At 52.3% G+C, this 213,248-nt stretch overlaps 13 protein-coding genes and 2 long non-coding RNA genes across 33 annotated transcripts; 9 read left to right on the forward strand and 6 right to left on the reverse strand.

Annotated features, from left to right (window-relative positions):
• The first annotated feature begins 6,884 nt into the window (after positions 1 to 6,884).
• On the forward strand, positions 6,885 to 11,379 carry GHDC (GH3 domain containing). Of its 2 annotated transcripts, none has more exons than XM_025280127.3 (10): positions 6,885 to 7,013; positions 7,237 to 7,325; positions 7,506 to 7,780; positions 8,080 to 8,201; positions 8,476 to 8,977; positions 9,379 to 9,571; positions 9,700 to 9,771; positions 9,848 to 9,981; positions 10,257 to 10,357; positions 10,601 to 11,379. In XM_025280127.3, the coding sequence occupies exons 3-10, from the start codon at positions 7,519 to 7,521 to the stop codon at positions 10,817 to 10,819; spliced, it is 1,605 nt and encodes a 534-aa protein (XP_025135912.3). In that variant the 5' UTR covers positions 6,885 to 7,013; positions 7,237 to 7,325; positions 7,506 to 7,518; the 3' UTR covers positions 10,820 to 11,379. The 2 variants fall into 2 exon arrangements, with proteins under 2 accessions (XP_025135912.3, XP_006055815.3); XM_006055753.4 differs by having other exon boundaries at positions 10,272 to 10,357.
• Positions 11,380 to 14,086: 2,707 nt separating this feature from the next.
• Positions 14,087 to 16,400, forward strand: HCRT (hypocretin neuropeptide precursor). The gene is made up of 2 exons (XM_006055754.4): positions 14,087 to 15,066; positions 15,911 to 16,400. The coding sequence occupies exons 1-2, from the start codon at positions 15,046 to 15,048 to the stop codon at positions 16,283 to 16,285; spliced, it is 396 nt and encodes a 131-aa protein (XP_006055816.1). The 5' UTR covers positions 14,087 to 15,045; the 3' UTR covers positions 16,286 to 16,400.
• A 2,288-nt stretch (positions 16,401 to 18,688) lies between these two features.
• On the reverse strand, positions 18,689 to 21,443 carry LOC112583670. The gene is made up of 2 exons (XR_003107785.3): positions 21,313 to 21,443; positions 18,689 to 19,292 (listed from the first exon to the last, which is right to left on the reverse strand). It is a non-coding gene; the product is annotated as an uncharacterized LOC112583670 (long non-coding RNA).
• Positions 18,779 to 34,823, forward strand: KCNH4 (potassium voltage-gated channel subfamily H member 4). Its single transcript, XM_006055755.3, has 16 exons — positions 18,779 to 18,897; positions 20,777 to 21,010; positions 21,329 to 21,475; positions 21,609 to 21,733; positions 22,571 to 22,814; positions 23,120 to 23,277; positions 26,519 to 26,726; positions 27,162 to 27,356; positions 27,794 to 27,993; positions 29,810 to 30,059; positions 30,630 to 30,862; positions 31,517 to 31,555; positions 31,753 to 32,105; positions 32,363 to 32,469; positions 33,097 to 33,170; positions 34,428 to 34,823. The coding sequence occupies exons 1-16, from the start codon at positions 18,822 to 18,824 to the stop codon at positions 34,821 to 34,823; spliced, it is 3,039 nt and encodes a 1,012-aa protein (XP_006055817.1). The 5' UTR covers positions 18,779 to 18,821.
• A 3,047-nt stretch (positions 34,824 to 37,870) lies between these two features.
• On the forward strand, positions 37,871 to 59,762 carry RAB5C (RAB5C, member RAS oncogene family). Of its 2 annotated transcripts, none has more exons than XM_006055757.3 (6): positions 37,871 to 38,020; positions 54,679 to 54,932; positions 56,398 to 56,549; positions 56,755 to 56,877; positions 58,222 to 58,315; positions 58,844 to 59,762. In XM_006055757.3, exons 2-6 carry the CDS (start codon positions 54,767 to 54,769, stop codon positions 58,957 to 58,959), a joined length of 651 nt encoding a protein of 216 aa, XP_006055819.1. In that variant the 5' UTR covers positions 37,871 to 38,020; positions 54,679 to 54,766; the 3' UTR covers positions 58,960 to 59,762. The 2 variants fall into 2 exon arrangements, with proteins under 2 accessions (XP_006055819.1, XP_006055820.1); XM_006055758.3 differs by lacking the exon at positions 37,871 to 38,020 and adding an exon at positions 39,098 to 39,197.
• On the reverse strand, positions 45,105 to 52,660 carry LOC123332594. The gene is made up of 3 exons (XR_006549452.1): positions 52,524 to 52,660; positions 45,840 to 45,960; positions 45,105 to 45,208 (listed from the first exon to the last, which is right to left on the reverse strand). It is a non-coding gene; the product is annotated as an uncharacterized LOC123332594 (long non-coding RNA).
• A 772-nt stretch (positions 59,763 to 60,534) lies between the features above and the next one.
• On the reverse strand, positions 60,535 to 61,055 carry HSPB9 (heat shock protein family B (small) member 9). Its single transcript, XM_025280131.3, has one exon. It carries the CDS (start codon positions 61,036 to 61,038, stop codon positions 60,565 to 60,567), a length of 474 nt encoding a protein of 157 aa, XP_025135916.3. The 5' UTR covers positions 61,039 to 61,055; the 3' UTR covers positions 60,535 to 60,564.
• A 1,228-nt stretch (positions 61,056 to 62,283) lies between these two features.
• Positions 62,284 to 71,188, forward strand: KAT2A (lysine acetyltransferase 2A). 2 transcript variants are annotated; one of them, XM_006055759.3, is made up of 18 exons: positions 62,284 to 62,700; positions 62,841 to 62,964; positions 63,300 to 63,445; positions 63,546 to 63,635; positions 63,931 to 64,112; positions 64,204 to 64,395; positions 66,334 to 66,440; positions 66,638 to 66,748; positions 66,846 to 66,985; positions 67,069 to 67,277; positions 67,465 to 67,591; positions 68,913 to 69,023; positions 69,323 to 69,466; positions 69,703 to 69,817; positions 69,902 to 69,938; positions 70,025 to 70,088; positions 70,223 to 70,307; positions 70,413 to 71,188. In XM_006055759.3, the coding sequence occupies exons 1-18, from the start codon at positions 62,362 to 62,364 to the stop codon at positions 70,604 to 70,606; spliced, it is 2,517 nt and encodes an 838-aa protein (XP_006055821.1). In that variant the 5' UTR covers positions 62,284 to 62,361; the 3' UTR covers positions 70,607 to 71,188. The 2 variants fall into 2 exon arrangements, with proteins under 2 accessions (XP_006055821.1, XP_006055822.1); XM_006055760.3 differs by having other exon boundaries at positions 66,849 to 66,985.
• Positions 71,189 to 71,533: 345 nt separating this feature from the next.
• On the forward strand, positions 71,534 to 82,030 carry DHX58 (DExH-box helicase 58). Of its 6 annotated transcripts, none has more exons than XM_044938953.2 (13): positions 71,534 to 71,690; positions 71,887 to 72,055; positions 72,270 to 72,471; positions 72,850 to 73,040; positions 74,101 to 74,217; positions 74,812 to 74,938; positions 75,089 to 75,280; positions 76,718 to 76,980; positions 77,833 to 77,982; positions 78,077 to 78,238; positions 79,619 to 79,752; positions 81,067 to 81,163; positions 81,440 to 82,030. In XM_044938953.2, the coding sequence occupies exons 2-13, from the start codon at positions 71,888 to 71,890 to the stop codon at positions 81,620 to 81,622; spliced, it is 1,986 nt and encodes a 661-aa protein (XP_044794888.2). In that variant the 5' UTR covers positions 71,534 to 71,690; position 71,887; the 3' UTR covers positions 81,623 to 82,030. The 6 variants fall into 6 exon arrangements, 5 of the variants coding, with proteins under 5 accessions (XP_044794888.2, XP_044794889.2, XP_006055824.3 ...); XM_044938954.2 differs by having other exon boundaries at positions 79,663 to 79,752; positions 81,440 to 81,645; XR_003107784.3 differs by having other exon boundaries at positions 79,619 to 79,853; positions 81,440 to 81,482.
• Positions 82,031 to 83,764: 1,734 nt separating this feature from the next.
• ZNF385C (zinc finger protein 385C) lies at positions 83,765 to 142,620 on the forward strand. Of its 8 annotated transcripts, none has more exons than XM_044938963.2 (9): positions 83,765 to 83,806; positions 109,151 to 109,402; positions 130,902 to 131,050; positions 132,886 to 132,996; positions 134,569 to 134,734; positions 139,007 to 139,300; positions 140,055 to 140,251; positions 140,576 to 140,686; positions 141,177 to 142,620. In XM_044938963.2, exons 2-9 carry the CDS (start codon positions 109,153 to 109,155, stop codon positions 141,411 to 141,413), a joined length of 1,515 nt encoding a protein of 504 aa, XP_044794898.1. In that variant the 5' UTR covers positions 83,765 to 83,806; positions 109,151 to 109,152; the 3' UTR covers positions 141,414 to 142,620. The 8 variants fall into 8 exon arrangements, with proteins under 8 accessions (XP_044794898.1, XP_044794896.1, XP_044794897.1 ...); XM_044938961.2 differs by lacking the exon at positions 83,765 to 83,806 and adding an exon at positions 101,389 to 101,544 and having other exon boundaries at positions 140,576 to 140,671; XM_044938962.2 differs by lacking the exon at positions 83,765 to 83,806 and adding an exon at positions 101,389 to 101,544 and having other exon boundaries at positions 139,010 to 139,300; positions 140,576 to 140,671.
• Positions 109,270 to 130,885, forward strand: C3H17orf113 (chromosome 3 C17orf113 homolog). Of its 3 annotated transcripts, none has more exons than XM_045164789.1 (3): positions 109,270 to 109,402; positions 125,849 to 126,585; positions 127,796 to 130,885. In XM_045164789.1, the coding sequence occupies exons 2-3, from the start codon at positions 126,043 to 126,045 to the stop codon at positions 129,278 to 129,280; spliced, it is 2,028 nt and encodes a 675-aa protein (XP_045020724.1). In that variant the 5' UTR covers positions 109,270 to 109,402; positions 125,849 to 126,042; the 3' UTR covers positions 129,281 to 130,885. The 3 variants fall into 3 exon arrangements, with proteins under 3 accessions (XP_045020724.1, XP_045020723.1, XP_044794891.2); XM_045164788.1 differs by lacking the exon at positions 109,270 to 109,402 and adding an exon at positions 119,843 to 120,466; XM_044938956.2 differs by lacking the exon at positions 109,270 to 109,402 and having other exon boundaries at positions 124,795 to 126,585.
• NKIRAS2 (NFKB inhibitor interacting Ras like 2) lies at positions 142,560 to 147,751 on the reverse strand. Its single transcript, XM_006055763.4, has 4 exons — positions 147,596 to 147,751; positions 146,548 to 146,655; positions 145,571 to 145,812; positions 142,560 to 144,913 (listed from the first exon to the last, which is right to left on the reverse strand). Exons 2-4 carry the CDS (start codon positions 146,639 to 146,641, stop codon positions 144,674 to 144,676), a joined length of 576 nt encoding a protein of 191 aa, XP_006055825.1. The 5' UTR covers positions 146,642 to 146,655; positions 147,596 to 147,751; the 3' UTR covers positions 142,560 to 144,673.
• Positions 147,752 to 149,940: 2,189 nt separating this feature from the next.
• Positions 149,941 to 180,760, forward strand: DNAJC7 (DnaJ heat shock protein family (Hsp40) member C7). Of its 2 annotated transcripts, XM_006055765.4 has the most exons (14): positions 150,081 to 150,376; positions 165,085 to 165,173; positions 166,144 to 166,268; positions 166,621 to 166,734; positions 167,394 to 167,468; positions 171,523 to 171,641; positions 172,281 to 172,434; positions 172,950 to 173,114; positions 173,952 to 174,043; positions 177,060 to 177,133; positions 177,505 to 177,651; positions 177,885 to 178,037; positions 179,913 to 179,975; positions 180,422 to 180,760. In XM_006055765.4, exons 1-14 carry the CDS (start codon positions 150,300 to 150,302, stop codon positions 180,457 to 180,459), a joined length of 1,485 nt encoding a protein of 494 aa, XP_006055827.2. In that variant the 5' UTR covers positions 150,081 to 150,299; the 3' UTR covers positions 180,460 to 180,760. The 2 variants fall into 2 exon arrangements, 1 of the variants encoding a protein (XP_006055827.2); XR_006549454.2 differs by lacking the exons at positions 179,913 to 179,975; positions 180,422 to 180,760 and adding an exon at positions 174,170 to 174,270 and having other exon boundaries at positions 149,941 to 150,376; positions 177,885 to 177,927.
• A 1,218-nt stretch (positions 180,761 to 181,978) lies between these two features.
• Positions 181,979 to 189,058, reverse strand: LOC102392413 (2',3'-cyclic nucleotide 3' phosphodiesterase). Its single transcript, XM_006055768.4, has 4 exons — positions 188,908 to 189,058; positions 187,044 to 187,713; positions 184,895 to 185,034; positions 181,979 to 183,456 (listed from the first exon to the last, which is right to left on the reverse strand). Exons 1-4 carry the CDS (start codon positions 188,908 to 188,910, stop codon positions 183,007 to 183,009), a joined length of 1,263 nt encoding a protein of 420 aa, XP_006055830.1. The 5' UTR covers positions 188,911 to 189,058; the 3' UTR covers positions 181,979 to 183,006.
• Positions 189,059 to 189,430: 372 nt separating this feature from the next.
• Positions 189,431 to 212,839, reverse strand: ODAD4 (outer dynein arm docking complex subunit 4). The gene is made up of 12 exons (XM_006055769.4): positions 212,618 to 212,839; positions 210,559 to 210,690; positions 210,162 to 210,312; positions 209,453 to 209,514; positions 208,993 to 209,158; positions 207,433 to 207,657; positions 207,043 to 207,250; positions 202,442 to 202,528; positions 200,639 to 200,835; positions 196,289 to 196,389; positions 194,624 to 194,708; positions 189,431 to 191,588 (listed from the first exon to the last, which is right to left on the reverse strand). Exons 1-12 carry the CDS (start codon positions 212,729 to 212,731, stop codon positions 191,065 to 191,067), a joined length of 2,052 nt encoding a protein of 683 aa, XP_006055831.3. The 5' UTR covers positions 212,732 to 212,839; the 3' UTR covers positions 189,431 to 191,064.
• Between the last annotated feature and the right edge of the window lie 409 nt (positions 212,840 to 213,248).

Consider the following 213,248-nt stretch of genomic DNA (forward strand, 5'->3'; position numbering starts at 1 on the left):
GTGCCCCGCAAGAGAGGCTGCAGCAGTGAGCAGCCTGCGCACCGCAACAAAGAGCAGCCCCCGATCGCCACAACCATCGAAAGCCAACGTGCAGCAACAGAGACCCACCACAGACAGAACATACATAAGTCTTCAAAAAAAAAGTATCACCGATAAGGTTTAAAAAAAAAAAAAGAATGATGGAAGAGGTAGGGAAAATCTGAAAGGCTACAGCTAACAAAGCCCAGGGAAGGGTGACAGTGTCGAACATAGTAACTGGGAATACTGTCTGGGTTTGGTACTAAAGGGGCTGTAGATGACCTTGGTAAGAACAGTCTGTAAAGATAGGGACCCAAGCTGAGTTGCCGAGCACTGAAGAGTGACAGGAGTCCACTCCTGGTGTGACAGCACGAACAGCCCTACACACCCACCCCCACAGTGAAACTGGTGACAGTTGTTTTCTTAAACCCACCCGTTCGAAGTCTCCTATGGGTATACAGCAAATGAAGAAATGTTTACTCGAGAAAACTCAAAATGCAGTAAGAAGAGTGAGCATGGTGTTTGAACCAAGACCCAAAAGGACAGAAACTCCAGACCAGTGCAGCCAAGAACACAGAGCTCCCTCTCCCCATAGCTCCCAGTCAGGGGGTTATCATCTGGGAAAGCCAGGATGCTGGCATTTCTCATCCTGCCCCCAGCGCCCTGTAGCTGATGCTGAGTTCTGGGTGATGCTGCTGAAAGATCAGGTACTCCCTTCTGCTTGGCCCCTTCTGGTAGGATGGACGCTTTACCTCGGGCCAGTGCTACTGAGAGTCCTGGAGCCCTGATCACATTTGCTCAGGTCCATAACGTAGTGATTCCACCATGGGAGAGGCAAGCCGGGGAAGGACTGAGGCTACTGATCACCCCCCACCCCTCAGCTTTTTTTTTTTCCCCTTTTTGGGCTGCACTTTGCAGTGTGTGGGATCTTAGTTCCACAACCACAGAGCAAACCTGCACCCACTGCGTTGGAAGCTCGTAGAGTCTTGAACCGCTGGACCACCAGGGAAGTTTGAGCACTCAGCTTTTGAAGTGGGCCCATCACTCAGAAGCATGCCAGCATCACACCCACAATGCCAGAGCTAAGACTCAAGAGATTTTGCTCCAGAGAGGAAAGGCAGGTTTAAAACAGGGAACTGACGCCATTTGCAAGCTCAAGCTTAACTGTGCTCTCAAAACCTGGAGGTTGTGGTGAAAGGCTATTGGCAGGAGATCCATAGCTTCATTGGAGACAGAAGCTAAACTGAACTGGCTAGTTTGCTAGAAATGGGGAAAGATAAAGCAGGAAGGAACTTTCTCTCTTGGGGTCAGAACAAATCTCAAATACTGACCTTTGAAACTATCCCTTCAAAGAAGCCTGCATTTGATTGGATCCATTGGTGGAGTCATTTATTCCCCAGCGCACTGTTGGCAGATCAGCCAACAACCAGTGTCGTTTTAACAGCTGGGTGCGGTCAGGGAAAGAGACACAGAGAGATCCTTGCAAGTCACTGTCATGCTAGAGTGACTATGGGCTTAACTCAGGTCTGCACCCACCTAAGGAGCAACATCAGAGGCTCCACACTGTGTAGCGGGGAGGGCAGTGGGGAGCAGACAGACTCACTAAAATAACCCAGCCACTCACTAAACAAGGAAACTTGTTTACCTGGACCAGAAACAAGGAATTGCTAAACTGGTTTCCAAGGTGGCCGCACTATTTTACATGAGGGTTCTAATTCCTCTACATCCTTGCCAACACTTACCTTCTGACCTTTTGATTATAGCCATTGTAGTGGAGTGTGACACGACTTGAGTCAATTCTAGTTTGCATTTCCCTGATGACTAATGGTGTTGAGCAGCTTCATCAGAAGCCCTGGAAAATTCACAAATATCTGGAAACCAGACCAAAACTCCTACAAAACCAATTGAAAAAGAAGAAAGTTGAAGTAGTCACACTTAGCAATTTCAAAACTTACTACAAAGAAGAATAATCAGTGAAGTGTAGTGCTGGCAGGAGGATAGACCTATAGATAAGGGAAGAGAATTCAGAGTCTAGAAAGAAATCCATGTGTCTGTGGTCAACAAATTTTTGACAAGGGTGCCAAGACCATTCAGTGGGGAAAGAATAGTCTTTTCAACAAAGTGCTGGGACAACTGGATAACCACATGTGAAAGAATGAATTTGGAACCTTACCTTACATCATATATAAAAATCAATTCAAAGTGGATCAAAGATCTAAATGTAAGAGCTAAAACTGTAAAACTCAAAGAAGAAAACAGAGCTTCATGACATGGGATTTGGCAATGATTTTTTTGGCCATGATACTAAAAGTATAGGCAGCAGAAGGTAAATTGGACTTCATCAAAATTAAAAACTTTTGGGAATTCCCTGGCTGTCCAGTGGTTAGGACTCAGCTTTCATTGAACCAAGCCCAGGTTCAATCCCTGGTCAGGGAACTAAGGTCCACAGTGTTGCAACTAAGCATTTTGGCACTATGACACAGCCAAAAAAATTGTTTTAATTGTACATCAAAAGACACTATTGGGACTTCCCTGGTGGTCCAGTGGCTAAGAGTCCATGCTTCCAATGCAGGAGGCCTGGGTTCAATCCCCGCTCTGGAAACTAGATCCCACAGGCCGAAAATAAAAGTTTGCATGCTACAACTAAAGATCCACATGCTACAACTAAGACCTGGTCAGCCAAAAAAATAAGTACTTTAAAAAAAGAAAAAAGAAGAAGAAAGACACTGTGAACAGAGTGAAAAGGCAACGAACAGAATGGAAGAAAATATTTGCAAACCATATGTCTGATAGGGGATTAATAGCCAAAATATATAAAGAACCCTTCAACAACAAAAACTTTTAAATGGGAACATGACATGAATAGATGTTTTTCCAAAGAAGATACACAGGTAGACAACAAGCACACAAAAAGATGCTCAGTTGTTAGGGAAATGCAACTCAAACCCACAAAGAGATACCCATTGGTTGGCTATTACAAAAACCAAAAACTCAGAAAACATCAATTGTTGAGGGGATGTAGAAAAACTGGAACCCTTATACATTGCAGGTTGGCTCGTAAAATAGTGCAGCTGCTGTGAAAATAGGATGGTGGTCCCTCAAAAAGGTACGTGTGTGAATTACCATATGATTTAGCACTTCACCTTCTGGGAATATTCTCAAAAGAATTAAAAGGGGGGACTCAGATCTTTGTACACCTGTGTTTATAGTAGCATTATTCATAATAGTCAAACAGTGAATGTCCATCAATGAATAAGTGGATAAACAAAATATGGTGTGTGTGTGTGTATATATATATATATATATATATATATATATTTGTGTGTGTGTGTGTGTATTTCCTTCCTTAAATTCTGACACACGCTACCACATGGACAAAAACAGACATTATGCTAAGTGAAATAAGACAGACACAAAAAGACGAATATTGTATAATTCCCCTTATATTAGGCACCTAGAGTAGTCATATTCATAAAGACAGCAAACAGGGTGATGGTTTTCAAAGGCTATGGGAAGGAGCAGTGGGGAGTTACTGTTTGATGAGTGCAGAGTTTTAGTTTAAGAAGATGAAAAGTTTTGGAGAGAGATGATGGTGATGGTTCCACAACAACAATGGAAACGTACTTAATGACACTGAAGTGGATAACTAAATACAGTTAACATGGTAACTCTTATTTATATTTTACTACAATTAAAAAATATGGATCAAAGAAAAGCCAAGGAAATATAAGGCTAAATCTTCATGACCTCAAATTTGACACTATATTCTTAGATATGACTCCAAAAGCATAAGCAACAAAAGAAAAAAATAGGTTGTTAAACTTCATCAGAGCCAAATATTTTGGACTTTCCCAGTGGTCCAGTGGTTAAGAATCCACCTGCTAGTGCAGGGGACCGGGTTCAAGCCCTGGTCTGGGAAGACTCCCCAGGCCACAGGGCAAGTAAGCCCATGCACCACAACTCCTGAAGCCCGCGGGCACTCCAGCCTGTGCTCCACAAAGAGAAGACACCATGATGAGAAGCCCATACACCGCAGCTAGAGCGTAGCCTGTGCGCAGCAATGAAGACCCAGCAGGTAAATAAATAAATAAAGCTAAAAAATGTGTGCTTCCAGGACACTATCAAGAAAATAAAAAGAGGTGTGGGATCTGGGGTGGCAGGGAGGCTCAAGAGGGATATACGTATATTTATAGCTGATTCATGTTGTACAGCAGAAACTAACACAACATTGTAAAGCAATTATACTCCAGTTAAAAAACAAGTTTTTAAAAATGAAATTTTTAAAAAATTTAAAAAGATTTTTTTACTCCAAGTCAAAAAAAAGAAAATGGAAAAATACCCCATAAGATAGGAGAAAAATCATATTTACAAATCATATATATCTGATATATGGACTTGTGTATAAAATATATAAAGAACTCTTACAACTTAATAATAAAAAGACAAGTGGTCCAGTTAAAAATGGGTAAAGAATCTGATAAGACATTTCCCCAAGAAAGTACACAGATGGCCAATAAACACATAAAAAGGTAGGACATTGTTAGTCATTAGGAAAATGCAAAATCTCACTCAAATGGATGAATGAGGAGGGCAGGACAGCTATAATCAAAAGGTCAGGTAGTAACAAGTGTTGACAAGGATGTAGAGAACCTGGAACCCTCATATACTGGTGGTGGGAATGTAAAATGGTGAAGCCACCTTGGAAACCAGTTTAGCAGTTCCAGTTACTATACAACCCAGCCATTCCACTCACTGGAACACAGTGAACCCCTTGCATTCCATTTTTATGCAAGAAAAATGAAGATATATATCCACAGAAAAGCTTGTACACTAGCATTCATAATAGCAATATACACAATAGTCAAAGAGCAGAAATAACCCAGGTTTATCCACTGATGAATGGATAATCAAATGAGTTTCATCCATATGCTGAAACATCATTTGGTGATGAAAAGAATGAACTACATGGAAGAACCTTGCAAACATGTTAAATGAAAGAAGCCAGACTCAAACGATCACATAGTATATGATTCCACTTACATGAAATATCCAGAATAGTTGAATCTATATACAGAGAAAGTAGATTTGTGGTTGCTTAGGGCTGGGGGGTGGAAGGTGGGAAGGGATTGGGGATTAATAGTTAAAGAACCTAGGGTTACTTCCATGGTGATGAAAATGTTATAAAATTGACTGTTGGCATTCATACCTATGAATACACTAGAAACCACTGAATTGCACGCTTTAAGAGTTAAGCCATGATGGGAATTCCCTGGTGGCCCAGTGGTTAGGACTCAGTTCTTAAACTGCTAAAGGACCCTAGTTCAATCCCTGATCAGGGAACTAAGATCCCAAAAGCAGTATGGCCAAAAAGAAATAAGTATATAAAAGTTTAAAAAGCTCAGTTTTGAGAAGAGAGACTGCAATATGGTGAGGCAGTTGAGGGTGAAGGGAGAGTGTCTGAGAGCCTGGGTGAAGAACACAGCGGGAGAGAGGGCTTCATGTGGGATAGAAGAACACCTTCCTGAGCACAGCTTCTCAAGTCTTTCAGAATAAGCAGGGATAGCCGAGCTCTGGAGAGCACCCTACTCCAAGCTGCAAAACTACCTCTTGCCATAAAGATGGGAGAAGTTTGTGTTGCCTGGGATAAAGCCAATAAAGTAACACAGGTGGGGACCCCAATTACCAGGTAAAGTTATTTATCTTGAGAACATGTGTTAACAGGTTATATCTGTTGGGCTCTAGCTTTAAAAGGGAGTGATACTGATGAATCTATTGGCAGGACACAGACATAGAGAACGGTCAGGCAGATGCACAGAGAAGGAGTGAGTAGGATGACCTGGGAAAGTAGCACTAACATTTATATACAATGTGTGCATGCGTGCTAAGTCACGTCAGTCATGTCCGACTCTTTGTGAGCCCATGGACTGTAGCCCCGCCAGGCTCCTTCTGTTCATGGGATTCTCCAGGAAAGCATACTGGAGTGGGTTGCCATGACCTCCTCCAGGAGTTCTTCCTGACCCAGGGATCGAACCTGTGTCTCTTATGTCTTCTGCATTGTCAGGCAGGTTCTTTACCACTAGCGCCACCTGCGAAGCCCAACATATATACACTACCATGTGTAAAACAGATAGCTAGTGGAAAGCTGCTGTATAGCACAGGGAGCTCACCTCGGTGCTCAGTGATGAGTCGGTGAGGGGTGAGATGGGGGAAGGGAGGGAGGCTCAACAGGGAGGGGGTATATGTATCCATATAGCTGATTCACTTTGTTGTACAGTAGAAACTAACATAACATTGTAAAGTAATTATACTTCAATTAAATATTTTTAAAGTTAAAAATAAAAAGGTAATAAAATGAAAAAAGAAAGTAAGCCCATACAAAATCAGGATGACAAGTTAATAAATTATAACTACAAAAAAATATGGGGGAGAATGAGATTCTTTTCTGTCTTCGCGGTCCCAGTAGTTTGCCTGTGATGTGTCGCAGGCTGCTTTAATGTTTGTTCAATAACAAAAGGATTTTATTTCTCTACTACCTTTGTGGAGGGCAATTCTAGATTGGAAAAATGTTGCTTTTTGACAGTGCTCGTTTGCACCTGCTCCAGGATGGGATGTGCCCACTCCCCGCTCATGCTGATCTGAGACACTCTTTTCTGCACTCAGATTTCTCTCCCTTCACCGGCACGAGTCTGAGGACCACTCTGCATGCTAAGTCACTTCAGTCGTGTCCGACTCTTTGCAACCCTATGGACCACTCTACTCTGGCTGTAACTTCCCTCCTCCTGCAGGCTTGGGCCACCTCCCAGCACCGCGGCCCTTAGGCAACCTGTCCCTTTAAGAGCTCCCCTGACCCCGCCTCCAGCTCCACCCTCAGGCCCAGCGGCAGGACTTCCCTTAAAGCCTGGGCTCCATCTTTCTGGCTAGCTGTGTACTGAGGCTGTTCCGGAGCCTTGAGGGGCCCCTGGGTACCAGGCAGAGGCACAAGTGGGCTGTGACAGGTGCCTGTGGGACGTGGAACCACTGTTAGGGGGCTCAGGGCTTGTGGGGGGGTGGGGGGTGGCGGGGAAGGGACACGATGCTGGGACAGGGTGGATCCTGGACCGAGCAGAGCCTCTTGGGAGTAGACCAGACCTGTTATCAGTTAAGTAACTGCTCTGAGCCAGGTGCTCTGCCATGGCCTCCATGCTCCTTCTCAGGGGTATCATTATTTCCATTTTACAGATGGGGCAAGGGTACAGGGCTCAAAGCAGCTGACTGAGTGCCCCAGGGCCAGACAGCTAACCAGGGGCAGAGCCAGGATCCGAAGTCAGGTCAGTGTGACCCCAAAGCCTTGCCGTTGTCTCCTCCACATCACGCGCCTGACAGGAGTCCAGGCTTCTTCCCCAACTTCCCTTTAAACTTGATTTTCCTGTGCTGGGCAGAGTGAGGGGAGGAAATGGGTTTCCCCTCCTCCATGCAGTACCAGTACTTGGAGGCCTTCCTCCTTCCAGGAGCTGCTTGGAGATGCTGCTGCTGCTGCTGACCCTGTTGCTGCTGCTGCCACTGGCCGTGCTCCTGTGGCGGCCACGGTCCCGGGATGCCAGGCGGTCCTGGCTTGTCCGCCTCCAGCACTGTGTGACGTGGGGGGCTCTGCGCTGGGCAGCCGCCTGGCAGCAGAAGAGACTAGCGCAGAGCACGTTGCACGCGGGCCAGAGCCAGCAGCAGGCCCTGAGGCGTTGTCTGCGCGGAGCCCAGGGTCCCCGCTGTCCCCTCAGAGGGAGCACAGGTGTGTTTCCCAGGGTCTGGGGAAGTGGCCCAAAGAGAAGGAAACCCCACAGGAGAGTCAGATTCCAGAACCCAAAGACCACGCTTTCCCCTTCTACTGCCAGCACAGAGAGAGGTCTGACCCAGAGAACCTACTGAGGCCCGATTGTTCAAAATGAATTTTGCCATCCTGGACCCTGATAGCCTCTCTCCCCTCAGGCCTGTTCTGGATTCCTTCCCCGAGGGTCTCACCAGTCTGGTTTGAACCCTTGGGAAACTCGGTGGCTTCATGGGGATTTTATGATGTCTTTGGGGCTACAGATATAAGCACCTTCCGGAATCATCTCCCTCTGACCAAGGCCAGCCAGGCCCAGGAGGAAGAAAGTGGCGGGCAGCCCTTGTCCCCCACCTCAAACTGGTACCATGGCGAGGCCTCTCTGCAGGTAAATGGGGAAGGCTGGAACCTAACCCCATCCCTAAGGTCCCTAAGTGGAGCCAAAGCCTCCCATCAGGATGGGAAAAAAGCAAACAGCAACAACAGCAACAAAAACCTCAAAACAAAACTGGGGGACTTCCATGATGGTCCAGTGGTTAAGACCCCGCTTTCAGTGCAGAGGGTGCAGGTTCGATCCCTGGTGACCAAAAAATAAAAGTATATCTTGGGGCTCAGGGTCTGGCTCAGGCCCAGGGCCAACACTGTCTCTTTTCTCCCTCCAGGCCACCTTGCTGGGTCTGGCAGCCCTAAACAAGGCCTACCCGGAAGTGCTGGCTCCAGGAGGCACGGCTCGTGTAACTGCTTCCTCCCCTTGGCCCTACCCCCTCCCCTGGCCTTGGCATGCCCTGGGCCAAGTGAGCCCCACTGGAGCCAAGGACCCAAGGGTCCTTCTCCTGGAGGCACTGAGGTCCCCAGGGCTGCGGGCTCTGGAAGCTGGGACGGCAGCAGAGCTCCTAGATGTCTTCTTGGACCTGGAGGCCCATGGGGAAGAGCTGGCTGAGGCCATCGCTGCTGGGAACCCAGGAGCACCTCTCCCCAGACGGGCAGCCAAGCTGCGGGAAGCCCTGGAGCAGGGAACCCGAGGACTGGCCCTTCGGCTCTGGCCAAAACTGCAGGTGGTGGTGACTCTGGACGCAGGAGGCCAGGCTGAGGCTGTGGCCGCCCTGGGGGCCTTGTGGTGCCAAGGGCTCACCTTCTTCTCACCCGCTTACGCTGCTTCTGGAGGTCAGCAAGACTCAAGGGTGGTGAGGGGCACACAGCTAGCTGCCAAGTTGTCGTTGTTGAGTTGCTAAATTGTGTTCAACTTTTTGTGACCCCATGAACTGCAGCAAGCCCCATAGTCATCTCATTGATTCCTCCCCAACACCAGCTCCATTTTACAGATGAAAAAACTGAGGCTCAGAGAGGTTAAGTGACTTACACAGATTTATACCACACCAGCATTTTCTTCAGGTCCATCACCTCCAGAACCACTGCCTCTTCCCAGTTAGGGCCTTAGAAGCAGAGGACTGAGCCTGGGGGAGCCGGGAAGGATGGAGTGGAGGGGCAGCAGGGGGATCAGATGCGCAGAGGGTTGGGGCCTGGGCGATTGTCTAGCAAATGAAGAGGCTGCTTGCTCCCCACAGGGGTGTTGGGCCTGAGTCTGTGGCCAGAGCAGCCCCATGGCCTGTACCTTCTGCCCCCTGGAGCCCCCTTTATTGAGCTGCTCCCACTCAAGGAAGGAACTTGGGAAGAGGCTACCCCCACTGTCCTGCTGGCTGAGGCCCAGAAGGGCAAGGAGTACGAGCTGGTGTTGACCAACCACGCCAGCCTCACCAGGTGAGCATCTGCCTGCCCACCTCTCCCCAATCGCTGCCTCAGGGAGCCTGAACCCGATTAACAGGCCATGCGCATGCTGTTGAAGTTAATGGGCCCTTGGGCCTGACCTCATCCCCACTCCCCATCAGGTGCCGGCTCGGTGATGTGGTACAGGTAGCGGGTGACTACAATCAGTGTCCGGTCGTCAAATTCATCTGCAGGTAAGTCACCCCCCAGGTCACTGAGGGACCATGCTCGTGCCCTGGGTTCCTCTGCCTCCTGCTTCCTTCTCCCCAGGCTGGGCCAGACCCTGAGCGTTCGAGGCGAAGACACTGGTGAGCACGTGTTCTCTGAGGCCCTGGGCCGGGCCGTGGGGCAGTGGCCGGGGGCCAAGCTGTTGGACCATGGCTGGGTGGAGAGCAGGATTCTGGGTAAGCTTTTCTACTGGCTGACTATCCCTCACCCATACCCACCCCGCTGGGAGACCTCTAGGAAGGAGGAAAGACCCAGCCTTTTGTGCTGCTCCTAACAAAAGTCCCTCCGCATATCTAACCCCCATCTGCCTGCTGCAGTCTCTACCCATTTCTTGTCCGTTGACCCCACTCCTTGCCAAGAAACTCCTTCTCTCCCCTATGAACCTTGGAGTAGGGGCAGTGGGCTTGAGCTTTCGAAGATGCCCCATTCACAAAACGTGTGTCTGTAATAGGCAGTTTGTCCACAGATTCCTCTGAGGGCTCCGCTCCCCACTATGAGGTATTTGTGGCACTGAAGGGGCTGAGGAACTTGTCAGAGGAAAATCGAGACAAGGTAAACCGGAGACAGAGACAAACTGAATGTCCCCTTCACTCTGCACACTGCCCCGTGTGTCACGGGGAGGTGGGGGAGGGGAGGAGAACCTCCCTGGAGCTCTGGGAAGGGAGGGTTGAATCCCACAGACACACATGTACACATGAAACTTCTAGCCACGCACAACCTGGGCACAGCTGTGCGCGCCTCCCCTACACACCGCCGAGCCCCACACCAGCCTCACTTGAGCCGTTCTGTTCCCAGCTTGACCACTGCCTTCAGGAAACCTCCGCTCGCTACAAGGACCTGCGGTTCCGGGGCAGCATGGGCCCCGCCCAAGTCCACCTGGTGGGGCAGGGGGCCTTCAGGGAACTGCGGGCAGCCCTCGCTGCCTGCCCCTCGGCCCCTTTCCCTCCGGAGATGCCCCGGGTTCTCAGGCACAGGTCCCTGGCCCAGTGCCTGCAGAGGAGGGTGGTGTCCTGAGCTGAGGCCTGCCCCGGCCCCGTTCACCCCCATGGGCTGCCTCGCTCTTTCCTCTGGAGCCTCTCTGGATGTGGAGCCCTTGGCCAGGGTCTTCATGTGTCAGCTGACAGCTGCCCATGAGAGCTGCTGCCCTTAGGGAGGCCCGACCTGGTCAGGCCGAGGAGTTGACTTCAAGGACAGAGCAGACACCAGCAGCACCCTGCCTGGAGTCCCCAGCCCACCCTAGAGGACACGGGAGTTCCAATCCATGCTGGCAATGCCTGTGTTTCTTAGCCTGTGCACCAGGCAGGCTGGAAGCGTTGAAAGTTCAGGCTCCCAGGAGTGACCCCTGGTTGGCATGGAGCAGGGGCTGGTGACCGCAGACTTCAGCTTTGTCATCCTTCAGTAGAACAACTCTGAAGTGTATTCTGTAGCATCTGCCTCCGAGGGTCCCCACCAGTTGCCCGCAGTGGTAACACTCTCATTAACACGGTTCTTACTGGTTTTCTTCCTGTCTCTCCTGTCCCTCCTCCCACGTGCTTTCTAGGGTCACCTGCCAAATAAACTTCTTACACCCAGAATCTTGGCTTGGGGTCTGCTTTTGGGGAAACCAGGGACCCCATTCGCTCTGCTCCTGCTGCAGCCTGGATTGCCCTCTCCGCTTCAGTTCTGGACACCAGGGCTTTCCCTGTAACTTCTGCTCGAAACTGGGGTGGGCCCTGAGTGTGTGCCCTTGGAGACCTGGGGGAACCCTACCACAGCCTAGGTCAACCTAGGAGACACTGAACCACCCCGCCCCAACCTCTCCCCATCCCAAGCCTTCCCTAAGTGCAGAGGGGCTGCTCCCCTTGCCCAGGCTTAGCACAAGTCTCCCTTCCTGGCCCAAAACCCACAAATCACTTCCATGGGCAAGACCTATACTGCAAATATAAAGAATCACAGCAGGAAGCAGCCCCAGAGACCATCTGGGTTGACTGTCCATCTTACCAAAGGGGAAACGGGCTGGCCTTCAGTTTCAGCAGGGTCGTGAGTCTTGTCCAGACCTCGCAGTGCCTCCTAAATAACGTGGCACCTAATCCCAATCAGCTGCCAAGCCTCAGATTCTTTGTTCATTTGTTTGTTTTAATATTTATTTATTTATTTGTCTGGGCCGGGTCTTAGTTGCAGCATGTGGGGTCTAGTTCCCTGAGCAGGGACTGAACCTGGGGCCCCCTGCATTGGGAGCACAGTTTAGTCACTGGACCACCAGGGAAGTTCAAGCCTCAGATTCTGACTCTGAATTACTACTTCTGAATCAGTTCAGTTCAGTTTGGTCGCTCAGTTGTGTCCAACTCTTTGCAACCCCATGGACTGCAGCGTACCAGGCTTCCATATCCATCACCAACTCCTGGAACTTGCTCAAACTCATATCTATCGAGTCGGTGATGCCATCCAACTATCTCATCTTCTGTCGTCCCCTTCTCCTCCTGTCTTCAATCTTTCCCAGCATCAGGGTATTTTCCAGTGAGTCAGTTCTTCCCATCAGGTGGCCAAAGTATTGGAGTTTCAGCTTCAGCATCAGTCCTTCCAATGAATATTCAGGACTGATTTCCTTTAGGAGGGACTGGTTGGATCTCCTTGCAGTCCAAGGGACTCTCAAGAGTCTTCTCCAACACCACAGTTCAAAAGCATCAATTCTTCAGCTCAGCTTTCTTTATGATCCAACTCTCACATCCATACATGACTACTGAAAAAACCATAGCTTTGACTAGATGGACCTTTGTTGGCAAAGTAATGTCTCTGCTTTTTAATACGCTGTCTAGGTTTGTCATAGCTTTTCTTCCAAGGAACAAGCATCTTTTAATTTCATGGCTGCAGTCACCATCTGTAGTGATTTTGGAGCCCAAGAAAATTAAGTGTCACTGTTTTCATTATTTCCCCATCTATTTGCCATGAAGTGATGGGACTGGATGCCATGATCTTAGTGTTTTGAATGTTGAGTTTAAGCCAGCTTTTTCACTCTCCTCTTTCACTTTCAAGAGGCTTGTTAGTTCCTCTTTGTTTTCTGCCATAAGGGTGGTGTTATCTGCATATCTGGGATTATTAATATTTCTCCAGGCAATCTTGATTCCAGCTTGTGCTTCATCTAGCCTGGCATTTTGCATGATGTATTCTGCATAGAAATTAAATAAGCAGAGTGACCATATACAGCCTTGACGTACTCCTTTCCTAATGTGGAACCAGTCTGTTGTTCCATGTCCAGTTCTAACTGTTGTTTCTTGACCTGCATACACATTTCTCAGGAGGCAGGTAAGGTGGTCTGGTATTCTCATCTCTTTAAGAATTTTCCACTTCTGGATTCCACACCCCAAATCCAGCCCTCTGCCCCCACCTGCCTGGCCCCTACCTCAGCCCATGACTCCTTACTGCTAAAATCCTCCCATAGCACCCCCCTCCCAGCACCTGTACAATCAAGACTAATCAGCTTAGCTGATAAGACCCTTTGACCCACTCTGACCTCACTTACCTGTCCAGCCACATCTCTCTTCTAAGAGAAGTTGTGATTAGTGGACCACACCCTGCTTCTTGAATGAGTATAACACGGTCACCTCTAGGTCTCTGCTCAGGCTGTCCCTTCTGGGGAAAGCCTTCTCTCCTAAGCTTACTTGATGGAAACTGACTTTTCACGGAAGGCTTTTGCAGAGTCCTCTCTTCATTGAGCTATACTTTTGCTGAGTCACTTCCCAGCATAACTGGGCCAGGGCTTCCCTGGTGGTCCAGTGATTAAGAATCTGTCTGCCAATGCAGGGGACATGGGTTCAATCCCTAGTGCAGGAAGATTTCACATGAAGCAGAGCAACTAACCCCATGAACCACAACTACTGAGCCTGCAAGTTGCAGCTACTGAAACCCACATGCCTAGAGCCAATGCTCTGCAACAAGAGAAGTCACCAAAATGAGAAGCCCAAGCACTGCAACAGAGAGACAAAGAGTAGTCCACCGCCCAGCACCCACCTATAGAAAGCCCGTGCGCAGCAATGAAGACCCAGTGCAGCCTATGCGTGCTTACTTAGTCAGTCGTGTCTGACTCTTTGCAACCCCACGAACTGTAGTCCGCCAGGCTCCTCTGGCCATGGAATTTTCCAGGCAAGAATACTGGAGTGGGTTGTTGCCACTTCCTACTCCTGGGTTGGGGGGATGTTCCCGACCCAGGGATCCAACCCATGTCTCCTGCATTGGCAGGCAGATTCTTTGCCACAGTGCCACCTGGGAAGCCCCAGTGCAGCCAATAAATTAATAATAATAATAAATTATGTTTTTTTTTTAAAAGAAAACCAGGCAATGTCCTATGCACTCTGTCGCTCCAGCGCCCAGAGCGGAGCCTGGCACGGAACCGGTGCTCAGTAGACAGTGCCCTAGATAAGAGAAACTCCAGCCTAGAGATGGCACGTGTCCTTCTCCCCATGGTGGCTCTCCTCCTGCCAATGGTGGGATGGGACTCAATCCATCCCGTTGAGGCAGCCCAACCAGGTAGAAAGCTGGGGAGATGGAAGGATAACATCAGTTTTGGCTGGTGTCCTCCCACTGCCCAGGAGTGGCTTTTCAAGGTTCTCCATCTTGGAGGTTGGTGGAAGGGGCAGAAGGAAGAAGAGCCAGAGGGGAGGGAAAGTCAGCTAAAACACCTTTTCCACAGAGGAAGAAGGCCCTGAAGCATAAAGGCCCCAGGGGTACAGACAGGAGCAGGGGAGAGAGGCTGTTGCCTGGCTGCCCTCCCCCAGACACACATATCCTATGGAGGGTGGGTCTCACGACTGCTTCCTTTCCTGCCCTTAATTAGCAGCTCCCCCTATGCACTGTCCCACGCCAGCCCCCAGGCAAGACCTCTTTTGTGCTCCCAGATTCCTAGGAGCAAGGTGGCCTCATTAGTGCCTGGAGACCGCCCCATCTCCAGGGAGCAGGCAGACAGACAAGGTGGGGGACCAGAGGCACAGAGATCCAACTCAAGACTCTGATCGCCTTGGCGGTCATTCCTGGGGCCCAGCCTGGAGACCGCACTCCTGCGGGAGGCTAATCTTAGACTTGCCTTTGTCTGTTCCCGGAGTAGATGCAAGCACCCATCTCTCCCCCTTCCCCGTCTACCACCTCTGAGCACTATAAACCCCAGGCTCCTGCTAGTGAGTTGCAGTTGACAGCCTCAAAGTTCCTGGCTATTCGGACCACTGCAGATGACACCTTTCCCGGCTACCCAACTCTGAGCTCCAGACACCATGAATCCTTCCTCTACAAAGGTAAAGACCCAGGGATGGAGGGGTGACTTAGGGGCAATGAGACAGGGGACAGTGAGAATGCTTGCTCGGGGAGCTAGAAGGAAGGTTGAAAGTGTCTTTAAACTATATGGGTTCTGAAGCAGGATGCAGGGTGGACCCTTGACAGAGAATCTGCCTTAGCTAACACTGGACTATGCCCTGTTCTCCTAAGAGTTCATGTTTATCGAGCTTTTACTATGTATCAGGTGCAATTTGCACCTGTCATCTTATCTCATCCTCCCAGCAACCCTGCACAGTAGGAATTACTTAATACCCAGTTTACAAGTGAGGACGTTGTGCCCCATGAAAGGATAGGAAACGGGTCCAAACCCACAGAATCGTTTCCCCTACAAGGGAGCAGGCAGTCAAAACAACGATCTGGATCCTGCCAGTCCTTGATTTTCCAGTGTTTGCCCTCTATGGGGAGGAGGAGCGGATAAATGGGGCTTCTGTTTCCCTGAGCAAAGTCTCCATAAACTTCTGGGGCAGATTCAGACATGCCTGTTTCAAATGGAATGGTCAGCGCTCTAATGAGGCTAACAAGGGACTAACGGCACCCAGAGGAGAGAGAGATTCATTCTGCCCAGGGGGGTTTCAAAGAGGTTACTGGAGGAGATGCTCTGCTGGATCTTAAGGTCAGTCAGTCAGTTCAGTCGCTCAGTCGTCTCAGACAGCCCTTCAGACAGCTTTGAACCGAGGCAGGAAAGCCAGGCGACAGCGAGTGAGAAGCGCCGGCCACGAGGGGGCGCGGAGCCAGCTGGGCAGGACCCGGACGTAGGGGCTGGCATGCGGGCGACCCTCAGCGCCCGGTCTCCGCTTTCCTTAGGTCTCCTGGGCCACCGTGACGCTGCTGCTCCTGCTACTGTTGCTGCCCCCCGCGCTGCTGTCACCTGGGGCGGCCGCGCAGCCCCTGCCCGACTGCTGCCGTCAGAAGACGTGCTCCTGCCGCCTCTACGAGCTGCTGCACGGCGCGGGCAATCACGCGGCCGGCATCCTCACACTGGGCAAGCGGCGGCCAGGGCCCCCGGGTCTCCAGGGCCGGCTGCAGCGCCTCCTGCAGGCCAGCGGCAACCACGCGGCAGGCATCCTGACCATGGGCCGCCGCGCAGGCGCAGAGCCAGCGCTGCGCCCCTGCTCCGGCCGCCGGTGTCCCTCTGACGCCGCCTCGTCCGTGGCTCCTGGGGGACGGTCCGGGGTGTGAGCTCTCGCTCGGATCCAGTCCTGGCCCTACCCTGGCCCCTCCCTCACCCCCGCAGGGGTAAAAAAAAAAAAGTGTTAGCTCGCAGGAAAAAGGGGAATAAAGTCTCCCTCTCTTAGTGTGGCTGCTCTCTGTCCCTGTGCGGTCGCGTCCCGCCCTCCAGGGGGCGTGAGAGTCTTTCGAACCGTAAAGAGCCGGAAAACCTGGAGTTCGGTTTGGGAGTCTTTGAACCACTCTCGGGTGGGCGCTCTTAGGGCAAGAAACTATGCAAGGCCCTGGAGAGCGGTGAGAACCGCATATGTGAGTGATAGGAGGGGAGAATGGGGGCAGACACGGTCCTCGGTGCTCCACCAGTCATTCTGAATCGCCAGGCCTTTCCTGAGAAACGCGGAGGAAAATGCAAGCAGAGGAGCGAGATGCGGCTGGGAAGCAGGGAGCCGCGCCCGCCGAAAAGGCAGGGAATATAAGATAGGTTCAACAGGAATCTTCCAGAGGGCTACAGTGTGGGATAGGGCGTTTGGGGGAGCGGTGAGGCACTGAAGGGGAGGCATTTAGGCTTGTGCAGCCCAGATTGTGAAAGCCCTCACAGATCATCAGGCTTTGCACTTTATTCTGTAGGTAGCTGAGAGTCAGAAGTTCTTAAGCAGGGATGAGGCAAGATTTTTCCAGCAATTTCAACGGAACACACCTGTGACAAGTTGAATTGTGCAACCCCTCCCCCTTCCTCATTTACATTTGAAGTCCTAACCCCCAGCACTTCAGAACATGACCTTATTTGGAAATAGTCTTTGTGGATGAAATTAGTTAAAATTCAGTCATACTGAAAAAAAAAAAAATCTATCATACTGGAGTAGGGTGAGCTTCTAATCCAATATGACGTGTCCTTATAAAAAGGGGGGATTTGGACACAAATGCACACGAGGAGAATCCATGTGAACATGAAGGCAGAGATGGGTGATGGATCTACAAGCCAAAAAGTGCCAATAAGCCACCAGAAGCTAGAAAATAGGCATGCAACAAATATTCATCCAAAGCCTTCAAAAGGAGCCAACCCTGCAGTCATTTTGGTCTTGGACTTTCAGCCTCCAGAACGGAAACAACAGATTTCTATTGTTTAAGTCACCCAGCTTGTGGTACTTTGTTACAGCAGCGCTAGGAAACTAAAACCCAAAAGTAGAGGTGCAGAAAGATGTGGCACTTTTTAGCATACAACGTCCCAGATAACGCCCAGCTCAGACTTGGGGTGAGGGTGAGGAGCCCTGGCCTGCCCTCTCCCCAGCCCATCTTCCCTTTGTCATTGGCTTTAGCTGTTTTTTTTCCCAGGAAGCAGCCACCCTAAGCCACCACACTCAGCTGCCACAGTAATTTTCTGCTTCCATAGTGAAAAGTCCCGTGTCTGGTCTCACCTGGGTCCTTCTTGCTGCACTGGTTTCGTTTTGGGGAAGATGAAGAACAAAGTCCACCGGTGCACTTTGGGGATTTATAAACTGACTGCTCACCTTGAAACCATCTTTCTCAGCCCCAGATTTACCTCCAACCTCTCTTCCACTTGAATGATTGCAGAGAGAAGGAGGATTAAATCAGAATGATAGGAAGAGGAGGCGAATAAGGAGGCAATTGCTCTCCAACACATTGTGTGCCAACGATATGCATTATGCTATTAAATTCACACAACTATACGAGGTAAAAATTATTAGCTCCATTTGACAGGTAAAGACAGTGATGCTGCTGGAGGCTGAGTCACACAATTAGAAAGCAGCAGAGCTGGGATTTCTACCCAGTGGACTCCAGAGCTCTTTTCATCCATCCTGTTGAGGTTAGAGGCAGAGTTAGCCAGGGTACCCTATGCAAACTAAGGCACAAGTGACGGTTAAGTATTCTAGCATTTGAGTTTCCTGCCCTCTCATCGATCCTGCACCGACAAAACTAACCTCTTTAACTCTTTGCTGTCTCATACTGGAGCGCAGGAAGCTGAGGTTGCTGCGAGATATCCCAACTCCAGCAGGCGGCGCTGTGAACCAGACACGAGTCCCAGCGTGGGCGGCTAGAGGGGGAACCCGAGGGGAGGAGACACAAGGAGCCGCCAGGGAAACACGCGTGGGGGCGTGGCCACCCTGGAAGGTGGGCGTGTCTGTCATTCAAGCCCCGCCCCATCCCTTGGCGCTTCGGCCTCGGGTGGGCGTGTCCCAAATTCTCTGCGGGAGAGACACGCGTGGGCCGCTCCCCAGCCAGAGGAGGGCAGCGGAGGGGAGAGAGGGTGTCGCTGGCGGCCCCTCCCCGTGCGGGGCCACGTGGCGGGCTCCGGGCGAGCCCTAGGGAAAGAACCTGGCCCGTGGGGAGGTGGGGGGACCGAGGCGGCGCCGAGACAAGCGGAAAGCTACTGGGTTTGGAACAGAGAGGCGGCGGCGGCGGCGCCTAGAGGGAGGGGAAGAGGCAGGCGGGCGCATGGGGCGCCCCGGCCCCGCCGGCAGCGCGCCCCCTCCGGCCCGGCCGCGCTGAACGCCCCCAGCGCTGCGCCTGGAATCTGCGCCCCGAGGCCATGCCGGTCATGAAGGGGTTGCTGGCCCCGCAGAACACCTTCCTGGACACCATCGCCACCCGCTTCGACGGCACGCGTGAGTTGGGTGGAGGCTGGAGCTGAGGGTTCGAGCTAGAGGTCAAGTCTCCTTTGGCGCTCGCGTGGGTCTCCTGAATATGATGAGAGAGACCCAAGGCGAGGAGAATGGGCTAGGAGGGTCTAAGAACTCCCAGAGCCCCAGTAAAGGAGCAGGACTGGCAGCGCCCTGGGAGGGGAGACGTGGAGAGGACCAAGAGTGCGGGCAGCCAAGGTTGGGGGTGTGTGACAGGAGGCAGGAAAGGTTCTTTGTGCGGAAAAGCGGAGGAGTCCTTGAGAGCCGCCCACTCTCGGGCAGGGCTCTGCTGTGGGCGTGTACGGGAGTATCCAAGACGCGGAGGTGGGACGAAGTGGCCAGGTGCTTTGGGGTCTGCTCCCCGACGACTGCAGCATCTCCTTCCCCCAGAAAAAAATAAAAGAGAGAGACATAAAAAAGGTCAGACTTTTGCAGGACCCAGCTTGGATTAAGGTCAGGCACCCCCAAATTGTAGCGCGTCCCTGTCTGGGGGAGGTATGGCAGGAAGGCAGGGGGTGGTCTATGTAAGGGAGAGAACTGCCTGCCCTCCCAACCGAGCTTGAGTTCCAGGTTCAGCACCTTGGACAGCCACCATTCTGTTTCCCCTCCTCGTCTCCCGCCATTCCCTTTTCCTACTTTGGAACTGAACCATCTCCCCTTGCCCGATTCGGACACCCAGGCTGAGATCTGGAAGGTGGGGGGAGCGGTACCTGAGGGAGGAAACAGCCGCCGGGGCCCTACCCTCCTCCTCACCCTGCCCCCACACACACCTCCCTTGTTTCCATAGTGCCTATCACCCGGGCAACAGACCTGGGATGGAAGGAGGCTGCTTGCCCAGGGCCCAGCACCTCCCAGGCACCTTCAGTATCCCCATCAGCTGCTCCATCCCCAGACATTCACCCCTCCTAGCACCCCAGGACTGGTTTCTTCTCAGATCCCTTCCTTCAGCTGAGACGATCCCTAGATGGCCTACCGAGCCCCCCTGAGGCCTCCCACCCAGTGGAACTGGAGGGGAGCCAGCTCAGGTTCTGTTGCTGGGTTTGCTGGAGCCACAACTTCATTGCTCAAGCCTGTCAAACTTTGAGAACTGGGACAGACCCCCTGAACTTAGCTAAGGGATGCTAAAAAGAGGACTTTTCCTGGAAGTCAGGGAATGAGGATGCTATTCATCACTGTCTTCCTCCCTCCACAAAGGAGACTGGATACTAAACTCTGTGAGTTTGGATAACCTCTGCTTTTTGGTTTCCTATCAGTAAAATGGGTGTGATAATGCCAGAATCTCTACCTTATCCAGGATAGCAGCTATGGATTGTGCTTTGAAAGCTGGGCAAATGTGGGGCATCATTTCACCTTCTCAGTGTAACACTTACTATGTGCCAGGATTTGCTCTTCCCAGGTAACCCATGTAACTCACACCAAACATTTTGAGGAAGATATATAATCCCTCACTTTTCAGATAAGGAAGTTGAGGCCCAGAGGAGTTCATTAACTGGCTCCGAGTTACACAGTCAGCAAGTGGTAGGGATAGGGTGCTGGAGCCCATGCCCTTACTCACTATGCTGTGCTGCTGCTACAGTAAGAGCTGATCAGCTTCAAGGCAGAAGTCATGACCTCTTGGAGTTCCTTTTCCAACCCCCTAGACTACCCTGTCCCAGCTCCAGGCCACCCTTAAGTCCTGGTCCTCTTGCTCTAGCTCGTCTTACTCTCATTTCAGGACATCTCAAAGGGGATCCAGGAATCCCACGGAAACCTGGGAAGCTCCTGTCTCTAGGATCTCTGACCTCAGCTTGGGGGAGGTATGCCTCACCTGGAAACTGAGCTCCCCTCTTGGCCTTGGCCTGACCTTAACCCCTTCTTCCCACAGACAGCAACTTCCTGCTGGCTAACGCACAGGGCCCACGGGGCTTTCCCATTGTCTACTGTTCGGACGGCTTCTGCGAGCTCACAGGCTACGGCCGCACCGAGGTCATGCAGAAAACCTGCAGCTGCCGCTTCCTGTACGGTCCAGAGACCAGTGAGCCAGCCCTGCAGAGGCTGCACAAGGCTCTGGAGGGCCATCAGGAGCACCGCGCTGAAATCTGCTTCTACCGAAAGGATGGTGAGGGGATCCGGCCTGCCCTGCCGTCCTGCCCAGACCCCAGACCTTACCCAGAGTCCACTTAGGACAGCAGAAGCCTGGTTGCTGGTCCCCACACTGCCACAAGCTGACTGTGTGGCACTGAATGTATCCCTGACCCTCTCTGAACCATGGTTTTCCCATCAGGAAGGTGAAGGAGACGGCTGACAAAATCTCTGGGCTTTCCAGCTCTAATCCTTGGCCAAGCCCTTTGATTATGCCCAGGAACAAAGGGGGATGAGAGAGAAGGAGATGCCACGGGCTGCTCACCCTCCTCCTCTTACCTCTCCACACCTGCAGGCTCAGCATTTTGGTGCCTCCTGGACATGATGCCCATCAAGAATGAGATGGGGGAGGTTGTACTTTTCCTCTTCTCCTTCAAGGACATCACTCAGAGTGGAGGCCCAGGACTTGGCCCCCCAGGAGGCCATGGCGATAGTAATCATGGTAACCTCAAGGCTGCAACTCTGGGGAGATGGCGTGAATGGTCAGAAGCCCTTGCCCAAGGGCACCCAAGCCCTTTCCCTACTCAGCCTCATGGATGTGCCCCCACTTATTGCCAAACCCTTCTTCCCAACAGAAAACTCCCTTGGCAGGAGGGGAGCCAGCTCAAGACTTCGATCTGCCAGGAGGCAGAGCCGTACTGTCCTACACCGACTGACCGGCCACTTTGGCCGCCGGGGCCAGGGAGGCATGAAAACCAATGTGAGTCCAGTCTCCACCCCAACATCTCCCAGACATGTTTCTGAGGCGCCCTTGCTACTATGTCCCTGTTTCCTTGTCTGTCCAATCTCCCTCCAGTGGCTTGTTCCTTTGTCTGCCGTTCCTCATGTATGGCTGTCTGCTCTATCCCATGTTCCCCCACACCTCCTTTCATCCCCCTCTTCCCTGCTTCCTTGTGATTGACATTACCCTGCTCTGATGATGCCACAAAGGTGGGGCTGTAGCAGCAATTACATCACCCACCTTTGGGTCTTAGGGTTACGTCGTGGGGGGTATGAAACCACGTTAGTGGTCTCAGGGAGAAAGCCCCCATTGGGGTCTGGCATCTGACCCTGTGTACCACTCCTAGGACCCTGATGAATCCATGGGTCTCCAACCTTCTGAGCAGACTGTTATGGCAACAGGGAATGGGATATGCCATGCCAGCCTCCCCTTGCCCCTGGGATATACTTATCCTCCACTGCATCCCTAGAACCCAAGAGGATCTTGAGGGAGAAGCTAGTGACCCCTCAAGCTAGGGCATTGTCTGACTGGTCATAATCACCTTCTCAAGAAGGGTAAAGGTCCAACCTTAGAAACCTTTCACGCGCACACTCACACACACACAAAATGTGAGTGATTCCAAAGAGCAGTAAGTTGGCAGAGGAAGGAAGTGTCAGGTGGCCGCTGCCAACCCCCACCTCCTGCACGTTCTACATCCTCTCGTGGTTGTGCTTGCAGTGCCCACTCCACCCCTTTCCCCATTCCTTACCTGTCCCTCCCCCAGCTTTGGCTCCTCTTTCCCCCAAGTGTCCCCAACCACCACCCCTCTCCCCTTAGAACGTGTTTGAGCCAAAGCCATCAGTGCCCGAATACAAGGTGGCCTCCGTGGGGGGGTCCCGCTGCCTCCTCCTCCACTACAGCGTCCCCAAAGCCGTCTGGGATGGCCTCATCCTCCTTGCCACCTTCTACGTTGCGGTCACTGTTCCCTACAACGTCTGCTTCTCGGGTGATGACGACACCCCCATCACGTCCCGACACACCCTTGTCAGCGACATCGCCGTGGAGATGCTCTTCATCCTGGGTTAGACCCTTTGCCCCATGTACCCTGGCGGGTGGGCTGGAGGGACCCACTCACCCAAGCCTTGTTTCATCCTGGGCTTGCCAGACCCAGATATTTAAAGCCCACCCATTTCTGTGTCTTTATGTCCTCATGGTCCATGAACCCTACCCCTGATTCTTGGAGCCTTCAGCCTTTAGACCTCTCCTCTTTTAAGAACCAGTGTGAAGCCCACTCCATCATCCCCACCCCTGCCTCCAACACTATTCTGAGTCTTACCCAAGGTACCTTGGCCAAGGACCCTTAGTAACAGCTTCTTGCATCCCCAGATATCATCCTGAACTTCCGCACCACCTATGTGTCCCAGTCTGGCCAGGTGGTCTCTGCTCCTCGTTCCATTGGCCTCCACTATCTGGCCACCTGGTTCTTTATTGACCTTATTGCTGCTCTACCTTTTGACCTTCTTTACGTCTTCAACATCACCGTGGTGAGTGATCCCTGTCCTGCCTTGCAGCCTAGCCTGGCAACTTCAACACAGCATCTCCCACTAAGGGACCCACATCAGTCCCAGACTCAGTCATCAGTGAATATTTGCCAGGCATCTGTGATGGGCAGAGCCCAGCACTAGAAACCAAGAAGGATCCAAGAGCGTCTGCCTTCTTGGGGAGTTCAGCTCACAGTCTCTGAGGGAAGCTGAGACAAATGAAAATCTAACTAGGGCTACCAAGGCGGCATTGGTCTGCAGCCAAATGAGTGGCACTTTTCACATTTTTATTTAACAAACAACGGATGAGCATTTAGCTGTCTGCAAAGCACTGTGTAAGGCATGGTCACTGTGGAGGAGAGGGATAAGGATTCAGCCACTCGGCAGCTAAGCTGGTGGAGACAGCAGCAGCAGAAGAGGTGAATGGACTGCAAGACAGGGCCCAGGTAGTGCTGCGCAGGGGCTGGACGCAGAACTAACCAACCTTGGGATTCCAGGCTGGAACACAGGCTCCCGCAAAACTGATCTGAAATCTGGCTGTTGCGAGGAAGCCAAAGCACGGCAGTTGGGCAGAGGCTGGCGTGGTCTAGGAAGGGTTCCCAAGGGAGGAGGTAAGAGCTGAGCTAGACCCTAGACAGAATAGGCCCCAGCTGGCAGGAGACAGGAGAGGGAACATTTAGGGGGAACGTAGCAAGCCAAGATGAGGAGGTAGAGGCTGCGGGGCGGACTTGGAGGCAGAGAGTCCCAGAACTGCCTGGAGGCGCCCTCAGTGGTCAGCTCTGCACCCAGCTGGCAGATACTAGGTCTTCTATGGCCCAGGAAGAGGGAGTCCCACCCTGTGTCCCCAGACCCCCTTGAGTGGGGAGGTGGAGAGCAGTCTCCCCGTGTGCTCCTCTGCCTGCCACACTCAGCTATAGCGGGAAACCACCTACACGCAGCCGGATTTAACTAGCCGCCAACGGGCTGTGGGCCTCTTCTCCTGGCTGTGTACACGTGTGTGCATGCTCCCACACACGTGCATGTGGGTGTGTCTGCCCTGAGGCTCTGGCCCTTCCAAGTGGAGCTCCCTACTTGTCCCCTGGGTGCATCCCCACCTGGTTTGTGCCCACCAGGCAGTCCCCCCTTCTCTGGTAGCGTCAGGAGCACTTTACAGTTTTCTAAGTTCTTTCACACATCATCACGTAGGAACCTCACAGTAACCTTTCAGGGCAGATTCTCATATCTCTCTTTCTCAGAGGTAGATGCAGAGGCTCAGAGAGGTTGAGTGGCTTGTTGAAAGTCACACAGCTAGCAATGGCAGACGAGAGACTAGAACCAGGTCCCTAGACTCCTGGTCTAGAATTCTTTCCAGCATGCCACCCTGCTTCCCAGGAAACCAGTGTACCTGAGTGGATGGTCTGGCACGAGGAGAGAGGAGGAGCCATGCTGGGGCTAGAGGGAAGCAGAGCAAAGATGGAGGCTAAGTAGGCACTGGCAGAGCCATGGACTTGAAGGAACCAGGCCTGAGACATCCTGGTCCAATGAGGAAAGGAGGGCCCCAAGGGAATAGGACCCAGGGGTAGGTGACAAGGGGAAGCCTTGAAGAACTCAAGGTTGGAGTCAGGAGCTCTGAGAGCTAGGGGCAGGCATTAAACCCTGAAGTGCGTGTTCAGTAGCTAAGTTGTGTCTGCCTCTTTGAGACCCCATGGACTGTAGCCTGCCAGGTTCCTATGTCCATGGAATTCTCCAGGCAAGAATACTGGAATGGTTTCCCATTTCCTTCTCCAGGGGATCTTCCTGACCTAGAGATCGAGCCTGAGTCTCTTGCATTGGTGGGCAGATACTTTACCACTGAGCTCCCTGGGAAGCTCCTAAACTCTGGAGAGGGTCCATCAGAGTCACCTCCTTTCCAACTCCTTTGTCTAAAATTAGAGAAAATGGCATGTGACTCAGGAGCTGTGTAGGGCCAGGGCTAAGGGGGGGTGCTCCTGGAAGCCCCTGAAGGGACAGTGAAGGGCCTTCATACAAAGTTCCACATGTGCTACCCCAGAGCCCCCAGCCCTAGCCTCCAGGCTACCCCACCCAGAGCAATGAGAACATAAGCTCCCACCTGCGTATCATATCCAAGACTGGAAGGGCTTATCAAAACACAACCAAAACAGTCATAGTTAATACCAGCTAACCTTTACAGGACCCTGACTAACTTCAGCAACTCCCACCAAACCCTGCAAGGGCTGGGGCCTCACAGTCTAAGTACCCTGCTCTCCTTCTCTCAGCATCCCAGCTGTAGCTGATCCATAAGGGATGAGGTCCCTATACCTTCCCCTGTCCACAGCTGATTGTACTTAAGACACTGGGGGCTTTGAGCAAGGACCAGAGATCATTATGTCTGTTGTCCTGCTGCTGCGGCTGCTGCTGCTAAGTCGCTTCAGTTGTGTCTGACTCTGTGCGACCCCAGAGATGGCAGCCTACCAGGCTCCACCGTCCCTGGGATTCTCCAGGCAAGAACACTGGAGTGGGTCGCCATTTTCTTCTCCAATACATGAAAGTGAAAAGTGAAAGTGAAGTCGCTCAGTAGTGTCCGATTCTTTGCAACCCCATGGACCGCAGCCTTCCAGGCTCCTCCGTCCCTGGGATTTTCCAGGCAAGAGTTCTGGAGTGGGGTGCCATTGCCTTCTCCACGTCCTGCCTCTGCCTTGCCCTTTTACCAGCCAAGGTGCTAAGAGGCAGTATAGCACAAAGTGGACTCTGGTGTCAACTCAGATTTGAATCCCAGCTCCATGATTTCCTTGGTCTGTGACCTTGAGCAAGTCACCAGCCTCTCTGAACCCTAGTATACTCATCTGCACACTAAGAACGGTGATGAAAATTGGACTGAAGGCGTACGTTTGTTTGTTTTTATGAGGATTACAGTTATTTAGCCCAGTACCTGACCCACATAGTACTTGCTGTTAGCCATTATTAGGGTTGTGTTGTTGTCGTATTGGTCGCCACACTGCATGGCTTGTGGAATCTTAGTTCCCTGACCAGGAATTGACCTCTCGCCCCCTGCAGTAGAAGTGCAGAGTCCTAACCACTGGGCCGCTAGGGAAGTTCCCATGATTAGTTTTAGTATCATCCTGTCCCCCTTGCATTTCCTGGTCACCTTCTCAGCACAGCAAGGATCCTTTCCCTCAGGCAGCCTCCCCTAGCTCCAGGGCACCTGGGGGAGGGGGGAACGTTGGGGGGCCTGCTGACAGCCTCCCCTGCTGCGCCCACTCCGCAGACATCGCTGGTGCACCTGCTGAAGACGGTGAGGCTGCTGCGGCTGCTGCGGTTGCTGCAGAAGCTGGAGCGGTACTCGCAGTGCAGCGCTGTGGTGCTCACGCTGCTCATGTCGGTCTTTGCGCTCCTTGCCCACTGGATGGCCTGCGTTTGGTATGTCATCGGGCGCCGGGAGATGGAGGCCAACGACCCCCTGCTCTGGGACATCGGTGAGCCACTGGCCCCCAGGCTTTCACCAACTACCCATTCTCCTGCCCTGTCCAGGCAGGCCCCCAAGCTGACACCCCCACCCCAATCAGGACCCCGCCCCCACTCCATATTCCTCCATCCCTCCAATAAACATGCAATCAAATAGGCCATCAAGTCCCAGCTCCTTGTGCACAGGAAGCACTTACAAACTCTTAGAGAATGGAAGGGGCCCCTAAACAGTCAGCAGTGTAGGGAGCTGGTAGCCTTGAATTGCAACTGTAACCACTTCAGGGCCGGGAGGCCCAGACACCAGCTGCTCCTCACATTTCCTGTGCAAACCTCCCCTCACCTCTGTAAATAGTCCCCTCACCCAGGGTCAAGTGCAGACAGCTCAGGGAAACCCCATTTTCCACTGCTTGCACAGCCGGGGCTCCTTGCATCCCTCCACCCGCTAGGCTGGTTGCACGAGCTGGGCAAGCGGCTGGAGGTGCCCTATGTCAACGGCTCAGCTGGCGGCCCGTCGCGGCGCAGCGCCTACATCGCCGCGCTCTACTTCACGCTGAGCAGCCTCACGAGCGTGGGCTTCGGCAACGTGTGCGCCAACACTGACGCCGAGAAGATCTTCTCCATCTGCACCATGCTCATAGGCGGTGAGGCGGGGCCTACCAAGCCCAGCGTGCAGATGGGGAAACTGAGACCCAGAGAAGGCAAGGTGTCCACCCATGACCAGACACTGGGAGGACATTCGTTCATAGATGTTTGCTCAGCACCTACTACATGCTGGCCTTGGGGGGAACGGCCACAAACTGGAGGGTTGCTTGCGAAAGGGATGGGAAGCCCAAGTTCATGACCTAATGGGGTTGGGCATGAGAGAAGCATCAGGTGTGACCCGTCTCAGGACCAACTGCTATTCCCTGCCCCAAACCCAGAACCTGGCATCAGGTAGGCACTCAGGGGCCCTCTGGCTCTCCTGCCCCTCCCCAGGAGCGCAGAGACTGGTCCAGGGCAGCGGGCTCGCCGTGGAGGGCGGGGGGAGGGGCGGAGGCCGGAGGGGTGGCCGCCCCTGACTGCCCGCTGCGCGCCACAGCGCTGATGCACGCCGTGGTATTCGGGAACGTGACGGCCATCATCCAGCGCATGTACTCGCGCCGCTCGCTCTACCACAGCCGCATGAAGGACCTCAAGGACTTCATCCGTGTGCACCGCCTACCGCGGCCGCTCAAGCAGCGCATGCTCGAGTACTTCCAGACCACGTGGGCGGTCAACAGCGGCATTGACGCCAACGAGGTAGTGAGTGGCTGGGGGGCGCCCTGTACCTGCAGCGCAGAGGTGCAGGAGCTGGGAATGGGGTCGAGGCCTCTCAGGGTTTGGGATGGAAGCAAATGGATTGCAGGGAAACGAAATGATGTTCACAAGGTCACACACCTACCGGAGTCCACATCCCTTTTCCTTTACACGTGGCTAATGCCATGGTCGAGCATCTGCTTGGGCCAGCCTCTGTGCTGGACACAGGAGTCCTGGATTACCCCCAGCCCTTACCCTCAGGGAGACAGCAGCCTGGTGAGGGAGACAGCCTGGTAAACAAAGAGTTACGCAGTGAATGGGACTCTACTGGAGAGAGTGGGTACAGCAGCACCATCATTGTGTCTGAAACTCGAAGTGTCAGGGGAGGTGGCACAGAAAAGTGAACATCGTGAAGGACAAGAAGGAAACTGGCCTGCCACCAGAAGGCCATTCCAGGCAGAAAGAGCAGTAGGAACACACGTCTGGTACTACTGATGCCAAAGAGCAGGACAAGTTCAGGGAACTGAAAATAGTTCATCGAGTTTTCAGGAAAGGGTGTGTGAGCACTGCAGAGGAAGGAGCGGCAGAGGGTGGAGAGAGGGGCTTGGAAGGGGGCAGGCCAAACTCAGGGATGGCCTTGGATTTAGATTTTGTCCTACCACATTTTTAGGCTCAGGAGTCACCCGCAGATCCAGAAAGTCTTTTTTTAAATTATTTATTTTGGCTGCACTGGGTCTTTGTTGTGGTCCACAGGATTCTCTACTTGAAGTGCATGGGCTCTGAAGTCGTGGTGGCATAGGAGTGCTTGTGGGCTTAGTTGTAGCATGTGGGATCTTAGTTCCCCCATCAGGGATTCAAGCCCTGGCCCCCTGCATTGAGAGTGTGGAGTCCTATCCACTGGACCACCAGGAAAGTCCCCCAGGAGGTACTTCTGAGAGCAGGAGCCTTGGGACTTGGTGATCAGCGGGTTGCAGGAAAGAAGCTCAAAGGGATTCCCGGGTTTCTGGCTTCGGCCAAAGGGTGGGATGGAAGCATTACCCAGGGAAGATTGGATTTAGGGGTGAAACTGAGAGGTTAGGGTTGGGCCATGATGAGGGTGTCATGCCTGTGGGGGATCCAGGTGGAGGCTGCCCATGGGTAGTTGAACACACAGGTCTGGACCCGGAGGTAGGACTCCAGACTCACAGGGAAGGGGGGAAAGTCATGGCGCTGGTCGCTATGATGCAGGGAGAGTGTACAAACTAAGAGGAGAGCTGAGGAAGTAGGTTGGCTGAGGAAGAGGAGCCTGAAGGAAGCGAGTGGAACAAAAGGGAGAGGTTAGCAAGCCTGAGTGGCCAAGGGGCTCCAGGAGATGAGGGTAGAACCATGAACGTTAAGTTTGGCCCCCAAGAGGTCACTACTAACATCCAAGCTCTAGTGTAACCCTGCATTTTGCAGATGGGGACACTGAGGCCTAGAGAGGGGAAAGGGTTTGTCCAGAGCCCACAGGGATTTATGCAGAGCTGACTTCTAGTCTCCTGGCTTGAAGGCTGACCCACCAGGGATGGTCCGTGCATATGCGGGGTTGAGTAACTAGGATGTGTGTGTGTGTGACCAGTGTGTGTAGCCATGGGCAGTGGACAGATAGAAGATCTAGTCTCTGCCCCATGACTTGCGTTGGGAGGTCAAACTGAGATGAGACACACAGAGGTCTCCCTGAAGGTCAGAAATGGGTAATTAGAGCTCTGTCCTTGAAGATAGCCCAACACATCTGTAGAGCTCAAGTAACTGCTGCCGGGGGAAAAAAAAATGGCCAGAATGACCTTTGCCCCTTATGCAGTTACTGCGTGACTTCCCAGACGAGCTGAGAGCTGATATTGCTATGCACCTGAATCGGGAGATCCTGCAGCTGCCGCTGTTTGGAGCAGCGAGCAGGGGCTGTCTGCGGGCCCTCTCCCTGCACATCAAGACCTCATTCTGCGCTCCTGGCGAATACCTGCTGCGCCGCGGGGACGCCCTGCAGGCGCACTACTACGTCTGCTCCGGCTCCCTGGAGGTGCTCCGCGACAACATGGTGCTGGCCATCCTGGGTGAGGATCCCACCTCCACCTTCTCCGTACCCTGGAACCTTCTCCCAAAGGCCTTGGGAGGGGCCAGGAATCTAGGGACTGGATAGCTGGTGTTCTGGCAAAGGAGTACGCTCTCTCAGTCCCAGCACCTACCACCATCCCTTTTTGACCATTCCCCTCAGAGGAATAATGAGATAAGGATCTCATCCCATTGGCCATCCCTGAACCCATCAACCCTTCCCCAGTGACTGTTCCCCCAAATCAACTTTCCCACCATACTGTCTCACAACTCCCCTGACCCTTCTCCATCAACTTTCAACTCCACTGACCCACTACCCTTTAATTGACCCCTCTGGCCATTCTGTATTGATCATCCAATTCCATGGATCATTCCTCCAGCCTTACTGACCTCCCCAACTGACTGTCTCCCAACTTCACCAGCCATTCTCCACCAACCTGCCAACTCCATTGATTATTTCCTCCAATTCCATTGACTGACCCACCTTCAACCATCCTTCAAACACACTGACCATCTCTCACATCCACTAATATCCTCTGCCCTAGCTGACTGTCCCTATCCCTCACCCACAGGAAAAGGAGACCTGATTGGGGCAGATATCCCCGAGCCTGGGTCAGGCACAGCTCCAAGCTGCGTGCTGAAGACCAGTGCTGACGTGAAGGCACTCACCTACTGTGGCCTGCAGCAGCTGAGCAGCCAAGGGCTGGCCGAGGTCCTGAGGCTCTATCCTGAGTATGGAGCTGCCTTCCGGGCTGGCCTGCCCCGGGACCTCACCTTCAACCTGCGCCACGGCTCTGAGACCAACGTATGTAGACCCCTATGGCCTCCACCTCCTCCGAGGTCACCTCCTTCAAAGTAGACCCTCCCTCAGCCCCAGAGAGAGCCTCATGAATTCCTTCCACCCTGAAAACATCATCTCTCTACGCTGGGCACCCCTTCCATTGCCCCGCCATACTTAACATCTTCAACCCACTGACCCTACGCCATGGACCATCACCCAACCCCATGGACCACCTCTCACCAACTCTACTTCCAACTCAACTGACACACCTCCTGTTGGTCCCCCTTCTGCTCAATCCAGACTCCTCAAAGGACCCCCACTTTGAAAGCAATCCCCTCCGTGTGTTCTTCCTCCATCAATTCCCTCCCCTGCTTGGACTGGTTTCCTCCCCTGGGGCTTCCTCTGCTCCACTCAGCAAATGTTTCCCGGGCCCATTTTTGGTTTAGGCTCTGGGCCAAATCTGTAGTTTATACCCTAGACCTTGGTTTTTTACTGCTTTTCAGACTTCTGTTGCCACTCAGGAGTTGTCTGAGTTGGAGTTGGGGGTATCTCTGACTCAGTTCCACAAAAAGGCCTCACATTCCCCAACCCCACTCTTCTGATGGGTGGGACTAGGAGGTGCTGCCCTGGGGGAGTGGGGAGGTGTGAGTCAGCCAGAACCCCCTTGTGTCCCCGCAGGGCCTCTGCCGCTTTTCCCGGTCCCCTCGCCTCTCCCAGGTAATGCATCCTTCCTGGGTAGGGTTGAAGTCACATGCAGAGGCGGGGGTGCGGGGGGGGTGCACCTTTCCTTGACTGCCTGGCTCCAGGGTGAAGGGAGAGGCAATGGGGGGCAGCAATGCCAGTGGAGGCTGTTGCTTACTGTAGGGGCCCATTGTCAATTGCCCTGTGACATCGGCTGCATCCTCTGCCCACAGCCCCGCTCGGATAGCCTGGGCTCCTCCTCAGACAAGACCCAGCCATCCGTCACAGAGGCCGAGGCTGGGGCCGAGCCTGGCGGTGGTCCCAGGCCCCGGCGGCCTATCCTGCTGCCCAACCTCAGTCCAGCGCGGCCCCGGGGCTCCCTGGTCAGCCTCTTGGGGGAGGAGCTGCCCCCTTTCTCAGCCCTTGTCTCCTCTCCTTCCCTGTCCCCAGCCCCTTCCCCTGCCCTGGCTGGCCGGGGCCACAGCCCCTCCCCTCATGGCCCCCCCAGGGGCTCTGCTGCCTGGAAGCCCCCCCAGCTTCTCATTCCCCCACTGGGAACATTTGGACCTCCGGACCTCAGTCCCCGGTGAGATGCCAGCCTCCTCTGCCTTCCCTATACCCCTGCTGGCTTCCAGAACCTTCTCTGGGCTCTGTCCCTAGCATTCTGACCAGTGCTCCACCCCGCCCTTCCTGATCCACCACAGCTTGCAACCCCACCCCTCTGTGACGGCTACTCCTCCCCAGCTCCCTGGTGCTGCAGCCCCTTTCACCCTCTGCCTGCTCTGCCCTGCTCTGGCCCTTACTCTCTGCCCGCGGGACTGATGACTACTGCCTCCATCCCAGGATAGTGGATGGCATTGAGGACTCTGGCAGCACAGCAGAAGCCACTACGTTCCGGTTCAGCAGGAGGCCTGAGCACCCTAGATCTCGCTCACAGGCCCTTCCTGCAGGTAAGGGCCAACAGTGGACTTCAACTCAGTCACCCATCCATCCATCCATCCATCCACCCATCCCACACATAGTAAGGGCCTACCAGCTGCCGGGTGCTCTGCTAGGAACATACAGATGAACCAGACCTGGCCCACACTTAGCAAGTGCCCAGTCTAGTGGAGGCAATACCTGTGTTCTCAGACGAATGGTTCCAGATCAGAGTGCTAAGAGCCACGACAAGAACGGGGCTCCTCGGTGGGAAAGGAGGGAGCCTCTAACTCTCCTTTTTAGAGGAGGGGACACTTGAGATGGGCCTTAAAGGGTGGGTAGGAGTTTGAGTTGCGGAACAAGGCAGTTAGTGAAAGGCACACAGGCATGATCAGAAGAGTGGTTGTGTTCAGATTCCAAGGAGAAACTCCGTGCCTAGAGCTGGAGGTGGGTGGGAGGTGGGTGGGGCGGGGGAGCTGTTGGGGAAGTGATATGGCCTCAAAACCAGCCTGAGGAGCTTGGGTTTCCCATCATCCTGACCCCAGAGCTTCTTCTACCCTTGCTCTTGGCGTGCCCAGTGACAGGAAGGGCCCAGCCCAGGCTGCAGACTAAAGCTCCCTGCACTCATCCAACATCCCTTCTCCCCACTCTGTCTTCAGGGCCCATTCCCAGCCAGGAAGCCACCCCTGAAGCTGAGGAGGTGAAGGAAAAGGTCTGCAGACTGAACCAGGAGGTTAGTTGGGGTCCGTTCCTCTCCTCCAACCTTGGGATCAGAGATGTGCCTCATAGAACAGCATTGCAAAGGGTTTGGAGCCCAAGTCCTGATTTCAGATATTCATGTTAGCTGTGTGACCTTGGGCAAGCCCCACAACCACTCTGAACTTCAATCTCCTCATCTGAAAATGGGGAGATGGTTCTTCCCATCTTGTGCATGAGATGAGGGTGCATACGTGCCCGGTTGATCCCTAGCGGGTTATAAGTACTCAGGGAGGGCTGCATCCCTGCATTCCAGCTGACTCAGGAGGTCTGTCCCGGTGGGGGGGGTGGGGGCGGGGAAGGGCCTCTCCACTGACAAGGGATTTGCTCCTGCAGGGGCATTCCCCCTACCCCCACCAAGTCACATGCTCCAGTCCTTCCCTCCCTGTCTCCTTCCCCTCCCCACCACCACCAGTCTGGGCAGAGGACTGTGGGGCATAACCTGAAGGGCCTGGACCCTCCCATCTGAATCCTTTAGGGAAAGAGCCCCAGATCCTGTTTGCTGAGACTGTGTCTCCACCTCCCCCTCAGGGATCTCAAAGCCACATCCACAGCGCAGCCAGGCCCAGCCCTCGGGAATGGGCCTTCCCTGGGTTCTGATAAACATCAGGCATCCCCAGGGGTGCACCTGGGTGGGGCGGGGCCTGGGTCAGGGGGCGGAGCCAGCCCTGGTTCTGTGGGATTCAAGGTCAGTCTTGCTTCAGCTGGCAGTTCTAGACCAGTGGTCCCCCAGCTTCAGAGACCATCATTATCCAGAGAACCTGTTAAAATGCGGATTCCTGGGCCTCATCCAATTTGGAATGTCTGGGGTGGGGCCCAGAAATCGGCATTTTGACAAGTTTTTCAGTTGATTCTGTAGTTCCCGAAATTTGAAAAATGCTGAATAGACACTTGAGCTCCTGTGATGTATCACCTGAGAGTAAGCCTGCGTCTGTCACTTCACAGCTGTGCAGCCTCTTTGAGCACATTCTTCTACATCTTATAAAAGTGTGTGCGTGGCAGGGGTGAGGGGGTGGGAATAGCAATAGCTGTCGTCCCAAATCCTTTTTTGGAAAGAGGCTGGGGTATTTACATCTAGACAAAAATAACCCCTGTCCTGTCTTCTTCTTCTTCGGAGGGTGGCCTTGAGCAGAGAGTGGATGTGAAAGCACTTTGTAAACTGGGGAGGGGAGCGCGCCTCGGAGGGGGATGACTGTTGTGGCACCTGGGAGACAATTTGATGTGTTTTCAACAGATTTCCCGTCTCAACCGAGAAGTGTCTCAGCTTAGCCAGGAACTTCGACACATGATGGGCCTGCTGCAGGCCAGACTGGGTCCCCCGGGCCATCCAACAGTTTCGGCTTGGCCCCCACACCCTCCTTGCCCACCTCAGAGGCCTCCGTGCAGTTCTCCTTATATGTCCGGACCACCACCTGGCCTCCACGATACTACTCGGGCTGAGGTCCACTGCCCGGCCAGTGTGGGGACAGCAGAGATGGGGGCTGCCCACCCCGACCTGAGACCCTCTGTACGGTCCCCCTACCTCTCCGAGCCTGACCCTCTGGGATCCTCCCCAGTGCCAGAGGCCCCGCCTTCGAACTCAAGCCTCATGAGGCACAGCTTCCGGTCCAGGTCAGACACGATCCACTGACACTGGCCACGGGCCCAGGCCTGTCTGGGGTGGGCGCTGCTGCCTGCCATCCAGGGAGGGGCCGGGCCCCTTGGCCTCCTGCCTTGGGTCAGCAGCCACCAGCGGGTCTGGTTGGCTCTGGATTCTCTGACCTTTTTTTAACCAAGTCTGGTCACTTGTGACTCTTCCCTTTTCCCAAACCTTCCTCTATTCTCCTCTGTGAGGGGAGCCACCTGAGGCCGTGGAACCCAACAGGCATGAGATGGACCGCAGTGCCCATTAAGCTGGGCAGATGAGATGTCTGGCTTTCTCCCCAGGACCTGGAGGCAGGTAGAGATGGGGGTGGGGTAGGGGAAGGGCCCCAGATCCAGCCTAGGAAATGAAGACTGAGGAAAGAGCAGGCAGGATCTTGGTGTCTACAGCAAGAGATTCCAGTGCGGCGATGGCTAGTAATACTGTGAGGTCTTTTGTCCCAGCCCCCAGGTCTCTGCTGGAGATGGGAGTCCTAACCACTGGGAAGTCCCCTGACTGGCATTTGAGTAACCCAAGACTTCTTAGGCCTCCCACCATCAGCCCAAGGTGGAGGGGCTCACTTTAGCCCACAGCCCACATAGGAAATGAACCAATGATATTCTTTGACTCGCACAGCATTTTTTTTCCCCCAAAATACGAATGAGTTGCCATATTCAAAATCAGGAAAGTTCATATAAAAATCCAGATATTCTGGGAACTTCCCTGGCAGTCCAGTGGTTAATACTCCACACTCCCAATGCAGGGGGCCCTGGTTCGTTCAATCCCTGGCCAGGGAACTGGACCCCACATGCTGCAACTAAGACCCAGCATAGCCAAAAAAAAAAAAAAAAATCCAGATATTCCAGCTTCTCTAAACAAATTACAGAGAGCTGGCAATTCTGAACCAACATTGCACCTGGCAATAATTAGTTGGTGGGGGAGGGGGAGCTGTCCTCTTTGGATGAAGCCTGCATCCTCCATGTCTTTGCAGTCCCCAGGTTCCTTGATCATTTCCTGACACCTAGCTAGCTTCCCTCCTTTGAATTCTTTATCTGATCTCTGTTGGTATTTGAGTTTGTAATCCCTGCCTTAGAGTGTGCTTCCAGGTTCCTTTGCCCCAGTGGGTGCTTTTCAGGTCAAGTAATGTCTATTTCTACCCCTGGGCCTGGGGCCTGTCCACATCTCTGTTTCTGTCTCTCTGCAGGCCAACACTGAAAGTGGTCTCTTCTGCTGCCAGCAACCTGAAACAGTCCCAGCAGCACTCCTTCCCCTCCCCTACCCCTAGACCTCAGCCATGCCTGTTTTCCCCCTTCCAACATGGTCTCACTCAGGGCCTTCTCGAATATGCACCCTGGTTTCCAGCTCTCCTTTACCACCCACCACCCTGGGCTCACTTTTGGATAGGAAATAAACTCTTTTATTTTTGTAGTTGCTGGCTCTGGCTGTTTCTTGGGGCTGGTGTGATAGCCCCAGGGCTTTGGAGGAGCCTACATGATAGTCACTCCCACACAGTACCCCAGGGCCCTGTTACTGTCTCTGGGAGGGCAAAGGTGCCAACCAATCCACTTGGCACCACATTCGCGCCACCAGGAGCCCCTGGGTGAGGCAGAAACCTTAATGAGTCACTATGGGCCCGTTATACCCACCCTCCCCCCAACCTGGTCAGAGCCACAGATTCAGACACAGTGTGTGGGAGGGACAGAGCCCTGACTCAGGTCCACCTCCAGCCCTGGAAAGGTGGCCCACGGGACTCCCCACCAATCCTTCAGTAACTGATCCTGTCCTTACAGGCAAGGTACAGCAGGGTCTGGAGGAAACACTTGTCACCAATCAAGAACCTGCTAGGAATCTCACTCTGCCCCATCCCCTCTGCTCTCCTAAGCTTGCCCCTCCTTCTGAGTTTTCATTACTTTGATGATCACTGCAGGGGTGGATGTTATGGATGCTGTTAGAAAGAGGCACCCTGGTGACCAGTTGGAACTAGATGTGGGCAGTTTTGTGGCAGGTTGTCCCAGAGAGGTTGCCAGGTCGATTCTCCAGCTCAGGCTCCAAAGTGTGATTCGTGCTGGCTGGTAGCATAGGAACGATGCCCATAGCTATCTCTGGGGTGAGCTTTGATTCCATACAGTTTCTGAGTAGTGTCCCTGGGGATGGGATGCAGAAGTAGAAGAGATCCTGGTTTGTGTTGAGGCTTCAGGGGTGAGGGGGGGAGGGCAGAAGCAGAAATGGTCCTGATTCATACTGTGGTGTTGTTCAGTCACTAAGTCGTGTCCGTGTCGGACTCTGCAACCCCACAGACTGAAGCACACCACGGGAACAGAAAAAACAGAAATAGTCCTGATCCATATGAAGGGCAAAGTGGGGCAAACAGAAGTGGTTCCAATCTGCATTTATGGAAGGATGGGGAGAGCTAAGGCAGAAGTGTATTTGGCATCAGAGAATAGAGCAGGTTCTGGTTGGGGAGGGAGAGGCAGGGCAGAGGCGGAGGTTGGGGTTGAGCCAAAGGCGAAGCGTCCTGGTTAACAGCTGGGCAATAGAGCTCTTTCCACCCAGTAGCCTCCAAAGAGCCCTTCTGATAGCGATTCCATTATCTTCCCATCTCAGAATGTTCCTAACAGCCGGGCTACCAGAACTGACTTGGCCTTAAAGCGCCGAGAGGCTTCTCTGGGCTAGCGAATGCTGAAGACTGGTCCACGCAGCCTCACGTGCATATTCACTCACACCATGTTTTTCCTTTCCCAGTTCTGCACACACAGCCTTCTGCCCTGTCGCAACGCTCTGCCACTTGACTCCCCTCGGGGCGCCAGGAACCCGCGATGACGCGGTCGGCGGGCCTGGCCTTAAAAAGTTCCCGGCCGGGCTCCGCCTAGCCGGCAGCCGGCTCCACCCTAAGCATAAGTCCCAGGCTGCCACCGACTCCTCCCAAAACTGCGAACTACAAATCCCGCCATCCTTCGCGCGCTCTCTCCCGCCTCTCCCGCACCCTGAGCCGGCGCTGCCGGTGAGGCGGCCTAGAGTACCTCCCATTGGTCTCTCTGCCCTGTCAGTCACCTGAGAGTACTGAGGGGCGGGTCAGAGGTGGAGATCCGGATCCGGAGCGGCTGAAAGGCGGAAGTGGAGGCCGGAGCCTGGGACACCGCCGGGGGGAGAGGAGCGGAGCCTGTCCGAGCCCCGGCCCCAAGTAACGCCGCCGCCCCGGAGCCGCCGTGAGTGTGCCTGATCTGGGACCCAGTGTCTCTTTTGTGTTGAAGCCTCTCCGGGGCAGACTTTCCTCCCGCCCAACCCTGGCTTAGGGAGATACTGATCCCTCCCCCGACCCGTAGCCCCTTCTTAAGGGACTCCCCAGGCGTCGAGCCAAAGCTGGGGGATCTCTTCTTTCCTTCCCTTATCTGCCCTTCTTGAAGCTTTGGAAATCTCTCTGGCTCTTCTCTGGCCTGTCTGGTCCGATTATGGGAGGGAGAGACCCTAAGTTCCTCTCCCTCTGCTCCCAGAATTGGAGGAATCTTTGTCAGGTGTGAAGGATCTTGTGCCCCTTCTCTTTTAGAGGTAGCCCGGAGTGTTGTCTGTCGCCTTTTTCCTGCCCCCCACTCCCCATCCCACAAAAACAGTTGTCCCTCCAGTCCTGGAAGAATTTTATCTCGATTTCCTGGGGCTGGGGCGGGGTGGGGGTGGGGGTCCTGCGTGAGACTGCTCCCACAACTCCTTAACTTCCTCTCTCTCCTGAAGCCAGAGAGCCACCCAGGATCTCAGCAGAGTTTAAAGTCTGGATCACTCTTTAGGAATGAGTCTTGGCCCCTCAGCCCCTGTCCTCTAGTTGTGTTGTTCTCTTGAGTGTATCGCTCACTCTTCCTGCCTCTGAACAATTTGGCTGATGTTTGCTCAATCCTAGCTACAGATCACATAGATCTGGGTGGCTCTGCCCATTCATTATCTTCTCTCTCCCCTCCTCCTCCCCACTTGCTGGAGTCCCAGCCCTGTCCTCCCAAAGCACGTGAGTGGTTCCACGCTGCCTCAGAGGGGACTGCTTTTCCTGGGACTTCTCTCTGTTGGTCTTTAGGGAAGAGGGAAAAGACCAAAAATAAGGAGTCTGGAACTAAAGAGTCTCTTTCCCATCCCTATACAAGCACACTTACCTCCTTGATCAACAGGTCTCACCACTTTTAGTCCCAGGGTCTATTTCCATTCCCCTCTGGGCTTGATCACGTAAATCGTAGATTGCAGAGAATTAAGTTGAGATCACAGTAGCACCTCTGGGTTCTTAATGTGTTCATTTTTTGTAGCCCAAGGAATTCCCATGCATGCCAGAAAGTGCTGATTTCTCCTAGCTTTTCCGAGAGATGGCCCGTACTGACATCTGATCCTTGTCCACTGCTGAGGACTTAGGTGTGTGAAATGGCTGCTGTCTCAGACCAAACTGGGAGGTTCTTTGTTATGTGGCCAAAGTACAGGCCAGAGACTGTACCTTAATGAGTGCAGCCTGACTCTGAAGGCCATGACTGACCCTTGCTATCTACAGTGGAGGAAGGGAGGGAGGCATGCAATCTTTGGGAATTTCTGAAGCTCTTCAGTGTTCTGGGCCATCTTTACTGCCCTTGGATGCTCCTTACAAGTATTCCAGTTGTTTTGCCTTGAGATCTTTTTGACCTCTTTTGGACAGTGTCTGACTCCTACGAACTTTCGAGCTAGACCTAGGATGCACTTATTTCATTTTTTATTGAACAACAAAAAAACCTTGTTAGTGTCAACAGTCAGGTCACAAGCTCTCTCTCTGTCTCTCTGAACTTCTTTGGAGGTTGCTGGAGACTTCTATGACCAACCTAGTTTCTCTAGTCTGGCCAGTCTGTGTTCCTGAGGGGCAAAGTCAGAGAAGCTGGCTGCTCGCTGGCCATTGGTCTCTGACCAAACTTACCTCCTCAGTATTGGGGTGTAGTTTCTGGAACTCTGGGAGTCCCGGGATGAGGCTGGCTAGCTTTCTGAGGGGACCTTCTTTGCCGGGCTTGGTCTCCCAGCTCTGATTCTAAAGCAGGCTTTTGAAGGAGAAGCTCTCCCTTTCAGAGAGACAGGAAAGCATTAGTGCCCTGGGTCAGGCAGGCACTTCTGTCATCCAGAGATGATAGAGTCCAAGCAGAGATCTGACACTGCTTGGCAAGGAGAGGGAGGGCTGTGTGTGGGACAGAAGCCCATGCCCTCTGATGCCCTTCGGCTCCTGTCTTGCCTCCGACAGACAGTAGGCCTTTTTCTGCCTTTATACCCTGGAAGGGTGGTAACAGTAACTAATTTTTTATAAGTCAGTTTAAAGTTGCCAAGTTCTTTTCACACGTGTTCCTCACAAGAGTGCTGGAAGATTGTGGGACTTGTATGTCCACTTTAGAGATGGTGTTGAAGGAACTTAAGTGGCCAGCCTTGGATTACACAGTCAGAAGAAGGTGGGACTGGGTCTGTTTTGGGATTTGATGTGCCTCATCTTCCCTAATAGCAGGTCCTCCTTTGGCCTGTTTTTGGAAGGAATGGACATTCGGATGGGCAAGCCGTGGCCCAGGCGCAGGCCCTTTAGCATCCTCACCAGCGACAGCATCCTCTGAGTCTGCTTTTCCTCCCCACCCTCACCCTGCCCTCCTGTCTTCTTTCACCTCTGTTTCTGGGGACCATGGCAGTTAAGAGTCCCAAGTCAGGACCCTTCAGGGTCTGAGAGTTTGCATGCATTTGCATGCCATTAATTTCTTGGGAATCTGAAAGTCATGATGGCTGGAAAATGAAAGCAAAAGTGAGTGGACTCATGGTCCCTCTGGGCAGGGTGAAGGGCGCAGAGAGCTGGCGGAGCTGGCCTCTGCTTAGCCTCCTGATTCTCCCCTGGTGCTGCCTGCTGCTTGCAATGGGAAGAATGTGGCTGTCCACCAGAGGCTCCTTTCACTGGAGTTTACATGGAAACACAGAATAAGGTCAGAAATTTAAATTCAGCTCCACCAACCAAGTACTTCTCAGAAGGACCCTTCTTCCACTAACCCTTGCCTGGTAAACAGAGGTGGTGTGGTGGGGTGGAAGGCACGAGAGGTTTAGAGTCAACCAGGCCTGAGTTGTCATCTGGACTCCCTCATGTACCAGCTGTGTGGCCTTGGACTTGTTACTTGACCTCTCTGAGCCTCTCTTTCTTCCAGTAAAATGGGGATATAAAATATCTTGCCAAAGTGGAAACAAAGAGGACAAAGAAGTTAGTCTGTTCCCTGGCACAGAATAGATACTCACAAGGTCCATGGGGTTTTGAAGGTACATCATAATTTATCCCTAGGATTCTGAGTCAGTGTTTCTGCCAGTTTTTACTGTGATGCCCGGTGCTTGGCTGGATGGTTGCCATGTTGTCTCGTTCTGTGGATGGGGAACAGAATTGATGTGGGTTGTGTTCCCATTTTACAGAAGAGAACGCTAAGGCCATGATTCTGCTCCTCCCACTGGGGGTCCTCAGACCCACTGGATACTCAGAACCATGGATCTTTGCATCTCCTAGGCAATTCAGTCTTACTCAGTTTTAGACGTTTTTATACTCAAACAATCCTGAATCTATTATAGATTGGAATGCCAAGTTTGCATATGTTTAAGCTAAAACAGGAAACTTGAGGACAATATTTTCGTTGCTGCAGGCTGCTTTGGGTTCGATTCCCAGATTTCTGGGCTTTTGCATTTTCTCTCGCCTGAGTTGAGTCAGGGGTACTTTTGAGAAGTATCACTTCAGATAGGATTTGTAAACTAGGATGTCCCCCAACCCAGGTAATAGTGCTTTCAAGAGCCTTGACAGAGTAGAACTGGAGTATTTCTTTTTTTTTTTTTTGGAGTGTTTCTTAAGAAGTCCTCTGCATTAATAGCTTGGTACTGTAGAAGGTTAGTTTTCAGAGTAACTATCCCATCTCCTGTATATAGGAACAATCATCCAAATAAAAGCTACATTTTTGAATCGTGCTTCCTGTGTGCAAGGACAGACTGACTGTATTCAGTCCCCAGGTTATGGTGGAGTGAGTGGCAGAGCAGGGGGAAAGTTGAAAGTCTATGCTCTGGCCCCTCCTCACCCTGTCTCTGGGCGAACTGTGCGCTCTTCCCTTTGCGTGGAAGGCCCTTCTCCGCCTCCCGCCTGTGAGCCGCAGCGCCCAACTTTTCTCTCAAAGCGCAGCTGGAACATCACTTCGCTGTGAAGCCCTCCTCCCCCGAGGGAGGCTGAGGGCTTTCCTCTTGCTTGTGCTTTCCTTTCATTGCTTGTGGTCTGCCTCCTTGTCTAGCGGATGAGCCCCGTGGGGGCGCCAGTCGTGTCCTATTCTGTCTCTGTGCCATCCTGGCACCCAGCATAGCAGGCCCCCCACTGTGGTTGTCCAAGGAAAGGGCAGACATTCAGACCTGCCCTTGAAGCAGATGGCAGCCCGTTTCCTCTAACTCGCCCAGCGAGGATGCGGCCAACCTGGGATTCAGGCTCACATCCCTCTGATCCGTTTCTTTGTCCAGCCGCCACATAGTTGCTCAGAGATAGGAACGCAGACAGGTAAACAGGATGAATGCAGCACAGGTGACGGGAGGGGCAGAGACGGGTCACCAACTCACTTTCCAGAGGGTAGAGCTCTCCGGATATCACGTCCCACACAAGGTCTCATCGGGAAAGAGCATGGCCGTGGCCATCCGTGGTCCACTGACTGCCTCCCAGCGCCCGCGCACGTGGTCTCTGTGCCCCCGTGGCTGTGGTGGTGGTGGGGCGGTGCTGACCCCAGGCCAGGGTTTGGCAAGGGTTGATGGAAGTGAACTCGGCTCTGGTCCCTGGGTGCTTGCTTGCACGTCTGCACAAGGCTCATTCTTGAGTAAGAGTGGGCCTGAGAAAGTGGTGTTGGCAGAAAAGTTGCAAAGGTCCTAGAGTTTTTGCCCAACTGCACCCCCCCACCCCTGCTCCCACATGGCTTCCACTGTGATTAGTATCTTACATTAGTATTGTACATGTGTTACAGTTAATGAACCCGTTATGCATTATTATTAACTAAAGTCCACAGTTTATTCCCAGTTGCCTTTTTTATAAAAATTAATTGCTTGGTTGATTTGGCGGTGCCAGGCCTTGGGTGCGGCACGTGGGATCTTCGGTCTTCACTGTGGCGTACAAGCTCTTAGTTGCCGCCTGTAGGATCCAGTTCCCTGACCGGGGATTGAACCCCGGGCCCCCTGCATCGGGAGCGTAGACTCTTACCACTGGACTGCCAGGGAAATCCCACATCTCCCTGGTTTTTATCTAGTGTTCTCTTTCTGTTCCAGGATCCCGACAGGACACCACATTACCTTCAGTTGTTACATCTCCGTAGGTTCCTCTCAGCTGTGACATTTTCCTAGACTCTCCTTGTTCTTGATGACCTTGACAGTTTTGAGGAATATTGGTCAGATATTTTATAGCATATCTTTCGGTTGGGACTGGTCTAGTATTTTCCTCATGGTTATACTGGGGCTATGGGTTTTGGGGAGGAAGACCACAGAGCTAAAGTGCCGTTCTCACTACATCATATCGAGGATGTGTACGCTCTGCGTGATTACCACTTCCAGCATCAGCTTTGGTCGCCGGCTGAGGTGTTTGTCGGGCTTTCCCACATCATCATCTTCCCTGCCCCTTTTCGTGCTCTCCTCCTTGGAAGGAAGCCCCTCTGAGAAGTCCACACTGGAGAGGAGGGGAGTTAGGCTCCTCGCCTCCCGGGCAGAGGATCTACGTGGGTTGTTTCGAATTCTCGTACACAAAAGATCTGAGTATCCTCCCCCATTTATGTATTCAATTAGTTATATCAGTATGGACTCATGGGTGTTTATTTTACACTGAAGTTTATAATCCAGTGCTACTTCATTGTTCAAGTTGTCCCCGCTTTGGTCCCTGGAGCTCTTCCAGCTCCCTTTGACCCACCCCCATCATCTCGGGGTGTTTTGGTTTTCATTTTTGTAAGCACTTCCTTACTTTTTGGCACTGCAAGGTGCTTCAGGCTTACCTTGTGTGTTTCCTGCCCTGGTCCTAGAATCAGCTGGCTCTGCAGGGCCCCTCCTTTTTAGCAAATGCTTCCTCTCAGCTGTGTTGATATGGAGTTATATGGTAGGGCTCAAGTTATTTCTCCTCTTGATGGTTAGTCATAGTTGCTGAAGCCTCCAGGGGTAGGTGAGGTGGAGCTGCACCAGGCAAATCCACCCTGGGAGACTCCTGGGAGCTGACCCCAGTGGCCAGCAGCTGCTTTTCCATACTTCTCCTACCCTCTGCCTGATGCTTTTCGACTGAGCCCAGAATGGTCGGATTTGGTATTTACTTTGGAGTTTACTATCCATTTGGAAGGATGAGGTTTATAACCATTCCTGTATTTCAGGTGCTAAGTTCTCCAGCCAAACCTTCCAGAACTTTTGAGTCTGGTAGGCGAGTCCCTGTGGTCCAGGCCAGCATTCTATTGCTGTCATTCAGAAACAGACCTCTCCTTTGGGAGGGCTCGCACAGGGTTTGTGGCTCCAGGCAGGCTCAGGGCAGGCTGTCAGTTTGAGCTGTGATTCTGAATCACTGAATAGCTTAAATCCTTCCGTTGTACTGTCATCCCTCTGAAGATGTGTAGCCTGCTGGAAATGCTAACTTGGGATCCGAACAGGAGTTGGTTTACAAGCCTCTTGCCTTCTAGTCATAGCTGCACGTGTGTCCCCTTCAGGTGGCTCTCTCAGAAGCATCCCAGGCCTGGGGGCAGGCGTGGGTGGCCTCCGAACCCTGGCTACTCTCCTAGTCATCAGACTGCTCTCTGCGCGGCTCTGAAGGCTGTGGTGATTAATGACACCAGTTACCAAATCTCTAGCATTTGCAGCCTGGTGTTTTAAAAGGAACTCTGGTGTCTGTCAGCTGTCCTAACGCTGTCCCCTCCCCCTCTCCACAACTGAACTACTTCTTCCCTTTCCTGAAAGAGGCTCTGAGATGGAAGGAACGCCGTTTGGGCTTTATGATATTTCATGTTATGGGACTTTTATTTTTTTTAAAGAGTTCTTGTTTGCCTGGTTGGGGGCTTTCGCTCAGTGTTGATTGTTTTGTTGTTTGTTTGTTTTTTTTTGGACAATGGGGGTGGTCCCCACCCTCTGTTCTTCTGGCTTTGGAAGTCAGTCTCCAGAGAATACAAGGTTATGGTTGTTTACAGGACAGAGGACATCAGCAGTGAGCTGGTCCTTTTTCTCAGGCACTGGGGGAAGTTGTTGTCTTAGTCCATTTGGGCAGCTGTACAAAATTACAGCGGACTGGGTGACTTACAAACAAAGAAATTTATTTCTCATACTTCTGGAAGCTGGAAGTCCAAGATCAGAGGGCCAGCACGGTTGGGTTCTGGTGGAGGCCCTCTTCCAGGTTGCAGACTGCCCACCTCTGGCTGTGTCCTCACGTGCTGGAAGAGGCAGGGGAGTTCTCTGGGAGTCTCTTTCATTAATAAAAGGGTACTCATCCCACTCATGAGGGCTCTGCCCTCACAGCCTCACCTCCCAAAGGCCCCACCTCCAAACACCATCCCAGTGGGCATTAGGGTTTCAACATAGGCATTTGGGAGAGGAACAGAAGTATTCAGAGTCAAGCTGTTGTCCTCCTCAGCACGCTCTCCAGATGAAGGGCACTGATAAATGGGGTCTGGGAAAACTGGAAGCAAAAGCAATACGTGAATAAACAGTGTTGGAACGTTTGATGGAGGCCTCCTCTTTGTTGGGACCTCCCCACCACGAACGTTTACAGGGAGAGCTCTCCCTGCATCAGCTCGCCCTCAAGCCCTTGGTTGAGAGTCTTGTACATCCTTTCCCCAGCAGCCCTGGGAGATGGGTGGTGCTAATCTCTATTTTGCACGTGAGGAGGTGGGTTCAGTGATACAGTACAGACCCACCCTAGGAACTGGCAACTCTCAGACTTGAAGTTTGTCTGACTCCAGCCCTCGCGCTCCTCACCCCTGTGCAGATGGAACCTAAGAGGTTCTACCTGGAGCGCGGAAGCGTCGCTTCCTCTGGGCTCTGGCTCTGTTGAGAGATACGAACCGTATGGCAGATAGGTGTGTGTTGCAGCCTTGAGCTGCCCCATTCGCTCGCCAGATCTAACCAGTTTGTATGTGCATCGCAGGCTCGGTTCACCACTGTGCATCAGGTTTGATGTTATGTGCTGTTAAAACAAAGGGAAACCCATAGTCTGCCTTTGAGAATTTTGTATTGCGATCGTTTCATCTGCAACAGTGCCCCTAGTTTCTCTCACTTTCTCACTTCCAGCCCTCAAGCCCCCAAGTTCTCCACCCTCTTGCCACCCACCACAGTCATGAAAAGGGGGCCATGAAATAGAAGTGTGATTCACTCATTGAAAACTGTTGAGACGCATGCATTGCCTGACATCTTCCCCTCACCCATTGGCATTTTGTACGACAAAAATGTAACAAAGGAGAGATCAGCCTAAAATACTGTTCTTTGGCCTGCAAGCTCCCTGGAGCAGCCATCATCCCTCAGACCCCACAGCAGGAACTTTGACCTTGTTTCTTGGTGGCTGGGCAGCCTCTCACCATAGCGTGTGGGATGTCTGAGCAGGAGGAATTTGGTTTGCTAGATCTAATACCTGATTCTTTCCCCTGCTTGCCTATGGAGCATGACCTCTGCCCTCTGCTCTGTTGAGGAGCTAAGGGCAAAACAAAGCGGGGACAGTAACTTAAACTGGCTTTCTTTCTTTCTTTCCTTTTTTTTTTTTATTTTGTTAAGGACAGGAAGGGTTTGTGAGAGGTGTCAGTTGTTTGTATGAGTAGCTCGGTAGGCAAGTGTTGCTGATGACTCTGACTTTCAGCAAAGGTTTTTGGAGTCTTTTCTGGGCCTGGGGCAGCCGTGGAAGCAGCCACTGTCCAGGCAGGTACTCCTGGCCCCTGCAGAGACCTTCCCAAGACAGTGGGCCCTGCATTGTTGAGATCCTAGTTAGCGCTGTCTTAGGAAATGAACTGTAGGAGCATGAACAGCTCAGACAGAGGAATCGTGAGGCTTGTGGGTTGGCCGGTATCCTACACCCATTCTGACTGGCTTCCACTTGACTCAGACTCCATCCTGGGACCACAGCAGGTATAGGCTGGGATGAGGGAGGAAGCTGAGGAAGCTTGCCCGGCTCTCTTCTTTGCATTCCACTCAGCCCTGGCAGGTGAAGAGCCGGGGATGGGGGTGAGGGTGGGGAGCCACCACACAGCCTTGGTCCCATCCCCCCTCCCCTGTAGCTGGATGCATAGGGGTTTGTGCCACCAAAAAAGCGTCAGACATCCAGTTGGGCTTTTGCTTGAGGCTTCTTAGAGAGCTGCCCTACATGGGGCCAGAGATTCTGACATAGCCTTGAGGACTGAGGTGTGCCGAGCCGGAGGCCAGGCCGTCTTAGGGAGAGAGTCTCTTAGTGGCAGTGGTAGGCCCGTGCACCCCCAGGGCCTCTTCAAGTCAGTAGGCAAGACAAGCCTCACCGGTGCAGCTGCAGGCAGACCCCTGTCTGTCTGGCCTTCCTCACCACCCTGCCACCCAAGTGACCAGCAGAGAACCCTAGCGCTGCCCCTGGGGCCCAGGGCCCTTGGATGGATGGTATGAACGGGCACACTGGCTGGGCCGTGTCAGCAGATCCCAGTAGTTAAGCCCCCGCCCCTCGGCAGCCTTTTTGCCCATGGGCACAGGAAGAGAGGGCCTGGAGGTTTCCATCCAGCGCTGACTCTGCTGTCTGCCTCTCCAGGGAGCCCATCTGTGGTCGAGAGCTGAGAAAGCAGCTTGGAGATCGGGGAAAGATTTCTTGGGGCTCTTGCTGGGGCTGGGCGCGGGGAGGCCAGGGCTCTGACCTCAGGGGTGGCTTTCACCCAGCTCCTGGCATCTGTGCTGAGCGACACCACCGGCCTCCCCTACCAGGGAGAGGGCTGCAGGAGCAGGCACGCTCTGTCCGGGCTGCTCCTTGGCACGGCTCCAGACACGGGAAGGCCCACGCGGTCACGTGTAACCAGGGTGTGAGCCTCTTGGTGTCCCTGCATGCGGTCCCTTGGGCAGGTGTTGGTGTAGCTGGTGGACCCCGTACTCACCGCCTCACTGCGGTGCAGGGGTCTAGACCCCAACCCTGTGGAGTCTCCCTGTTGGAAGGGAAGAGGGGAAACTGCCCCAGGTTGAGGGAGTTGGGTGGGCTGGGGCAGATTCCACGGCCTGTCCCAGCAGTAGGGCCCTCCGCTCTCACTCCCTCTGAGTCCCCCTCTGGGATGATTTCTCTCCCTGTCCCCTGGATAGGGAGTCATGTGCTGTGACTGTAAAGGCAGCGCCCCTTCCCTCTCCTCCTGCTTCCATCTCCCCCAAGCCCCTTCCTTCCTTGTGGGATGAGACTGCAGCCCTGGCCCGACACACCAGATCTCAAGCTGCGTGCACTGCTAAGCTTCTGGCTTCCAAGGCCCAGCTTCCTCTGTTACACACTCCAGATGAGACTCAGGCCCTCGGTGTGGTGATTCCACACAGTTGCCAGTGGTCACGCAGGGAGGACATGCCTCTCTTTGAGTCCACCCCTAAACCCTTTTCCTTCTGGACTGCTTGGGGAGTGCAGAGAGTCTCCACTGTAACCTCTTTCTGAGCACTGAAAAGACATCAGCGTCGGCTTTTCCATGAAGCTTTAAACAACCTTAAAATTCTTTAACCCACAATTAAGTACGAACCATAAGTATATTCTTAATATGTATGCAGCAGGCATATTTGTTTATGTTGAATCCTGCTATCTCGCCCCTTGTTCGTTTGGGTATCTTTGCTCTCCTTTGGTCTTCTTCTAATTCAGACAATATTTTTTGGATTGTCTTTACTCTGCCTTTTGTAATACTAAAATATAAAATATTTTATCTACAGGGGAGTTAGATTGGTCTCATGTTTCTAAGGTTTAAGTTTTCATTGCTGTATGCAAAATTCTGTACCAGCAGCATTTTTAATCTTTTCATTGACATGTAACTTATATACAGTGAAACTTACAAGTCTTAAGTGCAGTTTTGCTTGCGTAGACATCCACGTGGGTGCGCCTGGTGGCTCAGTGGTAAAGAATCCACCTGCCAATGCAGGAGATGCAGGTTTGATCCCTGGGTTGGGAAGATCCCCTGGAGAAGGAAATGGCAGCCCACTCCAGTACTCTTGCCTGGAGAATCCCTTGGACAGAGGAGAGCCTGGGGGGCTTCCGTTCTGCTGCAGCTGCTGTGTAGTTGCTAAGTTGAATCTGACTCTCCGTGACCTTGTGGGTTGTGGGCTACAGCCTAAGCTCTTGCCCATGGACTGTAGCCTGCAGCCCTAGGCTGCAGGGGATGCAGAAGAGTTGAACAAGATTTAGCAACTGAACGACAGGCATTCATGTGTCTACCTCCCAAATCAAGATACAGAACTTTTCCATCCAACAGCATGTCTTCTTTTTTAGTTTGATACAAAAGTCCTTTTTCCACAGTTAAAAGCCATATTTTGGTGGCCCCATTACTCTTGGTGGATGTAGCAACATTATTAATATGCTTGGGCTTTCTGTCTCTGACGGGGGAGCCTTGCTGGAGTTATAATCCTGGGCTCAGGCTCTGCCACCACCCAGCTGTGACCCTGGGCAAGTCACATCGCCTCCCCTTCACCTCCTCTGTGATTGTGAAGAGAAGCTTTGCACTTTGACAACCAATGAGTCAAAGCTAGTTAGGCTCTTAGTAGTGTAACAACCTTGCTGTTCACAAGTCCCTCACCTTCAGGAGGATACTGTGCCATGCACTCTGAGTGTTGTTTCATTTAATCTTGTTTCATTTCTGTGTGATTGGTGTTAGGTAATACCATTTACTAGATAAGGGACAAGGGACTGAAGCTTACAGCGGTCACTCGTCTGACTTGGCCAAGGTCACTCAGGCTTTAACCAAACCCAGTTCAGCCTCCCAAGTCCTGACTGCTAATAGTGCTGGGAAAGGGTGTGGTGCCTCCTGTGGATCTTGGCTCTTGTCTCTGGATCTGCCACCAGCTGGAGGCCCGGGTAGTCCTGCTGTGAGTCTGCCTTCTGGTCCTGGGTGCCAGTCGTGGTGGTTCTGGTTTTCCCCTGTGCTTTTTAAGTCTAGGGGTGAATCAGCTCCCCTGCCGATCTGAGCTTTTTAATGTCTTACACCTTAGATTTAAAAAAGAAATTTGTGTTTATTTTATTTTTGGCCGTGCTGGGTCTTCGTTGCTGCTGCTTTCTCTAGTTGTGGTGTGCAGGCTTCTCATCGCAGTGGCTTCTCTCGTTATGGAGCACGGGCTCAGTAGTTGTGGTGCACGGGCCTAGTTGTTCTAAGGTTCGTGGGGTCTTCCCAGACCAGGGATCAAACCCATGTCCCCCTCATTGGCAGGCTGATTCTTAACCACTGGATCACCAGGGAAGTCCCCACACCTTACCTTTTGAACCTAATTAACTCTCCTACCTTCCCTGATTTGCTCATTCTCTTTAAGCTAACAGGTTGCTTCTGCTGTCCTCTTGCCCAATTCTTACTGTGTTAAATATTCAGGAATGCTTTTATCCAGGGTAAAGTATAGCTGAAGAGTCACTGGCCAGCACCCCCCAACCCCCAAGGCTAACCTTGAGTAAGCAAGTCTAGAGTCTCAGCCCAGCCTCTGGCCAAAATGAAATCTGGTTTCCCTAATCTGCTCACTATCCACGCTGTGCCGGGACTCTCAGCTAGAGGAAGTTTCTGAAGCAAACAGGAAGTTCGAGAGACACCCACCAGCTGGAATTGCTCACTCTTTACCAGGAAGGACAGAGCATATCAAGTGGGTGACTTCATGTATTAGAGAAGGGTATGGATGCTGGGGGGAGGGGTGACATTCTAGCAGCATCTGGTGTCTTGGAGAAGGCTTCAGGTGTTGGGTAAAGCCAAGAGCCAGTCCCCACCCCCAGCTTGCTCCACCTGTGTTGTCCACAGTACCCATCTGGGGGTGCCTTTCTGTCTCTCATTTTCCTCCCTCCTTCCTGTGTCACCTGCAACTCTTGGGCTTAAATCAGCCACCTAGAATCACTTAGGGAACTTATTTTTATTTTATTATTTTGGGTTTTTGGCCATGCTTCACAGCTTGTGGGATCTCAGTTCGCTGACCAGGGATTGAACCTGGGCTCTTAGCAGTGAAAGTGCTGAATCCTAACCACTGGACTGCCAGGGAATTACTGGGAAACTTATTTTATTTTTTGTTGTTATGTTTTTTATTTTTTTAATTAATTAATTTTTTTGGCTGCTCCAGGTCTCAGTTGCATCATGCTGGAGCTTTCATGGTGGTGCACAGGCTCTGGAGTGTATGGACCTCAGTAGCTGCAGAGTGCAGGCTTAATTGCCCTGTGACATGTGGGGTTCCTCGATCAGGGATGGAACCTGAGTCTCTTGTATTGGAAGGCAGATTCTTAACCACTGGACCACTCAGAAAGTCCCAAAGAGACTTATTTTAAAAACACTGATTTCTAGACTCCACCCCTAGAGATTCTAGATTCAGTTGGTCAGGCCTATTTTCTAAACCTAGTGGATGATTCTGATGGAAAAAAGTTTGAGATCCACTGACCTGGTGGCTTAGACAGTAAGAGTCTGCCTGCAATTCAGGAGACCCAGGTTTGATCCCTGGGTCGGGAAGATCCCCCGGAGAAGGGAATGGCCACCCACTCCAGTATTGCCTGTACCTGGCGGGCTACAGTCTACAGCAGAGTCGGACACGACTGGGTGACTAAGCATGCGTGCCCTGAGCAACACCTAAGTGTCCAGAAGTCAGAACAGCAGCATCCTGCTCTTTTTTTCCTCTTTCTCTTACCCCCTTGGTCTCAGCCTGGGCTGGACAGCTCTTCAACAGAATTGGATGGATTTCAATCTGAAAGAAGACTGACTTTTACTGTGTCATTTTGGGTTAGAATGCCACCACTTGACTGCACCTGTGGGTAATCTAGCTGCTGGTTCAGGAGGAAAGGTTCCCAGACAGAAGCCCAGCTCAGTGAATTCACCTTTACCACCTGCCGGGAGTCCATCTCTGACTTGGCAGTCTTGGGAGGGGAGGACCTAGGGCTTCCTGGGGCCTCGGAGTATGGCCTTTGCCTATCTTAGGCACCTCCATGTCTCCGTGTGCCCTTGGTGACAAAATCAACTTCCTCTGTGCCTTAGCGTCTGGGAAGGTTCAAGACCTCGGCTCATGTGATCACTGAGTGGGGCCAGGAAAACCACGAGGCACAGGCCATAAAAAACTGCTGTGTGTGCCTGCTCAGGTGTCTCTGCAAACAGGCCCGGCATCCAGGAGGAACATGTCCCCGGCCAGTTTGTACTAGGCAGAGCACCTGCAACGAGTTATAAAATGCAGACGCCAGGCCCTTCTCCAGCCTGTACCAGAACCTCCGGGGGCTGACTGCACGAGTGGTTTTGTTGTGTAGACCGGGTTGAGAACCACTGCATAAAAATTATATGTCTCTTCTTCTGACTTGTTTTAAAAAATCAGAGTTGTCTGGGCAGGTTTGGAAACCCACTGGCTTGATAAGAGCAAGACTTAAGTGTTACCTCTATTGTTCTTGACTTGTGAGTGCTGGTTACCCCCCACCCCAGTAACCCTCAGCCCCAGCTGCTTTGGTTGTCTTGGAATTGCGTCTTCACCTCCTGTTCCCCTTTCCCCACTCATTCATACCTCCTTCTCCAGTGCCCCAGCCACACTCTGTTGCCGGGCCAAGATCACGCATCATGTGGATTCATGGTAATAACCAACCTGTAATTCCATCGTGGTTTCACACTGTCGCTGTTGCCTGGCCCTGGGCAGCTCCTCCCACTGGTGGCAAGAGTACATAGAGACTTCAGGGTGGCTGTGATTGGCAGCCAGAGGCAGCCCTTGCTGGGCCAGCAAACTACTGCCACAAAAGGAGTGTCTCATTCACCCAGCCGCTCAAAACCAAACAGAGGGAGGGCGTTGCCTCCACAGTGCCCCCTACAGCGGGGACCGTGGCTGGCATCCAGGTTCCGTCACCACATGCTGGGTGGCTCTGAGCAGGGCAGTTAACACCTAAGCAGCAGGCTATTTATCTGAAAAATAGGAGATGGTTTTAAAGCTTAAAGGAGATGCCGGTTGTGCAGTTGTTCAGTAAATGTCAGCCGTCTCTGAAAACCATTTCATTTGCTGAGCGCTCTTTGAATTCCCTGTTTGTTTAGAACATTGAGAGGAAGGCGACAAAAGAGCGAAAGCGCAGACCTGGCCTCGAGGGCGCAGTGGAGGGTCTTGCCAATATCACTGACTGGGGTGAAAGAGAAAGCATCTGAAACTAGAAAATATTTCAAAACTAGCATTTCTTGTCACCAAGTAAGGACCCCCCCCCCCCATACTTCCTTCCGTGTGCTCTTGGGGAATAGGTGGCCCCCACTTCAAACCTCTTTTCCTTTAGAGCCGTCCAGAAAGGAAACTCTTGTTCCTGGTTAGTGAATCACTCTTCCTGAAGCTCACTTTTTAAGCGAGTTGCTGGGAGAACTTGGACGTGGAGAAACGATTTGAGGTTGCACAAAGCGAGCCCTTTGTGCCTGCTTCTCACATGAGCGCAGACCACTGCTTCTCACAAACACCCCCCTCTTCATTCACACCCTCTCCTTTGACTGGCGGGGAACGAGCTCTCCGTGCTCAGGGGCCAGTCGGGCTGTCTTGCTCTGAAACCCTTCCTGCATAGACTCTGTCCTGCAAAGGGCAGTCTCATCCAAACCTTTTCTTCTCAGCTTAGGTTCAGATGCCCCACAGAGTCTTCAGGATACAGTACCTACTCACAGAGCTTGTTTGTCAGACATTCTGTGTACGTTCTGATACCCATTAGTCTTCTAGAGGCTTCTGGAGATGGGTGCCTCAGCCTTCTTTTCAGTCCCAACCACCACTAACAGAGTGACTAAGATGCCGGTGTAAGAACACCAGCTCCTGGTGGGGTGGGGGGATACGCAGGTCTTGGCTCCTATGTTTGTCTCTGCCCATCCACACCTCCCCCCTTGTCCTCCTCCATGTCGCCCTCTGCCTCTGCCAGTGGAGAATGGAACTGAGGTCTCTATTTAAAAGGGAAATTTGGCAGCCCTTCTGACTGCCAGCAGAGCTGGCTGGCTGTGGTGTGTGTTTGGTTTTGTGTGTGTTTGGTTTTTTAATGTGTGTGAGACTTCTGGGCCATCAGAAATGAGAGAGCTGGTGGGGGGTGGGGGGAGAGGCTCAGGAGGAGGGAGTGAAATGAAGCTTTGATTCCAGCACACAGTCCAGCCTCAGATTGAGAAAGTTGGTCAGTCCTTCTGGAGATGACAGGACAGAACGACTCTTTTGATAACAACTTGCACCTGGCCGGGCCCTGGTCCCCAAATGCCCACGAGGTTGACCGAGCACCTTGTCTGAGAAGCTTTCCACGGGGACTCCCCGTTTCCTGGTTGGCCTCACCTCCCACTCTGGCTTTGCCCAGAGGTGGGCTGTGATCTGAGCTACCAGGCCAGAGGTCCATTGTTTGTTGAGCTAGATCCTAGAATCTTCTGAGCCAGTTTTTGGTACCCCATGTTGCCTGTTGACTTACGCGTCAGTCACCAGGCTAGCAGATGCCCTTTCCTGTGGGTATTAACTTGTATGTGAACGTACGTTTCTGGGGTTGGGAAGTCAGTGTGCTGAGAACTGTGAGCCTAGAGTTGGGAGACCACTTTTCTCTTTACCATCAGATGGTTGTAGGGCCAAGAGATGTGAGTTACAACCTAGTGAGGGCTCGTGTCCTAACTTTTGGAAGAGTGGGGCAGGACGTAGGTGGGGAGGGGAGGCAATCAGCCAGGTCGTCAAGGAGGGTGGAGGGAGTGACCTGTGGTTTAAGAAGGGCTCACTGGGCCACAGTCTTTGTACTAACCCAGTACTTCTGATCTCTCCCTTATAGTTGGAGTCCCCCTCCCCACTAAGTGCCTCTTTGCATAGCACCGGCCCCTGCCCCCACGCTCACTGGTACCACTACAGCGGGACGGGCCATGGCGGGTCGGGGAGGCGCAGCGCGACCCAACGGACCAGCTGCTGGGAACAAGATCTGTCAGTTTAAGCTGGTCCTGCTGGGGGAGTCCGCGGTGGGCAAATCCAGCCTCGTCCTCCGCTTCGTCAAGGGTCAGTTCCACGAGTACCAGGAGAGCACAATTGGAGGTGAGTGGGCCCAAGGGCGGGGATGGTGGCCTCAGGGAAGTGGAAGAAATGCCTGGGCATCGAGGAGAAGGGACGCTAACTGCCCACAGGCTAAGCATGCTTCAGGCGGCAGCAGCTTACCTCCCGTAAGCCCTGGGATTGAATCCAGCAGCTGGTCTCCATGTCTGTGTCCCAACAGACATTTAGTGAGAATAATCTGAGAGACTAAAACCGCCTTCCTCCCCTGGTTCTACCTCTTGGTTTACTTGTGTGGCCCGAGGTACACCCCCCACTGACCTGGGACGGGAGGGCCCCACCTGGGTCTCTGAGGATTCTTATCTTCTTTCCACAACCAGGCAGTGCGTCAACCCCGGAATGGGGAAATGGCCTTGTGAGTGGGCTGGTGTTTCTGAAGCTGACCTTTAGCCTTTCTTGAGCTCAAAGCCTGTCACTGATTTCCTAGTGATATCCTGGAAGGTAGCATGTGAGGGTCTGGCCTCAGCCTCCTGCCTCAGTGGCCAGTACCCTTCTCGAGGGACTAGGGCTGACCTTGGGCTTGAGTCATCCTTTTTCTACCCTCTTGGTTGGTAGGAGGTTTCCAGGCAGCTGGAAACAGAATGGGCCGTGTCAGCAGTCTTCGGCTGCCTCCTCAGCACTCCAGTCAGGAGCTGAGAGGGGGAAGTGAGGCAGTGCCCCAGGCCCCTCAGGGAGGTGTGGGGTGGGTGGCCGCAGAGGGCCAGCTTCCTCCACAGAGCTGCCCGGTGTCCTCTGCTGGCTCTCCCGCCTGCCAGTCGCAGCTCCAAGACTCTTCCTTTGAAGCACACGCACAGGTGCCGAGTGTTCCCCTGCCTCCCCCGGCCAAAGACAGGGTCACTGTGTTCCCTGAAGGTCGAGCTAGTCAGGAGTGAGTCGAGGGCAAAGCCAAGGGTGGCAGCCAGCCGGCATGCCTGAAGGTGGCAGGGGCGGCAGTGGGAAGCCAGTCACCCAGCCCCTGCCTGGCAGTAGCACGGCGTGTACTTCATTCTTCCCCAGTATAGCTGAGCGTGTGAGAGTGTCCTCAGGACACCAAAGGCCAGCGACACCCCTGGGCTGGAGCAGACAGAGGGGCTCGGAGTGTTCTCTGATGGGAGAGTAGAGGAGGGGCGTTGGGCCCACCCTTTTGTGCTTGGAGCCAGGTTTCTCCTGGAGTCTTCCTCTCCTGCCCCTGGCTGCTGTCCTTCAGGGAGGGCTTCTGAAATAGCTTCCCTTCTCCTCCCACTCCCGCCTGGCCGGGTCTGAAAAGCCTGTACAGCCCCGGCCCCCTCGACACACAGAAGCACCAGCTCTGCCTGCCATGCTCAGCTGCTCTGGCCGCCAGCTTGGGGGTTTTCAGTGCCTCTGTCAGCAGCAGGCTTCTAAGCGCCAGCGCCTGGATGGCTCAGCACAGATGTGTGGGGGTGTCTTCTCAGCTCTTCCACACCTGGTAACACCGCCTTCCCTCTTCCAGCGGCCTTCCTCACACAGACCGTCTGCTTGGACGACACAACAGTCAAGTTTGAGATCTGGGACACAGCTGGACAGGAGCGGTATCACAGCCTGGCCCCCATGTACTATCGGGGGGCCCAGGCTGCCATCGTGGTCTACGACATCACCAACACAGTAAAGATTTTCTCTTGCTTCTCCACCCGTTGTGCCTGTTTGGGGTGTGGGCACATTTCCTCTGGTGTTGGCGGGCGTCTCTCCAGAATCTTTAGGGTGGTGACATCTTAGACACCTGGGCACTGTCAGCTCTAGCCTCTGCAGTGAGCGGCCCTGGACAGAAGGCCCACCCTGTCCTGCTGATGCTCTGGCCCTGTTTCCCCAGGATACCTTTGCACGGGCCAAGAACTGGGTGAAGGAGTTACAGAGGCAGGCCAGCCCCAACATCGTCATCGCGCTTGCGGGCAACAAGGCGGACCTGGCCAGCAAGAGAGCCGTGGAGTTCCAGGTGGGGAACAGAGCAGACTTAAGGGGAGGACGAGCTGGCTCCACTAGGCTTCCCCAGGCTGCTCGGGCTTTGCGAAGGACTGCCACGGCTGGTGGCAGGGGAGCTGCTGTCTGAGTCCCCTCACGGCTCGAGCAGAGCCTAAAGGGAGTGTCGTCCACCGCTCTGCCTTCTGTGTTCATCAGGGTTGGATGTGTGTGTGTAGATAGCAGAAGCTTCAGCTTACTTTTTCTGTAAACTGACTTTTTAACAAAACAGTAAAAAAAACTTTTTTTTTTAAACACATGCACATCAGAAATTTTTAACAGTACAGGAAAGTATATAGGATGAAATTTGGGTCTCTAACCCTAGAAACTCAGTCCCACTTCCCCCAAATTCCTCTCACTTTCTTGTCTCTCTGGAAAATATACACAAGTCTTGTTGTTGTTCAGTCGATAAATCGTGTCCAACTCTTTGTGACCCCACGAACTGGAGCACGCCAGGCTTCCCTGTCCTTCACTGTCTCCCTGAGTTTGCTCAAACTCATGTCCATTGAGTTTGCCATCCAACCGTCTCATCCTCTGTCACCCCCTTCTCTTGCCCTCAGTCTTTCCCAGCTTCAGGGTGTTTTGCAGTGAGTCGGCTCTTTGCATCGGGCCAATGAATCTTTTTCTTTACATACTGTGTGTTTTTTTTTAACCAGTTCCCACCTGATGGATTTCTAGGTTGTGTGTAATTACAAAAGAGTAGAAACAGTGCCGTAGTCAACATCCACATACTTTTGTCCAAGTGTGTGAGTGTATTTATTTGAAGGGTAACTTTCTAGAAATATTTTCTAGCCTAGTAATTTTGAAAAGCAAGAGGGCAGAACTGGGGCCCATGGATACTTGAGTCAGACATCTGCTGATGTGTGTGAGCTGAGAGGTGCTGTGTGTGACGTGGAGAACTCAGAACAGGGGTGCCTTAGGCCTGAAAACCGCTGCATTGTCTCTATCGTATGGAAGACAATGTAATCAGGGACAGTTCTTCTCCTGGGTCTCAGCCCCTGCCAGTGTTTCCCTCCCACTCACTTTCTCTGCTGCTAAGTCACGTCAGTCGTGTCCGACTCTGTGTGACCCCATAGACGGCAGCCCACCAGGCTCCCCCGTCCCTGGGATTCTCCAGACAAGAACACTGGAGTGGGTTGCCATTTCCCTGTCCAATGCAGGAAAGTGAAAAGTGAAAGTGAAGTCACTCAGTCGTGTCCAACTCTCAGCGACCCCATGGACTGCAGCCTACCAGTCCATCCATGGGATTTTCCAGGCAAGAGTACTGGAGTAGGGTGACATCGCCTTCTCTGACTCACTTTCTCACCTGTGTCCAAATCAGGAAGCACAAGCCTATGCAGAGGACAACAGTTTGCTGTTCATGGAGACATCAGCAAAGACTGCGATGAACGTGAATGAAATTTTCATGGCAATAGGTAAGTTGCCTCTGTTCCCCTCCCCCAGCCAGGGTGTATTACTTGCTTGCTGTCCTGTCGTAGATCTGTGGGGTCCCTTCATCAACAGATCTTTTACCATTTTTAATATTTTGATAAAATTTTCTTTTTCATCTCTCAGATAAATATAGTTCACTCCAGGAATTTCTAAAACCTGAGCCCAAGTCTCAGCACTTCACTTCCAGACCCTTTATTGTACCACCATCTAAAACTGTACATCACCAGCTCCCTGCCCACTACTTAGGATTTTTTTTTTTCTCCTCATTTGGCTCTAGAGTCATCCTGGGTGGGTTTGAATCCTTGCTCTCCCACTTATTAAACTCTGTGGTCCTGGGAGAGTTATTTAACCCCTCTTTGCCTCAGTATTCTGAAAGACCCAGAATGCACCTGGCACATAGACGTGAAGCCATCAGTATGCTGGGTATCACTGATTGGGTGGCACCCAAGTGGACTTGGGAGAGTGCTGGGGTTTCCTCACAAACACACATCTTCCTGTTCCTCTCCCAACAGCTAAGAAGCTTCCCAAGAACGAGCCCCAGAATGCAGCTGGTGCCCCGGGCCGGAACCGAGGCGTGGACCTCCAGGAGAGCAACCCCGCCAGCCGCGGCCAGTGCTGCAGCAACTGAGCCCCCGTGCCTGCCCGCTGCCCCCGCCTCCTCCGCCTCAGTGGCCCGACTGGGATCCACGCGAACCAATCGCACTTAACGACTCGGGCCACCACGGGGGGCAGGGGGAGGGCTCCACCATGATTTCTCCGTATCATTTTGATCATAGGCTGGAGTGAGTTATTCCACCTGCACCTTTCTGTACAAATACTAATTCAATTTTAAGTCTTAAGTCACTTTTTTAATATATATGATCTGCTCTTCCCATTTCCTGCCCTTTCTACTGCTCTCCCCCTCTTCTGCTGGTAGTAGCCACGTGCCCCTGTTCCACCCCCACCCTGGTGTGTGGGGAGGCAGGGGTTGGATCAGTTACCCTTCTTCCCCTCTTGCTGACTAGCAGGCTCAGCAGGAGCATCCATATCCTTACTGTGTCTGGAGTGTGCTTGGTTCTGGGTGGCGGGGCAGGCCCTTGGGGCCAGGGAAGGGAGAGGCAGCTCTTCCCTCAGCTGGCGGTCATCAGGCTGCAGCGCCCGCCTTACCCCCCAACTCACAGCTGGGAGAGAACCCACAGCATTACCACAGCATTATTGTGACAGCCACGAACCCATTGCTCATAGCCCTCTTCCCCCTCTTCCTTGGTCACCCTGACCTCTGGCTCTGAGCCCTGTTCTGACCAAATCACGATGATGAGTATTTGGGGGTGGGTGGGTAAGGGGGGGTAGTGGGAGGGAATGGAACCAACTTTTTCTGTATTTTGTATTGTATGTTTTCTTCAACATGTAACCAATCAGTATCTTGTCAATATAGTCAGCCGATCGATCGACCTCCCGCTTGTCTTCCTTTTCTTTCTCTGGCAGAGTTTATCAGGCCATAGCCCCTCCAGCTTACTTGAAGTTAACTTCACATGAACCTCTAAATCTTAAACAAAAGCATTCTTCCCCATCTAAAGTGAGGGGATGTTGGTGGTCATGGTAACCAAGAGAGAGAGGCCAGCTCTAACTGGGTGGTGTGGGTGAGTGAGCTGAGGCTGAATCTCACCAAGATGAAAGTTGAGGGTCCAGTATTTGCCTCTCCCCAACCCCCTCCAGATTTTATTGGGGCATGTGCAGTCTGTATTTGAAAACAGTTGACCTCTAAACACCAGAAACAGCCTCTTTGGGGTTTCTTGACTAGTCTGTACTAGCCTGGTGAGGGAATGGGGTCCTCTCACCCTTTTCCCTGAAGAAGAAGGAACACCTAAGACCTTTGAAAACTTGGCTAGTCCTAAGGCCAAGACGGCAGCAGCTCCACACCAGATCCAAGTCACCTGGTCCCCGGTCTCTCCCGGGGCCCTCTGCTGGTCCTGGAGTCCAGTGATGGTGGGGCCCTTTTGGCTCTCTGCTGCTCCCTGCTGGAGCTGCTGGTCCAAACAGTGAGCAGAGCTGAGTGAAACAATACTGCCCACGGTCCCTCCAGCTTCCCCCGGGGCCTGATTTATGATAGACCACCACCTTGAGGTGCCTTTCCTGCCCCTCTGGGCCCTCCCCTTGCCCTTCTACCTTTGTTCTACTTCCACCTCTGATCCCAGCCCCAAGAAAAGACCACGGACAGTGAAGCTGTTGCTCACTACGGTGGTTGTTTACTGGGTCAGACTAGTTTCTTAGAGCCACGGCTTCTGAATCTCGAGGTGGGTCCTGTTTGAGCCTCAGAGGGAGGCAGTGCCCGGCACTGGCCACGGACACACAGCTGGCCGGAGGGGGTCAGGCAGCAAGTCATGGCAGCGGGGTCCAGGTCCGGTGGTAGTGACATTTGCTGGTGCACCTTCTGCGCCACGCGGAAGCCGGTCCCATCCGGGTTGCAGCCCTCCAGTTGTCGCTGGCCAGTCACCACCAGGCATCCGCTGTTCACCTGAACCAACAGCTCCTCGGGGGTGAAGCCATGGGCATACAGTTTCATCTGGAAGCCATCCTCCGTGTGGACATTGTCCCGCACAGCTGCCGCATCCTCCGTGAGCCGCTGCACCGGTAGAGTGGCCACCTGGTTCCGTTCAGTAAAGGCCACGCTGGGACATCGGGAGGCTGACTGGCTCCCGCTAGGGAGACTGCTACCAACCCGCTGCATCCGAGTGAGCAACTGCTGTTGGGCTCGAGGCTCAGAACTTAGCGGCCAGTCGGCTGGGGGGCGGGGCCTCGTGGCCCCGCGTGGCTACGCTCGCGCTGCACCGCGCAGCTCTGAGCAGGGCGCTCCCTTGGCTTCCAGAGAGGTTCGCTTCTGCTGAGTTTGGGGTCAGTTCTGCACGTCCTACCTCCACGGGTCAGGTTGGCAGCTGCTCCGTAGCCTCCTGCTGCTGCTTTTATCCCAGATCCTGTCCCCTTTTTTGGTCAGGGCTCTTCCCCACCTCCATCAGAGGGCCAAGCGGCCGGGGCTGTGACCCAACGAGATAAGCCAAAAGAGGTTGGCAGCGCTTGAGCCCAACCCTGCAGCGGTCACCAGCACGGAGTGAAGATGAGATTGAGCCGTGAGACTCTTGCTCTTCTCTGAATCAGGCCTTGGGGCAAGGAGGACTGCCCTCAAACAGAGCCATCAGTATGACCACGGGGTCGTTGGTTCTTGTAATATCCTACAGTTCTCTGACCACATACGAACCTGCAACACATGGGTACTAGGAGATGAACGCGTCTTCCTGGTTTCCTTCATTCATCCTACCCTCGGCCTATGGCGGCAGGATCAGAGCTGGGCTCTGGGACCACAAAGATGAAGACGTGGGCCCTGAATGGGAGGTGCCCACTGTGTGGGTGGATAGCAGGCCCCATACTCCCTCATCCCCACCTCAGGAGCCTTTTTCCTGACCCTGGCCATTACTCTGACGCTCAGTGCTTTTATAATAAACCTTTTTTTGTTGAAGTATAAGTTAACACAGAGAAAAGTGCACAAAGCACAACCATGTAACCACTTAACAGGTCAAGAAATAGAACTATTGCTATTTAATCACCCTAGCTGCAATTCTGTGTCCAGAAACGTGTGGGATAGGGGCAGAGTGAGGGGAGGAGGGAGGTGGGCATGAAACCACTACACTCCTGGGCCCAGGCCTGCATTTCCATCTTTATGGCTAGGGATGTGATTCCCCAAATAGAAGCCAGTTTTCTGGGGGTGCTTCTCCTTGTCCTCAAAAGGCAGCAATCTTGACTACCTCGGAATCCTTCTAAAAGGATTACAAGTGAGGAGGAGTCAATCTGGGGTGCTGGCTAGAGCCTCATTTGGCTGTCCGGGATCGAGGGACAGGACAGAAAAGTCTGGAACCTGGAGGCGACGAAAGTAACCGTGAAAGACTACAACTCCCATCATGCTCTGGGGCAGCGACGCCTGCGCATTGAATGCCGGTTGCCCATGCGGCCCTAGGGCTGGGAGCTCCGCGCTGCGCCGCGCTCCGCTGCGGGGGAGGCCATGGCGGAACCTTCCCAGGCCTCTGCCCCGGCCCCTGCCGCGCAGCCCCGTCCGCTTCAGTCCCCAGCCCCTGCCCCAACTCCGACTCCTACCCTCAGCCCAGCTTCGGCCCCGACTCCGGCTCCCACTCCGGCACCAGCCCCTGCCCCAGCTACAGCCCCAGCCGGGAGCACAGGGACTGGGGGGCCCGGGGTAGGAAGTGGGGGTACCGGGAGCGGGGGTGATCCGGCTCGACCTGGCCTGAGCCAGCAGCAGCGCGCCAGCCAAAGGAAAGCGCAAGTCCGGGGGCTGCCGCGCGCCAAGAAGCTAGAGAAGCTAGGGGTCTTCTCGGCTTGCAAGGTAGGGGCGGGGCCTGGGGCAATAGGGGGCGGGGCTTGGGGCATCCTAGGGCTTGGGTGGGAATGGGGGCAAAGCTGTGACTGGGGAGCGGCTACTCTTCCCCGGCTTACACGCTTATTGACTGATATTTCTGCTTCCAGGCCAATGAAACCTGCAAGTGTAATGGCTGGAAAAACCCCAAGCCCCCCACTGCACCCCGCATGGACCTGCAGCAGCCAGCGGCGAACCTGAGCGAGCTGTGCCGCAGCTGTGAACACCCTTTGGGTAAGGCAGGTAGTACCCTTGGAACTGGGGTTGGGAAGGTGGAGGTGCTGCGTCCTGCTTGGACAGGACCACACAGTTTCATCTCTGAAAGACAGAAGATGCCTCCTAAGGAGGAATTGGGCCGGGAGTGTGTATGCCCCAAGGCAGCAGAAAGGAAACCTGCCACCAAAAGAGACAAGAGGCCCCCCAGGGCTGACATAGGAGCAGTCAGTCTCATTGCCCAGTCACACTGGTCAGAGGGACTGAGGATGTGTCTTGGCTGGCAATAATGAGGAGGGGGAAGTCCTGTTGATTTTTTTCTGTCAGTTTTTCCCAACTACCACTTATTCTTACAGCTGACCATGTGTCCCACCTGGAGAACGTGTCAGAGGATGAGATTAACCGGCTGCTGGGGATGGTGGTGGATGTGGAGAATCTGTTCATGTCTGTTCACAAGGAGGAGGACACGGACACCAAGCAGGTCTATTTCTACCTCTTCAAGGTGAGCTTCCTTCAAATGAGAGTGTGAGTGGGCAAGACGGAGGCTGGGAAGGTCTGCGGCTCTGTGCTCCACTGATCTCTACCCCTCCCTCTTCCTGCAGCTCCTGCGGAAATGCATCCTGCAGATGACCCGGCCTGTGGTGGAGGGATCCCTGGGCAGCCCCCCATTTGAGAAGCCTAATATTGAGCAGGTGGGATGAGGAAGGTGGTAAGAGGATTGAGGGCATCTTGGAGGAGCGGGGAGCCTGTGTTATCTGCCACCCCTCTCCTGCCCTGAGAACAGGAGAGAGGTTCGGAGAAAGGAGGATGCTTTGTGCTAACCTCAGGGTGGGTATGGAGGTGGGAGGGGGTATAATCTCTCCTCGCAGCTCCAGAGCGAAAGCTCCAGAGAGCCCCCTGCCCTCAGGAAGCACCTTACTTTTGGATAAGAAGGCCATGCTAGCTGCTCACACCTCCTCCTGTTTTTTCCCTTCCCCTCCCCCGCAGGGCGTGTTAAACTTTGTGCAGTACAAATTTAGTCACCTGGCTCCCCGGGAGCGGCAGACAATGTTCGAGCTCTCAAAGATGTTCCTGCTCTGCCTTAACTACTGGAAGCTTGAGACACCTGCCCAATTTCGGCAGAGGTCTCAGGCCGAGGATGTGGCTACCTACAAGGTCAATTACACCAGGTAGGTCCAGCCAGGGATAGCATGGGGGGAGCCTTGTAGGCTCAGCCTGAGATTGGTTTCTGCTTTCCCTTACCACCTCCTGCTCTTGCAGATGGCTCTGCTACTGCCACGTGCCCCAGAGCTGCGATAGCCTCCCCCGGTATGAGACCACTCACGTCTTTGGGCGCAGCCTTCTCCGCTCCATCTTCACGGTTACCCGGCGACAGCTGCTAGAGAAGTTCCGAGTAGAGAAGGACAAGCTGGTGCCCGAGAAGAGGACCCTCATCCTCACCCACTTCCCCAAGTAAGGCTCGTTCTGGCCCATCAGGACCTTGCACCACGCTCACATCCTCCCTGTTGTCCCCTTTTTCCAGGGGGGCTTCCTGGATTGGTTCTTCTCCCTCCATGAACCTTCTGGGATCTGGACCTCTACCTGGGAGGCTTGCCCAAGGCCCAAGTGTAATTCACTAGCTCTTTGCCTGTTTGTATACTGGTGTGGGGATGACAGGTATACGGCCCAGGTGCTGGTGCTGCCCCTGCCCACCCACCTGGTAGACATGACTACCTGTTTCCCGTGGGGCATGGACACATCTCAGAATCCGTCTCACCACAGCATTCCAAGAAACCAGAGCTTACACTTGAAGAGAAACCAATTTCCACCCCTGTTCTAGTCCTTCCTGTTAAGATTTTTCTCTGTTTTGCCACACCGTCTTTTCATTTTAAACATGGTTCACAGGTATCCACAGATTTCCAAGTGGTGCAGTGGTAAAGAAACCACCTGCCAGTGCAGGAGATACAAGAGATGGGTTTCGATCCCTGGGTCAGGAAGATTCCCTGGAGGAGGGCATGGCAACCCACTGCAGTATTCCTGCCTGGAAAATTCCATGGACAGAGGAGCCTCGCAGGCTACAGTGTATGGGGTTGCACGGAGTCGGACTCGACGGAGCAACACACGCACACACAACGCACATACACACACACAACGCACATACACACACACAACGCACATACACACACACACCACATCACACACATACACACCACACCACACCCACACACACACACACCACACCACACCACACACACCATACCCACATACACCCCCCACACACACACCATACCACACCCACATACCCACCCCACACATACACACCCCACACCACACACACACACACACACTCACCCCACACATATATACCCCATATACACACCACACCACACACACACCCCACATGCACCACACCCACATACACACCCCATACCACATCACACACACATACACCACACCACATACACACACCCACCCCACACATACACACCCTACACACGCACCACACCACACACACCCCCACGCACACATACCACACCACACCACACACACACACACACACACACACCACACCACACACACACGCCACACCACACCACATACACACACACCCCCAAATACACACACACCCCACATACACACCCCACACACACACCCCACATACACCCCACATCCCCACCTATACACACACACCCCACACATATACACCCCACATACACCACACACCCACACAAACCCCACCCCCCACACATATACACCCCACATACACACTACACCACACACACCCCACCCCACACACACACACCCCCACACACCCACACCCCACACATATACACCACACACACACACCCCACATACACCCCACACCCATACACACCCACCCCACACATACACACCCCCCATACACCCCACACACACCCCCCACAGCCTACTCCACACACACACACACACACACACACACACACACACACACACTCTCTCTCTCTCTCTCTCTCTCTCTCTTTCTCTCTCTCTCTCTTTCTCTCTCTCTCTCTCCTGTTCAGAAAGCCTCTCCTGACTGATCCAGACCCTCCTGTGCTCCTCCAGCCACCAGGTGGGAGTAAGAGGTAGCAGGAGAGGGTAGAATCCCATTTTGACACTGAGGCCCAGGATGACTGGGTGCCCTGCCTGGTGCGCAGCACAGGATGGCATCATTTCAGACCTTGTCCCCCTGTACTCCTCACCATGGCATACTGGGCCTCTGGTCTCTTCTGAATCATCCTGTCCTCCTATCTTCAACAAGGGGCTCCCTGAGCACAGAGGCCATCTTTGTCTCCCAGGTCCCTGAGGGCAGCCTCCAGTCCCTGTGTCTGGCCCAGGCTGCTCCCTCGGTCGGAGGACAGAGTTGTGGGACAGATTGTACCCTCCCCACAGATTCCTGTCCATGCTGGAGGAGGAAATCTATGGGGCAAACTCTCCGATCTGGGAGTCGGGCTTCACCATGCCGCCCTCAGAGGGAACACAACTGGTGCCCCGGCCAGGTACGTGCTGCACGCAGCAGGCTGTCTGCTTGGCCTTCCTGGCTGAGCTCTGCGCCTCTGGGGGAGGAGGGGCTGTGACTGGTAGCAGGGGGGAAGTGCAGGAGGGCTTGACAGGAGTGGGAGAGCCAGGCTATCTTTGCAGGACACACCCTACCTTTGAGCTCCATCCCGATTGTTTTCATCTTTCACTCTCTCAGCTACGGTCAGTGCTGCGGTTGTTCCCAGCGCCCCCATCTTCAGCCCCACCATGGGTGGGAGCAGCAACAGCTCCTTGAGCCTGGATTCCGGAGGTGCTGAGCCCATGCCAGGTGGGTACTTGACCCCTGACCTCCACCCCTTGTCTCCCCCAACCCCCCCGGCCCGGCCTCTCTTGCTGTGCCTGGGAGACCTTGCCAACCCCCTCAGCAGGCGAGAAGAGGAAGCTCCCAGAGAACCTGACCCTGGAGGACGCCAAGCGGCTCCGTGTGATGGGTGACATCCCCATGGAGCTGGTTAACGAGGTCATGCTCACCATCACCGATCCCGCCGCCATGCTAGGGCCCGAGGTGGGCAGCCCAGCCTACCAATCCGTTGGGCAGGGGCTTACCCGCCAAGACCCTGGCTCACCACCCCCTGCTCTGGTGCCCAGACGAGCCTGCTATCGGCCAACGCCGCCCGGGACGAGACTGCTCGCCTGGAAGAGCGCCGAGGCATCATCGAATTCCACGTCATCGGCAACTCGCTCACACCCAAGGCCAACCGGCGGGTGTTGCTGTGGCTGGTGGGGCTACAGAACGTCTTCTCCCACCAGCTGCCACGAATGCCCAAGGAGTACATTGCCCGCCTTGTCTTCGACCCGTAGGTCCCTGGGAGAGCCTGACCCCAAGCCACCCCCCACTGCTCCCTAGGCCTCTTCCTCCATCCCTGGGGAATTCTTGCTCCTTAGTTCCCAGCACTGTGTGCAGCTCTGGCCTCTGGGGTGGTGGGTTCCTGGGGAACATTCGGGGGATGGGTAAGGCCTGTGACCTGAGCTCTCTCCCCTCAGGAAGCACAAGACTCTGGCCTTGATCAAGGATGGGCGGGTCATTGGTGGGATTTGCTTCCGCATGTTTCCCACCCAGGGCTTCACGGAGATTGTCTTCTGCGCTGTCACCTCCAATGAGCAGGTCAAGGTGAGTCTATGCTTGCCCCCAGTGTGGGTGGAGGTCAGGGAGCTCCCGGTCCCAGCTCCATCCCACCCCCTGCTTCTGAGTCTGGACCGGGTCAGAGCAGCACAATAGTGACACAATGGCCCTCAAGCCTTCTTTTAAGGGCCGGACACTTCCTCACATGCCCACAAGGTGGCAGTTGTAATTTGATAACTGAGTTAAGAAGACACCTGTCAACACAGGGTGCCCAAGAATCAGTAACACTTGTCTTCTGCTAGTTTTATTGAGATGTAACTGACGTGTAGGACTGTGTAAGTTTAGGGTGTGCAGCCTGATGCTTTGACTTATATATATCATGAAACAACCACAGTGAACATCTATCGTCTTATATAGGTACAAAGTGCAAGGAGCAGAGAAAAAATGCTTTTTTCTTTGTGACGAGAACTCTTCAGATTTATAGTAACGCTTTTAAATGGATCTGTGTTTCCTTCATCACAAGAACACGTACACGCTTTGGAAAGTTGATAATTTTCACAACAGTCCCGCTCTGGGTGGTCGTCCTGTCTTCTGTCCTGTCACAAGCTGACTAGTAGGGTCCCTGGTTTGTCTTATCTATTTTTTAAAATGGTGTGGCTACTTTATTTTTTATTTTTATTTTTTGGCTGCACTGTGAGGCTTGCCAGGTCTTAGTTCCCCAACTAGAATCAAACCCACACCCTCGGCAGTGAAAGCAAGGTATCCTAACCACTGGATCACCAGAGGATTCCATGATTCTCCCATTTTCCATAACCCAGATCTGCATGGTGCCTCTGGTCCTAACGTTTGTGGAAGATAGGGTGTCTCTTTGGGGTTCAGATGTCATGATGATGGCCTTTGTGATCCCCTCTCCTCTTTCCTCCAATTCTGAGGCCCAGGGACTGGGAACTAGGGGCCTGTGGACCACAGCTTCCTGGTTGGGTTTAGATCAGGCTCTCCCTGCCATGGCTGGTCACCTGACCTGGACATATTTCCTGACATAGCTGAGTTTCAGTTTTTTCTTCTGTAAGATGGAGGTAATGATAGCTGTTTCATGGGTTAACTTGAGGATTGCTCTGTAAAGAACCAAGCATCGCACCTGGCCTGGAGTAAGCGCTTAGAAACCCAGCGTCCTTCGCTTTTCTCCCCATAAGCTCCCCTTCCTCTGCCGGTTGCCTTTCCTCCTACCTGACTTGGATCCCCTGGCTGTCCCCACCCCCTTTCCAGTCGGCTCCCTCCTGTCCCTGCCCTCCTCTCCCCACCCTCCTGAGACCTTTCTAGTCTAGGCCTGCCTCCTCCCATCTGATGAGCTCTGCCCCCTCCCCTGCAGGGCTATGGCACTCACCTGATGAACCACCTGAAGGAGTATCACATCAAGCACAACATTCTCTACTTCCTCACCTACGCTGACGAGTACGCCATCGGCTACTTCAAGAAGCAGGTGACCCTCACCTCACTCTGCCTGGGGTCAGGGGTCATTCTGTCTCGCCCCCGGTGTGGGTGGACTTCATGTACCCTGTTCCATCCAGCACCTGTGGGGAAGTCCTTCATGCCTGTCTTTCTCCCTCCTGCTGCTGCCCCAGGGAAGAAGAGGCAGCTGGGAGAGCTGGGAAGTTCTCGGGGCGGGGCGCAGCGGGCGGGGGTGAGTCAGGAGGGGCCGCCGGCCTGGAAACGTTCCAGGGACAGATTCAAGCTGGAAGAGCCTTGCTGATGGGTTGGTGGTAACTCTCCGCTCCCTAGGGCTTCTCCAAGGACATCAAGGTGCCCAAGAGCCGCTACTTGGGCTACATCAAGGACTACGAGGGTGCGACACTGATGGAGTGTGAGCTGAACCCTCGAATCCCCTACACGGAACTGTCCCACATCATCAAGAAGCAGAAGGAGGTGCGTGTGCTCACGTGCATGTCTCCATGGGACTGTCCGTGAACATGCACCTGAGTAAACACGTCTGTGGGTGTAGAGATGCACATATACCTGCTTGCGCACACGTGAAGTGGGGCTGGCCAGGGTCTTGGCTCTTGCACTGCCTCGAGGGGCAAGTGGGGGAGCCCTCCCTGCCTGTGGCCAGAGAGGCTGGTTGCTGGAGCCGGGTTGGCCTCTCAGACCCTTCCTTCCCTCAGATCATCAAGAAGCTGATTGAGCGCAAACAGGCCCAGATCCGAAAGGTCTACCCCGGGCTCAGCTGCTTCAAGGAGGGTGTGCGCCAGATCCCTGTGGAGAGCGTCCCTGGCATTCGTGAGCAGGGGGTCTTGGCACGGGAGAGGGCGTGCTGCTCGGGGTGTGGATAGGCATTCTTAGGGGTGTTCTCCCATTTTGCAGGAGAGACAGGCTGGAAGCCACTGGGGAAGGAAAAAGGGTGAGTGTTGTGTGGAGGGAGCGGACAGTGTGGGGCAAGGGCGGCAGAGGGCCCAGGAGCCTCAGACTCGGCCTCTCTCGCTCCAGGAAGGAGTTGAAGGACCCTGACCAGCTCTACACAACCCTCAAAAACCTGCTGGCCCAGATCAAGGTGGGGAGACCAGGCTTTCTTCTGGGGGCCCCTGTGCCAAAGGCTGTGGCTTTCTGACCAAGGGTGAGGGGGTGGCAGTCCCGAGTCGGGCAGGGGCACAGTGGATCTGGCCCCAGCCTGACTGTCCTCTGCAGTCCCACCCCAGTGCCTGGCCTTTCATGGAGCCCGTGAAGAAGTCGGAGGCCCCAGACTACTATGAGGTCATCCGCTTCCCCATCGGTGAGGACCCTTCCTTCCAACCCCTTCCTCCCACGCCTGCCCCAGCTCCGGCCCTCCATGGCCAGGCAGCCTCTCAAAGGCGTGCCCTTCTCTCTTGCTGCCCAGACCTGAAGACCATGACAGAGAGACTGCGCAGCCGCTACTATGTGACCCGGAAGCTCTTTGTGGCCGACCTGCAGCGGGTCATCGCCAACTGCCGCGAGTACAACCCCCCGGACAGCGAGTACTGCCGGTGCGCCAGCGCCCTGGAGAAGTTCTTCTACTTCAAGCTCAAGGAGGGTGGGCTCATTGACAAGTAGTCCAGCCTTGGACCTCGGCCTCAACGTGGAATGTCTCCCCCTTCGGTTCTGATCTCATCCCTGGGGTGCCCCTGTGCCCAGGTCCCCCTCTGTCTGAGACACTCCAGCCTGGGGCCCTCCAGCCCCTGATCCTGCAGCCCTTTCTGGGCCCTGAGGCATCCCCAAGGCTGCAGCTCTGTCCCACCCTTCATCATGTCTGAGCTTGGGAATGGGTCTCCCTGGTCTGGGAGCCTCTAAGCATGGCTGGTGGCCAGAGGATAAACGCTGCCCCGCCCTGGTGGCCCCCCTTCCCCGTCCTGATCTGATCCCCCGTCCCCACACACACTCACACACTCCCCACAAGCGATACAGCTTTGGAGTCCTGGGCCTTGCTCAGATCACTGGTTCCTCAAGGGCAGGATCCCCAATTTTAGCTTGAGTGAGGGGGCATCAGGGCTTGGGAGCTCAAGCTGGACTGAAGCGGCCATGCCTCATCCTGCACTGTTCTGTTTGTCCCCTAGGGGTAGGGGGCATGGGGACCATTCATTTCCTGGCATTAATCCCTCCGAGGGAACAATAAAGTTTTGGTTTTGTTTTGTCTTATGTGATGGTTTCCTCAGTAAGATCCCCTGCTGACCCTGTTCCGCCAATATCCCCTGCAAGCTGGGGCTGGCCTTCCCAGCAAGCCTCAGGCCTGTCCCGTTCCTGTCCCGCACCCCCAGTGGCGATGGGACCCGCCAGGCTGCGCCCCCCCACTTCTCCCTGCTGGCTGCTCCTGGGGGAGGGGCTGAGCAGGACCCAGGCTGCTGTCCCATGCGGTCAGCAGCATTTCTCTTCCCCTCACTGCCCACCCTCACCCCGCACCACCCCCTAACCGCCCCCAGAAGCACAGGATTTATTTTTCTGAAGGGCGTGGCAGGGAGATTCCTAGGTTGATCTCTGCTAGGCTGGCTCCTCCCCTCAGTTTCAGTTTCCATTTCCTTCTCTGCAGAGCCCAGCAGCATTTGGGCTGAGCCGACAAGGCTGCAGCCGAGACAGACCCTGTCAGCATAGCTGGGGCTGGCGTGGGCTGGCGTGGTCTGCTCCTACCCAGCTCAGGTTCCCGGTAGGTCCCAATGTTGCCCTGCCCCCTTCTCCCTCAAGCGGGAAGAAGTTCCCACCCCCACCCGCCCCCACCTCCCCGCACAAGGAGCTCCCCAAACCAGCTGGAGCTGGCCAGGAAGGGGGAGTGGCTCTGACAGGGGCTGGGCCTGGGAGGGAGCCAGGAAGATCTTTGGGTCTGAGCTCCCTGCCATTTCCAGAATGGAGCTGCGACCCTACCAGTGGGAGGTGATCATGCCCGCCCTGGAGGGGAAGAATATCATCATATGGCTGCCCACGGGCTCTGGGAAGACCAGGGCAGCTGCTTATGTGGCCAAGAGGCATTTAGAGACCGTGGACGGGGCCAAGGTGGTTGTATTGGTCAACAGGGTGAGTGTCCTGCCCTCCCCACACTGTGGTTTCTCAATTCCTCAGGTAACCTCTCAGGAGCCTCCAGAACTCCAAAGTGGCTGTGACTATCTCAGTTTCCCTGTCTCTTCACCCATTCCAGAAGCCAGCTATGTGCCGAGGGGTTCACCTGGCTCCACCCCCATCCCCCAGACCCTCATCTAGCTTCCTCTCCCATCTCATTCTCCACGCCTAGGTGCACCTGGTGACCCAGCATTGTGAGGAGTTCAGCCGCATGCTGGAAAGACGCTGGACCATCACAACCCTGAGCGGGGACATGGGGCCACGAGCTGGCTTTGGCCATGTGGCCCGGAGGCACGACCTGCTCATCTGCACGGCTGAGCTGCTGCAGAAGGCACTGGTCAGCCCGGAAGAGGAGGAGCATGTGGAGCTCAATGGTGAGGGCTGTGGGCAGGGGGAGAGGGTGCGCCCAAGGCACCCTGCCTCGGGGACCCCAGGGCTCCTATTGTAGTAAAGGAACACTTTATAGAATGAGGAATTCCCCATTCACCAAACTCCAGCATACACCCCAGTAGAAACAGATCTAGCTAGAGTGCAGGATCTCGGGCAGGTCCCTTGCCCCAGCTGAGCCTTAGTTTACTAATCTGTAAGATGGAGGTAAATTGTCCCTACCTGGCCCGTTCTCTGGGGCCCAGGTGCAGGCTGTGAAGGGAGGGAGGGATTCTCAGATGAGCTGTGAGGACTGCGTGAAACAAAGCTTATGGGAAGAAGGGCTGTGCAAACTCAGGTCATAACCTTCCCTTGTGCGCCCCCAGCGTTCTCGCTGCTGGTGGTGGATGAGTGTCACCACACCCACAAAGACACCGTCTACAATATCATCCTGAGCCGATACCTGGAGCTTAAACTCCAGAGGACCCGGCCGCTGCCACAGGTGCTGGGCCTCACCGCCTCCCCAGGCACTGGCGGTGCCTCCACGCTCGAGGGGGCCATTGACCACGTCCTGCAGGTCAGCTTGGCCCCTGTGACCCATCCACCCTGCCCTAAACCATGCCCATCAGCTCTCCCCAGGCTGCCCCTGGCCGGGAGGGTTGGGGCCCCTTCCCCACCTAAGTGCTAGCCTCGCGCTTAGAATAATCTTCCAAGTCCACTCTGGCTTATAAAGTCCCTCATGATCGAACCCTTGCCTACCTGCCACCTTCATTTCCTGCACCTTCTTCTCCCTGCCGCCCCCGCCCAACTCCCGCTATTCTGACCTTATTTCTGTATCGCGAGCGTGTCAGGCCTGTCCTCATCTCAGGACCTTTGGCATCTGCCACTTCGTCTGCCCTGAGTGTCTTTATCCTGGATTTCACCTGTCGGTTCTTTTCATCGTTCAGGGAACAGCTTAAATGTCACCTCTTCAGAGTTTTCCCTGATCATCACTGCACTGTTCCATACCAATTCGATTTTTTTCAGAGCTAGTTAACATGACTTGAAATACTCTCATTCTGTTACTCTTTACTCGTTTATCATCTGTCTCCCCAACTCCAGTGTAAGATGCTCTATATTCCCAGGAACTAGAACAGCACTGGGCGTACAGCAGGGGCAATAGCTATTTGTTTTTGTTGTTGTTTTGTTTTTAAATTGTACTTATTTTTTTTTGGCTGCATTGGGTCTTCCTTGCTGTGCACAGGCTTCCTCCTGATGCAGAGTGGGGGCAACTCTTAGTGTGGTATTCTGACTTCTCATTGCAGTGGCTTCTCTTTTTGCAGGGCACAGGCTCTAGGTTCGTGGGTTCAGTAGTTGTGGCTCTTGGGCTCTAGAGCGCAGGCTGAGTAGTTGTGGTGCAAGGGTTCAGTTACCCTGAGACATGTGGAATCTTCCCGGACCAGGGATGGAACCCAAGTACGTTGCATTGGCTAGTGGGTTCTTAATCACTGGACCACCATGGCAGTCCACAAGATACTGGTTGAGTACATGAATCCCCATTCCTGATGGCCCTGCCTCAGCCCACCCTGCCCCAAAGCTCTGCCCATTGTCCCCACAACCCCCCCCCCATTCCAATGAACCCCTCTCTGTTGCCCCAGCTCTGTGCCAACCTGGACACATGGCACATCATGTCACCCAAGGACCATTGCCCCCAGCTGCAGGAGCACAGCCACCAGCCCTGCAAACAGTATGACCTCTGCCACAGGCGCACCCAGGTACGTGGAGGGAAGGCCGGGGCCAGGGGTGGGGTCTGGTGTCAAGTTAGGGCACCTGGGGTTGAGCTCTGACTCCAGCCTCACCAGCTATGTGGTTCCAGGTTATTTGCTTTTGTCTCAACCTCCATTTCTCCTTTCCATGAAATGGGGCAGATGCAGCCCATGTCTTCAGCCTGCTGTTTGTTTAGACTCAGATGCCGCCGTGGGGGAATCTCTCAAAACCCTGGGAACAGTCTACAAACTGTAAAGCCGGTGGGCACTTTGTCCTGAGGCTGTCCCAAGCTCGCTCATGCAGTGCAGACACTGTCTGGTGTCTGCTCTGATGGGGCTGGACAGGACTAGACAGACATCACTGTGCTCAAGCCAGAGCTCAGGGGTGCAGACAGAGCAGGAGCGGGCTGCAGGACCCTGACTCCTGCCTCCAACCAGGACTCCTCCACACCCCAGCCGGCCTCCCTCTGGGGCTGGCTCCTCTCCAGCTCTGATATGCGGGCAGTAGCAACGCAGCTTCACCCAGAGATCAGCTTCCCCACTAGGTGCCCATTCCCTCTATGTGTTTGGAAATCCCCTCACACCCTCACTCTTCTCGCCCAGGACCCCTTTGGGGACATGCTGAAGAAGCTCATGGACCAAATCCACGACCACTTGGAGATGCCCAAGTTGAGACGGGACTTCGGGACGCAGACCTATGAGCAGCAAGTGGTGGAACTGAGCCAGGATGGTGAGGGGGGCGCCCTAGGGGAGGGCTGGGAGGTGGGGCGATCCGGGGTGGGGCCAGCCTGGGCGGAGCCTTTCGGGTGCGGAGCCTAGGTGGACGTTGACCCTGGAGGGGCGTGGCCACTCAGATCCTACGAACCCAACCCTCCTGCAGCGGCTGAGGCGGGGCTCCTGGAGCAGCGGGTGTACGCGCTTCATCTGCGTCGGTACAACGACGCGCTGCTGATCCACGACACGGTCCGCGCGGTGGATGCCCTCGACACGCTGCGGGATTTCTACAACAGGGAGCGCACCACTAAGACCCAGATCCTGCATGCCGAGCGCTGGCTGCTGGCGCTGTTTGATGGTGAGGCTCGCAGCTGAACTAGAGGTCAGAGGCCAGTCAGGGCACAGGTCCCACCATGGGTGGGAGAAGTGCTAATGAGGGTGAAAGTGAAAGTGAAGTCGCTCAGTCGTGTCCGACTCTTTGCGACCCCATGGACTGCAGCCTATCAGGCTCCTCCACCCATGGGATTTTCCAGGCAAGAGTGCTGGAGTGGATTGCCATTTCCTTCTCCAGGGGATCTTCCCAATCCAGGAATCGAACCCGGGTCTCCCGCAGTACAGGCAGACACTTTACCGTCTGAGCCACCAGGGAAGCTAATGAGGGTACCGGGGCCCTAATTTTCTAACCCAAAGTCAAGGTCGAGGTTATGATAAAAGGTAACATGCCCTCGTTTGTGAAGGTTTGAGTGGGTGTAAAAACTAATTCATGTTTATGACAAATATTTTTTTTAAAAACCATTTAATTGGGAATGGTCCTTGAAAGTTTGGGATGTGTGTTACCTTTAAACTGGGAAAGTGAGGTGGTCAGAGGGCAAAATGTAAGGCTAGACGAGGCCTCAGCACAGGCTGGAAGGCAAGGATCCTTCTGAAAAGACCTGAGGTTGAGTCAATCCCAGGGAGCAAAGATTAGCATGAAAAGATCCAGGGGCATCTGGGTAGCTGGGCTGAAGAGGGGTGCTAGATGAGGTATGTGAACAAAGGATTCTGCACTGTAAGCCCCTGATGTAAGGCTGGCCGCCCTCAAGCCTGGGCAGGCAGAGAGAAGCCAGGGTGACAAGGAAAGAACTGAGCTGGAGGCCAGCCCCGGTTCTGCTGAGACTCCAGATTGGTTACTGAGCGTGGTCACTCCATAGTGTCGTGTCTAACTCTTTGCGACACCATGGACTGTAGCCCGCCAGGCTCCTTTGTCCATGAGATTCTCCAGGCAAGAATACTGGAGTAGGTTGCCATTCCCTTCTTCAGGGGATCTTCCTGACCCATGGATCGAACCTGGGTTGCCTGCATTGCAGGCAGATTCTTTACTGTCTGAGCCATCAGGGCAGCCACCAGGGCAGGCAGAGGGTATCCTTAAATGTGCTTTTGGTGCTGTTCAGGGGAATTAGGCAGGAGCATATATCCTCAGGGCTTCCCTAGTGGCTCAGACAGTAAAGCGTCTGTCTGCAGTGCAGGAGACCCAGGTTCAATCCCTGGGTTGGGAAGGTCCCCTGGAGAAGGAAATGGCAGCCCACTCTAGTATTCTTGGCTGGAAAATCCCATGGACCGCGGAGCCTGGTAGGTTACCGTCCAAGGGGTCGCAAAGAGTGGGACACGACTGAGTGACTTCACTTTCACTTTTTCATATATCCTCAGGCACCCCTCCCCACCCGACCCCATACTCCTGTAATGTTATCCCTATGAATCCCCCACCCTAGCCATGCCTTGCCCACCTCCAGGCCTCCGTTTTGGGCTTTTCTGGCAGACCACAAGGATGTGCTGGCCCGCCTGGCAACTAGCGGCCCGGAGAACCCGAAACTGGAGGCACTGGAAGCGATCCTGCAGAAGCAGTTCCAGAGCCCTGACAGCCCCCGGGGCATCATTTTCACTCGAACCCGCCAGAGTGCTCACTCCCTCCTGCTGTGGCTCCAGCAGCAGCCGGGCCTGCAGACAGTGGACATCCGGCCCCAGGTGTTGATTGGGGCTGGGAACAACAGCCAGAAGACTCAGATGATCCAGATGACACAGGTGTGGGCTCTTGGGGGAGGAGCTGAGGGCGGGGGAGTTCCCTAGAGGAGAAAAGAAGGGGACAGAGTCTTCACAGAGCAATGGGGGATTGATTATCTCTAGGGGGAGGGCAGAGAGCTGGGGCAGAGACAGAGACCCTGAGTTCCCTAGTGCTGAAGGTTCCCCAAGTCTGGAGGTCTCTGGGGGAAGAGATGCAGAGACTTGGGGAATCTATGGGGACAGGCGAGTGATGTCCTCAGAACAGAGAGTCAGGGGCCTGGGATCCCTTGCATGGAAAGAATAGGTCCTGAGAGCTCCTAGAGTAGAGGGGCAGGGACCTTTGGGGACTCCTGAGGGAGATGGTCCATCCTAAAGGAAATCAGTCCTGAATATTCATTGGAAGGACTGATGCTGAAGCTGAAACTCCAGTACTGTGGCCACCTGATGTGAAGAACTGACTCATTTGCAAAGACCCTGATGCTGGGAAAGACTGCAGGTGGGAGAAGGTGGGAGACAATAGAGGACGAGAGGGTTGGATGGCATCACCGACTCAATGGACATGAGTTTGAGCAAGCTCTGGGAGTTGCTGATGGACAGGGAGGCCTGGCGTGTTGCAGTCCATGGGGTCGCAAAGAGTTGGACACAACTAAGCGACTGAACTGAAGGGAGACAGAGTTTAGATGGTTACCTGAGAAGATGAACAAGATCCTGGGGGGTACTTGAAGATCGAAGTGGGAATTCAAAGTTCCTCAGGAAAGGGACCAAAGTTGTGAGTAAAAGGGCCAAACCAGGAGAGGCTGAGCTAGCAGGATGGTTGGACTGAACCTACATCATTTACCATCTTCTTTCTCTTTCCCCACCCCACCATCCCAGCGGGACCAGCAAGAAGTAATCCAGAAGTTCCGGACTGGTACCCTGAACCTCCTGGTGGCCACGAGTGTGGCAGAGGAGGGGCTGGACATCCCCCAGTGCAATGTGGTGGTGCGCTATGGGCTCCTGACCAATGAGATCTCCATGGTCCAGGTGCTCAAAGCAGCCCTCCCCCAACCAGCCCTCAAAGGATGCTGTGTGTGGGACCCCAGCCCCACTTAGGTCCCTCTGTTTTCTCTTTCCCCAGGCAAGGGGCCGGGCCCGTGCCAGCCAAAGCGTATACTCGTTTGTGGCAGCCCAAGGCAGTCGGGAGCTGCAGCGGGAGCTGACGAATGAGGCGCTGGAGATGCTGATGGAACGGGCAGTGGCTGCTGTGCAGGCGATGGATCAGGCCGAGTACCAGGCCAAGGTTTGTGGGCAGCCTGAGTATCCTGAGGGGAAAGAGGCTGAGGGCGCTTTGCCTGGAAGGTCTCTGACCACTCACACATACACTCCCTGGGTCCCCCTTCCTCTGGGGGCTAACCTGGCCCACCTGGGAAAGGTAGAGGCTGGAGGCTGGGGGTAGGGCTGCCAGGAAAGGCAGTGGCTGTTCTCCAAAATGCCTTGGAGGCAGGCCTTATTCAGGGCTTATGAATTTACCCTTATTACCAAATACTCTGTTTATCTGTGAGAACCGCCTTACAGCCCTTCTGGAACCAGTGTAGTGGAGCGTGGGAGTGTAGTTGCCCAGTTGTGTCCGAGTCTTGTGACCCCATCAACTGTAGTCCGCCAGACTTCTCTGTGCATGATGTTCTCCAGGCAAGAACACTGGAGTGGGTAGCCTTTCCCTTCTCCAGCGGATCTTCCTGACTCAGGGATTGAACCCAGGTCTCCTACATTACAGGCAGATTCTTTATCGTCTGAGTCACCAGGGGACTCCCTTCTGGAACCAGAAAGGGGGAAACAAATAGACACATCCACAAAATAAGCCCAGAACCAGGACTGAAATGAGTTCCCCTGAGGTAGGATCACCAATATCCAGGCTTGTTCAGGATGGTCCCTGTTTACTTCTGTTCAGTTCACTTCAGTCTGTCAGTCGTGTCCGACTTTTTGCGACCCCATGAATCGCAGCACGCCAGGCCTCCCTGTCCATCATCAACTCCGGGAGTTCACTCAGACTCACGTCCATCGAGTCAGTGATGCCATCCAGCCATCTCATCCTCTGTCGTCCCCTTCTCCTCCTGCCCCCAATCCCTCCCAGCATCAGAGTCTTTTCCAACGAGTCAACTCTTCGCATCATTCCTTCCAAAGAAATCCCAGGGCTGATCTCCTTCAGAATGGACTGGTTGGATCTCCTTGCAGTTATTCATGATGCCTCATGTTAGATTCCCTGGTAGCTCAGCTAGTAAAGAATCACCTGCAATACAGGAGACTCTGGTTCAATTCCTGGGTTGGGAAGATCCCCTGGAGGAGGGCATGGCAACCCACTCCAGTATTCTTGCCTGGAGAATACCCATGGACAGAGGACCCTGGTGGGCTACAGTCCATAAGGTCACAAAGAGTCGGACACAACTGAGCGATTAAGCACATGTTAGATTAAGTGAAGCCGCTTTGCAGAAAATCCTCCAAAGTAGGGGTAAATATTCAGCAAGAAAGCTTGCTTCCCTCCCATAGTTGTCCCCACCCCCATATTTTTTGCCACAGAGCTGCTTCTAACAGCTCCAGGAATGGTTGAAGAAGTCCCTTCTGGCTGCTCATGATCTGAGGTCTTTGGGAACCCTTTGCCCCCCGAAAGCATTCCTGGGGTCAGGTCTCTCTGGTCTCAGCCATGCCCAGTGTCCACTCCCATCTCAGATCCGGGATCTGCAGCGGGCAGCATTGGTCAAACGGGCAGTCCAGGCAGCCCAGCGAGAGAGTCGGCAGCGCAAGTTCCTGGCGGAGCAGGTGCAGCTCCTCTGCATCAACTGCATGGTGTCCGTGGGCTACGGGAGTGACCTACGGAAGGTGGAGGGTACCCACCACGTCAATGTGAACCCCAACTTCTCGTGAGAACTGTGGAAGGGGATGTCGGGATGGGAAGAGGGGAAAGAGGAAGGGGCATAATGAGGGATGAAGAATCCCTCCCATCCAGACAGTGCTTTGAGAGTTTGGGAGGCTAAAGAGCATTTGAACAACTACCAAGTACGCATTTTCACAATAGTCTGATTAGACAGGTCTTATTACCCCATTTTACAGGTGAGGAAACAGAGGCCCAGAGAAGCTAAGTGACTTGCCCGAGTCCCTACAGCCACTGTGTAGTCGAGCAAGAGCTGGAATTCAGGATGCCAAATGCTGAGAGGCCACAAACTGGCCCCTTGGTCCTACCTACTTTGAAGACATGCTAATGCTATGCTATGCTAAGTCGCTTCAGTCATGTCTGACTCTGTGTGACCCCATGGACTGCAGCCTACCAGGCTTCTCCGTCCATGGCATCCTCCAGGCAAGAACACTGGAGTGGGTTGCCATTTCCTTCTCCAACTTTGAAGACATGAAGGGGGCTAATTGTCCCCAAGTCATCCCCTTGTCTTCTACCTTAGAGGGTGACCTTCCCCTATCCTCCATCCATTCATTATTTATTAGGCACCTGCTGTGTGCCAGGCCACAGATGTTCACAGTTTCTTGAGGAGGTAGCATTTCTACTACATCTTATCTTGAAAAAGGCACTGGGTTGGAATATGTGTGGAGGTTAGGGGGATGCAATGGGAGTAGTTGTGATTGACATGAGTGGAAGAGGTGGTGAAGGAAGAGATTCTGGAGGAACACAGACTAGCCCGTGGAGGACCTTGAAGGTTGGACCTGAAAGTTTAGCCTTTGTCCTGTAGGCAGTGAGGAGTCTGGGAGGGATTTTTGAGCAAGGGCATGTCAGGGTCAGATGTACATTTTTAGAGGATCACTCTGATGGTGGGTGGCAGGATGACATGGGGTTGAGAAGAAGGATGGAATGGGATGGAAGGATGGGGCAGGGAGAGCTGTTGGGAGACTGTTAAAATCATCCAGGTGCTGAGGCCTGAACTTGGGCAGAAGAGAATGCCAGGGAGGCAGCATAGGCAGAGCATAAGGAAGATGGGGTTTCCCAGCCCTGGGAAGTCTCTATGCCTCTTGACAGGCAGAAAGGCCCAAGGCCCGGGAGGAGGCTCTGTAGGCAGGAGGGCATGAGACCTGGGGTTGGGGTGGGAAGTGGGGTCTGTGAGGGCTGTGGCCACCCCCATTCCTTTCCAGGATCTACTACAACATCTCAAAGCAGCCTGTGGAGATCAACAGAAGCTTCAAGGACTGGAGGCCCGGGGGTGCCATTAGCTGCCGGAACTGCGGGGAGGTAAGTGCTGGGGCCGTGGCCCTTCGCTCTAGTCTTGAGAAGTCCTCAGGCTGAGAGAGGGGGCCCAGTCTCTGCTATCAGGTGCCCTCACTGGGAGGGAGGAGACCACCCTGCCCCAGGACCTCCCAATCTGGGGAGCTCCCCCACTATGGTAGGGAGACCACAGTGTCTCAGGCTGAGGTGGGAGACACAGGCCCAGCATGCATGGACCCCGGCTGGAGAAAAGAAGCTGAGGACAGAGACTCAGACCTGGCCATCTCTCTCCTCTCCCCACAGGCCTGGGGTCTGCAGATGATCTACAAGTCAGTGAAGCTGCCAGTGCTCAAAGTTGGGAGTATGCTGCTGGAGACACCGCAAGGGCGAGTCCGGGCCAAGAAGTGGTCCCGCGTGCCCTTCACTGTGCCTGACTTTGACTATGTGCAATATGCTGAGGGCCTGGCGGGCCTCTCTCTGGACTGACTGCCTTGTCCTGCAATGCCCAGCACAACCTGCAGGGGGCAGAAGAATCCACAACAGCCACCATCTCCTGGGCAAAGCCTGGGTCCAGCCCCTCCCATAGGAGTCACCAATTCCTGACTACTGGCTGACCAACCAGCCACAGAGGAACCCCGGGCTCCCAGGCTGGCTCGACTCCTACACTGAGGAAGCAGCCGGAGAGCCACAGTTCATCCCAGATCCCCTCACATGTACATACACACGTTCATATACACTGGATGGAACTGGGGTGAGGGGTGTGGGGCAGACCTGAGGCAGGAGAATGGCCACCCTGACTGGCATCATCACGGTTTCCCTTCAACATTCCTTCCCTGCCAAGGCCACTTCTATTTTTTGAGATTCTCCATAAATTAAAAATAAAGAAGTGGAAAACGGGTGTAGAAAATGTGTGGTATTTGAAAAACAGATGTGTGAGGTATAATTGATATTGCTGTACATATTTGTAGTGTATGATTTGATAAGTTTAACATATGTACACTCTTCCACAATCAAGATAACGAACATCACAGTCACCCACAAAACTTCCTTGTTCCCATTGTAATCTTCTCTTCCCCTTCCTTGTCCACTGATCTGCTTTGTGCTATATTTCTAATGTTAAAAGCTTTTTTTTTAACACCTCTCTTTATGGCTCTCATGTAACCTTTATTTGGACAGAGCATCAAAAGTCTAAATTTGAGAGCCATCAAGAATGTGAGGCTTTCTCACCTCTTCCACCCCATAATAGGCTCAAACCCCAGTGACCCCTCTCCATCCTCTCCTGACCCCTAGGTCATCTCCCTGGGCTGGGGTCAGGCTGAGATCCAGGATTTTGACGGGTAGGGCTCAGGCAGGCATGGGGTGGGTGGGAGAAGTTGTAAAGGCCTAAATTTTCTGTTCTCATTTTAACAAGAAAGAAAGAGAAAGGCAAAGATCTAGGTTGATTCTTCAGGGAAAGGGCTATTTCTGTAGTAAGAGGCCCAGCAGGCAGGAGTCACCTTCAAGAGGAAGGGAGGGGGTTAGGGCAGAGATTTGAGAGCAGGATGGCAGTCCGTCCTGCCATCCCACCTCCTTCTCTCCTGCTGCACCCCTGCTCCTGCCTAAGGATAGATGGGAAATAATGCACACTCCCTTCTTCAGCATCTTTCTTCAGTCTGCCTCTTGTCTGATTGAGGGCTGACATTCCAGTACCAGTCTTTTTGGCCTCCACTCCCCCAGAGGGTGTACCCTTCTTTCCTAGGGCCTCTCCTCCTGCTAATCTCCAGCGTTCCTTGGCCCTGGTTCCAGGAGTCACCCTTCTCTCTCCTGTCCCATCTGTGCCTCCCAGGACTGCTGCTTCTGCCCCTCTGCTCCCCACTTCACCTTCAGTCATGATCTCCCCTGTCAGCAACGTGCCTTTTACAGGTCAATAAAATTAGCGACTGGGGGCGGAGCGAGGCGGGGCAGGGGCCCAGGGGTGCTAAGCTCAATGGCCTTGAATGTGGCTGGACGCACGGAGTCCGGACGCCTATCATTCCAGGGCTAAACAGTGACAGCTGAGGGACCTGAGCTGGCATTGAGGGCAAGGGGGTTGGGGGAGGCGGAGATGCTATGTTGCTGGGAGAGAGATGGACAGAGGATAAAGATGACCTGGGCACCTCAAGGTCCCCTCGGTGGCCTGGTCCCCTACAGAGCTGACCCTTGGTTGGGGGCCCTTGACTTTAGAGGAGGTGGGAAAGCTTTGCAACCACTTTGCCAGGCTGGGAGAGCTTTCCTGAGCTCAAATGGAAGGGGGGACGTAGATAAGGAGGGGTTCCCAGGCTTGCTTCTTTGTGTGAGGGGGTCTTCACATGGAGCCACTGCCTCCAGGGCACCTGGGTAAGGTTGCCTGAAGAAGGGCGTTTCATGAGGTCCTCAGGACCCAGGCATCCTAAGCCTTCAGGAAAGCCAGAGCTCCTGAGCGTCTTTAGTGGCCCGGATGCTCCCCGGCCCCCACACCCCACCCCCCTTTCCTGCCCACCTGAATAAACCAGTCGGTCCCACCCCGCGGAGGCTCAGGGAGGGGCGCGGCCGCCGCTCCCCAGGCCCCGCCCCCGCCCGGGCCCCGCCCCCTCCCCGGCCGACTCGAAGCCGCTGCGCTCCAGAGCGCGGTGGAGAGCAGGTGGCCGCAGCCGGCTCATCTCTGCCCCGCAGGTAAGTCCGCGACGCGGGCCGGTTCACGCTGAGGAGAGAACAAGGCAGCCCCTTCCACCTGTTATGTGCCCTCGACTCAAAACTGGGGGGCCTCAAGGGGCTGGGAGGAACCCCCATTGGCTCTGCGCACTGATGCTGGGCATGTGGGTAGAGGCTGAGACTAAACTCTGGAGAAGTTTCGAGGGTTCCGGCTGGCTTCCCTTGACACTGGGGCAGGCTGCAAGGCACGGAGAAGGACAAAGCCGGACGGTAGGCCCGCAACGTCCTGGAGGAGAGCAGGTTGAAGGTGGGGACTGCGGGGCTCATTGACTAAACGAGCCCCGTGCCTCATCCAGTGCACTTCCTTCACCCTCCCTTTAGGGGGTAATGGGGTGACCCAAACGGCTTCTGTGGGAAAATGCGGTGAGAGCTGCTGCATAGCTGAGCTGGAGCCTGGGTCTTTTGGTGTGCCCGGCACGAACACACCTGCATCGTTTATTTGCACCCTGGATACAGATATGTGAGGGAGAGGGGGACGATGGAACAGGGGCTGCTCTAGATGACCCGGGGAACCCCAAGAGCCTGGGGACTGACTAGATGTTTTCTGTGTCCAAGTCCCAGAGTCAGGTGGTGGAGGTGATCGCAGAAGTGGGCCTTATGGTAGACCTGGGTGCATTTGCACCTTCTGTGTCAAGATTTGGGCTGTAGGCAGGTCCTGACTCCTAGGACCACAAGGAAGCCATCCTAGAAAAGGAGGTCCTGGGCTGTCAGCTCAGATGTGGTGCTTAGCACTCTGAGTCACAAAGGAGAGTCAGACTTTGGGTGTTGGTGCTGTGTCGGGGTAGAGCAGAGAACCCCGGATTGTAGAATGGGAGGAAGGTCAGGATGTTACCATCTGGGATCCAGCCAGGACTCCTCGGACCTTCTAGAGATCATTGCAAGCCAACAGACAGACCAAGACCCAACTCAGGTGGGGCGGGGGGCTTCCTGTGTCTGAGTAGTTTCCCCATTGCATTGTCTCCTCTCACCACATACACCATCATTGCCGGAAGTTCTTCCTCATATCTGACCTTCATCCCTTCTGCTTCTGTGTCAGTTCTGTGCTTCTGGGAAGCAATGGAGGCTATAGTGGAAAGAGTGGGAGCTCTGGGGTCACTTAGACTTGGGCCCTATCACCTCTATCTACTGAGTGACCTTGGGTGAATTAGTTCACCTCTGAGTTCGCTTCCCCATCTGTAAAATGGGGATAATAATAGAACCCACCTCATAGGGTGACTGCAAGGATTACATGAGAACACGCACGTAGAGCGCTTAGCACAGTGCCTGGCGCCTGGTGAGGGCTCAACAAGTGTCCCCTCGCCTGTAGGACAGCAAAGCCGATCTGCGGCGGGTAGGGGTGGGGTTGGAAGTTCTTTTTTAAACTTGGCCAGAGAGAGCATGCCCCCTCCCCCACCCCATCCCCCCCAGCCCCTACTGGTCTCTGGATCTCAACTAGATCTGTCTGAGCTGCACAGGGCCCCTCACCACCTTCTCCTTTAGTCACCCTACTTTTTGTCTCCAGGGTGAGGAGAGGGGTCCCTGCCAGCGGCAGCCCACTTGGGGAGGGCTGTGTCCCAGGGGAACAAACTGACTTAGAGACCCAACCAAAAAAAAAGACGCGTTGTCATCACCTCCCTGCCCTCCCCATGTCCAGAAATCCACAAGTTGGGATCAAGCGGCACTCAATTTTTTTCAGGAAGATAAATAATACAAGTGACTGAAAGTCCTGCTTGGGGATTGTCCAAGCTGCCCTCCAATGAAAAGACAGCTCCAGTCCCTGGCCTGAGCTCTGGAGGCTGCCAGAGAAGGCTGGGTCTAATAAGCACCCTTAAACCTGGGCAAGGGCAGGGCTGCCCATGCCCTGGCTTCGTGCTTTCAAGGTCTCTGCTCTGGCCCTCATCTTGCCATCCCTCTCTCTGTGGGATAAAGAGTAGTCAGCAGGGCTAAGGGGATGGGCCTCAACACCCCCTTCAAGACCACATGCCCCATACCTGTGGGGCCGGAGGTCCCTGCCCAGAAGGTTGCCAGCTTGCTCCCAGCCCATGCAAGCCTCTTCCTTGAGCTTGTCCTCCTCAGGGCAGGTCATGCCACTAGTGTGGGCACCCCTGGACCTGAGAGAGGGACACCTGAAGATGGCCAAGGGGCAGCTGTCCGCAGCGTGTGAAGATGGAACCAGGCTGTGTGTTGAGGCTGGGCATCTACCTCCGTGCATGTGAGTCTTGCAGTGCAGAAAGCAGCCGGCTGTAGGAAGCGGGGCTGCTGGCCGGGGCCAGAGTGGGAATGGAGCTCTTTCTCCTTACACAGAGTTGTTTTCCAGAACTCCCAGGAGTCACAGGAATCTAAACTGGAAGCTGGTCTTCCAGGTAATTATGAAAATGTATTTGTCAAGGTGGGAGTTTAGAATATATTTTGTTTTATTTTAGGCCACACCACATGGCTTCGGGATCTTAGTTCCCCAGCCAGGGATCAAAACAGTGAGAGTGCTGAGTCCTAACCACTGGACCACCAAGGAATTCCCAGAATATATCTTAATTAGCAGTTTACTAGCTTGATTTATAATTTTTAAACATTTCGACATGGATAGGTGGGCCCTTCTTTGTCCCCCTGCTCCAGGCCTTGCAAATGTTAGGGGTGGAGCCCGCAGCATCAGCAACCAAAACTGTTATTTGGTGAACTCCCTTCCTGCTCTCCCTGTCCTAATAGCACCCCTCTGAAACTGGGCTTAGGACACGCCCACCTGGACCATGAAGGAGTTTCAAGGTGAAATGAAGACTGTCAGCTGTCACCGACAAGCGGTGCCCCCATGGGTCTGCTGACCTCATTCTCCATGCCAAAATTGGGACATTAAAAAAATGTCTCCTGTGATGCTTAAGAGGGAAGGGATGAGGGGGAGAGAGGTTGCTCATCTCCTAACTGTGAAGCTGATGTGAGCACTCACTGGACCCAAGGAGCAAGGAGGGAGTTCAGTGGGGACTGCAGCAGGTGGGATGGCAGTTAGATTGCAGGAAGATGGGGGCTGGACCCCACCGTCTCTCTGGCTGCCTGTCTCAGGGGGCGCTGGACTTGCAGCCAGGAAGGGGGCTGTGTTTCTGGAATGTGGGTCCTCCTGTATGTTTGGGTGGGGAAGAGTGTAGGGGCAAGCTGGTCAGGCAGTGAGAGTCGTCCCCAGCGGGCAGGAATGGCACATTGGTCTCGGCCAAAGCCTAGTGCCCTGTGGCACCTGAACACACCGTCTGTTCAGAAGAAGACGCACAGCCTTTTGGAGTCGTGTCTGACTCACTCTCAGATTCTGATTGGGCTGCTTGAGGATCAAGCCTGCCGCCTTGGCCTCATTAGGGCTGTGAGGTGCTTGATTGAACTGGACACACACTCACACTCAGCCACACACCCAGGCAAGCGTGGCCACCTACAACAGCCCACAGACGTCACTGTGCACGGTAGCGCACCCCTCACACCGATCCAGGTTCCAGGTTCAGTCCGGGCTATGGATCCCCCCATGGACCCACTCCGACATGTGGGCTCTGCCAATCCCTTGCCTTCACCAGAGTTCACATTCTGTCTCCCCTATCGGTGCCTTTTCATTTCACCTTGGGTGACCCACCGCTCCAGTGGCCAGGGCTTGGCTTACTTGAGGGTGGCTGGGGGCCAGACGCCTGCAGAGGTTCAGCGCTGGGGACAGGAGGCAGCCGTGCCGCCCTCCTAGGACTCCAGGGCAAACCCCACCGGGCTCAACAATCAGCCCCTCTGCTCCCCCGAGGCTGGAAGGGAGTGTCTCCGGGTGCCCGTGCAGTTCTGGGAGCCTCTCAGCCTGTGAGCCTGTCTGCCCGTGTGTCCTGTGCTCTCGGGGTGGCCCTCCCCCTGCTTTTATGTTGGTCATTTTCTGCCTGTCTCTGAGTCTCTTTTTCTGTGTGTCTTTATTCCTCTTCCCTTTCTCTGTGTATCTGTCTCTGTCTCTCTTAGTCTCCTTCTGTCTTTTTCTGTGTGTCTCTGCCCTTCCATCTGTCTCTCTGCCATGCACACACATCTCCTCACTCTCCTTGTCCCTCAGCTCTGTGTCTCTGATGATGGGGGCGTCTCACTAGCTCATCTTCCAGTATCTGTTGGTCTTTGCCTCTCCGCATCTCTGCCTCTAAGTCTGGGTCTCTGTCTCTCCAACCTCTGTTACTCTCACGAGGCGTCCCAGGGGAACGGGGCAGCCGAATGTCTCTGACTGCAGAACAAGGTGACAAAGCTTCCCCAGGTGCTGCCATCGCCTCTGGCCCCTCCAACTGCCACGAGAGAGGAGGATTATCGGGTTCCCGGAAGGACCCCGAGGCTGGCCCACCTGCCCTGGCTCCTCTGCTAAGAATTTGAGAAGTGGGGGCTTTGGTTCCTGACTGAAATATTCAGTGTTTTCTTCTGACACAAGGCCCAGAGTCACAGGCCTGGCAGCAGGGCTGGGGGCTCAGAGTGTCGAGGGGGAGAGCCCTTGTCTGTGACCTTGAGCCGAGGGAAAGGTGTTCCTCAGGAGGCTTCCTAGGAGTCTTCCTCAGAGGGAGGCTGATTTGATGCTTTTCTTTTTCCTCGAAGCAGCCAAGCTCAACACACCCACCCCAAGCTCCAGCTTCCAGATCCAAACCACTGCTGTGCTCTCCGCCCTGTTCCAGACATTTCTGCCAACTGCTCCAGGGCCTCGGGGCCTTGTTCAAACAGCCTCCTTGCCCTGTCCCCCGGCCTCCTCACTTCAAGGGGCCTCTCCTCGCTGCCATGGCCTCTGGTACAGGAGCAGCTGTGTTGGCTGTTTGTTTATCTGACTAAAGTTTCCTTGGGTGGGGTGCGGACCAATTCCATAGGTGCTTTTTTCCCCTCTGCAGATGCCCAGACCAGACACCAGGCCGACCCTGCAGTGCCCCTACTGCCCTCCCCCGGGCCCCCTTCAGCCTCTCCAACCTCCCCAGGCCCCATGCATCTCCATCCTCCCGATCTCAGATCTGTTGTTCTGATGCCAACAACCCCCTCCCACTGGCCAGGCAGGAGAAGAAGCTATGACAGTGGCCCGTAGCCCCATCCCTCACCTAGGGCAGGGGAAATACCCTGAGAAAGTGCTGGGAATTGGAACCCATGAGTTCTCTGGGTGTTCCCAAAGAGAAACATGTGGGGTGTGGTCTTCAGAAACTGGGAGAAGTCTGCCCGTGTGCCTACCCACCCTCACTGGCCGAGCTTGGAGCCAGCAGTAGAACGAGACTTCAGGAAAGGATTCATTCTCTAATGGGTTTGAGGACCCCTCCCATGATTCATCCCAGAATGATCTCCCTGAGACCCCAAGAGTCATTCCGTCCCTGGACTTTGCATGACAGCGTACTATGTACAGAACCCCTGCATCCTGCCCGATGAAACCTGGAGAGGTCATAAAATCCCTAATCCAGGCAGAGTCTGGACTTGACCCCGGTCTCCTCATTCCCCACAGCTAGGCCTCCTCCCGGGATGGAGCCAGAGCTGCTCTGTGGGCAACAAGGAGCCCAGGCTGCCTCGACTATCCCTGCATCTCACCCTCACCCACGCCTCCTCCACCTCCACAGTCTGCGATGGAGACATCTGGTCCCCACCCATGTCTCCAGCAGGGAAGGGAGTGTTGGGGCCCAAGTCTTGTGACCTCGTTCTGAGATCTGCTGTCCTAGTTAGCAGCTTCCCGAGGGGAGAGGGACACCAGAACCTTTCAGAGATGCTTGCATACCATCTGGGTGCTAATTGGGAATGGGAACGTCCCTAGTTGAGGCCAGGGACGGCTATTCCGGGGCCACAGGATGGGGTGTGGGGGTGGAGAGGCCAGAGGGGGGATCAGGAAATTTCCCCAAATAGCCTGGCCAGCAGCCACATGTGGGAGCTAGGCCCGGGGGAGGGGGGCCACACAGCCCAGCTGGGCAGGGGGGAGCAGGCAGCTGGCCAGTTGACACATGGTCTTGAACCTCAAGCTGGGCAAGGGGCAGAAATGAAGACGAACTGGTACCGTCTCCTTTTTTCTGCTAAAATGGACTTCTCTGGAACTTGCGGTGGAAGACTATGTCCCTGCCCTGTCTCTTTAACTCTCCCATGGGCCTTTGTAAGCCCTAACCCATCCCCCAGCCCCTCAATCAGGTGACACTGATTTATTCATTCATTCAACAAATATTTATTGGGACTTCTCTGGTGGTCTAGTGGTTAAGACTCTACACTTCCATTGCAGCGGGGCACAGATTTGATCCCTGGTTGGGGAACTGAGATCCCGCAAGCCACATGGCACAGCCGAAAAAACAAACAAAAACCTCACAAATATTTACTGAGCACCTACCGTGGGTTGTATTTTCTAGGTCCTGCCCTGGGAATTCAAAGAGGAATAAGACGAGGGGTGGGGAAGCAGGGATAAGAGAGCATACAGGGAGGCAGGCAGGGCATCGACCTTAAAGAGGGGGAGGAGGGAAGGCCTCTCCTGGTATTTCAGCATCTTGCTCCGGTAAGAGAAAGAGCCATCGTGGCTGTAGCCAAGTATCATAGCAAGGCAGGGAGGGGCACAAAAACAGATCCAAGGGGCATGGGATATTTTGACCTGGACATTTTGACCCCAAGGATGTTTTGAATGCAAACATTTGAAACCAAAACATACCAACACTGAACACTTCTTCAGAAAGTGCTTTCCCATTTGAACTCTGTTCATCCAATGTAATTCCTTCATCAGATTTTTTCCATTTTTTTCCCTCTATGGTACAAACAAAATTTCCTTTTTTTTCATTCTATTTTAACTTTATTGAAACTATTTTCACCGGCATCAATTCTGTATAGATTTTGCAGCCGAGAATTGATTCACTGATCAATTTCACAATGATTAAAGGCCCCCGACCCTGTTCTCCACCATTGTGTGAGTGACTGGGTAACTCCTCCAATTTTGGAAGATTCGAATGTAAACGGAGATTTGTGTTCAAGATTGGATTCTTGTGTCCACTTTAGCCAACAACAAGTTTTCTTATATCTGGTTCTAGCTATTACCAGTGTTACTTGTACCAGCCAAAGTCTTAGGTGGAAAGTTGCATTTATATCTCAGTTAATCTGTGGGCAGGATCATGGATTGCAGAGAAGAAGGGTTTTGGGGAGGTGGGTAGGAGCCAGATTTCCTAAAGTAAGAGAAGCCCTTGGAGGTTTTAGGCAGGAAGTGACATGTTCAGATTTGCCTTTTAAAAAGTCTCCTCTAGGGAATTCCCTGGTTGCCCAGTGGTTAGGACTGGGCTATTTCACTGCTGAGGCCCAGGTTCAATCTCTGGTCAGGGAACTAAGATCCCGCAAGATGCATGGTGCTACCAATCAATCAGTCAAGTAAAAAAGCTCCTCTGGCCATGTGGAGAACAGACTGGGAGGGTAGTGGAGGCAGGGAGGCTGATGAGGAAGCTGTTGTGCTAATCCAGGTGGTAAAGAGAAGTGAACAGCTTGAAGACAGGTTCAGTTCAGTTCAGTTCAGTTCAGTCACTCAGTCGTGTCTGACTCTTTGCAACCCCATGAATCGCAGCACGCCAGGCCTCCCTCTCCATCACCAACTCCTGGAGTTCACTCAAACTCACATCCATCGAGTCGGTGATGCCATCCAGCTATCTCATCCTCTGTTGTCCCCTTTTCCTCTTGCCCCCAATCCCTCCCAGCATCAGAGTCTTTTCCAACGAGTCAACTCTTTGCATGAGGTCGCCAAAGTACTGGAGTTTCAGCTTTAGCATCATTCCTTCCAAAGAAATCCCAGGGCTGATCTCCTTTAAAATGGACTGGTTGGATCTCCTTGCAGTCCAAGGGACTCTCAAGAGTCTTTTCCAACACCACAGTTCAAAAGCATCAATTCTTCGGCGCTCAGCTTTCTTCACAGTCCAACTCTCACATCCATACATGACCACAGGAAAAACCATAGCCTTGACTAGACGGACCTTTGTTGGCAAAGTAATGTCTCTGCTTTTCAATATGCTATCTAGGTTGGTCATAGGGAGATAGAAAGACAGGGTAATCCCATCTTGCTTCCCGGATCCCAGCACCACCCTTCCCACTCCCTCAGAATGTTCTCCATGTCATGTCTCACACCTCAGCTCCTGCCCTTGCTTCCTCTGAGGTTCCAGATACCCCAGAGTTCGGCCACTTGAAGTTTGCGCAGGGTGGAGACCAAGAACTGGGGTGTCTTCCTTGGGGCTCTCTTCCAGTCTGTCTCCTGGCCGAATGTGGTGAGGGAGGGTCAGGGATGCCCTGCTGAGGTTGGGGTTCGGGAATGGAATAGCCCTCAGATCCACCCACCCAGAGCACGTGGCTGGAGCAGCCAGGGAGACCACAGACTTGGCCATGAAACGGACCCAGACACAAGGCTCTTGTCTGATCTGTGGCTCTGAGCTCTGGGTGTGACCCTGGGCGGGGGTACAAAGGGGCCTCTGTCAGTGTGGGGCATGGAGCCCACCTGGGCCAGGCCAGGCGCTGGAGGAGTGAGGAGGTGGGCTTTGGGGTGTTTGAAGAGAGAAAGCTTGAAGTAACTGACCTGAGGTTTGGGTGTCATCTGGGGCAAGTCACTTCCTGTCCTTGACCTGTCTGCTCACCTGTAAAATAGAATCTGAATCCCAGCCTCCCAGAACTAGCTACATTGTCAGGACTGATTTTGTTGATGAAAACCTCACCTTCCTGGAATGATGTATTTTTAAATATTATTTAACAAGCACACATACTGATCACCAGGTACCTGTTTCCTAAATACTGTAAAAACGTTGAAATCCCTGTAAGATCCTATTTTATCCTTGAATCTGCCTTCAATGTGAGAAGAGCAATCCTTGGGTCAGGAAGATACCCTGTAGAAGGTCACGGCTACCCACTCTAGTATTCTTGCTGGAGAATTGTGCATGGAGAATTCCATAGACAGAGGAGCCTGGCAGGCTACAGTCCATGGGGTTGAAAAGAGTTGGACACGACTGAGCGACTAACACTACAGATGGGGAAACTGTGGCACAGAGGTGGCCAAGGCCACACAGTTGGGAAGTGGCAGGAGGAGGACTTGAACCCAGTGTGGGGATATACCTATACTATGCTGTTTCCCTACAGGAAGGGGTGAGCATCCCTTAGGCCAGGGAGCCCAAGCACAGGGTGGGGGACCTGATTCTTCATCAGAGATGGAAAGGGATTCAGGAGCACCTCTGCCTTGAGGAGCATAACCACGCTATGTCTCCCCTCCCAGGGCCTGGCCCCTAGGACAGGGCTATGAGTGACCAGAGACCCAGGACAGAAAAAGAGGGTGGAACAGGGAGTTACAGGAGCAGGTCACAACCCTGCCACCTTTGGCCCAGTTGTGGGAGCAGCTGTGACCAGCAGAGGCTGGGGTAGGTTTGGTATGCCTTCAGCTAGGACTAGTCATTCGTGTGGGGCACCAGACTTGGAGCCACGTGGTTGGAGGAAGGCCAGGGTCTGGCTGGACATAAAGCATGGACATGTAACAGAATGGAGTAGGGGGCTTCCGCCAAGGGGCTGAGGATGCTGGAGAAACAGAGCCCAAGTCCACAGTGTCAGGACTTTCGGTCTTCATGGAAAGCCTTTGAGCATGCGCAGAACCTGACAAAAAAAGGAGGCGGGGCTTACCAGGCTGGGGTCAAAGAGGCCGGTAGCTTACATCCTAAGCAGCACGTGGTCCAGTGTGGGCGTGGCTCAGGATTGGTCATGGAAAGCTGCGAGTGCCAAGCTCTGAGCTGGTACTTGTTCTTCTAGATGCATCTCTAGGCCTGTCTGCTCTTCGGAATCACCTGGATGCTTGTTAAAAAGGCAGACACCGAGCCTCACTCCAGATTCTGAATCTGAATCCCTGGGATGAGGGCCCAGCCCAGGATGCCTAATGAGCTCCGTGGTGATGCTCAGGTAGCCAGGCACTTGGAAAAACCGCCGGGCGATGGGTTCTCGCCCTTGGCTGCACATCAGAATCACCGGGGCAGAATTGAAAATTCCTGGTGCCCAGGCTGCAACCTGGACTAATTCCATCAGAATCTCTGGGGAGGAGTCCCATCATTTTCAAAGCTGCCCAGGTGATTCCAGTGAGGGGCCATAGTTATCTTCGAGTAGCCCTGACCCTCATCTCAGGCAGCTCTGGCCTGAACTGTGCCATCCTCAGAAAGTCCTTTCCTGGCCACTTGTTCTCCCTGACTTCGTGCGTTTATCCACTTATTGACTTGACCATCCTCCTAGATTGCAAGCTCCATGAGGGCCCCTTAAGACTTTTGTTCATTGCTGCATCCCCTAGGCATAGAATGGAGGGCCTAGCATATAGAAGGTGTTCAATGGGTGTTTATTGAGTGAATTTATTGAGTCCCTCCTCTGTGCCAGGCCCAAAGGGAGATACTCTCCATATATCATCTCAATTTTCCCAACAAATCCACAAGGTAGATACTTTTGTACCCATTTTACAGATCAGAGAGGCAAAGCGACTTGCCCAAGGTCTGACGGCTCCAGAACCCAGGCTCTGTCCTGGGCCCTGAACTGCCTCCCAGCCAAGGGCTTTGGGCAGCCCCTGCTGTGGGAAGCAGCCTGACAGCCTGGAGGCTGAACGGAGGGCCTGGGGGACCTGGGGCATGTTGACTCAGCCCATCCCCAGGGCGTTTCTTGGAAGCTCTCTGCTGGTTTTGAAAGGCCTCCTTCATGGCCTGCAACGGCCGTGTGCTTCCACCCACCAGACTGATTTGAGAGGAGGACTCCTTGATGCGGTTCGGCAGCTGCTCCTTGCCAGCAAGATGGACCATGGCCATCCCACCATCTCGCTCAGCCAGTGCACTCAGAGGCTCTCCCCTCCCTCCTGCCCTAGGTGACCCCAGATTCTCAGGGTCATTCTCAGTGCCCCCCTGCCTTCATTCTTCTGAGGTTAGCATGTGTTAGGTTCAGTTACTTATACTGAGGAAGAGGGGAAGACCTCAAGGTCCAGGAAGGTGGGAGAATTCTGCTGGACAAACTAACCAAAGAAACGCATCAGGAAATGAAGGGTGGGTTGGAGAAACTCAAAGATCTAAATTTCCTTAAGGTTGATCCTGGCTGGTAGTCAGGGCCTCTCCCGGCCTCTTCTGAATGCAGCTCTTTAAGTAGGAAGGAGGTTAGCCAAGGTCCCAGTGAGGACCCCTGGGCCCTCAGCCATTCCTTCTCTTCCATGGGGCAGTTTGAGCAAGTCCCCCCAGTAAGCTGACTGCCTTCTAGCTTGCTGCTGTTGCGATGAATATTCTGGGGAGGGGGCCACCCCTGCTGTGGGACACCCCAGTCCCCAGCCTCCTCTCCTCATGCTCCAGCCTCTCCTACATGACCCAGGCAGCTTTGCCCAGCTGGATGAAGAGGTTGAAATAATTTCCGTTGCGTTGGCAACGAACACAAGTTGGATATAACTCTGGACTAGGGAAGACTGGGGACGGGCTGGCAGCCTTGAGCGGCAGGATGATGTGTAGGAGGGGAGGGGTCTGTCTGGATATGCAGATGGGCACTATGTGTGGGAGAGGAGATCATTTGTGAGGTTTCAGGGGTTCCACCCAGGCCCGTTTGTCTTTCCTGTCTTTTTGCCCCATTAGTTTCCATTGCACAGCTGTGGGGAAGTTCTTTCTGCAGTCTTACCACTGTCCCTCCTGCTTTAACTAACAATGTCATCCCCTCACATCATAATGGCTCTTTATAGCCTGCAAGGTGTTTTCTATTTGTTATCTTATTTAATCTTCTCAGCTGTCAGCCTTGGGTTAGGGGAGTTACTATTAGTTATTGTTAGCCCCATTTCATAGATCAGGAAACTGAGATGTGGGGAAAATGGCCATGTTCCCAGTCACAGGTCAGTAAGTGGCAGAGTTATATGTAAGTGCTTGTTTGCCTGATTACAAGTTACTCTGGTTTTCACGAGGCCCCCCTCCCCAAATTACTCTCACAGACACACACATACCCTTTACCCCCAGCTCCTCACTCTTCCATGTCACCACAATTCAGAAGCAGCCCAGGCCTGAAAAGGTCATGGTGTCCATCCCCCTGCCTCTAGGCCGGTGCAGTGGAGCCTCCATGGGGCCCATATCTGGAGCTCATCCAGCCATGGTCCAGGAGAGGGTGATGGTGGCAAAGGCGGGGGAGTCGAGGGTGTCAGCTGCTGCTGCTTCTTTTTGAGCAAAGACTTTTAAAGGTTAATGTGATAATCTCATCCTGATTACTGCAAACTGAGGACCTCATGCTCATCCAAGAATCTATTACTAGTCATGCAGGAGGGGCGGGGAGACTGCGCGGGGCCCACCCCGCCTCCCCACCGCCATCCTCACACATGTTGAGGGGGGCTGAGCCTTTCAGTTTTATGTTTTGTTTTTAGTGGAAAGAGGTATTTCTAGATTGTGGTAAGGATGCTTTGGGTCTCCCTACTTCAAGACCTGGACCAAGGGATCCCAATCCTTCCCTTTTACGTCTAAGTTACTGTTCTAGGAGGGGCCGCTGGTGGGTCTGGATGCAAGGCCAGAGATCACAGAACATCAGGGACCTGGGAGGTCATCACACCCCGCACCCCATCTTCCCTGCTGGGCAACCAAGGCCTGTTGCTGTTGTCCCACATCACGCCTGCCCAGAAGTAAACCAATTAGCACCGTGTCTGGTTCTGTGTTCCCAGCGCCTGTCTCATTATTTGGGGATTTATGTCTCGGTCACCGTGAAGGACGACTGTCCCGGTTTCCACCGGGGGGAGCCCGGCCAGCCATAGAGCTCAGCGGGCGGCAGGAGGTGGTGCTGTCCTGCTTGGGGGCAGGATGGGGATTTAATTTCAGGGGGATTTGCAAGCAGTGGGGAGCCGCTCTGGGCACATGGTGGCTTCGGGCTATTTTAGGAGGCAAAAGGCTGGCCCTGTGGGGGGAGGGCTCTCAGCCTTTAGCGATTCTGCCCTTTCAGTGGGAATGGAGAGGACTTGGGATGGACGAGGCAAGCCCACCTGAGGTTGGGGCTTCTCCTACCCTCCTGAAACTCAGGGCCCCAGAATGAGTCTGTACTTCCAACCCCAGGTGGGACAGTGAGCAGAACATAAGCTGCTGACTAGGTAGGGGTCTTTGGCTCCTCTCCTGAGCCCCTCTGTTGTAGGCTTTCTAACTGAGGTCCTTGGTTTTATTAGAAGGAACAATTAATATAACCATCTCACACCTTTGTGATAGGAATTATATTTACCGAGCGCTTAGGGAAGGCCCCATGGCACACGGAAAAGGGCACAAGCTTAAGGCCAGACACACCCAGCTCCATTCTGTATGGGTCACTTCCAAGCTGGTAATGTGGGTTATGTAAGTCCTTTCACCTCTCTGAGCCCCAGTGCCCTGTCTCTAAAGCGAGGACCATAACGCCTCATTAATGACGCCTGTGTTATTAACTGGGCACAAACTATGTCAGGCACACTGCAGGAATGATCTCTCATCACCCTCTGCCATGTTATGATGTGTTAATTGTCCTGTTTTACAAATAAGGAAATGAAGCTCAGAGAGGGAAAGGAACTTGCCTCGGCCCACACAGCCAGAGCAAGGAACCCGATCCACTTTCTGTGCCCACAGTGAGGGTTGGTTCATTCCTTAAATCCAGCAATATGTGTTGGTTATCTTTGATATGCCGGCACTGTTCTAGGGCTGGGGATTCATCACAGACAAAACAGAGGAAATGGAGGGACTTCCCTGGTGGTCCAGTGGCTAAGACTCTGCACTCCCAGTGCAGGGGCCGGGGTTCGATCCCTGGTCAGGGAACTAGATCCTGTATGCCACAACTAAAAGTTCCCACGTGCCACAACGAAGATCGAAGATTCTGTGTGCCACCCCCCCCAACCAAGCAGCCAAATAATAAATATTTTTTTAAAAATACAGAGGAAGAGGAGATAAGGGGATGAGACTGAGCAGCAGGGAGAACTGAGTCGGCCAGCTAGAGACACAGTGGCTTTATTTAGACTGAGAATTATTTTCTGATGGCGTTGGCGGGGGAAGGTGACAACTAGGGGATGGAACCCCTCCTTGGAAGATGCTAGGTGGGAAAGGGAGCACCAGCACCCCAGCAACCCCAGCTGTCAGGACTAGGAAAAGGGTTTCTGTGTTGTCTTCCTCCTCACCCCACACTTACAGGAAAAAAGTCTGGGTGTGTTGGGATAAGGCACCATGAGATAGAGGGAAGAAGGCCTAGTGTTTAGAGTCAACCAGATGGGGTTCGATTTCACCCCTTTCTAGCTGTGTGACCTGGGGCAGGTAAACTAACCTCTCAGAACCTCCCTTTCCTTATCTTAAAAAAACCTATTTATTTATTTTTGGCTATGCTGGATCTTCGTTCCTGCACACGAGGGTTTTTCTCTAGTTGTGACAAGCAGGGGCTACTCTTCGTTGCGGTGCATTGCCTTCTTACTGCTTGCGGAGTACAAACTCTACGTGGGCGGGCCTCAGTAGCTCTGGCACATGGACCTAGTCGCTCCTCAGCATGTGGGATCCTCCCAGACCAGGAATCAGACCCGTGTTTCCCGCATTGGCAGATGGATTCTTTACCATTAGGCCGCTGGGGAAGCCCCCTTTTCTTATCTTTAAACTGGGGAGAGGAATGCTGACTTTTCAGGGCTATTTGGGAGGAGAAAATGGATCAATAAAGATGTGGGAAGGGGCTGGAAAACAGAAGGCTCACAGCTAGGAGCTGTGTTGTGCGTGTGTGTGTGTGCGCAGAGTCAGAGTTTGGGGGCGTGTTATCCTGGTGTATTTAGGTGAAGCCACGTCTTTGTGGTGGCACTCAGCTGGCACCTGTGCTCCTGTTGAATGATTTCAACAGGCCAGGCAGAACAGGAAAGCCAGCAAGCCTAAACACAAGGTCCGGTGCTCACAGTGCTAGAGATCACTCTCTGGGTGATGAGATGGGGAGGCTGAGCTTGCCAGCAATGACATGAAAATAAATGAGGGAGGTTTCATGGAGCCTTGGCTCTCTATAGAGCTGACTCAGAAGTGTAGAAAAGTTAACAGTGGGCAGCATTAATAGAGGACAGGATAGAGGGTTGGGGGAGGTGATTCCCTCCCTGGCTCTGTCCTAAGGAGGTCATTGAAAGCCTAAATATGTTTAAGAGGAATATGAGTGGGATCATAAAACCTCTGGAGACAAGTTTTTATTGAGTTGAGTGGTTCAAGTCACTTGGTCACCATGCAGGGTACTGAGCAGAAGGAAGTGAATAAAGGCCCAGAACTAGCCCCCTCAGCACAGTGGTGTAGCCTGGGCAGGGTCTGGGGGACACAGTTCAATACAGCATGATAAATGCAGTGTTAGGGTCCCATACAAGATGCCCTAGGAGCATGTAGGAGGGGCTTCCTGGAGGAGGTGGCCATGTCAGGGGAAGAACAGCTGAGGGAAATGGGTCTCTTTCACTGAGCAGAGAGATCCCTGAAGAAGAGGCTGCCAGCCATGTTCAGCTGGCTGTGGAAGGTGGGGAGGGCTTTTTCTGCATTACCAGGGAGCAGATCTGGGCTTCCCTGGTGGCTCAGCAGGTTAAGAATCCACCTGCAATGTGGGAGACCTGGGTTCGATCCCTGAGTTGGGAAGATCCCCTGAAGACGGGAACAACTACCTGCTCCAGTATTCTGGCCTGGAGAATTCCATGGACTGTATAGTCCACGGGGTCACAAAGAGTCAGACATGACTGAGCAACTTTCACTGAACCACTAGGGAGCAGATCTAGAACCCGTGCTCAGGCATTACAGGAAAGCAACTCTCAGCTCCCATACTGATGGGCTTTCTGTCCTTGAGACCCTCCATCTATGGGACAGGCCATCTCGAGAGGCAGTGAGTGCCCCGTCCTCAGCACGTTCAAGCAAAGGCCAGAGGCTAACTCATCAGGGACAAGTCACAAAAGGGACAGGATGACCTCTAAGATCCCTCCCAGGTCTGAGCAACTGCATGCAGTTTGCCATGGACAGCCACAGGATGTGGACCGTGACAGAGGAGATGTGATCGGATCAAGTTAGAGGGTGGGTGTGTTGGGGGTGCGCTTGCCAGGGACTGTCATGTGACTGTCAGCTCCACTCTGCGCTTATTGGTTTTTGAGTGACCCCTTCACTGAGACATGTCACATACCATACAATTTGCCCATTTTAAGTGGACACTTTAATGTGGCTTGACTCTTGGAGTGGGAATGAATTCATGTATTCATTCCACAACTCTTTATAGAGCATTTATAGAGCTTAGTGCTGGTGCTTCCGATACCTGGAAAATAAAAGCCCTTTCCCCACAGGGGATACAGGTAAGTGACCAGGCAAAAGCTGTGCTAAGAGGGAAAATAACCAGGGCCTGGGATAAAGAGTAACTGGGCTGGGGAAAGGGGGTCCTGGGGAGGTGATAGTGGAGTTGAGGCCCGAGTGGCAAGGAAAAGGCTTTGTGAAGATCAGGGGAGAGTTCCAGGCGGAAGGAACAGCAGAGACCTCAAGACAGGAGTGAGTTGGTAGACGTGAGAACCAGGAAGCAGTGCCAGGAGCTAGCAAGTGAGACATCACCAGGGCTCCCCGTGGGGAGACCTCCTCTCTGGAAGGCCTGTTTCACATGAAGGCTGGCCAGAGCGTGATGTGGGAAGAACAGCGCTGGTCCATCTTCTTTAATACAAGAGCCATTCCTATCGCCTTTCCTTGAGACTCTCCAGTAACGGAATGATGACAGGTGCTGTTAGGTTATGCCATCAGCCCCTGCCTCCTGCCTTCTGCTTGGCTTCATTCTCCTGTCTCATGCCCCAGTGTGGGCCAGAGCCAGTGCACCGATTCCCTGGGAAGAATCAGAAATGATCCCCAGCCACATACACCGGTGATGTTTCCCCAACAGGCCCACTGATTTAATCCGCTGACCTCTGGACAACCTGAAGTCTCCCATTTGCTCCTGACTTCATGTGTGACTTTGAGCCAGTTACTTAACATCCCCAATCTTTCATCTCCTGGTCTGTAAAATGGGGATCAAACCAGTCTGGGGCAAGTTGTTATGAGGATTGAATGCCATCCCTCTTGGCACTCAGAAGGTGCTCCATGAATGTCAGCTTCCTTTTTCTCCCTGAGCTTCCCCCCAAAAGAGGGACTGGTTTATAAAAGGGTAGGGAAGGCTTCCCAGGTGGTGCTAGTGGTAAAGAACCCGCTTGCCAAAGCAGGAGACACCGGTTTGATCCCTGGGTCCGGAAGAGCCCCCTGGAGGGCATGGCAACCCACTCCAGTATTCTTGCCTGGAAAATTCCGTGGACAAAGGAGCCTGGTGGGCTACAGTCCTTAGGGTGGCAAAGAGTTTGACAGGACTGAAGCGACTTAGCATGCACAGGCAGGGAAGGTCCCAGCAGGCCAGTGCGGGGTGGCCAGTTTGGAGTCCCCTCCCCCCAACTCTGGGACCCTTTGGAAGGTGAGGGGCACTCAGGACTGGCCAGCCAGGGGTAGGGAGGCTACTCACCGATGGGTCCAGCCCTGCCGCCAGAAGAGCCTCTGCGTCTCCCCTCGTCTGCTGCCCGGGGAGCCCCAGCGCCAGGCCACTGTCCCGACCCGCTCGCCTGCGCTCCGCTCCGGGCGGCGCGGCTCCTGGCACCTGCTCCCCGTGGGCCGCCCAGGGGCGGGCTCCGGGGACGCGGCGGCTGCCCCGGGACGCGCGGGCCCCGGGCTCATCCGCCGCGCACCTCCGGGAGCCAGGAGCCGGGAGCCGCCGAGAATCCGGACCGGCGCGGGCGGCCGCGGACGACTGGATGCGGCCCCGCTCGGGTCGGAAGCGCCCTTCAGGTAGGCGCGGGCGCGGGCCTTGGGACCGCACTCCCGGCTCCCCATCCCGGACCGACGCGCCGCTGGGACTGAGCGCCCACGGGGGCCCGCGCGCGGGGTGGGGGTAGGTGGCTCCGTAGGGCTGGTGGCAGCAGCGAGGACCCTACCCTGCCTTGTGTTTTGGGAAGGTGGGCGACAAGAATCACGACTTAACCGGAAACTGAGGCTGGGAGGGGGGACAAGGGTGATGGCCAGAACTTTTAGCTCCCAGGAAGTAGGGGAAGGGAGGCTGGCGACCACAGGCCAGGGACAGCGAGACTCATCCTGAGAAGGGGACCATTCTCCGCAGACAGGGGGCTCGACCACAGAACCTACCTTTTTTGTCTAAGTTCTTTAGAGACTCCAAAAATCAACTCCCACCCCATCAGCCCCCTGAGATAGAACAGAAGGGAATGGCCGGGGGATGGGAGACCTATTGTCTTTTGCTGGGTGGGTGAATGCAGAGTACATTCATCCCCCCCACTCCCCCTCCCCCATCTCCATTATTCACAGTCATTGGAGGCCGCCTTGCCTGCCCCTCCTCCTTCAAACAGAATGCCTCCCCTTCTGTCAGGGTCAGAGGCAGAGGTTGGCCCTCCTGGCCTCTGTGGGAGGCAGGATTCCACCTCATCCCAGCCCCCCCACAAAGCTCAAACCATCCCCGGATCTCTCAGCCCTCCTCCCTCAGGCTCGCATGCTCTCTCTCTCTCAGACTCATTCTCTCAGCCCCATGTGGAAGTGCTGACCCTGGGGCCATCATGATGGGGAGCCTGGTTTGGGGGAGCTAGTGTTCAGTCTTTTGGGGAGTTGGGCCGGGAGAGCAAGCAGTGGATGAGGCTGAACTGTGCCAGGGTCCTGGGCAGGGGGCTTGGTTGGTGGGGGGGGGTCTCCTGCACAAATCAGGTTCGTTCCTAGGCCTTGCCTGGCAGCAGAGGTCAGAACAGGGGACACTGAGGCTAATCCCCCGCCCCAACCGTAGAGGCAGCTGTTCTGTGTTACCACTGTGGGCCCTTCGAGGAGGGATGCAGCTGAGATAACAAGAAAGACTTCCTTCCGGAGGGTGGCCAGAGGATCTTTCAGGGGAGTATCAGTGTCCAGGAGAGGCAGCCCTTATCTCTACGGTGTTCCGGGGAAGGAGGCCCTCTGGGACTCCCAGCCAATAGCAGGTGAGGATAGCCTGGGGGGATGGTGACCTCACCTCTGGACCATTGCTCTCCGTCACCTCTCATGCCCTCTCTCTTGCTTCCTTGGAGCCGGAGTGTTGACTTTCAACACCAGTTAGCCAGCTCACTCCTGAAAACCCCAGCACCCAGCCGTCCCCAGGGAAAGGTGACAGGCTACATCTCTCATCACTTCGGATGGGACAACAGACACGGCTGCCTTGGTTTGTCCAGGGGGTCCCTCCCACCCCTACCCACAGCAGCAGACACCTGGACCAGTTGTGGCCCAGCCCCAGGGCCTCCTGCCTGGCAAAGTAGGGATGTGTGGGCTGGGGGTGGGCATGGCTGCCCCCACTCGGGCCATCCCACTCCTCTAGGTGGGAGTCTCTGACTCCTTTGGGGAGTCTTGGGTGTGACCGTGGGTGACCCCAGCTCTCTGGGCCATCCCCTGGGGGTGCTGCTCTGTGGGGGCCGCACAGTGAACACCCTGCAAGGTGTAAGCCTTGGGAGAGTGGAGTGCTTGGTGGTGGCTCCTTGGGGACCTGTGGGGGGCAGCCAGGCCCTGGAGGGCTCACACTCCACAGGACAAGAACAGACGAGGCCTCTCTTCTTCCAGACATGACCCCATACTCCCGCCTGTGACCCTGGGAGTGATGGGATGGGGGCCGCCGGGCTGTGCACCCCTTCCCCCTGCATCATAGGATGAGGCCTGTGTTTCGACTGTGAGCCTCAGTTTCCTCATCTGTAGAGCCTCACGGGATTGCTCTGAGGGTTAACAGAGGTGATGTCTGTCCAGTGCCCAAAAGGCAGTGGGCACTCGCCACAGGGCAGTTCTTTCTCTGTCCCCACCCCGCCTTCCTCTGGCCACTGAAACAAATACAGCTTGGTGTCCCCCCACCACCCCAACCTTAGAGGCAGCTGCTCCCTGTGGCCACTACAGCACCGCCTGCAAGGGACCTAAGAGATTAGCCCAGCCCAACGCCCCTCTTTAAAGACAGGGAACTGAAGCCCAGAGGGGCAGGACTGGCCTGACTTTGGCCAGCCAACCAGGCTACCTTCTCAGAGGCAGGGCTGGGGACCTGGCTCGGGGAGGCGAAGAGTAGATATTGGCAGACCTGGGGGAAAATACCAAAGTGTAATTGGGCTCATTAAGGATTAGGTGAGGGAGCCCTTCATGCCCTGCCAAAGGCTGGGGACAGGCCTGGAACCCTCCTCTCCTGTTAACCCTTTGGCAAAGACAGGTCTTCCCCAAGAACCCCCTTCCGCAGGATGCAACAGCTCCCCGCTCTGTACTCACGGCCTCCGAATTTCTTTCTCTCTGGCCATCTTTGGGTAGTGCAGTGCTCAAGGATGCCACTGACACCTGGGCCCCGAAGTCCACTGTCACCCAGCAAGAAGGGGTGGAAACGGGCTCTGGAGCCATACCTGAGTGCTCCCTTCCCCCAAGCCCCCTCTACCTCTGCGAGGACAGACACACAGACAGCAACCTCGTGTGTGTGCTAAGTTGTGTTTGACTCTTTGAGACCCAATGGGCCATAGCCCTCCAGGGTCCAGGCAAGAATACTGGAGTGGGTAGCCATTCCCTTCTCCAGGGGATCTTCCTGACCCAGGGATTGAACCTGGCAGGCAGGTTCTTTACCACTAGCGCCACTGGTAAGACAGCCACTTTGGTCGCCATCAACTCTCCTGTGCTGGCATGAGCCTGCCTTCAAGTGGGTGGCTCCCTCCCTGGTCCAACCGCCCCCTCCCTGATTCAGGAAGGTGAGAACAGAAGGAACTTTATCCTCTTCCTGTGTAAATTACAGACAGACACCTGGGCGCACCCATGCTCTTTTTCTCTGCTTTCACCAGGTCTTTTCCTGAATTAAGTCCAGTTCTTCCCCTGTCTTCATACCCTCTCTTCCTAGCCTCTCTGGCTCTGGCCTCCCCACTCCCTGCCCAGGGGGTTGGCATCTCCCTGCCTGGCATCTGGGACGGTAAGGGCTGGGCAGCCCTGAGCCTCCCCAGGAGCCCTTCTTTGCATCCATAGTCCCCCTTCCCAGCCAGCAGTTCAAACCAGGGCATAACAGGCTTTAAAGTGAGAAAGAAAGTGATGTTGCTCAGTCGTGTCTGATTGACTCTTTGCAACCCCATGGACTGTAGCCTACCAGGCTCCTCCGTCCATGGAATTTTCCAAGCAAGAGTACTGAAGTGGGTTGCCATTTCCTTCTTCAGGGGATCTTCCCTACCCAGGGATCGAACCCAGGCCCCCTGCATTGGGAGTTCAGAATCTTAGCCGCTGGACCACCAAGGAAGTCCCCCAGAAGCAGCTCTTACACTGCCTGTCTATGTACTTTGAAGCAAGTCCTCTCCCCTGCTCTGGGACTCAACTTCCTCTTCTGTTAAAGAGAGCGTGTCCTGTCCAAATGTGGGTCCAGTGAGGGTGAGTCATGCTGGTTCTGAATAGAAGCCAGCACAGGGTGTGCTGACCTCTTAATGCTCACAGCAGGGGTTAGACCGACATGTGTGTGCGATAAAAACTGCCCACCACTCCACATTTCTGGCTGGGAGCCGTGGCTGAGCTGGAGTGGTAGAGCTCCCGAGAGGACAGCTGGGAAGCTTGTGTTAGGCAGGGCAGGCTGCAGCAGGCCCAGCAACCTGGCTGGTGGGTACACAATTAGCCCCGGAATCCAGGCGGGCCCTGTGAGCCCAGAGGCTGTATATCATGGGGGTTTAATCAGCCCCATGGCAGATATTTGTCTGCTCTCTTGGACCATATTCTGGGCCTGCCTGTCATAAACTGCACTGAGATTTCAAAATACCACTGTCTCCCTGCTGCTGGGGCAGCCTGCTCTCCTGGGCAAGGCCAGGAAAATCTCACTCTCCTGAAGACTCTTCCCCCTGGCTGATTGGACCACCCCCACCCCCATACTCGTACCTGGTACTCTTTTCCTGGTCCGCTTTCCTTCTGAGAGAGCAGGGGAAGACTTTAAAGGCAGGAGAAGAGCTGTGATGACCTCCATCTAGAGGTGAGAGGATGTAGAATCTTACAAGGTGATGGAGTGACTTTCCCGTGTGCCCTCTGTGGGCAGAGCTGTCCCCTGGACTCCAGACATGGTGCCCAGGAGTTTGTTACGGCTCAGAGGGGCAACCTAGTTGCCTCAGAAGTGTGGAGGAGTGGAGTCTCCCCTCCTGGGTCCGAGTTCTACCTCTTATCTTCCCGCTCGACGCTAGCAGCGCTATCTGGAGGCTATCTCTGGTACTGCAGCCCAACCAAACCTGCCAAAGCAGCCCCTCCTACCTACCGCCTTGGTTTTCACTTGGTGTCCTCCCCTGTGCATGTGCAGTCCTGTGCTCAGTCGTGGCCAACTCTTTGCGACCCCACGGACTATAGATGACCAGGCTCCTCTGTCCATGGGCTTCTCTAGGCAAGAATACTTGCCTGGAGTGGGTCGTCTTATCCTCCTCCAGGGGATCTTCCCGACCCGTAGACTGAACCTGTGCCTCTCTGTCTTCTGCACTGGCAGATGGGTTCTTTACTACTTGTGCCACTTGGGAACTCTGTGCATGATTGTGTCCACATTTCCTCCTTTTATAAGAACACCAGTCATATAGGGTTAGGGGCCCACCCTAACTCCATCTTAACCTAGCTAATAGCATTTACAATGACCTTATTTCCAAAAAAGGTTGCATTTCCCATTCTGAACTGCTGGAGATTAGGATTTCAACATACGACTTTGAGGTGGGGACAGATGTTCAGTGACAGTCTCATTCCATGAGCTGGGCACAATGACACCCACACCATGACTCGGCTACACTGTGACATGAAACAGAGTGACACAGATTCGCCTCAACAGACAACAGGGTAACCGAGACATTCACAGTGACCCAGGTACACCGTGATAGACACATAGGGTGACGAAGGGACTGCATTCACAAGCTGCAAAACACAGGCACATCCCAGATCAAAAACAACCAATGTTTATAGGACCCTGAGGGGTATTTTACAGAGAGCAGCTCGTCTAATCCTCACAGTGTGCGTGACTTGGGAACCGCTCATCACCCCATTTTACAGATATACAAATGAGAGGACTGAGGCTCCAGTCACACAGCCAGGAAGTGACAGAGCTGAGATTCAAAACCAGGTAGGAGTCAATACAGAGCTAGTGCTCTTAATTGCTGTGCCACTCTGGTCCATTCACTTACAGTCCCCACACATGTAATGACGGCCGATTTTTTGGGCACATGCCCACAGGAGTGACAAGCAGTTTACTGAGAGCAGGGGGAGGGGTCCAGGGACTACAGGCAAGGTTCTTGGCTGTGAACTTGAGAAATGAATTTGCTTTTTCGGAAGTGGGCTCCACCACTAGGCGTGTGGCCTTATGGGAATGTTACGGCATCACTTGACTTCACTGGGTCTAATTTGCAAAATGAACACAAATCTGAATACACAGGAAATGCCTTTTAAGAGGATGTATTAGTTTGCTCAGGGCTTCCCAGGTGGCGCTAGTTGTAAAGAACCCTCCTGCCAATGCAGGAGATGTAAGAGACACAGGTTCAGTGCCTGGGTACGGAAGATCCCCTGGAGGAGGGCATGGCAACCCACTCCAGTATTCTTGCCTAGAGCATCCCATGGACAGAGGAGCCTGGCGGGCTACGGTTCATGAGGTTATAAAGAGTTGGACACAATTAGTAACTTAGCACAGCACAGCAGCACATTAGTTTGCTCAGGCTGCCATAACAAAGAACCACAGACTGAGTGGCTTAAACACCAACTATTTATTTTCTTCCAATTCTGGAGGATAGAGGTTTGGGTTCAAGGTGTAGGGTTGGTTTCTTCTGAGGCCTTGTTCCTTTGCTTGCAGACTGCCATCTTTTTCCTGGGTCTTCCCACGGTCTTCTCTCTGTAACTGTGTCCAAATTTCCTTTTTTTTGGCTGCCCCATGAAGCTCGTGAAATCTTAGTTCCCAATCAAGTATTGAACCCACGTCCTTGGCCATGAGAGTGCAGAGTCCTAACCACTGGACCACCAGGGAATTTTTGAAATTTCCTCTTCTTAGAAGAGCACCAGTCATATTGAATTAGGGACCACCCTAATGACCTCATCTGAACTTGATTACCTCTTTAAAGGTCCTCTCTCCAAATACAATCACATTCTGAGGTACCAGGAATTAGGACTTCAAGTCATGAATTTGTGGGGAGAGAGGACGGGGTCACTGGGCACAATCCTGCCCATATAAAAGAAATGGGCTCAGTCATCCTCACTCAGGCCCGAGCCATGGGGCAGCCCCAGTCTGGGGGAGAGACACAGTTCCTGACCTCAGGAATCCTCTGTCCTGGTAGGGGAGACACAGGCCCTGCCCTCAGGAAGCCCCCAGCTAAAGCAGGGGCAGGAAACGTGCACACAGATTCTAGAAGGAAGTGAAAATCAACCCAGTTCAGTCTGAGGAAGGTCACGGGGCAGAACAGAGCCCATTAGAGGCAGAGAAGTCTGGTGGGAAACCTTCAGAAAAGGGAGTAGAAAGGAGAAGGGGAGGGGCCTGGAGGGGTGGTGTGCATGCTCTGCAGGGCCCAGGGGTGCGTGCGTGTGTGTGTGTGTGTGTGTGTGTGTGAAGGGGCTGTGTTTAGCAACCCAGGCAGCAGGGCCCAGATTTCCACTGAAAACACCAACTGTTGCCATAGGCAGAGTAGCCAACACAGCAGGGGGTATCGGGAGCCACGTGGAGAGGGGTGGGGATGGCTTCACATGCTGTCACCGTGTCACCGTGTGTGAATGTCACTGGCGCTGGGCACTGGGAGGCTGGGTTTCTGTAGTCCCTCCTCTGGCCCAGCGGCTTCTGCATCTCCAGCAGGTACCACAGGCCTGCCTGTCCCAGGATTGTCCACATCTGGCCTGTGGCAGGGGCTGAGAACAGGGCTCCAGGGTCCCCCAGATGTGACTCTATCAGCCTCCCTGCTGCCTCTCCCTCAATTCTCTGAGGCCCAGTCTCCCTCTGAGTGCTTTACTCTGAGTCCCTAAGCGTCAGGCTCCCAGCATGTGGCCATTTCTTTTGTTTTAAATCTTAAAAAAATATATTTTTTTAGATTATTTATCTGACTACAACAGGTCTTAGTTGCAGCATGAGGGATCTAGTTCTGTGACCAGGACTGAACCCAGGCCCCCCACATTGGGAGTGCAGAATCTTAGCCACTCAATCACCAGGGATGTCCCAGTGTGAAGCCATTTCTGATATTCTTCCAGATATTCCTGCATTTCACTTCTTCTTTGTCTGAAATAGCCCCCATCCTGCTCCCTTTGGCCATTCTTGGGCTGGGGCTTTCAGAAGGAAGGCCCCGGGGAGGTCCAGCTGGGACAAAGGGCACAGTCAACTCTGGGTTCCGAAGCCCTCTTGCTCCTTCTGTGTGTTCACCGCACTCACCTTTGTTTACCTGCCTCCCTCTCTGCCCAGGTATGAAGCGGCCACTGAGCCCATCTCCCGCGGGTGAGAAGGAGCCCCCCGTATGTGAAGCTGCTGAGTGCCCCCCTCGGCCCCCAGAAGCACCTAAGCCCAAGCGGGAAAGAAAACGGCCCTCGTACACCCTCTGTGACGTGTGTAACATCCAGCTGAACTCAGCGGCCCAGGCCCAGGTGCACTGTGGAGGGCGGGCCCACCAGAGGCGCCTGCGGCAGCTCAGCCTAGAAAAGACAACCCCGGGGCCAGGTCAGTCGGGAGGGGCGCTGCCTCCAGACTTGGTTCTGGGCCCCTGTGAGGGGCTCTGGGTCTCTGGTCTTTCTTTGTGGAGTCCTTTGATCTGAGGGCCCATCTTAGGGTCTTAGGGATCTTAGGGTCTCAAGCTTCCCAGAGGCCGTCCAGTTTTGTTTTGCATCCGGACAGCTCTCTCTGGGGTCTCTCAGGGCCTGGGGTCTGAGACCTCCCCTGGATCTGGGGCTCTTCCTGGGGGATCTTTTAGGACCAGATCCCCTAAGTAGCATTTCTCCATCCTGGAGCCCCCTGGAAGGTTGTTTTCCAGTTAAGGGACTGACGGGAGTGTCCTGGTTTTCTGCTCTGGTCTCTGCAGGCCAAGGTCAGTAAGGTACACAATGCGCCAGCTTAGGGCTGAAAAGTGGTCAGGGGAATGGGGGTGTGGGAGTGCGGCGGGCAGGGAAGGCCCCCTCTCTCTGGCTACCGGACTCCTGGCCAGGATTTCGGCCTCTCCCTGGCTGGGGTGCCCACTGCAGAGGTTTGGCTGAAAGAGGGCCACTGGCTACAAGGCAGATTTCTGGGCAAAGTGGGTGAATGGATTTGTGAGGATGATTCCAGCTGACAGGCTCATGGGAGTCATGGGAGAGACGGGCCGCAGTCGGCTGCTGGCGGCAGGGGAAGCAGGTTCAGAAGCGGGCCCAGCGTGGGAGGCGGGAAGGGCTGGAACTTCTGCCTGGTTCCTGGAGGCAGCCGCGAGAAGCGTGCCCTGCACACACACCCAGCAGCCCTGGGTGCTCTTGAGGGCTGTCTGCTGTCTGAGTGTGTGTTCATGGGGCGACCTGTGTTCCTAGTACTGTGCTGGGCCCTGGAGATGAACAAGTTCCAGTCCTATACCCGCCCCCCCCACCCCACCCACCGCTTGCTCCCACTATGACTGAAATCTGTCTTTCAAGCTGAGATAGGAAAACAGCAGATGAGTGCTGTGGGTGGCACGTGGGACATGCCCCCATGGGAACAAAGGAGAAAGGGTGATTCTACCTGGGGGTACTACAAAAGACCTCCTGAAGGAGGGGGCTTCTGAGTGAAGGCACTGAGCTTTGGAATAGGGGTGAGCGGAGGAGGGATGTCTCAGACAGAGGTCACAGCAGGAGCAGAGCTGGAATGCTCTAGTGGCTGGGACTGTCTCTCCCATCTGAGCATTCCCACATCGGAGCTGGACCTCAGGACATGACTCTGAATAAGAGCGTATTTGACTGTATGGATGTTTCTGGAGTGTGTGTGTGTTCAAAGTCACTCATTAATTCATCAAATACTTAGCTACTGTTTGAGGTATTCATAGTTTTTCTTTTATTAGTATTTTTTCTATTGAAGTATAGTTGATTTGTGATGTTGTGTTAGTTTCACATATACAGCACAGTGACTCAGTTTTATATATATATATTCTTTTCCCCTATGGATTATTGGGAAAATAACAAAATATTGAGTGTAGTTCCCTGTATTATACAGTAGGTCCTCATTGTATTTCTCTTCATTGATCTTTATTGAGATATTACTGACATAATGTCAGTAAGTTTACGGTGTACAGTGTGATAATTTGATACACATATGTATTATAAAATGATTACCATAATAAGGTTAGTTCATACTGCCATCCCCTCACACAATTATGATTTTGTGTGTGTGCACTGATAACAGTTAAGATCTAACTCTCTAAACAACTTTGAAGTATATAAGGCAGTATTGCCAATTAGGGGCTTCCCTGGTGGCTCAGATGGTAAAGAATCCGCCTGCTATGTGGGAGACCTGGGTTTGATCCCTGGAGAAGGGAATGGCTACACAACAGTCTGCTGCTGCTGCTGTTGCTAAGTCGCTTCAGCCATGTCCGACTTTGTGCGACCCCATAGACGGCAGCCCACCAGGCTCCCCACCCCCGTCCCTGGGATTCTCCAGGCAAGAACACTGGAGTGGGTTGCCATTTCCTTCTCCAATGCATGAAAGTGAAAAGTGAAAGTGAAGTCACTCAGTCGTGTCCAACTCTTCACGACCCCATGGACTGCAGCCTATCAGGCTCCTCCGTCCATGGGATTTTCCAGGCAAGAGTACTGGAGTGGGGTGCCATCGCCTTCTCCAACACAACAGTCTATGGGGTCGCAAAGAGTTGGACATGACTGAGCGACTTCACTTTTCACACACTCCGGTATTCTTGCCTGGAGAATCCCCATGGACAGAGGAGCCTGGAGGGCTACAGTCCATGGGGTCGCAAAGAGTTGGACATGACTGAGCAGGCACACCACTTGCAACAACTCACAACAATTGGGGTACCTGAGAAGGAAGCGGGTGGGATGAAGGAAACGCATTTTGGAGTCTTTTCTGCAGGACTTGGTGACTGATGAGATGTGGGGCCAAGGAAACAGGAGGTGCCAAGATAGCCCTAGCCTAGAGGGTGCTATGATGGGCAGTTCCATGATCAGAAAGGAGGCTCTGAGAGGGAAGTGAGGCTGGAGTGCAGGGGTGGCTGGGGAAGGCCATTGCAGTGGCCAGAGGACTCTGCCCCATCCCTGTTCCCCTCTAACTCGGGCTCTTCAGGTCCTCCTCCCGGGCAGTGGTTCTCCTTTCTCTCCCACTATCCCAGGGTGGAGAGAGCAAGTGGGGTGTGAGAGAGAGGACCACAGCACCTAGATACTGGTGGCCAGAGACAGGCTGCCCAGAGGAAGGGAGTGCCCCTTCACTCGGCTTCTTTTCTCACAGTCTTAGTATGGGCTAGGTGTGGGGAGTCGCCAGAAGGAATGAGGCCTGGTACTCCCCTCCAGATTGCTAAACAGGACCTGGTAAGTCACCTGTCCATGCATCCCTGAGCCCCTGGGCCCTGTGCTGCTCCCGGGCAGGATGCCAGGATTCTGCGCTGAGCAGTGCTGGCCAATCAGTCAACGTGGCAGACGTTCCCACCGCCATGCTAAGAGGAGTGAGCGTCACTGTGGGAGCATGGCGGCAGGGTGGTGATGGCTGTGACTAGAGCAGGGATGAAGCCAGAACCCTCAGATTTCTGGGAACTCTGGAAACCCAGGGCTCCGCGGAGAACCGGTGCTCCATTGACCTGGTTGTCTTTGAACCTACTTCAGGCCATGACCCCCAGCATCCACCACCTCTCCCGTGGACTCTCCTGTCTCCTTGGTCTCCTGAGAGCTGGGGGTGGGAGAGGCAGCCCACAGCAAGAGGATGCTAGCAACTTCCCCCTGGGGTGGGGCATAGGGACCTCCATCCTGCTGAAGGCCTTCCCCAGCCAGAGCAGAGAGACCTGAGGAAGGGACTGGACCAGAGCAGAGAGACCTGAGGCCACAGCTAACTGGGGCTGGGACTTCCCAGGTGGTGCTACTGGTAAAGAACCTGCCTGCCAATGCGTGAGACTTAAGAGATGTGGGTTCGATCCCTGGGTCAGGAAGATTCCCCTGGAGGAGGGCATGGCAACCAACTGCAGTAATCTTGCCTGGAGAATCCCATGGATAGGGGGGCCAGGTGGGCTATGGTTCATAGCATCATAAAGAGTTGGCCATGACTGAAGCAACTTAGCACACACTAGAAGCAGAGAGAGTTACACCTACTGAGGCTTGAGGTGAAGTGTGAGGAGCCCTTAACACACCGCTCTGTCCTGGACGCCTGAGATCTCAGGCCTGTGGCAGCCAGGAGGGCCGCCCCGCCCGTTCCCTGGGAGGGTGCTGAGGGGCTGGGGGTGGGACGGCCCGGTCAGGCCCCTTGGAGGCTCCCGTTCTAGAAGGCCTCCTGGAGCTGTCACTCTGATTAGGGGTCTATGGGGCTGGCGCCTTGCTCAGTGACAGGCCGTCATGGGCAGTGAGGCGGGATCATGTCTGGAGGATCCTGTCCCCGAGGCTTCTATGGGAGGGAGATGTGGGAGCCATTCTCTCTCTGAGCTTCATTGCCAATGCCTGGGTCAGAGCCCTCCTTACTCAGCCTTACCCAGCTTCCACCTGGACTGAGCCTGGAGCACCCAGGAAGGGGCACTGGCTGGGAAGACAGCAGGAACCCCACCATTCCCCCCAGTCCCTACTCCAGGTCATTCCCCTACTTGCCTTCCTCCCCATTGGTCTCCCACACAGCAGGCCCTTTCATCCTTCAGGAATGCATCTCGAGGCATCTTTCAGCTGCCCTGCCCCTCCTTCTGTGAGAGGGGTGGACACCAGGAACCCTGGCTCCAATATGGCTGAACTCAATGACCCTACTGACCATCACACACACACACACACACACACACACGCCCCTAAACAACTGTAGGTAATTTTTGAACATTCACAGAGATAAAGGTTTGCTGGCTCAACCCTCCTACCTCCAACCTCTAGTGTGGATGTTGGGCCAGCCCCATGCTTGGGGAACAGACACCTGGACCTCGATCTGGGGGGACCAAGAGCTGTGATGTACACCCAGCACCAAGCTGAGCATGTGCTTAGCAGATGAACTGTTTGCAAAGCACTTCCACATGCAGCACAGCATTCCTTTCTTACCCCGACATCCCAGAGTGTGGATGATATTGGCATTCAGCCCTCATGTTAGACATTGAAATATATTAGAGCTCAGAGAGTGTAAGCAACAGACCTAAGCCCACACAGCCAGATTCAAATCCCAGCATCTCTGACTCTAAATCCCATCTCTTGTGCCTGCCCCACCTTGTGACTGTTAAGAGAGACGGAGCCTTAGTGTTTCAGGAATGGGGAGGGGGGATGGCCCAGAGCAGGTGGACTGGCTCCCAGGACAGGCTGATTAAGCACTCAGGGCCCATGCCTTGGTGTCCTCAACTGAAAAATGGGGAGATGCCAGCCATTTCCCGCTCTGCCTAGGCTAGCTAGGGACAGGGAGGGTATCCTCCTAAATCCAGTTGGTTCCTCCCCTGTCTCTTGGCAGGACTGACCCAGCTGGCCCATCCCCTCCCCCATCATTGCAACATGACACCAGAGGGGACAGAAGGGGATTTCAGAAATGTCTTAAGCTCTGGCTTAAGGGGAGTGAAGGGTAGACCTTAAGGAGGATAGGAAAGCAGAGATGGAGGCAGACTGTGTTGGATTTCAGGGCAAAGATGGCTGCAGTTGAATCAGACGTCCCTGCGCCTTTGGGAATGAGAAGGCATCAGAGTGGCAGGTGGAGGCTGTTCCCAGCCCCGTGCCCTCAGACCTAGCTCCTGTTGTAATCAGTCCCTCCATCTCCTCTCCTAGTCTTTGCCTGCAGAAACCTCTGGCTGCATTCTGAGCCCCAGAGATCAAAGACCTTGAGCTTGGGTCATGCCTGAGTCACTGGTTTGATGAGCTATTCACCCCCCACTCCCTGCAGATGGATTAATTTCAGTCCCATCAGGAGGTCCCCAAGCCCTCCAGCCTGTCCCCCCATGGCTTCAGCATCTCCCTTGGTTGCCAGTTCCTCCTCAGTGGCCCCTCCCAACTCATCCTGAGGCCTCTGCATGCATGTTTCCCCTTGGCTCCCCCAAGGCCTTCCAGGTAGTTCAGTGGAAAAGAACTCACCTGCCAATGCAGAAGACGCAAGAGATGTGGGTTCGATCCCTGGGTCAGGAAGATCCCCTGGAGGAGGGAATGGCAACCCATTCCAGTATTCTTGCCTGGAAAATTCCATGGACAGAGGAGCCTGGCGGGCTATGGTCCACAGGGTCTCAAAGAGTTGGACACGACTAAGCACACACACAGCACCCCCAAGGCCAGTGAGTTCTTGCAGTCTAGCCAGCAGTGCCTCCTGCTGCTGTCCACCTTAAGTGCTAGGTGATGTAAGTGCCCTCACGGACCCTGGACAGCCTCCCCGCCCCCACCAAAGGTGTGAACCTGACCATCAGCACCTCCCCCTAGGGACCACCAGGAAAGGCAAGGCTGTCTGGGTGGAGAATTAGGGGGCTTAGCTCAGATCCCTGGCCCCACAGAAGACAAAGGTTCTGTCTGTGTCTCTAGGTGGGTTAATTAGCTCTGGGCTTGAGTTTCCTTCCTCTGAGCACACCCGCAAGCCCTCCCCCCAGAGTCTTTTCCTAACAAACCTGTTTTCAGGGGCTGCTGCCACCACCCCCTCCCCAGATCCTCTTTGCAGCTGGAGAACTGGCTGCTCCAGAGATTATGGGTTATTGTCTGGTGGAGACAGGATGCGGAGGGGGTGGGGGGCTAGTGCTGGGACCCGGGGCTTGGAATGCGAGGCTGGATCCAGCTGTGTGGCTTTTGGCTGTCTCCCCTGCCGCATTCCACCCCACCCTCCCACCCCACCCTCCCGGCACCAGGTGCCCAGGTGAATTGGGAACCGGCAGGTTTCAAGAAGAGGAGGGGAGAAAGGAGCAAAATGAGAAGAGAAAAGATGAGTGGGGAGGGAAGGGTATGGGTAAGCTTGGGGTGACAGAACTTCTAGGTGATCAGATAAGCGTGCCCCTCCCCCTCTTCCTGGCATTGCCCAGGTAGCAGATCCAGCAGTCTCCAGGTCCTGAACTGTAAGCCACCTGGGCTCCCTTCCCACATCACCATGGCCAATACTCTAGGGCACTCTGAACTTCAGTTTCCCTGTAGCATGCTGTGCTTAGTCGCTCAGTCGTATCCGACTCTTTGCGTGCGACCTGACCCCATGGACTGTAGCCCACCAGGCTCTTCTATGAGATTCTCCAGGCAAGAACACTGGAGTGGATTGCCATGCCCTCTTCCAGGGGATCTTCCCGACTCATGTACTGAACCTGGGTCTCCCACTTTGCAGGCGGATTCTTTACCATCTGAGCCAATAAGGAGGTAAATAAAAGATAATGGGGGCAGAGGATGAGTAAGGCTGGAGAGAAGAACAGGGGCTCCTGCGGCAGCAGCTGAGTTCAGCAGGAAGAACTATCTGGCAGGCAGAGAAGGGGCTGGCAGCACCTCTTTTCTGGGGCCTGGGGTAAACTCTTCTGTATGAGAGGCACTAGGCCCCCTGATACCCTCCCCCTGTCCCCATACCTGGGGGAAGGAAGAGCCCCATTCTTTCCATCATTGGTTGCGATGTGGGTACACCAGGGAACAGGCAGCTTCTTCCTGGGCCTGAAACCACGGCTCTCCAGCAGAAGCAAGAGTCCCTCCCTCTCGCCCTCCCCTGTCCCTCGCATCCCCCACCCCTTCCCTCTGTCACTCTGGCTGGGTTTCATTTGCTCCTCACTCAGCGCTCAGCTCAGCGGTGCCTCCAAAGGCAGAGAATGCTCTTGGGTGAGTGCTGAGGATGCCTGAGCTGGGGGATGGGGAGGGGGGATTCTAGCCAAGGGTGGGCCTCTCCCCTCTCCCCTGCCCTATTCTTTTCCTCCTGTTGTTGGCCCCCCAAAGTTGTCTGTTTAGAGGCTGCAGTAACCAGCTGGCTCTTGGTACCTTTCCCAGGTACAAGTATGGGCAAGGGGAGCCCCCACTCCAGCTGGGAGCAAAGCTGGGGTGGGGCCGGCAGGAATGGTTGGGGGTCTGGAGGTCCGGCCTGCAGGAATAAGGCAGCTGCAGCTTGGGGCAGGTGTGTGTTGTCCGGGGAGCCTGCTACAGAGGTTCCTTGTATCAAATCATACTTTCCATGCCTCTAAGGGGCTGCTTGGAGGAGCAGGCAAGGAGGGGACTAAGAGGGGATTGTGAATGCAGCAGAGAGAGAGAGTGAGCGAGCCAGGCAGATGGGGGGCAGCATCCACTGAGGTCCCCCAGCATGCTGAGGTCAACATCAGTGCCCCTCCCACATGCTTTATTTGTGGTCTCCTGGCTCACCTCCCCATACAAGGGTTTCTTGGTCGTTTCCAAGGGAAACAACCATTACCCTTTAAGGATTTGGGAGATCCCCTGCTACAGGGGCGAGGGCTAGAGGCCATGGGGCTAGTTCCCCTGCTCGGGCTCTGGGGTCTTCTTCCGATGTGGAAAGGGTAGGAGCCTGGAACACCGATGCCTCCATTGTGCTGGCCAGCCCAGAAGTGGGATGGGGGCGCTGGAGAACGTGGGGAAGAATCCTAATCCTAGCAGGAAGTGGGGACCTTGGTTCAACCTCTCATTCCCTGCATTCGGCTCTCTCTCCCTCTTGAGCTCCCCTTCTTCACGGAGTTTTGGTTTTATCTGTGATAGTAACGATAACTTTACTACTTGAGGGGTGTGTATGTGTGCGTGTGTGTGCGCATGCCTCGGGGTCCCCATCACCTGCCCTTGTGACTCGAGGTAGGGGTGGGAAGGGACTCTGGGTTTGGCTGCCTGAACTTGTGAGTATGTCAGATGCATTTAATTTCGTAAGGGGTGCGTGTGTTTCTGCACATGACTCTTCCTGAACACACACCTCACGTTGTGACGGCGTGTGCTGCTGCATGTCTGTTGTTTTTATTGTCTGTACGTGCATCTGTAGGGGTCTGTGTGTCCTCGTGTGTCTGTCCCTCTGGGTGTACATGATCTGAGTGTGTCTTTGTTGCTCGTGCCTGTCTGTGTGTATGCATGCTTGTGCGTGGCCTCTGTGCCCGCCCCTTGGCCAGCAGGCCTGTCTGTCTGCTGTGGGTACGACCTCCATGTGTGCACACATCAGTGTGCGGAGACCGTCTCACCATGGGGAGACGTGTGTGAGTGTGTTCCTTGGCGTCTGTCCCTGTCACTCTCTGTGTGGATGCCTGTGGGCCTCAGGGTGTGTGTCCCTGTGCTCTTTCGTGTGATTCTTTCCCAGTGATGGCAAAGCAGCAGGACGGAGTTTCCCCAGATTCTTGCTCCCTTGGGTGGTAGGCAGGGTGATGTTATTTCATGAGACACCTGCTCTGCTCCCCTGCCCCAGTCTCAGTTGGACCCCTGTGGGTGGTCTTTTCTCCATCACTCAGTCTGGTTTGTTCCAGTTTGATCAGAGCAACAGTTCACCCTCTTGAGGCAGCATCCAGGGAGTCCTGGGTCCCGGCTGTGGACCCCTGGCCATGGAGGCGGGGAGGAGGGGCTGCTCTGAGACACTTAGCCAGGGTGACTGTTCTGTTGCAAGATGCTAACTTAGGGAATTCCCTAGGGGTCCAGTGGTTAAGACTCTGAGCTCTCACTGCCAAGGGCGGTTCAATCCCTGGTCGAGGAACTAAGATCCCACAAACAGGGCTGTGGGGCAAAAATAATAATAAATAAAATAAAAATGTTTACTCTTAAAAGATGCTAACCAAGACCCTCCAGCACACACCTGGCCATTTTGGGGGTGCAGAATTCTAGACCTGTCAGGCTGTGTGGGACCATCCTGGAACAGGGGTATCTCCCTTTGAGTATATCCACAAGCCAAGCGGCAACACATGTGTGTGTGTGTCCCATGATATATGCATTATCCCAGTGGCCCTGGGTGCCAGGGTGCACAGTGAATGTCAGAGGCAGACAGTGGGCGGCAGAGAGCAGCATGGTGTGAAAGGGATTGGGGGGAGCGCCCAGCCTGAGAGGCCCTGACCTCAATGTGTGCCCTAGGCCTTGAGTGGGAGAGGAGTGTACCCAGTTGTGTGGGGGCTGGAAGGTATTTCCGGGTGACTTTGTGCTGACTGGGTGACTGGGTCACCAAAGTGCCCTGGCACCTCCTCTGCAAATGGCCTCCACACCCAGCACCACATTTGGTCCTCAGACCCATTCCTGTTCTGCCCGTTCCTCCTCACCAGCTGTAACTCCCACTTCACAGGTGAGGAAAATGAGGCTAAGTGCTGGGCTGCCAAGGCCCCAGAGTTCAGCTCTGAAGCTCCCCTGCAGGCCTCCAGGTCTGGGAGGAAGGGGGTGCCACAACCCCACCTTCCTCCTGCATGGAACCCACACAGTGGAGAGGGTCTCCTGGACATCTGAAAGTTCTAGGAAGAGGTCCCTCCTCCCACCCACCCCATTTCTGTCTTACAAGTAACTCGTTGGATCATTAGATTAAAACATTGATTTCCCGGGAATTCCCTGATGGTAAAGAATCTGCCTGCAATGCAGGAGACTCGGCTTCAATTCCTGGATCAAGAAGATCCCCTGGAGAAGGGAATGGCCACCCACTTCAGTATTCTTGCCTGGAAAATTCCATGGACAGAGGAGCCTGGTGGGCTACAGTCCATGGGGTTGCAAAAAAAGTCAAACAGGACTGAGCAACTAACACTTTCACTTCCATTTTCCCTGCTTAGGACTCTTTCCTTTCACTGCTGAGGGACTGGGTTCAATCCCTGGTTGGGGAACTAAGATGCCCCACGATCTTTCCCAGCTCACCCACCTCCTGAGATTTCCCTAGGAGACTAGATCAAAATCCACAGCATTCACTGTAGAGCTTCCACACCTCTGTTCTGAGTGAGTGAGTGAAAGTTTCTCAGTTGTGTCCGACTCTTTGAGATCCCATGGACTATACAGTCCATGGTATTCTCCAGGCCAGAATACTGGAGTGGGTAGCCTTTCCCTTCTCCAAAGGATCATCCCAACCCAGGGATAGAACCCAGGTCTCCTGCATTGCAGGCAGATTCTTCACCAACTGAGCTATCAGGGAAGCCCTTATCTTGAGATAAGTTAGGTTGAGAACCTGCACTGAACTTTGAACTTCTTGATGGTTTCCCCAGGGCTCTGCCATTCCGGCTGCTGGAATGCCCTTTCCCTGGTAAAACCTCACTGACTCTTTTGTGAAACTTCATTGCTGCTCCATGCTGGTAACCTTTTCAGCTGACAGCCTGCTCCTCTGTGATCCCAAGGCATTTTGTTCATCACTCTGAGAGCCCTTGCCAGAGTATAGCCTCCCTAGCGTTCCACCTGTTTGGCTCTCACCCGTGAGCTCCTCCAGGCGCCCACGGATACTTGTGATGAATGAATTACTCCCACTGGCGGGGAGCATCCTTCCTGCGGTCTAACCCGAGTCGCTCCTGCTGTAGCGCGCGCGGCGGGGAGGGTGAGAGAGTGACAGCTGGCCAAGTGCGCGCCGCGAGTCCGAGCGGAGGCCGGTGGGAGCGGCTGGCCGAGCCCCCCCCCCCGGCGCCGCCGCCCTGCCGGCGACCCCGGCTCCCGCCGCCGCTGGCGCCTCTTCGCCCCGGTTACCGCTAGTGGCTGCTGTCGCTCAGTGGAGCCCAAGGAGACCGCGGCCAGAGCGTCCACCGAGCAAGATGGTGGCTCCCGAGTCTCCGTGAGTCCCGGTGGGCGGGGCGCCCCCTCCCGGAGCCTCCGGGCAGGGGGCGGCGACGGGGGCTGGGGGCCCTGCGGGCGAGTTGGCACCGGGCAGGCGGCACCCATCGGAGGGCTCCTCCACCGCGCGCCCCCCAGAGGAAGTTCCCCAGCCCTCCGCAATCCGGCCCGGGGAGGTTGGGCACGGGTGTGCAGGGAGCCCCGACCTCACCTGGCTGCCTGAGGGTGGGAGAGGGGACACCCGCCCCTACCCTGCCTGAAGCGGGAACTCTTTCTAGTGGGATCCCGAAAGGAAGGGACCCATAGAAGCCTAAGCAGGGGACTGGGGACCCCCATGCTAGAGCCAGATGAACACTCAGTTTGAGGCTTTCGTACAAGGATGGAGTGGGGTCCGTCGGCCAACACGTCATCACCTCATGGGCCCCCATCCAGCTGGCCAGGGTGTGGAGAGGGGTGAGGCCATCTGGGTCTGCAACAGGTACACCCTCCTGGTTAGCCTTGGTCACATAGTCAGTCTTATTTACATCCCGCCCCACCCAGCCCCGTTCCCTCAGGAACCAGGCACAGAGTCCCATTGAGGTGGGGAAATGTCAATGGCTTTTGCCAGGATCTCTTGGAATAGCGCTGTTCAATAGAACTTTCTGGGATGTGTATATGTTCTCTGTCTGGGCCATCTAATAAGATAGGCACTAGCCACACGTGGTTATCAAGAGGTTGAAATATGACTAGTGTGACTGAGGAACTGAATTTTTAGATTTAAAAATCTGATTAATTTTAAACTACCACGTGTGGCTAGTGGCTACCTTATTGGACAGTGCAGTTTCAGAATTTTCATCTTCCCAGTTCTCCTTTCTCCCTACTCTTTGGTTCTTGTCTCAAGAACATCCTAGGTCTCATGGTAGTTTTATCCCTCTGCAGAATGGGATAGCGTCTAGGTACAGGAAAGGCCCTGACAAACTTCCAGAAGGATGTTACCTTGGTTTTGTACCTCCTCCCCATTCTGAGATCCTTTGGGTGGTGGACTGGACAAGGCCACAGAAGCAGCATGGGATCTGGGAGAAAAGGATGTCCAAGGTAGCTACTTTAGCTGCCCAACAGGTACCCAGGAGCCCACTCCATCACTCTCTCTGCTGGAGAGCTCCTGCTTCTTTATCTGTTCACTTCTCAAATTTGCTGGAGCACCTGCTGGGTGCCAGGCATGGTTCCCTTCTCTGAGGTCCAGACAGGAATAAGTTAATTACCTTTCCTGCCCTCAGGGAATTTGTGGGAGGGAATGGGTGGGTGGACAGCAAGAGTGCAAGCAATAGAAATTGCACAGAAATAAGCAGATTTATAAACTTTGGGGAGCGTGTTGGAAAGAACAGGGGCTAGTGACAGAGAATAAGGGGACTTGCTGGGAGAGGATTATTAGTGAAGCCTCCCCTGAAGAGTGGCCATGATGCTACGACATAGGGGGAAATAGAACAGGTGAAGTGTTGGGAGGGAGAGTGGGAACATTCTGGAAAAAAGCACAGCATGTGCAGAGATCCTGGGGATGGGACTCTGGCACTCTGAGTAAAGACCAGTGTATCTGGAAGGGGAGGGAGGCACAAGTGTCCCCTAGGGAGGTCAGCAATGCCTGAGCATTTGGCACACCTAGAAAGGGATTCTGGTGCTGGCCTCAGAGCAATGGGCAGTAGAGGGGGTTGTTTGTTTGGTTTTTGGTTTTTTCTTTGGGATATGGGATCTTAGTTCCTGGAACAGGGATCAAACCTGCATTCCCTGCATTTGAAGCACAGAGTCTTAACCACTGGGGTTTCCCAGATGGGGCTAGTGGTAAAGCACCTGCCTGCCAATGCAAGAGACATGAGATGCAGGTTCGATCCCTAGGTCAGAAAGATCCCTTGGAGGAGGGCATGGCAACCCACTCCAGTTTTTTTTGCCTGGAGAATCCCTTGGACAGAGGAGCCTGGCAGGCTACAGTCGATAGGGTTGCAAAGAGTTGGACACAACTGAAGCGACTTAGCATGCATGCACGCTAACCACTGGACCATAGGGAAGACCCAATAGTGAGAGGATTTTAAGTGGTATATTTTTAAGAGCCCCCTCTGGTACTGAGAGTTTCTGACCCAAGAGCAGGGTAAGAGTGGAGACCCAGAGTGCCATCAGGAATCAACTGCCATAGTCCAAGCAAGAGAGGACGGTGGCCTGGACAAGGATGGTGGCAGTGGCATGGAGAGGAGGGAGAGTTAGAGGTAGATCAGGGAGGTGGGCTCAATAGAACTTATGGCTGGATGAGGTCCTAATGCGGAAGAGAGTGGGGGTTGGACAGGCAGGTTTCTAGCCAGAGCACCTGGGTGGGAGAATGGGCCATTTTCTGAGTGAGGGAGCCTGGGAGGGGAGCAGATGTTGTAGGGACAGATGCAGGAGAGATCTGTCTAGAAAAGCCAGGAAGGCAGTTGGGTAGAGAGGTGTGGTGCCCAGAGGAGTGTTCTTCAGAAATGGTTCTGACTCTTTGGATGGTTTGAGATTGGGAAAAAGACGATGAGATAACATCAAAGGAGTGGTTGATGAAAGCAATAAAATCCAGGGGATGTGGGATCCTGGAAGGTCAGAGAAAAGTGTGTTTCAGGAGGGTGTGATGAGCAGTACCAATTGCCCCCCTACAATCCAGGGGAAGAGGACCAGCAGGGTTCACCCACTTCGGGCAACATGGAGTGTTTCTCCTTATACTGAATGGGTTCCCCCTGGAATTCTACCCATCTACTCTTATTGTCAGAGAAGGCAATGGCACCCCACTCCAGTACTCTTGCCTGGAAAATCCCATGGACGGAGGAGCCTGGTGGGCTGCAGTCCATGGGGTCGTGAAGAGTTGGACACGACTGAGCGACTTCACTTTCACTTTTCACTTTCATGCATTGGAGAAGGAAATGGCAACCCACTCCAGTGTTCTTGCCTGAAGAATCCCAGGGATGAGGGAGCCTAGTGGGCTGCCGTCTATGGGGTCGCACAGAGTCGGACACGACTGAAGTGACTTAGCAGCAGCAGCAGCAGCAATCCTTAATGTACCCACCCACTAAGTGCCAGGTTCTACACAGAGTTCTGGGAATAATATCAAGTGGGCAAGACAGTCACTGCTTTCTCAGAGTTTAGAATCAGTTAAACCAATGGTCTCAGAAACAAGTTGTTTCATACATTCAAAATAAATCCTTTCATTCTTTCAAGCAATCAACTTCTGCTGAGAGCCATCTGCATGCACAAGAACCTAGAGGTATAGAAATAATAAATGAATAAATGTGATTTTGGCCTTTCAGGAACCAAGTGCAGAGTTACATAGAGGATCCCTGTGTTCACTGTGTTGTGTTATGAAGACTGGTACACGGGGAATTACGGGTGATGAGAGGACAGGTGGGGCTTCCCTGGCGGCTCAGGGGCAAAGAATCCATCTCCTAATGCAGGAGATGCGGGTTTGATCCCTGGGTCGGGAATATCCACTGGAGAAGGAAATGGCAACCCACTCCAGTATTCTTGCCTGGAGAATCCCATGGACAGAGGAGACTGGCGGACTGCAGTCCATAGAGTCACAAAAGAGTCGGACACAACTTAGCAACTAAACAACAAAGAGGACAGGTACCAACCCCAGTTGGGGGGTGAATCGGGTGGCAGAAGGGATGCCGGAGCTGCTCTCCAGGAATGCATGGGAAACAGCCAGGGAAGAAGGGAGTTCCAGGCACAGGGGGTGGAGGCAGGGGCAAACATAACAGTAATGTGTGTGGGTCACAGTAAGCCTTTGGCTTAGCTGAGCAGACAGAAGTGAGGAAGGTTCTGGAGGTGTCTAGAGGTTAGGGGGGCCTCTCTGGCTCGTGGTGAGGTATGTAGACTTAGGCAGTGGGACACCACTGAAGACGTGGGCACAAGGGAGGGACATAGTGAGATCTGTGTGTCCTTGCTCTCTGGCTGTTTCAGGAGGTATGAGTGGGAGAACCACTGCAGAGGCGGAGGCCGCTGCATAATCCAGATGAGACGGTGCAGGCCAGGGTCTCAGTGTGGCCTGTGGGGTCAGGAGGACTCCGGTTCTATTGCACTAACCAAAAAGTTCATTCGGGTTTTTCTGTAAGATGTTATGGGAAAGTGAAAGTCATTCAGTCGTGTCCGACTCTTTGTGACCCCATGGACTATACAGTCCATGGAATTCTCCAGGCCAGACTACTGGGATGGGTAGCCTTTCCCTTCTCCAGGGGATCTTCCCAACCTGGGGATTGAACCCAGGTCTCCTGCATTGCAGGCGGATTCTTTACCAGCTGAGCCACAAGGGAAGTCCAAGAATACTAGAGTGGGTAGCCTATCCCTCCTCCAGTGGATCTTCCCAACCTAGGAATCGAACTGGGGTCTCCTGTATTGCAGGTGGATTCTTTACCAACTGAGCTATCAGGAAAGCCCAAGATGTTATGGGGGGAAACTCCAAATGAACTTTGGGGCCAACCCAATAATTCCACCTCAGCCACTTACTGCTTGGCAAACCTTGGGCAAGTCCCTGAAAGTCCCTGAGCTTCAGTTTCCTCCTGTCCAAAGTGAGGGTTATACTTGCAAGAGTAATCTTGGTCTCCTAATGGCGTCATCACAACGCTTAGCACAGGGCCTGACTCAGTTCACATTCAGTAAGTGGTGGTGACTGCTGTCGTCATCAGTAAACCCCGAGAGGAGGGGCAGGTGTGAGAGGGAATTAGGAAGCAGAGGTGGCAGGTCTTGGCCATCATTTGGCGTGGCCTTCTGGGACTGAACTGCTCATTCTCATCTAGCACCGGCCGTGGTGGTAGAGTGAGGGAGGTAGGGGCAACCAGCTGACTGCCTTCAGTCTGGGACCCAGCCCTCACCTCACGTCTGGGCTACCCTTCCTGGAACCGCACTACTAGTGTGTGTGTGAGTGTATCCATGCGTGTCTTTAGGGAATGAAGCTCCAGAGAAAACCAATCCTGTTTCTCAGTCCCGTGGCTCTGGGAGCACAGCTAGCTGTTAACTTCCTTCTGGAGACACCAGTTATCCTTTGGGCAAGGTGTCAGGATTCAGTCACGAGCTATTCATGAGCCCTGAGAACCACTGTTGGTCTCCAGGACTCAGTCCCCACACTTATAAAATTGCGTAGGTGGTGCCAGTCTTTCCAGCTCTGAGTTCTGACATGCTTCAGCAGTCAAAGCAATTGATGCCTTGTCCTGGATGGAGGGAGACCCTTGCTGGCGAGCTGGGACCCCTCATACCTCAACCCACTTTGGATAACACTCTATAGCCCACTCCCAGTAGCCCTTCCCCATTGGGTCCAAACCACACCTTGGTCGGGGAGTGTTCTGTGGGCAGCGTAACCCCCAGTGGACTCCTAACACCTCTCCTTTGTTTCTTTCACCTCCAGTCTCCCACCAGCGGAGCGGAAGTAAACTTTCCTGGCTAAGTTAGATGAATGGTCCCCTTTAGCCTGGAGGGCTGCCCCCCTCCTGCCTCCCTACAAACTCCCCCTGTCAAGGGAGGTGCTTCGGTGTGCGGGGGAGGCTGGGGGGCAAGAGCATTTGGGCAGGGGCTGGGGGTGCCCTGCCCCCCCGAGGAGGAATGGTGCCCCCAGGGAAGAAACCAGCTGGAGAGGCTTCCAACTCCAACAAGAAGTGCAAGCGTTACTTCAACGAGCACTGGAAAGAGGAGTTCACCTGGCTGGACTTTGACTACGAGCGGAAGCTGATGTTCTGCCTTGAGTGCCGCCAGGCCCTGGTGCGGAACAAGCATGGCAAAGCGGAGAATGCCTTCACCGTGGGCACCGACAACTTCCAGCGCCACGCCCTGCTGCGCCACGTGACCTCGGGGGCCCACCGCCAGGCTCTGGCTGCCAACCGGGGCCAGCCCTCTTTTGAGGGCCAGGCTGAGGGCAGAGGGGCCTGCCCAGGCCTGGCCACCGCCCTCAGCTCCAGGGGCGTCAAGGTGGAAGCAGACCCGGCTAAAGTGGCTGTGCTGACCACAGTGTACTGCATGGCCAAGGAGGAAGTGCCTGACGACCGCTGCTCTGCCCTGCTCGAGCTGCAGAGATTCAACCTGTGCCAGGCGCTGCTGGGCACGGAGCACGGCGATTACTACAGCCCCAGGAGGGTGAGGGACATGCAGGTGGGTGGCAGCCAGGGGTGTGGGGGAGGGCTTGAGGAGGGAGGACACCGAGCCATCTGGGCATGGCACCAGCATGCCAGGTCCCCGGGGAAGAGGCCAAAGCAGTTCATTCACACCTTCACCCATCAGAGCCTGCACTGAGGGCATACTAGGTGCCGGGCCCCGGGCCAGCTGCAGGGCACCTAACAGTGAAGAGGCTGGACCAGGCTCTGTCCTCGGGGGGTCAGGGGTGCTTGGCTCACTACCTAGGCCAGAGGTTGCAAACTGGTGGCCTGGGGGCTTGATTGGCTCACAGGCATGTTTTGGTAGTTTTCACAGTGTTTTTGAAAGACTTAAATTAGTCTCCAAGTTAAAAAAAAAAAAAAGACATTCCATATAAAAATGTGGACTTCTGACTTCTGCTGAAAAACTAGGTCCTGTGCAGTCAGGGCATGAAGTTCTGGAGTTGGAGAGCAGGGCATGGGCTTCCCCATTCCCATTGAATGGGAGGAAGTTTATCCCTGGTCTTCTTGAAACTCAGTATCACCCACATGGCCACTGGGGACATGCGCACTCATGTAGCTCTGTCCTAGGTATTGGCTTTATGAGTCCTGGGGCTGGTGTGGGGGTGAAGAGGTTGGATCTCATCCTACCGAGAGATGAGAGACAAACAGCGTACAGCTGGGGCCCTGTTTAACCTGTGGGCAGTCAACCTATCAGTTAATCCCAGAGCAGCAGAGCAGAGGGAGACCCCCAAGAATAAGGCTGACTGGGGCGATGCTGTAGAAAAACAAACAGATGCTTTAGAATCCTTATGATTCCTAAAGCACTTTCACATTTATAAACATAACAACAAAAGATTACATGGATGGGAATTTCTGGAGATCCTGTGATTAAGACTCCAAGCTTTCACCACTGAGGGCCCGGGTTCAATCCCTGGTTGGGGAACTAGATCACAGAAGCAGTGTGGCGTGAGTAAAAAAAAAATTGGTAAGTCATAACAACCTTTTAAGGAGATTGGGGGCAGGTATTAGCCTCAAGGCAACTGAGAGATGAACAGAGAGGTCAAATGACTTGCCCAAGGTCACGCAGCCAGTAAGTGACAAAGCTAGGATTAGTCCCCAAGACTGTCCAACCCCAGGCCTGTGCTCTTTCACCCTGTCCTGTCTGCCTCCCCTTCTCAGGACTAGCCTAACCCTGTCCTCCCTTTTTCTCTCCCTGGCTGTCCCAGGTGGCCATCGCCAGTGTCTTGCACGCAGAGGCCCGTCAGCGCCTGAAGGCATCCCCGTATGTGGGCCTGGTGTTGGACGAGACCAGGGACTGGCCTGAGTCCCACCGTCTGGCCTTGTTTGTCACTTCAGTGTCCCCCTGCGATGGCCAGCCTGCCACCACCTTTCTGGGCAGTGTGGAGCTACAGGAAGGCGAGGCCACCACTGGCCATGTCCTGGACATCCTGCAGGCTTTCGGCGTGTCTGCATCCAAGCTGGCCTGGCTCAGCTCAAGCCTCCCCAGTGACCGCCTGGGGAGCATGCGCCCGCAGCTCCAGGCCGCCTGCCCACTGCTCACGGAGCTACACTGCCTTCCTGGCCGGACAGACCCCAAGCCCCCTGCCTACCTAGGTGAATATGAGAGTGTACTGGATGCCCTATTCCGCCTGCATGGCGGCCCCAGTTCTCACGTGGTCCCTGAACTCAGGGCGGCACTGGACCTTGCAGCTATTGACTTGGCAGGACCACGGCCAGTGCCCTGGGCCTCCCTGCTGCCTGTGGTGGAAACTGTGGCTGAGGCTTGGCCTTGCCTGGTGCTCACACTGGAGGCCTCTGCCCCAGCCTCGCCTACCACAAGGGCGCTGGCCCTCGCCCTGCGCCAGTTCACCTTCGTGGCCTTCACCCACCTCCTGCTGGATGTTCTGCCCTCCGTGCAGAAGCTGGCCCTTGTCCTGCAGCCAGAAGAGCCGGATTTGGCCTTGCTGCAGCCTCTGGTGATGGCAGCTACAGCCTCCCTCCACGCACAGTGCAGTTCAGGTGGGGCGCGCCTCCAGGGCTTCCTGCAGGAACTGGCATCCACTAGCCCCGATTTGGGCTGTGGCCGCTGCACCTACCGCGGCGTGGAGCTGGTGGGCTACTCTGAAGCTGCGGTCCAGGGCTTGGAGCGGCTGCGGGGGGCCTTCCTGGACTCCATGCGGAGGGGGCTGCGGGACTCTTACCCCGGGCCCTCGCTGGACGCCGTGGCCGCCTTCGCGGCCATCTTCGACCCCCGCCGCTACCCGCAGGCCCCAGAGGAGCTGGGCGCTCACGGCGAGGGGGCACTCCGCGTCCTGCTGCGCGCCTTCGCCCCCGCTGTGGTGCGCCAGAGGGCGCTGGGCGACTTCGCGCTCTTCAAGCGCGTGGTGTGCAGCCTGGGGCGGCTGGGCCCGCGGGCCCTGTGCACCAAGCTGGCGTGCGCGCGCTCAGAACTGCACGAGCTCTTCCCCGACTTCGCCGCCCTGGCTGCACTGGCCTTGGCGCTGCCTGCGGGCGCCGGCCTCCTGGACAAGGTCGGCCGCAGCCGGGAGCTGCGGTGGTGGGGGCCAGGCGAGGCGGGGGAAGGACGGGGCGGCCCCGCGGTGAAGATCGTGGTGGATGGGCCGCCGCTGCACGAGTTTGACTTTGGGCTGGCGGTGGAGTTCCTAGAGAGCGGGTGGGGCGAGGGCCTCCTGGGCTCGCAGCTCACCTGAGAGCGGCCTCCTCTCCCCTGTCCAGCCGGTCTGGGGCCCTGGACTCGCTAAGGGCCAAGCCAGTCTTGACCTAGCAAGCTTACCTCCTAACTGTGGCCTCCCACCCACCTTCCCCGGGCTTCCTCGGCTCCATGCTGAGTACTAACCCGGCTCAGTGGGATGTGGAGGAGGGGCTGGGTCGGGGGTGCAAGTGGGGGCTTAGGCCCGTGGGCAGAGGTGCTAGGGTCTCGGGCACCCTAAATATCACTCCTGACCTTTCCGGTTCTGTGGGGAGTAGTTAACCCTGTTCCCTCGGAACTCCACTCACGTTTTCTCTCTAGAAAAGCTGAGGGGTCTTGGTTGGAAGGAGGAAGACAGAGCCTCCTCAGTTGAGGGGTTGAAGGCCAGGAGACTGGGTCCTTGACTGTTAGCCCTGCTCCTAGCAACATGTCTTCTCTTCAGATATGACTGTCTTTGTTATTAACGCACATCAGAATACCCTTTCTGTGAAAAAGCTCAAGGGAAGTAAGAGGTGCCCTCTCCACCAACAGGCTGCCTGAGACTTTTCTGTACTTGGCTGTATGTAGACATCCACTACAGTATTCTTGCCTGGAGAATCCCATGGACAGAGGAGCCTGGGAGTCAACAGTCCATAGGGTGGCAAAGAGTCGGACTAGACTGAAGCAACTTAGCGCACACACATAGACATACATATTTATCAATGTGAAATAAATCTATCCTAGCCTCCCTCGTGTTAACACACAAAATTGAAAAGGACTTCTTTTGGTTTTGCAACAAGAGGGTTCAAAAAAGTCCCAAATGGGCTGAATTTATTTCTAATTTTTTTCTTCCTCAAAGTCTGGTTGTTCTCCAAGTTCCTAACCTTCCCCTGCCCTTGCCTCAGATCTCTCTCTCTCTCTCTCTTTTTTTTTTTTTTTGGCAGTGCTGAGATTTTAGTTCCCTGACCAGGGATTGAACCCAGGCCCCTGCCTCAGACCTTTAAGACCAAAGAGTGTATAAACCACAGTGCTGGACTGGTTGACCCCAAGGACCAGCCTCAGGCCTGACCCAGGGGTGTTGGAGGGCTTTTGTTTCCAGTGGAGAGCAGTTGGGGCCTCACCGGAGTTGGGGAACACATCCCTTCAGATTCTGGGGGGTTTCCTATCCCCTCTGTCAGCCCTTGCTGTGAATGTTGTGGGGGATCTGGAGGGGAGTAGTTAGTGAGAGGGGAGGGGGCTGGCCTTTCCAAGTCTCCTAGGTTTGGGTTTAATTTGCAATAAAGTGGAAACCCAGTGCATCGTGCAGTCTCCATGGTGGTGTGTGTGGCAGGGGCCCGCCCCGACTCCCCTCTGGGGTTCACTGGGGCCGTAATGCTGCCCCTGCGGCGGGGGGTGGTGGTCATCCTTCTGGGCTGGGAGCTTGGAACTGTGGACCCTCTGCTTCCACTTCCCCAGTGGTGCAGGGGAGAGGCGCAGAAATGGGCTGTAATCACTCTGGGCTTAGCCAGTGCTGCTTTGTGGAGATGGGAGTTTCTGCCCTGGCTCCACAGCCAAGAAGCCCATCAACCTCTTGTTCTGGCTGTGGAGGGAGGAGCAAGCCCTGTGACTCCCTGTTTCAGACCCTGCCCTTCTTCCTCCTGCAGCAGGCCCGGCCTCCGGAGCCCCCAGCCCGCTGCTGGCCTCCCTGGCCCTCCCCACCAGGCCTCTGCAGCCCCCGCTGGACTTCAAGCACTTGCTCACCTTCCACGTCAATGGCGCCACCCCGCTCAGTCTCTTCCCCAACTTCAGCACGGTACGGGCTGGGCGGGCGGGTGAGGGGAGTGCAACCCAGCATGGGGGTGGGCTGGGAAGGTGGGCTCCCAGGGGCCAGCTCTTAGAAGCTGGGTCCAACCAGGAGCAATATCCCCCCAAGTGACCAGGTGCTCCCCAAATGGGGCCCAGCTCCTCCTTAGGCCAGAATATCCAGGATGCTACTGCCCTCTCCCCTAGCAACTGGTGCTGAGCCCGGAGGGCCTGTGAGCTGCAGGTTTCATCGAGCTTTCATCAAGGGGCCTCTGTGGACGATCTGTGTGCCTTTCCGTTTTAGTTTGTCTCTGTAGGACTTTGTGTGTATTTATGGGTGTGAGTTTGTGCGCGTGTGCTTGTGAACTCTTTATGTCTGTGTAGTTGTCTTTATGTAGTGTATATGCCTGGGTATCTGAGTTGTTTTGTGTCTACTGTGTATGTGTTTGGTGTGTGCCTGGCCTCTGCGTGTATGTTTTCATATGGTTTGGATGATTGTAAGTTTGTGGATGTGTGCCATTGGTGTGCAGGTGAGTGTGTACCTTTCTGCTTGTTTCTGTGATTTGTAACTACCTGTAAGTTTATGTGCTGTGTGTCTGCCTACTAGTCTGTACCAGTATTTCCATGTATTTCCATGTATGTGTGTAAATATGAAATTTACTTCACTATATGAGCTATAAGGTATATGACCCCTTTTAAAAAATTTTTGAAAAATCAAATGTAATCATTGATGAGCCTCTCCCCATCCTGAAAAGATGGTGGGAAAGTCTATCTAATCACCCTTGGGAGCCCCTTCCTTCCCACCCTCCAGACTTGTACAAAGATCCTAAGGAGCCCGAGACAATTGGGGGGGTCCTCTGGTTTTCAGTCCCCACTGTCACTTGCTGACATGCTCATTGTTCAGGCGCATGGTCCCTACGAGGGGGTCAATCTGCAGTTCTCATCACTGGGGGCCCTGCAGGCCACTCTCCCCTGAAATCCTGTCCCGCCCCGCCACCCACCTACCTCAGCCCCTGGCCCTGGGTGCTGTGAGGGTTAGAACCTCTTTCTGGTCTCAGGGAAGTTTCTGAAACCATGCTCTTCCCTCAAAGCCTGTGTTCTCCTCTCTCAGAAAGGTTTGGAAAGTTCCTCTTGACAAGTAAGCCCCCAACGACTTCTGCTTTTGACACAACAACCCAGCCCTTGAGAAAAGGGAACATAAAGGCTTGGTTTGATAGAAGAAACAGAAATTATTTAAAACAAGGAAAAGAAAAAAAATACAAATTCATATTCCAGGGAAATGACCCTACTATTCAGGGAACCCTCTGGCTTCCATCTGCTAACCCTGCTCCCTGCCCCCAGCCTGGTCCCCCACTGCCCCTGGGCTGTGGCTCTCACTCTCAGGCCCTGTGACAGCGGCAAAGCTGACACGATAAGCTTTATCTCCCCCAGCCCACAAGCCCAGCACAAGGCTGGGTTATGGGGGAGGAAATTCCAAATTCCCTTCTCCGCTTCTCCCTGCCCTCAACTCTGCACACGTAGATGTGATTCTCATGAATGAGGAAAAAAAGAGACCAGAGGGGCAGCAAGGGAAGTCAGTGTGATCACCAGGCCATGGTTTCTCAAGATCACAAAAGTCACGTGGCCATCCCCCTGCCTCCAGGCACAAGCCTAGGCCGTCTAAGAAAGTCAGCCAGGGAAGAGGCTTTTCTTTTTCAGTGTTTAATATCCACAGACATGGGAAATTTCTTCCAATGGGCTGACCACTGCCCTCCTCCATAGACTTTAGTTTTGGGCAATTGGCACTGCCCTTCCACCTTACTTAGCTGACCCCACAGTTACTATGCCCTCCCACCCCCTCCACAGATGGACCCGGTCCAGAAAGCTGTCATCAGCCACACATTTGGGGTTCCCTCTCCCCTGAAGAAGAAGCTCTTCATTTCCTGTAACATCTGTCACCTGAGATTCAACTCAGCGGTGAGAAGGAGTTGTGGAAACAGGCTTGGGGGGCGCTGGGCAGGGAGCGGGCCGGACCCTTGGCTTCCAGGTCTTTCCTGCCTGGAGGAATAGGGGTAGCAAAGGGACTGTGGTCTGTATTTTTTGTCCTTCGTTGAGGAAGAGCCGCCCCTGGCCCTTTATCCATATTATCCTCTCCTCTCTCCAGATTCCTGTGCCCCTTCCCAGCCCATTCCCCTGGGATTCTGTTTTCCTCCTCCTATGCCTCTCTCCTGTGTTCTGGAACCTTCTGATGAGAGCAGACTGCCCTTCCCTACTCTGGGTCCCAGGGGCCACCATCGGTTCTGGTTCGGGGCTGAGTTCTTAACACACCTGAGAGTTTACAGAATCTGTTTGTGCCCATCCTCTTAATTAGTTCTCATGATACATCTGTGAGATGGTTCGAGGTCCCATCCTCAGCCTCATTTTTCAGATGAGGAAACTGAGCCTCAGAGAGGTTAAGTGACTAGCCTGAGGTCACACAGCTGGTAATTAGCAGAGCTGGGATTTGAACCCAGGCCTGGCTAACCCCACAGTCCACATACTTCCTAGCAGGGCCTGCCCGTAGAGAGTAGGGAAGCCTCATTCTGGCCTCCAAGGGAACATTTGCCTTCTGTCCAGGCAACTTCTGCAGTTTGGGGAGATGCTGTTGGAAGACCTGCTCTTGTGAAAGAGCCTAAGGAGGGGCCACAGGGCCTTCTTTCCTACTTTGGGGAGCAAAAAGCAGGAATCCCCAGTGGACAGGCCAGGTTTGGGGGTTCCTTCCAGGCTTTCAGGTTACGTGACTCTTGCAAGTGATGGACAGAGAGACTCATTCTGATAAAGAAACCATATATTTTTCATGCCGGGCCCAACACAGTGCCTGGCAAATAGCAAATGCTCAGGAACTATTTGTTAAAAAAACACGTACAGAAGGATGAATGATCTGGAGTGTATGTTCCCTAAAGCATGGGGACTGCTCTGTTTTCTCACTCGTGCATTTATAAACCTAGTAACTAATATTCACTGAGCACTTATTCTCTGTACTAGGCCCTTGTCATTCATCCCTGGGTTGGGAAGATCCCCTGGAGAAGGGAATGGCAACCCACTCCAATATTCTTGCCTGGAGAATCCCACGGACAGAGCAGCCTGGCAGGGTATAGTCCATAGGGTCGCAAAGAGTTGGACACAACTGAGCGACTAACACTTTCGCTTTCACCTGTCATTCATGTTCTCATTTTCATTCTCACAACCCTGTATTATCATACCAAAGCTTATGAGTCAGGAAACTGAGGCTCAGAAAGGTGAAGTGACTTGCCCAAAGATGCACAGCTAAAAAGGCGCTGAGGCAGAATTGGAAGGCAGTGGCGGTTTGCCTGGGAGTTCACATACGAGAATGCATTCTGTAACCCTTGGGCCCACACACGTGCTATAATGATAACGACAATGGCAAGGATTTGCTCCCTGTGTGGCCGGAGCCCTACCTCCCTCTGACCTGCCCCCTACGTGCCAGCTCATGGATGGGGCAGGTAGACGCAGCAAATGAATGGTGACCCCAGACTCTCCCCTCCCCAGAACCAGGCCGAAGCACATTACAAAGGCCACAAACATGCCAGAAAACTCAAGGCTGTTGAAGCCGCCAAGAGCAAGCAGAGGCCACAAACCCTGACCCAGGATGAGATGCTGGTGCCCCCCACCCCGACTCCAGCCAGTGGAGCCCCTGAAGAGCTGCACAGCAAAGGTCAGTCCTGAACTTTTGTCCCGCCCCTGTCCCACTCCAAATCTGGTTTCTGATAAGGGTTTGAGTGCTTTCTGCTTATTATTATTCCCACTTGTGTTGGAGTATTCCATCTGTACAGGAAGAGGCACACACCACATGGAACAGCATCTCGGATTTTCCAGCCTGAATCTGCTGAGGTGAAGAAACATGTCACAAGCACCCCAGAAGCACCGCCCCCGACTCCTCGGGTCCTCTCCCAGTCACTACCTTGTTAGCTTCATAGGCCTGGGTTAACGAATGACCACAAACTGGGTGGCTAAAAGTAACAGAACTGTATTTTCTCAGTTTCTGGAGGTCAGACCTTTGGAACAAGGTGTCAGCAAGGTGGGTTCCTTCCCAGGGTGCAGAGAGAGACTGTTTCATCCCCCTCTTCTAGCTTGGTGGTTGCCAGCAATCCTTGGCCACATTCTGATCTTCTGTCTCATCCCTCACATCACCTTCTCCCTCGTGCCTGTGTGTTCACATGATCTTCTTTGAAGGACACCAGTCACTGACCTACGGCCCACTCTAGTCCAGTTTGATCTCATCTTAACTAATTACATCAGTGAAGACTCTGCTTTCCAGATAAGATCACACTCGGAGATTCCAGATGGACATGAGTTTGGGGGTGATGCTATTCAACCACCTATAACCCTCCCCCAGGATAACCATGAGCCTGACTTTTCTCGCCAGAGGTTAGTCTCACCTGGTTTTGGTCAGTGACATACAGACGGTTCCCAACTTCACAATGATTTGAACTATGATCTTTTGACTTCCCAGGGCTTCCCTGGTGGCTCAGTGGTAAAGAATCCACATGCAATGCAGGACACATGGGTTCGATCCCTGAGTTGGGAAGATCCCCTGGAGAAGAGAATGGCAACCCACTCCAGTATTCTTGTCTGGAGAACCCTATGGATAGAGGAGACTGCTGGGCTACAGTCCATGGGGTCACAAATATTTGGGCACAACTGAAGCAACTTAGCACACAGCACACGTGGTATGAGAGCGATATGCATTCAGTTAGAAATTGGACTTCCAATTTCAAATTTTGATCTTTTCTGGGCTAGAGATATACAGTACATACTCTTTTTTTTTTTTTTTTTTTTTAATTGGAGTATAATTGCTTTACTGTGTTGTTTTCAATTCAGTTCAGTTGCTCAGTCATGTCTGACTCTTTGCAACCCCATGAACTGTAGTAGACCAGGCTTCCCTGTCCTTCACCAACTCCTGGAGCTTGCTCAAACTCATGTCCATCAAGTCGGTGATGCCATCCAACCATCTGATCCTCTGTCATCCCCTTCTCCTCCTGCCTTTAATCTTTCCCAGTATCAGGATCTTTTCCAATGAATCAGTTCTTTGCATCAGGTGGCCAAAGTATTGGAGCTTCAGCTTTAGCATCAATGCTTCCAGTGAACATTCAGGACTGATTTCCTTTAGGATTGACTGGTTTGATCTCCTTGTAGTCCAAGGGACTCTCAAGTCTTCTCAAATACCACAGTTCAAAAGCATCGATTCTTTGGCATTCAGCCTCCTTTATGTTCCAACTCTCACATCCATACATGACTACTGGAAAAACCATAGCTTTGACTAGACGGACCTTTGTCAGCAAAGTCAAGTCTCTGCTTTTTATATGTTGTCTAGATTTGGCCATAGCTTTTCTTCCAAGGAGCAAGCGTCTTTTAATTTCATGGCTGCAGTCACCATCTGCAGTGATTTTGGAGCCCAAGAAGATAACAATGTTGTATTAGTTTCTGCTGTACAAGGAAGTGAATCAACTCTCTGTGTAATATATCCCCACCCTCTTGGACCTCTCCTCATACCCTCCTCATTCCAGCCCTCGAGGCCACCACAGAACACCGAGCTGAGTTCCTGGTGCTGTACAGCAGGTTCCCACTAGCTGTCTGTTTCACACATGGTGGTGTACGTCAGTCAGTCCTGATCTCCCAACTTGCTCCACACTCCGCTTCTCCTGTGTGCACGTGTCCAGTCCCTACCTCTGTGTCTCTATTCCTGCTCTGCAAATAGGTTCATGTGTACATTTTCCTAGATTCCACATATACGCATTAGTATATGATATTTGTTTTTCTCTTTCTGACTTACTTCACTCTGTGTGACAGAGGTATGTACTCTTTTGTGATGTTGGAAAGCAGCAGCCACGTGACCAGGAGGGTAAACAACTGACACCCAACCATTTTGTGCCCATGCAAGCAATGTGCTTTTCACTGTCAACACCATATTCCATAAACGACATCAGAGAGTCAACACTTTATCATAAAATACACTTTGTGTTAGATGATTGCGCTCAACTGTAAGCTAAGGTAGGTGTTCTGAGCACATTTAAGGTAGGCTGGGCCAAACTTGTGTGTTCGATAGGTTCAGTTCAGTTCAGCCGCTCAGCCGTGTCCGACTCTCTGCGACCCTATGAATCGCAGCACGCCATGCCTCCCTGTCCATCACCATCTCCTGGAGTTCACTCAAACTCACATCCATCAAGTCGGTGATGCCATCCAGCCATCTCATCCTCTGTCGTCCCCTTCTCCTCCTGCCCCCAATCCCTCCCAGCATCAGAGTCTTTTCCAATGAGTCATCTCTTCGTATGAGGTGGCCAAGGTACTGGAGTTTCAGCTTTAGCATCATTCCTTCCAAAGAAATCCCAGGGCTGATCTCCTTCAGAATGGACTGGCTGGATCTCCTTGCAGTCCAAGGGACTCTCAAGAGTCTTTTCCAACACCACAGTTCAAAAGCATCAACTCTTCGGCGCTCAGCCTTCTTCACAGTCCAACTCTCACATCCATACATGACCACAGGAAAAACCATAGTCTTGACTAGATGGACCTTTGTTGGCAAAGTAATGTCTCTGCGTTTGGATATGCTGTCTAGGTTGGTCATAACTTTCCTTCCAAGGAGTAAGTGTCTTTTAATTTCATGGCTGCAGTCACCATCTGCAGTGATTTTGGAGCCCCCCAAAATAAAGTCTGACAGACACTGTTTCCCCATATATTTCCCATGAAGTGATGGGACCAGATGCCATGACCTTAGTTTTCTGAATGTTGAGCTTTAAGCCAACTTTTTCACTCTCCTCTTTCACTTTCATCAAGAGGCTCTTTAGTTCCTCTTCACTTTCTGCCATAAGGGTGGTGTCATCTGCATATCTGAGGTTATTCATATTTCTCCTGGCAATCTTGATTCCAGCTTGTGCTTCTTCCAGCCCAGCGTTTCTCATGATGTACTCTGCATATAAGTTAAATAAGTAGGGTGACAATATACAGCCTTGATGTACTCCTTTTCCTATTTGGAACCAGTCTGTTGTTCCATGTCCAGTTCTAACTGTTGCTTCCTGACCTGCATATAGGTTTCTCAAGAGGCAGGTCAAGTGGTCTGGTATTCCCATCTCTTGAAGAATTCTCCACAGTTTATCGTGATCCACACAAAGGCTTTGGCATAGTCAATAAGGCAGAAATAGATGTTTTTCTGGAATTCTCTTGCTTTTTCGATGATCCAGCGAACGTTGGCAATTTGATCTCTGGTTCCTCTGCCTTTTAGGTTAGGTGTATTAAATGCATTTTTAAATTATGATGGGTTTATTGGGAGGTAACCCCCTTCTAGGTTGAGGAAGATCTGGAGTGTGTAGGTTTTGCATCTGGCTTCTTCCATGCTATTGTGTGTAGCCGTGGTTTGTCCTTTTTCATTGCCATGTAGTATTCCATTGACCACCAACTCTTTTCACTATTCTCCTGTTGATGAATATTTGGACAGTTTCCAGTTTCTGCTGCTAGGAATAGTGCTCTATGAATATTACAGTACATCTTTTTGGTGACTTCCACTTATTTAACAGTTAGCTAATAACTGTAGATTATCAGGACTGGGTGGTCTCTCTGAGACCACTGGGCCCAACTTTATGATTTCATGTAGGAAAGCTGAGGCCCAAAGAGGCCCAAGTTGCCCAGTGATTTGGTGAGGAGTCTGGAATTCAGTGCTGGTCATCCCTACACCAGGGGCCCTCCACTCAGCCATGCTACCACCAGAATGTCTGTGCTTAAAATCATGGTCTCGAGGGACCTCCCTGACAGTCTAGTTGTTAAGACTTCAAGCTTCCACTGTAGGAGGTATGGGTTTGATCCCTGATTGGAGAACTAAGATCCAACATGCCTCATGCAGCCAAAAGTTAGAAAAAAAAATAAATTTTTTTAAAGTTATGGTCTCGAGAATCATCTTGGAGCTTGCCCTCTTACCTGAGGCCTTCCATTTCCCCAGCAGTTCCTGCGGCCCCTCCTCCTGGTCCCGAAATCCAGTCACCCCGGAGTCCAGAACCCATGCCCAGGGAGCCAGTCCCCTCAGACCTCTTGGATGCTGCCTCCTCTTCCTCCTCTTCATCTTGCCCACCCTGCTCCCCAGAACCTGGGCCAGAGGCCCCAGAGCCTGAACCGGCAGCAGCTGCTATGGGAAGCGGTGTGAGTGGGGAAGGCAGGAGTGAGAAGGGGCGCCTCTACTGCCCCACATGTAAGGTGACCGTGAATTCTGCCTCCCAGCTTCAGGCTCACAACACAGGTCAGTGCGCCCGGCCAGCTTGAGTCCGGGGAGGAGATGCCCCTCACCAGATGCAGGCAGGCTGTTGCTTCTGGGTGGCCCCTGTGATCGAGGGCTGGGTGACAGAGGTGCTGTGCCCAGCTGTGAGTGGGCAGGCATTTGGGGTCCTCCAGCTAATGCTTGGGGAGAGAGGATTGGGAAGAGACATCTGAGGCAACAAGATCTGAAGGGTCCCACAGAAGACGGGAGACACCCTCTCCGTCTCTCCTTGGGTCAGACCTGGGGGACGGGGTTGGGATGAGAGTCAAAGGGAGGCTGACCATTTACTCTGCAAGGAAGCTTCCTTGAGACATGAAACGAAAGCAGCTGGGAGGATCTTTGGGGCTTTCCAGGTGGCACTAATGATAAAGAAATCCCTGCCAATGCAGGAGACATAAGAGATGTGGGTTTAATCCCTGAGATAGCGGGAGATCCCCTGGAGGAGGACGTGGTAACCCATTCTAGTATTCTGTCTGTGGGACAATCCCACGGACAGAAGAGCCTGGCGGGCTACAGTCCATGGGGTTGCAAAGAGTTGAACATGACTGAAGCGACTTAGCATGCATGGGAGGACCTTTCAGAGGGAAAGAGAAACTTCATGTGGCTGGGGGGCTGTCGGTGTGGAGCAGCCTGGAGGCTTCAAGGGACAGCCAGGCTGACCTGGCTTGGAGGGGGGTCCCCGTAGCCCTGCCGCCCCTCTCTGGTGCTGACAAGCTGTCTCCTTTCCTTCCACCAGGAGCCAAGCACCGGTGGATGGTGGAAGGTCAGCGGGGCGCTCCCCGCAGGGGCCGGGGCCGCACGGTGCCCCGGGGAGGAGCTGGACACAAGGCCAAGAGAGTGACAGGGGGCCGGGGGGGCCGGCAGGGGCCCAGCCCCCCATTCCACTGTGCTCTCTGTCAGCTCCAAGTCAACTCAGAGACCCAACTCAAGCAGGTGGGGCAAGTGAGGCTGGGATTGAGGGTGGAGCAGAGGTGAGGGGGTGGGCCCCATGCCAGGCCTGCAGGAGAGAGCCTTCAGGGAGGTGGGTGGAGCAGAGCAGGGTGCAGGTGGAGAAAGAGGTGTGACGCTCAAGGGATGGTGAGCTCCTGGAAGGCAAAGGCCAATTCTTGCCTCCCCTTCCCAGGGCTGCTCCAGGGCCAAGTGGACTAGGTGTATGAACTGTGGGTAGCAGAAGGGTGAGCTAGCCAAGCATAAGAGGGTGGTTTTGGGGTCCCTGGGTTCCTCGTCTTGTTCCCAGTTTGTCTGTCTGTCCACTAGCACCTGAGCAGCAGGAGACACAAAGACCGCCTGGCCGGGAAGCCCCCCAAGCCCTCCAGCCAGCACAGCAAGCTGCAGAAGCACGCAGCACTGGCTGTGAGTCTCCTCAAGGTATCGGTCCAGGTCCAGAGGGGAAAAGGTTGGCCGGGAGGGAAGGCAGGCAGGGAGGTGGGAGGTGGGGCAGGAAGGAAGCCTCCCCACCCCATTTCATGGCGGCATGGGCAGGGAAAGAACTGGGGTTGGGTTTTTGGTTGTCTTGGGATCTGCCCAGAAAAATTTCCGGGGAGGTGGACCCGGGAAAGTCATCTCAGGGACAAGCGCAAGGGGTGGGCGAGCATCTCCTGGAGACTGTGTCCACCCCCCACTCCCCATAGCCTCCCCCCTCGGCCCATCCCAAGATTCTCCTCCCTCTGGACAGGACGACAGGTGGTGGAGAAAACCCTGTGGAATGAATGTGTGGGGGTGGGAAGGGAGGAGGATTTAGGTTTGGAATCCTGAAAGTCACGTTTTTCCTGCAGCAAAAGGTCTAGGGATGGGGCCAAGGGAGGGGAGGGGATTTTCCTGGGGTCAGAGACTGTGTCCATACCTCTTTTCTTTGCAGTCTAAACTGGCCTTGCAGAAGCAACTCACCAAGACCCTGGCAGCTCGCTTCCTGCCCAGCCCGCTCCCCACCGCAGCGGCAGCCATCTGTGCCCTGCCAGGGCCCCTGGCCCTCCGGCCTGCCCCCACAGCGGCCACCACCCTCTTCCCAGCTCCAATCCTGGGTCCAGCTCTGTTTCGCACTCCAGCGGGAGCCGTTCGCCCTGCCACAGGACCCATCGTTTTTGCCCCCTATTAGCCCTCCCGGGGAGCCCAGGGCTGACTTCCCAGCAGTCGCCCTGCCCGCCACCGGCCCTGACCCCTCTCCCTGAGATGCCTCAGTTCCCTCCATCCCGCAGGAGAATGCCTTTTACAGCCTTGGGGTCCTGCCCAATCTAGGAAGAGCTGGGCTAACGCTAAGAGCTGCTGCCCAGCCCTCAGTCTGCACTGGGGACTCAAATAATGCCACCGTGGCCCACGGACCATCCATCCGCATCCTCCCTGCCTCTGGTGTCTAGGGCTAGTCCTGGGCTCCCCTCCATTTCCCATCCTTATGGGGAGCAAGCCGAAAAATCCAAAGATCTATGCAATAATCCTAGCCCCAGCCCCATGGTGCTCTCATCCCCCCAACTCAAGACCTATAGCCATGTGGCCAGAGGCCCAAGGAATCTGACTTTCTCCTAGCCCGAGGACAAGACTGTGACCTCTATTCCCATGCCCTGCAGGGGGTGGGGTGAGGGTGGTCTTCCCCATTCACTGGATTCCCCAGAGAATCACTAGCGATGATGGAGGGGGTCTCCAGTGGGAGTGGGTTCAAGGCCGCCTGGACAAGGGTGTGGTAGACGGTGGAGAGAGGGCGCGGCACCAAGTGGGGCAAAGCCAAGGGGCGGCTGGGGCCGCAAGCCTCGGGGGTTTTCACCTGCTGACAGGATGGGGTGAGGTGATGGTGACGTTCTGGCTGGGCCGTCTGTAACAGAGGAAATGACCAGTCCCGCATACGTTCTCCCCTCTTAGCCTTTCATTGATTCTTCCTGAACCCCAGCTCTCGAGGGGAAAGAGTGACATTGGGTCTCCCTCAGACTATGGGTCCCCCCGACACCAAATCCACCCTCCAGGGCTCCTCTCCAGTTCCTCACTTCAAACTGGCCCCCAGCACTCAATTCAGCTTTCTCCCCAGACCAGCAGCCCAAGCCCCCCTCGCTGTGTTGTGAACCCGAGTGTTGGGATTCACTCTTGAGACCCATTTTCGTGCTGTCAAGATGACTGCCACCACCCTGCTCCCACCCCAGCACTGCCACCTGCCACCCCACCATATGGGACGTCGCCAGTATCCGCCTGTTATTTTTTTAAAAAGCTATTTCCAATGGGGGAACAAGAAAAAAGGGGGAGGGGAGGGGAGGGAAACTTTTTGATAACAGTTGTGGTTTTATTGTGTCCAACACATCAATAAATGAATTTAAGCTCAAGCCTGTATACACCCTAAAACTCGACTCGCCCAGCTGGGCCGCCTGCCCCTGCTCGCCTCTCCCGTCCTGGGGAGAAGGGGCGTGTATTAGAGGTCATCTGGCTGTAGTGTTTCACTGTGCTAGGTGTGTGCATCAGAAGCAGGTGAGCACGGGAGGTTGCAGGTTACAAGCTCACCTGAACAGCGTGCTGGAAGTGTGACCACCCTTCTGAGCCCCCGACAGGCCTGGCAGCTCCTGAGAAGCTGCTCCTGCCTGGCCTTGTTTTGCTCAGGCATCTGAGGTAAGAAGGGAGCGCTAGAGGAGCACCTTGCCCAGCCTCCACCGGGGCAGCAGGCATATAAACACAGGAAATTGATAAATAGAAGTCCAGCGATCAGCTGAAAACCACCCCAGGAACGGGAAAGACCGGTCCCCAGGCCCGGGAGGTTCGCTGATTGGGCGCTGGGCGGCCGCTCTGGCAACTAGAGCGAGTAGTGCGCTCCTGCCCCCTGGTGGTCGGGGGGAGCAGTGTCCCAGCCTGCGGGGCCGTAGGCATAGCACCTTGAAAAGGGAGAAGCTGAGAGGACAGTCGCAGTTGCGGGCAGTATCCAACCACAGGGCTAGAGAGCATAGAATCGAGATCATCTTACAGATGAGAAAAGCGGAGCCCCGAGAGGGGAAGGGCCTTGCAGGCCCACAAAGCCAGCTGCTGACTCCCAGCCCAGCTGCATTTCATTCCACCTCACTCAGTGACATGCTCCCTGAGCAGGAAGAGGAAGCTGGGGGAAGAGTTACAACAGAAAAGGACACTCCCAGGAGGCTAGCTTCTTCTAGCCAAGGAGAGGACAGGGGAGAGGTTGGGCTGTTGGGTGAGGAGGTGCCCAGAACACCAGCACACACACATGTGCACACATGTGCACACACACACACACCAGCACACACACAGATGCCTGGACACCCTTTCTCTAGAGTCCAGGCTGGTGCCATGAGAGAGAGAGAGACAATGTATGTGTGTGTGTGACCCAAACACCAGCATGCACACGTGCACATCTACACACAGATACATGGATGCCCTTACTCTAGAGTCCAGGCTGGTGCCATAAGTGTGTGAGTGTGTGTGTGTGTGTGTGTGACCCAAACACCAGCACACACATGTGCACATCTACACACAGATACATGGATGCCCTTACTCTATAGAGTCCAGGCTGGTGGCATAAGTGTGCGTGTGTGTGTGTGACCCAAACACCAGCACACACACATGCACATTTACACACAGACACGTGGACACCCTTTCTCTAGAGTCCAGGCTGGTGCCATGAGAGAGAGAGAGAGACAATGTATGTGTGTGTGTGTGTGTGTGTGTGTGAAACACCAGCATGCACACGTGCACACCTACACATAGATATATGGATGCCCTTACTCTAGAGTCCAGGCTGGTGCCATAAGTGTGTGTGTGTGTGTGTGACCCAAACACCAGCACACACACGTGAACATCTACACGCAGATACGTGGACACCCTTTCTCTAGAGTCCAGGCTGGTGCCATAAGTGTGTGTGTGTGACCCAAACACCAGCACACACACACATGCACATCTACACACAGATACATGGACACCCTTTCTCTAGAGTCCAGGCTGATGCCGTGTGTGTGTGTGTGTGTGTGGGGGGGGGTGGTGTGTATGTAGAGGCTTCCTGAACAGGGGGTGTGTGCGCGTAAGAGAGGAGAATAGACACTGGCAGGAAACCAGGAAGCGGGAGGTCCCTGTGATGGGAAGCAGACCCTAGATGCGGCGCTTCTGCATAGAGCTCTGCTTCCTCTCCTGGCAGGTAAAAGTACAGTGACCCACAACCACCCCAGTCACCGCAGGGCAGATATGATGCGGGCTGGGGGGTTGGCGGTGCTAACCTAGACTGTCAGCAATTCCCAGAGCTGGGAGGGAGCAAAAGCGACCTGAGCCTGGGACAGCCCAGCTGCCTGGCCTAGTGGTGAGCTCCCCACCTTGACTGGGAAGCAAAGCTCACCTAAACCCCCCCGTTCCCCCCAGCCCATCTTCCAGGGCTGGGAAGGCACCACTTCAGCCATCCAAGGAGCCGCTGCCCTTGTTCTTGCGGCTGAGGGGGAAGGCAGACTTGCTCTGGGGCTGGGTCATCTTGCTGGCCAGGTAGACGAAGGGCTCCAGCAGTGACCGGCGGTCAGCCACTGACACCTCCCACAGCTTCACCTTCTCCGACTTGGCCCAGTGCTGAGCCACGTCCGGGTCTACACGCCGCTGCTCCTGCAGGTCACACTTGTTGCCGAGGACCACAATGGTGACCTGCGGAAGAGGAACACAGGAGAGGCCTGTGGCTGCAGCATGGACCTTGGGGGCAGGGATGAGGGCCAGTGACCGCGTCGGGCTTGTCATAGAACTTCCAGAGCGGGCGCAGATGGAAGCCAGAACTTGAACAGAGGAAGGACAGGAAAAAGTAATCACTTCCACCTCGGAGTCCTAGGGGAGGGGAAGAAGTCTCAACAGCTGAGGTCTCATCTCTTCCTATGTTAAAACTGTGGGCGGGGCCTCCATCTGGCACCCCCTCCAGGAGTTCTGTTACAAGCCCTGTGTCATTCATGCCTAATCATTACTGGGAGCCAGTTAGTTGGTGGCTAAGTTAACTGGTGAGGAAGCACTCCCAGAATGCCTGATTGAGAACAAAAGGGCCTTCACAGCTGAGCACACAACCACTATTAAAAAAGCCTAGTGAAGACATCCTGTATTAGGTCAGGGATCTCCTAAACTCGAGTAGCCTCTCTGGCTGAGCTGTCTCAACATGTGGGCACCTCCAGTGGTGAAGATACCTGGCAGTGGTCTCCATCCCCGCCCTCCAGTTTCAAACCTAGCTCCTGGCAAATGAGGGAAAAACAGAGCCGTTCCGGGCCTCCCAAAGCCAGCCCAGGGCCCGCTGTCTCTCACCACCGGGGTTCCCCCACACACCTCCTTCTTGTCCTTGGATTTGTCAATCTCCTTCTTGAGCAGCTCCACGCGCTGAAAGGACTCCCGGCTGTCCGTGCTGTAGACCAGGACATAGCCGTCAGTGCAGGAGAAGCAGTGCCGGGGCAACTCGGCCCCGTCTCGGAGCCCCCGGGTGTCGTAGAAACGCACCTGCTCCCGGACCCCCCGGTCAGTCTCAATGGAGCCCACATAGATGTCCTCCTGCGTCTCGATCATCTCAGAACCTGGGACAAAATGAGGAGGAAAAACTTGTGTCTGGGCTTCCTTGGTGGCTCAGTGGTCAAGAATCCACCTGCCAATGCAGGAGATTTGGGTTTGATCCCTGATCTGGGAAGAGCCCACGTGCCTTGGAGCAACCACGCCCCTGCACCACAATTACCGAGTCTGTGCTCTAGAGCCCGGGAACCACAACTCCTGAAGCCCATGTGCCCTGGCACCCGTGCTCCGTAACAAGAGAAGCCACTGCAGTGACAAGCCCATGCACTGCAACTAGAGAGCAGCCCTCTCTTGCCTTCGCCACAACTAGAGAAAACCTGTGCAGCAACGAAGACTCAGCACAGATTAGAAAAACAACAACCACCTTGTTTCTAGGGAGAAAAGAGATTGGGAACCTGTGTGACTGAGGATATCCTAACAGGCCAACCAGATAGGGGGAGAAAGGAATGTCAGGGCTGAGGATCGGGGTCAGACTTCAAATCTGGCTGGACTGGAATGATGTGCGGAACAGAGTTAATCTTATGCTGATACCATGCTAAGCACAGCGTGACTTGCAAGCTTTTCCTTCCTATCCTTCTCTGATATTGGGTTTCCTCTTTCCAGATTTCTTCTGTGTGGCAGGGTTGGGATCTTTCAGATCCTAGGAGCACCACCAGGAGCAACTTTTAGCCTCTTTGTGTCGTGATCAAATCTTCTCTTCATACTTCCACTTCCTCCACCACAGCCCATCCCCAACAACTCACCCACCACATGGTTTCCGTACAGAAGCTGCTCCAGGATTGAAGTCTTGCCTACAGAAGCCTGGCCACACACGACCACCTTGCAGCTCTTCCCCATGCTTAGCTTTCAACCTGAAGAATGGAAGCACACTGGGTGAGGCAGGATCAGAACAGGGCCTTCCCTTAATTGAGGGCCCAAGTTCCGAACCGAACGCATAGCCGTGAGGAGTTGGCACTGTCCACCACCCTCAGCAGGGAGTACTATGTCCGCTATAGTGTCTCTGACATGTCTGTGTCTGCTACTGGACAGTGAGCTGCATTGTACTCATCTTATCCCCGGTATGTGGTCAGTAAGTGGCGCAGAGCAAGTGCTCAGTAAATGTTGCCACAAAGCGGGAAGAGTAGCTGGCTTAAAGGAACCACTATCCAGGATCTTTTCTGTGCACAGAATGTACAGGATGTAGAGGACCACCAGTTGCTGAAGGGAGCTCCATGATCCCGTAAAGAAATAACCAGAGATATTATTTTGTGTGGATCTATCTTACATCACTCTTCTTGGGGAGTGAACAATTAAGAACATTCTGCTTTCCAGAAAGGCTTATCTGGACAATCCGTTCCAATTCCCAGTCAAGGCCATGGCTAGGATGAAGAACATCAGACAAGAAACAAAGGAGGGAAGGAATCTAAGAAAACAATACTTTGTAAAGGAGTATACTTTGCTGCCCTTGGACATACCCAGATAAGGCTTAGACGCAGAAATCTCAAGACACTCCAAGAGATCTCAAGGCACCCTAAACACAGGTTTCCCAGAAGTCCTAGACAAAGATTCCCCCAGAGAGGAGAGACAGAGATAACTTCCCAAAGGGTTCTCACACAGAAACTTCTCCAGAGGTAACTCCCAGTACAGATTCCCACTTCCCGCGAGCCCCGCAATTAAGGGGTACCCCAAGAGAGACTGCCACACGAGCCTCCTGCACATTCTCCACACCAGGGGGCTCCCAGAGGGAATCAGAATCCTGCCACCTAAAGCGTCCCAAAAGCCGTGGTCGACCGCGGCCTCCCAGTCCCGTACCTCCTAGGGCCCTCGCAGCAGCACAGCCGGGCCCCTCCAGGATCCCGGGGACCAGGGGTGGGGCAGCACCACTGCAAACACTCGGATCTTGTTCTGCGTCGATCCAGGCTCCGCCTGGTCCCGCCCCCGCAGCTTCCATCCGGCAAGACCAATTCCGGCGGCGGAGAGCTGGCGCCGGCGGCACAGCGCCCTCAGAGGCCGGCGGGGAAATGACGGTCTGAACCTCGGCTAGGTGGTCGCCAGGGCACAGGTTATATGCTGGCGGGACGCGCCGGGTGCTGTTCTGGTGTCTCAGATGCCCAGATGTTCTTTTTCTAAAGGCTACTACAGTAACACTTCGTTTATTCAGTCGTTTATTCATCCGATGTCTTCTGAGCGCATACTCTGTGCCACTTAACAGGACTACGTGCTGAGAAAAGGCTGGCGAATTAGACCTGGTTGCGGCCCATTAGAATATCACCATCCAGAGGAGCTAGACATCTAACCCAATAACAGTCTAGCATGTAAGATCTATTACAGAGGTGCCGTGGGAGCACAGCCAAGGGGTATTTAACTTCGGGACAGTGGGCATCACATTATCCATGGAATCTTCCTGGAGGAGGTCAGGTCTGTGTTGAGGTTTGAAGGCGGTGGAAGGAAAGGGTGAAGAAAATACGGCAACATCCATGGCATTTACTGGAACTACACGTATTTGGGTTCAGTATTGATAGTAGAAAGGAGCCAAACAATCTAAGACCTGTGTGTTTAGCCAAAGAGTTCAAACTCTATCCTACTCTATTCTAACAGCAGTGGAAAGCCATTGATGGGATTTATGCCAGTGAAGTGACATGATCAGTTTTTGCTTTTAAGCAGTTCACTCTGGTAAAGAGTGAAGATTGGAGAGAGGTGAGACTTGGGGTTAGTTAGGAGAGTAGGGTAGTATTCCAAGATTTCCAAAAAATGATAAGAATCTGAATTGGGGTGGAAAGGAGGTAGATTTGAGAGACATTTGACGAGAGAATCAACAAGACTTGGTGATAAATTGGGAGTTTTTTTTTATATTGGAGTATAGTCAATACTTTGGCCACCTCATGCAAAGAATTGACTCATTGGAAAAGACCCTGATGCTGGGAGGGATTGGGGGCAGGAGGAGAAGGGGACGACAGAGGATGAGATGGCTGGATGGCATCACCAACTCGATGGACATGAGTTTAAGTGAACTCCGGGAGTTGGTGATGGACAGGGAGGCCTGGTGTGTTGTGATTCATGGGGTCTCAAAGAGTCAGACATGACTGAGCGACTAAACTGAACTGCTAATCAATTAACAAATGTTGGGATAGTCTCAGGTACACAGCAAAGTGACACAGCCATACATATGCATGTATCCATTCTCTAAATTGAGAGTTTAAGATGCAGAGAACACAAAGTAGGAAGGTGGTTAAGGATAGGTGGGCCTCCTGCATTAGACTATAGACCATGAGCCATTGGCAAGCAGGGCCCGAGTCTGTGCCTTCCCAACCTAGCTTTGGAGAGAGTTGTTGAATGACTGGCTGGAGGAATGACATGTCTCTTCCAACCCCGGTGGAGCCTCTCCCATCCTCCACTACCCAGCCACAGGTGTGGTTTAGCTCCCTCAGCACTGTGGTAGGCAGGGACTGTGCAAGCAGCTCATGGACAATGGCATTGACTTTTACTGGTGAAGGGGGATAAAATCTTCTTAAATTATCTTGACCCCTTCTTTGGTAACCGTTAACTTTAATATTTTAATCTCAACCTCCCCGCCCCTCAGTTTAACGTCAGGAAACCCCAATTTAAGTCAGCTCCACAAAAAGTATTGGTCTGGGTGAAGCGCTATGAAAATTAAGCTGTGTCCTTGCCCTGTCCGAGTTCCCAATCCAGACTGCATTCGGCAAAACAAGCGTGCTGAGCAGGGAGTTTATATGAGGGCTGGGAGCACTGGGGACACTGGAACAGGGACCTCACCCTGCGAGCTGCCTTATAAACTCCAGGGCAGGGTCTGGGGCTCTGTGCCACCCTCCCTAGGCTTAATGCTGAGATGGCACTCCCAGGCGGCTGACATGAAAGCAGCCTCATAAAAGGGTCAGCGTCATTAGGGTGATGAACCAGTTGGTACTTGGAGATCCAGAGGGGATGAAAGGCGCGGTGCGAAGACGCCCTGCGTTCCCCAGGCTTGGTTGGGCAGGGCTTCCAGGGGCCAATGAACACTAGGAAAACTGGATTCAAAGTGTCTCTTCTTGCCTTTCGCAGGAGGCGGCTGTGGACATACTCAAAGGTCAGGAAGGTATTAGTAGGGGGGGGCTCTTTATCTCCAGGGTCCTGGGTCACCGCGTCCCTACCCAACTCAGACTCCCGGAGCATCACCGGAGACGCTCTAGGATTGGAAGTTGTTATGGCAACGAAGCTCTCAGAATACTGAGGAAAGCCGAAGCCTAGAGAGGCAACACCCTCCTATACCCTCTTCGGCCCCACGGGTAAAGTGGCGCCCCCTACGCACAGGAACCGTCCTTGGCCCCCCGCCCCGGCGCGGAGACCACCCTGGACCTCCGGGGGCGGGAGGCCGCTCTGGCCCGAAGCAGAGCCTCTCGCTGGTAGAAGGGCCCGAGGGAGCCCCTCTGGGCGCAGCGCCGGTGAGCTGCTCGATGCTCCGACCGGAAGTGCTCTTCACCGCCGACCTCCCACCCGGCTCTCTGGTCCCGGCGGTAAGATGGCGGCTGCCGCGGAGTGCGATGTGGTAATGGCGGCGACCGAGCCAGAGCTGCTAGATGACGAGGAGGCGAAGAGGTAACTGGGTGGCAGGGTAGGGGAAGAGGCGAGCTTCAGCTCCATGGCTCCGGGAACCCTGTCCTTGCTGTGGTGCAACCCCTGTAGAGGCGATGCCCCGCCCTCCGAGGACCCCCCCCCCCCCCCCAATCTGAGATTGAGTCCGGATGGACCCCCTGAAGGGGCGCTCTTGGAGGTTTGCCCTCCTCTCCCGCTTCCGCCTTGCTGAGGAGCTGAAATATGGCCTTGTATCCCAAGCAGAGAGGAAGGTCGTTCTCGTCGTAGAGGCCAGATCTCTGAGGGGATCTTGGAGGTCTTTTGCGGGGTGGAGGAGGCGGCCCCGCGATAATTATGCCTTCTTACACCTCCCCCGACCCCCTCCTTCTCTTGTTAATTTCTGTGCCTTGTTGTCTATCAGCCCTTTGCATCTGCAGAGCTTTTGCTGTCCTCACCCCTTTCCTCCGTAATCGTACCCCAGCGAGCACTAGTTGGGCCCGAGGTGACTGTGTGTGTCTCCATGATTGACCTGGTGGCCCTTCGGTTACCCCAGAAGTGGAAGGTGATAGAGAAAGAAGGGTGAGGGGTTTTGTCTCATGCTGTACACGTCAAGCCCTCTCCCTCCACCCTTCCGAAGATCCTCATTTTTCCCAGGGCTGTTTTTTAAGTTAAGCAGCAAGGAGGAGGGCAGCTGCTTGGGCTGTTGGCGCTGCTGGGCAGCCGCAGTGGCTCGAGATTGCCAGTCCGGACCAGCCAAGGGAGCTGCTGAGTGAGTGGTTTTCGAGAACACTCTGGATTTTGGCTACAGCTAAGGCAGGTTATTGGAAGTGGGGCTGGAACACAGTTGTGGGTAGTCATACTTGTCCTAAATATGGAGCAGAATTAACAAAAAGCTTCTGGAAGTTTGGAGCCCTGTCTTTATCAACCACGAGTTAATTGACTACAGTTCCACAGTCTCTTTCCCACATATTTCGTATCTTTATACCAAGGCCATTCTGGCTTCAATCTGGGTGGTTTGAGGTGGTGGTTGTGGTTAGTTCATGAGATCTGAAATCAGGATTCTGAGTTTTTTGTTTTTTGTTTTTTCTTTTTCTTTTTAACTATCCATATTTGAAACATAAGTACTCAAGGAGGCAGAATGAATAGTTAACTAGCTTAAGGGTGGTTACTGCAGCCAGTTGTCTCAAGTTCCTGACTTGTTGGGAGCTGAGAACCTTGACAAAATGTAGTTTGCAGGTTAGTAGGTCCCTGGGATGGGCTATATGTAATTTAAAATGAATTCAGTATAAATTTCTGATGTAGGCACTGTCCCTAATTTGAGTTTCATGTCAAAGCCCCTATGTAAAGCAAATCTTTTTCCTTAAAAAAAATTTCAGCCTTAGAGGATATTCTATCATGCTGCTGCTGCTAAGTCACTTTAGTCGTGTCCAACTCTGTGCGACCCCATAGACGGCAGCCCACCAGGCTCCCCCTTTCCTGGGATTCTCCAGGCAAGAACACTGGAGTGGGTTGCCATTTCTTTCTCCATTGCATGAAAGTGAAAAGTGAAAGTGAAGTCACTCAGTCATGTCCGACCCTTAGTGACCCCATGGACTGCAGCCTACCAGGCTCCTCCGTCCATGTGATTTTCCAGGCAGGAGTACTGGAGTGGGGTGCCATTGCCTTCTCCATATTCTGTCATAAGAAAAGGTAAAACAGGTGATGCTGTAATGTGACCAGGTGGATAGCACCTGCCTGCTCAGTCTGACCCCACAGACTATAGCCCACCAGGCTCCTCTGTCCATGGAATTTTCCAGGCAAGAATACTGGAGTGGGTTGCCATTTCCTCCTCCAGGCAATTTTCCCGACCCAGGGATCGAAGCTGCATCTCCTGCCTTAGCAGGCAGATTCTTTACCACTGCACCGCCTGGGGGCCCCACATCACACATGCAAAAACATGATATTTGCAAGCAGTTAACAGAATAAGGAAAGGTGTTAACTTATGTTAACTGCCTTATTTCATGGAGTTCAAGATTTCATTGAGTGTAAAATACATGGTTTTAGCTACCACTAAGGAAAAAAAACACAAAAAAAGCATCTTTATGAAATAGACGTGTATGTTAAACATATAGATCTTTTTAAAACATAATAAAATATGTTTATTGTGTATCACATAAAAAAAGTCAAAAGGAAAATATAATCAAATAAGCAAAAATATCACAGTTTCACTTTCTGTCTTGTAAGACACCCTTAGGAGGGTAAATATTGGACTCTGTTAGTAAGGAAAAGCCTTGTTTACGTGTAGATTTCTAATGCTGAAAATGGAGTGGTGACTTAGAGGTTTTGGAGGAAGATGGTTTCGCATTTTTTACGTATCCTGGAGTCCTCCTGTGTAGCCACAACAGAGGGCAGGGATAGGTATGTCTCTTACAAATGCCCTTTACTACCTGACTTGGTTAGTTATTTGGCCAAGTTTGTGTTGTCTCTTGTTACAGTCATAGTCCCAGTTCACTTGGGGACAGGAGTGTTGATGGGTCTCTCTTGGTTGTTTTTGTCAAGTCCAGCAAGGAGTTCTTCCTTGTATTGTGGCCCAAGGGTAGCCTGCTTCTGAATTGTCATAGTCCCACAGAGGGCAGAGTGAGGAGCTTTCAAGAGGTTCGACCTCATGGTTGTAGCATTTTAAATGGCTGCATGTTTTATTTCCTTAGCTTTAGAGTCTCTAGAGAGAAAGAAATGGACTTCAATTTTTTTGCCTGTTCCTCTGCACAAAATTCTTTTTTCCCTCATAGCTGAGAGGCTAGAATAAAAGGTGTGTTAGTTGGCAGTCCAAAATAGATCGGGCTTCTGAATATGAGGATTATTATTTCTCTTTGCCCACCAGAACAGACAAAGCTGCTTGGGAAGCCCAGAGGACTCAATTTCTGAGGTTGTTTATTTCAGCTAATTTAAGGTCTTCTCATTTTCCTGAGAAGTTGCTGATTGTTTTACCTGATATATGAATGCCTATCTTTTTTTTTTTTTTTTAAATATATTTATTTTATTTGATTGCACTGAATCTTAGTTGAGGCATGTGGGATCTAGTTCCCTGACCAGGGATCAAACCTGGGCCCCCTGCATTGGGAGCCCAGAGTTTTAGCCACTGGACTACCAGGGAAGTCCATATGAATGCCTATCTTGAGTGCAGGCTCTCAGCTCACATTTCCTGGATTGGGGAGCAGTTTGGTCACTGTAGGTAGTCTTTATTATGGTAAAATCAAAGGATTTCAAGTTGCTTATCAAGAGAAGAAGCACTTGTGTCTCAGCATATCCCTTGGGGATCTGACTGGGCAGTGGGGTCTGGAAGACCCTACAAGAGCCATTGACTAAGGAGCAGGGCATATGTGCATGCTCAGACATGTTGGACTCTTTGCAACTCCATGGGCTGTAACCCACCAGGCTCCTCTGTCCATGAGATGTTCCAGGCAAGAATACTGGAGTGGGTTGCCATTTCCTCCTTCGGGGAATCTTCCCGACCCAGGGATCCTACGTTGGCAGGCAGATTCTTCACCACTTGAGCCGCCAGGGAGCAGGGCATCCTCACCTGATTTCCTGGGCTGATCCTCTCAGTATCTGTTTTCCTGATGGAGAAAAGCACGAACAGTCATTATGAGGCCCTTTCTTGGTACCTCGGTACTGGAAACTAGACTCTTGGAATCTCGCCTTTTATTTCTCTCTGCATATTGGTCGTGGGAAGCACTGAACTCTGGATCCGTATCCAGAAGTTGCTATTCAGTGCAGCTCCTTGGGGTGTTTTGGAGTTTGTGGCCTTAACTGTGGAGCTTGCCGGGATGCCTCTCCCCCTTCTTCCCCACTCTGTTTCAAATTCCTAGGTTTTTGTCCCCCTAAACTTTCTCTTGAAGTTCCAGGGCAGGCAGCTAGACAAAGCATGCAAGGTGAATGGGTATTGTCTCTGACCTTGAGCCCCAGTCAGAGAGAAACTGCTCTCAGCATTCAATTTCATTTTGGTATACTCTAAGTATGTGTGGTATACTCATGTGTGTCCCATGAAGAAATGGGACACGGGACAAAGAAGTCATGGTTAAGGAAGGGCTAAGCCAATGGCACCCCACTCCAGCACTCTTGCCTGGAAAATCCCATGGACGGAGAAGCCTGGTAGGCCGAAGTCCATGGGGTCGCTAAGAGTCAGACAAGAATCAGCAACTTCACTTTCACTTTTCACTTTCATGCATTGGAGAAGGAAATGGCAACCCACTCCAGTGTTCCTGCCTGGAGAATCCCAGGGACGGGGGAGCCTGGTGGGCTGCCGTCTATGGACTGAAGCGACTTAGCAACAGCAGCAGCAGCAAGCCTAGGAATACAGAATCCTGAATAACAGTAAATAATTGATTGAACCCCGATACTAACAAGTGGCAAAATTGTTAATTAATCATAGCAGGAGCACAGGTAGAGTTTGGAGGAAGGATGTCTGTGCTCCCTGCTGCTTTAATTCAGATCCACATATTAACTGAAGCCAGGTAAATTGAGCAGTTTTAATAAAATGTTGGCCCAAGTGAGTGGCAGTTGCTCTGCTGTCTAGTTCATTCCCAACGACCAGAACTCTGATTGGCTTAAAGCCCAGACTTACTGTACATTCCAACCAATCAGGGATTGGTTTAGTCATTGAAGCTAGTAGTTTTAAGTTTTTAAAATCTGCCTACTAGGCACTTGCCTTTGCTTTCTTTCTCTAGGTCTTTAAGAGATTGGAGAACAATGGTCGGTGGCTGCCTAGGTGCCTTGTGGTCTGATGCAAAGTCCCTCTGAGAGCCCATTTCTCCCTTACTTCACTAATGTTGGTCCCCTTTCTCCTGTGCTGAGTGATGTGGAAGTTACTTAGAGGTCGTTCCAGGTATTCTTTTAAACTGTCTTAATTTCAGCAGTAAGAACAGGATTCAGCATGCAAGTTATTCCAGTAGTCTGTTCATTTTATTGGATTGACAGTTTTTTACTTCCCCATGCAAGGTCCAAACAGCAGTTTCTGTGTTTTAGCCCACCATGGCAGGGATATAAGTGATTGCCACTTTTGAGAATGGTAATATGAGCAGGAATATTTGACTTTCAAAGTCTGATTCTGAGACCTAATTTTCTATTGGCATATGACTTTGTGTGGGGAGGCCAGATTATCCGATAAGCGAAGTGTTAACTGTCTCTTCTCATTCTAATATTAGGCTTCTGGGGAGGGTGTCTGAGACAAGCAGGACCTTGTCTTATTGCTGTTGCTGTCCTGAGAATTCTTTCTCAGGTAGTTTGCTCTGAGACCATCAACTATCTGATGAACTCAAGAACCGAGAAAACTTGGGAAGCAAAATAACAGTTGGCAATGTTGATGCCTGACTACGGTTCCCATCTCCACTCCCCCCCACCCCCCTCACACATACACATACACACATAAAAACAACTTGGAAAGCAGCCTTTTTCTTAACTGTAGTTCCTTAGTTCTAGACTTTTTGGCCACATCGCACAGCTAGGATCGCAGGGATCCTAGTTCTCTGTTTGGGGATCAGACCCAGGCCCTCCGTAGTGAAAGTGTGGAGTCCTAACCAGGGAATTCCCCAGTTCTTGATTTTTGATGCATGATAGTGTACCCATGAGGGTAGTGGGAGATGTCACAGAATGGGAAACCAAGGGATAGAAAATGATAGATTCGGGGAGATATTTTGAAAACAAGTCTCTGGCTAATGCTGAAAAGCCAGTGGCTGGTGTCCTCAGAGTAGCTTCTACCAAGCTTACTTCTCAGAAACAGCCTTATGGTTGGGTCTCCTGTTCCCAGGGGTAAATGGAGGTTAAGTAGATACCACAGATTGTGACATCCCATTGAAGGAACTAGCATAAGTATTTAACGAAGTTGAGTTCACTATTTCTTTGAGAATATCCTTCTGCCTTCAGTGATGGAATTTCTGTCCAGACTGACTGATTCCTTGCTTCCTCTTTTTCCCCATTGAGTAGGAGACCACATAGCCGGCTCCGGTGCATTGGCTGGTGTCCTTCCCTGCTTGAGCAGTAGAGAGCGCTGTTGCCTTGTGTAGTCTGTGTCTCTGTCTGCCCTTGGCACCTCTTGGTCTCTTCTGGCTCTGCCCCTGTTGAGACTCCCGCGAGTGTCCAGACAGAGGACAATTTGAACTGGTATATTTTCTTCATCTCCATTTCCTTCTCTTTTCTGGGGGAGGGCGGATGTTTTAACTGGGCTTTTAAGTGAAAGCAGACACTTTCTAGTCTACAGAAGATTGGGGAAAAGAAGCTGGGTAGCCCAACCCTTCACCCCACTCTAGTACTCTTGCCTGGAAAATCCACGGACAGAGGAGCCTGGTAGGCTGCAGTCCATGGGGTCGCTAAGAGTCGGACACGACTGAGCAACTTCACTTTCACGTATGGGAGAAGGAAATGGCAACGCACTCCAGTGTTCTTGCCTGGAGAATCCCAGGGATGGGGGAGCCTGGTGGGCTGCCGTCTGTGGGGTCGCACAGAGTCGGACATGACTGAAGCGACTTAGTAGCAGCAGCAGCAGCCCGCCCTTACCAACATGTAGCAGCTGGATAGAGACCACGTTCTGTTTTCTCTGGACCTTTATGAGGCCTTTGTTTGCAATCAGTATGCAGCACTTTGCATTTCGCAAACACTGTTATCTGTGGAATCGTGTTGTTGTTTAGTTGCTAAGTCACGTCCAACTCTTTGTGACCCCTTGGACTGTAGCCCGCCAGGCTCCTCTGTCCATGATATTTGTTCCAGGTCATGTGTAACTTCCACCTATTCATGTGAAACTTAAATTGTTAGGTTAGAGGACTAAACAGAAAGAAATCGAATAATATGCATTTGGTAAGTTGGAGTGAAACGCTTCTGGCTCCTGTTACTTTGCTCTCCATGAAGGTCAGAGAGAGTACACATGACCCAGCCCCTGTGGCATGCCTTTGGGACAAGAGGTTCATACTGTGGGAAGGAAGAAGGAATTTCTACTCTGAAACTGGCCAAGAGCCTGTAAATTCTGAAGGATGGAGGGCATTTCTAGATCAACGGGCAACTAGTAAATTTGATTGAACAAAAGACATGGGTGCAACAATCGTAGAGTAAGGGTGACGTTTTGGAAGTACTGAATACAGTACAAGTGGATAAAGGATGTTTGACTCATTGACAGTGTAAAGTATTATTATTAAAAGTCTGAAGGTAAAGAAAGGAAAGATAGCTTTTTCTATAAAGTTATTCCTGCCAGTAAAATAGTCTCCAGGTCAGAGGCCCCTAACACTCCTTTGCTCTAACAAGAAATCATTTTGTCCTGAGTTGTAATTTTAGCAAAGCTAGATTTTTCTTCCACTTCTGAAGTAGCATCGGGAAAGCACAAAGAAAAAAAAAACCTCATTCAAGCTGCTATATATGTTTTGATTTAAACTGTTATGAATGGCTGTTGGAAGAACTGAACTTTATGAAAAATCTATTCTAGCCCAATACTTGAAATAAGAGCACAGTGGTTCACCCACCACCCCCTCACTTTAATCATTCAGAAATCTAATCAATCAGTATTGCCTCAGTTGCAAATGTAGAATAGTGAAGTCTTTATTTTTCATGCACTGGGGTAAAATATATCTAAAAATGGCATATTACAAATATACCTGTGAAGTAATTCCAGAGAGAACCCAGTAATGTTGAGACATTTAAAAAACAAAAACAAACTACTTGCCAGTGAATCCTGCCTTAAGTGAGAGCTGAGTAAAGTTTCTAAATACTTGTTTCATTTCTAGAAGTTAGACTAGTTGGCCTAAGGCAAAGGTATTGTTTGTGTTCAGTGTGGAAGTATTTAGAGAGAAAATTGAAGTTTTTATAGAGCATCTAACTTGGGACACATTATATTTCAGCTTTGGTGTTTTAATGTGTTTTTAATTTAGCTGAGTTGTAAATGTGCAAAGTTGGCTGTGATCATAGCCCAAGTTGTCTGATTTGATCACATGATGCTGAGCCCTGCTAAGACCTGTGTGATACCAAATGATTCCCTTGGCAGGGTTTGTTGGTGTAATTAGCATCTGTGGTAAATGAGTGCTAAATTAGAGAATGGAACCGCATGATCAGAGGATGTACAGATTTTTAGTGCACATGTAGTGTTAGAAGCGGAGAAGGCAATGGCACCCCACTCCAGTACTCTTGCCTGGAAAATCCCATGGATGGAGGAGCCTGGTGGGCTGCAGTCCATGGGGTCGCTAAGAGTCGGACACGACTGAGCAACTTCACTTTCATTTTTCACTTTCATGCATTGGAGAAGGAAATGGCAACCCAGTCCAGTGTTCTTGCCTGAAGAATCCCAGGGATGGGGGAGCCTGGTGGGCTGCCGTCTGTGGGGTCACACAGAGTCGGACATGACTGAAGCGACTTAGCAGCAGCAGCAGTGTTAGAAGAGCAGGTTTTCATGCTGCAGCTTTCTGATTGATGAAGTTATTTCTGAAAAGTAAAGAAATGCACTTTAAAGTAGCAAAGCAGAACAAGAGTGGAGTGTCTTCTCCTTACCTTTGTCTGTGGAGGGAAGGCAGCCTGGCCCTTTGGCACTGATCCTGCTGTGGGACACCTTCCCATCATACATCCAAAGAGAGCAGAGTTTTTGGAAAACCTTTCGGTAGCTGTATTCACAGGGATTTGATGCTGACTATTAAAGTGAAAGGTCTGGTCTGATGGAGGTAGTCATTCCCCGCATCTCTTAGTGAATCAGAGAAGTGACACTTACTCTGCCTGGAGTTGATCCAGGGATTGGGTGTGGAACTGGATAAATTAGTTTTAACCCCAAAACCTTGCCACTAACAGGATCTAGTTGGGGAAAACTTAAGACTGGAAGATTTAGGAGACCTGTGCAGCCCCCTTGGGTGCCTCACAAGCTCTTCCTCTATTGGAAGACACACGATATTGGGTCCTCATTGGAAATGTTTTGAAAATTTGAAAATGCACTAGAAATACAGTGTAGATGTTAATAGTGACATCGGGTCAGCTGTGACCAAGTCTGTATTTTGATGTGGTATTGTATTTCAGGGTTTAGTCTGAATTTTATTTTGCAGCCATAAAAATAATATGTAGTTTAATGTAGTCCCTTTTGAATCTGTTCCTTTTTTAACCTGATCCAGGTGAACCCAATTAATCCTAATTCTTCATTTTTTAGTACTGATGTGTTTCAGTTAGGTACATGTAACTTCACTTGGTTCTCAAATTAATTGACTGGCAGTTGAGTGGAGTGACAGATGCCATGGCCAGATTGCCCTCAGTTCCATTGTTAACCAGCTCTCCTCCTTTTCCAGTCCTGTGCCTTTGACATCTCATCCTTCAGTCCCTTGGCTGTAAGGGCAACTTGAACAAGCTTCAGCCCTTTCTCAGACTCCCAGGCAGGACTTGAATGGATTTGACCCTGGAATTGTTCCTGATGCGGCCTTGTTCAGTTCTTGCTGCTGCCATGCTGGATTCCAAAGATCCACTCTTTCCTTGGCTGGTCTCGCGGGGTCAGGCCCATTGGTCAGGGCTCATCGTGTATTTGGTGGGGAGGTTCACAGTGAAGGAGGGACTCTGCTTTGGTTGTTGGACCTGGAGGCAAAAAATAAGCATTCAGTTTAAAAGCACTAAGTGCCCATTGTTTAGGCAGCTGTTAATCAACCATGTTTCTATGAAAATAAGTCCTTTTCATGAGGCAGTTGTGTGGGAATAGCTAATTCTGGCCTGATGCTGTGCAGTGTGAGGTTAAAAACATGGTAACTTGTCACAACACAGTTCTTCTTGTTCTTTCTGCTGTGGGCTGACTCTACATTACTCGCTTTGTTTGCTCTAGAATGGAATCTACTCACCATTTACTAAAATGAAATGCATTTCTTGGGGGAGGCAAAGTCCAGTTCACTAGGTCATGCATCTTAAAGGGAAAGAAGCCCTGCTGTCTCTGTGACTAATTGTTAGGAGTGTCATTTGGCTCATTTAAATCCAGGTTGCCTGTCTGGAGTTGGATTTTATACGCTGGGGCTATTTTGTGTCTTAGTTGAAAGAAATTAATATTCACTGTTCTTAGCATTACAGATTAATTTTTAAAGTCTCAGGCAATAGGTAGAGGTGAGTATTAGAGAGAGCTCAGTATAGTAGATAGGGTACAGCTCAGCTTCGGGATCTGACAGGTGTGGGTCAACACTCTGACCTCCAGCCAGTTTTTAACCTCAAAGCCTTAATTTCCTCCTTTGAAACATGGGAATAATGAAACTCACCTGATAAGATAATGTATGGAAAGTACCTGGCCTCAGTAATGATTACTGATTTTCCACAGAAGTCATCTTTTGAATCTTGGATAGAAAGCCAGTGCTGAACTTACGGCCTCCTTCTCTTTCAGGAAAGAAAGGGCACTTCTCTGTAGCTCTCCAGATTGTTCCGTCTTTGACTAACAAGCTTTTTACACTGACACAGCATGTATCTGAGTGCCCAGCTGCCTTTAGTTTTCCTCAGGAATTTGTGTGGTCTTAGCCACTGGCTGACTGAAGAGAAGGCTAGGTCTTCTCAGGTACAGTTTGGGCCTAATGCTTCTTTTGCATTTTCTCTTCCCATTTCTTCATAGTGGTTTGACTCAACTTGTGACATCCAGTGTTGGAGAAGTCCTTTCTTCAGTCTTTTGGCATGTCTGTTCTTTTTTCTTTAATATTTATTTTTATTTATTTATTTGGCTGCACAGGGTCTTAGTTGTAATATGTGGGATATAGTTCCCATTTGGGGATCAAACCCAGGGCCCCAGCACTGAGAGCTCAGAGTCCTAGCCACTGGACCACCAGGGAAGTCCCTGGCATGTCTGCTCTTAAAGGATAGGCTCTTCATCATTTTTATAGTGCCTGGCTTAATTTACAGTTACAGTATGGTGTTCACCATGTAGAAAGATTGTGCTTGGTCTTATAAGTCTTGCACTTGGGGGATCCTCCTTGAGAACTTTTAATAGCAGATGGCCTCTTTATGGCACTGTAACAATTGATATAATAAAATTATTCAAATCCATCACAGATCAAATCTGTCAACATTTATAGGTCATTTTCCTTTTCTTTTTCTTTTTTCTGAGTTCTTTTTTTTTTTTTTCCCTTAGTTACCCGACCAGGCATTGAACCTGGGTCCCTGCAGTGAAAGCGCCAAATCCTAACCACTGGACTGCCAAGGAAGTCCCCCATTTTGCCTCTCCTTTCTGCTAGCAGACCTTTCGTGTTAGTGGGTCTTGCCAGGGCAGTGATGGAAAAAACTGGAAAGGGAGATCGCCTCAATAAAAGGTGGCTTTACTAGTTTATAGTTGAAAATACATAAGTAAATAAAATCACAAATCTCCCAGGTGCCACAGTGCACAGAATCAAGCTGTAAACTTCTTGTACCATCACTAAGGTTAAGAACTGTACTTTCATCTTCACTTCAGGCAGGCCTTGAACTGGGCTCTTAGCATGTGTTAAAGAAAGAAAAAGGAAAAAAGAAATTTCGTTACTCTTTCTTATAACAGAAATGCCCAGATATTTAGTTATGTTACAGTAGTTATTTTGGTAAAGAATTATCATTGTCATTCAGGTTGGTCATTAGGGTGATTAATCAGAGTGATTTTGGGTATCTCTGATATAGGTTACAAGTTTGTTCTTTGAGATATTGTTGGTCATATCTGATTTGATTTTAGTTTTTTTGTCAAAATTATAATTCCCCATTATGTATCATTGTCTTTTTGAAAGTATAGTTTGTCTCATGGCACAGCTTCAAAAATTGGATCTTGGAGTAGGGCAGAATTTTTTATATTACCCATTGGGTGTTACGCAGGGTACTAGAGGGATGGTCAAGGGAGCAGTAAGCATCCACATAGATGTGACAGAGAGACTTCCAGTAGGCGGGTCCCTCTTAGAGTATGACTCTGGAAGCCGATATTTTGTATGTCTCCGTCACCCAAGTTCTTGGTGTCTCCTGTCACTCAGCTCTGTCCTCCATCTTAAACACCAATATGCTATGCTTTTAACATCTTTGTCACCTGCTTTGCTGTTTGTCCTTCCGGTGACCAATGCATGAGCCAGTTTTCGAAAGAATAAATCATCAAAATTCCAAGGATATGACTCATTTCACATTGAGAAATAAGTTACCCCTGAAAGGAATTACCTATAACTGATTTTGTCAGTTTGCTAAAGAGGCAGAAGTTGTGACACAGTGGAAAGGACATAAATATAAAAATTTCATCCCTGTGAGAGAGTGTCTATAAGTTGGTGTCTGTCCTAAGGGAATGATTAAAGATAGGGATAGTGAGAAGGGAGGTCAGGCAGCATGGGAGAGTTTTCTTGATTTAGTTTGAATGTGTCAAAGTGACCAAAAAATATAGCATCCAAAAAACTCAGATTCTTTCATTCAGTTCAGTTCAGTTGCTCAGTCGTGTCCAACTCTTTGCAACCCCATGAATTGTAGCACGCCAGGCCTCCCTGTCCATCACCAACTCCTGGAGTTCACTCAGACTCAGTGATGCCATCCAGCCATCTCATCCTCTGTCGTCCCCTTCTCCTCCTGCCCCCAATCCCTCCCAGCATCAGAGTCTTTTCCAATGAGTCAACTCTTCGCGTGAGGTGGCCAAAGTACTGGAGTTTCAGCTTCAGCATCATTCCTTCCAAAGAAATCCCAGGGCTGATCTCCTTCAGAATGGACTGGTTGGATCTCCTTGCAGTCCAAGGGACTCTCAAGAGTCTTCTCCAACACCACAGTTCAAAAGCATCAATTCTTCGGTGCTCAGCCTTCTTCACAGTGCAACTCTCACATCCATACATGACCACAGGAAAAACCATAGCCTTGCCTAGACAGACCTTTGTTGGCAAAGTAATGTCTCTGCTTTTGAATATGCTATCTAGGTTGGTCATAAGTTTCCTTCCAAGGAGTAAGTGTCTTTTAATTTCATGGCTGCAGTCACCATCTGCAGTGATTTTGGAGCCCCCCAAAATAAAGTCTGACAGACACTGTTTCCCCATATATTTCCCATGAAGTGATGGGACCAGATGCCATGACCTTAGTTTTCTGAATGTTGAGCTTTAAGCCAACTTTTTCACTCTCCACTTTCACTTTCATCAAGAGGCTTTTTAGTTCTTCTTCACTTTCTGCCATAAGGGTGGTATCATCTGCATATCTGAGGTTATTGAGATTTCTCCCGGCAATCTTGATTCCAGCTTGTGTTTCTTCCAGTCCAGCGTTTCTCATGATGTACTCTGCATATAAGTTAAATAAGCAGGGTGACAATATACAGCCTTGACGTACTCCTTTTCCTGTTTGGAACCAGTCTGTTGTTCCATGTCCAGTTCTAACTGTTGCTTCCTGACCTGCATATAGGTTTCTCAAGAGGCAGGTCAGGTGGTCTGGTATTCCCATCTCTTGAAGAATTTTCCACAGTGTGTTGTGATCCACACAGTCAAAGGCTTTGGCATAGTCAATAAAGCAGAAATAGATGTATTTCTGGAACTCTCTGGCTTTTTCCATGATCCAGCGGATGTTGGCCATTTGATCTCTGGTTCCTCTGCCTTTTCTAAAACCAGCTTGACCATCAGGAAGTTCACGGTTCACGTATTGTGAAGCCTGGCTTGGAGGATTTTGAGCATTACACTACTAGCATGTGCTGCTGCTGCTGAGTCGCTTCAGTCGTGTCCGACTCTGTGACCCCGTAGACGGCAGCCCACCAGGATGTCCCGTCCCTGGGATGCTCCAGGCAAGAACACTAGAGTGGGTTGCCATTTCCTTCTCCAGTGCAAGAAAGTGAAAAGTGAAGTCGCTCAGTCATGTCTGACCCTCAGTGACCCCATGGACTGCAGCCCACCAGGCTCCTCTATCCATGGGATTTTCCAGGCAAGAGTACTGGAGTGGGGTGCCATTGCCTTCTCCTACTAGCGTGTGAGATGAGTGCAATTTGCAGTAGTTTGAGCATTCTTTGGGATTGGAATGAAAACTGACCTTTCCCAGTCCTGTGGCCACTGCTGAGTTTTCCAAATTTGCTGGCATATTGAATGCAGCACTTCCACAGCATCATCTTTCAGGATTTGGAATAGCTCAACTGGAATTCCATCACCTCCACTAGCTTTGTTCATAGTGATGCTTTCTAAGGCCCACTTGACTTCACATTCCAGGATGTCTGGCTCTAGGTCAGTGATCACACCATCGTGATCGTCTGGGTCGTGAAGATCTTTTTTGTATAGTTCTGTGTATTCTTGCCATCTCTTCTTAATATCTTCTGCTTCTGTTAGGTCCATACCATTTCTGTCCTTTATCGAGCACATCTTTGCATGAGATGTTCCCTTGGTATCTCTAATTTTCTTGAAGAGATCTCTAGTCTTTCCCATTCTGTTGTTTCCTCTATTTCTTTGCATTGATTGCTGAAGAAGGCTTTCTTATCTCTTTTTGCTATTCTTTGGAACTCTGCATTCAGATGCTTATATCTTTCCTTTTCTCCTTTGCTTTTCGCTTCTCTTCTTTTCACAGCTATTTGTAAGGCCTCCCCAGACAGCCATTTTGCTTTTTTGCATTTCTTTTCCATGGGTATGGTCTTGATCCCTGTCTCCTGTACATTAAATTCTTTCATTAGCACCCCCTTTTGGTCCATCAGCCCGTTGAACAAATCTATAAATTGCTTCAAGTATCACATTAACTTTCAGCTCTATGTGCTGGGGACTCTAGACCAAAAGATTGCTCCCATGAGATTATAGAGGTCATTCCCTGGGTATAGTAACATGATTCTCTTTCTCTTTCCTTTTCAGAGAAGCAGAGTCTTTCAAGGAACAAGGAAATGCCTACTATGCCAAGAAAGATTACAATGAAGCTTATAACTATTATACAAAAGCCATAGGTGAGAAGGAATATGCTGGAAAATAATTTGCCAAATGCTGTTATAAATAGCTCCTCTGTAAGAAGTAATCTTTCTGCTTAGTGGATTGATGACTGTTAACTGTGTGAACTATTTTGGGTTTAATGACCTGAAAGAATTAACTTTCTGTGGCTCAAGCAGGTGGTTCTTCATTTGGCAAATTAAAGGCAGTTCCAGAAATTCTAGATAATGTGGCAGAAGGATAACCACCTTAATCCTCTCAGCCATTGCCAGTTCATTTACTGTCTTAGAAAATGACCTTTGTAGATTTTTAAATTAATTTATTTATTTTAATTGGAGGCTAATTACTTTACAGTATTGTGGTTTTTGCCATACGTTGACATGAAATAGCCGTGGGTGTACATGTGTCCCCCATCCCGAACCCCTCGCCCACCTCCCTTCCCATCCCCTCCCTCTGGGTTGTCCTGGTGCACCAGCTCTGAGTGCCCTGTTTCATGCATGAACTTGGGCTGGTGATCTGTTTCACACTGAGGAAACCAGAATTGAAAGAGACCTTTGTAGATATGAACAAGTCTTAGTTACATGCTCAGTTTGCAGTATTTTAATCTCGTATCAGCATTTTTCTCACCTAAATTGCTCCATCTGCACCTCCAACTCAATAAATGCAAATTCATTTTTGTATCTTATTACATAAAATACAAATCATTAAGATAAATGTGCTAACCCATCACTCCTAAAAGATAATCAGTACACTTTAAAGCTAAATATAAATCATTTCTAAATAACTTTTATTTGTAAATTGATTTCACCATTGTTACTGTCCTTTGCACAAGTAGTCAAAAATTTGGCCATGGCCTTTAAAGAGAGCATGCCAACATTCCTGTTATAGTTTGATTGTCTTGATATAGTTCTGAGGGTGTCGGCGCCCCTGAGTTTTTGAAGCAGTGACCCACGCTAAACTTTGTTTCACATTCTTCTGCCTTTCCTGTAGATATGTGTCCTAAAAATGCTAGCTATTATGGGAATCGAGCCGCCACCTTGATGATGCTCGGAAAGTTCCGGGAAGCTCTCGGGGATGCACAGCAGTCAGTGAGGTTGGATGACACTTTCGTCCGGGTATGTAATAGGGCTGTTTCAGGGGTACTAAGTTGCTTATACTTGAGTTCCTGTAGCCCAGGGTTTCTCAGATTTGACATTATTAACATTTCGGGCCAGATAATCCTTTATTGTAGGAGGCTGTCCTGTGCATTGTAGGATATTTCAGCAGATTCCCTGCTTTCCCAGTTGTGACAAGCAACAACATATCTAGCACTGCTGAATGTGCCGTGGAGGCAGCGTCACCCCTGGCTAATAACTGCTGCTCTGGCTCTTTTCATCCCTTGTTGGTTTTGTGTGGCTGTTCCTGCTGTTGATGTCCCTCTGCTTGGCCAGTCATGTTTCTTTTCTTCCCCGTTTGTGTTTCTCCTAGGGACATCTACGAGAAGGCAAATGCCACCTATCTCTAGGGAATGCCATGGCGGCGTGTCGTAGTTTCCAGAGAGCCCTAGAACTGGATCACAAAAATGCTCAGGCCCAGCAGGAGGTATGGGCTTGACCTTGTTTGTATCAGAGGAAACACGGTGGTGTATTTGGGAGGAAGAGTGACTTGAAAATCAGAACTGAGATCCTGTCTCACTTCTGCCATCAGCCACACCTGGGTGACTGTGCACAAATCTCATAGTCTCTCAGAGCCTCAGCTTCTTTATCTGTAAAAGGGGTTTTGAATATGATTTACAGCTTTGGAAAATCAATGAAATGTAGAGAGTTTCTGAGTTGGCAGAAGTGGGGCGTAGGCAGATGCATCAAGGAACTGATTTGAGTGAGGTTAAAAAAATTTGTATGAATTCAGATCCTGATTAAATTGTTAGCAGCTAAAACATGTTTTAATTCCATTTTCTTAGGTACCTTGTTTACTGTTGGATACATTTTAGTGAGAATCTCACCAAACCCCTGACAGGGCCTCTTATTTTACATACATCTTGTCATGGTTCTTACGTTTCTGACTTTTAAGTTCAAACTGAGGGTGAAGGTTGGGCCTTCACCTTTCTGTTAAGAAGTCTTGGCTACATCTTCACCAGTATGACTTGTGAAAATCTGTGGTTCTGATTTTCTTTAAATAAATTCATCAAGGTCCTGTTGGGTTTTGTGGTTGTGGAATTTACAGCTTCATTAAAACTCTCTTATATGATTTTTCTGGTATAGTTCAAGAATGCGAATGCAGTCATAGAATATGAGAAAATAGCAGAAACGGATTTTGAGAAGCGGGATTTTCGGAAGGTAAACTACAACTATGTAGAAATCTCATCTACACTTTTCTCACAAAGTTCTGTGTGTGTGTGTGTGTGTGTGTGTGTGGTAATTAGAGGAGTACTAAGGTACAGAAGATCTAAAACAATAAATTTCCCTTTAATTTGGCATTGACCATTCTTTCCCTCTTTTTTTTCTTAAAGACTTAATTTTTTTAAGAACGTTTTAGGTTCACAGCCAAATTGAGAGGAAAGTACAGAAATTTCCCTTAGCCCTTCTGCCCCACACTTGCATAGCCTCCTCCATTATCCACATTCCCCAGAGGGGAATTCCAGAGATATATTTGTTACAACATGTTTTGGGCAGTTATTAATAAAGCTGCTCTAGACATCTGTGTGCAGGTTTTTGTGCGGCTTTAAGTTTCACCTCCTTTGGGTTAATACCAAGAAGTGCAATTACTAGAGCCTATAGTGAAAATTTGTTACATTTTACAAGCACCTATCAAACTGTCTTCAAAAGTGGCCTGTATCCTTCTGCATTCCCACCAGCAAGGAATGAGAGCTCCTGTTGCTCCACATCAACAGAGTTAAAAAAAACTTTTTTGTTGAAGTGTTTCTTTTCTTAATTTTATTTCACTTTGTAATAAAAAGCAGTACAAGTCTGTTACTTGAGTTCATCCCTATTTCTGATAGGAGTTAGCAGCCTAAAAGTGTGGTGGTTAATAAAGGAAAAGCCAGTTGGAATTAAATATTAAGTTTGGATTACATATTTTTATTAGAATAATGAGAGCTAGCTTTAATACCTGCGAACTGAACGCAGCTGTAAATAAAAAGTAGAGACCCCTTTTACGTTTTTGAGTAGTGTTTTTATAGCCTGTCGTCAGGCTATAAACACTACCCTTTTGATGTTAAGTGTTTCCATGAAAGCACACCACTGTCCTTTATGGAGCTGTATGACAGTTCATGAAAAATGTACTTGGCAAAGGGATTGACCTGTGTGAAACATGGGGAAAGGTATCTGAGTTGCAGGTATCTTTCTAGGTCTTGAGCAAGGGAACTTGGAAGCAGCTTTCACTAGTTTCAAAGGGAGGTAAGTGGCCTTGAAAAGGGTTAAAAGTCACTGATAAGGATCAGTTTTCAGGATCACTTAGAAGAAGTTTGTGTCATCCAAGAGCTGGAGTTGTCAATTCTTATGTGGGAATTTGCTCAGTACTTTCTATAGCAGGTCCTCAAATGCTTGATGAAAGGGTACAGTTAAGAATCATTCTAAGTCACAGACTGTGATGGTCTTTTTACGTGGTAATATCTGATTAGTTTATAGAGTCCGCATTAACTTATTAGCATCCCTCTTCTGTCCATTGGTTTTAGTAACCGTGGTGTCTTTGTAGTGTGATTCATACTTTGTGTGTGTGTGTGTGTGTGTGTGTGTGTTTGGAAAGCAGTTCTGTCTCCTGTCACGTTTTCTGAGGTTTACATAAGCAAAAGCTTTGTCTCGAAAGGCGGTCTTCTGGGTTTCTTTTCTTTCTTGCCTATCCTGGAGCCAGAATCCCCAGTTCGTGACAGAATCCTCTGTTTGTGACATCCCAGCCCCCCCACTGTAGTTCATGGTGATGTCACAAATGAAGAATTATGATCCTGGCAGGGGAAACAGATGAACTTGTAAGAAACAAAGATCTTCTTTGCCTGCAGCTGTCCATAGTCCTGGGGAGGTGGGGGTGGGAAGTGAAGCCCTAAGGCTCCAACTGACACTCCCCACCAGGAGCCGAACCATCTCTGTACAGAACCTAGCAAAGGCAGCAGGATGTGACTGCTTACATTTGACTGACTGCTCTCCCCTAATTCCTTTTCTGTTTAAGGAGGGGGAAATTAGCACCATGACTCCCCTACTCAATGCCTGCATTTTCCTATGGTCCTTAGAATTTCCAGGGTATAACCTGTGTCATTCAAGGAGAGGCGTCCCTACTGTTGACACTGCAGAAAAGTCTTCCAGGTGCAACAGCTCATGGTGTTTACTTACTCTCCCTTACTTTTAAATTTAAATATTTGAATAAATGCTATTCTTGGTTCAGAGGCTGGAAAGTATAAACAGTGATAAGTTTTTCCCCAAACTTGTCTTCCATCTGTCTATTTCTCACCCCAGGGGTAAGCACTGTTCTTGTTCTATTTTCTGCTACAGTTTTGGTCTACATAAATAAACAAATACTGATTTTGGCCGTGCTGTGTGGCTTGCAGGATCTTAGTTCCCCAACCAGGGAGTGAACCCGGCCCCTGGAAGAGAAAGCGCCAAGTCCTAACCACTGGATCACCAGGGAATTCCCAACAAATACAAATACAGATTCTTCATTTTCTTTTTTTTTCTCTCTCTTTTGAATGAAAGGTAATAATGCTATGCAAAGTTCTATACCTTGCCCTTTTTAAAATTTTTTTTACTTAATAGGCCTTGGAAGTCTTTCCATATTAATATGGAGAGCTTCTTCATTCTACGTTAGAGCCACATATTGTTCTATGAATGTCTATGTTACCTAACTAGTTTCCTGTTGATGGAATTTGAGTTATTTCTAAGTTTTCAAACTTCATCACTTCTTGATCCCAATGACCAGATTTTTAGAGGGAATAGGTGTCCCTAAACTCCAGATTTCTCTGTTGGATCAGTTATTCCTAGGAGAATATGATTCAAGAAGGATCTCCCAGGAATAGCAGATAAACAAAAAGTGAAAGCTCAGAGAACAAACTGAGAAAAAAGATGGGAATATATGGAGAATCTTTATTAAGCTGAAAGACTGAAAAAAATCCGAGCTCTGTATGTGTGTGTGTAACCTTTTGGTTAGTATAGTGACATGGTAAGTATAGTCTAGGACCACTGAAGACGGACTAATATATTGGATAATCTGTTCTAAAGCGGAAGAGTGGCCACCCCGGCAGTCAGTGGCGGGTGAGGCTCGCGCCACAGGAAGGAGGCGCTGTGAGCGGTGTCAGTGGTGTAGGGAGCAGTGACTCTCAGGTTCTCGTTTGCTGTTCCTTGTCTTTCTTACTAGGCTAAACATGAATTATGCAAAGTAGCAAATAATAGTATTTCTACTAGAAGAATGAGAGTTGTTTTTATTTTTTCTTTAGTTTTATTTATTTTGGGCTTCGCTGGGTCTTTGTTACTGCCCGAGAGCTTTCTCTAGTTGCAGTGAGTGGGCTGTTGTCTGTTTATGGTGTGTGGTGGTCTCATCGTGGTGGCTTCTCCTGTTGCAGAGCATGAGCTCTAGAGAGTGTGGGGATTCAGTGGTTGCAGTGCGTGGGCTCGGTTCCCCTGCTGCATGTGGATGCTTCCCACTCCAGGGATCTAACCTGGGTCCCCTGCATTGGCAGGTGGATTCTTAACCACTGGACCACCAGGGAAGACCAAGAATGAGAGTTTTGATCACAGTCACTATCGATTGGATTCCCTGTGGAGGCACCTTAGCATGGTGATTAGGGTTATAGGCTCTGGATCTTCGTGTCTAGGATGAAATTCTCTTCTTATCACTTACTGGCTTTGGTGACCTTGAACAAGTTATTTTAATCTCTAGTTTTTTCATCTTAAGAAGGGTAACAGGGACTTCCCTGGTGGTCCAGTGGTTAAGAATCCGCCTCCCAGTGCAAGGGACACAATTTCGATCCCTGGTCAGAGAAGAGAACTAAGATCCCATATGCTGCGGGGCAACTAAACCTGGGCGCCACAGCTAGAGACAGTCATGTGCCATAGCGAAGAGCCTGTGTGCTGCATTGAAGACCTGGCCCAGTCAGATAAATTAATTTAAAAAATAAAAAAGCCAGAAAAAATAAAGATAAGGGTAGTAATACAACCTTCTTGATAAAATTGTTGCGAGCATTACGTGAGTTAGTGCATGAAGTACTCAGTACGTGTTTGCTGCTGTTTCATCGTCTGGATCAAGTGCTCTCCTCATTTCAGTGGTTTAGTCTGGTAATTTAGGAATGTTCTTAAACCTCTGGCATTACTTTCCCTTAAATCTCTCTGTTACCTGTGACCAGACTAAAGTGAAGACATTTCTGGAGTTCAGGATGAAGAATCTCATTTGCTTTCTTCTTCTCCATAGGTTGTTTTTTGCATGGACCGTGCCCTAGAATATGCCCCTGCCTGCCATCGCTTCAAAATCCTCAAAGCAGAATGTTTAGCAATGCTGGGTCGTTACCCAGAAGCACAGTCTGTGGCCAGGTATGAAGTCAAGCCAGTTCTGCAGTGAAATGCCAGATAGCACTGAACAAATGCTGTCCAGCAGCTCTCTACATCAGGAGTTACATACGGTCCTATAGATAGGGTGATCAGACCTTCCTGGGACTTAAAGCCAGAGGTTGGACCAGGTCTGAAAACCTAAGGGTTTTACAAAGTTCAATAGGTACTTGACCTGTATGTGAAAGAACAGATGTTAAGTGTTCTTTTGTTTCTACTCAAGGGGTTTGCAAACTGTAAAGGACCAGTTAGTAAATAGTTTAGGCTTTGCAGGCTGTGTGGTCTCTGTTAACAATTCACCTCTGTCACTACAGTGTAAAAGCAGCCGTAGATAATAGATAAATGAATAGTATTGCTGGATTTCAAAGAAACGTTATTTACAAAATCCAGCAGCAAGTGGGGTTTGGTCCTGTGGGCTGTATCTGCCAACCCTGTTCTAATAAAGATTGTGAGACACAGTGTATAAGGGGGGAAAACAGGTAATTTTGGAGGAGTTCTTGGGAATCTACCTTTGGATACTTTCCATATTAGACACATGGTCAAGGAAAAAAAAGTGGCCAAATGATAGTAACGGTGAGGGAAATCCAGACCACAGCTGAATGTGCTCCTTTCTGGCTGTTGCAGTGACATTTTACGAATGGATTCCACCAATGCTGATGCTCTGTATGTACGAGGTCTTTGCCTTTATTATGAAGATTGTATTGAGAAGGCGGTTCAGTTTTTTGTACAGGCTCTCAGGATGGCTCCTGACCACGAGAAGGCCTGCGTTGCTTGCAGAGTAAGTTCTAGGCACCAGATCTGGGCAGGAAAGAAAGCTTCCTCTTTGCACTTTTAAGACAGGGTGAAAGGTTTCCGCCCGTCACAGGGAATGTGATAGCACTTCTTCCCACCTTGCCAGGATGCTTGGTTCTTTCACTAGAATTCATTTCAGGACAACTTTGTATTTGCCTGAAGGTAAATATGATAATTTAGAGTCAGATCCTTTTAATATCTCAGTGTTTTTTCTTTTTTTCTTCCTTCAGTGAAGAAAAGATAGTAATGCTTATCCTGGGGAGTAGAGAGAGGTAAACTCTGGGTAACACAGGTCTCATTGGTATTGTTTTGTAAATCTCGGTTTCTCCCGTCCACTCTGTAGCAAGCACCAATGAGCAACAAATAGCCCAAGAGATGGTGTTGGGCAGGGTAGGGGGCCATCCTGGGATCTAAGAAACAGAAAATAGACTCTGGACTCTCTCTGCAGTGGTTTGAGGGTTTCTGGATGTGAACTGAAACTCCCCTTGCTTTTCTTTGTAGAATGCCAAAGCACTTAAAGCAAAGAAAGAGGATGGGAATAAAGCATTTAAAGAAGGAAATTACAAGCTAGCATATGAACTGTACACAGAAGCCCTGGGGATAGACCCCAACAATATAAAAACAAATGCTAAACTCTACTGTAATCGGGGTACGGTTAATTCCAAGGTAAGCAAGCACTTGATCTGCAACTTGGGGCCTATATTTTTAAGGGCCAACAAAAAGGTCTTGGGAACTTTGCCCAGTAAGGGTAAACCAGATGAGAAGAGAAAAGGTTAATATTTCAGCTTGTGAGGAACGAACTTCAGAGAGGCAAGCTTTTATTTTTTCTGTGGAATTTAGGGACACTTGAGGGACAGTTTGGAATGATATTCCCACCTGTTCTTCAAGATTCTCTCTTCCAGTAAAAAAATGGCTAGTAAAAAAAAAAAGAGACTGGCTAAAGGCGTTGAGACAATTTTTAAAGCAAGTGTTGCTTCTTTTTGCCTAACCAAGTGATTCTTTTTTAGGACGGATTCTGAGGACATGAGAATATGAGGCAGGCTTAGTTTTTTCTCCAGTATAACTGATGGTCACCCTGCTCATTGGAAAATACCCTAAGTGCTGTCCCACACAACCATCAGGAAACAAGAATAGGCTCCTTACTCTTGCAGAGTCCTAGTGGTTTAAAAAATTACAGTAATTCTTATTCTTCCAGTTGGCCTCTGGAAGAATAGGAGGCAAGAACCACCCTTCCTCTTGCCATGTCTGGTTGGGCACTAACCTGAAGCAGTAGTTGTGGTTTTTGCTTGCAGATAAGTGTGCCTGGCTTCCATCACTTAGGAAAGAACCCAGTTTTGAATTTGGTGTCCTTAGCCCTCTGAGGGACGAGCTCTCTAAGAATGAATGTGACAGTGGGCCCGCATGACCAGTGGATCCTCTTAGAATTTTGAAGCCATGGCCACAGCTTCTGGGCTCCCTCAGTCACCGAAGATGTGAAGTATGACTGCTCTCTCTCTCCTGAAGCTTAGGAAACTAGATGATGCAATAGAAGACTGCACAAATGCAGTGAAGCTCGATGACACTTATATAAAAGCCTACTTGAGAAGAGCTCAGTGGTAAGTGCCTCTGGTGGGTGGGGGGAAGAGGGCATTGCTGCCGGCCTGCCAGGGGAATTGCATTGTGGATGATGAAGCAGACCCGGGGATGTTGTGAGGTCATTTGGTCCTTCCCCCTGCCTCTAGGTGGGATTGTTCCAGCCCTAGAGCTATCTTTATAGACCTCCAGCGGAGGAGATTGCACAAGCTCCCTCAGTCTCCCATGCCTGTGTCTTACGCCCCTCACGGTCAGTAAGTTTCCTCTGATGCCTGACCCAAATTCCTTTTGTTAAAGTTTAAAATCCATTTCCTTTGGAGATTTTATTTTGTGTTGTACACTTTTGCTCTAACTTGACACAGTGCTTAGCACACAGTAGGTGCTCACTCAATTAATGCTTTGTTGAATGAATGTATGGTGCTTGGAAGAGGAAGAATAAGGTGTCTCTTGTGGTAGTTTAGAGTTGTGCCGATCCTGTATGTTCTGGGTTAGGGAAGACAGTGCTTCCATAGGAAGGGATTTAATCTGGCTCCGCATCCCTGCAGTATAGGGAAGTCCCCTTTGAAATATCTTTGTCTGACTAGGTTATTTATGAGCCAGGATGTGCCTGCCTAGGTCCAGCACTCAGATTTGCCTTCAGAGTCAGGTTGCTCTGCAGCATACTTGTTCATCTTATTTTTGAAGCCACTAGACTCTTTTCTCCAGACAGGAACGTGAGCAAGGGCTGCGAGAGACCACTCCCCCAAATCCATTTTACTTCAGATTATTTCCCAGACAGAGAAGAATGTTCTGTCTTTTAAAGGTCCTAGAGGAAGACCCATGTGTTATGTCCCAGTCCTCCCCCAGCCGTCGTGTTCCTCGTGGAATGTCCTGGCCAAAGGACAGGTGTGACTGCTGCTGCCTGGTGAGCAAGCTCATAGTTCCTCAGGCTCCCCAGTCTCACCAGTGGCGAGAGCATGGGCTGCTTCCCATGTAGTGTGCCCCAAATTATCCACATTTGTGAAAAATAGGAAAACTGCTCTCCTGTGTAGTGCTTTTTTTTTTTAAAGTGAATTTCTAAAGTAGATGACTAAATCTGTCAAACACACACAGAATTATATTACAGATTCTATGAGACTATCAGTCATCTCATCTTTTCATACCACTTGCAGACACACAAGGAAGCTTTGGAATACAGAAGTGTAGTGTACCCTTTGACCAGCTAAAGACTTATTTTAACAGATAAAAAGTGTTATATCCATGTTTACGGCAGTTACTGTTAAAGAAAAAAAAGCAGACTCTCACCTAGCTGTCTAGTAGGGAGGGAATGACTGGAAACATAAGACTGAATCAACTCAGTGGAACACTCTGAAGTGTTTGAACAGGGAATGGGAAGAGAACAGAAAATTCTGGATTTGTTAGGAGGGTAACGGGAGGAAAGATTATGGTTTATTCATGTGTGTGCAATAAACAGAAATCGCTTTGGTCAGATAGCCCCTTATCTTTGTGGTGGAAACAGAACTGTCCTCTGCGTGGGTCTGCTGTGAGATCCTGCCACAAAGCACAGCTTGCACTTTCGGGCACAGTTAGCTGAGAACTTGGCAACAGCTCTCTAGAGCAGCTGGGACTGATGAGAAGTATTGGAGATTAGCTCAGGCTGAAGCCTTCCCAGAAGCCTGAGTGCTGCCTGGGTCTGCGTCAGCTCACCCCACTAGTGGGGAGAGGCCGGACCTTTGCTGCAGCTCCTGTCATGGGCTGAACGGAGCGTTCCGTTTTCCCTAAAGCTCTACTTTTCTTTTTAAAATTGTTTTCTTTGATGTTAGGATGTCCTTGAATTTTAAAAAAAGTGTGAAGTAAAACTGTAATGTAAGATTATTTAGTACATTATGTAAGGATCTGGAAAGTCCATCAGGTTAGCTTGTTTATCAAATCAGTCTTTACCCAGAGTTACTAATTTTGTGTTATTTCAGTCTATATTATTACACTTAATCCTGAAAATGGATTCTCTACATTCTTAGAAGCATTTGTGCCCGCATCTGTGGGGCATTGGTTTTGCACCGTTTTTTAAAAGTCAGAAATCAAGATGTGGCCAGAAAATTGGAGATGCCTAAGAATGTTGGGCTGGTCTCTTGCCAGCCCCATCAGTAATGCTCCCTCTGCCCTGGCCTCTGGGCCTGGGGGTGCTGTGTGATGTTTGCAAAGATGAGCTTGTGTAGCAGCGGTCTAAGAAACTGAACCTCTCTGCAGTGGCAGGCTGCACTGTATGGTCACTCTCCACTCCCCAGCTGACGGTGACTATTTCTGGAATTCCTACAAGAGTCTGTTTAATCAGTAGGCCAGTCTCAGAGCAAGTGATATCATCAGGAAAATGCCACTTTATTTCTGTGGAAGAGACATTTATAAGATTGGCGATCAGCCTGTCAAGCTGGTTTCCTCCCATCTTGGGTCAGGGTCCTTCCTTCCTCTGTGCCACTGAAAGAGAATCAAGCCTGTGTTCACAGTCTCCTTTTCTGTCTCACTGACCTATATCTCTCAGACTGACTAGTCTTAACAGAAGCATTTGCCGGCAGCCACCACCTTGAACTTGATCCTTCTTGTGGCTGACTAATCCCACATCTCCTCTGGATTGGAGCTGGCCCCGCATGTTTATGGCACTTTCGGTTTCAAAACTCTTCCATATCCATTGATCTCACTTGATAATTTTTCTCCCTTGTTTCAGTCCCAAGTGTCAAGTAGGTACCTTCACGTTGTCTCTCCTAAGGTGATCCAGATGACTCTCGGTGGCTCTAAGTGAAATCAGAAGGAACGTTCTCCCCTTGGTTGCTTTCTCCTCAGAGCAGTGTATCACTTTGCTGGTGGGTGCAAGTGGCATGAGACCTCTCTCTTTTTCTTGAGGAATTGGTAGCAAATTTTTCTTGTGGCTAGCTTAAGAACTCCTATTTCACGAAGCATCTCAGCCAAAAGTTTGTGTCTCTTGCTTGAGCCATGCCTCTTTCCCTAGAGTGATACCAAAGGCCATTGCTATTTATGTCACTGAACTGCCCTGTATTTCCTTTTCAGTTACTTGGACACAGAACAGTATGAAGAAGCAGTACGGGACTATGAAAAAGTATATCAGACGGAGAAAACAAAAGGTAAAGAATTTTGAGCACATGTTCCTTAGGGAACTGTGTGGTCTGACTTGTAGGTCCTAAAACTGGACACGGGAGTAGTTTGATTCAAGGGTGAACCTGGAGCTCATTGGAAGAAGTGAGCAGAGATCCCAAATGTGGGACAAGGCACCTGTTTTCTGGTCCCCAGTTCTCCCTGCCACTTTCATTTTCTGTGTCATGAGGCCGATGTGAAGAACCTAAGTGTAAATAGATTTTTTTAAACTCCACAAGAAAACATCATAAAAGCCCCTTGTATGGTTAACAGGGCTTCTGACTCCAGGGCATCTGGGCTGGGACTTGGTAAAGGAAGCCAAAAATGGATTTATCCATTGACGCTAAATGTTTTCCTCCAGAACACAAACAGCTCCTTAAAAATGCACAGTTAGAACTGAAGAAGAGTAAGAGGAAAGATTACTACAAGATTCTTGGTGTAGACAAGAATGCCTCTGAGGACGAGATCAAGAAAGCCTACCGGAAGCGGGCCTTGATGCACCATCCAGGTAGAGCGGGTGGGGAGCGGGGCTCAGTGGCAGGAGCAGGTTGGGCCGGCTGCCACCATGGTCAGTCCAGCACCAAAGCCTCAGAGAGGCTCCTCAGCTGGAATTAGGTGGTGCTCGGTTCTGTATACACCACATGTGGGAAGTACTGGATTGTAAAATGAGACATAATATAGTCTTTCCCTTGAACTCTGTTTTCTTGAGACTCTGAGTTCTTCCTGTATTCCTCCCTTTAGATCGACACAGTGGAGCCAGTGCTGAAGTTCAGAAGGAGGAGGAGAAAAAGTTCAAGGAAGTCGGAGAAGCTTTTACCATTCTCTCTGATCCCAAGAAAAAGACTCGCTATGATAGTGGACAAGACCTTGATGAAGAGGGCATGAATATGGGTGGTAAGTTGGGAGTTGGTTGGGGTGGCCTGGGTTGCACCTGACACCTGTGAAATGTTAGCCTTTTTCCTGAAGACATTCTGTGGGTGGAGGAGTAGGGTGGGGGTAGGGGTGTCTTATGTCATCAGCCAGTGACGCCAACAGTTTGTTAAGTGCACTCTGATGAGTAGCTGTAATGTGTGAGGTACTGTGATGGGTATGGAAAGTAACAAAGCTGAAACTCATAGTCCAAGGGTTTGCAAACCCTGGTCCACGGGCCAAGTCTGACCCCTGGTCTGATAGACATGGAGCCCAATGAGGGCAGTCAAGTGTAGCAGGTGCCAGGGGTACAGATTGAGTGCCAAGGTCAGCACTAGCAAGGGAAAGCTTGGATATGCAGAAAAGCACAGCACTGCAGGGGAGTGACCAGGACTTGGCTAGGAGGATAGAGGGTGCTTGGGGCATAGCAACACAGTAGCTGGGTCAGACCTCAGCAGGCCTTGGAGGCTACAGGAAACATTGGGTTTTTCCTTTTGGCTGGAAGTTTTTTTTTTTCTCCCATTGCAAAGTGTCTGATGACTGATACTTATGTGTCTGGCACATTCCCATAAGCCCTCACAGACTTCAGTTTCCCCAGAAGACTTAGAATGAAAGTGAAGTGTAGCTGAGAGCATCATTGCTCACGGTGAGCTCAGTTGGGGATAAAAGAAGCTCTGAGTTGTGCACAGTTCTCAGACCACTGCCTCTAATGCCAACCCTTTCTCTTCCACTGAGGAAATCTTTCGGAACTTAAAATAAGGTTGATGATGCTACATAGATATCCCTGACCTTGCCAGTTCAGGGTGGGTGGGTGTGTTTTACAAACCTAATTTTAACAATAATAAACATTGCTCTGCCCAGCAGTTGAGAAGAGCTGTAAGTAGTCAAAAGCTGTTGAAGGGTTTAAGAAAGGGACCTGTGGACCTGATTTTAGCTCTGGAGTTATATTTGCAATGGCTGTGAGAGCTGGTTTAGAAAAGGTGAAGAGGAGGGAAAACAAGATCACTAGGAGAGGATCGAGGGCACGTTGGGGGACGGCATCGGCAGGAGTTGGCTGCCGAGCGTGTCAGGAGAGGCAGAGGACGAAGTCAAAAGTGGCTTGGGCACAGCTGACTCTGTGGGGCCATTCACTGAGCTGGGGGAGCCAGGAAGATGAGCAGATACACAGGCAAAGAATTCACTTTTAAATACCATGTGCCTGTGGGATTGGCCGCTGGAGATAAGTCTGTGCAGCTTAGGCAGCCTGGCTACGTGAGGCCCACCATGGCCTGATGAGAAGAGGGCCGCGCGGGAGGCGCGACGCAGCAGTGTTCAGTGTTGCTGCTGTCACTGACCAGGTGGTTTGGGCGGGTTACTTGAGCTTCCCCCTTAGGTTTCGTTGAGTATTAATTGGGAATGATCTAATGTATGCCAGTCCCAGTACCACGATTGCCACCGGGTGGCTTTTTTTCTGGCATATGATGTAGACAGAATATGGCATCACACGCACACATTCAGTTGTGTCTCATTCTTAGATAAGCCTTGGTGGCACCTAAGGGATGGAGTCTGGTCCTTTCAGGGGCAGCCCCAGCACCATAGGGAGACAGTGTACAGGTGCAAGCGGCATTTCCCATTGTGGAGAGGGCACGGCAAAGTGCGTTGAGGCAAGGAAAGCTTTCCTCTGGGACACACTTGGAAGTAGAACAGAACAAAGCGGGACCAAGTAGTGGGCTTGCCTCTCGACCATGACTTTGGGCAAAGGACGGAAGTGATTGTTATCTGGGAGAGCTTTGGAGACCCATTCTCTGTTAAGTTCCTCTTCAGACACTTCTGATTTTTTCACCTTTTTGTGCTTTCTCTGCTTCTTATTTTACTCTGCAGATTTTGATGCAAACAATATCTTCAAGGCATTCTTTGGCGGTCCTGGGGGCTTCAGCTTTGAAGGTGGGTGTGCCTGAGTTCCCAGGCCACAAGCCGACACAGGGGCTCCCCAGTTAGGCAGCACTCTGAGAGTCAGAGAGGCCCATCAGTGGAGGCGGCAGAATTCTCTTCTAGCAGGACATCTACCCCCTCGGGTGCTGCTGAGGATGGGCGGGGCGGGAGGGTTGGGGGGGCAGGTTTCTGCGCACACCCGGCCTAGGGAGCACAAAAGCCACACCTGCTTGGGGTCAGGGAGGTGTCTAACCAGAGCTTCCCTGTGAGGGTGAAGGTGTTAGAACAACACACACACCACCTGCTTGTGGGCCTCCTCCTGCGTCCTGGGGCCCAGCCTGTTTTGATACCCTCAGACGGCTTTCCATTTGCGGTTGAAGCAGCCCTTCATAACCAGGGCAGAGTGATCTTCCCTCGGAAACTCAGAGCCAGCTGACAAACTCTTCTTTTCCCTGCAGCGTCTGGTCCAGGGAATTTCTTTTTTCAGTTTGGCTAATGAAAGGACACCACCCAGAATCCAGAAAATGCAGACTTGCTCAGTTTAACCTCAAATGTGGACACAATTCACCTCCTCCCTTCATCATGTCTCCACGTCCTTAGAGCAGTTTCGTTTTCTCAGTTGGATACCCTGTGTCTGTGTGAGTGGGGTGAAGGAAAGGGAGCCAGCGCTGAAGACTGCGGGGAGGGGAGGGAGGCGGGGGGCGGACAGGGCAGCTTGTGAATTTTTGTTTTACTGTTTAACTTTATTAAAAAAGAAAAAAAATTAAGAGAATAAAATGTTTTGACCCTTTCTGGCACTTTGCTCTGGCAGCTGCTTTTTGTCACTCCAGCCAGTGGGGCCAGACCTGGGTCCCCAGCACGGAGTGGATGCCCACGTGGACTTCAGGCTCAGTCAGCTGTCCCACGAGGGGTGTGGGTGCCCCCTCAAAAATCTGTTTAGCACGTGCATGCTAAGCAGGCCCTGGAGATGCTGTTGGGCCCAGCCTGATGCCAGTCATGGGGCAGTGAGTTCAGAACACATCTTATGGTAGGGGCCACTAGAAATCAGTAGAAGCTGCATGTGTCCAAAGTGGGTGCCAGGTGCCCGGCTGGGCTAACTCAGATTTATACATGTGTTCACAGTTCCCACTGCTTGAGGGAGATGGCAACAAAGACAAAATGCCGCCTCCCTCACCCTCAGACCCTTTCCAAGTGGGCCAGGCAGCTCCTGGGCCCAGTGGTATGGGTGCTGACATCAGCTCATTAGCTGGAATTCTTAGCAAACACCCCTAGCCTTCTCCACGTGTGTCACTTCCTGCATGGAAGGCAAGCAGGGACAGGAAGCAGTGGCATTTGTCATGCTGTTCAGGTCAAGCTTCGTGTTTGTGGTGAATCATCTCAGGACATCCAGGCAGACACTTGAGGCTTTGGCTGAAGCTCTGATTTTTGGTGCTCTGGTAAGTAGAGATGGCTGGGTAAAGACCTTGGCCCAAATAGCTAACTATCTTCCTTCTGAGCCTCGGCCCCTTTCTTTTCAGTCTTCTCCCTTCAGTGTGAAGACCCTGGTGAAGTGCTGACTGCATAAGGCCTGGGGAGTTCCCATGTAGCCAACCAGACCTCTGTTAGCCTGGAAGAGATTCTTGAATGTCAGCTCTTCCCTTGTGTTTGAAGTGGTACTGACCTGAAGGTGGCCCTCCCTGAAGAACTCCGGGTCTTGCTGAGGTCCTTCCGATTGGATTGGCTGGGCACACCTGGGGGCCTGTGCCAAGTGACTGGGGGCTGCTTTGTGCTACATGTCCCTCATATTCAGCCAACCCCTGCTGTCTGTGCGCCTCCAAGGCCAGTCTCTCTCCCTTCTGCCTCCTCATGAAAGCCGACACTGTTCAGCTGCCCAGCCTCGCCACAGCTGTGCCCAGCCCGCAGAGGGGAGACAGGACCGATGGCCCCAAGCTGGGGGACAAAGGCAGTCCTAACGCACCCTGCCCTTGCCCCAGGGAAGACTGAGCGGGCCACAGCGGGAGAGAGAGGCACGCAGCTAGGATTAACATGATTTATTTCATTATCAGTCTTACAAGTTGCTGAGGTGGGCAAAGCCAGGAGAGTAACTTCAGTCCAGGCATTTCTATCAAGTGACAGCCTGATTAGCAGGGCCGTTACTGAGCGGAGGGCAGTGGAGGGCACCCCAGGAACCCCAGCTCCTACAGCAGTGTTAAAACCCCTCCTTCAGAGGCACTGGATAGGGCGTGGCCCGTGACAGCCAGGGGCCACTCCACTGGCTTTTGGTGCCCACTGACCCCTTTCAGCAGAGACACAAAGGCCTCCAGAGGCACCAAGGAGGCAGGATGGGCTGGGCAGGTGGCAAGACTGGTACTTTCTCACCGAGGCTCTGTCTCTGGCCTCGATCTCCCCACCAACACAGCAGGGCCACACAGCTGGAAGGACGGCAGCCCATCCCTTTCCCTGGGTGAAACCTGTAGCCAGCCTGGGGTGTGGCTGCTGCCTACTCTGTTTTGTCCCCTAGTTGTCAAACTGTTACCTAGTTACAGTGTGAGGAGGGGACAGGCACTTAGGACCAAAGGTGTAAGGGAAACCCCTTCTCTGCCCTGGAAAACAGTACACTCTGATTAGGAAACAGGCTCAAAACCCAGGGGTCCTCCCATCTCAAATCCACCACAGTTTCTTGTGGCTGGTGACCACTCCATGAGTGTTGCAGTGCTGGGGTGTCCCCTCCCCACTAGCCAGCCTCGTGCAGGGCAGTGGGCCTGGGGGCCCAGTAACTGGAAGCAGAGCTTGGGGTCGTGGCTCCAGTCCAGGCCAAACTTGGCCCAGCCTGGTCAACTGTGGTCCAGGTTCCTAAATGATGCCTACCCACCCCCTTGTGTTGAAAGCTTGAGCGTTAGAGGGAAAGGGGGTGGGCAGGAAAAGAGAGAAGTTATTTTACAAGTTTTTAAAAATTACAGGAAAGTTAACTTTGAGTAAAAAATAAAAAAGAAAGATCAAGCAGAGGAATGCTCCCCTCCCCTCCCCCTTCCCTTGTAAAGAAGGGGCAGGTGGCCCAGGACGCTCAGATGATGGTACAGGACTGAAAGGAGCCACCCTTGCGGCCGCTGCGTATGGGCACAGCCTTGCCCTTCCCGTAGTATCCCGTAAAGATAGCCCTGACCTCCATCTTCTTGGCCAGGTTCAGCATCCAGCGCCCGCTGCCCAGGGAGTAGAGCTTGCCCCGGCTGAGCTCACCCACCTCCTCGCCGCGGCTGCCCCCCTTTTCCTGCCGCACAATCTCTAGCAGGTCAATGCCTGTCTGCACGGCCTCTACGTCACCCGCACAGCCCAAGGTGATGTGTGCGCGGCTGCCCCGTGGCAGGTTGTCAGAGGGGGACAGCTTGTCCACGTCGTTCGGCCACAAGGCCAGCTCCTGCTCGCTCAGCTCTACTCTGGCTCCCGTCGTCTTGGGTGTCACGAAGAGGGCCGAGATGGTCAGCGTGAAGGCCTTGCAGTAGGATTTCTTCACTACCTACAGAGGGAGAGAGGGCAGAGGACCGAGCTAGAGGTGGTGGCCGTGACAGAGGGACAGTGAGCGCCACAAGCAGCCTGGTGCTGGGTGGACGTCCTTCCACTGACACTGGCCGGGCTGCTTGAAAGAGCCAGAGGTGCCAGAGAGGCAGGAGAGCGCAGGGGTGAGCGACTCCAGGCTTCCTGAGCTCAGGCCTGGGCTCCCCACCCACGAGCTGCAAGGCTCATTCACCTGTAAGAGGGCTGATGAGGGTGAGGACTGAGGACCTAGCAGGGGCTGCTGTCATTACTACTCACCCCTTAAAAGCACGCTGGTATCCAGACAATGTCCTGGAGGGCGGGGCGAGGGCAGAAATAAAGGCCTTGGATCAAACTCTACTCCATACACTGTGGCTTACGGTATACCTGATTCTCAGAAAGCCCATCTCTCCCATTTTGACCATAAAAAACTTCCCTCTTTTGCTCATGACCCCTCACCCCAACAGTGTCTACTGTGTGCGTGCACGTGTGCTCAGTCATGCCCTATTTTATGCGACCCCATGGACTGTAGCCCGCCAGGCTCCTCTGTCCATGGGATTCTCCAGGCAAGAATACTGGAGTGGGTTGCCATTCCCTTCTCTAGGGGATCTTCCCAACGCAGGGATTGAACCTGAGTCTCCTGCACTGCAGGCAGATTCTTTACCACTAAGCCACCTGGGAAGCCCTGTCTGGCAGTTAATAGGTGCTTAGTAAATCTTGCTAAATGAATGTACAGTTAGAGGTGGGAGTGAAAGTGTGTGCTGCGTGTTCATTCATGCAACTGTGGGAGGTGCTAGGGATACAAGGTGAACCACACTGCTGCCCTCTGAAAGTTTCCATTTGTGTGGGAGGAAACCACCGAACAAGTAAGTATAATGGCTGTTAAACTAGGCAGAGAAGTGAGGGAGCTGGCAGAGGGTCAGGGACAGCCTTCCTGCAGAGGCAACCTGAAGGAGGCTGGGGTCAGCCAGGCACACCAGGGTGCCACGCCAGGTGGTTAAGGACCTGATAGGAGAGGCTGTGGGTAGGAGACGGGGGTAGCCTGCAGGCAGGGAAGGGGCTGATACCCCTAAGCCAATGAGCCTTTCTGTCCCTCGACACTCCCCATTCCGGGGCACGACCAGGCCTCAAACTCGGGACAGGGACTTCAGAGCACCAGCCTCCTGGGGGTAAGGGACTTCTAGCCTTTGGAAATGAACACAGGCTTAGAAGCCAGCATTCCCTGAGCATCTGCAGAAGGGGCAGGCCCCAGGGTCACAGCACAAGCTGGTGGCACTGCCTAGCGGGGCGACTGAGCTCAGTACCACTAACGCTGCAGAGGCACAAGCTGGGACAGACTCCACTTTTCCTGAGAGGCTGTCTGGTTCTCCAGAGGGCCCTGCCCTCTCCCCGCTTCCGCCAGGTTCCTGGGGAGCACTCACATCTTGCTGGGCATACTCCTCTGCCCCAGCGGCCTTCCCGTAGTCACAGAACTTGGTTGTGCAGTGCAGCACGCCCGGCGGTCTCTTCCCAAAGTAGGTGACCAGTTCAATCTTCTCCCTGGGCTCATCCCCAGAGACAACTGTGGGGGGAGAGGGAGGGTGGTCAGGGCGGGAGGGTAGGGGCATCGCAGCAGCTATCACCGAGAGCCTGGGAGAGCCAGAGGAAAAACATCCAACGTGGAGCTTAAATTTGCAATCCACTGTAATTGAGCAATCTGCCATTCATTTGTTGGTCAAATTAATAGCAACTCGAGTGCTATGAAAAGGTGTTTTAAGTTCCCTGCTTTTTGTTCCGCAAATTTTTACATCTCTTACCCAGACTTGAAAACTAAGGCACTTGTAACCCAGGGGAAGGCAGGATAAGCCAAGGGAATCTGAGCTTCAACAGAGCTACATATCTGAAAAAACAGGGAAGCAGGTCATGAAAAAGGGGCTAAAAAGAAAAAAAAAGGAGGGGAACTGTATGGTATAATGGAAGGAGCCAGAAAGAGCATAACATCCAGCCCACTTCCAAGCTGTTGGACCTGGGGCAAGTGGGTGACTCTCATCTGTCAATCAGATACAATAGGAGGTGACCACCCAGATAACTGTCAGGACCCATTTCACTCGGGGCCCCTGGAAAAAGAAACAGCTGGTCACTGGAACAATAGGTAGCCTGCAGCCTCCTTGGGTGGATGAGAGGCTACCATGGGTCTTAGAAAATAATGGGTACAGGAAGGGTCTTAGGAGATAATGGGATAACCTTAAGGCTAGCTTCTCCATCACTAGGCTTTTCCTGTTAGCTCCCAGGGTTGAGTCCCTCTAAGGATGCAGCTCACCCTCCACACGGGAGGGAGACCCCCGCTCGGAGGGCAGGCCTTGTGTGTGGCCCACCACATTTCTCCTGCGTTGTCCCATGCAGAAGGACACCAGGGGGTTTTGGTTTTTTGGCAATGCCGTGGGGCATGTGGGATCTTAGTTCTGAGACCAGGGACTGAACCCATGCCCCCTGCATTGGAAATGCAGGATCTTAACCACTGGATCGATCTCTAGTTAGTTGAGGATCCCAATTTTTAATGATAAATGCAGCTTCAAGAGGCAGTCACTCTACAGGGCAGAACCAGTGCTAACCAGGAGCCCTGCCTCGGGCACGTCTCTGTCACGCTACTCACAGGCACGGCTCACACCAGGTGGTGTAAGCATCCTGGTTTCCTGCTTTCCCAGCATTCGAATCTTAGGAGCTGAGAAAAGTCCTCGGAGAATGTATACAGGCACAACTCACCTCTGACAACCCAAAGAAACACAGGTGGGGATATTTCAAGTCTAAAATTGAGGGGTGGGGAGGAACTAGGAATGCATTAAAGGAAGAAGAGATGATTAGTAGGTGGGTGACATGTCCTCCAGGTCACTGGAGGAGAAGAGCCACTAGGGGGGGCCTTCCCTATCCCAAATCTCTCCTCTCCGTGCAGCAAACAGCAGGAGGGCACTCTGGTCTGACCCAATAAGGGAAGGCTCCTCTAGAGGAGATAGAGTCTAGGGCTCTCACAATAGCTTTGGGCAAACCCCACATCCGTTCTGTGCATTTCCCATCTGCAAAAACGAGGCTGGACTCTAGGTTGTTCTCTGGAGCTGTGCAATACCACAGGAGGTGCGCTGGCTAGCTCAGGGCCTGGGAACTGTCCCCGCTGGCATTTACAATAGTTCTAGTAGTAAGTTTTCTGCAGCTTAGGACTCCACGGCATATTGTATTTTAGAAAACGGTTCTGCAGCTGAGTTTGAAAACACTGGACCAGACTCTCCCCTCCAGGGTTCTATGAAATGTTGATGTACTTCCTATTATGACAGTATGCAATGTGTTCTCCCCACCTCTAAGACAGGGTCGGTGGTCTAGCTCCCGGCTGGGAGAGGGCACCTGGGGAGACAGTGAGAGGGAAAGTCCCTGGCGAACACCTCTCCCATGTTCCATTGAGTGTGCACCGCCCCAGGAGACCTCTGCCAGTGCCAGGTGAGCCCCCCTGCATCCCCCAAGAGCTTGGAGAACAATGGGCCCAGCCAGCAAGAGGGCTCACGAATAAGGTTGAGTGCCCCACCCACCCACCCTGCCACCTACAGTGTCGCAGCTCCTTCTTGAAGGCCTTGTGGTTGCCCAGCTCTTCCAGGAAGGTCTGGCCAGTTTTCCAGAGGGCCGCGGAACTCTTCTTGGTCAGGAACCAGCCGAAGTAAAGCGGCAGGAAGTCCTTCTCCAGCCCAGGCTTCAGCTTCTTCAGATCGTCTGCTGACAGCTGCCACTGGTTCTTCTCCTTGAGCTGGGCACAGTCCAGCCGCCAGGCCGTCTTGGGCTCCACCAGCACCACCTGGTACTGGTACTGGTCGGCCAGCTCAAAGAGCTGCTCCAGCCGCTCCCGCTCATGGTTGGTATCATCCAGCACCAGGACCCGGACATCCCGGCGGCAACAGGCAGCCAGGTCCTCATCCAGCTGCTTGTACTCCTCGGAGAAGGATGCCCTGACGCCAGGGGTGATCTTGTAGCTGTCGGCAGACACCATCTTGGTGCCATCCCGGTACCTGTCCACGATGACCCGGGCCAGCGTGGACTTGCCGCTCCCAGGCAGGCCTCGCAGGATGAAGAGCGTCTTGCACTCCTGCAGCGTGGCCACCGTCTCCTCATCCTGCAGGAAGGGAAACTGCAGCTCCGGCTTGTCCTTGGCCCCTGAGGATGACATTTTGCGGAAGAAGACCTTGGGCAGGAACGTCTGGCTCTTTCGGGAGAAGCCTCTACTCTGTGTGAGGAGGGGAAGACAGGCGTCAGCCAAGTCACGCAGGGCCACCCCGCCAGCCTCTCTTCTTCCTCTCAGGCCTGGCCCTATTGAGGAATCCCCCCACTCCAGGCACCCCCGGGGCCGTGGGCACCTTCCCAAGCCATGAGGTTCTAGATGGTCTCTCCTAGGTCCTTGGGACCTGAGGGCTTCTGGCTGTGCAGTATGGAGAGGGCTGTCTGGGCAGTCCCAAACTCTTAAGGAGAACCAGAGCCTCAAGGATCACCCGCTGCCACCACCTTGAAAGGAAAACTGCTGGGAAGTGCCTGCAGGGGAGGGCCTGAAGCCTGCGTTTCTAAAAGTGAAGTCTAACTTTATATTCCTGGCCTCTATTAAGGATGACCTCTTTGGAGGTGGGGGGCTCTATGTCTGTGTAAAACCACAGCTGCCCTGGCCCCTGAGCGCACCCGAGGAGGGTGGGAGTGGAGAAGGGTCAACCAAAGACCGCCTCCCTTCCCCCAACAATGCCAGTAACAGATAATACTCTCTTGTCTGGGATGGGGGGACAATGGCCCCACAGAAGGGCTGGTGGGGGGCTGGGCCGGAGAGCGCTGGACAAAGGGCTTCATTCAGCACAGCCTGCCACCTCCTCCTCTGCCCTGGGCCCCCCACAAAGTCGTGGTCTTTGTGCCTGCCCCAGGACTGGGCGGTACAGGGCACCTGCGTCGGAGTCTGGCTCTTCGCACCCCTTGCTGTGTCTCAGCAGCACCTCTCTAAGCCGCTTGTTTTCCTGCTTGCGCAAAGCCACAGGCGGCAACACTTTTTACTGTAAAGCGCCTTTTCCTCTAAGCCGCGAGGCTCCACCTCCCGCCAGCACCCAGACAGCTCAGCAGGCGCACATTATCTCAGACGAGGCCCTGGGCAGGGAGTGGGTGCCGAATGCCCGCCCAGCGGCCCAGTGCCCGCTACCCCGGCCCACCCGCCACCCGGGTGTGCTCCGGGGGAGCTGCTTCTGAGCCCCGATTCCCTAATTCCCTTCTTTCTCCAGCGCCATCCCCACTCCCCATGCTCCCCGCGTCGCCCATACCTCAGCCAAGAAAGCCCCGACTCAACTCCGGAACCTCGAGTCCTCATTTGCATGCCACTTCCTCCCCCCGCCCCCAAGTCCCCCAATACTCTCGTTTTCCATTAGGGTCCCGACCCAGCCCTCCCGCTCACCATGATGAGGAGGGGTCGCCGCCGTCGCCGCCTTCGCAGCACTAGCTCTCCGGGGCCGCCCGCCTGCGCGGAGGGACACGGAGTCTAGCGGTGGCGCGAGGCCACGTAGGGCCGCCTTACATACCCCGGGGCGGAGCGCGGGGGCGGGCCGGGGGCGGACTGGGCCGGCCCCCTCTGCGCAGGCTCTGCGAATCGAAACTCCAGGCTCACTTGGCCCTGGGAGGAAGCTGCGGAGCGCTGCGCCCCGCCCCCTGCTGGCGCGCCAGCCCCGGGCCAGCACCTGTTTGGAGGCGCCTGTGTAGGGGCGGGTATGGGAGCTGGGGAGCGGGGGTTTGGCCTCTTTTTCTTGCACCCCGGTAATGATGAACTCGGTAAAGAGGCAAGCAGGCACCCCCCCTCTCCCTGGCCCAGTGTAGAGATTAGATTTTAGGCAAGATTGTGCGAGTGCGAATTCTGTCTTTAAAATTTTGATATTTTACTCATCATCAGGCTGTTGATTTAAAAAATATTCACAACCTGAAAGTTGAGAGTTATGTTTTATTCCGCGGGAATTTTTAGGATTTCAAGCCAGGGAGATAGCATCTCAAGTAACCCTGAGAAAACTGCTCTGAGGAGGCGAGAGTAGGAGCTGCATTATATAGAAGTTTTCCAACAAAGGGCAGGTAATCTGAATGTGGAAAAGATTATTGTTAAAGAAAACCAGATATCCCAAGTTAAGGAATTTAGAGCTTTTCTATGTATGGGAAGATGCAAGAGTGTGGGCTCACTGAACTCATTCCTTTAATATGCACCTCAGCTATCTGGAGCCTGTGTCCAGCGTTTTTCATATCCTGAGCTTCCTTTCCTCAGGGCTCAACCTTAGGGAGTGCTTTGATTTTTGCTAGATTGCAGGTAGTCTCCTTTCCATGCTCCCTTGGGGCTCACCAGCTCACCTTCCATGGTGGCTGCCATCGCTGATGACTGTGGCATCCTTGTCTACTGATGTGGCAGGAAATATTCAATTTCTCAGAGTTTGCAATTTTTTTTTGTTGTTTTTGCAATATTGCATTAAAATACTGTTTCTCTTGCTTACTGAGTTTTTTGACCCTATGTTCCTTAAAAGTTGCAGCTGAAATGCCTCACTTGCCTCTCCCTAGTCTGGCAGGCCCAAAGTCAGCCTCTGCCCCAGCCAAGCCCAACCCTCCCAGGAACTATGGAGCTGGAACTAGGATGGCAATGGCCAAGGGGTTAAATGGATAAAGCAGTGAAATTCTTAACTCCTTCTCTGGGGCAGCTGCTCAGCCGCCCCTCTATGAAACCACTGGAAGCTCAGGTGGGTTTTCGAGAGGTTCCTGTGTACCAGGGTTGTGCCCCGAGCCAGGTACTCATTATACAGAGGATGAAGCAAGTTTGGGGAGCTTGATTTACTCGACTGTACGCAGGCCCCCAGGGTGGCACAGGTGGGTCCCGAGGCAACTCCTCCCCCCAGCTGCTCCCTGTTCTCTGCCAGACATCTTCCTTCTCCCCCTGAGCTCCAAGAGCCCCACCAGTGCCAGCAGGCACTTCATTCTGTTTTCAAGGCTTCAGGGTTTACAAGTGGGTCTCCCTTGCTGTGTGATGGCTGAGGTTGTCCCATCCTTATTTCTTCCAGAAAGCCTCCCACAGTACCCTGAACACAGTGGTACTCAGCAAGATGAGCCAATGGTCAGCAGCTGGGCAGCCACACCTCTGTTCCCAAGCCTTTCTCTTTCCTCCCCGCTTTAGGCTTTTTGAGTTCCTTGGAGTTCACCTGTTTCTTCCTCCCCTGAAACACAGGGTCTGGGGGAGAGGACCACACTTCACACTTTGTTGACACTGTGGGTCAGGCCTCGTTTGGGGAGGGGGTCTCCGTGTTTCTCCCCTAGTCAGAATGTCAGAGTTCTGCTCAGCAAGTGGGACCCCCATGCCCACGCATTCATTCTCTAAGGCTCTTCTGAGAATGGGTGGCGATAAGGAGGCAAAATGACAGACTCGGGGTTTGTAAAAGTCAAAGATACACATTTAAAGGGAAAACAGTAATAGAAAGAGACAGGGTGACCTGTGGGACCCAGTCCACATTAGACACAAATCTCAGCTTGAATGTCCAGTTTAGTAAGACCTCCATGGTCCCTGTGAACACCAACCTACTGATCCTAATGCCTACTCAATGGGTTCATCTTCCTTTTCATCTTTTTCTATTTTTCCAGAATTTTCCGTTATTTCCATTTCTTTTATTTCTCCTGATTCCGTTTTCCCCAGTGCTTCCAACGCTCCTCCGTCAGTTTTTGAAAGTCTCTTCTCTAGTCCTTCTGATTCCCTTGGGCTTGATTCATCTGAAAGGTTTTGATCTAGTTCTGAAGGCCTCCTGTAAATTTCTCTGGTTTCTTCTCTGTTCTGTTCTGTCCTACCTGCTTCTCCAAACTGTCCTTTGGCAGTGTCTCCTGGACCTCTCTCCTTCGCGCCCAATTCTTTTCTCCATGAGGCTTTTTCTGGGTCTTCTCTCTGCCTCTGTTCTGGTTGCCTAGCTGTGACCCCCAAAGTTTCCTTAGACAAGACACCTTCGAGCTGTTTCTCCGTTTGCTCCTGCACCCACTGCTTCATCACCTTCTCAGGTTCATCTTTTGTTTTCCTCGTTTCCTTCTCCTTTGCTGTCCGTGTTTGACCATCCAGCATAGTGGCATTTTCTGAAAAACAGGAGAAAGGAGAGAAGAGAGGTGAAAATCTGTCCTGAGAGGCCTGAGACTGAGAAAGGGGAAATCACACACGACGTCACACTGAATATAATTGGCAAAGCCAAGATTTGAACCCAGGACAGTCCGCCCCCAGCCCACATTTTCTTTTTCCCTGTAAGAACTAGCTCAGGTGCTGGGAAAAGACAGAGGCTTCTCCTCTGGCATCCTCATCCTGCATTTCTCTTTGTCCCTGGGGAGCACACTCACCATTTGTTGGGAGGTTCCCCTGTACGGTGCAAATTGTGCTGGAAGTTCAGATGCAGGGCAATGTTACAACCCAAGGGATCCTTGCTCCTTGTTTTTACCAGCTATTAGAGAAAAGTTACCAATCTCCTATTTTTTTTTTTTTTAACCAATCTCCTCTTGAGTCTCCTCCACACTCTTCCTGGAAGTTCTGGTTTCTAAGATGCCAACAGGGACTCTGGATTCAGAGCCAGCAAAGGCTGCTGTTGGCTGTGAAGACACATGCAATGCTGCCACCTGCTGTCCAGGAAGGGAAGTGTCCAGCAGCTGCCTATGCCTTTGGGGGCCTTCCTCAAGTTTTCAGGATGCCTTTCCCAGTGTGCTGTCAGCCAAGGAAGGAGAATGCTTGGAGCACCTGCTGCATCCCCTGACATTATTGCTTCTGTGGCTTCTGACAGCGGCTCCAACGGCACGTGGAGACAGAATCAGATCTCTGAGGGGATCCAGCCACCACGTTCAGGCGCTGGGTAATAAAAGGCCATCATCTGACTGCTCGGGTGCCCAGAAACTCCACACCCAGATTGCCGCTGCAGTGCTGGGATCTGAGAGGGCTTCAGCCTTGGTGCCCGGAAGGAGCTCTGTCCTCCCAGAAGCCCCGAGGGAGCCCCAGCCCTAGCTCCCCTTCACTTCAGTGTGGCTGGAGGGAGGCCCCACAGGATGGGCTGGGGGTGACAGAAATAGTATATGTAGAACCATGGTAAAACCATGGGCTCCAGAGCCAGGCTGTCCAAGACCAGAAACCACTGTGGGACTTTAACCCCTTGGCCCTGCGTCCTCAACTGTAAAATCAAGCATGTCATACTTATTTTGGGCTTCCCAGGTGGCACAGCATTAAAGAATCCACCTGCCAATGCAATGGCACCCCACTCCAGTACTCTTGCCTGGAAAATCCCATGGGCGGAGGAGCCTGGTAGGCTGCAGTCCATGGGGTCGCGAAGAGTCGGACATGACTGAGCGACTTCACTTTCACTTTTCACTTTCACACATTGGAGAAGGAAATGGCAACCCACTCCAGTGTTCTTGCCTGGAGAATCCCAGGGGCGGGGGAGCCTGGTGGGCTGCTGTCTATGGGGTCGCATAGAGTCGGACACGACTGAAGCGACTTGGCAGCAGCCAATGCATGGGATGTGGGTTTGATCTCTGGATCAGGACGATTCCCTGGAGAAGGAAATGGCAATCTACTCCAGTATTCTTGCCTGGAAAATCCCATGGACAGAGGAGCCTGGCGGGCTATAGTCCATGAGGTCACAAAGAGTCAGACACGACTGAGCGACTAAACAACAACACTTATTTCATAGGGCTCCAGGAGGGATCCGATGAGTCAGTATGTATAAAGCTTAAAAAAGCGCCTGGGCAGGCAGGAAGCCCTGAGTGGAGATCAGCTTCTCTTATCACCCCCACCACTCTGGGGCCCGGCCCCCATCCCTGCCGACTCCTTGGGGCCTGGAGTCCCAGCCACTTCCTCTTCCCTCACTCCTTTCATGGGGGCCAGTCAGATAGCTAGTGCCTGGGGCGTGGGGGTGAGGATCAAAGGCCTCTTCACTCCCTGGAACTCTTGGGAGAAAGAACGTGGTAAGGCTAGACCGGCACAGTCCTGTCACCTCTGCACTAGAGCCGGCCCTCGAGCCCCCTGTCCTGACCCTGCCCTGCTCAGTGCTGACCCTGAAGAGCAGCTGCCCCCAGTGGGAGTGAGTGTGGCTCCCAGTCCGACTGCTGAGTGACTGGGCCGATCGCTCAGGCTCCAGTGCCCTCCTCCCTAAGCAGTACCTCCGCCTCCCGGCAGTGAGGATCTAGTGAGATCATTCTGGCTGATGTTAACCCAGTGTGGCCAGTGGTAAGAGCCCCCACAGTGTAAGCTACTTTCGTTCTGCTTCCATGTTTGCTCCTGTTTCCTGCCTGAAACGCCCTCAGCCTTTCACCTAGCACCGTGAAAACGCCTGGGCATCTTCTGGAGCCTGAAGCCGAAGATTCTTCCTCTTGAAAGTGTTCCCTATCACCCCAGAGAACTGGGAGCGCCCTGCCCAGGCTCTGACAGCAGAGGGCGGCCCCCTGCTCAGGAGACTCAGGTGCCTGGCTTTCCCACTGGGCTGTGGGTTCCTCCAGGGCAGGGGCCGAGCTTCTGTTACCCCCAGAATCTCACACTTCCCTGGCAGGTGACAAGCGCTTGACAAATATTTGATGAATTGAAGAAATATGGGAGTATTGGACTTCCCTGGTGGTCCAGTGGTTAAGAATCCACCTGCCAATGCAGGGGACAGAGGTTCAACCCCTGGTCTGGGAAGATCTCACATGCCTCAGAGCAACTAAGCCCAGGCACCCCAACTACTGAGTCCACATACTGCAATTACGGAAACCCGTGCACTTAGAGCCTGCGCTCCAAAACAAGAGAAGCTACCACTGAGCACCGCAACTAGAGAGTAGTCCCCGGTGAACTAGAGAAAGCCTGTGTGCAGCAACAAAGACCCACCACAGCGAGAAAGTAAAATAAATAATACAGTAAACGAATACATCTTTTTTAAAAATACAGAAGTATTGAAGAAATAGGGCAGACAGCATGGGATCTGACCCCAGGCTGAGGGGTCCCCCTCCTGCCTCGGGAACGGCTGCTGGAGGCACTGAAATCAGCATGCTCAGTGGGCAGCACCAAGCCCAACTGAAGGAGCAGCAGGAAGCGTGGTGAGGACCACTGGAAGGAGAGCAGAGGCAGGTTTCTGAAGTTGCCGTCTTCCAGCTCCAAAACTCACCTTTCTCCTTCTTTTCTTTGAGTATCTCCCTGTAGTTGGTTTTCTTCAGCTCTTCAATGATGCCCTTGTTGGCATCATCCAAGGCCTGTGGGTGAGAGGAGTATCAGTGAACTCTCTTAACACTGTAGGACCTGTCCTTTCCCCACCCAAGGCCCAACCCTGCCCCCATCCCCTTCCTCCTGGCTCCTCTGACTACTCCTGCCTGAGGTTCACGGATCCTATGGACTTGGAACTCCCCACGGTAAGTGGTATGAGAGATACACTGCTGGGGGTGACTCGAACTCATTTCCCTCAGACTCAGGCATGTTTTGAGGGGTTGCGTCTGTCTACTGATTCCTAAAGCTTCAGCCAAATTAAAGGAGACAAGGCAAGCCCCTTAGCCTGCAGCCAGGCAGCAAGCCATGGAGGGGACTCAGCAGCACACCGTGGGTGGGGGTGGGACTGGGGGCTGGCCTGCCTTCAGAGGGGCTTCCGCGGCCTCTGCAGGACAGCGAGGGCCTGGGAACTCAGCCTGTGCTGTATCTTGAGGGCAACGCTGCTCTCTTGCAGCCCTCCCTGTGACTTGCCCTGTGTGGAACACCACTAGACACTCAGGGAATGTCTACAGGCCCCGGATCGCCAGGCTTGGATGCTCTTGGGCAGTGCATTCTGCCCCTTGGTATGCTTTCCTGCCTGGAGATGCCAATCAGGGGGTGAGAGGCCAGGGACTAGGTCTCTGGAGGAGCCATTTAGGGCTGTGCGTCTATTTGGCTTGATGGGCACTTCTGTCTCCTACTTTCAAAACCCTGCCCAGCCTCCAAGGTGACCTCGAAACCTCTGCCTCCATGAGGGGTAAGGCCCAGCTCTGCCTGCCCGCTGGAGTTCTCAGTCTGAGTTCCCTAGTCCCTGCCGCGCCAGTCAGGAATGAGGGACTCTTTTCAGCTTCCCGAGGGCCGGGGCCACATCGTCACCCTTGGTGCAGTGCCGGAAAGACTCTAGATCTGCACCATGTGATACCCAGAGGCCTCACGTGGCAACTGATCACTTGAAACGTGGCTGATGTGACTGAGAAACTGAACTGCAACGTTCGTTTACTTCTAACTCCATTTACTCTAAACACTGCAGGTGGCTAGTGGCTGCCTGACTGAGCAGCGCAAGTCTGGACTGGTGAGTGAGGCCATCACGCTGCTTTCCTATTATCTTCTGTGGGGGCTGCACTTTTCCAAGCGCAAGTCCTAAAGTCAGTTTAGAGGGTCTCAGCCAGCATTAAAGACAAGGAATGGAAAGAAAAAAGAAAATAGAGTAAGAAATATCAATGTACATAATAAAGGTAAATATGTTTTGTAAAACTTGCTATTTTTCCTCTGTTTTTTCAAATAAAACTATGTGTATTGAGGGGAATTCCCTGGCAGTCCAGTAGTTGGGATGCTGACTTTTACTGCAGTGGGTGTGGGTTCGATCCCTGGTTGGAGAACTAAGATCCCTTAAGTTGCTGTGCAGTGTGGCCAAAACAACAAAGTTAACAGCATGTGTATTGGTTGGGTTGCTATATAAACTGATGGCAACAACAAACACTGGAAAGCCACTGCCCTGCCTAGCAGGTGCTCTGCGGTTGAGGGGAAATAAACATCTGGGGCTGAGGGTCCCAGGGCCTGCCTCACCCCACCCCCAGAGAGAGAGGCTCACGTTGATGATGGCCTGCTGCGCCTCATTGTTATGGACCAGCTTTGCTCTCTCCAGGGCCTTCTCAAAGTTGTTCACGGCCGATTCGAAGTCCCTCAGCTTCACTGAAGGGCACAAGGGAGGCAGGAGGATGGTGACATAGTATCAGTGTACGTATTCAGGGTACAGTATCAGGGTACCAGGAGCCCTCAGGAGCAGCTGCCCAGAACCACCCTTTCCAGACGTTTCCTGGGCCACCTCACCACTAGGGAACAGAACCTGGGCACCGGAGCCTTGGATCTCAGGTGCCAAGAGTCAGTGAGGGAAGGGGTCTGTGCCCACATCATGCGTCTCCAGGGGGACAACTCCATCCTGCCCCATTGTTGCCCTAATGGTCTGGGAGCGAGCAACGAGAATGAAGACAGAATGTGAAATCTGGTGCAATGGGTCGAGGGACCTGCAGCCTCTATTGGACTGAGGTGCAGAGTCCACTCTGAATCCAGATTTTATTCCTAACTACAGACCACAGGACTTTCTCAGATCTTATCTTTCTTGAGACACATGCCATATGAATCACATCCTCCTAAATATCATGGACTACACTGACATAGTCCAGATCTCCTTGCGTTTATCCCAGTCCATTCCCTTCTGGGCTGGTCTCGGGAACAATTAGCAAGTGTGCAGGCCGCGCTCATGGCTGACGCTGACCCGGCATTTCAAGGTCTATGCTTTTATGATCCCAGTCATAATCCCTTCTGGGTCTGGCCCTGGTGTTTGTAACAAGGCTATAATTCTAAGAAAGACATGAAAAATAATCATCAATATAGTTTCTTAATATATGCTGTTTTTCCCAGTGCTATTTCTGTGAAATTTCTCAAGGCCATGAAATTACATTGTTAGGAATTCCCACTATACCCCATTTTTAAATGGTTCCAGGAGAAGACATCTTTTTTTTTTTTTTTTTTTAATGTTTACTCAGATTTGTAAAGAACACTGTGGACACCAAACACAATCTGGCAGGACTGGATGTGACCCTTCATGAGCCAGCGGCTGGGACATCACTGCCCACGTTGGAACAATCTGAACCCAGGAAGGAAGCAGCCCCCCACCCGCCCCAGGGCACTCACCTGACCAGTTAGCACTGGGTCAGGGATGAGGGCTATGAACTGACTGCCCTTGGAAAAACCTTAATTTCAGGAAGGAAGGAGAAAAGTGCTCCCCTGCCAGGGCTGGGAACCCCACACTTCACTCTCTTTACACACCACTGCTTCCGCTTTTTAAAAAAAATTAATTAACTTGGCTGCGCTGGGTTTCAGTTGTGGCATGCAGGATCTAGTTTCCCGACCAGGGATCAAACCCGAGCGCCCTACGTTGGGGGTGCGGAGTCCTAGCCACTGGACCGCCAGGGAAGTGCCTCCACTGCTTCCTCTTATAACTAGCAGCCCAAGATCTACCCCTCTCCCACAAACTGCTTTAGGATTCCTGGGGAAAGAAGGGCCTTGGATTCATAAGTCAAATTGCAAAAGGCAATTATATTTGAAAAGCGATTCTAACATAGTTTTAAAAGTCTGTGGCATCAACATACACTTCTTTTTCAAATACACATTTGAAAAGAAGAAAACTCACAGTAATGCCTCAGAGGCCACCATGAATAAACTGCTATGTCATTCTGACATGGTAGGTCAGAATAGGAGTCATGACACTCAAGTGAGTGAAGCATTAAAGACCATTCTATTTGTTTTCAACTGAATCTATAACCTGAAATTATCTCCATTCTGGGGCCCCTTTTCCTCTTATTTTCCTCACTCTGTGCATCCACAAATCCACACATGTATATCCATATTTTTGTTGGCTTTTCCAGGGACTAATTGTTTCTTACCACTGTTGGAAACACTTATGGGAAGCTGATGGGGAGGAAGGAAGAAATGAGTATTTCTGGAGAGCTTGCTATATGCTGGTTCCTATTCTAAGTGCTTACATGCGTAGCCATTACCTCATGTCTTCACACTATGAAGAAGATACATACATACTATACGTGCTAAGACGCGTCAGTCGTGTCCGACTCTTTGTGACCCCACGGACTGTAGCGCTCCCAGGCTCCTCCGTCCATGGGATTCTCCGGGCGACAATACTGGAGTGGGTTGCCATTTCCTTCTCCAGCATACATACTATACTTATCCCTACAGAGCCCAAGATCTGCCCGCCTGGCCAGGCTGCCTCTACAACCCAGGGGCTCTTTGGCTGCTGCGTTGGACTGGACTTTTCTACCATACAGCATGGAAATTGAGGCCGGGAGAGAGTGGCCTGCTTCTCCAGAGGCCCTCAGAGCCTAACAAGACCTCACGAGGGACAGGAATTCCCTGGTGGTCCAGTGGTCAGGGCTTCACGCTTCCACTGCCAGGGCCCGGGTTCAATATCTGGTCAGGAACTAGGATCCTACAAGCCTTGTTGCGGTGCAGCCAAAACACACACACAAAAACACTCATCACAGAAACAGAAAAGGTTCTAGGAAAAGGCACAGTAATCACATTTTCCCCAGTTTAAAGCTTTCAAGTGGTTTTTTCCTCTATGTTTTTAGGAAAGAATCCACGATGTGTAAGGAGGCCTGAGAGGCCCTGTGGATCTGGCCCTTCACCAGCCTCCCTCCTCCAGACTTTCCTGGCCCCTTAGAAGCTCGACACTGGTCTCCATCAGTTTCTTAAATCAGCCAAACTCTTGCCCACCTCCCTAAATGCGGTTCCTTTGGCTGAAAAGTTCTTCCTTCAGAACTTGGAACAACTGGTGCTTTTGTGTTCTTAATGATTCTGCTTTAAAGTTACTCCTCAGGGACTTCCCTGGTGATCCAGTGGTTAAGAATCCGCCTTGCAATGCATGGGACGAGGGTTCGATCCCTGGCCATCGAACTAAGATCCACATGTCTCAGAACAGCTAAGCCCACGAGCCCACACACCACAAAAGAGTACCCAGCTGTGAAAGATCCGTGTGACACAGTGAAGATCCCATGCATTGCAACTAAAACCCAGTGCAGCCAAATAAATATTAAAAAATAGTTACTCCTCAGACAGGAGGACAGGAACAGTTACCAATTTTGCTTCCTACTTTGCCCAGCTTTGGTGCCTAGAAGGTGCCAGGAAAGCATTAATGATGTGAGTAAGTGAATGAGTGATGAGACCCATGATCAGAGTGCCTGTCACGCTTACCCCGTCTCTGGGGTCAGCCGTGTGCCCAAGGCAGGGCTAGTCCGAAACTGTGAACAGGAGACCCAGCTCCACGGCTTCCTTGTTACTATGGCCTAGAGCTATTTCTCCTTTTAAACTTGTATTGTGAAATATTTCAAATATACAGAAAAGCCAAAGGAATAGTATCATGAATCCCCATTATTCATCACCTAGATTCAAATATCATATGATGTCACTTCTATGTGGAATCTAAAAAAATGATACACATGAACTTATTTACAAAACAGAAACACTCAGACTTAGAACACAAACTTATCAGAGGGGAAAAGGTGGGGAGGGATAAATTAGGAGGTTGGGATTAACATATATATTAATATACTACTATATATAAAATAGATAATCAATAGGGATCTACTGCACAGCACAGGGAATTCCACTCAATACTCTGTAATAACCTACATGGGAAAAGAATCTTAAAAAGAATAGATATATGTATATACATAAATGAATCACTTTGCTGCTCACCTAAAGCTCACACAACATTGTAAATCAACTATATTCCAATATAAAAGTTTAAAAAAATTGCCCAAACCTTGCCAATCCTGTTCCATCTGTTCCTCCTCACCCCATTCCTTGCTGTTTTATTAACAAGCCCATTAACTTTATTGAGATATGATTCACTCAGTATAAAATGCACCCCTTTGTAAGTATACAATTCAATGATTTCTAGAAAATTTATAGACTTGTGCAATGAACACCACAACTCAGCTTCAGAACTTTTCCAGCCCCCTAAAAAAGTGCCCTCTCGAGACCTGGGGCAATCTGCGGCACCCCTCAGAGTTTCCGTTTCCCAGCCTATAAAAGGAGGACAGTACCCTCAGCACTGGCTTGCAGAGTGATTAAAGCGAGAATGCACGGATAAAGGCTACTGAGCCAAGAGGAGTGGAGCTGTTTTGATGAGGACGTGACACTGTGCCGGTCTGCATGCAGCTCAGCTGAGTTCCTCAAGGGTAGGGCAGTTCTAAGGGTCTCCCAAGCCCTAACTGAGTGTAGCTTAAGGTAGGCACTATACACACTGGTCAAAACGCGGGAGTTTATCCCCACTCTCAGAATCAGAATTTGTCTGACCCATCAGGATGGAAAGTTCAGCGCGGGCGTGACGGCAGGGGCTGAGGGCTGGGAAGGGCATCTGTACCTTGTGCCTGTGCCACCAGGACGCTGGCATTCAGCTGCCATTCCATGTCCCCTTCTTCTTCGGCACACTGTTGGGACTTCTCACCGTAGTTCTGGGCCTCCCAGGCCTGGTCTAGCTCTAGGTAGCAGCGGCCAATCTCATGGAATAGCCAGGTCTTCTCCAGGGTGGTTTTGGCCAGAGGGATCTTCTCCTCCCACCTGGGGACACCAAGAACTGGGATTAGCTTCCTCCACTCAGGCCCTGCACTCGGACTTAGGAGGCTGGGCTTCCTACTGGTGGCAGAAGAAAAACTGTCCTCCAACTACCAGCTCTTCTAGGTGCAGGAGTGGAGCTAACAAGCACTATCAGATTTTTTAAACTACCAGGGTTATTTTGGTGCGTCTATAGAATTGGCTTTGATACCACAGCTGAAAATAATGCGTGTAAAATAGCACTTGAAATAACTCCATAACCTTTGAAAGTCAAAGTGAAGTTGCTCAGTCGTGTCCAACTCTTTGCCAACCCAAGGACTGTAGCCTACCAGGCTCCTCCATCCATGGAATTTTCCAGGCAAGAATACTGGAGTGGGTTGCCATTTCCTTCTCCAGGGGATCTTCCTGATCCAGGGATCGAACCCAGGTCTCCCTCATTGCAGGCAGACACTTTACCATATGAGCCACCGGGGAGGCCCACACATAACCTTAAGAATATGATTAAGCACATTTAAAAGAAAATCAACACAATAAAAAAGATTGGGATGAAAAACCAAAATATCAATAAAAGTCAGAGGAAAATCCGAATGAGCACTTGTCTTTGGGTGGTGGGACTGAAGACTTCCTCATCTAATTTTCTAGATTTTCCAAATGAATATTTTAAGGTTAAGCACATCTGACTCTTTGCGACCCCAAGGACTATACAGTCCATGGAATTCTCTAGGCCAGAATACTGGAGTGGATAGCCTTTCCATCCTCCATGGGATCCTTCCAACCCAGGGATCGAACCCAGGTCTCCCACATTGCCGGCAGATTCTTTACCAGCTCAGCCACCAGGGAAGCCCCACATTAAGCACATATTTACTATAAAACATTGTATTATGAAAAGACATGAATGGGTAGGTGAATGCTCACATGCCTCTGTCTTTTGGCACACAGGCACCAGGGGCCACTGGGGAAACCAAATAACCTGGAGCACCAGGCTTTGGTCAACAAGTCTGTTCTAGTCAAGCAACAAATACCCAAAGGACAATTTCTCTCTGCAGTCAAGCCTGCCCCTAAGTCTCCCAAGGGCTGAATCACCCCACTGGAGCACGTCACCAGCCCCAGGGTTGGACATCAAAAGTCCATCAGTTAAGGTCTCTAGGGAGCTCAGGCTCCATTTCCAGTGACCCCATGTGACTGCAGAGAATCACAGAATAACCTCCAAAGAACTCCCAGAAGTCAATGGTCCACCCAGTCATGAACTTGGCCAGAGGTGAGGGTTGCCTGGAGAACTTGTTAAAATCAGATTCCTGAGCTCCAACCCAGACCTGTAGAATGAGAACGTCCAGGGGAGAGGCTCGATAATGCACACGCCTAAAAACAAGTGTCCCGACGCTTGTCAACAGGAAATTAGGAGAAAATGCTGATTCTATTCTACTAATTATTATAGCTGATGAGCCCCAGAGTTTACAAAGTGGCTTTCTCCTGGTCGCCTAGCACAGCCAGGAGCCAAATTTGGGTCTTCCGATGCCTCTTTGCCTCACATCCTGCCCCAGGCCGGGAGTCCAGGGAGAGGTTGGGATGTCCTGGCCCTTGAGTAGGGAGGGGGTGGTCCTGGGTCACTCACGTGTCAATAGCTTGTTGGAATTTCCCGACTCTGGCAAAAACCCTGCCAATGTTGTCCAAGGCTCTGGACTTGGCATCAGGAAGATCGCTGTAGGGAAGAAGCAAGACAAGGCCATTCTAGGCGCTATGGAAACTAGAAAGAAGGTAAAGACGGGCCAGTTGGAGGGACAATGCCCAGGCTGGCAAGGCTGAGGTACCCTGGCCCTCTCATGGGAACGGACATTATCAGAATCTCTCTGGAGGGCAAACAAGCAACAGCCTACAAAGACAACCTTTTGGTCCTGCAACTCCCCTTCTAGAAATTTACCTCCAGAATAATAATGTGACAAGAACACTCATTAAAGTATTGCTTATAATAATAAACAGTGGAAATAATCTAAATGCAATCAGTGCGATTTTGTGTACAAAAAAAAGTCCTTGATACATTTAAGTTAAAAAATCAGATTATGAAAAAAAAGTCAGAATATAGGAGCTCGCACAATATCCGATGCCCTATTCATATGAAAAATGAACATGCGGGAGACTTCCCAAGTGGTCCAGTGGTTAAGAATCTGTCAATCCAAGGGACACAAGTTTGATCCCTGGTCCAGGAAGATGCCACCAGCTGTGGGGCAACGAATCCCGAGTTCTAGAGCCCGTGAGCCGCAACTACTGAAGCCTGCATGCCCGAAGACCTGTGGTCTGCACCAGGAGCAGCCACTGCAAGGAGAAGCCTGTGCATCACAACTGGAGAGGAGCTCCCACTCACCACAACCAGAGAAAGCCTGCATGCAGCAACAAAGACCCAATGCAGCCAAAAATAAAATTTTAAAAAATATCTCCTTCCCAACAAATAAACCAAGAAACCCAACCTGAGCCCCCTCCCACAGCATCCCCCTCATTCCCTCCTTCTCTGGCCAGCTCGCCCTCTTCCCATTGTCCCCCAGCCCCTCAGCCCCTGACCCCCAGCGGCAGGAAGCTCTGCTCCGATTCCCTCTCCTCACAGGGCTGGGCTGCCTTCTCACATGCAATATGACCAAGCCCTCCCTCCACGCACAGACATACCCATGTGTGTCTACGGTCTCACTGGAGCTCTGTGTGTGCTGGCAAAGGGGAGCAGCCTCAGTGGCTGCCCAGGGATACAGTTACACACGTTATTGCGGGTGCCGAAACACCTTTCTCTGAAGCCATTCAAAGAATGAGATGTTCCTTTCCAAGACACAGGCTTTTTTTAAAAAAGACCCACAGAAATGGGTCATTTCTGTTTTAAAAAATCCTATGGGAAAACTTCCCCGGTGGTCCAGTGGCTAAGACTGCATGCTCCCAGTGTGGAGTCGGGGGAGGCACCCTCGGTGTGATCCCTGGTTGGGGAACTAGATCCCACATTCCGCCACTAAGAGTTTGTATGCTCCAGCTAACGATCCTGCATGCTGTGACCAAGACCCAGCACAGCCACATAAAGGAATATATACTTTTTTAATGCTATGTATGTGTACGTGTACATAAATACGCAAGCAAATATGTTGCAAAGGGCCAGGACATTATCTCAATGTGGCCCCCAGATTGGAGAGAGGGGAGACATTTGAGTTCTGCTCTCAGCACCACATGTCCTGGGTCAAGCACAACGCCTCTGGGATTGGTGTGAGAACAGACTCCTATTGGCCCTCCCTACCTCAGCGTGGCCTCCCCTCCTCCCACTCCCCACAGGTCCTGGCCACCCCAACACTACCTGGAGCGCCCCAAACCCCCCACCCCTGCCCTGTCCCTTGGGGGGCCACCCCCTGGTCCTATCTCCCCCTTCTCTCAGAGGCTCCCTCATCTCCCCTCTCTGGGGCTCCTGGACCATGTTTGCAGCTCTGATGTTGGCTCCCTCTTCCAGAGTGGCTGCTCTGTTGTGGTGTGAATAAATATGTTGATTTATTCCTAACAGTACTAAGATAACTAAGTAATGTGTACTAAGATGTGCAGGATGGGGAAAGCCTGCAATCAAATCATCCATACAGTAATCAGGGAAAGAAATGAGGGCTGACTAAGGTCACTGGAGAAGCTACTCAGACTAGTCAGATTTGAGCCACAGCTGGAAAGATGGTGGTCTTTGGAGGAGGGGGTGCGGTTGATCTGATTGAGGAAGCATGTGGTGCATACACATGAGACTCAGCGGTGAGACTGGAGGCCCGTGTACAGAGACTGAAAAGGAACCAAAATTGCTGAAGGAACACCTCTGTTTAAGTAATCAGCCACTAAGCACATATTCACTGCATGTCCATTATGGGGCAGGTCCTGGGGAGAGAAAGGGAATAGAGAAGTCTAAGGTCTATCGGGCAGATAAAACATGTGGCATGTGGAGGGGGAGCATGGATGAGGGCTGCTAGGTCACTCTGGGCGCATGGAGGACTTTCCCTGGGGGGAAAATACTTCTTTACAATATGAAGGACGGGGAGGAGGGAGCTGATGAAGAAAGCACTGGCAAAAGAGTAGGAGCAGAGCCATGTGCTGTTGCCAGGGTTCAGGATGCCCAAGGGCCTGGAGACAGCCAAGTCAACAGAGATCAGGAGAGGTCAGGTCAGCAAGGGCGGGGCAGGCTCTGGGACTGCACCTCACTGCTGGACTTGTTTTGCATCGAAGGGCCAGCTGGGTGGCAGGAAACCCAGGTCAGAGGAAATAGGCAAGAAGTGAGGAAGATGTGGATGGAGCTGTGGGAGGGGAACAGAAGGGAAGATTCTCTCAATAGGAGGAGGAGGCATGGACAGGACATGGCAGGCTGGCGTGGGTAGCGAAGGAAGGGAGGTGTCTGGGAAGCCACCTGGGCTCCTTCCTGGGGACAATGCGGCCACCAGTGCCATTCTCCCGGAAAGGGAGCCCTGGAGCAAGAGGTCTTGAAGGAAGATGATGGATTCCACTTTGGATATGTCAAACTGGGGGCTCCCATGGGACATCAAGTGGAAATGCCTCAGACTCTGCTGGATATGCAGGTCTGAGAGCTCAGAGGGGAGGGCTGGCAAGATGTGAAGATTTATGTCTTTAAGGCATGGGAAAAAATTGGATCCAAAATACTGTCTGGAAAGAAAGAAAGTGAAGTCGCTCAGTTGTGTCCGACTCTTTGCGACCCCATGAACTGCAGCCTACCAGGGTCCTCTGTTCATGGGATTTTCCAGGCAAGAATACTGGAGTGGGTTGCCATTTCCTTCTCCAGGGTATCTTCCCAACCCAGGGATTGAACTCTGGGTCTCCCGCATTGCAGTCAGACGCTTTACTATCTGAGCCACCAGAGAAGCCCTAGATACTGTCTATACTTATTTAATCCTCAAATTCCCCATGAGGCAGTATTATCACGCCTTCATTAGAGGTAAGGAAACTGAGAGAGTGAGCAACTTAAAACCACACTGCTTCTAAGTGCCCCAGGAAGGAATTAAAGCCAGGTCTATCTCCAAAGTTAGCTGTTGTTTTAGAACCAGGAATGCCCAACACATGAGATTCTGGCTCTGCAAGGTGGGAGGCCAGTAAGAAATGAACTGGAAATGGACGAACAGCTTATAGGGTTCCGGTGATTGAGGAGAGGACAGGAGGTGGGTGTGTTCAGGAAATCCAGTTTGATCCAAAGAGTGGCCTGACATTGGAGGGTTGTGCAGAAGTGGATTCAGAGAGGGCCCTGAGTGCCCAGGAAAGGCCCATTTGATTTGAACCTGCGGGCAGTGAGAGGCCAAGGCCTGTTTGTCAGCAGGAAAACAGTTGACAGGTAAGAAGTAGTGAGTCTCTGGAGGTGACCTGTGAGAGCCCCTGGAGACCGGGGCTGACCTGAGTGGACATGGGAGGATGGGAGACTGAGGGGGCTCAGAACTGCGGGGCAAGTAAAACTGGGCAAGACAAAGTCATGAACGACTCCAGAGGTTAGAACCAGGGTGCCCAGAAAGTGATGGTACCTCTGGGGGGAGCCATCACGTCTTGGGAAGAGTTGGTTCCTATGAGACCTGATGTTACAATAGTTATCACGGATACACAGTGCTGTTCTGAGATCTTTATGTGAATTTTCGCATGTCATTCTCCTTCCTACCCTACTGGGTAGGGGCTACCATTGTGCCCCTTTGACAGAGGCTGAGAGAGGTTAGTTAAGTGCCCTGCCTAAGGCCCCGCAGCTGGGAGGTACAGCTCAGAAGCCTAAGCTCTTGGGACTTTCCTGCTGGTCCAGAGGCTAAGACTCCACGCTCCAATGCAGAGGGCCCAGGTTCGAACCCTGGTCAGGGAACTAGATCCCACATGCTGCAATTAAAAGATCCTGCATGCCACTGTGGAGATTGAAGATCCTGTAGGCTGCAACTAAGACCTGGTGCAGCCAAACAAATAAATAAAATAAGTATTTTTTTTTAAATAAAAATATCCCTAAGAGCCAAACCACAGGGAGTTTTTTTGAGTTTGGGGCCTCTACCCTCCCTCGTTGTGGCAAAAAAGCTGACAGTCTAGATGTGCCCTTATCCTGGGGAGGTGGCTCCTCACTCCAGGGTATCCACCTCAGGCACGCAGGGCAGAAAGCGGGGATTCAGCCCCCAGCCCCAGCAGCCCCAGCGAAAGGTCAGTATGTAGCTGGGCCTTGGCCGCTTGGCCTTCCGAGCCCGTGCAGGCACTCACTACTCCTTGGCGATCTCCAGGTCCTTCCTGTGGCTCTGCAGGGCCGCCACCATCTGCCCCAGCTCGATCTGGGCATTCCCTATGCAGCTGTACAGGTTTCCCACCAGTTCATCCTTGTTGGGCACCTCCTCTTTGTTCCATTCCAGCACCTTCTTCAGCACTTTTTCAGCTTTCTGAAGGCTGCCTTCAGCACTGCCGCTAGTCAGCACTGGGAAAGGAAAGAGGTGTTGCGGAGCGGGGAGCAGCCTCCCCCTGGCCGACAGAAGAGCCCACATTCCAACCCCGCCTCTAGATTCCATCCACCGGCCAAGCGAAGCCAGGGGGCTCCAGCTGCCATGTGGCTCTGTCCCCAGCTGGCCACGGGCCAGCCCTTCTGAGAATACCACCCACACATGTCAATGTCTTCCAGACTCTTGAGGATGTAGCGGGCTGTCTGCGAGGGACGGCGTTTGCGGTCCCGCAGCCACTTCTCCTGCATCAACTTCCGGTCCCGCTCCCTAGCATAGATGGGCTTCTGCTGCCGCCAGAAGTCACTGCGCGTGTCCAGGTAGTTGATGCCCGTCATGATGAGGTCCTCCACAGTCAGGCCACGCTTGATGGTGCCTTTGATCAGATCTGTGGGGAAGGGGGTGGGGCGGAGCCAACTAGAACAGGAATCGAGGGGAGTCACCTCCTCTCAACTAAAGGTGTCCCTGGGGGGACCTCTACCTGGAACTGTGGGACAGTAACGAAATCAAGAGCACCTAGGTGGGAGAGGGGGTTCTATCTGGGACCAGATGAAGCCAGAGCCCCCCCTTTGTGGCACTCCTATGGTACAGGGGTTAGGGCATAGACCCCTCATGGCAAGACATGATGAGCTAGCAGAAGTGGCAGCTGGTGGATTGCTTTCTGAGAGGCTTCTAGTCCTCGGGGCTCCTTTATTTCAAGCTGTGTCCTCAAAGTAGTCAGAGTAGAAATGCATAACCTGGCCCTGGCTGCCAGTGCCCAGTGAGTCCCTCAGTGCCAAGTGGGCCAGGGAAAACTGGGAGCCAGAGGGGCATGTCTGAGCTCTCTTCAATCACCTGAGCAGAGGTCAGAAGCTGGAGTAAAGCTGCAAGGCCTCTTGGGTAACATGTGGGCCACCTCTTCCCTCCCTGGAAGCTCCTCTGTAAAGAGGGAAGTGTCCAGCCCTGTTACAGAGGAGGCGGGCCAGCCGTGAAGTTGCCCCTGAGATGCAACCCGTGGGGAATCCTATAGAGGACCTTGGGAAGTCAGTTCTGGAGAAAAGCCCTTGGATTTGAGAGTGATCCCTGTGCAGGCTCAACAGCTAATGGCAACACTCACACCACCAGTGTTCATACGAGACATTCACTTCAAGGCACCTTCCTATTTCTTGTTCCTGCCAGTGTGGTGCGGCGGGAAGAGTGTGGAACTGGAGGTTAGGAGGCCTGGGAGCTGCTGTCAACTCCACCACTAACTTGCTTGTCACCTTGGACAAGTTACTCCCCATTCAGGGTCTCTCTTTCCTTACTGGTAACAGGAGGGATTAGACCAGATGAGATTTTAGGACATTCTAATTCCACAGTCCTGGGAGTCCCTTGTGAGCACCTCTGAGCTGGATTCCTTTGCCCTTGGTACACACTGAAGGCTCAGGGGGGTGCCCCTTCAGGGACCAAGGTGGTAAAGAAACCCGTATCTCTAGTGTTCCCACCCAGGGTACCACAGCACTTAAGAGCACTGGTTCTGAAACTGGACTTCTTGGCTTCCAATCTGAGAACTGTATCACTGAGTTATGTAACCTCCCCATGCCTCAGTATGCTCATCTGTAAAGTGAGAACGGTAGTGGAACCTGTCCAGAGGAACATGTCAGCAAATATCTTTTTATAGGCTTTGCCTCTAGTTCATGTGTTAAGCATCCACCCCAGGTTTTCTTTGCCCTGAGTTCCCTGCTGCAAACAAAGTGTCCGACACCTTCGTCCAACAGGAGCTTCTCCAGGTACTCCTTGTCCACGTAGAGTTCACCCAGGAGCTGGCGGACAATCTTCTCGCTCTTGAGCGAGCCCTTCCGCTTGCTCTCTCTCTTGGGGTGGTGTACGAGCTGTCTCACGGGATGAGGCTTCTGCTGGGCTCTCATACTCTGGGAAGATGGAGCAGTACCCCCACAGAGTCTCAGAAAGGAGCCCAAAGCACCAGCCAAGGCCCCCCGAACCTGTGATCCCAGACCCCTCCCTCCAGGACCTCTGTGTGCTGAGAACCATGGAGGATGTCTGGTATGGGAACAGCTCGTGGGAGCTGGGGCAGAACCCCCTGACCGCCTGTGCTGGGCAGGAGCTCCTCGCTCGCAGGCACTGAGAGCCACTGAACCATGTGCTCCTCAGGCACGTGGGGCCTCTGCCCTCTGAGGGAGGTGGAGTCAGAGCCAGGCCCTTACCTCAGCCTGCTTGCTTAAGAAGGATAGATCCCCTTTGTTCTCCAGTTTAATAGAAGAGGGACCTGCAAAGACAGAAGCTGGGGCTCAGGTCGGCAGTGGCCTTAGGCACAACCTATTACACATTTTATGTGGAAATAGTTGGCCTTTGGTGGGAGGGTGGAAACTGGCTCAACTCTCTCTGAGCAGCCAAGCCACCCCCACTCACCCAAGGCCACATTTCCAAACAAAGACAGGCCCTGAGTACCAGGGCCCCTTTCCATTTATACACTCTGCCACCCACAGTGGCAAGCCCCCCTCCCCCCACCACCACCTGCAAACAAAGAACTGATGGGAGATCCAGCCCCTGGTGCATGCGTGGTAAGGGAGGAAGGCAGGGGCCAGGGAAGGCCCTGCTCAGAACCTCATTCTGTACTATGACACCAGGCCAAAAAGAGGCTTACTCTTCTGGCTTGGGGTGAGTGAAACGGTGTTATTCATCTGGTTTTGAAGAGAACAGATGCTGCAGTCCTCAGGACAGTGGACTGGAGACTAGTCCTCCCAGTGGACAGTTTCTAATCCTCAAGAAAATCAGGAGCAGCCAAATCGAAGCTGGGGGCTCCCTGTAGTCCTCCCAGTAGTGGATGCTCACCCAGTGTACCTGAGGCCTCCCTCCAAAACTAAGGATTCCAAGAACCTCCCAAATAAGCGCATAGGCCCCATGGTCACTCACTTCCCACCGAGTTGTTGATGGCTTCCTGGGCTTTCTGAATTCCAACTTTGAATTCCTGATCAGGCCTCAGCTTGTAGCCCCGATGGTAGAATACCAAGGCAAATTCGAAGTCACCCATGGTGTACAGGGTCTCGGCCTTTTGTAAAATCCCCTGAAATGAGAGGAAGTCAAATCAAGGGGAACAGACAAAGCCTTCCCAGACTCAGGTGTGGTGGAACGTAAAGACCCCTGGGTTGAGAGCAAATGTTGGGATACAGGGGCAGAGGCAAGTGATCTATGAAGGAAAACAACAGTAAACTCCAGGCAGTTTGGCTGGCTCTTTAACCATCAGAGGTTGCTGCAGGCAGTGGCAGTGAGAAAAGCGAGAAGTAGTCCTCCCACCCAAATAGTCAGTCACCTTGCAGAAAGTTGGGTCACCCTGGAGTGAAGCCTCAGCATCTTCCAGGGATTTTTCCAGCTCGCCCATCTTAAGGAAGCACTTGGAGCGGGCAACCAAGCAGTTCTTATCTCCACTCTGAAGGTGAAGAGCCTGAAGAAGGAATCACTCAGATTAACAGGCAGCTGGCAGGGTGAGGTAAGAAGCTGGACTGGACACAGCAGCCCAAACCCTTCTGCCAGAGTTTCAGGGGGACTCCACAGGCCAGCAAACAGGTCTTCTTTGGATCATTTTAGACTAAAACCAGCATCACACTGATCTCTGCTTAGTCAACGAGGTTATCTGCGGGTAGTTATTATGGACAAGGTCAAATCACAAGCTATCATGGAAACCACTGGTTGAGATGTGAGAATATACTATACTACCCAGTGGATATACTGAACTTCCCCAGTGTTTGGGATTCCTCTAGTTCACTTAGAATCCTAGGGTGTTTAGTGCTTAACAAATTCAGCCATGAACCTGAAATGGTTGTACAACACATTCAAAATACTACTTGAAGGGGACTTCTCTGTGGTCCAAGGGGTAAGAATCAGCTTTGCAATATAGGGGTGGTGGGTTCAATCTCTGCTTGGGGAACTAAGATTCAACATGCCACATGGCAGCTAAGCCCACGAGGCACAACTACTGAGCCCAGGTGATGCAACTAGAGAATCCGTGTGCCACAACGGAAGATCCCATGACACAACAAGGGACAACATAATGAAGATCCCATGGATTGCAACTAAGACCCCACGAAGCCAAATAAATAAATATTTTAAAAACAATACTATTTGAAGACCAAGCATTCTGAAGGCTAACAAAATAGATTTTGGGATGATCTGCAACTTGTGTTACCCATTGTACATGCCCTCTCTTTTTATATAGCTTGTTGAGAATGAATCATTGTTTCAGGGGATTAAGATGAAAATGCTGGGCAAAAGGAAACTGATTTTGGACCCAAAGTGGGAATGGAAAGCTTCTCCTTGTCCCTATGTCCTTCCTTCTCCTGTCTGAAATCATTACATAGTCTGCAGTGTGATGTCCTTCCTGAGGCATCAGACTGTACCCACCTCCGTCTAAGACCTTCCTACTTTTCCAGAAAGAGCCTTTCTTTCCTAGAAAAGACCACTTCTCACCCAAAGCTATAAGCCCTTGTGGTGTTTTTTTCTGCCTGAGCTTCTCCAAGATGAAACAGTTTCCAGAAAAAGGAGAATGGATGGGGCTCCTGAACTTAAATGCTGGTCCATCTGATCCATTATTTCTGGTTTTAGGATGCGGACTAAAGACTCTAGGCAGCAACTGAGAAGTTTGATTTTAGAAGGAGTCTTGGGACACTTAGACAGCTATGCTACCACCCCATTATTTGTAACAGGTGGGCTATTTGTTGTAAAATAAACAGTCATAATAAAACATCCAATAGCTTATTTGCAAGACACTACAGTAGTGTATGATGGTAAGGTTAGCACCTCAGCACTGAAGTCTGAATCCCTCCTCTGCCACCTGCTAGTTCAGTGATCTTAGGCATGTTACTCAACTTCTATAAAAGCTTTCTTATCTTCAAAATGGCATAATAATTGTACCTCCCCCTAAGCTTGCCACTTAGCAGTATGTCTGGTATCCTAAAACAGCGCTCAACTGTTATCCACCTTAGGGTGGGTTGGAACAATTTATACTACAGTAAAGTTTTATGATGTTATTTACTGACTGACCACCTTGAATAAGCAGCTGTGTGCTAGAGACTTCCCTTCTGCAAGCAGCCCCCCAGCCAACCTCCTGGCCAGTTATGGGAAACTGAGGAAAGAGGACAATCACGAAACATTTGAGCAAAAATGTAGGAGACGGGGTCACTGTTAGCGCGGAGGTTGGTTATTAACAACCAGGGAGAATACAAATGGGAAATGGTAGAAAATGGCTAAACAGGGGTTTATCTTTGACAGCGGTGCATCAATCAGTAACAATGGAATAGTGGAAACAATAGGGTGGTCCAGGCATCATCAAGACCTCAGTGATGGGTAGCTGAAAGTTTCAGAGCACGACTCACATTGCTGAAGCTATGGGCGGCTTTAGCGAACTCCCCGCATAGATACAGCCGCTCGCCCTCCGCCATGTAAGATGGAAAGGTGCTTCGCAAGACTTCATTTTCTGGGTCTGCCATGGTGACGGAATTCGGAGACGCTGAAGCGGAGAAAGGAAGGAAAAGAAGCCTGAGAACCTCAGTCTGGTTTGTGGAAACTCCGTCTCTTAGCAACCGGGAGACGTAAATTACTTCCGGCCCCGCCCCTCGAGCGCGGGGCGGAGTCTGGGGCGCCCCCGCCGACTGTGTAGCTGGTGCCTAGGAAGCCGCGAACTGATTGGACCACGACGAGCGCGTGGCTATTGAGGCCTCTTTGCGACTTGTAGTGTTGGCAGTCGTACGCTCCATCGGTTCCTCCCGGAGTTGCTTCGCATTCAGAAGCCACAGTCAGGAAAAAGAAAACAAAATGTACAGCTCAGAAGACAGGGAAAAGATTGAGGGCATAATTCCAAATAGGGATAAGGCATTCATGGCAAGTATTTGTGCACGTGTACCACCCTCAAGAGTGAGCCTCTTGGTGGCTCCAGACGGTCAAGAATCTGCCTGCAATGCAGGAGACCTGAGTTCGATCCCTGGGTCGCGAAGATCCCCTGGATAA

This window comes from Bubalus bubalis, chromosome 3 (genome assembly GCF_019923935.1).
Source record: "Bubalus bubalis isolate 160015118507 breed Murrah chromosome 3, NDDB_SH_1, whole genome shotgun sequence".
Taxonomy (NCBI): Eukaryota; Metazoa; Chordata; class Mammalia; order Artiodactyla; family Bovidae; genus Bubalus; species Bubalus bubalis.

Bases quoted from the DNA above. Each gene is read 5' to 3' on its own strand.
- DHX58 (XM_006055761.4), top strand. From the start codon at position 71,888: ATGGAGCTGCGACCCTACCAGTGGGAGGTGATCATGCCCGCCCTGGAG. The intron at 72,056-72,269 runs GTGAGTGTCCTG...CTCCACGCCTAG, and splicing joins TGGTTGTATTGGTCAACAGG to GTGCACCTGGTGACCCAGCA. The intron at 76,981-77,832 runs GTGTGGGCTCTT...CCACCATCCCAG, and splicing joins AGATGATCCAGATGACACAG to CGGGACCAGCAAGAAGTAAT.
- LOC102392413 (XM_006055768.4), bottom strand. The intron at 185,035-187,043 runs GTAGGTGGCAGG...CTCCCCCCACAG, and splicing joins CAAGAAGGAGCTGCGACACT to TTGTCTCTGGGGATGAGCCC. The intron at 183,457-184,894 runs GTGAGTGCTCCC...CTCCCTCTGTAG, and splicing joins AGGAGTATGCCCAGCAAGAT to GTAGTGAAGAAATCCTACTG.
- DNAJC7 (XM_006055765.4), top strand. From the start codon at position 150,300: ATGGCGGCTGCCGCGGAGTGCGATGTGGTAATGGCGGCGACCGAGCCA. The intron at 166,269-166,620 runs GTATGTAATAGG...TGTTTCTCCTAG, and splicing joins TGGATGACACTTTCGTCCGG to GGACATCTACGAGAAGGCAA. The intron at 166,735-167,393 runs GTATGGGCTTGA...TTTCTGGTATAG, and splicing joins ATGCTCAGGCCCAGCAGGAG to TTCAAGAATGCGAATGCAGT.
- GHDC (XM_025280127.3), top strand. From the start codon at position 7,519: ATGCTGCTGCTGCTGCTGACCCTGTTGCTGCTGCTGCCACTGGCCGTG. The intron at 8,202-8,475 runs GTAAATGGGGAA...TTCTCCCTCCAG, and splicing joins ATGGCGAGGCCTCTCTGCAG to GCCACCTTGCTGGGTCTGGC. The intron at 8,978-9,378 runs GTCAGCAAGACT...TGCTCCCCACAG, and splicing joins CGCTTACGCTGCTTCTGGAG to GGGTGTTGGGCCTGAGTCTG.
- ODAD4 (XM_006055769.4), bottom strand. From the start codon at position 212,731: ATGGCAGACCCAGAAAATGAAGTCTTGCGAAGCACCTTTCCATCTTAC. The intron at 207,658-208,992 runs GTGTCGGACACT...CCTTCCCCACAG, and splicing joins GAAGCTCCTGTTGGACGAAG to ATCTGATCAAAGGCACCATC. The intron at 194,709-196,288 runs GTGAGCCTCTCT...TCTCACCCACAG, and splicing joins CGCAGCAGGCCATCATCAAC to GCCTTGGATGATGCCAACAA.
- HSPB9 (XM_025280131.3), bottom strand. From the start codon at position 61,038: ATGCAGCGGGTTGGTAGCAGTCTCCCTAGCGGGAGCCAGTCAGCCTCC.
- ZNF385C (XM_044938957.2), top strand. From the start codon at position 101,511: ATGCGGCCCCGCTCGGGTCGGAAGCGCCCTTCAG. The intron at 109,403-130,901 runs GTCAGTCGGGAG...TTCCTCCTGCAG, and splicing joins AAAGACAACCCCGGGGCCAG to CAGGCCCGGCCTCCGGAGCC. The intron at 132,997-134,568 runs GTGAGAAGGAGT...TCCCCTCCCCAG, and splicing joins ACCTGAGATTCAACTCAGCG to AACCAGGCCGAAGCACATTA.
- NKIRAS2 (XM_006055763.4), bottom strand. From the start codon at position 146,641: ATGGGGAAGAGCTGCAAGGTGGTCGTGTGTGGCCAGGCTTCTGTAGGC. The intron at 145,813-146,547 runs GTGAGTTGTTGG...ATTTTGTCCCAG, and splicing joins GTACGGAAACCATGTGGTGG to GTTCTGAGATGATCGAGACG. The intron at 144,914-145,570 runs GTGTGTGGGGGA...CCTCTTCCGCAG, and splicing joins AATCCAAGGACAAGAAGGAG to GTCACCATTGTGGTCCTCGG.
- C3H17orf113 (XM_045164789.1), top strand. From the start codon at position 126,043: ATGGTGCCCCCAGGGAAGAAACCAGCTGGAGAGGCTTCCAACTCCAAC. The intron at 126,586-127,795 runs GTGGGTGGCAGC...TGGCTGTCCCAG, and splicing joins GGAGGGTGAGGGACATGCAG to GTGGCCATCGCCAGTGTCTT.
- KCNH4 (XM_006055755.3), top strand. From the start codon at position 18,822: ATGCCGGTCATGAAGGGGTTGCTGGCCCCGCAGAACACCTTCCTGGAC. The intron at 23,278-26,518 runs GTGAGTGATCCC...CCCACTCCGCAG, and splicing joins ACGTCTTCAACATCACCGTG to ACATCGCTGGTGCACCTGCT. The intron at 27,357-27,793 runs GTGAGGCGGGGC...TGCGCGCCACAG, and splicing joins CTGCACCATGCTCATAGGCG to CGCTGATGCACGCCGTGGTA.
- HCRT (XM_006055754.4), top strand. From the start codon at position 15,046: ATGAATCCTTCCTCTACAAAG. The intron at 15,067-15,910 runs GTAAAGACCCAG...CGCTTTCCTTAG, and splicing joins TGAATCCTTCCTCTACAAAG to GTCTCCTGGGCCACCGTGAC.
- KAT2A (XM_006055759.3), top strand. From the start codon at position 62,362: ATGGCGGAACCTTCCCAGGCCTCTGCCCCGGCCCCTGCCGCGCAGCCC. The intron at 63,446-63,545 runs GTGAGCTTCCTT...CTCTTCCTGCAG, and splicing joins TCTATTTCTACCTCTTCAAG to CTCCTGCGGAAATGCATCCT. The intron at 64,113-64,203 runs GTAGGTCCAGCC...CTGCTCTTGCAG, and splicing joins TACAAGGTCAATTACACCAG to ATGGCTCTGCTACTGCCACG.
- RAB5C (XM_006055757.3), top strand. From the start codon at position 54,767: ATGGCGGGTCGGGGAGGCGCAGCGCGACCCAACGGACCAGCTGCTGGG. The intron at 54,933-56,397 runs GTGAGTGGGCCC...TCCCTCTTCCAG, and splicing joins CCAGGAGAGCACAATTGGAG to CGGCCTTCCTCACACAGACC. The intron at 58,316-58,843 runs GTAAGTTGCCTC...CTCTCCCAACAG, and splicing joins TGAAATTTTCATGGCAATAG to CTAAGAAGCTTCCCAAGAAC.